General features: G+C 53.9%; 7 protein-coding genes and 1 long non-coding RNA gene across 18 annotated transcripts; 3 read left to right on the forward strand and 5 right to left on the reverse strand.

Annotated features, from left to right (window-relative positions):
- Positions 1-13,570: 13,570 nt before the first annotated feature.
- ATP2A1 (ATPase sarcoplasmic/endoplasmic reticulum Ca2+ transporting 1) lies at positions 13,571-67,471 on the reverse strand. Of its 2 annotated transcripts, none has more exons than XM_074998382.1 (23): positions 67,164-67,471; positions 65,307-65,324; positions 63,960-64,042; positions 51,619-51,723; positions 51,180-51,318; positions 49,839-49,919; positions 49,315-49,400; positions 39,854-40,151; positions 39,421-39,587; positions 39,237-39,325; positions 32,326-32,428; positions 24,249-24,380; positions 23,772-23,897; positions 20,900-21,118; positions 19,308-19,643; positions 18,910-19,130; positions 17,214-17,416; positions 17,045-17,130; positions 16,257-16,390; positions 16,060-16,177; positions 15,702-15,819; positions 14,949-14,990; positions 13,571-14,114 (listed from the first exon to the last, which is right to left on the reverse strand). In XM_074998382.1, the coding sequence occupies exons 1-22, from the start codon at positions 67,279-67,281 to the stop codon at positions 14,986-14,988; spliced, it is 2,985 nt and encodes a 994-aa protein (XP_074854483.1). In that variant the 5' UTR covers positions 67,282-67,471; the 3' UTR covers positions 13,571-14,114; positions 14,949-14,985. The 2 variants fall into 2 exon arrangements, with proteins under 2 accessions (XP_074854483.1, XP_074854482.1); XM_074998381.1 differs by having other exon boundaries at positions 13,571-14,117.
- Positions 67,472-72,326: 4,855 nt separating this feature from the next.
- LOC142015071 (uncharacterized) lies at positions 72,327-125,955 on the forward strand. Its single transcript, XR_012646091.1, has 4 exons — positions 72,327-72,396; positions 119,379-119,568; positions 121,515-121,678; positions 125,446-125,955. It is a non-coding gene; the product is annotated as an uncharacterized LOC142015071 (long non-coding RNA).
- LOC142015064 (zinc finger TRAF-type-containing protein 1-A) lies at positions 110,614-111,700 on the reverse strand. The gene has a single exon (XM_074998463.1). It carries the CDS (start codon positions 111,516-111,518, stop codon positions 110,694-110,696), a length of 825 nt encoding a protein of 274 aa, XP_074854564.1. The 5' UTR covers positions 111,519-111,700; the 3' UTR covers positions 110,614-110,693.
- SH2B1 (SH2B adaptor protein 1) lies at positions 123,813-147,040 on the reverse strand. The gene is made up of 10 exons (XM_074998400.1): positions 146,940-147,040; positions 145,582-146,543; positions 130,786-130,887; positions 129,288-129,379; positions 129,003-129,109; positions 128,436-128,642; positions 127,210-127,427; positions 126,953-127,124; positions 124,307-124,403; positions 123,813-123,981 (listed from the first exon to the last, which is right to left on the reverse strand). The coding sequence occupies exons 2-10, from the start codon at positions 146,437-146,439 to the stop codon at positions 123,963-123,965; spliced, it is 1,872 nt and encodes a 623-aa protein (XP_074854501.1). The 5' UTR covers positions 146,440-146,543; positions 146,940-147,040; the 3' UTR covers positions 123,813-123,962.
- A 14,166-nt stretch (positions 147,041-161,206) lies between these two features.
- Positions 161,207-178,903, forward strand: ATXN2L (ataxin 2 like). 3 transcript variants are annotated; one of them, XM_074998379.1, is made up of 23 exons: positions 161,207-161,853; positions 165,932-165,968; positions 167,591-167,647; positions 169,246-169,317; positions 170,086-170,236; positions 170,341-170,465; positions 170,604-170,695; positions 172,015-172,215; positions 172,312-172,487; positions 172,642-172,746; positions 173,004-173,201; positions 173,345-173,434; positions 173,755-173,819; positions 173,902-174,182; positions 174,383-174,452; positions 174,562-174,708; positions 174,980-175,052; positions 175,713-175,900; positions 176,025-176,154; positions 177,232-177,353; positions 177,463-177,672; positions 177,761-177,950; positions 178,541-178,903. In XM_074998379.1, exons 1-23 carry the CDS (start codon positions 161,630-161,632, stop codon positions 178,609-178,611), a joined length of 3,075 nt encoding a protein of 1,024 aa, XP_074854480.1. In that variant the 5' UTR covers positions 161,207-161,629; the 3' UTR covers positions 178,612-178,903. The 3 variants fall into 3 exon arrangements, with proteins under 3 accessions (XP_074854480.1, XP_074854478.1, XP_074854481.1); XM_074998377.1 differs by having other exon boundaries at positions 161,209-161,853; positions 173,752-173,819; XM_074998380.1 differs by having other exon boundaries at positions 161,212-161,853; positions 173,752-173,819; positions 178,536-178,903.
- A 452-nt stretch (positions 178,904-179,355) lies between these two features.
- On the reverse strand, positions 179,356-191,958 carry TUFM (Tu translation elongation factor, mitochondrial). 2 transcript variants are annotated; one of them, XM_074998405.1, is made up of 11 exons: positions 189,776-190,034; positions 186,911-186,957; positions 186,133-186,295; positions 185,458-185,624; positions 181,469-181,573; positions 180,766-180,930; positions 180,558-180,690; positions 180,362-180,466; positions 180,126-180,277; positions 179,921-180,040; positions 179,356-179,798 (listed from the first exon to the last, which is right to left on the reverse strand). In XM_074998405.1, exons 1-11 carry the CDS (start codon positions 189,933-189,935, stop codon positions 179,631-179,633), a joined length of 1,485 nt encoding a protein of 494 aa, XP_074854506.1. In that variant the 5' UTR covers positions 189,936-190,034; the 3' UTR covers positions 179,356-179,630. The 2 variants fall into 2 exon arrangements, with proteins under 2 accessions (XP_074854506.1, XP_074854508.1); XM_074998407.1 differs by lacking the exon at positions 189,776-190,034 and adding an exon at positions 191,868-191,958 and having other exon boundaries at positions 179,450-179,798.
- An 11,248-nt stretch (positions 191,959-203,206) lies between these two features.
- RABEP2 (rabaptin, RAB GTPase binding effector protein 2) lies at positions 203,207-219,625 on the reverse strand. Of its 7 annotated transcripts, none has more exons than XM_074998473.1 (14): positions 219,491-219,625; positions 218,760-219,023; positions 217,179-217,327; positions 215,321-215,440; positions 214,847-215,182; positions 214,318-214,422; positions 213,878-213,976; positions 213,597-213,728; positions 205,875-206,064; positions 205,590-205,645; positions 205,298-205,396; positions 204,652-204,738; positions 204,287-204,403; positions 203,207-204,025 (listed from the first exon to the last, which is right to left on the reverse strand). In XM_074998473.1, the coding sequence occupies exons 1-14, from the start codon at positions 219,522-219,524 to the stop codon at positions 203,924-203,926; spliced, it is 1,890 nt and encodes a 629-aa protein (XP_074854574.1). In that variant the 5' UTR covers positions 219,525-219,625; the 3' UTR covers positions 203,207-203,923. The 7 variants fall into 7 exon arrangements, with proteins under 7 accessions (XP_074854574.1, XP_074854570.1, XP_074854569.1 ...); XM_074998469.1 differs by having other exon boundaries at positions 205,734-206,064; XM_074998468.1 differs by lacking the exons at positions 218,760-219,023; positions 219,491-219,625 and having other exon boundaries at positions 205,734-206,064; positions 215,321-215,434; positions 217,179-218,508.
- Positions 219,626-221,730: 2,105 nt separating this feature from the next.
- On the forward strand, positions 221,731-274,230 carry CD19 (CD19 molecule). The gene is made up of 17 exons (XM_074998635.1): positions 221,731-221,848; positions 222,434-222,706; positions 231,337-231,591; positions 232,338-232,634; positions 240,679-240,771; positions 241,205-241,253; positions 241,525-241,595; positions 242,651-242,758; positions 243,195-243,245; positions 243,465-243,530; positions 243,996-244,055; positions 244,766-244,825; positions 257,918-257,989; positions 258,818-258,898; positions 270,273-270,359; positions 273,619-273,702; positions 273,782-274,230. Exons 1-17 carry the CDS (start codon positions 221,731-221,733, stop codon positions 273,859-273,861), a joined length of 1,905 nt encoding a protein of 634 aa, XP_074854736.1. The 3' UTR covers positions 273,862-274,230.
- Positions 274,231-282,719: the final 8,489 nt, after the last annotated feature.

Raw genomic sequence — 282,719 nt, forward strand, 5'->3', positions numbered from 1 at the left:
AGTAAACAGTGTGCCCTTGTAGCCAAGAAAGCTAACGGCAGACTGGGGTGCAATAGGAGGAGCATTTCGAGCAGATCTAGAGAAGTAGTTATTCCTCTTTATTTGGCACTGGTAAGGCCACATCTGGAATATTGTGTCCAGTTTTGGGCCCCCCAGTATAAAAAGGATGTGGATTTGCTGGAGCAGGTTCAGCGAAGGGCAACAAAAATGATGAAGGGTCTGGAGCACAAGACGTATGAGGATAGGCTGAGGAATTTGGGCTTGTTTAGTTTACAGAAGAGAAGACTTAGAGGTGATTTGATAGCAGCCTTCAACTTCCTGAAGGGGAGCTCTAAAAAGGAGAGTGAGAAACTGTTCTCAGTGGTGTCAGATGGCAGAACAAGGAGTAATGGTCAGAGGTTGAAGAGGGAAAGGCGTAGGTTAGATATTAGGAAAAACAACTTCACCAGGCGGGTGGTGAAGCATTGGAATGCATTGCTTAGAGAGGTGGTGGATTCTCCATCCCTTGAGGTTTTTAAGTCCTGGCTGGGCAAGGTCCTGGCTGGGATGACTTAGTAGGGGTTGATCCTGCTTGAAGCAGGGGGCTGGACTAGATGACCTCCTGAGGTCCCTTCCAGCCCTATGATTCTGTGATGTTTGAACCAGCAACTGCAAATACCCATAATGTTCCTCTAATCTCCCCATGTACTCAAGAAGGATCAAGGAATAATCATAAGGTCATTTCTGTTGAGGCACCTGCTGCCCCTGTGGTACATGATGGAGAAAGCGAAAAGTATGCCATGTAAAAGGAAGCAACAGGAAAAGGGACACTGACCCCCTTTGGAACTGCTTTGTTTTACTTGTTATACTAACAAAGCACTTAACTTTTTTAGAACTTGCACACTAATCCTTACAAAGTCCTGGCCAGAGGTAAAAGTCAGCCTATGGCTGGGACATGAGCCAGTAGATTACAAAGGGGTCACATAAAATCATACACTAATGAGTCAACATAATGCATAAACAGAGAAACTAGTAACATCCCCATTTCCATAATGGCCAAGTGTCCAGCTACTCTCTGGTGCCAGGTGCCAGAAGTTATGGAACCCAAAGGAAATATTTGAGAAAAGTCATTAGTTGCACTGGCTCTCCATTCCAAAGGAAAGTCACCCTCAACCCTTGCTATGGGCAGAGTAATCCCAATAAATGCATCAAGCCTCCAAATTACTTACACGGAGAGGCAGTTGCATACTAAGAGTCAAGGAGACCATAAAGCCTTGGGTTACCCCTCATTTACACATAATTACTTTGCATATTGCAATGACAAAGGCACTGAGGGAGACACACAGTTCTCAGTGCTGGAGTCTGTGTGGGATATTGTAGGACAGAAACCCAGTACCAACACTGACTCCCGCCGGGGTTTACCACTTAGACTACGTCTACACGTGAAGCCTACATCGAAGTAGCCTATTTCGATGTGGCGACATCGAAATAGGCTATTTCGATGAATAACGTCTACACGTCCTCCAGGGCTGCCAACGTCGATGTTCAACTTCGACGTTGCGCAGCACCACATCGAAATAGGTGCAGCGAGGGAACGTCTACACGCCACAGTAGCACACATCGAAATAAGGGTGCCAGGCACAGCTGCAGACAGGGTCACAGGGTGGACTCAACAGCCAGCCGCTCCCTTAAAGGGCCCCTTCCAGACACATTTGCACTAAACAGCACAAGATACACAGAGCCAACAACGAGTTGCAGACCCTGTGCATGCAGCATGAATCCCCCGCTGCAGCAGCAGCAGCCAGAAGCCCTGGGCTAAGGGCTGCTGCACACGGTGACCATAGAGCCCCACACGGGCTGGAGAGACAGCGTCTCTCAACCCCCCAGCTGATAGCTGCCATGGAGGACCCCACAATTTCGACGTTGCGGGACGCGGATCGTCTACACGGTCCCTACTTCGACGTTGAACGTCGAAGTAGGGCGCTATTCCAATCCCCTCATGAGGTTAGCAACTTCGACGTCTCGCCGCCTAACGTCGAAGTTAACTTCGAAATAGCGCCTGACGCGTGTAGCCGCGACGGGCGCTATTTCGAAGTTAGTGCCGCTACTTCGAAGTAGCGTGCACGTGTAGACACAGCTTTAAAGCCCAAGCAGAAGTAACCCCAGAGACATGACAATCATTTATTAAATGATGGCCCACTCTGAAGTGCCCTCAACTGGAAACCATCAGCCAAGTTATAATGAAGGATAGAGTAGAACCCCTTGAGCATGTATCATGCCCTGAGCAAACCCTGTCCCAGAACCAGGGCTACTAATGATAGGACTAGTGTTATCTGTCCTCACCTTGGTGATGTTTCACACCTATAAGGTCGAGGTACATATTGCCCTAGAGGATGTAGGCCAACAATGCGCTATTTTTACAAGACTAACAAACCAAACTAGTGAATGCCTCAGTTGGCAAAGGTGGAGCTTAGCAGATACCATTGCAGGCTGGTTTGGCGTTGGGAACTGTGTCAGCAACACCTTGTCATAGCACAATGAGCTGAGGAAAGGGACTGTATTGAATCAGAGGTGGCAGATGCAGTAATATGACCACAGAGGACTAGACACCAGCCAGACTAATTGACTAATCCTGAATGGTTTAAAGGATCTGTCAAATTCAGCATCTCCTCACTGAGTATAACATACTACATAGACCAAAGGTTAGTTGATCATTAAATGGTGCTAAAAAGAGATAGTCAAAAGGGATTGCTGGAGAATAGGCTCACCTAAGGTAACGTAACAGACCTCCTGGATGGCCAAGTCCACCCAGCTGTGTTGAAGGTGGTAAGCTCCCATCTACCCAGTACTCTTCCATGGGAATGTGGACACAGAATCAATGAGAGTCCAATGGCCAATGTGAATGGGGCACAGCATAATCTTCAGCCTCCTAGTAGCTCTAGTCATTCCCCACTTACAGCAGGCCAGAATGGTAACCTCCCTGTCTGTAGGGAGGAAGGGTCACACCACTAAAATAAAAGGCATTGCCTACTTGGAGGTGGCCAGAGGTACTTTGTACCCCAGTGAGTGTTATACCCATTCCGATAAGGAGATTCTATGTACATGTCCATATAATATCTTGACAAACTTGTCTAGGTTTGAAGTAATGGTCACCAAGAAAATGATGCACACAAAGCTGGTCCAAATGAATGGTACCTACTGGTGTTTGACTGCCCAGACTGACCACTTCATCGAATTGAATGGAAAGCCCTGTTCTTCCATGTACCCATCCATATGCATGGCGGTCCCTTGCAGCGCAAGCCTGACCATTGATGGGACGCGGCTTCACCGTACTCCAGCAATGACAGGTAACCTACCCTGGGACCCTGACTGGCACAGCGGAAGTAAGTCTCTGCCCTGTGCTGAATTTATGGCCCCAGATTTTCTCCACTCCGTGCCTGGAGGCCCCAGGCTCGTAGGGCTTGCAGGTGGGGAGCCCTGAGCTGGGATCAGGGGTATATGGATAGCTTGGATTGCACTATCTGAGCTGCCCCCACAGGGTCACAGTCACATGTGGGAGGGAGAAGACATAACCAGGCCATTGCCATACCTGGGCATGGGGAAGGGCACTTCACTGATCCAGTTGGTAGTGATATATACAGCAGTGCCCTGTCTCACAGACCACAGCTCACAGTGGTCACAAGAGGGCACTAACCTAGTGGTTTGGGTGGGGAGAAATATGTACAAAGCACAGACTCACCTGGCCATCAGGGGGTGGACATATAAATAGAGCCGTGCAGCATCTGGCCACTGGGGTTGGGGAAAGCACTACTTCAGTTAGGGGACACACACAGGGTAGTGCCTGAAGTGGCCACTATTGCAGTGATGGCGCTGGCTTCCTCATTTTCCTGAAGGTGGTCAGCCCATTGCTCTGATCGCCCCCTTCTCCCTAGTATCTCACTCTGCCTCACCTTGTCCCTGTCCGTCCCTCACTCCACCCTTAAAGACCCACTCCACTTTGCCTCTTACCATTCCTGCACCACCTTCACTCTACCTCTTTGCCTTAATGCCCCACCCCACCTCTTCCCATCCCTACCCTACTTCCACTCCATCCTTTCCCCAAACTCCTGCCCTGACTCCCCGCCCCCCCCTGAACATCTCCTGACATTGCTCTGACCCCTCCCCTCCCCAGCACCTTCTATATATCACAGAATAGTTGACTTGCAGTGGGCAGGAGGTGCAGGGAGGGAACAACAGGAACTGACGCCGGAGGGTGGCAAGTAGCTGGGGGTCCGTGGACGCCCACAGATGGCCCCGCCACTGTCGTGCTCGTCCTGGGGCTGGTCCATGCTCCGCCGAGGGGCTGGCCTGGTGGGATGGCCCCGGTGGGCTCTCCGGGACCACTGACGCTGCACCGGTGCTCTCCAGGCCCTCCGATGGTGCAGCGGCGGAACAGAGGGGGGAAGAAGAGTGGAGACAGCCATTAGTCTGGGCCCTGACCCGTGGCCCTTGTCCCCCCACCCCTCTGCTGCTGGTTCCCCATCCCCCGGAGATGCTGCTGATGATGATGATGGGTATCCAACCCCGCCGAAAGGGGACCCTAGGTTCCTCTCCCCCCATCCCCAGGGATGGGGCATGGCGCTGTCCTGCTGGGGGGCAGGGGCTGATGGATTCTTCTGAGGGACATGCCACTGCTGTCCTCGGGGCCATGGTCATCTGGGTGTGTGGAGGGCCCTGGTCATGTCTCTTGTCCCTGCCCCTTAACCCCAGGGGTGTGCACCAGGGGGGTACATACCTGAAACTCCGCTCCCACGGTCAGGGGACAGCCATCGGGCGGATGCCCTGCTGGAGCTGCGGGAGGGGAGGGCGATCTGGAGCCCCCCATCGCTGGAGGCCCCCTCCTCCTCCTCCTCCGGTGTCCCAGGGGTGGGCTCCTGGGGGGGGGGCCCTGGGGTGCAGGGCTGGCCTCTGGGGCGGACTCCATCTCCGGGGCCTGCTGGAGCTCGTCAGCCAATATGTCAAGGGTGGCCGGTGGGGGGGGGCGGGGAGGAGGTGTACCGGGGGCCCAGGATTTCACTGAGCTCCCTGTAAAAGGGGCAAGCGGCGGGGGTGGCCCCAGATCGGCTGGCCATGTCCCGGGCCTGGGCATACCCTGCCGCATCTCCTTTACCCTACTCCTTAGTGGTCAGGAGTGCGGGCAGGGTGACCCTGGGCAGCCAGGCCCTCGGCCAGCCGAGAGAATGCATCCGCGTGCCGCCTCTTGCTCCCCATTACCTGGAGCACCTCCTCCTCGCCCCAGAGCCCCAGCAAGTCCCGGATCTCAGCCTCCGTCCAGGAGGGGCCCCGCTGCCTCTTCCCCCACTGGCTGCCAGCCTGGGAGCCCTGGGTCCCCTTGGGGGGGGGTGCCCTGTGGGCACTTGGGGGGCTGGCTGGCTGCCATGGGGTGCAGGATGCTGGCTTGAGGCTGCGGAGGGACGTGCAGGCTGGGCACATGGCAGTGCTGCTGCCTGCACGAGCTCTCAGCTTCCTGTATAGGAAATAAGGGGACGGGGAGCTTTAAGGGGCTGCTGCACGCGGCGACCATGGAGCTCAGGGGCTGGAGAGAGTGTCTCTCAACCCCTCAGCTGATGGCCGCCATGGAGGACCCCGCTATTTCGATGTTGCGGGACGCGGATCATCTACACATACCCTACTTCGACGTTCAACGTCAAAGTAGGGCGCTATTCCCATCTCCTCATGAGGATAGCGACTTCGACGTCTCGCCGCCTTACATCGATTTCAACTTTGAAATAGCACTCGCCGCGTGTAGACGCGGCGGGCACTATTTCGAAGTTGGCACGGCTACTTCAAAATAGCCGGCTAGTGTAGACGCAGCTCTATTCAAACCATCCATTATGCCAAATACCAGGGTCTTGATTTTTCATTTGTCGTTCGTTCTTCAAATGTGCTCGAATAGCTGTAATTTCTGTTATATAACCTGCAGTAGGGTCTCTTTTGGCTATATCTTCCTATATAGTTCCTTGTTGGTAACCTTCTGCATTTGTCCCATTCTCATGATCCTTCTATAACAATACCTCTTGAATGCTAATATTCTTCTCTTTGAATCTTTTGTTATCAGCCATGTCTCACATCCATACGACATGCTGCTAAATACACATTTTCATGATGCTCAGCTTCATTGCTAAGCTAATTGCTTTGGTTTTCCTGATCTCATCCATCACCTTCAAACTCTCTCTTGCTTTTGCTATTCTAGACCATACATCCTGTTGCTCCCCAGATATGTGAACTTCTCTACGTTCTCTAGTTCAATCCCATCTAAATTGATCTTCCTTCCTATTTCCTTTTTTCCAAATAGGATTGTGTGACAAACTGCAACTGTCCCTTTAGGGGTCCTGCGTATCCAGGTGACTCCTTGTGTGCCTCAGAGGCTCAGGGAGCCCTTTTGTTGCCTTGGGAAGGGCAAGAGTTTCTGGGGCCCTGTCACATTTACAGTCTACGTTAGTCAATGTCATAGTCATCACATTTTAAAATTAGTCAGTTTCAGTGTTGTAACCATGGGGGTGCTGACTGTAAAGGAGAAAGAGGGCATCTCTCATAATAGTCTCAGAGCTTCCTGCATCGGATCCCCCCTGACCCCATCCCCAACCTCTATGCAGGGTGAGAGGAAGCACCACTGGGACCAGCAGCTGCAGCCCAGTGCATGGTAGGAGCCCTGAACTTGGATGCCCCCAGCCTTGCCCTTTCTCTCCAATAGCTAGATTTCACAATGTGGGGGAGATCTGATTTCATGGTCCATGTAGTGAGGTGGTTAGCTCATGCCGGAGAGAGGAGGGGTTAAGGCAGGCCAGAAGGAGAACCCTCCACTCAGAGAAGGGCTCACTAAGAAGCCAGACAGGGCCCGTATATGAAGGGCACAAGGAGCTGCTGGCTGACTGGGGTTTGGGGAGGGTTAGCTCAGTGGTTTGAGCATTGGCCTGCTAAACACAGTGTTGTGAGCTCAAACCTTGATGAGGCCATTTAGGGACTGGGGCAAATAGATGCCAGGGATGGTGAACATAAGAACATAAGAATGGCCATACTGGGTCAGACCAAAGGTCCATCAAGCCCAGCATCCCATCTGCCGACGGTGGCCAATGCCAGGTGCCCCAGAGAAGGAGAACAGAAGACAATGATCAAGTGATTTATCTCCTGCCATCCATCTCCTGCCCTTGTTATGAAGGCTAGGGCACCATACTTTATCCCTGGCTAATAGCCATTTATGGACCTAACCTGCAAAAATTTATCAAGCTCTTTTTTAAACCCTAATAGAGTCCTGGCCTTCACAGCCTCCTCGGGCAAGGAGTTCCACAGGTTGACTGTGCGCTGTGTGAAGAAAAATTTCCTTTTATTAGTTTTGAACCTACTACCCATCAATTTCATTTGGTGTCCCCTAGTTCTTGTATTATGGGAAAAGGTAAATAATTTTTCTATATTCACTTTCTCCACACCATTCATGATTTTATATACCTCTATCATATCGCCCCTCAATCGCCTTTTTTCCAAACTGAAAAGTCCCAGTCTCTCTAGCCTCTCCCCATATGAGACCCTTTCCAAGCCCCTAATCATCTTAGTCGCCCTTTTCTGAACCCTTTCTAATGCCAATATATCTTTTTTGAGGTGAGGAGACCACATCTGCACGCAGTACTCGAGATGTGGGCGTACCATAGTTTTATATAGGGGAAGTATGATATCTTTTGTCTTATTATCGATCCCTTTTTTAATAATTCCTAACATCCTATTTGCCTTACTAACTGCCGCTGCACACTGCGTGGATGTCTTCAGAGAACTATCCACTATAACTCCAAGATCCCTTTCCTGATCTGTCGTAGCTAAATTTGACCCCATCATGTAGTACGTGTAATTTGGGTTATTTTTTCCAACATGCATTACCTTACACTTACCCACATTAAATTTCATTTGCCATTTTGCTGCCCAATCACTCAGTTTGCTGAGATCTTTTTGTAGTTCTTCACAATCCCTTTTGCTTTTGACTGTCCTGAAGGTGTCCTGAGGTGCTTGCTCCTCCCAAGAGGCAGGGGACTGGACTACATGACCTCCCAAGGTCCCTTCCAGCTCTAGATGTGTCTCTCCAATTAAACTCTACCTATCCCCATATAATGGACATCAGGGGAAAAGTTATTGACTGTCAGGGTGGCCAAACAGTGGAATCTCCATCACTGGAGATATTTAAGAACAGGTTAGAGAAATGTCTGTCAGGGGTGGTTTAGACAGTACTTGGTCCTGCCATGGGGGTAGGGGGCTGGACTTGATGGCCTCTCAAGGTCCCTTCCAGTACTATGATTCTATGACTGTGAGTAGGCTGAGACCCTGGAGGACAGGGCAGATAAGGTGCTCAAGCTAAGGAGGAAGTAGAAAAGAGGCATCAGAGGAAGGGCAGTGAGTGGCTGCCAGCTATAGCATCCCAGAGTAGGAGGTGGGCTTGGGTTGCCCCACTTGCTGCTCAGGGAAGTGGCCAGCTCCAACTGCCATTTGCCCTAGTAAGGGACTAGACTGGTGATTGCAGCAGGTCGCTGAGGTGAGTGGCTGAAATGTAGGTTGCTGGCCTCTCCGAAAGAGGGGAGACAGCAGAGTGGGGCATGGCCAGAGAGCACTGCCCATAAGGGGATGATGCAGTGTGACACAGGCCACACAGTGGTGGAGACAGCAGAGCCGGCATAACAGTGACAGTGCCCTGTGGAAGGACACAAACTAATTCTAGACTGACCAGCAGGAGGCGCTGTCTTACACAGACAAGTTTGGTTTGGCCAGGGTCAGCAATCTGTGGTTCTGGAGCCACATGTGGCTCTTTAAGGACTTCTTTGTGGGTCCTGACACTATAATTGCAAAGAGGAAAAAAAACCAAAACTCCTAATTATTTTTTATAACAGTAGTAGGCATCCTTCGGTCTGCATAGACTATGGATCGCGCCCTTTAAAGTTTCAACTGAGGACTTCATTTACAGCGTCTATTGTGACTATGAAGACCCACACGAGAGTGACAGTCCTTGCTGCATCTCTTGCAGATGTAGTGGGTGTCTGGCAAGTCCTTATTGTGCTTTCTGTGCACTTGCTTCTCCTCTGCTAGCTGTCTGATCTTCATCTCACCCTTCTGAAACACTATAACAGTGTACTGTTTATAACAGTGAACATCTAAAAGCCCAATGAATGAGGACTGGGGGGGCCAGTCAGTGGAGGCATACATGTGCTACTAGCCAAGTGGCCAGCTCTGGCAGGTCATTGCTCTGATAGGGTCCCCAGTCCTGCTAGCCTAGGCAATGCCTTGTGGGTGATAAGTTGTCGCTCCCAGCTTAGCTGTTGTATAGATAGCACAATGTCTCCACCAGGGCTGTGGGTGGAAGGGCAGCCCTCAGGAAATCAGTGCCATGTAGGGAGAGGTGCAGGGCTTACCGAGGCAGTGTATGGCTCTGCTTGCTTTGGCCACGACTTCCCTGGGGGGTGCGGTGACAAGGAACCTTCCCAGTCCCATGTCTCCTGCCTCCAGGCCCCATTTGAGCTCTGCATGAAGGCAGTGCACTGTGGTCCACCACTTGCTAGTACTGTGCAAGCCCCTCGTAGCCCAGGCTTGACCCCTTCGGCCTCTCCCTGTACCCAGCCTGACACACAGCCCCTGCTAGTCCAGCTTTGGCCCCTCTGACCTCTCCCTGTGCCCAGCAAATCCAGCTCGCAGACCCTGCTAGCCCAGCCCTGACCCCTCTGATCTCTCCCTCTCCTGACGTGCAGCCCCCTCCTAGCCCAGCCTTGACTCCTCTGACTTCTTCCTGTGCCCAGCAAATCCAACGCACAGCCCTTGCTAGCCCAGCCCTGGCCTCTCCAATCTCTCCCTGTCCTGACCTGCAGCCCCCTGCTAGCTCAGCCCTGGCACCTCTGACCTCCTAGTAGCAGCACAAGTTTTGCCTGCTCCTCCAGTCTTTGCCAAGGGGATGACACCACCTGCTCAGGGTGCAGATTATTGCAGCACCCTCTGCTGCCAGCCTGCTGCCCTATGGGCTGCAGCCCAGGGCCCAGCAGGTATTTGCCCCAGTACATGTTGTAATAGGGTCCATGGCAGTATTCTGAGCCCTACCCTTCCTATTGCCTTCTGCACCAGCAGCCGCTCAGTGGTCTGCTCCAGCTAAAGCTTGCCCTGCCCTTGCCTTCCACCTGTGCTGATTGTGCACCACGGGCCTGCTTGCCATGAGTTTGAGTCACTCCAACTCCTGATGCACGTGGCTCATAGCAATTCTCAAAAAAGGCCATCAAGGCAGTAGAGAAGCCTGGGTGGGCAATAATTTTTGGTGGGTGGGGGTCACTTCAAGTGTTTCGTAAATGGTCCAGGGCTGCACTCTTTTATGATATTAATGGAGGAGGTGCGGGGTCTGGGGTAGAGGTTGTGTGCAGAAAGGAGCTCAGGATAGGGATATAGGAGTGAGTTTAGGGGTATGGGATCTGGGTGGGAGTTTAGATGAAGGAGGGGGCTGTGACCTGGGGCTGGGTACTTGGGGGCAGGGGGTTGGCTTGTGACCTAGGGCAAGAGGGGGTGTGACCTTGTGCAGCAGGTTGGTGTTCTGGGTCTGAGGAGAGATATGGTGCAGGAGCAGGGGTGTGGAGGGTTTGGGTTGTATAGGATAGGGCTGCAATGAGGGGGGGAAGACAGTTGAAGAGAAGGAAAGACTGGGGTGCCAAAGGTAGGCTCTGGCCGGGAGACACTTACCTGGGTGACTCCTGGCCAGCATCCCAGCAGGTTATTCAGCCAGGCTCCTTGCCTTCCAAACCCCCGCCTGGGGGGTCAAAGCAGCCAGCTGCAGGTGACATATGCTTCTCTGAAAGCTGTGATCCCAGGGTCAGGGGAGGGCAGGTAGGGATACTTTGTGCACTGCCCTGTTCTTCAGACAGGCAGCTCCTATTGTCTGGAAGCCAGCCAATGGGAGCTGCGAGATTGTGCTGGGACAGGGGAGTTCACAAAGCCTTTCCCCCATGGCTCTCAGCATTCAGAGATGCACATGGCCCCACAGCTGGCTTCTGTGAACAGTGGGCATGGGTGGGGAAGTCAGAGAGCCTGGCTGAAGCTCGCTGCCCCATGGTCTGGATCCAGTGGCTTGACAGGCCTACAGGCCATATTTTTCATGCTGAAAAAGTCATAACACAAGACAAAACTGCCTCAGTGACTGGACTGAGCATTAACAAGGGAAAAACCAAGACACTGAGTATCAACCAGTCCAACAACACCATCACACTGGGAGGGGGTGATCTGGAAGATATGGAGCAGTTCACATACTTGGGGAGTATTAGGGGCAGAGACAGAGGAACAGACAAGGATAGCAATACCAGGATAGGGAAAGCAACAGCTGTATTCAAGACTCTTCATCTCATATGGAGTTCACAAATAATATCTGTGAAGACAAAACTGTGGATCTTCAACCCAAATGTGAAGAGTGTGCTCTTGTATGGCTGTGAGACCTGGCGTGCTAAAAAAGTCTTCAAATCACAGGCTACAGCCATTCATAAACAGATGCCTGAGGTACATACGTCACATCCAATGGCAAGACTGTCACAAATAAGGAGCTTTGGAACAGAGCAGGACAAAAATACCACTTGATGTTCAAATTAAGAGAAGAAAGCGGGGATGGGTAGGCCACACTCAGAAAACCATTGTCAATCATAGTATGTCAAGCTCTCAAATGGGACCCGCGAGGAAAACACAAAAGAGGAAGACCTCCGACAACATGGAGAAGATCTACTGAGATTTGAAGGGCAACAACTGGGGTACTCCTGGAGTCAGCTAGAAGTTTAGTCCCAAGACAGAGTGAAGTGGAGGAGACATGTAGATGACCTATGCTCCACTCAGAGTATGAGGGTTTAAGGCAAGTGGACTAGGGGTAGCTGCTCCATGACTAGGGCTGTCTGTTTTGCTGGGGTGGATGGAATTGGGGCTGACCTATCTGGGGAAGCCTCTATATATTACAGCTGGGTCTCACAGAGGTTGTCTCTCAGAACAATTCAGGGGCTGAGGCTATAGCTGACCTATGCTGCAAGGCTCCACCTTGCGCCAGATTGTTTCTGCAGCAGAGAGAAAGCACCTGACCACCAACCACTGCACACCTCAGTAAACCCCTCCCACGTTTCATTCCCCAGCAGGGTTTTACACTCACCCACACACATATGCCCATGGGTATACACAGCTCTGCCCCAGCATCCCCGCCCCGCCCCCCTCGCCCCGCAGCCTACCAAAAGCAATTCCAGGCCCAGGACAGAACACTCATTGGGCCCCCTACACACTCAAGCTGCACCTGCACAGACACAATCTGCTTGAGATTTGGGTGGTGCTGCACCTGTGCTGGCTGGTGGCCAGTGAGCTGTTCCACTATAGCTATAGCCAGGGGTCCCACACCCATCCAGTAGGGTAGTCATCTGCCTAATTCTTCAAACCCAAAGAACTTTGTCCTGCAGCCTCCCCACAACCCTGTCCCTTCCCTGAGGTACTGCCTCCCTACCACACCCCTTCCCTGAAGCCACCCCCTGCCATGCCCTTTCCCTGAGGCACAGTTTCCCTGTCAGGCCCTATCCTGAGGCCACCTCCCTACCCCTTCCCTGAGGCACTGCCTCCCTGCTCACACTCACTCACTTTCATCCAGCTAGGCCAGGTGATCCAGGGCATGAGTTCTGGGAAGGTGTTTGTGTGGGGCTCTAGGCTGGAGAAGGAGGTTGGGCCATGGGAGGGTTGATGAGTGTTATGCTTACCTTGAGGAACTCCCAAAAGTGACTGGCTGCTCCTATGTGGGCTGATCATGGGGTTCTCCATGAGCTGCTCTGCAGGCACCAGCCCTGCAGCTCCCATCGGCCAGGGTCCACAGGCTGGGCTGACCACTTCTGGGAGCAGCACAGAGTGAGGGCAGGTAGAAGCCTGCTGTCGTCCCATTGCATTGCTGGCAGCTGGGGTGGTAACTAGGGGACCCCAGGCATTTTTAAATCACCTGTGCCCCTGGGGCATTACCCTCATTGCCTCCCCAGTAGCAAGCCTGCATACACTTACACACATGCTCATGCACACACCCCTACTTGCACTTTGCTTTGGTCTCCCTTTCCGCATTAATGCTATTCATAGTTCTCCCTTGCTTTTCTGTGGGAACGCAACCAAGGTTTCAAAGGCAGGCATGCCAGTTCAGCGAAGCACCCCAGTGTTCACAAGATCCAGGCTGCATGGGGCTGCTCACTCCAGTTAATGACCTGTGGGGCCAGGATGACGCCAATGGGCAAGAGGAATGGTACTCACAAGCTGACCCCAGCTGGAGTCTGTGGGGTTACAGAATGGGCATTAAAGGAAGATTCCAGCAGCTCTTGGGCTTTGGAGCTCTGGCAGGAGCCACATCCCATTAAAGTCATTGACCTGTTTTACATTCTCTAGTACAGCTGGGCGTGGCCATAATACCATCCAAGGCCAGCAGGGGACACTTTTCAGATGTCAGCTCAGATTTTTTGGCCCCCTCCTCCAATTGTGGTACCATTTGGAAGAGCAGCAATTGTTGCTCCTGCCCTGTCCCCCTCCCAGGAGGCAAAGGAAGAAGCTGGAGCGCAGGCAGCATTAAGGATTTTATCTTTTAATGTCAATAAATAAGCAGCTAGAACAGTCTCTTCATTTAATCCTCTGGGAGCTGCATATTGGCTGGACAAATCGGTTTTCTCTGTTCAGTTATGTTTTGCATTTAACTTCCCCTCTATCCACTGAGTGAGGAGGTCACTGGCATGAGCTGGTAACACAGCAAACAGGCTGGGTGCCCAGCAAGACGGTGCAAGGGACAGGGGCTGTTAGGACAGAGGAACAGCTCAGAACATAGCCAGAAGGCCAGAAGGAGGGGAGGCAGCTTCTCCCCGTTCTCCAAAGGCAGCAGGCAAGCCTCCATACTGCACCCCCTCCCCACTGGGGAGGAGAAAGAGGGCTGTGTGCAGCCTTGGGGTGAAGGACAACAGCTGTTAAATAAGAGGGGTGGCTGAAGGTGAGAGGGAGCACAGGCTCATGGGGAGGCAAAGGGGCACCAAGGGGTTCTTCACCATTGGGGTGAAGATGCAGCTTCTCTAGCAGCCAGAGGTGTCACTGCCTCCTCCTCTTCAGGTCTTCTAAACCTGCTGCAGGGAGAGAGGGCATGTGTGAGACAGGAGGTTTGTGTTGAGAGGGGTGCCCTCAGGGCCTAGCCCCAGGTGGCAGGGTTTGTGCCCCAGTGGCAGACTGGCCTCCAAGGCCTGGTCTCCAGCCCTTGCCCCACCAGGAAGAAAGACACAAAGTGACTTGTAGGCTGGCTTGCTCTCAGGCAGCACATGGGCACAATGTTGTCTTCACTGGACTGGTGCTTAAGCACAGGGGAGGCACTAAGTGGGGGGAACAATATCCACTTCCCTGGGCAACCAGCAGTTGCTTGGTGGTGATCAGAGCAGTGTCAGAAATCACTACCTCCAGATCCTGCCCTCCCCAAAGTGGCAGCCCCCTTTCCCCTGCAGAGCAGCAGCTGTGGCTGTAGAGCAGACTTCAGTCTCCTTTGTCAAATGGTCTCAGTGCCTCTGAGGTTACATAAGCATTAACCACTGTTTTTTTTCCTGGCAGCTGGGGATGATGGGCAGTAATAGGGAGCCCCCTGGCATAGCAGCAGTAATTACGACAGTGTCAGAGCAACACCCCAGTTGGCTCCCCACAGTGTGAGTGGAGGGGAATGGAGAGGCACAGCAGTAGGCAGGGTAGGTAATGGTATCCAGCCCAGCCACAGAGCTCAAATGGGTGACACGGCCTTGCCCCAGACCCCACTTGCCAAACTGAAGGGAAGACCCAGCACAAAGCCACTGGCAAAGCAATGAGATTACACGTTCTCTCTCACTCTCTCTCCACCTCCCTCCTTCCCTCCCATGTCCCTTGGCAGCAGACAGCCATAGGGCAGGTAAAGCATGCAGCAAAGGATCATGGGATACCTGAGACGCAGGATCAAGGAGATGGAGGGAAAAGAGATTATGCTGCATTGGGAAAAGATAAAAGAAACCAGTGTTAACAGAGCCTGGGGAAGGTGGTTGTTCAGGAGAGAGAGTTAGCCCAGATCCACATGTGGGATGGAGAGATGGAAGGTGAAACCCATCCAGGACATGGGGCTCAAACCCACTGCAGAGCAGCACAGAGCTGGGGGTAGGGAAGAGAGGCTCAGCCCAGCCCTTTGGGGAGACGGAAAATGGAAACACCCAGAAGGTAAAGGACAAGGACTGCACCAGGTGGCAGATGAAGTAACTGCTCTGCCCACTAGATACCACTCCCTTTCCAGAGCTGGAACAGATTCCTAGAGTCCTGGCTCCCAGCCCCACTGCTCTGACTACTAGAACTGGGACAGGACTCAGCAGCCCTGTTTTCCTGCCCTCTGCTCTAGCCTCCAGGGCAGTAAATGGCTGGCTCTGTGCAATTTGGTGCTGGGGCTGTTTGGGGCCCATTTGAGTTGCCCTGATGGGTCTGTTACATGGCAGGTGCTCATGGTGCATGGTTAGTAGTGAGGGGCTGGAGGACAGAGAAAGGGTAGTATCCTGGCACCAGCCGGAGCTCACTGTACCCCATCAGATGGGACAGGCATCTACACAAAATCACATCACGGCTCTAGCTGGGGAATCCTGCTGGGAGGCTCCTAGTAGGCTGAAGCTGGCTCAGCCTTCTCAGGCCTGCCCATGGAAGGGACATGCCCTTACCTTCCAGGTAATCCCGGGCGATTAATTTCAGCACCTCGTCCAGGAGGATGACAGGGAATGAGATCTTCAGCACCATAAACCAGTGGGTCACATCTAGCGGTGTCAGTTTGAAGATCATCTGGGATGCAGCAAAAGAGAGGTCATGGGGAGAACAAGGCAGGCACACATAAGTGTGAGGAAGTGTTCAGAGGCTCTGGCACTGCGACCAGGAAACTCCAGAGCCCTGGGCAGCAGGGCTCAGGGGGAACAGATGGGACTTGTGGGGCTTTTTCTACCACAAACAAGTGAAACTAACCACCCTGCCCCCGCTCTCCCCAGGCACTGTACTGCTCAGCCACCTCGGCAGGGCCGCACTTACAGGCAGGGGGTCAACGTAGAGGATGACGAAGTGCAGGGACATGGAGAGGCAGATGGAGCCCAACAGCCAGATGTTGACCCACGGTGGCATGCGCAGCAGGGACTGGTTCTCAGACAGGCTGTACAGAGAGATCAGGAGAGAATGAGCTGGGCTCTGGGCAGTGGCGGGGGGAGGGGAGGACAGGGTAAGGTACTTGCCTGTTGAGGGCATTGCACATCTCAATGGTGACCAGCACAGACAGGGCCATGGTCATGGGCACTGGTGACTCAAACACCTCACAGTCCAGTCCCTCAAAGTCCACATGGTGCTCTGTGCACTGCATGAAATGGGACTGGGGGGGGAAGAGAGGCATTGAGACACAGCCAGCACAGTGCTGCCAACCAAATTCCACCCCCTACTCCACTCCTCCCAAGGGACACAGACTCTGCCTCTTCTGGCCCCCTCCACTCTGCAATCGGGTCAGCACTGACTGCTGCAGCACATGCCTGGCTGAGCCCCTGCCCCAGCCCTCTAACTCTGCATGAGTGCACTGAGTCCAGCACTGACCGCAGGGGAGCATGCCTGGCTGAGCCCCCGCTCAGCCTTAGCACTGCACTGGGGCAGCAGTGACCACTGCAGAGCATGCTTTGCTGAGCCACTGTTCTACTCCAGCACAAGCCCCCCAGCTCTGTAAAGGAGCACTGGGGCCAGCACTAACACTGCTGGGGAGTGTGCCTGACTGAGTCTCTCCCCCACAGCCTCCGTAGGACTGCACTGAGGCCAGCACTGAATGCTGGGGGAGCGTGCCTGGCTGGGCCCCTCACTCCCACTCCCCAGCACTGCACTGGGGCCAGCACTGACCACTGGGGGAGTGCCCAGCTGAACCCCCTGCTCAGCACCATACTGGAGTCAGCACTGAATGCTGGAGGACTGTCCCACTGAGCTCCCTGGTTCGCCCCCCACCCAGCACAGGCCCCCACAGCTTTGCGCAGAGGCCAGCTCTCACCAGCTGATGATAAGAGACAGCAGGACCATCCTCTGCATAGACGAACCACCAGGCAGCAGCACCCACAGTGGCAGCACCGACATAGCCTATAGGCAGAGCAGAGAGGAGGAGGTGTGAGTGCACAGCTGAGGGGCCTGGGGCTTTGAAGGGCAGAGTCGGGGGGCTTTACCGCCAATGGCCATGTAACGGAAGAAGAGCCAGCCACTGATGAGGGGCTCCTTAGGGCTGCGGGGAGGCTTGTCCATGATGTCCAGATCAGGGGGGTTGAAGCCAAGGGCAGTGGCTGGGAGCCCATCAGTCACCAAATTCACCCATAGCAGCTGCACAGGAATTAGGGCTTCTGGAAGGCCCAGGGCAGCTGTGAGGAAGATACTGTGGGGAGAGGGGGAGGAGTGAGAGACAGAGGAGGGGGGCAAGGCCCATGAGTCCTAGGGCGTGGGGGCAGGGCAAAGTGTCAGCGATCCCCAGGGTAGGACTCTGCTGCCAGCTTTGCAGCAGCATTAAGAGGCTGCCTTCAGTGAATCAAACCCCCTGGGGGTCTTCCCCTCCCTGGCCCCACCACTTCTTTCGACTGAGCCTCAGGGCTGTAGCCTCCTGCTTCCTGTGAGCTCTGCCCAGCACATTGACTGACCCAGCCCCTGGCAGAGATATATATAAGCTGCTGAGTTGGTGCCCCTCGCCCAACATGCAGGGACACACCGAGCACTGACCACAGCTAGGTTTACTAGGCAGCTGGCCATGGCACAGGGAGCCCTAAGGGTAGTGCAGAAGGGTGCAGGTTACAGCCCCCCACCATTCTGCTCAGCCCAGAGTGCCCTGCACCAAGCTGTAGGGCACCCCTTGGGGGAGGCACTATCTGTCTGTCCCTCCATCTGACCTGTTTAGCAGGCCCCAAGTGAGAGCCCCGACTCCTTCTAGCACCCACCCCACCTCAGCCCCCAGTCCAGCATGGAGATAGCTGTCTAGTCAGCCTGCAACTGAGAGGCAAACCCCATTGCCTTGCTAGGTGTCCATGCCCTGGAAAGTGGGGTTCTATTGTCTTTTCTGACTTTCCAGGGAGACAGGGGAGTCTCAGCCAGCCCCAAGTCAGGGAGGCGAGGGCCATTCATCTAGCTCCTGTAGCCTGCTGTAAGAGTGAACTTAGTCAACCCCCACCCCCCAAGCTCCAGGAAGCCATGCATAATACCAGGAAAACTAAGACCCAGATAGGACTCAAAAGACACTACAGAATTTTTTTATTTTATCACGCATGGCTAGTGAGGCTGGGGATGAAGGGGGAACAAGGCTGGTATGGTGGGAAGAAGAGAGGGGCAAGGCTGGCCTGGAGCGAGGGATGGGGATGAGGTGGGCGTAACTGGGTCAGGGAGGGGCAAAGCTGGCGTGGCTGGGTGACAGAAGGGGCAAGGCTGGCCTGGGTGTGTGAGAGGAGAGGCAAGGCTGGTGTGGCTGGGTGAGGGAATGGGCAAGGCTAGCATGGCTGGTTGAGAGGAGGGGCAAGGCTGGTGTGGCTGTGGAGGGGAGGGACAAGGCTGGCGTGGCTGTGGAGGGGAGGGGCAAGGGTGGTGTCGCTGGGGAGGGGAGGGGCAAGGCTGGCGTGGCTGTGGAGGGGAGGGGCAAGGGTGGTGTGGCTGGTTGAGAGGAGGGGCGAGGGTGGCGTGGCTGGGAAGGGGAGGGGCAAGGCTGGCGTGGCTGGGAAGGGGAGGGACAAGGCTGGCGTGGCTGGGGAGGGAGGGGGAGGGGCAAGGCTGGCGTGGCTGGGGAGGGGAGGGGTAGGATTTGATTGCCTGGAGGAGGGAGGACCAAGACTGTCAGGATTGTGTGGGGTCTGATGGGACAGAGGCTTGGAACCATGGCAGTGCACTCACCAGACAACCTCGCCTACATTGGAGGAAATGAGGTAGCGGATGAATTGCTTCATGTTGTTGTAGATGGCCCTGCCCTCTTCCACAGCTGCCACGATGGTGGAGAAATTGTCATCAGCCAGGACCATCTCAGAGGCTGTTTTAGCCACAGCTGTGCCTGAGCCCATGGCAATGCCAATCTCGGCCTTCTTCAGTGCAGGGGCGTCATTCACCCCATCCCCTGTCTGGAGACGGGGTCAAGGTGAGCCACAGAACATGGAATTCCAAACACCACTGACCCCCATATGCCCATGTGCATAGTCCCTTAGCATAGCCTCTGATCCTTCTGCCATGGCAGGGACCCATTGCCCTTCTCCCTCTCGCCCCAGGCCAGTGATCCTGTCCTCTTGCCCTCTGCTCACCATGGCTGTGATCTCATCAAAGGACTGGAGGAACTCCACGATCTTGGACTTGTGGGTGGGCTCGACGCGGGCAAAGCAGCAAGCCCGCTTGCAGGCTTCGCGCTGCTCGGCAGGAGGCAGGTCATCGAACTCACGGCCTGTGTAGGCCTTCCCTGTCACCTCTTCATCCTCACTGAAGATCCCGATGCGGCGACAGATGGCGATGGCTGTGCCCTTGTTGTCACCCGTAATCATGATGACACGAATTCCAGCATCACGGCACAGCTGGATGGATCCCATCACCTCCTTCCGGGGTGGATCCAGCATCCCCACACAGCCCACGAAGGTCAGGTCCACCTGTGGGGGAACCAAAGACAAACTAGGCTCACAATAGACTGGCCCTGCAACTCTCCAACCATGCCCCAACCAGTCTTGTGACCTCCAACCAGCCCTGCAAGGTGCCCCAGCCACACCCCAATTAATTTCACAAAACCCCAAAGAGGGCCCCAGCCCTGTAACCTCCCAACCAGCCCGCAATCCCCCAACAATGCCCCAGCTAGTCCTGCAACCCCTCTGCCACACCCAGCCAATCTCACAAGACCCCAGCCAGCCCACTCAACTCCCCCAAACATGCCTACCCTGTCCTATAAACCCCAGCCAGCCCTGTAACCCCTGCAACTATGCCCCAATCAGACCTGGAAATTCCCCCAACCACTACATCAGTCAACCCTCAACCTGAGAGCTCAGCCCACCCCCAAGCAAGCCCCACCCTGAAGCCCCAAGCACTGCACTACCAGCTCCAGCCCTGACCCATTAACCATGCTGCCAGCCCGTGTTCTGTGTAAGCTGTGCCCACACAGGACAGATTCCAGCGCTGCCCAGAGGGTTAGCACAGCACACACAGCTAGAATTTGTTCCTACCAGTGGGACACATGCCTCAGTGCAGATAAAAATTAAGTACAGCCACGAATGGAAAAAATCCACACAGGGCTGGAAAGATTAGAGGGAACATTGCCCGCAACCAACCCTGCCCCTGACCATCAACCATCTTCCCAATCTCTGGGTGACTCTCCCACCAACAACCACCCTGATAACCCTGAGCCACCTGCCAAACAGCCCCCCACTCTGACCCCCAACGACCCACACCCTGCCCACCCACTCCCCCAAACACCTCCCAGCATGACCCCCAGCCACTCCTCCAAGCAGACCCCACAATCATTCCCTCAAACAACCCCCACAGTGATACTCCCTGGCTACTTCCCCAAACACCTCCCAGCAATACCCCCACCCACTCCTCTGAACAAACCCCACAATATTTCCCTCAAACAACCCCCACACTGACACCCCTTAGCCACTGCCCCAAGCACCTGCCAGCAATACTCACAGCCACTCCTCCAAACAAACCCCACAATCACTCCCTCAAAAAATCCCCACACTGACACCCCCCCAGCCACTCCCCCAACACCTCCCAGCAATACCCCCACCCACTCCTCTGAACAAACCCCACAATCATTCCCTCAACAACCCCCACACTGGCACCCCCCCAGCCACTGACCCAAACAATCCCTCAGCCTTTATCACACCAGACCCTTGGGAGGATGCCTGCACCGGACCTCATACTCAACAAACTTGGTGGAATCCTCCAGATTCATGTCTTCTCTCTTTGGGGGGGTGTCACGTGTGGCCAGGGCGAGGCAGCGCAGTGTGTCCCGTCCCGTCCCCCACTCCTTGATGACAGTCATGATCTTGTCTTTCACCAGTGGTGTGAGGGGCACACGAGTGGTGCCCACCCGGACATAATTGCAACGGTCAATCACTCCCTCAGGGGCACCCTGTAGGAGGGAGAACATGAGACAGACAGATGGAGTGCTGCAGGACCAAACACAGGGCAGAGATGCACAGAATGCTGTGGAAAAGTGAAAGTAGCTGGTATGCCCCAATGCACATATGGATAAGAAAGTGGCTAGCTGGGGATAATGCAGGTGAAGGTGTGCATGTGCTCCCAACTGCGCTCCTACTAACAGCGTGTGGCTCCCTGGCTGTCCTGCTGGCTCTGCGTTGGCTGAAAGCAGTGGAGGCCTGTGCTTTCCCTACAGTCTGCAGCCCTGAGGGAAGCGAGTGGTGGGCGGGGGGTCTTTGCCCACCGCATTGCTTGCAGGTGCTGCCCCCGCAGCCTTAGCTTCCATTTGACTGGGAACAGGAGAAGAGTGAGACAAGGGAACCAGCCATGACTGGGACTGTCCCAGCTCCTTTCTCCTCTCTCTTCCCTGCACACTCTCTACAAACATGCCTCAACTCCTGCCCTGAGCCCCATGACGTGACACGACAGTGCCGGTAAGAAAAGGAAGTTATTTCACCCCGGTGCAGTGGGGACAGACAGAGAGAGAGAGGGGACCTGAGCGCAGCAGGGACAGAGAAAGCAGGACAGACCTGGACACATGGAGCTGCACCTGTCAGCTCAGTTCTCCGTTACATGCCCCTCCCTGACTGGCAGGACCTCACTGAAACACAGGGAGGCAGGTGCCCAGAGGCCTAGTCTTAGAGTGATGGAGCCGTGTGGCTTGTCCTGGTGACAAATGCACTCACCCCTTGCTCAATGAGCACAATTGGGTCCCAGCTTCGTGCTCATAGGCAGAAACTCATAAGAGGGACACTAAATTTTCATTAAAATACACATAAAAGTCTCTGATTGGTTCCTAGAGCTTGGGGAAGGAGTGGCAGCAGGTAGCGCTGCTTTTGAAAGGTAAGTGAACCTTGGGTTTGGGGGTTGGAAAAGGTTAAAGGCTGAGGGCAGTTTGGGGCCATGAGTGGCAGAGAGGATTAAAACCTGGTGGTCGGTTGGGTCTGTGGGATGGGTGGGGCGGGTTCAGTCTGCTGAAGGTTGGGTGTGTGGTGGGGGTCAGGCTGTGGTGGGTTAGGTCTACCAGGCTGGCGGGGAGGGGAGGCGGAGCATCAGGCTGCCGCGGGCTGGTGGAGGTATGGGGGTCAGGCTGCTGCGGGGCCAGCAGAGGGTCAGGCTGCCATGGGCCGCCAGAGGTACGGGGTCAGGCTGCTGCAGGGCTGGTGGAGGTACTGGGTCAGGCTGCCATGGGCCGGCAGAGAGCAGGGGGGTGTCAGGCTGCCATGGTGCTGGTGGGGGGGTGTCAGGCTGCCGAGGAGCCGGCGGAGGGTGGGGAGGTGTCAGGCTGCCACAGGGCCAGCATAGGTGTGGGGTCAGGCTGCTGCGCGCCAGCGGAGGGCGGGTCAAGCTGTCATGGGGCCACCTTAGGTGCAGGGTCAGGCTGCTGTGGGCCAGGAGAGGGTGGGGGGGGGTCAGGCTGCCACGGGCCGGCGGAGGGTGGGTGGTCAGGCTGCCGTGGGGCTGCAGAGGGGCAGGCTGCAGCAGGTTGGGGCTGTGGGACCAGCGCAGGTGGTCAGGCTGTGACAGGTTGGACAGGGGTAAGGCTTGTATTACCCAGGGGGGAGTTCACTTGTAGAGTGAACAAAGGTAAGTAAACCTGTCCCTCGTTTAAGTGAGTACTCGTAAGTAAACTACTGGTTTAACAAGAGATGAGTGTAATAGGAGCATTCCCAAAGGGATTGGATAAAAGACAGCATCAAACACTCCATAGCTGTGTGACACTGGGTGCCCCAGTTACTATTGTAATTATAGCAATCCTAAATAAATAGGTATATTTTAATAGAACCTTTGCATTACCACATATCTTTGTGTTTCCCTCTATCATCCCATATCTTTTAATAGGAGCTTTGTACCACATTGTATTAACTCCATATTGTACCTAAGACTCCATTTTGAGGGATATGCTCTTCTGTATTAGCCTGTAAACTTTGCACTGTCTGTGTGAGAATGGGCATGTGTGAGATCCACCTGGAAGGGTGAATGTCGATGCTTAGAATTGCCCTCTGGAGCCCACCTATCTGGACAGCAAAGACTTGGAGGCTGAAGAACAATGAAAACTGGACTCTACAGCAGTGACCCACCCGGAAAGGAAGATTAAGTCCCATCTGTGGGTGATGAGTCACACAGAAACCTGGGCAGTGGGAAAGGATCAAACCTATGTGCCACTGACTGGTGACTCATCATGCCTGGGGCAGGTGGACAGAACCAGGACTGTGGACTAAAAGCTATAAAAGATACGTGCACTAATACAGAGTTGGGTTCCTCTTCACGTCTTGTCAACATCAGAGCATTGATCCGGATCAACAGAACCTGGCTCCACACTCACCTCTAATACATCTAGCCAATGGATTAGAATGAGCAACCTTTGGTAACTATAAGCAACCATAAGATGGTGTGTGTGTGTGTCTGAGTAAACTATGTACATTATGTGCATATCATATAATGGTATTGTATTCTCAATAAATGCAGCATTCTTGCCTTGTCCCTCTAGAAAGATCCCATGTGTTTCTTATAAGCATAACAGAATGACAGCAGGCAACTGAGGGATACCTAGGTTACCATGGGGATAGTAGCCTGGCACTGACCTTGGCAAACATCTTGTTGCTCACAGCTGCGCGGGAAGCCTTGGCAGGAGAGCAGTAAACAGACATGGACTTCCTGTCACGGGAGAACTCCAAAGTGAACTCCTTCTTCATCAGTTGCTTAATCACCTGGGAGGGACAGAATGGGGAACAATGAACCTCCCCAAAACACCAGACCTGTAGCCCAAAGAAGCCCCTCTCCCAACTCAAGAAGCACAGGGACAGGTGCTCAGCAAGCCCTAATAAGCCATCCTGGAAAAGTCAATGAGAACAAACCAGGAGAGCATGCCCGCCAGGGAGCCTAGTAAAACACATCTGCTGGCCCAGGAGGGGTGGTGGTCAGAATGAGTGGGCATGGGTAGTGGGGGAATAAATGTGCAGAGTAGCAGACATTGGCTTGATGGGAGGTGGCAGAAGGTGGTGCTGGAGAGGGCAGGCCAGGGGTATCTGGGGCAGAGGTCCTGGCCGGTGAAAACTTACAGAGTTGCAGGCATTGGCACGCTCCACTTTGGACAGGCTCCGCACATCTGTGTTGAAAACATTCATCTTCTCTACCAGGCAGGTCAGTGCTGTCTCAGTGGCTTCCCCCACCTTCTCATAGACACCCTTGGCCTGTAAGTACATGCAGCAGTTCAGGGCCTAGGATATTCAGGCCCTGGGATGGGCATGTGGAATCTGAGTAGGGCGGGAGGTGGACAGCAGGATGGAGGATATAGGTGGCCAAGTAGGGATGGCCCTAGACTAAATTATACTCAGGCAAGCACATTCGTTACACTTCTGAATACCTTATTTTGTATTGCATTTGTGGTCCATTTCACAACTGTGATGCACAGTCATTGATTCATAGAAGACTGGGGTTTGAAGAGACCTAATGAGCACATCTAGTCTAGCTCCCTGTTCAAAGCAGGACCAATCCCAATTAAATCATTCCAGCTGGGTTTTGTCAAGCCAGGCCTTGAAAATCTCTGGGAATGGAGATCCCTTCACCTTCCAAGGCAATCTGTTTCAGTGCTTCATCACCTTCCTACTGATGGATTTTTTCTTATATCCAGCCTAGACCTCCCCCACCGCAAATTGAGACCATTGCTCCTTGTTTTGGCATGTACCACCACTGAGAACAGCCTAGCTCCATTCTCCTTAGAGCCACCCTTCAGGTAGTTGAAGGTTGCTATCAAATCCCCCTCATGCTTCTTTTCTGCAAACAATAATACGTTTTATCTAGAACACCTCTGAAAATGTTCTTTAAAAAATTGTTGTTAGGCCAAAAAGAAGTAACATATGCAGCAAAAACAAAATGAAGTAATTTAATCAGATATTATAGCAATGAAGAAATAATATTGTATTTGATTTTAATAACAGAAAATATATACTTTGAAATTGCTCAAATGCTCACGGCACACGGCACATCTCTCAGTTGTTCACAGAACAACATTGTTCCATGGAACATGGTTTGAGAAACACTGATTAATTCCAAAACAAAAAAGCAGTCCAGTAGCACTTTAAAGACTAACAAAACAATGTATTAGGTGATGAGCTTTCGTGGGACAGAACCACTTCTTCAGATCATAGTCATACCAGTATGATGATAAATATGTATGCTAGTATTTGTAAAATCTGTGATTATTCATGCCACATGTAAGCAAATAATCATTTCCTCAAAACTTGAATTTCTGAAATATACTAACATCAAGAAATTGAACTTTGCACCAACACTGAATGGACGAGTATTAAGTAGCGTTACAGTAGAGTCACTGCCTTAGAATGTTAACTTTAGTTCTTTAGTTCATCAGGTCCTCACAAGCTGAAGCACAGTGCCAGGGAGCGCAAAACACTGGCCAATGGTATTTTTAAGCAACAAACGATCAAGTGACGTCAGTCTCTCTTCAGTCATCATCAGTAGAATGTGTTTTAATGAGACTGAGCTTCAAAAAGTTGTGCTCACCACTTGCAACTCTCACCAGCAACGTGAGCAGTATCTTGTAGGAGAGCCACACATTCGGAAAAGCATCCTTCATCTCTGCATTGTGACTGAATTGAAGAACTTGGAGTGCAGCATGTTTCCCAAGTGGCATAATGTGATGGATATCAAAGGGGTAGCCATTTTAGTCTGTATCTGCAAAAACAAGAAGTTCTGTGGTGCCTTATAGACTAAGTCATTTTTGGAGCATAAACTTTTGCAGGCAAAGACCCACTTCATCAGATGCATGCAATGTGATGGATGTTGTCCAATTTGACATAGAGGTCTTTATCATTGATGTCTCAACTTTCTCCATGTGTTAACATCCAGTGAAGGTCTATATAATTGTTCAAGAGTATTTTAAGGTCCACTGACTGCTCACTAAGGTGCCTCACACTGGGAAAACCATCTTCGTGATCATGGTATCTCACCTGCCAGGTTCAAGCGTCTTTTCAGGTTCACTGACAACTCTCTAAGGTCAGACAAAACTCCCAAGGTCTTCTTATGCTGCTTCATTAGTGCAAACCTTTCTTCAGTGGATACTAAGCAATGTCAATGAGTGAATAAAAACCCCTCCTTCTTGAATTTTTCTTCCAAGCTTCCCATCACCATGTAACTAAACTCTCTTTTCTCCCAATGAATATGAGTTTCCTTGAAGACAGAGTTAGCTCCTAAATTTTCTGCCATTTCTCTGGCAGTGGCGATGGCATCTTCAAATCTGCTGTCTCTGTAGACCACAATGAAATCAAGGCAGCTTCTCATTAAAGTAGTAAAGGTCACGCTGTCCATCAACAGAGTTTGTAGTACCTTGCTTACAGTGTTACTTGGAACAGGATAACTTGCCAAACCACAACGTGGACCAGACTTTTGAAGCCAGTGATCCACTTTGCCAAGCTTTGTGCTTGTGTTGCAGTCATGTGGTACCTCACTGACCTCATGCTGTCAATGTAGCTCTTCCAGTGAGTGCCAGAGTGGCTTCAAGGTCAAATCTGCAACATTGCCCACCTAATAGCTGAGGCTGAAAACAGCATGTATGTCCTCTTCAGTACTCCAAAGAGAGATACTGAATCTGAAGAAAATACTCTACATCTGAGGCAGTGGCAGAAGCTGGCACTCTGAGCCCTTTAAATTGCCACCAGATCCAGGTGTGACACAGTGTGTGAGGCACTGAAGGCTGGCAGGGGAGGGGGGAGAGGTGCACCACAGTTCCTGCAGTGCTGATGGCTGCCTGAGGGGGCTGCAGTGCAGTTTGTGCAGCGCTGAGGGCTGCATTGCGATTTGTGCAGTGCTGAGGGCTGACTGCCCCAGGCCTGCCCCTTCTGTATGAGGCCCCACCCCTTCCAGGAGTGCAGAGTGCACCTCCCCTCAAGTTGCTCAGGGCCCTCGCAATTGCTGTAAAATCACAATTTATGCTAACACTCAGTATAACAATTGTGAAATCTCACCAATGCTCCAAGTCGTGGGACAGGGCAGGTCATCATAACTGCATAAGACATGGATTACGCAGGGCTCCCCTGGTTTAAAGCATTGTCAAACAGAAAAGAAGGGAGGGGGGTTGACTTAGTTAGCTGAGTGCCTTGGTCCTGCCTATGCCTTGCCCATATAACTATAAGCGTGGTTTGACTAGCATGCCTACCTGTTAGAAGACAGAGCTGGATACTAGAGTGTGCATTTTGTATGGCATGATCTTTGCTGTTCATCAGATCAAGGAAAAGTGTGCAGAGAAGAACACAGATCTGTACGCTGTCTTTATAGACCTGACCAAGGCATTTGATGCCATCAACAGAGAAGCCCTGTCGATTATCCTGTCAAAACTTGGCTGCCTGAGAAGATTCATTAACCACATATGCCTGTTCCACGATGACATGACTGGCTTTGTTCTTTCAAATGGCAAGTCCTCAAATCCATTTGAGATATCCAATGGTGGGGAGCAAGGGTGTGTGCTGGCCCCAGTGTTGTTCAACCTCTTTTTCATGTGCATCCTCAGCCAGTTAGAGACCTGGACCATGGAGTCTACATAAAATACAGACTTGATGGGTCACTTTTTGACCTTCGTCGTCTGAATGCTAAAACCAAGACACTTGAGAGGCTCACCCTTGAAGCCCTTTTTGCTGACGACTGGGCACTTATGGCACACAAGGAATCTGATCTCCAGCTCATCGTCAACAAATTTGCTGATGCCACTCGCCTCTTTGGTTTGACCATCAGCCTAGGAAAGACCCAGGCACTGTTCCAACCTGCTCCAGGATCTGCTGCTCTCCTTGCTTCAATCTTTATTGAAGGAACAGAGTTAAAAACAGTAGAGGAGTTCAAGTACCTTGGCAGTGTGGTAGCCAATGATGGCTCCCTTGACAAAGAAATCAATGCCAGAATCTGCCAGGCCAGCCGGGCACTAGGCCATCTGAGAGCGAGAGTGTTGAATCGGCACAATATCCGACAGTCCACTAAACTGAAAGTGTACAAGGTTGTAGTCCTGACCAGTCTGCTGTTTGGCTGTGAAACCTGGACCTTGTACAGAAAACATATAAAACTGCTGGAGTGCTTCTACACATGCAGCCTGAGGTCAATACTGCACATTCGATGGCAGGACAGCGTTACGAACCTAGATGTCCTGGACAGAGCAGGAACCACGAGCATCGAAGCCATGATTCTGAAAGCCCAGCTTCGCTGGACAGGGCACGTCATATGAATGGAGGAGTCAAGAATCCCTAAGCAATTTCTCTATAGTGAACTCTCCCAGGGCAAAAGGAATCAAGGCAGGCCTCGCAGGAGGTACAAAGACTGCTTGAAGTCCAACATTGCTCATGCTGGTTTAAAACCAGATCAGCTAGAGCAGCATGCCAAGACCAAAAAGGCTGGCGTGCTCTCGTACAACACACATATGACAACTTTGAAGAGCAGCAACGCGTACACCTCATTGATGCTCGTGAGAGGAAGAAAGCAACAGCAGCAGCTGCACCAACAGAGCCAGCACAATTCCCTTGCCCCCACTGTGAATGCCCATGCCATTCAAATCTTGGACTCCTCAGCCACTTGTGAGTCCACAACCAATGAGCCTGTGCAAGCTCAAGACATCAGAGTCGGACATGACAGACTACCTACTACTATCTTGTATGAGACTCTACTTTGGTAGATGCTTTGAGCTGAAATCATAGGGTGGCAGCTAAGGCCACTAAGAGCTGAAATCACAGGGTTTTGCCTCAGGCCAAACCCACAGTGGCTGTCCACCGGTCATGCCATCTGTCTGCCGCTGCTCCTCCTACCAGCCAGTCACACCATCCATCTACTGCTTCTCCTACTGGTCATCCATCTGCCACGGTGGGTTTAGCCTGAGGTAATACCCTGTGATTTCAGCCCTTAGTGACCTTAGCTACCACCCTATGATTTCAGCTTGCAGTATCTACCAAAGTAGAGTCTAGAACAACATACAAACACTACTATCCAGCTCTATTTTCTAACAGGTAGGAGAGCTAGTCAAGGCATAGGCAGGACCAAGGCACTCAACTAGCTAACTCAACCCCTCTCCCTTCTTTTCTGTTTGACAATGCTTTAAACCAGGGGAGCCCTGCATAATCCATGTCTTATGCAGTTATGATGACCTGCCCTGTCCCACAACAACTTGGAGCATTGGTGAGATTTCACAACTGTTATACTGAGTGTTAGCATAAATTGTGATTTTACAGCAATGTGCTTACAATAGACTAATACTCATTGCTTCCTTGCTACCCATCAGGCGTTGTTTGAAAGGTATCACATGTGCACACCTTTGTATTCTCATGCAAATGATCTCTGGGAGACACATTCCTCCAAGTTATAATAGGAATATTCAGAGCCAAAAGTACACAATGGGAGGTGTGATTGACACCCCTGCCAGGGTACTTCACTAAGACAAAGGACAATAAACACCTAAGGATATGAGACTGTCTCCTGGGATTCAGCCAATGGCAGTTTGCCACAGCGGCTCACCTGAATTAGGTGATTTTTGACCCTCAAGGGCCTGATGGGAAAAAGAAAGGGCGCTGTCCCTGAACACAAGAGAGAACCATGATGTGGGCCTAGCAGTGTCCATCTTGGACTGGATCTTGCTTCTTTGTCCTGGGGTCTGTCTCCAAGGGTCCATGTCCCAGCATGTTGACCCCAGTGGGCCAGATCTACAATCCTCCAGTAACTAAAACTATGTGACTTGAAATGGACTTTCAGAGACTTTTCAGCAAATAATATTGCTGGCTGTGTCAGTAGTTGTGACTGATGCGTGTAAAGTATTGCTTTAACAATTCTTCTGTCTAACCCTGTTCTTTCTTTTTTATTAATAGATTTTTAGATATTAGATCTAAAGAATTGGTGAGTGTGTTGTTTGAGTAAGATCCATGTATATATTGATCAGGGTTGGGGGCTGGGCCCTTTAGAGTCTGGAAGAATCTGTGTGGTGTTGGGTGAAATAGGCTTAAGAGCCTCTCACCTGAATTTGGGGGTTGTTGGTCTGGGCTGCTACAGCAGCTGGAAAGTCTGTGGTTTGCTTGTGTGGCTTCTGGCTGGCCACTGGGGCTGGCAGAGCTGCAGCAGTGGCTGGTTGGATTTGCCTTGGTGAAAAGGAAATCCCAGCCTGGGGCTGTAAGTAGCCTGGATTTTAAGCAAAGGTACCCTGGAGTGATTTCTCCAGCTCTCAACCTCTGTACCCATCAATGCCGCGAGGAGTAAGGGAGGTCAATGGGAGAAGCTCTCCCATCAACCTCTCTCTGTGAGGATGGCCAGGTAAATTGATGACAGATAAGTCAATTCTAGCTATGCAATTGCTGTAACTGTATTGTGTATTTACAATCAACGTTAATGCCTAGTGTTTACCTGACTTCAGCCTCACCAGGCTGCAGCAGCCGGAGAACAGGGATAGGAAGAGGCAGGTGGGTGGACATAGTGATGCCCCAGAATTTTGCGTGCGCTAGTCAGCTGCATATTCTGCCCAGTATTCTCAGTAAGAATAACTCTGAATATCAAAATGGGTGAGAGGAGGGGACAAGTAGGTGTCTCCTGGGCAATAGCAGCAGCCACAACAACAAGGGACCCTTGGCTGCACCAGAGAGGTGGCATGCTTGCAGCAGCTGGTGCTGGAGTGGTCACCAGCTGTACCATTCAAAATTGTCTGATCCACATTGGCAGAGTTTAGGATTGGCAGCCAAAAGCAATATTGTGCAGTTTTTCTTACTGCTGTTTGTGTCATCATGTGATGTTGATTCTTCTTTCTCATTTCTCTCCATTTTATGTAAACTGGATTTCGTTTTGTTGTTACTCTTCTCTTCACCTGAGCCACATTCTTCTTTATCTTCATTTGCCATAACACTGCCAGGACCACATTTCTATTGCTTATCTTCCTGCAAATCTGCTAATTCCGGACGAACAGGAATTCCATCATTTATTGTAACATCCATGGTTTGGCATGATTTGAGTTATCCTGATATCCACTTGTCAGGGGTATGGCCAAGTTTTCTGTGGTCCCATAAAATTTGTCTCCAGACACTAGTCCTGCCTCTCAGTGTTCTGTGCTGTTATTTAGCTGTAATTTCCCCTAATGTCTTCTAAGAGTCTAGTAAGGAGTGGAAATGTTGGTAATATGCTAGACAGTATTGACTTCCTGTGGTCTGGCAAATTCTCTTGTCTAGCACTGGTCAAGTCCCAAAAGTGCCAGACCAGAGACATTTAACCTATCACAGGGCAAAGACCATCCAGAGCCCACTGCTCAACCCCAAGCCCAGTACTAGATGCAGTTGCCTAGATTGCCTGCCCCTAAATCCAGCCCTAGGCCCAGGATGGGGCATGAGGGTGACCCAGGTGGGGTGGGGAATGGGGGTGCAGGTAACAGGTGGAGTGGAGAATGGGTGATGTAGGTAGGTTGGGGAATGGAGAGTTCAGGGAGACCCAGGTGGGGTGGGGAATCGAAGGTGCATGTGACAGGCAGGGTGACAAGTAGAGGGGAATGGGGGTGCAGAGTGACCTTGAAGGGATGGGTGATAAGGGTGCAGGGTGATACAGGTGGGGTGAGGAGTGGAGGCTGATAGGTGACCAGGAAGGGTAGAAAATGGAGGGTGCAGGACGACACAAGCAGGGTGGGGAATGGAGGGTGCAGGGTGACCTGGTGGGGTGGACAATGGTGGATGTCAGGTGACCCAGATAGGGTGCAAAATGGAGGGTGCATTGTGGCCCAGTCAGGGTGGGGAACAGGGGTGCAGGGTGACCCAGGCACGGTGGGGAATGGGTGGTGCTTGCTGACAGGTTGGTGCCGGGGGGAGAGAATTGAAGGTGCTTGGTGAGCCACATGGGGCAAGAAATGGAGGATACAGGCTGACCCAAGTGGGGTGGGCAATGAAGGATACAGGGTGACAGTTGTGGGGAGAATGGAAGGTGTTGGGTGACTCAGGTGGTGCAGAGAACGGAGGGCACAGGGTGATCCAGGCAGGGTGTGGGATTGGAATCTGGGGTGACCTGGGAATGGTGGTGAATGGGGGGTGCAGGATGACAGACTGAGGTGGGGAATGGAGGGTACAGGGTGAAGCAGGAGGGTGGGGGGTAGCAGTGCAGGATGACCCTGGCTATGTGTCGGGTGTTCACCTCATTGAAATCCAGGGAGGAGTCATTGCAGAGAGCACAAATAGTGGCCAGCTCAACCAGCCCATCGTACTGCCCAGCTTTCACCTGCTTGTCATTCTTCAGCCTGAGGAGACAGAGAAAAGGAGTGAGGCAGGGAGATGTGGGGAAGAAAGGAGGGAGCAAGGGGTGGGGATGGATGGACAGGACAAACAGAGATGGGGAGGGAGAGGGAACATGGTGTGGGGAGGGAGGGACAGTCCACCCACAGAGATGGGGAGGGAGAGGGAGCACAGGGTGGGGAGGGAGGGACAGGACACACACAGAGATGAGAGGGAAAGGGAGCACAGGGAGTGGAGGGAGGGACAGGCCACACACAGAGATGGGGCGAGAGAGGGAGCACAGGGAGTGGAGGGAGGGACAGGCCACACACAGAGATGGGGAGAGAGAGGGAACATGGTGTGGGGAGGGAGGGACAGAACACACAGAGATGGGGAGGGAGAGGGAGCACAGGGAGGAGAGGGAGGGACAGAACACACAGAGATGGGGAGGGAGAGGGAGCACAGGGAGGAGAGGGAGGGACAGAACACACAGAGATGGGGAGGGAGAGGGAGCACAGGGAGGAGAGGGCGGGGGCGACAGAACACACAGAGATGGGGAGGGAGGGGGACACAGGGTGGGGAGGGAGGGACAGGACACACACAGAGATGGGGAGGGAGAGGGAGCACAGGGTGGGGAGGGAGGGACAGAACACACGGAGATGGGGAGGGAGAGGGAGCACAGGGAGTGGAGGGAGGGACAGGCCACACACAGAGATGGGGAGGGAGAGGGAGCACAGGGTGGGGAGGGAGGGACAGAACACACGGAGATGGGGAGGGAGAGGGCACACACAGAGATGGGGAGGGAAAGGAGCACAGAGTGGGGAGGGAGGGACAGGACACACACAGAGATGGGGAGGGAGAGGGAGCACAGGGAGTGGAGGGAGGGACAGGCCACACACAAAGATGGGGAGGGAGAGGGAGCACAGGGAGTGGAGGGAGGGACAGGCCACACACAGAGATGGGGAGGGAGAGGGAGCACAGGGAGTGGAGGGAGGGACAGAACACACAGAGATGGGGGGGGCACAGGGAGTGGAGGGAGGGACAGGCCACACACAGAGATGGGGAGGGAGAGGGAGCACAGGGAGTGGAGGGAGGGACAGGCCACACACAGAGATGGGGAGGGAGAGGGAGCACAGGGTGGGGAGGGAGGGACAGAACACACAGAGATGGGGGGGGCACAGGGAGTGGAGGGAGGGACAGGCCACACACAGAGATAGGGAGGGAGAGGGAGCACAGGGAGTGGAGGGAGGGACAGGCCACACACAGAGATGGGGAGGGAGAGGGAGCACAGGGTGGGGAGGGAGGGACAGAACACACAGAGATGGGGGGGGCACAGGGAGTGGAGGGAGGGACAGGCCACACACAGAGATGGGGAGGGAGAGGGAGCACAGGGAGTGGAGGGAGGGACAGGCCACACACAGAGATGGGGAGGGAGAGGGAGCACAGGGTGGGGAGGGAGGGACAGAACACACAGAGATGGGGAGGGAGTGGGGCACAGGGAGTGGAGGGAGGGACAGGCCACACACAGAGATGGGGCGGGAGAGGGAGCACAGAGAGTGGAGGGAGGGACAGAACACACAGAAATGGGGAGGGAGAGGGAGCACAGAGAGTGGAGGGAGGGACAGGCCACACACAGAGATGGGGAGGGAGAGGGAGCACAGGGTGCAGAGGGAGAAACAAAATGCAAGCAGGTGGGGAGGAAGAGGGAGCATGGGGTGGAAAGAGGGACAGGACACAGATCAGGAGGGAGAGAGAACATGGGGTGGGGAGAGAGGAAATGAACACAGAGAAGAGGAGGAAAAGGGAGTATGGGGTGGGGAGGGAGGGACAGGTCACACAGAGATGGGGAGGGAGAGAGCACAGGGTGGGGACAGATGTGGGCTGTCAGTGCTTTGTGGCATCAGGGTGTCACTTTACTGGATTTTGTGAGGAATGTGGAAAACATTATTGCAATCACTATTCTATGTCTGCACCAAATTTTGTGCAGTGGGCCAAGTAACATTCCTGTTGAATCTTATAATTCCGGGATTCTGTGTGTACTGCTCATATGCAGGTGTCATTTTATATTTGAAGTTATATGTATTGTGTCTGTAGTCGTGTTTGATATTTTAGTTTTTGGGAGACTTCAAGAGGAGGTGTGGCAACAAGTTATGAAAGGTTCCTCATCAAATGAAGCCATATTTGACAGAGAAAGGGCCTTATCAGGTGCAAATTCACATGCGAGGAATTTGGCTATGACCATGCTGTCCATCATACAGGCAATGGCTGATTGCCTAAAAGGAAATGGGACAGGTGACCTGATCATGTGACAGGCACCATCTCAGATGTGACCCCACACAAGGGCTACGTCTACACGTGCAGCCAACATCGAAATAGCTTATTTCGATGTTGCGACATCGAAATAGTCTATTTCGATGAATAACGTCTACACGTCCTCCAGGGCCAGCAACGTTGATGTTCAACTTCGACGTTGCTCAGCCCAACATCGAAATAGGCGCAGCGAGGGAACGTCTACACGTCAAAGTAGCACACATCGAAATAGGGATGCCAGGCACAGCTGCAGACAGGGTCACAGGGCGGACTCAACAGCAAGCCGCTCCCTTAAAGGGCCCCTCCCAGACACAGTTGCACTAAACAACACAAGATCCACAGAGCTGACAACTGGTTGCAGACCCTGTGCCTGCAGCATAGATCACCAGCTGCCGCAGAAGCAGCCAGAAGCCCTGGGCTAAGGGCTGCTGCCCACGGTGACCATAGAGCCCCGCAGGGGCTGGAGAGAGAGCATCTCTCAACCCCCCAGCTGATGGCCGCCATGGAGGACCCGGCAATTTCGACGTTGCGGGACGCGGATCGTCTACACGGTCCCTACTTCGACGTTGAACGTCGAAGTAGGGCGCTATTCCTATCTCCTCAGCTGCGTCTACACGTGCACGCTACTTCGAAGTAGCGGCACCAACTTCGAAATAGCGCCCGTCGCGTCTACACGCGTCGGGCGCTATTTCGAAGTTAACTTCGACGTTAGGTGGCGAGACGTCGAAGTCGCTAACCTCATGAGGAGATAGGAATAGCGCCCTACTTCGACGTTCAACGTCGAAGTAGGGACCGTGTAGACGATCCGCGTCCCGCAACGTCGAAATTGCTGGGTCCTCCATGGCGGCCATCAGCTGCGGGGTTGAGAGATGCTCTCTCTCCAGCCCCTGCGGGGCTCTATGGTCACCGTGGGCAGCAGCCCTTAGCCCAGGGCTTCTGGCTGCTTCTGCGGCAGCTGGGGATCTATGCTGCAGGCACAGGGTCTGCAACCAGTTGTCAGCTCTGTGGATCTTGTGTTGTTTAGTGCAACTGTGTCTGGGAGGGGCCCTTTAAGGGAGCGGCTTGCTGTTGAGTCCGCCCTGTGACCCTGTCTGCAGCTGTGCCTGGCATCCCTATTTCGATGTGTGCTACTTTGACGTGTAGACGTTCCCTCGCTGCGCCTATTTCGATGTTGGGCTGAGCAACGTCGAAGTTGAACATCGACGTTGCCGGCCCTGGAGGACGTGTAGACGTTATTCATCGAAATAGACTATTTCGATGTTGGCTGCACGTGTAGACGTAGCCACCATGAGGTTAGCGACTTCGACGTCTCGCCGCCTAACGTCGAAGTTAACTTCGAAATAGCGCCCGACGCGTGTAGACGCAACGGGCGCTATTTCGAAGTTGGTGCCGCTACTTCGAAGTAGCGTGCACGTGTAGACGCAGCTAAGGAGAACAATGGAATTCCTTCCACACAAACAAGGGAGTAAAGGGGGCCCTGACAGCTCCTCCATTTGTCTTCGCTCCAGCTTATCATATCAGAAGCATCTTTGCGATGACCTTGGGCCTGGGAGGACTGCAAGGATGTATGCCAGACACTTGTAAGATATCATTTATTCTATCTGCTGCAGCCTGCACCGAGAACTTTGTGATAGGTGTATGTAATTTGAGTGCTTTAACAATTGTACTCACAACCTTTTTTCTTGCTTGCTTTCTTGCTTTCTTTTATTAATAAACCTTTAGATTTTAAATTTTAAAGGACTAGCACAAAATGCTGTTTTGAGTATGATCTGAGATATACATTGACCTGGGGATATGGCTGGTCTTTTGTGACTGGAAGAACCAGTTTGTATTTCATAGAATCATAGAATCATAGAACACTAGGACTGGAAGGGGCCTTGAGAGGCCATCGAGTCCAGTCCCCTGCCCCGACGGCAGGACCGACCACTATCTACACCATCCCTGATAGACATCTATCTAAACTGTTCTTAAATATCTCCAGCAAGGGAGATTCCACAACCTGCCTTGGCAACTTATTCCAGTACTTGACCACCCTGACAGTTAGGAACCTTTTCCTAATGTCCAACCTAAACTTCCCTTGCTGCAGCTTAAGTCCATTGCCTCTTGTTCTCTCCTCAGAGGCCAAGAAGAACAAGTTTTCTCCCTCCTCCTTATGACAACCTTTAAGTTATCTGAAAATCGCTATCATGTCCCCCCTCAATCTTCTTTTTTCCAAGCTAAACAAGCCCAATTCTTTCAGCCTTTCTTCATAAGTCATGTTCTCCAGACCTTCTATCATTCTAGTTGCTCTTCTCTAGACCTTCTCTAATTGCTCCACATCTTTCTTGAATTGGGGTGCCCAGAACTGGACACAATATTCCAGCTGAGGTCTAACCAGCGCAGAGATTTGGTGAGATTGGGTTTCATAACCTCTCATTTGTGTAAGGAGGTGACTGGTTGTGGCACAAGGGAAGCTGGAGTGTATGAAGGAATTGCCTGTGTCCCTTCTTGTTGATCAGTGTGGCAGCACAGATGCTCTATATGGCTAGTTTGGTGCCTAATAGTGGAGGATCCCCAGTCTTGGGCTGTCAGTAGCCTTGGTTTAAGCAATTTGCCCTCATTTGGCCTTCTCAGCAGTTCATGGAACAACCTCCAATATTACATGGGATATCAGGGACATGCTGGACTGGAGTGACAGGGTCTGTGCGTTGTCAGTGCTTTGGGGCATCAGGGGATCTAGGTGTCGGGAGATGCAGGGCCAGAGTGACAGGATGTGATGTTATTAGATTTTAAAATGAGTATGAAAAACATTATTGTAACCATTGTCTTAGGTTTGCACTAAATCTTGTGCCAAATTTGCCAAGTAAAGTGTCTAAGGAAAGCTGATAACTCACTAAACCTGTTTATATTGCCTATATGTGTGTATCATTTGTATATGTGGAGTTATAAGTATTGGCTCTTTGTTTGTAGTTGAAATTGTAGTCTTTTGGGGACCACAATAGGAGGCATGGCAACCTACTGTAAAAGGATTCCTACCCAGGTAAAGCAGCACTTGACTCTGATACATGTCTGAGAAATGTGACTGTGGACATGTATCCTGGGAGGCTGCCAATGGCAGAATGCCAAAAAAAGGACATGGACAGGTGACCTGCCCATGTACAGGCTCTATTTCAGACATACTCCCTCACAGGGAAAACAATGGATTTCTCTCCACATGGGCAAGGGTATAGTCATTGTGCCTTTAATCTTCACTCCAGCTCATCACATCAGGAACATCTCTGCTATGAACTGAGCCCAAAAGGATCACTGACACATCCTAACAAAGAAGATATACTCCAGAGACTTTTAAGATAGCAGCTAGTCCATCTGCTGCAAGCCTGCATCCAGAACTTTGTGACTGATGTATGTAATTTGATTGCTTTAACAATTTTTACTCTCACCCTATTATTTCTTTTTATTAATAAACCTTTAGATTTTAGATTCTAAAGTATTGGCACAGTGAGCTCTTTGGGTAAGATTTAAAGTATACACAGAACTGGGGATGTGGCTCGTCCTTTGGGACTGGAAGAACCTGTGTGGATTTGGTGAGATTGGTTTTCATAACCTCTCAACTGTGTAAGGAATTGGCTGGTTGTGGCACAGGGGAAGCTGGAGTGTCTGAGGGAATTGCTGGTGTGACTTCTTATGTGGCTAGAGTGGCAACAGAACTGCTGTGTGACTGGTTTCTTGCCCTTAGTCTGGGACTGTCAGTAGCCCTGTTTTAAGCAATTTGCCCTGATTTGGCCTTATCAGATGCGCCCAGAGAAACCTCCTGTATTGTAGGATGTCAGCGCTTTGGGTGGTCAGGGGATCAGGTAATGCAGGGCTGGAGTGACAGGGGACGTGGGATGACAGTGCTTTGGGGTCTGGGGTATCAGGGCACTGGGGAAATGCTGGGTTGGAGAGACAGGATGTGGGATATCAGTGCTTTGGGGTGGGAGAGAGAGGTCTGGGAGATGCTGGACTGGAGTGACAGAGAGGGGGGATTTCAGTGCTTTTGGGGATCATGGGTGTCAGGATTGTGGGGTTGCTGGGCTGCTGTGACAGGGGATGTAGGATGTCAGAGCTTTGAGGGAATCAGGGAATTGGGGACATGCTGGGTTGGAGTGACAGAGGATGTGGTCCGTCAGTGGTTTTGGGGGGAGGTTGGGGTATCAGGGGATTGGGGATGGTGGTCAGGAGTGACAAGGAACATGGTATGTCAGTGATTTGGGAGGTTGGGGGGACGCAACTGTGGAGAAACAGGGGGTATGTGGGATGTCAGTTGTTTGGGGTGGGTTGGGGACATCATGTGGTCTGGGAGATGCTGGACAGGAGTGACAGGGGAGGTGGGATGTCAGTACTTTGGAGGGGTCAGGCTATCAGAGGATCAGGGATGGTTGTTGGGGGTGACAGGGAACATGGGGTATCAGTGCTTTTGGGGGTTGGGGTATCAGGGGATCGGGGAGATGCTAAATTGGACTGACAGGGAATGTGGTATATCGGGGGGGTATCAGGGTCACTCACACTTCTCCCTCAGGGGCATAGGTGGAGCCAGTGATGCTGAACTCGTTCAGGGAGCAGACGTCGCCTTCCACCTTCTCAACAACGAACATCTGCCAAGAGACAGAGAACAGTTCAGGGCGGGTGCCCTAGTGGCTGCAGGTGGAGGCATAGGGTTGGTCTGTCTAGGGAGAAGCCACCCCCTTACCTTGCACACAGACATCTGGTTCGTGGTGAGGGTGCCAGTCTTGTCAGAGCAGATGACTGAGGTGCATCCCAGAGTCTCCACAGATGGCAGGCTCCGCACAATGGCATTCTTCTTGGCCATGCGGCGTGTGCCCAGGGCCAGACAGGTGGTGATGACAGCAGGGAGGCCTGGGAAAGGGACAGCTGAGGTTAACAGCCAGCATGTTCTGCACCAGGAAGAAGCAGGGATGGCACTTGGGGGTCAATCTGTTCACCTCCAGAGGGCTGCAGCTAGGACTGCTGGGAGCAACTGAGCACAGGGTGCTCTGCCACCCCAAGCACTCTGGTCAGATGGACCAGATGGACAAGAAGGACTGTGCTGCAGCCCAGACATGGCCCCTGGAATGACTGCAGAGGACAGACATAGCACTGACCCCAAGGCCACACAGACTGACCTTCAGGAATGGCAGCCACAGCCAAGGCCACAGCAATCTTGAAGTAGTAGATGGCACCACGGATCCAGGAGCCACCGTGGATGGGGTCATTGAAGTGGCCAATGTTGATGAGCCAGACAGCCACGCAGATGAGTGAGATGACCTTGGAGAGTTGCTCCCCGAACTCGTCCAGCTTCTGCTGCAGCGGCGTCTTTTCCTGCTCTGTGGCTGCCATCTCATCCCGGATCTTCCCGATCTCAGTGCTCACTCCTGTGGCAATGACAATGCCCACAGCCTTGCCAGCTGCCACGTTGGTGCCCTGCAGGGAGAAGTGCCTAAGTGATGGACCCAGAAGTGCCTAATGCATGCCTCAAGCTGACGGGATAGTCAGACCTCCCCGCCCGTTAAGGTCCTGTAGTAAGCATACAACTGAGATGGGGGTGCAGGAGCAGATACATGTGGACTCATTGATGGGAGGTGGGCCTGTGCAATGCCTGTGGACCCCTCCCCCTGGTACCAGCAGTCTACCCAGCAGATAAGGTGGAACATCCTCTGTGGAGAAGTGACTTGCCAAGGTCAGGGGCTTGGGGGAAAGGGGTGGAGTGTAGGCAGGGCCTGAGGCAGAGGGGTTCTTGTCCTGGGCCCTGCCAGTAGGCAGAGATCAGAATGGGGCTGAATTCTCACCAGCAGCTGTTCTCCAATTGACCTATGCTCACCAACCTCGCTGTCCATGGGATGGAGACAGGAGCCAGCCCGCCATCATGTGTACCCCATTCAGGTCACTGGGACACAGCCCAGGCCCTGGAGGGTGAGCTCAGAGACATGCTGGTTTTGAGACTGAGCCAGTCATACTCCAGCCTCTGGGCCTATCCCATGGTGCTGGTCCTCAGGAAAGACCGATCAGTCAGACTCTGTGTGGCCTATTATAAGCTCAGTGCCATCAGCTCCATGCCTAGGCCTGATGACACCCTATACAAGCCGAGCATGGGGGTGCTTTACCACACTACCATGGATCCCACCAGGACTACTGGCAGGTGCCTTTGGACCCAGAAAGCAGGCTGAAATCAGTTTTCATCAGTCCTATAGGAATCTGTGAGTTCGTGGTCCTAGCTGTCAATTTCAAGGGGACACCTGCCACCTCCCAGCGCTGGGAGGACCAGTTACTACTTGGATGATTGTGTCTTCAGCCCAACTGGATAGGACCATGTGTCCCAGCTGAAAATGGGGCTGAGTTACCTCCAGGATGGAGGATGGATTACAGAGACTGGTAAGTGCAAGATGGTGATGGCAGTAGTGTTATACCTGGGCCCCCAAGGCCAGAGACAGCCAAGATGGGGGCAGCAATCAGAGAACGACCTGCTCCCCAGGCTAAGAAACAGATGCAGGCCTTTACTGGGATGGCGAGGCACTGCCAGAGGTTTGTGTCCCACTCTAACTCCCTAGCAACTCCTACCACAGAGGGACATCAGATGGGCCATGGAGATGGTGTTTGGGACCAGGCAGTGTCAGGGGGCTCTCTGCACTCTAATCCAGGCGCTGGTGCTGTTAAACTCACAGAATCGTAGGGCTGGAAGGGACCTCAGGAGGTCATCTAGTCCAGCCCCTGCTTCAAGCAGGATCAACCCCCACTAAGCCATTCCAGCCAGGACCCTTTAAGCTGGGATTTAAAAACCTCAAGGGACGGAGATTTCACCTCATCTCTAGGCAAAGGATTTCAGTGCTTCACCACCCTCCTGGTGAAGCAGTTTCTCCTAATATCTGACCCACACCTCTCCATCTTCAACTTCAGACCATTATCCTTGTTCTGCCATCTGACACCACTGAGAACAGTTTCTCACCCTCCTCTTTAGGGCTCCCCTTCAGTAAGTTGAAAGCTGCTATTAAATCACCCCTCACTCTTCTCTTCTCTAAACTAAACAAGCCCAAATCTGCTAGCCTATCCTCATAGGTCTTGTGCTCCAGCCCCTTAATCATTTTTGTTGCCATCCACTGAACCTATCTGATGGGGTTCGGGGTCCCCCTGCACTGCACCCCGTCCGCTGGCAGGAGTGACTCTCACTCAGCAGGTACAACAGGAGGTTTATTAGGCAACAGAGACCCAGTTTCTCACAGAAGCGACAGTACAGCAGTCAGAGGCAGTCCTTCCAACCCGTCCTGGGGAGAAGACCCCGAGGGGTGCCCCTCTGGGGTGTAGCTTTCCCCCTCCTCAGGCTGGCTGCCTTCCAGCTCTCTCTTCCCCTAGCCTCTAACTGCCGCCCCCCAATTCAAAACCCAGCTCGGCTCCTCCCTCCTCTTTGTTCAGGGCAGAGGTGTTAGCTGCCAGTTGTAGCCCCAGGGTCATCCTTAGCCACTGGGAGCTGCTCTGCTTGCCTCAGACATCCAGCCTGACTCACACATGCACTCCCCCCACTCCATCACATCTCTCCCCCCTTCCAGACCGAACTGAGCAGGGTCACTTAGCCAGTGACCTGGGGAAGTTCGGGGCCCTCCCTGCGTGATAGGGCATCGGCTATGGTGTTGTTGTTCCCCTTGACGTGGACCACTTCCATGTCGTAGTCCTGCAGGAGCAGACTCCACCGCAGGAGCTTGGCGTTGGCCCCTTTCATGTGATGCAGCCAGGTCAGGAGTGAGTGATCTGTGTACACGGTGAAACGCCGTCCAAACAGGCATGGCTGCAGCTTCCCCAGTGCCCACACCATGGCCAGACATTCCTTCTCTATGGCTGCGTAGTTCTGCTCCCGGGGCAGCAGCTTCTTACTCAGGTACACAGTGGGGTGTTTCTCCCCTTTGTCATTCACCTGCATTGGCACAGCCCCCAGCCCCACATCTGAGGCATCAGTGAACGCCAAGAAGGGTTTGTTGAAGTCTGGATTTGCCAGCACTGGGGCCCTGACCAGAGCCTCCTTCAGCACGCAGAGGGCCTCTTGGCACTGCTCGGTCCAGACCACCTTGTCAGGCCTTCCCTTTTTACACAGCTCTGTGAAGGGGGCTGCGATGGAACTAAAGTGGGGCACAAACCTCCGGTAGTAACCCATCATCCCAATGAAGGCCTGGACCTGCTTCTTAGTCTGGGGTGTTGGCCAATCTCTGACAGCCTCCACTTTAGCTGGCTCAGGCTTTAAGCAGCCGCTGCCCACCTTGTGGCCCAGGTAGGTCACCTCAGCCATTCCCACCTTGCACTTCCCTGCCTTGATAGTCAGACCAGCCTTCTGGAGTCGGTCCAGCACCTGCTTGACCTGGTCCACCAGATGCTGGAAGGTAGCGGGTGCCCCCTTGAGGCCAAAGGGCAGGACCAGGAACTCGTAGAGCCCCACAGGGGTGATGAAAGCCGACTTGAGCCGGGCATCTTCGTCTAATGGCACTTGCCAGTACCCCTTGGTGAGGTCTATGGTGGTGAGGTAATGGGCTCCCCGCAGTTTGTCTAAAAGGTCATCAGGCCTGGGCATGGGGTAGGCGTCCGATACAGTGATGGCGTTAAGCTTGCGATAGTCCACACAAAACCGAACAGACCCATCTTTTTAGGGACTAACACCACAGGAGAGGCCCAGGGGCTGGAGGAGGGTTGGATCACCCCCACAGCCAGCATGTCTTCAACCTCCCGCTCTATGTCCTGAGCCGTCCTCCCTGTGGCTCTGAATGGCACACACTTGATAGGGGCGTGGGTGCCTGTCTCTATTCGGTGGACAGCTAGGTCAGTGCGTCCGGGTCTGTCCGAGAACAGCTGTTGGTGCGAATGCAGCACCTCCTTGATCTCCGTCTGCTGGGCAGGGCTCAGCTGGTCTGAGAGGGGAATAGACTCCAGCAAGGAGCCGGCTCCAGTCCTTGTGAGTAAATCCACCAAGGGATCATCCCCCTGCCCCTCCCAGTGTCTGCACACGGCCAGCACCAAGTTCTATCTGTCCCAGTAAAGTTTCATCATGTTCACATGATATACCTGGTGGCTGTGGGCCCGGTTTGACAGTTCCACCACATAGTTCACGTCATTTAGCTGTTTGATGACCTTGAAGGGCCCATCCCAGGCCGCTTGCAGCTTGTTCCGCCGCACAGGTACAAGGACCATCACTTGGTCCCCGGTGGCATAGGCTCGGGCCCTGGCATTACGGTCATACCAGACCTTTTGCTTCCTTTGGGCCATGGAGAGGTTCTCCCTGGCCAGGCCCATGAGCTCGGTGAGTTTTTCCCGGAAGGTCAGTACCTACTGTACCACTGACTCCCCTTCAGGAGAGGCCGTCCCCTCCCACTCTTCCCTGAGCAAGTCCAAGGGTCCCCGTACCCTCCTTCTGTACAGCAGCTCAAACGGGGAGAACCCCGTGGATTCCTGGGGCACCTCCCTGTATGCATACAGCAGGTGGGGTAAGTACTTGTCCCAGTCATGGGGGTATTGATTCATGAAGGTTCTCAGCATCTGCTTCAGAGTCCCATTGAACCTCTCCACCAGCCCATTGGTCTGCGGGTGGTAGACTGTGGCCCAGGTGTGCTGGACCCCACACTTGTCCCACAAGCTTTGCAGCAGGGCTGACATGAAGTTGGACCCCTGATCTGTGAGGACCTCCTTGGGGAACCCCACTCTTCTGAAAATGGACAGCAGTGCATCCGCCACGGTGTCAGCGTCGACAGAGGTCAAGGCCACTGCTTCTGGGTATCGCATGGCAAAATCTACCACCACCAAAATATATTTCTTCCCCGAACGCGTTGCCTTGCTGAAGAGTCCCACTATGTCCATAGCCACTTTCTGGAAAGGCTCCTCTATGGTGGGCAGTGGCCTCAGGGCAGCTTTCCCCTTGTCCCGGGTCTTCCCCAACCTCTGGCAGGGATCGCAGGACAGGCAATATAGATGGACAGCTGCAAAGATCCCAGGCCAAAAAAAGTTCTGTAACAATCTTCTCCTGGTGCGGTGGATCCCCTGGTGTCCTACGAGCGGGATATCATGGGCTAGGTGCAGCAACCTGCGCCGGTACTTTTGGGGAACCACTAGTTGCCTCTGTACTTTCCATGGCTCTGCTTTGCGTCTGGGAGCCCATTCCCGGTACAGGAATCCCTTTTCCCACAGGAATCTCTCCCTGCAGCCCTCCCCCCCGCTGTGGAGCTGGGCTGAGACTGGCCAGTTCCCTCAGCTTCTGCAAGGAGGGGTCTCTCTGCTGCTCTGCCTGGAATTCTTCGGCTGGGGCAGGGGCGGATGCTACTTCTCCATCCCTGCCTGGCTCCAGCAACCCTTGCCTGTGAGATCTGGTTTTTGGGGGCCCCCTTTCTCTCAGGGTTGGCCCCTGTGGCTCCTGTGGCTTTGGCTGGGCCTGTACCCCTGAATCTGGAGAACGCACCCCTCGTTTTCTTTGGCTACGGGTCAGGACCAGGGCACGAGGGCGTTCACCTGGCCAGTTCTCCAGGTCAGCCCCCATCAGTACATCCGCCAGCAAATGGCTGTACACACCCACCTCCTTGTGGCCTTCCTTGTCCCCCCATTTCAGGTGCACCCTCGCCATGGGCACCTTGAAAGGGGTCCCCTCAATTCCTGTTATCGTCAGGTGGGAATTGGGTATCATGCGGCCCGGTGCTACCACCCCGGGTTGAGCCAGCGTCACGTCAGCGCCTGTGTCCCAGATCCCTGTGACCTTTTTCCCGTCTACCTCGAGGTGTTTGACACGCTTGCTCCACAGAGGTAGTGCCGCCCCCACTCTGTAAACTGACATCTGAGCATTTGATCCCCCTGAGGAGCTGGTCTGTGGGGCGGACTCGGCCCAATCTGAGTACCCACTGTCAGCACCACCCGCCTTGGCCGCCAGCCCCTCTGGCTTCCGGGACTCCACCCAGTTGACTCCATGACCCCCCGGCCTGCTCAACCTGTCTGGGAGCTTGGGGCACTGGGCTGCTCTATGCCCCTGTCGTCCACAGCGATAACAGCCTGGGTCTTGTTGTGTCCCTCGGGCTGGCTGCTCTGTCCAGGCTCTGCTTGGCTCTCTGGGGGGTGGGTGGCTGGCCTCTCTTTCCTGGGCTCGCCCAAGAGGTGGTCCCCTCTGTCGTACGGTCAGGAACCGGTCTCTCTGAGATTCTCTGTCTCTCCGTGACTCCCTCTCCCTCCGGCACTCCCTCTCTTTGTGGGGCTCACTTTCAAACCTGGCCCGGCTGTTTGTGAAGTCATCTGCCAGTTTCCCTGCATTGTGTGAATCCCCTGGCCTCCAGTCCACGAGCCATACCCTCAGGTCAGGTGAGCACATCTCGTAGAATCGCTCCAGGACTGCCAGCTCGATCAGGTCCTCTACGGACTGGACTCCCATTCCAAACTCCCACTTCCGGTAGTATTGCCTCAGGCGGGCAGTTGTATCTACATGGGTTTCCTCTGGCCTCTTCTGCGCCTCCTGGAACTTCTTCTTGTACATCTCCGGAGTCAGCCTGAACTTATGCAGCAAGGCCTGTTTGAACTGTTCATAGTCCCCAGGCTGCAGCCCCTCCAGCTGGCTGAGCACCACTGAGGCCTTCTGGCCCAGCAAGGGGGTGAGGTGCCGGAGCCACGCAGCTGGGGGAACCTCATGCAACTCACAGGCTCGCTCAAAGGTGGTAAGGAACTCGTCCATGTCCCCTGGGTCCTGACACTGGGCCAGCACGTGCGTCTCCAAATAAATGGCCACCCCGAGCCATCTGGCCCTCTCCCCGCTTACCGCAGCTGGGACCTCTTGGCATCTCGCCTTTGCCATGGCCCTCTCATGCTCCCCCTCTCGCTCTCTCTCCTCCCGCTTTCGCTCTCTCTCCTCCCGTTGTCTCTCTTGTAGCTGGCACTCGTGCTCACGCTCTCTTTCCCGTTCCTGGCGCTCATGTTCCCTCTGCCGTTCCTGGGCTTCCAGTTCCTTTAATCTCACCTCGAGCTCCAGCCGTCACAGCTCTGCGGCGGGGGACTCTGCCCGCGATGGACTACCGCTAGCTGACCGCGACCTGGCGGGCACCGTGTGTGTCTGACGGCATCGAGCCCCCGCTCCTGTCAGAGAATCCGAAACACTTCCCAAGGCTGACCAGCCACTTTCTGCCGGGACAGGCTCTGCCCCCCCGGATTGGTCATTCTCTTCCAGCTGGGCAATCAGCTGGGCCTTGGTCGCCTTCCCCACGGTCAGGCCCCTCTATCTGCACAGCCCCAGTAGCTCTGCCTTTAGGAGTTGGGTATAATCCATCTCCCCGCTGTCTCCCAGGGTATCCACTCACCAGCAGCTGCTGCAGGAATTGCTCTGTTCCACCTCTGGCTCTTGAGAGGCTCCTTCCTTCTCTTGCGCTCAGTCAGCCACTGCTGGGAGCTCATCCGTGGGTGCAGTGCATCCCACTTGTGGCACCAGTGTGATGGGGTTCAGGGGTCCCCCTGCACTGCACCCCGTCCGCTGGCAGGAGTGACTCTCACTCAGCAGGTACAACAGGAGGTTTATTAGGCAACAGAGACCCAGTTTCTCACAGAAGCGACAGTACAGCAGTCAGAGACAGTCCTTCCAACCCGTCCTGGGGAGGAGACCCCGAGGGGTGCCCCTCTGGGGTGTAGCTTTCCCCCTCCTCAGGCTGGCTGCCTTCCAGCTCTCTCTTCCCCTAGCCTCTAACTGCCGCCCCCCAATTCAAAACCCAGCTCGGCTCCTCCCTCCTCTTTGTTCAGGGCAGAGGTGTTAGCTGCCAGTTGTAGCCCCAGGGTCATCCTTAGCCACTGGGAGCTGCTCTGCTTGCCTCAGACATCCAGCCTGACTCACACATGCACTCCCCCAACTCCATCACATCCTGCTCCAGCACATCTACATCCTTTATACTGGGGGGCCCAAAACTGGACACAATATTACAGATGTGGCCTCACCAGTGCCAAATGGAGGGGAATAACCACTTCTCTAGATCTACTTGAAATGCTCCTGCCAATGCACCCTAATATGCCGTTCGCCTTCTTGGCTACAAGGCCACAGTGTTTACTCATATCCAGCCTTTCATCCACCATAACCCCTAGGTCCCTTTCCATCGTACTGCTGCTGAGCCAGTAGATCCCCAGACTACAACAATGCTTGGGATTCTTCCACCCCCAGGTGCAGGACTCTACACTTTTCCTTGTTGAACCTCATCAGATTTCTTTTGGCTCAGTCCTCCAATTTATCCAGGTCACTCTGGATTTTCCTCTCTACCCTCCAGCATATCTACCTCTCCCCCTAGTTTTGTGTCATCCGCAAACCTGCTGAGGGTGCAATTCAGTCCCTCATCCAGGTCATTCATAAAAATGTTGAATAACACCAGCCCCAGACTGTGACAAGCCTTCATGGTGTTCACAGATGCCTCATGCAGGACTGGGTATGGTGCAGATGTACTGGCAGAGACCCTGCACCATGTCCTGGAACACGAAACTGCTGTTGTGGAAGCAGAGCTGTTCAGCTATAGAGAAGAATGACTGGCTCTGGAGTGGGCCTGAAAAAGCCACAGACATCACTTTGAGTGGCACTTTCCTGTCTACAGTGACCCCTCACCCTGCTGTGGCTGCACCAGAGGAAAGGGCCCAATGCCGAGTTGCTGAAATGGCATCTGACCCCCCGGGTTCTGACAAAGAAGTGAACCATGCTGCGTGAAATCAAATGTCAAAGCCAGTGCTCTCGCCTGGAAAGGGCTCTTGAACTTCCCCCGTCACCAGCTGGAATCCTGCCCAGCTCTGACCTGAAGCGAGGCTTGCTGAGAGGAAACCGGAGAGTTTCTTAGTACTTTTCTTAGTGTTTTGCATGAATACTGTGTGTGCCTCCATGTACCTGTGTACTGCATGTGTAAACAAGGGGTGGCAGTGGGGTTGCTCTTGCAGTCAGGATCTCGGACAATGGCCTAGAGATGGGAGACCCAGTGACCTGGTGCCCACAAGACTCAGCCCAGCTGCAGGAGAAAGACCCCAGTGACATGATCAGTGGCTTCCAGTCAGAGGGGAACAAAGGGCAGCAGAGAGGGGCCAGGTGATCTGTTTATCTGAGAGGGAAGACAAAAGATGGAGGAAGGGCCAAAGGGCAAGGTGATACAGGGCCTTGGCTGGAAGGAGGGGGCTTCTGGATTGGGGACAAAGGGCAGACAGAGTCCATCAGGATGGGGATAGACCCAGCTGTGCTTTGCTAAGACTGGCCAGGCCTGAGGGCCCTGAGAGGTGCTTGCGCTGGGGTCAGACTTTCAATAACCCTCCTTTGTTCCCCTAAGTCACTGCAGGCTGGAGATAGGCAGCCTTGCTCCCTCTGGGGTAGAGGTCCCAGGGGCCAGAGCAAAGGGATTACCTGAAGGTGCCCACAGTGAGAGACAGGAGGATCCAGGAGGCACTGGAGTCCAGAACTTAACCCCAGAGAGAGTGGGACCCAAGAGATGGGCTGTTGCACTGAAGGGGGTTCCCCACAGGGACCATACAGAGCCAAGAGAGAACACAGAGCCTGGGAGTCCATGATAGGGGGCGACTTGGGGGACAGTGCACTGGCTGGGAGGGAGGAGGGGCAGCCTTCAAGCTCTCACGTGACACTCACTGAGAAGAGCATGTTTTTCTTGTCCTGGTTCACTGCACGAGGGTCTGGCACAGGCTCCGTGTGCTTGATAACAGAGACAGACTCACCTAGCAGGAGGAGCAGAGAGAGATGAAGGCACCAGGAGCACTGCCAGAAAGACATCCAGGCATCCCCACCACATGGACAGATGGGCACCCACAGACCCAAGGAGGCCCAGACACATGGGTGCTCAGGGCGTAGAACAGGACGCCCCCTTCCATTCCACAGAGGCCCTGTGACTCACCCATAGACATAGCAAGGCAAAGTCCTGAAGACAGTGACACACACACACATATACACTGTACAGGCACCCCCACAGCACAGTACGGAGGATACACTTACACCCCAGGGCTACATACTTGCAATCACAAGCTTGAATTTCTCATGCCTGCTGTGTACTTCTGCCTCCTCCCACAGCCCAGTTTTGCCACCCTCAATTCTCAGTCCACTTTTTTCCCCCCACCCCAGCGCCTGAGACAGGTTCTCCCCTCCCCCGACCCCTGTACCTGTCAGGATAGACTGGTCCACACGCAGGGTGGTGGATTTGATGGATATGATGCGGATGTCAGCTGGCACCTTGTCACCCACTGCAGGGAGAGGTACAGGACATGCTGTGATGGATGGCCACGGGGCAGAGGTGCCCCCACCAGCGACATTTGGAGGGCAGACCCTCTACCCACCTGGCCTCAGCAGGGCTGCAAGGGGTGCTGAAGGCAGGCACAGCCCTGGGGTAAGCAAGCTGTGTGACTCTGGCCTTATCTTTCCCCACCCCCACCATGCTGTTCCCTCAGTTCATCCCCAGGATGCAAGGCGCTGAGCTCTGGCAGCCCCAAGGCCAGAGTTGGGTATCAGAGCAGCAGCAGGCACACAGCCCCATGCAGCCCCAGGAGAATGCATGGAGGGAAGGAGTCAGCTAGCTTGGGGAGCAGAGGAGGAGAGACAATGACAGGAAATGTTGAGTTGTTTCTCCCTGTCTGCCCCCAGGCAGGGCACCAGCCCCTCTGTTCCAGCTGGGGTTCAGGCCCCCCAGCAGTGTAACCCTAGCCACCGCTCTGCTCAGTGTCTCTCTCGCCCTCTGCCTAGTGCCCTCTCTGTGCTGCAGACCATGTCCTCGCAACCCTGGCTCATCACATTCCTGCTGCCCTGGCCTCTTGGCAGTGCCCATAGAAGGAGTGCCTGGTGCCGCACCCCACCCCCCGCCTTTGTCCAGGGGGCTGTCAAGGAGATGGCAAGGTCAGAGCTCCCTGCTGGCTGGCCAGAGTTGCTGGGGGGCACTGGGAAGGGGGTACAAGGTCACTCCCCGGGATGAGGAGAAGGGCAGCGATGGGGCTGGTGGAGGGGACACAGGGTCTCTCCCCTGAGGCTGGGCGGGTGGCGGGGGCAGCATGATAGACACGTTGGCTGCAGCCCAGGCCAGGGAACACCTGTCACTGAACAAGTGCAGTGCAAAGGGGATTCCACAGGGCTCCACTTTCAGCTGGGGCCAGGGACTGTCTGTTCCCAAACACCCCCCTCCCCAGCACAGGCAGAAGGAGGCTGCATCCACCGACTGAGCCAGGGTCAGGGCAGGCCAGGGCCAGGCAGTAAACAAGGCCAAGAGCTGCTGGGGGACCTGCTGAGCCAGCCACCTCCCCAATCCTGACACCTTCCCAGTGTTGGTGACCCTCTCAGAACATTGTGGATAAGCATGGCAACAGCAAGATTGACGAGCCATCTGGTCTTGTTAACCTCAGCACACAGGGTGTTTAAGAGATGCCCTGAGGGTGCCCCCCCCAAACACTTTGAATGCCATGTAAAAAAGGTCTGGGCCCCACTCCCTGCTCCCGCACGCTAGGCCAGACACTCACCAGCTATCTCAGCAATGTCTCCAGGGACCATGTCCCGGGCCTTGATTCTCTGCACAGACTTCCTATCTGTGCGGTACACCTTGCCCATCTCAGGTTCATACTCCTTTAGAGCCTCAATGGCGTTTTCAGCATTCCTTTCCTGCCAGGGCAGCACAAACAGTCACACACCCCTGCCTACACCTCCCCAGGGTACCAAGACTCCTCACACAGCACTGAGATGCAGCCACCTCTGGGTGGGATGCAGGGGCCTGTTTATACAGGCGCCCATAGGCTGGTGTAAAGACACAGCCCCACTTTGGGATGAGACATTGGCATCAGTGAGCCTTTCTAAGACTCCTGCCCTATCTGCTGGGCCATTGCAGAAGTCTCCCATCCAGCTACTAACTTGGCCTGACCCTGATTAGCACATCAAGGGGGTGGTCCCTGGTCCGTGGTTTACCTGCCACACTCCTACAATAGCATTGGCAATGAGGATCAGGAGAATGACGAATGGCTCCACGAATGCAGTAACTGTTTCCTCGCCTTCCTCAAACCAGGCCAGCACCTTTGAGGAGCAGAACCACAGCTCAGGTCACACCTGTTTGAGCTACAGTACAAATCACCCCATGGCCAGTGAACAACAGCCAGCCCTTCACTGAGCTACACCTCACTTACACGCCCATAGAACTGAACACACCCACACCTACCCACAGTGCTACAACTCCCACCTTGCGAACACAGACAAGCAACCATTCCTTAATTTCCACAGACCTACACCGCCCATTCACAGCCATAGAACTGCATGCACACACACACACACACACACACACACACACACAGAGCTACACTTTCCCCCACACAGCCACTTTCCCAACACTTTCCCAACCCCAGGCCAGAGAGCAACACCCCTCTCTTCCCTTCCTCCCAGAGCTACACCCTCCCACCCTACGGTTAGAGAGAAACAGCCCTCCCTTACCCCCAACCACAGAGCTACATTCTCCCCACAGTGCTACCATTCCTACTCCATGGCCAGAGAGCAACAACCTTCCCTTCTTCCACTTAGCTATACTCTTCCACACATACCCTTAGGGCTACATCCTTCCCACCCCATGGCCAGAGAGCTACAGTCCTCCATTCTTTCCTTCACAGAGCTACACCCTCCCACATACTTCCGTAGAGCTACTCTCTTCCCATCCACATGATTGGAACCAACTACATCCCTCACATTCCCTCCATCTCCACAGTGCTACACCCTTCTCACCCACATGGTCAGAGAGATACACCACCTCTTCCCAGTACACCTTCCTACACACTCACAACTACACACTTACACAGCACTGCACACACACTCCATCCTCCACACAGCAACTCCCACTTAGACACACATGGATTGCCAAGCATCTGACCCTAAACTGGAATGCCTAGTCAAAAAGGGACTTGGTGGCTCTACTGACTGGGCCATTAAAAGTCCAGTGGATGACACAGCAGGGCTAAGGCGGGATGTCCTGCCCTGGCTTATGTTCCAGTCAGGTAAGTGCCATTCCATTGTAGCCTATACCCTCAAATGCTCCCATACTCTGATTCCCTTTCTGAGCCCACACCCTGACCTTCTGTCCCAGCCCTGAGCCCCCACCTGGAGCCCACACCCCCTCCTGCACCCCAACCCCTGCCCTACCTCTGAGCTCCTTGCTGCACCCCAAAATCCTTACCCCCATCCCCAATCCAGAGCCTGCACAACCAGCTGGAGCCCCTGCCCCCTCCTCTGTGCCACACACATGCCAACCTCCTGCCTCAGCCTGGTGAAAGTGAGTGCTGATGGGGGAGAGTGAGTGATGGAAAGAGGGGGAATGGACTGGGCTGGTGAGGGGTAAGGGTTCAGAGAAGGGATGGGACAGTGGTCCTCGTGGGGGCTTGGGAATGAGTGGGCCAAGGGTCTTCAGTTTTGTATGATCAGCAACCTTGCATGCAATCAGACCACTACATGGCAAAAGTGCTACACCCCTCCACTACTCTACAACTTCCCCTGGATATGTACAGACAGTCAGTGCATGTGTATGGTGAACAGATAGATAGATAGATAGATAGATAGATGAGGGTGCAGATGCGGGGTGTGATAGATAAATAGATAGATAGATAGATAGATAGATAGATAGATGGGGGTGCAGATGGGGGTGTGGTGAATGGATAGCTAGATAGCTAGATAGGTAGATAGATAGATAGGTAGATAGATGGGGGTGCAGATGGGGGTGTAGTGAATAGATAGATAGATAGATAGATAGGTAGATAGATGGGGGTGCAGATGGGGGTGTGGTGAATAGATAGATAGATAGATAGATGAGGGTGCAGAAGGGCGGTGTGGTGAATAGATAGATAGATAGATGAGGGTGCAGATGAGGGGTGTGATAGATAGACAGATGGGGGATGCAGATGGGGGTGTGTGGTGGATAGATACATACATAGATGGGGGTGCAGATGCGGGTGTGGTAGATGGATGGGAGTGCAGATGGGGGGTGTGGTGAATAGGTAGATAGATAGATAGATAGATGGGGGTGCAGATGGAGGGTGTGGTGAATAGATAGATAGATAGATAGATAGATGGGGGTGCAGATGGTGGGTGTGGCGAATAGATAGATAGATAGATAGATAGATAGATAGATGAGGGTGCAGATGGGGGGTGTGATAGATAGATGGGGGTGCAGATGAGGGTGCGGTGAATGGATAGATAGATAGATAGATAGATAGATAGATGGGGTGCAGATGGGGGTGTGGTGAATGGATAGATAGATAGATAGATGGGGGTGCAGATGGGGGGTGTGGTGAATAGATAGATAGATAGATAGATAGATAGATAGATAGATGGGGTGCAGATGGGGGGTGTGGTGAATAGATAGACAGATAGATAGATAGATGGGGGGTGCAGATGGGGGGTGTGATAGATACATAGATAGATCGGGGTGCAGATGGGGGTGTGGTAGATAGATAGATAGATAGATGGGGGTGCAGATGGGGGGTGTGGTGAATAGATAGATAGATAGATAGATAGATAGATAGATGAGGGTGCAGATGGGGGGTGTGGTGAATAGATAGATAGATAGATAGATAGATAGATAGATAGATGGGGGTGCAGATGGGGGTGTGGTGAATAGATAGATAGATAGATAGATGGGGGTGCAGATGGGGGGTGTGGTGAATAGATAGATAGATAGATAGATAGATAGATGAGGGTGCAGATGGGGGGTGTGATAGATAGATAGATAGATGGGGGTGCAGATGGGGGTGTGGTGAATAGGTAGATAGATAGATAGATAGATAGATAGATAGATAGATGGGGGTGCAGATAGGGGGTGTGGTGAACAGATAGATAGATAGATAGATAGATAGATAGATAGATAGATGGGGGTGCAGATGGGGGGTGTGGTGAACAGATAGATAGATAGATAGATAGATAGATAGATAGATGGGGGTGCAGATGGGGGGTGTGGTGAATAGATAGATAGATAGATGAGGGTGCAGATGGGGGATGTGATAGATAGATGGGGGTGCAGATGAAGGTGTGGTGAATGGATAGATAGATAGATGGGGGTGCAGATGGGGATGTGGTGAATGGATAGATAGATAGATAGATGGGGGTGCAGATGGGGGTGTGGTGAATAGATAGATAGATAGATAGATAGATAGATAGATGGGGTGCAGATGGGGGGTGTGGTGAATAGATAGATAGATAGATAGATGGGGGTACAGATGGGGGTGTGGTGAATAGATAGATAGATAGATAGATAGATAGATAGATGGGGTGCAGATGGGGGGTGTGGTGAATAGATAGATAGATAGATAGATAGATAGATAGATGAGGGTGCAGATGGGGGGTGTGATAGATAGATGGGGGTGCAGATGGGGGTGTGGTGGATAGATAGATAGATAGATGGGGGTGCAGTCGAGGGTGTGGTGAATAGATAGGTAGCTAGATAGATGGGGGTACAGATGGGGGGGTGTGGTGAATAGATAGATGGGGTGCAGATGGGGGTGTGGTAGATAGATAGATAGATGGGGGTGTGATGAATAGATAGATAGATGGGGTTCAGATGGGGGTGTGGTGGATAGATAGATGGGCGTGCAGCTGAGGGTGTGGTGAATAGATAGATAGATAGATGCAGGGGTGTGGTGAACAGACAGATGGATAGGTGGGTGGATACTGGCAAAAGCGGAGAAATAGGATTTTGAAAGCCGCAACCTCTGGGAACAACCAGAGCAGAAGCTCCCAAGTAAGTAGCAATGTGTCTCTGTCAATACCGCTCCTCCCCGCCCCCCACCCCCCGCCCGCCACACACACCCAGCAGGGGAAAGGAGGATCCCTGAGAGGAGCAGGGTGCTAAACACCTGGGGGAGGGCTTTACAGGAAGCAGACACCTAATGGGAGGGAGGGGCCTGGACCTGGCTCCACACCTGAGGCTGTTCTGAGTTGTTGCCATGCTTGTCCTCCTCTCTCCCATCCCATTTGCCAAGTCCCTGGCTCATGTTTTCGCTTCACAATGGAGTGCAAGTTGTTTGGGAGGGAGATGTCACGTCTTCTGCAAGCACCTGCTCATTCATGGTCTGTGCAAAGCCCAGCACCAGAGCCCTGATTTTGATCAGGGTCTTGGCAGTGCCCAGTGCCCTGGCGCACTGATCTCAGCTGGGTTCTAGGCAGTACCTGGCATGACAGGGCCCTGATCTCGGTCAGAATTTGGGAAACACCCTGCACAATGGTGGCCCTGATCTTGGTTGGGGTCCAGTCAGCACCCAGAGCAATGGGATCCTGATCTCATTTGGGGTCTGTGCAGCGCCTGGCACAATGGGACCCCGATCTCAGACAGGGTTTGGGTAGTGCTTGGTATGACAGGGCCCTGATCTCATTTGGGATCTGGGCAGCGCCTGGCACAACAGGGCCCCGATCTCAGACAGGGTTTGGGTAGCGCTTGGCACAACAGGGCCCTGATCTCATTTGGGGTCTGGGCAGCATCCGGGACAATGGGGCCCTGATTTCAGTTGGGGTCTGGGTAGTGCATGGCGTGACAGTGCCCTGATCTCAGCCAGGGTCTGGGCAGCACCCAGCATAATGGGGCCCTGATCTCAGTTGGAGTCTGGGCAGCACTCAGCACAACAGGGCCCTGATGTCAGTCAAGGTCTGGGTAGCACCTGACACAATGGGGACCTGAGCTTGGTTGGGGTCCAAGCAGAGCCCAGGAACATGGGGCCCTGATCTTGGTCAGGGGCTGTGTGGGGTCTGGTACCACATAGCTCTGATCTCAGCTGGGGACTATTCAGCAAACTTTTGTTGGTGAGAGAGACAAGTTTTTTTAGTCACTCTGAGCTCTTCAGGTGTGGGAACGATACTCAGCCTGTCACAGTGAAATACAAGATGGAACTGAGCATTGAACAGAGTGTTGCCTAGATCTGGCCCCCTGCTTGATTTGATCTGGCCTGCAGCAAGGCTCCATGTCATGGGCTGGAAGCCCCAAACCTCAGCTACCCCAGTGGGCTGAAGCACAAGTGTAATAAGCCATAAATCTAGTGTCTTGATTAAGGCCCTGATCTGTAGTGTCTAACAAAGTTATTAATTTAATCTCCCAGCTCATCTTTTTAAGGTGTTCTGCAGATTTCCTTTTTTCACCAACAGACGGTGTAATAAAAGATGTTACTTCGCCATCTCCTCTCTCTAATAGCATGAGATGAACAGGGTTACAATTAGGGCTGATGCATGAGACAGCATGGGGGGAGGGCGTCACATGCATGTCCCAGCATCCGCCCCCCCCACCGCGCACTGATCATCAGCACTGTGCTGGTCCTGGAGGAAAAAGTGAAAGGTGGGGCAGAGTAAGGGGTGAGGAGGGGGTGGAGCAGATGCATGAGGCCAGTGACCCCACTGGAACCACCCTCACCAGTCACCACTAGCTACAATACTGCAAACAATTTAGCTAGCTAGCCATTCATCCATCCCCATCCATCCCCTCTCGTATCTGTCTATCCATCCATCCAGCTAGCCATCCCCAGCCATCCCCTCTTGTATGTATGACCATTCATCCATCCCTCCCTCCCCATATGCTCCCTCTTGTATGGCCATTCATCCATCCATCCCAATACACCCTCTCTTGTTTGTGTTTGCCTGTCTATCCGTCTATCTACCTATATATCCCCCATACACTCCCTCTAGCTATCTATGTATCTACCTGTCCATTCCCAGTCACTCCCTCTTGTCTATGTCCATGCTCCCTGTGACACTCTATACCACAGGGGAGCACCCTGTGACCCATGTTAAACATGTATTTATCATTGCACTGTTGCATTAAAGCATTTCATGTGAGGCATCATGGGAAGGACGATTTCCAGAAAGCCTTTGACACGGTCCCACACCAAAGGCTTTTATGTAAATTAGGTGGTCATGGGATAGGAGGAAAGATCCTTTCATGGATCGGGAATTGGTTAAAAGACAGAAAACAAAGGGTTGGAATAAATGGTAAATTTTCACAATGGAGGAGGGTAACTAGTGGTGTTCCCCAGGGGTCAGTCCCGGGACCGATCCTGTTCAACTTGTTCATCAATGATCTAGAAAATGAGGTAAGCAGTGAGGTGGCAAAGTTTGCAGATGACACCAAGTTGTTCAGGACAGTCAAAACCAAAACAGATTGTGAAGAACTACAAAAAGATCTCAGCAAACTGAGTGATTGGGCAGCAAAATGGCAAATGAAATTTAATGTGGGTAAGTGTAAGGTAATGCATGTTGGAAAAAATAACCCAAATTACACGTACTACATGATGGGGTCAAAGTTAGCTACGACAGATCAGGAAAGGGATCTTGGAGTTATAGTGGATAGTTCTCTGAAGACATCCACGCAGTGTGCAGCGGCAGTTAGTAAAGCAAACAGGATGTTAGGAATTATTAAAAAAGGGATCGATAATAAGACAAAAGATATCATACTTTCCCTATATAAAACTATGGTACGCCCACATCTTGAGTACTGTGTGCAGATGTGGTCTCCTCACCTCAAAAAAGATATATTGGCATTAGAAAAGGTTCAGAAAAGGGCGACTTAAGATGATTAGGGGCTTGGAACGGGTCCCATATGGGGAGAGGCTAGAGAGACTGGGACTTTTCAGTTTGGAAAAGAGGTGATTGAGGGGCGATATGATAGAGGTATATAAAATCATGAATGGTGTGGAGAAAGTGAATATAGAAAAATTATTTACCTTTTCCCATAATACAAGAACTAGGGGACACCAAATGAAATTGATGGGTAGTAGGTTCAAAACTAATAAAAGGAATTTTTTCTTCACACAGCGCACAGTCAACCTGTGGAACTCCTTGCCCGAGGAGGCTGTGAAGGCCAGGACTCTATTAGGGTTTAAAAAAGAGCTTGATAAATTTTTGCAGGTTAGGTCCATAAATGGCTATTAGCCAGGGATAAAGTATGGTGCCCTGGCCTTCAGAACAAGGGCAGGAGATGGATGGCAGGAGATAAATCACTTGATCATTGTCTTCTGTTCTCCTTCTCTGGGGCACCTGGCATTGGCCACCGTCGGCAGATGGGATGCTGGGCTGGATGGACCTTTGGTCTGACCCAGTATGGCCATTCTTATGTTCTTATGTTCTTATCTGCTAAAACCCACAGCTCTATCTACATACATCTGTCACTAGTGCACATGCAGTTAGGAGAATGTGTTGTGTGGTTGTCACTAAAACATGCTGTGAACTGGGGAACTGCCCTGATATTAGCTCTTCAGAAACAGCAACAAAGGAGCTAACCAGTGCAGGCAGGTGTCAAACAACCATCAACAGCTATTGTCTCGGGAGGGAGGTACACTTCTGTGACTCTGCCTGGTGATGCAGCAATGCCCCCAGACATGCCTAAACTTGGGTTCTCCAAACACATGCTGTGATCCTATACAATAGGGTCAGAGGCTGCACACATTATCCTGTCTCACTCCTCCCCACCCCCCCCGCCAACTGACGGCAAAACAAAACCACTGGAGCTGAAGAAACTGACCCAGGCTAACAAGGAGAGCCGGTGTACAACAGCTTGTATCCCCCTGTTGGGTATGACTTGGTTTTTTCCTCTTTTGATATCCACTATTGATAATGGGCCGTTTCCACCTTGCTGAGTAGACCTTGTCAGCTCTGGCCCTCCCTTTTTCTGGGACCCCACTCTTTAAATACCCCTCTGAAACCACCACCCCCCACTCATGCATCTGATGAAGTGGGTCTTTGCCCACCAAAGCTTATGATCCAAAATATCTGTTAGTCTATAAGGTGCCACAAGACTTCTTGTTGTTCTCTCTACAAAACACTGTAACCAACCTACAGTATCCAGTGAGATAAGAAAAACTCAAGCCAGAGATTGCTTAATCCTGGCTGAGAATTTAGACAGCGCACTTATCATTTAGTTACCTTTCTAATCACTTACAAAATCCATCTTTGGTAATTAATAAACGTACACTAAACTTTGTCTTTACTGGTGAATTTGACTGAACTGCCCAGTTAACACACAAAAGTATGTCCGCTTTCTTTTGCTGAAGTGGGGAACAAATTAATAAACTTGTATTGCTCAGGAAAGGGTCTTGAGCAGTACAAAACAGTATATTCCTGAGGTGCAAGGCTTGGAGCGGGGGTGATTTGGCTGGGGCCCTTCTCTGTGTTATACATGAGTGGCTCTGGGAACATTCGTGCTGTCTACATGACTGTGGAGCTCCACATGAAGTTGTGCTGAATGGTAACAGAACCAGGAGGGGTTTGCTGCTTGTCACTAGTAAGCAGGGGTGCAGGAACTAGAGGTGTGGGGGCTGTGGGGGCAGCATCAGTCCTGACTTGAAGGGGTTTCTTTTATATACAAGATTTACAATTTATTTCAGTGACCCCTGGAACGTCCACTACAACAGTTGGTCCAGCACGCCTGCCAGTAAGGCACTGAGAGACACAACCCTGATTAATGCATTAAGGGGGTAAAGTGGTCCCATACTCCGAGGCTGTGCTCTGGGGACCCCCCCCCCACTACATCCCTTCTATTTACCCACATATCCACTCCATACATGCTCATCAATACATCTTATCCCAAAATAGCTTCCATTTCTGGCCAGCTCCCTCTACCTGGCCACAAGCAGCTTATTTAGCCTTGGGTTTACTGCCCCAGCACCTCCTGCTGCTCTGGCTCAGGAGGTGACCAGATGTCATACCCACACACCACGCACAGCTAGTTGCACCAACACCTCCCTCCCATCTACTGCAATTCACTGAGCAAAGCATTCCTGCACAGACACACACTCGGTCTGTACACTCAAAGCACAGTGCACCCCTCCACAGAGATGGGGGCCAGCTCTATGATCCCCCCCTCTCCCCTAGCAATGGAGCCACAGATGTGTGCACATTCACCCAGGCTGCTCACACTCACACAGCACTCCCCCAGTGTGTGTTCCACTGTTGCACAGACACCAGCTCCCACCCCCCCATCTCCATACCCAGTTACACAACAGGGATGCTGCAGCCTTGCCCAGGCTGGGCCCAACTGTGCCCGCTCAGGTTTCATACAAAGCCCAGCAAAACTGCGATCAGTTTACAGGTCTCTTGCACTCACGCAAGGGACCAGGGGGACCAGCTGTCTCCATCCCCCTCTGCACACCCAGAACATAGCAAAATCAAGGGATTGTGGGCTGAGGGCTGAAGGAGCCACATGGGGGGGAGAAAGAATTGTGGGGATGGTTTCCTCCCCCTCCACTGTCTATCCAGGCAGGGTCTCCTACCCTTAACACTTGTCACATGACACCTTCCTGGACCTCCCTCCTTCCACTGTCCAGCTCTGGCTCCCTCTTCCCCTCCCTCCCCCCAGCTCCAGCTCCCTCCTTCCACCCTCTGCACCCACCCAGCTCCAGCTCCCTCCTTCCATCCCCTATCCCATCTCCAGCTCCCTCCTTCCACACCCTAACCCAGCTCCAGCTCCCTCCTTCCACACCCCCACCCACCCAGCTCCAGCTGCCTCCTTCTAGCCCCTCCCACGCACCCAGCTCCCTCCTTCCACCCCCCCCACCCAGCTCCAACTCCCTCCTTCCACCCCCTGCACACACCCAGCTCCAGTTCCCTTCTTCCAGCCCCTCCACCCACCCAGCTCCAGCTCCCTCCTTCCCACCCAGCTCCCTCTTTCCACCCCCTGCACCCACCCAGCTCCAGCTCCCTCCTTCCACCCCACCTCCCCACCCAGCTCCAGCTCCCTCCTTCCACTCCTCCCACTCAGCTCCAGCTCCCTCCTTCCACCGCCCCACCCAGCTCCAGCTCCCTCCTTCCACCCCTCCCACTCAGCTCCAGCTCCCTCCTTCCACCCCGCCCACCCAGCTCCAGCTCCCTCCTTCCACCTCCCCACCCAGCTCCAGCTCTCTCCTTCCACTCCTCCCACTCAGCTCCAGCTCCCTCCTTCCACCGCCCCACCCAGCTCCAGCTCCCTCCTTCCAACCCCTCCCACCCAGCTCCAGCTCTCTTCTTCCACTCCTCCCACCCAGCTCCAGCTCCCTCCTTCCCACCCAGCTCCCTCTTTCCACCCCCTGCACCCACCCAGCTCCAGCTCCCTCCTTCCACCCCACCTCCCCACCCAGCTCCAGCTCCCTCCTTCCACTCCTCCCACTCAGCTCCAGCTCCCTCCTTCCACCGCCCCACCCAGCTCCAGCTCCCTCCTTCCAACCCCTCCCACCCAGCTCCAGCTCTCTTCTTCCACTCCTCCCACCCAGCTCCAGCTCCCTCCTTCCACCCCTCCCACTCAGCTCCAGCTCCCTCCTTCCACCTCCCCACCCAGCTCCAGCTCCCTCCTTCCACCTCCCCACCCAGCTCCAGCTCCCTCCTTCCACCCCGCCCACCCAGCTCCAGCTCCCTCCTTCCACCTCCCCACCCAGCTCCAGCTCTCTCCTTCCACTCCTCCCGCTCAGCTCCAGCTCCCTCCTTCCACCGCCCCACCCAGCTCCAGCTCCCTCCTTCCAACCCCTCCCACCCAGCTCCAGCTCTCTTCTTCCACTCCTCCCACCCAGCTCCAGCTCCCTCCTTCCACCCCTCCCACTCAGCTCCAGCTCCCTCCTTCCAACCCCCCCCCACTCAGCTCTGGCTCCCTCCCCCCAGCTCTGGTTCTTTCCTTCCACCCCTGCCCCCCAGCCCCCCGGTTGTGGCACCCTCTTCCCACCCCTCCCCCCCCAGTTCTGGCGCCCTCCTCCGCCGCTCCCACCCACAGAGCCCTGGCCTCCTCCTTTCACTAGCAGCCCTGGCCCAGCTGCTGACACTTGAACTGCTGCCTCCTCGGGCGCGGACACCAAATCCTTCAAGACTAAATTCCGGGCGGGCCACACAGAAAGGTCATGGTGAAGGACAACGCAAGATGCCTCTGGACGCCTGCTCCCCTCCTGGCCTGAGGAGCCCCAGGCCCCCACCGCAGCAGCACAGCAAGAGGGCCTGGTAGAGTGGGGTGGGAACGTTAGCCCTGGCCCTTCCCCACGGACACCTGTCCTCTGGCACATCCCAGTATGCAGCACACAGGAGTGATCCTGACTTCAACCCCCTCCCTCCACACACACACACACACAGATGCTTGTCCCTGCTCAAGGGGGACACTCAGGCACAGAGAGCCCATAGCAGAGTCAGCACTAGAACCCAGGACTCCTGAACCCCTGCCTCTGCCCACACAGATGTCCCAGTACAAACCAGTCTCTCACACAAGAACTGACTCCTCAGTTCCTCTGTTATACAAGCAAAATTCCCATCCCGCTGCGTTTCCCCCAGCCCAAGTCACTCACAGAGCTGCAGCCCCCTGAGCCCACCAATCCCCCCGCACCAAGAAAGGTGCTAGCTCCACCCAGCCACCTACTACGCCTCTCCAGCCCACAGTACTCATGAAGGAGATGCAGCCCCCACACCACCAAGGCCCCTGCCTCCTGCACCCATGCCCCCCCACTCACAAAGGAGCTGCCCGCAGACCCCCTACTCACAAAGCAGCCGCACTCCCATCACAGGCTCTCTGCCCCCCCACTCACAGAGGAGCTGCCCATGGACCTCCCCCCACTCACAAAGGAGCTGCGCTCCCATCACAGGCTCTCTGCCCCTCATTCACAAAGGAGCAGTGTCCCCCTCGCCCACACACCCAAGTCCCCAGACTCTAAATTCACAAAGGAGCTGTGTGTCCCTCCACTGAGCTCCCCACTTGTCACTCATGGAGACGATGTGGCCCCCCCCACACTATGTGACCCTAACGTCCCCATGCCACCAACCCATAACTCATGAAGGATCTGCACCGCCCCCCAACCCCACACACACACCAGCCCTCATCCCTGTCATGTATAAAAGACCTGCAGCCCCCTCTACATACTTGTCTGAGGCCCTCCTATGCCCCCATCACTCACAAAGGAGCTGTGTGTCCCCAGCCACCAGGCTCCCCACCACTGTCACTCACGAAGGCAATGTGCCCCTCAACAGGCCGCCAGACCTGTCACTCCCAAAGAAGCTGCAACTGCCTGCCCACATAGCTGGTGCCCCCATGCCACTGTCACTCACGAAGGAGCTGTGCTCCCTCCCCCCCAACGAACACCCAGGGCCCCAGCCCTGTCACTCACAAAGAAGCTGCAACCCTCCCCCCGACACCTGCCCCCCCCACAGATTCCCATCACTCACAAAAGATCTGTGTGTTCCCCACCCCATCCCTGGGCTCCCCACTCCTGTCACAGAGGAGATGAGCCCCTCACACATATCTGGGCCCTCACAAAGCAACTAGGGCTCCCCACAGCTGCCCCCATGACCCGGTCACTCACAAAGGATATGCAGGCTGCCAGCAGCAGGATTCGCACCAGCAGGTCCTCAAACTGTTCCACCACCAGTTCCCAGAGGGACTTTCCTGGGGACAGGATCAGGGTCAGGGAGTGGCAGGAACACCACCCCCACCCCAAGATCCCAACCTTATTTCCCTTGGCAGGAGGATGGAGGGTCAGAGGCAGGGAAACTAAGTGACTAAGATGCCAGACCTTCAGGACTGCCCAGGAGACACCCTGGGATTAAAATATCTGTCAGGTGATGAAAGCTCCAGGAATCCCTGTAAGTCCATGGGGAGATCAGAGCCACACTCCAGATGGGTGGGGTGTCCTGGGCAGGCAGGAAATGGGGCCATGGGGGGCACTGGGCTAGTGGAAGGTTAATGGATGTGCTGTGGGACCGGGGCCAGTGGATTCTGGGCAGGGGGCAAGTTATGGGACACAGGAGGGCATTGGGCTAACAGGGGAATCATGGGTCTGGGGGCAATGGGCAGATTATGGCACGATGGAGGGGACTGAGTTAAAGGATGGGCCATGGGTCTGGGGGCAGTGTGTTTTGGGCAGGGGAAAGGTTATGGGACAATTGGGGGCACAGGGTTAATGGATGGGCTGTGGGTCTGGGACAATGGGTGCTGGGCAGGGGGCATGTTATGGGGTGATCGGGGCCCTGGGTTAATGGATGGGCAATAAGTCTGGGGCAGTGGGTTCTGGGCAGCAGGCTGGTTATTTTATGATGGAGTGCATTGGTTTAATGGATGGTCTGGGGGTAGTGGGATCTGGGCAGGGATCAGGTTATGCGAGGGATGGAGGGAACTAGGTCAATAGTGAGGCCATGGTCCTTGAGAGCAGCGGGGTTCTGAGCAGGGCGCAAGTTGTGGGGTAATGGAGAGCATTCTACTAATGGAGAACTCATGGTTCTGGGGGCAGTGGGTTCTGGGCAGGGATCAGGTTATGGGTCAATGGGGGGCACCGGGTTAATGGACAGGCAGTGGGTTCTGGGCTGGTGACAGGTTAAGGGGTAATGGAGGCACTGGGTTAATGGATGAGCTGTGGGCCTGGGGGCAGTGGGTTCTGGGCAGGTGGCTGGCTATTTTGTGATGGAGGGCACTGGGCTAATGGACAGGCCATGGGTCTCGGGACAGTGGGTTCTGGGTAGGGGGCAGGGTATGGAGCATTGGGGGGCACTGGGCTAATGGACAGGCTGTGATCTGGGGCAGTGGGTTCTGGGCAGGGGCTGGCTATGCATTTGCATGAGAGAGGGACTGGGGCCAGCTTTAGGCTACGGCAGGCAAAGGCTGCTGTGGGCTCTGGCACAATATGATTTTGGGGTCACCTGAGGATGGGACTCACCTTCCTCGGCCGGGAGCTCTGCCCATGGAGTCACAGCCAGGCAGCAAAGGAAGAGAGGAGAAGAGGCTGGTTAGCAGAGTGCAGGGGGGCCCAGAGGCTGGACACGTTGCATGCAGGGGATGCAGGGGTGAGCCTGGGTGCAGGGGAGGGTAGTGAGGGAAATGCTACACAAAGTGGGACCGCTGGCTGCAGGTATTTCCCTGTGGTGCGGGGTCCCAATCCAGGGTGGACAGGGCATTGGGGCTGAAGCCCTGGCCCTGTGCCAGTCTAAGAGAAGTGCATGTGTGCACATGGCCGACACACACAGACACACTCAGGACTGACAGAAGGAGGAAGAATGGGTAGTGACAAGCAAAGAGGAGCTCCCACAAGTGATGAACTGAGGGGAGTGTGGGCTCAGACCACATGCTGTACCAGGGCCCACTTCTCCCTGTTGAGGGTGCACAGACATACAGAGAATGAGGTATGCACGTCCACTCATGTAAACATGCCTTGACAAAGCATAAACATGTGTGGATACATGTGGACATGTCTGCATATACATGAGTACACCTGCAAGCACACAACACACCCACACATACTAACATGCCCTGTCACGTGTGCGACCAAGCCCATACATACCTAACACACACATGACTATGCCCTCACACGCACACAGGAATATATTCGTTCAGAACCATGCCCTCACTCCTTTGCAATGGGCTGAGTGTGCCTAAGAACCTGGCCCTCCTGCAGCAGGACCCATGCTGAGCCCAGTGGGCGAGGGTGGCATGCAACCATCAGGGAGGGTATGAGACAAGAACGGCCCCATGTTGCACATGGAATCATGTCCACTCCCGGTCACAGTCAGACCCTCCCATCACTTCTTCCCATACACCCTGGCCTGCCACAGCCATTCCTGGCCCACCAGCCTTAGCGACTCCCTGTTAGCCCTGTGCCAGCCCTGAGGGCCCTGGACTCCCACTTTGGGGCAGAATGAAGGGTATCCCCCCACCCAGCACAGCAGGTCTTGTGTCTGACCCATTCCAGAGGGATTCACAGGCAAGTTATTCTTAGGCAAGAAGCAGCTGCCTTGTCCCCAGGATGGCTGGGCCTTTCCTGTGTCTGCATCTTTAGCTTCACTGTGATAGGCTCTGACACAAGGCTCCCCAGGCTCTGACACACAGTCCCCAGGCTCTGGCATGCAGCTTTCCAGGCTGTGATACACAGCTCCCCAGGCTCTGACATGCAGCTCCCCAGGCTCTGATATGCAACTCCCCAGGCTCTGATATGCAGCTCCCCAGGCTCTGATACGCAACTCCCCAGGCTCTGATACACAACTCCCCAGACTCTGATATGCAACTCCCCAGGCTCTGACATGCAGCTCCCCAGGCTCTGATATGCAACTCCCCAGACTCTGATATGCAGCTCCCCAGGCTCTGATACGCAACTCCCCAGGCTCTGACATGCAGCTCCCCAGGTTCTGAGACATAAGTCCCTGGGCTCTGACGCGCAGCTTCCCTGGGCTCTGACATGCAGTTTCCCAGGCTGTGATACCTAGTCCAGGATCCTGGGTGATTGTTGCCTGGCACCCAGTTCCCCTGACACTGCTATGCCTCTCCCAAGGCCAGGTGGGTTTGACCAGCCTCTCTCCATCCCTGCCCATGTCTCCAGCCAACCTCAACCACCTGTTCCATTCTCATGAGCTCTCTGCTGCCACTCCCCTCCCTCCTGCACAAGCAATCACCGTTCCTCATTCATTGTCCCTCATCTTTCCTTGGTCTCTTTCACTCCCTCTCTCTCCAGCTTGTCTCACTTGCCACCTCTTTTAGCCAGGGGCATGGGATGGAGGGAGGGATGTGTGCTGCCAGCACTTACCATTGGGGCCATATTTGTCCAGGTTCTTCTTCACCTGTTCAGGAGTGAGGCCAGTGTGTTCGCTCACGCCAAAGTAGGCCAGACACTCCTCTACGGTTTTTGCGTGGGCATTCTCCATGGCTGTCCCACCAGCAGTGTAAGCCCCGTCTGCCTGGACTTGGCCTCTCACAGCCCCTCTCAGACCCCAGCCAGTCACTTGCTCTCTGAGTGTCTCCCACCTCCTGTCCCTTGCCACTCAGCAGAACATGGCCCTCCTCAGCGCCTAATATCCGACAGGAGAGCCCACACAACCCGTCCCAGTACAGACTCCCTCAGAGGGGACTAGGGCTGGCCTTGGTCCTTATGAGGGAGCCCACGGGGCAGATTCCCAGGTCCCCTCCCTGGGCTCCCATTGGGCAGCTCCCCTGACATCACAGCAGGCACCAGCACACATATGGCATTCTGCGCAGGGAGGTATTTTTGCTGACTTGAGGCAGCCAGAGGAGGGCTGGGAGGTAACTTAGGAGAGTGGCTCAGGCGGCTGCACATCGAGATGTCACTCAATGTCTGCCAGCTCCTTGCAAGAAACACCCCTCTGTATGCCGCTCCTTGGCTCAGGGTAGGTTATTTCTGTCCCTTGGCCATAATGGATACAGACAAGTGAGGGCTCAACTCACTCATTTGTTCACCTTACTCTTTTCTTCGGTCCAAGCCCTGATTCCTAGGTCTACCCCTCCAGCCAGCTGAGATCTCGTACTGGCCTTCAGCAGCTACACCCATCATCTGCCTATGTTCCTGCACGTACCTCCAGCCACTCAGTGTGCTGTGCCCATGAACACCAGCCAGGAACCACAATAGATCAGTCCACCCACTGTCTGCCTAAGGCCCCATGTGTTCCTCCAGCCACCCACTGCGCTGTGCCCACAAACACTATCCAGACACGAATCTCGACTGACCCACCCACTGTCTGCCCATGTCACCGTGTTCCCCTCCATTCATCCACTGAGCTGTGTCCATGAACACCAGCTAGAAACCAGTCTCGACTGACCCACCCACTGTCTGCCCATGTCACTGTGTTCCCCTCCATTCACCCACTGAGCTGTGTCCATGAACACCAGCTAGAAACCAATCTCAACTAACCAACCGTCTGCCCATGTCACCGTGTTCCCCTCCATTCACCCAGCGCACTGTGCCCATGAACACCAGCCAGAAACCAATCTCGACCAACCCACCCACTGTCTGCCCATGTCACCATGTTCCCCTCCATTCACCCAGCGCGCTGTGCCCACGAACACCATCCAGTGACCAATCTCGATTGACCCACCCACTGCCTGCCCACGTCACCATGTTCCCCTCCATTCACCCAGTGCACTGTGCCCACAAACACCAGCCAGAGACCAATCTCAACTAACCCACCGTCTGCCCATGTCACCATGTTCCCCTCCATCCACCCACTGAGCTGTGCCCACAAACACCAGCCAGAGACCAATCACGACTGACCCACCCACTGTTTGCCCAGGTCGCCGTGTTCCCCTGCATTCACCCAGTGCGCTGTGCCCACGAACACCAGCCAATCTCGACTGACCCACCCAGTATCTGCCCATTTCTCTGTGCTCTTCTCCATTCACCCAGTGTGCTGTGCCCACAAACACCAGCCAGAGACCAATCTCAGCTAACCCACCCAGTCTGCCCATGTCGCTGTGTTCCCCTCCATTTACCCAGTGCGCTGTGCCCATGAACTCCAGCCAGAGACCAATCTCGACTGGCCCACCCGCTGTCTGCCCATGTCACCGTGTGCCCCTCCATCCACCCACTGAGCTATGCCCATGAACTCCAGCCAGAGACCAATCTCAACTGGCCCACCCACTGTCTGCCCATGTCACCGTGTGCCCCTCCATCCACCCACTGAGCTATGCCCATGAACACCAGCCAGAGATCAATTTCAACTAACCCACCTACTGTCTGCCCATGTCATCATGTTCCCCTCCATCCATCGAGTGAGCTGTGCCCACGAACACCAGCCAGAAACCAATCTCGACTGACCCACCCGCTGTCTGCCCATGTCACTGTGTGCCCCTCCATCCACCCACTGAGCTATGCCCACGAACACCAGCCAGAAACCAATCTCAACTAACCCACCCAGTCTGCCCATGTCGCTGTGTTCCCCTCCATCCACCCAGCGCTCTGTGCCCACGAACACCAGCCAGCGACCAATCTCGACTGACCCACCGTCTGCCCACGTCACCGTGTTCCCCTCCATCCACCCAGCGTGCTGTGCCCACGAACACCAGCCAGAAACCAATCTTGCTCTACTCACCCGCTGTCTACCTCGGTCCCCGTATGCCTTTCCAGCCACCCAGTGAGCTGTACTCACAAACACCAGCCAGAGACCAACGTAGATTGACCCACCTGAGGGATGGGCTGGCAGTTCCAGGTCTGGGGGGGCAGGCTGTGAATTGTTGCAGTCCGCTCACCAAGAAAAGACCAGAAGCCTGGGTGACTGAGCTCAAGAGTGACCATCAGGGACTGAGTCTCTGGCTGAGTGAGGTGCAACCAGTGGGAAGGGAGAGGGATTTTTCATTTTGGGTCCTCAGCTGTTTAGGACTCTCCCACATTCCCTCCCAGAGCAGGACAATGCCCACCGTGGCTGTGCCCATGCAAACATGATTTGTGGCCAGGCCTGTGACCATACCTCCAGGCACCCACGTGTCTCATGAAGAACGTTACACCGCAGGCCATGCCAGGGACCAGAACACTCTGGTGCTGCAGGAATCCTGGGCTCACTGCATTACCCCTCTCCCATCAGGGTCTTGCATAACTAGAGATGCCAGAAGCCTAGAGGGGACCCACCTCACAAGGGTAGAGGGCTTTGGGGAGGTGCAGGGTGGGACAGAAAAGCACGTGGATACTCTGGGAGAAAGGTGGGAGGCAGGGCAGATGGCATAGGGTCAGGGACACTGCTGTGGGGCAGAGCAGGGTATTAGGAAATGGAGTGCAGAGAAGGAAGCCTGGGGGACAGAGCAGTGCTGGGAAGAGATGGCAGCTCAGTGGTGATGGGTGGTTGTGCAGCACAATGGGGCTGGGGAAGACTGAAGGGCGGAGGCAGAGGTTGCAGCCAGCAGCAGAAACTGGATCCATAGCCATCTGTGCCCCTCCACGGAGCTGCAGCGTAAGCTGGGTCCAGGCAGGGGAGGCTCAAGGAACCGTGTAAAGGGCAGTGGGGGACCTGGCAGCGGGAACCAATGGCCCAGGGACGGGGAGATCCTGCTGTGTGGCCCAATAGGTGCCCTGGTTGTTAATGGCGCATTTCTCAGCCCCTGGGGGAAGTGGGATGAAATGAAGAATGTCCCATGGACCACCCCTCCTACCCATTGCACCCTGATGCCTTGTCAGAAGCAGCCTGAGGGTTGGGCAGTCAGTGAGGCCCATGGATCCCGGTCCTGATGACTCCCAGCCCCCAAGGCAACTGCAAACCCAGGCTGCCCCACAGCAACTGCAGTGGGACCGGCTCTACCTGGCCTGCCCTAAGCAACTGGCCCCAGTGAGGGTATTTGCAGGGAGGGCGATGATGGAGGCTGATTTATTGTGTGTTGGCAGGAAAGTTAATTTACAGCTCTGGCTCCAAGGGGGCTAGGGGGTGGCTCATCCCCATCACAGACGTGTCCTCATTGACAGGGGTGGCACAGCTGCTGCAGGTCTCAGACCCTGCCCTCTCCAGAGCCAGGGTGGAACTCAGGCACCCTGGCTCCTAGCTGCCCTAGAGCCCCACTCTCCTTGCAGAGCCAGGGATAGAACCCAGGAGTCCTGGCTCCAGCCCACTGCTCTAACCACCGGTCCCCACCACCCTCCCAGAACCAGGGAGAGAACCCAGCAGTCTTGGCTCCTCAGGAAGTTGAACTTTAATCTTCTACCCTAGTGAGGCATTTCCATCGGACAGCATTTTCAAAACCTCTGTGCATTTCCAGAGAGAGCAGCAGCACAGCCCCCTGCTCCCCATGCAGGGGGAGCTCAGACAGGCCACCTACGAGAGGGCAGAGTCTGGGCTCAGTCACACTGGCTGAATCCAGAGTCAAGCCTGAGTCTGCTGATTGCTCTGAGCTTGGGGGAGCTGTTCCGAATGTGACCAACACAGCCATGCTGCCAGAGGCTGCAGAGAGCCTAAGCATCAGATCTTCATGCCCCCGCACCCCCCCCGGCTGGGCAGGGCAGTGTAATGAAAGCAGCAGCTGCCACTTGTCCCAGCTCCAGTTACCCACACAACCTTTGCTGTTTGGCCATGTCAGCGCCCACAGGGGAACAGGCTGGGGGCGGGGGTGCAGGCTAAGAGGCTAAGTGGGATGAGGGAAAATGGTGCTGGGGTTGGCCAGTGTTCACGGCACAGGCACCCCAGGGAAAGTTGTGAGGGGTCAGAGCAGGAGCTCACAGCCCCAGGACCCAGCTCTGCAGGACTGGTTGGGGGTAGTGCCCCCATGGCTGTTTCTCTCTCTCTCTTGCTCCCCCCACACCCTGCATGGCATTAAAGTCCAAGCCCTCTTGGTGTCAGGGGTCTCTGAAGTGGAAGGCTCCCCCCAGATGCTGCAGCTGGGATTACAGCCCCATGGGCCAAGTGCTGCCAGGAATTGCAGACAATTGGAGGGGGGCAGGGTGAGTAAGGCTGTGGGGGTGCAAATGCTAAGCAGAAGGAAACTGAGGCCCAGAGCTGTGAAGGTGCTGACTACACAGAGACCTGGGGCACAGTGGGGACCAGAACCCAGGCATCCTAGCTCGCAGGGCTGGAGTGAGATTTCAGTCATCCATTGTGCTGAGGTGCATCCCTGTCTGCCTTTGAACCAGGTGTCATTGCTCCCTGCTCCCCCTGGCTCAGGAGGCGGGGTCAGGCTACCAGGGGCATGGTTCCTAGATTGCACTCTCACCCCTGTGCTGGAGGCTGCAGCTGACCTGATCCCTTACCCACCACGCCTACATTGAGGGATCAGGGACAGGGAGTCCCAGCAAAGAGCAGGGGGAAGAGGGGAGGACAACAGGGGATTTCCTGAGTAAGAAGGGCACTGGAGGAGCAGACTCCATGGACCAGAACAAGGGTCAGGGAGGGAGGGAGGGGCCTGCATGTGACAGTGCAGAAGGGGGCCCTGGTGCAGAGGTGAGGTGGAGGGAGACAGAAGTCAGGGCATTATAAGGTTGGGGCTGGGGGAGCTGAGTGTATGAGGGAGGGTGCATATTGTAGCAGCTGGTTGCATTGGAGCCATGAATTAAGGTGAGAGAGGCTGCTAGGTGCACAGGGCCTGGGTGCATGGGGGGTGGGTTGGAAGCACTGGACAGGTGGATTGGGGAGATGGATACATAGGAAGCTGGGTGAATGGGGAGCTGGGAGCATTGGGGGCTAGATGCACTGGGGATTTGGGTGTGCTGGGGGCATTGGTGGGGGAGCTGAGGACACTGGGATTTATGTGTATGTCGAGAGCTGGGTGCCTGGCGACAGCTGGGTGTTTTGGGAGCTGAGTGCATGGGGAACTAGGTGCATTGGGGCTGGGTGCATAGAGGGAGTTGGGTGTATGGGGGAGCAGGGGGCATTGGAAGCTGAGTGGAAGAGAAAAGCTGGGTATATGGATGCAGGGAGGAGCTGTGTGTATCAGGGGCTAGTGGCATGGCAGACCTGGGTGCTTTGGGAACTGAATGGATGGGGGCGGGTGTTGGGTTTATTGAGGCGGAGTATGCAGGGAGCTGTGTGTATTGGTGATTGAGTGGATGGGGCAGCTGAGTGTGTTGGGGGCTGAATGGATGTTGGGAGCTGGGTGCAGGGAGAGAGCTGGGTGCATTGTGGCTGGGGGGCATTGGGGGAGCTGGAGCCATTGGGGCTGGGGGAGGGAGAAGCTGGGATATTGTGGCTTGGTTCGTTGGGAGGCTCTCTGTAGAGGGCACATGCACTGGAGGCTGCATGGATGTGGGGGCTGGGTGCATAGGGCATATATTTAGGTGTGGAGAGCTGGGAGCTTTAGCCCCCACCCACCATCCTCTCTCTGCTTGAGGCTGCATTGTGTCCTGCCCCTTGCTGCATTAGTGTCACTGGTGCATTCACACCCCTGGAAGGGGCTAGTGGTGTCTGTGGGCAGCATGTCAGTGTCACTAATGCAAGCACTGTGCCCTGGCACTTGGGCACGTGCAGGGGCTACTCATGGACCTTGAGCCCACCCCTCCTGATTTATCTTGAAGGAACTGAGAGCTGGGCTGCACTCCGTTACCCTATAAGGGACCTGCTGGGCTCCATGCGCTGAAAATAAACAGCCCAGCCCAAGCAGAAGGAGCAGCTGTTGCCCCTGGATTAGGGATCCAGACGCAGCTGCCAGTGCCACCCTGGGGAGCAGTCCTCAGGCACTGACCCTGTCCCACACCGTGGCTCTGTCCCTTGTGTTATGGCTGCCCTATGGCTCCAATCCCACAAGCCATGATGCCTCAAACCCCTCCCCATGGTCCTGGGCAATGGTCCCCAGGCAGCAATCACACCCTGCCCCATGGCACATTCTACTGGAACTTTCTGCAAGTGGGCTTGAATCAGCCCACTTCCAGCCAGTTCCAGCTCGGCATATCCTGCTTAAGGGATTCTGAGACCCTGCAACTGGCTGTTGTGATGGAGGGGGGTGTGTGTGTGTGTGTGTGAGAGTGAGGCTGGGTGTGTATGTGACAGGCTGAGCCGCTCCCACTGACTGGGAATGACTCCTTGCTGGCTGTATCCTAAACTGGCAGCTCACACTTCTGTCCCTGAACAAAGTGCAGGGAGGAGCCAAGCTGGGTTTTGAATCAGAGGCACAGTTGGAAGGGTTGGAAGGAAGCCAGCCTGTGGAGGGGAGGCCAGACCCGAGATGTTGGCACCCCTTGGGCTCCTCTCCCTCAAAATGGATTGGAGTGAATGTCTCTACCAGTTGTACTGACACCTCTGCACTGCGCTGTGTCTCTGTCAACTAATAAACTTCCTGTTTTACCGGCTGAGCGAGAGTCCCTCCTGGCTGCAGTTGGGATGCAGTGCTTGGGGACCCCTAAACCCCATGACAGCTGGTGCAGAAGTGGGATACACTGTACCCACAGATAGGCTTTCAGCAGCGACAGACTGGACACAGGAGAAGGAAGGAGACTCACAAGAGCCAGGGGTGTTGGAGGCAGAACAAAGCAGCTCCTAGGAGTTGTGGGGCGCTGCAGCTTCGGTTGGTGAGTCGGCAGCCTGGGGAACGGCGGGGAGATGGATTACACCCAACTCCTGAAGGCAGAGCTAGCAGGGCTGTGCAGGGAGAAGGGCCTGACTGTGGGGAAGATGACCAAGGCCCAGCTGATTGCCCAGCTGGAAGAGAATGACTGATCCAGGGGGCCAAATCCCATGCCAGCAGGAAGCGGACGGTCACTGCCTGGGAGTGTTTCGGATTCTCAGGCAGGAGCCGGGGTTGGACTCTGCCAGACAGACGCGGCGCCCACCTGGTCATGCTCTGCCACAGCGAGTCCCCCATGACAGAGATGCAAAGGCTGGAGTTCGAGGTGTGATGAAAGGAACTGGAAGACGAGGAGAGACAGCACCAGGACTGGGAGAGACAGAGGGAGCACGAGCGGACCATGGCAGAGATGAGAGGTGAGGAGGCCCCGGCTGTGGTGAGTGGGAAGAGGGCCAGGAGGCCCGGGACCAGCAGTCACTTTGAGACACAGGTGCTGGCCCAATGTAAGGACGTGGGGGACCTGGATGGTTTCTCACCTCTTACCAGAGAGTTTGCAAGTTGCACCAGGTCACCTGAGCTGAATGGCTCCTGCAGCTCACCCCCTGGCTGGACCAGAAGGCCACAGTGGTGCTCAACCAGCTGGAGGGGCTGCAGCCCAGGGCCTACGAATGAGAAAACAGGCCCTGTCGCATTAGTTTGGGCTGACCCCCGAGAGGCACAGGAAGAAGTGCCAGGAGGTGCAGAAGAGGCCAGAGGTGACCTGTGTGGACCTGGCCTCCCACCTGTGCAATGCTAACGCAAGTGGGTGTTTGGGATGGGAGCCCAGACCGCAGAGGACCTGGTTAAGTTGGTGGTCCTGGAATTGTTCTATGTAGTGTTCCCGCCTGACCTGAGGCTCTGGCTTGAGGACCAGAAGCCAGAGGACTCATACAGCACGGGGAAGCTGGCTGATGAGTTCACAAACAACCGGGCCAGGTTTGAAAAGGAATCCTGGAGGCACAGGGAATCCCAAAGAGACAAGAAATCCTGGAGAGACCTGTTCCTGGCTGTACAACACAGGGGATCACGTACAGGGCAAGCCCAGGAAACAGGGGCCAGCCATCTGCCTCCCAAAAAGCCAGCCAGGGCCTGGATGGAGCAGCCAGCCTGAGGGACACAACAAGACTTGGACTGTTATCGAAGTGGGTGGAAGGGGCATAGACAGGCCCAGTGAAGCAAGTTCCCAGACAGGCTGAGGAGGCCAGGGGCTCAAGAGGTCAACTGGGTGGTGTCCCAGGGGCCAGAGGGGCTGATTGTCCCGGCAGGTGAGGCTGGTGGTGTGTCCTCAGCTTAGGACGAGCCTGCCCCACAGCCCAGTTTTTTGGAGGGGTCCAAATGCTCAGAGCTCAGTTTACAGAGTCGGGGTGGGGCTGCCTCTGCAGAGCAAGTGCCTCCTATCCCTTGAGGTGGATGGGAGGAAGGCCACAGGGTTCTGGGACATGGGTGCAAATATGACAGTGGCCCGGCCTGGGGTGGTGGCACCAGGCCAGATGATGCCCACTGTAACAGCAATCAACAGGACCCCTTTCAAGGTGCCCATGGCGAGGGTGCACCTGAAATGGGGAAGACAAGGAGGGCCCCAAGGAGTGGGGGGCATGCACAGTCATTTGCCTGCTGATATACTAATGGGGCAGGGGTGACCTGGAACACTGTCCGGGTGAATATACTCAGGCTCTGGTCCTAACCCGCAGCCAAAGGAGGCGAGGGGTGCTCTCCCTGGGTTTGTGGGAAAATACCCAGCCGAAGCCACAGGGGCCTACCTTGGGAATCAGGGGCAGCCCCTAAAAGACCTAGGTTTCACAAGCCAGTGGTCCTGAAGCTGGGCAAGAAGGGGGAAGTGGCTCCCACCCCTTCCCCAGCCAAGGAGTTCCAGGTGGAGCTGCAGAGAGATCCCTCCTTTCAGAAGCTGAGGGAACTGGCCAGCCTCAGCCTTACCCTGCTGCTGGGGGAGGGCTGCAGGGAGAGTTCCTGGGGGAGAAGGGATTCTTATACCAGGAACGTGTCAGAAAGATAGCCATATTAGTCTGTATCTTCAAGTCTATGAGGTGCCACAGGACTTTTTGTTGCACCAGGAATAGGTTCCCATGTGCAAAGTAGAGCCATGGAGGGTCCAGAGGCAGCTGGTGGTTCCCCAAAAGTGCCAGCTGTGATGGGAGTTCAGGTGTCCCCAGGCTCTGCACCCCCTCCCAAGGCAGGAGAACGGTGCGTTTATTAGCCAACAAGGCACAGCGTCATACAGATGTGTCAGTACAGCAGGCAGAGATAACAACAAGAAGTCTTGTGGCACCTTGTAGACTAACAGATATTTTGGAGCATGAGCTTGCGTGGGCAAAGACCTACTTCATCAGATGCACGAGTGGGCGGGGTGGTTTCAGAGGGGTATTTAAAGAGTAGGGTCCCAGTAAAAGGGAGGGCCAGAGCTGACAATATCTGTTAGTCTATGAGGTGCCACAAGACTTCTTGCTGTTCTTGAAGCTACGGACTAACACAGCTACCTCTCTGATACAGGCAGAGATGGTCAGTCCAATCCTTGTGGGGGGCCCCTGGAGCTGGGGCCTTGCCCCCTCCTCTGTCTCTCTCTCCCAGCCCAGACTAAACGCTTTGCGACTCCCAGTTCCAATTCAAACCCTTCAGGATCCACCTCCCACTTAGTCTTCAGTCCAGAGGTGTCACCTGGCCACCAGGCTACCCTCAGCAGGAGCCCCCTCCCCCCCCCCCCCCCCGTGAGCCACACATGTACACATGTATCCCCCACTACAGCACATCTCTCCCCACTTCCAGACCGAACTGAGTAGGGTCACTTAGCCAGTGACCTGGGGAAGTTCGGGGCCCTTCCCGCGTGATCGGGCATTGGCTGTATCCTCAGTGCTCCCCTTGATGTGTACCACCTCTATGTCATAATCCTGCAGGGAGGGGCTCCATGTGAGGACCTTGGCATTTGCCCCTCATGTAATGCAGCCAGGCAAGTCCCTTTTGTTCCCTCAGGTTGGTTGGTCTTCCTGCTTCAGTCTCCAGTCCTTCAGCCACGTTCTCAAGTCGAGCAGGCAGAGCCCATACAGCTACTGCAGCACCGCCAGATCAAAGGGTCCTTCTCTGGTCTGGGCCCTGCCCCATCTGCCCACCAGCCCATACAGCTCCTCCAACAAATGTTTGGAATTCAGTTACAGTCCAGTAAAGGAAGGTACAAATGCTTTCCACCCTTGGCATTTAGCCAGACCACCAAAATGGCTGCGTGCCTCAGTTTCCCCTTCCGTGCCACACAATAGGTTTGGAATGTTCCTTGTCACGTGAGAGGTTGCAAGACTAGTTACAGGGAACAATGGTGACATTTCAGAATTGCAAACTCCTTCAACATACAATTCATGCTTATATGTCCATGTCAGCACGGCACATGGCCCTTTCCAAACATTCAGTACATAGTACAATTCCACAGCTTTGGGTAGCAGCATCCACTGGTCACAGCAGTCAGTGTGAGTAACAAGAACAAACTCATTGCAATTATACATTTATGTTGCTCTTTGGTGTACCACAACCTTTGTGTAACATCCTTGAGAATCTGGCATTTTGCGCTAAATAGCTGAGGCCTTTCTTTGCACCATTAAATTCTAATCTTTTCCCTTGCCCCATGGGGTGGAAATCTGATCTCTCTGGGTGTCCTTCCCTTCTAACAAGAGCTAAGCCATTGCTAATCCTCAGGCAGACCTCCTCCTCCCAGGCAGTCTGGAAATTTGCAAACCAAACTGCTTTCTGGAACTTTCTGAGTCACTGTAGGGGCTCATCTGCATACTTGGCTTAATCTAATTCTTGACCTCCCCCACCACCCCTGCACTCTCTGATTTGCTCACCTTGATTATCTTTTTCTGATTTGTCCTCCTTGCTTACTGTTTTTGGTTCTCTGTACCTTAAATATCGAGTCTGCTCTGGTCTGGCTACGGTCTGAAGAAGTGGGTCTGTCCCACGAAAGCTCACCTAATAAACCATTTTGCTAGTCTTTAAAGTGCTACTTGACTGCTTTTTGCTTTCTGAAAGTTGCTTTGAGAGTTCCAGAGGCAGAATCCGCATGAAGGAATCCCTGTTTATCCCTTACTGGCCCACCAGGCCCACAGCTCCTTTGTCCTTCCATCTCCAACTCCTGTCCACCCCCTGCCCCCCCCAAAGGAATCAGAAGTGGAGTTCATTACCGAATACCAGTGTTTCCAGCCTCTGGAGATGGGAAATTGCTGGCCCTCTCCTGCAAGTGACCTGGAACAGGACTACACTCCTAGTATGCTGGTCACACCCTGTCACTTGGCCATTACAGGGCTGCTCAAATTCCCCCCGAGTTTCCACTTTCCCTGGACCACCTCCTGACTCCTGAGAAACCTTTACACTGCCTACTCTGGACCCTTCCAGAGCACACCCAGTGCATTCCCACTCAGGCAGGTCCTGGCCATCAGCAACTGAAACAAACTTCTCCACAGGCAAAGGCCTGGCTTTGGCTCTGACAGAGAAGCACCTTTCCTGTTCACTCCTCTTCACTTCATTCCTGTTTTCTGCAGTCCCCACAGACTGCTCACGAAAAGTTTCAGGGAAATTGTCTTCTTCAAGAACTCCCCCAAACAACAACTCACCTTGTCTGGCTCCACCATGGCACTGCTCCCTTGAGCCACAACCAACTCCTGGGTTTCACCTACAGCCAGGATCATTTCTGGCCCATCAGGAGGATTCCCACATAATCCCCCCCAGGTAGACAGCTAGTATCACCAGACGGAAGGTTAGGATCACTTCCCTCTCTTCTGCTACCAGCTTCTTTATTTTCATCAGGCAGCATAACTCCACTGCCAGTCTGCTCTTCCTGTGTCCTGGCTAGAGGATGACTATGGTCAGACAGCGTCCTGTCACCCCTCCCAGTAACATCTCAGCATCAGGCAAGGAACAACTACCAGAATTGCCTGGTCTCTGGGATTCCCTGATGATACTAACTGGATCAGACTGAGTTAAAGCATCTTCCTTCCTGAGAGACACAGAGGTAGGCCCACCTCCCATCTGGGCTTCAGCTGCACTCAGATCCAACTCTAGGATCTTGGCCCCATCGTGAGCCCCCACAGGCTCAGACAAAGGATTCACTTCCCTAGAAGCAGAAGCACCTTTCCTGCACCAAGGACAAGCATCCTTATCAGGGATACCACTGCCCATCCCAGAGCCATTCCCTCTGTTCCAGCGCCCATGGTGGGATTCAGAGTCAAACCTGGAATGCTCTTTCCTGGTGGTTCCCTCTCCAGCCATCCCAGGCTGGGGAATCTTCCTCGGACAATGGACTAGTTTCCTTGGTGGCACCTTTTCCAAATGCAGGCTCTGCTCTCTCCCCAGGCATGCTGCTGCTCTTCAACACAGACAGACAATCAGAGACACTCTCTCCTTTGTCCCAGCCCCCTGGCTGGTCTCAGACACACGTCCAGAAGGTGGAGCAGCTTCTCTCACAGACAACTCGCCATTCGCAGTGGACAAGCTGCTTTCCTGCACAGACAGACAGGAACCCTTCCTCAGCCCAAGCCTGGAAAACTTCACAGGTCTGTCTTGGCCACTAGTAGACGATGGGTTGGAATCACTCCTTCCCTCCTTAAACTGTGGCAGGCCATTGGGTTCAGAGCTCCATGCAGTCCAGGGTTCCCTGCCTAGATCTGGGCTCACTTCTGCAGGAGTTTCCTTAACCCTCAGCTCTGCCACTGCACATCCATACTGCCTTGTCCAGCTCCTTTAATCTCAATTCAGTTTCCAGGTGTTGCCACTTCACAGCGGAGTTGCTGAGCATGGTTGCAGGCTCACAGGGTGATGCCCTCTGCACCCCACGATCCCTGGAAGAATCCCTTCAGTGTGCCCGACTCCTTGTGGGTCACACTTTTCCCCGGGTAGGCCGTAGGCCCCTCCGCACTCTGGGACCGACTCCAACAGACTCCCAGAAGAACCCCTCCTTCGGTGTGACACTCACTCTCAAGGCCCACGACCACACTCGCTTGGGAAGAACTCATTCAGCGTGTCAGCCTCCTCGCGGGTCACTCATTCCCGGGGGTTAGGCCCTCTGACCCTCCACCTTCTGGGACCGACTCCAATGAGTAACCCTTCCTCGGGTGTGACACCCCTTCTTGAGGACCACTTGGGTTCAGCCACGGGAACCGCACTTTGCTGCCCATCAGCACACCTGGGTCTCGCTGGCCCCACTTCTTCCTCCTGCTTCCCAGTCACTTAAAGGTGGATGCTCCATCCTTGGGTTGCAGTATATCCCACTTCTCACACCAGTGTGAGGGGTCCCCAAGCTCTGCACCCCACCCCAAGGCAGGAGTGACTTTCACTCGGCAGCAGAACAGCGGGTTTATTAGCCAACAGGACACAGCATCGAACAGAGGAGTCAGTGCAGCCAGCAGAGACAGCCAGTCCCATCCATGTTAGGGAGAGGAGGCCCCGAGAGGCCCCCCCCTGGAGCCAAGGCCTGGCCCCCTCGTTTGTTTTTCTCTCTCTCTCCAGCCCAGACTCACTGCTTCCCAACTCCCAGTTCCAATTCACACCCCTCAGGCTCCACCTCCTCCTTTGTCTGCAGCCCAGAGGTGTCACCTGGTCGCCAGGTTACCCCCAGCAGGAGCCCCACACCCTGTGTAAGCCACACATGTACACACACCTATCTCCCACTACATCACACCAGCACAGGCTGCTGCTGTACCTGGCTCATGATGTCCCGCTCGCAGGACACCAGGGGATCCAGTGCACCAGGAAGAGGCTGTTACAGAACTTTTTCTGGCTGGGAGTTTTTGCTGCTGTCAGTCAGTACTGCTGGTCCTGCGATCCCTGCCAGAGGGTGGGGAACGTCCGGGACAAGGCGGACGCCGCCTTGAGGCCACTGCCCAGCATAGAGGAACATTTCCAGAAAGTGGCTATGGACATAGTGGGACTCTTCAGTAAGGTGACCTGTTCTGGGAAGAAGTACTTCTTGGTGGTAGTAGATTTTGCCACTCGCTACCCAGAACCGGTGGCCCTGACATCTATCGAGGCTGACGCTGTGGTGGATCCACTGCTGTCCATCTTCAGTAGGGTGGGATTCCCCAAGAAGGTCCTTACAGACCAGGGGTCCAACTTCATGTCAGTCCTGCTGCAAAGCTTGTGGGACAAGTGTGGGGGTCCAGCACACCTGGGCCACAGCCTACCACCCTCAGACCAATGGGCTGGTGGAGAGGTTCAATGGAACCCTGAAGCAGAAGCTGAGAACTTTTATGAACCTGCACCCACAAGACTAGGACAAGTACTTACCCCACCTGCTGTTCGAATACAGGGAGTTTTCCCAGGAATCCATGGGGTTATCCCCATTTGAGCTGCTGTACAGAAGGAGGGTTTGGGGACCCCTGGACTTGCTAAGAGACAAGTGGATTTTGGGAAGTAAATAGAATAATCCAGGATGGGGCTCAGATGGTGTGTCTGCGTGAATAAGGTCCTGAGTAGCAGCAGGGAGTTCCTGAAGTATCAGTTGTAATTTCTTTTGGAATTCCAAAGTGGGGTCAGAGGAGAGAGGTCTGTAAAATGTGGCGTTGGAGAGTTGTCTTGCTGCCTCCTGTTCCTCCAAAATCCACAAACCTGGGAACCCCAGAGGCCATATCATTTCGGGTATTGGCACCCTTACCACCGGACAATCCAGTTATGTGGACTCTCCTCAAACCCTATGCCACCAACACTCCCAGCTATCTCCGAGATACCACTGACTTCCTGAGGAAACTAGAAAACATCGGAAAAGTTCCTGACAATGCCATCCTTGCCACCATGGATGTAGAGGCTCTGTACAGTAATATTCCACATGAAGACGGATTACAAGCAATCAGGAATACCATCCCTGATGTCACCACAGCCAGTCTGGTGTCTGACCTCTGTAACTTTGTTCTCACACACAATCATTTCCATTTTGGGTACAATTTATACCTCCAGATTAGTGGAACTGCTATGGGCACCTGCATGGCCCCACAATATGCTAATATATTTATGGCTGACGTGGAACAACAATTCCTCAGCTCTCATCCCCTATTACTCCACCTCTACTTATGATACATTGATGACATCTTTATGATTTGCACCCATGGCATAGAGACTCTAGGACAATTCCACAGAGACTTTAACAATCTGCACCCCACCATCAACTTATGCCTCGATTACTCCACGCGAGAGATACATTTCCTGGACACTACAGTACAAATCAAGGATGGCCTAATCGGTACCACACTGTACCAGAAACCCACTGATCGCTATATTTACCTACACGCTTCTAGCTTCCATCCTGCACACAAAACTAGATCCATTGTTTACAGTCAAGCACTTAAGTACAATCACATTTGCTCTTATTATACTGAAAGAGACCAAAAACTACAAGATCTTTACCAAAGAGTCGTAAACCTGAATTACCCAGAGGAGAAATGAAAAAACAAATCGACAGGGCCAGACGAATACCCAGAGACCAGCTACTCCAAGATAGACCCAAAAAAGCCAAGAACAGAACACCACTGGTCATTATCTACAGCCCCCAACTCAAACCACTGCAACACATTATTAAAGACGTACAACCTATCCTTAATCAGGATGCCACACTCCAGAAGGCCCTAGGTGACAGGCCTGTTCTCTCCTACAGACAACCTCCCAACCTTATGAGGATTCTCACCAAACAGCCAGAGTCTACACTGCAGGAACACCAGTCCTGGGACTTTTCCTTGCAACAAAGTCCGCTGCCAGCTTTGTCCACATATCTATTCTGGAGATACCATCACTGGACCTAACCAGGTTAGTCACAGAATCACGGGCACATTCTCTTGTTCCTCAGCTAACATCATATATGCCATCATGTGCCAACAATGCCCAGAGGCTTTGTATATTGGACAGAGTTCTAACTCCCTTAGACAAAGAGTTACTGGGCACAAAACAGACATAAAAACACTCCTGATCCAGAAACTAGTCAGCCGACGTTTTAATGGATTGGGCCATTCTGTTAATGACTTAAGAGTTTGCATCTTACTGAAGAGGAATTTTCACACTACTTTGGAAAGAGAGGCTGCTAAACTCTCTTTTATATTCAAATTGGACACATTAACACGTGGTTTGAACTGGGCTGTGAATTTTATGGATCATTATAGTGGCTCTTTGCATACTTGGCTTAATCTAATTCTTGACTCCTCCCCCAACCCCCAATTTGCTCACCTTGATAATTTTTTTTCTGATTTGTCAACATTGATTACTATTTTTGGTTCTCTGTTGTGTCTGTTCTGGTATGGCTATGGTCTGAAGAAATGGGTCTGTCCCACGAAAACTCACCTAATAAATTATTTTTAGTCTTTAAAGTGCTACTTTACTGCTTTTTTGTTTTAATAGTATATAGACTAGCATGGCTTTCTCTCTGTTACTTCTCTGACCAGCTGATCTCTGACCAGCAGACGGAGGTCAGGGAGGTGCTGTGTTCACACCAGCAGCTGTTCTCCAATAGACCTGGACTCATTGCCTTGGCTGTCCACTGAATAGAGACAGGCACCTACACTCCTATAACATGTGTGATGTTCAGAGCCACAGGGAAGGTGTCCCAGAACGTAGAACAGGAAGTCCAAGACATGCTGGCACTGGGGGGTGGTCCAACCTTCCTTCAGCCCCTGGGTCTCTCCCATGGTGGTGGTCCTCAAAAAAGATGGGTCTCTCCAGTTTTGTGTGAACTATCGCAAGCTCAATACCATCACCGTGTCAGCTGCCTATTCCATGCCCAGGCCTGATGGCCTCCTGGACGAGCTTGGGGGAGCCCATTACTGCACTACAATAGACCTCACCAAGGGGTACTGGCAAGTGCCATTGGATCCAGACTCCCAGATCAAGTCGGCTTTCATCACCCTGTGGGGCTCTACAAGTTCCTATTCCTGCCCTTCGGCCTCAAGAGGGCACCTGCTACCTTCCAACGTCTGGTGGACCAGCTACTGAAAGGGATGGAGAGCTTTGCCCTCTCTTACATGGATGACATTGCATCTTCAGCCAGATGTGGGAGGACCGTGTGTCCCAGGTCAGCAGGGTCTGCACCGAACAGTGCCAAGAGGCTCTCTGTGCACTGAAGGAGGCCCTGCGGAGGGCCACAGTGATGGTAAACCCAGACTTCAACAAGCTCTTCATGGCAGTATTTTAAAGAAGTCTTACTGAAGGCACAGGAACAAACCATCCTGTTGCATCGTAAGAAATGAAACATGGTAGGCAACCAGCTTGGCTTAATGGGAAAATCCTTAGTCAGCTTAAACTCAAAAAGGATGCATACAAGAAATGGAAACATGGACAGTTGACTAAGAAGGAGTATAAACATACAGCTGGAGAATGCTGGCAGTAATCAAGAAAGAGCAAGCACAATTGGAACTGCAGCTGGCAAGTGATGTGAAGAGTAACAAGAAGGGTTTCCACAGGCATGTTAACAATAAACAGGTTATCAGAGAAGGTGTGGGGCCTTTACTGGGTGAGGGAGGTAACCGAGTGACAGATGATGTAGGAAAAGCTGAAGTACTCAATGCTTTTTTTGCCTCAGTCTTCACAGACAAAGTCAACTTCCACATGACGGTGCTAGACAATGCAGCATGGGAAGATGGAGTGCAGCCATCCATGGGGAAGGAACAAGTTCTGAGCTATCTAGAAAAACTAGATGTTCACAAGTCCATGGGTCTGGATTTAATGCACCCCAGGGCACTGAGGGAATTGGCAGAGGTCATTCCTGAACCTTTGGCCATTATCTTTGAAGACTCTTGGAGATTGGGGGAGATACCAGATGACTGGAAAGAGGCAAACATAGTGCCCATCTTTAAAAAAGGAAAGAAGGACAATCCAGAAAACTATAGACCGGTCAGTCTTACCTCAATCCCTGGGAAAATAATGGAGGGGATCCTGAAAGAATCCATTTTGGAGCACTTGAAAGAGGGGAAAGTGATCAAAAGTAGCCAACATAGATTCACCAGGGGCAAGTCCTGCCTGACCAATCTGATTAGCTTTTATGACGAGGTAACAAGCTCTGTGGCCGTGGGGAAGTCAGTGGCTGTGATATACCTTGACTTCAGCAAAACTTCTGATATGGTCACCCACAACATTTTTGTCCATAAGTTAAGGAAATATGGATTGGATCCTTGGACTATAAGATGGATAGAAAGCTGGCTTGATGGTCGAGCCCAACGGGTAGTGGTCAGTGGCTCAATATCTGGATGGTGGTCAGTTTCAAGCGGAGCGCCGCAAGGCCTGGTTCTGGGGCCGGTGTTGTTCAACATGTTTATTAATGACCTGGATGAGAGACTGGATTGCACCTCAGCAAGTTTGTGGATGACACAAAACTAGAGGTAGAGGTAGATACATTGGAGGGTAGAGAGAGAATCCTAAGTGACCTGGATAAATTGGAGGACTGGGCCAAAACAAATCTGATGTGGTTCAACAAGGAGAAGTGTAGTGTCCTGCACCTGGGGCGGAAGAATCCTAAGCATTGTTATAGGCTGGGGACTGACTGGCCCAGCAACAGTACAATGGAAAGAGACATTGGGATTATGGTGGATGAAAGGCTGAATATGAGTAAACAGTGTGCCCTTGTAGCCAAGATGGCTAATGGCATACTAGGGTGCATTAGCAGGAGCATTTCAAGCAAATCTAGAGGAGTAGTTATTCCCCTCTATTCAGCACTGGTGAGGCCACATCTGGAATATTGTGTCCAGTTTTGAGACCCCGAGTATAAGAGGGATGTGGATTTGCTGGAGCAGGTTCAGCAGAGGACAACAAAAATGATTAAGGGTATGGAGCACAAGACCTATGAGGATAGGCTGAGGGATTTGGGCTTGCTTAGTTTAGAGAAGAGAAGACTTAGGGGTGATTTAATAGCAGCCTTCAACTTCCTGAAGGGGAGCTCTAAAAAGGAGGGTGTGATGGGGTTCAGGGGTCCCCATGCACAGCACCCCATTCGCTGGCAGGAGTGACTCTCACTCAGCAGGTACAACAGGAGGTTCATTAGGCATCAGATGCTCAGTTTCTCACAGTGGTGTCAGTACAGCAGTCAGAGGCAGTCATTCCAACCCATCCTGGGGAGAGGAGCCCAAGGGGTGCCCCTCTGGGGTGTAGCTTCCCCCTTGCCAGGCTGGCTCCTTCCAGCTCCCTCTTCCCTCCAGCCTCTAACCGCCCCCGATTCAAAAACAGTTCGGCTCCACCCTCCCCTTTGTTCAGGGCAGAGGTGTTACCTGCCAGCCTGGGTTATAGCCCCAGGGTTATCCTTAGCCACCGGGAGCTGCTCTGCTTGTCTCTCACATCCAGCCTGAGAGTCACACATGCACCCCCCCTACTCCATCACAGAGGGTGAGAAACTGTTCTCAGTGATGTCAGATGGCAGAACAAGGATAATGGTCTGAAGTTGAAGAGGGAGAGATGTAGGTTAGATATTAGGAAAAACTACTTCACCAGGAGGGTGGTGAAGCATTGGAATGCGTTGCCTAGAGAGGTGGTGGATTCTCCATCCCTCAAGGTTTTTAAGTCCCAGCTTGACAAGGTCTTGGCTGGGATGACTTAGTGGGAGTTGGTCCTGCTTGATGCAGGGGGCTGGACTAGATGACCTCCTGAGGTCCCTTCCAGCCCTATGATTCTGATTCTGTGATTCTGTGTTCACCGACACCTCAGACACAGGGCTGAGTGCTGTGCTAATGCAGGTGAATGAGAAGGAAGAGAGAAACCCTCTTGTGTACCTGAGCAAGAAGCTGCTGCCCCGAGAGCAGAACCCCGAGAGCAGAACTCAGACAGAGAAGGAATGTCTAGCCATGGGGTGGGCTCTGGGAAGCTGCAGCCATACCTGTTTGTATGGCGTTTCACCACATACACCAATCACTCACCCCTGACCTGGCTGTGTCACAGGAAAGGGGCCAACGCCAAGCTCCTGTGGTGGAGCTGCTCCTGCAGGACTACGACATGAAGGTGGTCCACATCAAGGGGAACAACAATACCATAGCCAATGCCCTGTCATGCAGGGGGGGCCCAAACTGCACCAGGTCACTGGCTGAGTGAACCCGCTCAGTTTGGTTTGGAAATGGGGAGAGCCGGGGGGTGCACATGAGAGAGTCAGGCTGGATGTGTGTGTGACAGGCAGAGCAGCTCACAGCGGCTAAGGATGACCCCCTGTGGCTGTAATCTAAGCTGGCAGGTAACACCTCTGTCCGGAATAAAGAGTAGGGAGGAGCTGAGCTGGGTTTTGAATCATAGGCGGCAGTTGGAAGCTGGGGAAAGGGTTGGAAGGCAGCTAGTCTGCAAAGGGGAAGCTACACCACAGATGTTGGCAACCCTCAGGCTCCTCTCCCCAAGATGGGTTGTAATGGCTGTCTCTGCCGGCTGTACTGACACCTCTGCACTGTACTATGGCTCTGTTTCCTAATAAACTTCCTGTTTTACCTGCTGAGTGACAGTCACTCCTGGCTGCAGTGCTTGGGGACCCCTGAACCCCACTACAGCTGTGTCCTGCACATGGGGCACCGATCCCTCCCTGGCAGTCCCGTGGCCAATATGTGGGACCCCCCCTCACCCTCCACGGTGAGACCCAAGGCCAGTTCATGAGACACTGACCCCTGTGAGCCCTGTCACATGACTGAACTTTTATAATGGAGAGGGAAGTCATTTTATGCGTCCATTGTGTCAGAGAGGTAGCCGTGTTAGTCTGTATCTTCAAGAACAACAAGAAGTGCTGTGGCACCTTACAGACTAACAGATATTTTGGAGCATAAACTTCCGTGGGCAAAGACCTGCTTCATCAGATGTATGAGTAGCTAGTGAATGCTAGTGGGAAAGGGGTAGGGTTAGAAATTGAAATAAAAGAACAAGTTGAAAATCACTTAGGAAAATTACATGTCTGCAAGTCACCAGGGCTTGATGAAATGCATCCTAGAATACTCAAGGGGCTGATAGAGGAGGTATCTGAGCCTTTGTCTATCACCTTTGGAAAATCATGGGAGAGAGGAGAGATTTCAGAAGACTGGAAAAGGGCAAATATAGTGCCCATCTATTAAAAGGGGAATAAGAATAACCCAGGAAACTACAGGCCAGTCAGCTTAACTTCAGTGCCAGGAAAGATAATGGAGCAGGTAATTAAAGAAATCATCTGCAAGCACTTGGAAAGTGGTAAGGTGATAGGGAACACCAGCATGGATTTGTAAAGAACAAATCATGTCAAACTAATCTGATAGCTTTCTTTGATAGGATAACGAGCCTTGTGGATACGGGAGAAGCGGTAGATGAGGTATACCTAGACTTTAGTAAAGCATTGATACGGTCTTGCATGATACTCTTATAAAAAAACTAGGCAAATACAATTTAGATGAGGCTACTATAAGGTGGGTGCATAACTGGCTGGATAACTGTACCCAGAGTAGTTCTTAATGGTTCTCAATCCTGCTGGAAAAATATAACAAGTGGGGTTCCGCAGCGATCTGTGTTAGGACCGGTTCTGTTCAATGTCTTCATCAATGATTTAGACAGTGGCATAGCAAGTATGCTTATTAAGTCTGTAGATGATACCAAGCTGGGAGGGGTTGCAACTGCTTTGGAGGATAGGGTCATAATTCAAAATGATCTGGATAAATTGGAGAAATGGTCTGAGGTAAACAGGATGAAGTTTAATAAGAACAATGCAAAGTGCTCCACTTGGGAAGTAACAGTCAGTTTCACACATACAGAATGGGGCGAGACTGTCTAGGAATGACTACAGCAGAAAGGGATCTAGGGGTTATAGTGGACCACAAGCTAAATACGAGTCAACAGTGTGATGCTGTTGCAAAAAAAGCAACATGATTCTGGGATGCATTAACAGATGTGGTGTGAACAAGACATGAGAAGTCATTCTTCTGCTCTACTCTGCACTGGTTAGGCCTCAGCTGGAGTATTGTTTCCAGTTCTGGGCACTGCAGTTCAACAAAGATGTGGAGAAATTAGAGAGGGTCCAGAAAAAGAGCAACAAGAATGATTAAAGGTCTAGAGAATGTGACCTATGAAGAAAGGCTGAAAGAACTGGGCTTGTTTAGTTTGGAAAAGAGAAGATTGAGGGGAGACATGATAGTGGTTTTCAGGTATCTAAAAGGGTGTCATAAGGAGGAGTGAGAAAACTTGTTCTTCTTGGCCTCTGAGGATAGAACAAGAAGCAATGGGCTTAAACTGCAGCAAGGGAGGTTCAGGTTAGACATTAGGAAAAGGTTCCTAACTGTAAGGGTGTTCAAACAGTGGAATACATTGCCAAGGGAGGTTGTGGAATCTCCATCGCTGGAGATATTTAAGAACAGGTTAGATAGACATCTGTCAGGGATGGTTTAGACCAGGTGTGTCCAACCTGCGGCACAGGACAGCTAGTAATGCGGCCCCACAAGATCATAAACTTTTAACATTATTATGTGATTTATATACATTAACTATATTATGTATTTTATATGTGGCCCAAGACAATTCCTCTTCACTCAATGCGGCCCAGGCAAGCCAAAAGGTTGGGCGCCCATGGTTTAGACAGTACTTGGTCCTACCATTGGGACAGGGGGCTGGACTCGATGGCCCCTCGAGGTCCCTTCCAGTCCTAGTGTTCTATGATTCTATGATCTGTTAGTCTACAAGGTGCCACAGGACTTCTTGTTATTTATGTGTCCATTCTACCTATTGGCTCTAAACAGTGTGCCAGGGGTGTGAGGTGTCCAGTGAATGCTGAGGATGCCCTGAATCTGTGTCTGCTACTTATATGTCTGTATCACATTGGTAGGTAAAGTTATAGATTTTTAGCTCTGTAACCGTATTAGAAATGTTCCTGTGCAAAGACTCACAATGGGAAGTGGATCTCCACCCCAGCCAGGATGAATGGACCATAAACAAAGGCACAAGCAGTCACATACACATTTCAGGAATGTGGGGATTCTCTCCTGGAAGGCATCCAATGGCAATGGGCCACAGTAGCCCAACTGGATCAGGTGACTTTGGGCTAAATAATAGAATTGAAATCAGATGCCTGGACATGCATTTCACCTGCCATGTAAATGACTGGGGCATGCTAGCAAAACCAGTGACCCATGGCATTTTGCCACAGCGGCTCACCTGGGTCAGAGGACATTGACTCTCTAGGGCCTATTGGAAGAAGGGTTTTTTCCTCTTCCACAGGGAAAAATCTATAAAAGGGGTCTAGCAACACCCATCTTGGAGAAGTCTTTTGTCTTAATTCCTGTTCCAATGATCCATATTCCAGCATGCTGACCCACAGCGGGCAGGATTTACAATTCTCCAATAATTAAGGCTATGTAACCTGTAATTTTACCCCTTATGGGGTCAGCATATAACATCGCTGACCTGCACCAATAGCTGTAATGGATACATGTAAAGTATTGCTTTGATTTTTTTTCTCTATAACCCTGTTCTTTCTTGCTTTGTAGATAAACTTTCAGGTGTTTAGAGCTGGAGGATTGGTGAGTGTAGTAATTTGGGTAAGATCCAAGTGTATATTGATTGGGGACCGTGGCTGGACCTGTTGGGCCCAGAAGCATCTGTGTTGATTGGGTGAAATAGGTTTAATAACCACTCACCTGAATTTAGGGATTGTTGGATCTGGGCTGGTACAGCAGTTGGTAAGTCTGTGGGTATGCTTGTGTGGCTTCTGACTGGCCAGTGGGGCTGGCAGAGCTGATTGGATTTGTGGCTGAATGAATTTGCCTTAGTGAGAAGGAAATCCCAGTCCGGGGCTGTAAGTGGCCTGGATTTAAGCAAAGATACCCAGATTTGATTCCTTAGCTGTGCCCAGAAACCCCATCATATTACAGCCTCATGGCCTGTAATGGTTCTCAGAATATCAAGATGCTGATTTACCTTGTTACACCTGGGCAGGTCCTTGGCATCACCACCCTGCCCCAGTCACTCATGCACTCTCCTCTGGGCTACACCAGTCCTGAGCTGGCCTCCCAGGGTAACAGTAGATTAGTAACAGAGAGAAAGCCATGCTAGTCTGTACACTATCAAAACAAAAAAGGAGTAAAGCAGCACTTTAAAGACTAACAAAATAATTTATTAGATGAGCTTTCGTGGGACAGACCCACTTCACCAGACCACAGCCATACCAGAATACACTCAATATTTAAGGCACAGAGAACCAAAAATAGTAATCAAGGTTGACAAATCAGAAAAAAAATTATCAAGATGAGCAAATCAGAGAGTAGAGGAGCAGGGGAGGGAGGGGATAAGGGTTAGATTAAGCCAAGTATGCAAAAGAGCCCCTATAATGACCCAGAAAATTTGCATCCCGGTTCAAACCACATGTTAATGTGTCGAATTTGAATATGAGAGAGAGTTCAGCAGTGTCTCTTTCCAAAGTAGTGTGAAGAGGAATTTTCTATGGCTATGGTCTGAAGGAGTGGGTCTGTCCCACCAAAGCTCACCACCTAATAAATTATTTTGCTAGTCTTTAAAGTGCTACTTTACTGCTTTTTTGTTTTGAGGGTAACAGTAGGTGTCCCCCAGTCACTATGCCGCTCCTGTGCTGCGCAGTCTTGCCAGTGCCTCTGCCCCAAAGGAGCTGTTTGCCTGTGTTCCCTCAAACTGCATCCCAGAGCCAGACAGTCTTGGCACAGGGTTATGTGTGTGAGAATGAAGATATAATGAGCAGTGATAGGAGCACCTGGTTCCATCCAGAGCTAAGTGTGAACTGCAGCTCTGGCCCTGACTGTTTCTGCAGTGCATTCCCTGCCATGCCAGGCTGGGCAGAGCCAGCTGGTCTCACAAGGCCCAGGAAACAGATGTTCATGGCCCCCATGCCCAGGGCCTTTGCGCCCTGCCATAGCGCTCTCTGGGTGGATGTAAGGGCCAGGCCACCGCCCACGCTGCAAGCATCAGTGATTGTCTTGGCTGGGCTGCAGCCAAAGCAAACTAGAACCCTTACCTGGTTGAAGAGGGAGGGGAGCCAATGAATGGTTCACTGCTGGGACACGCCCCTCTGGCTGGCTGAGTCACACCCCAGCCCTGTACATGCAGTAGCAGTAGTCAGCATGAGCTCTTCAGGGCAGATGGTGCTGCAGCAGGATGCCGAATCACATCAGGGGCCTCCTGCAGCCTCCTCACACATTCCTGTCTGGTGGAATGGCCACCATGGCATGTTTGATGCAGTGAGTTTATCAGGTCTGGGATGAGCACCATCTGCAAAGTTCAGGATATGTCTTGCCAAGGAGCCTCTGGGTCCCACTAACTCTGCCCCATCTCCCACATGTGGGGTAATAACCCCTCAGGTGGTCCATGGGAACTATATTCCAGACCCATGAGGGGGCCAAGTACGCTGTGATTAAGTCTATGTTCCACCACAGGTCCCTGGAATAGGCATGCAATCCCCTCAGTGGTTGTGGGTGGCTGTGTCTGACTCCCCCTGCACCTGACCCAGCACTGCCCCTCTCTCCCATCCAGAGGAGTTGTGGGAAGGCAGCAACTAAGCCCCCCACCCAATATTCTCCCATGACCAGAAGAAAACCTCAGGAGCCTTCTAGCCTCAACCTGGCTGGAAGAGACCGGGTGCCCCAGAGACATCAACCCAGCTGCCAGTGATGCAAGCTCATTGCCGACCATCCTGCTGCCTGCACAGTGCAAAGAGGTTCAGGAACCTTTGTGGGGTCGGTAGCCCTACCCCCACCCCAGTGTGCAAGTTCGGTGCTGTAGCCATCCTGGCTGGGGTTTTCCACTGAGCCCCAGCTTCTGTAGTCCTGTGATCACAGCAGGACCTTAGGATACTTAAGTCAGATTCTCACATTTTGCAGTCAACGGGACAAACTAAAGGAATGCAACCACCTTCGGCATTTGGCATATTGGAAGACCTGTTTTTTCCAAGATGATATCTCAACGTATGATGCGCAGCATCTGACTTGACTCCACACTGGGAGCCTCTGCAGCAGCCTGCAGGCCTAACAGTAGGCGCGCACATACATGCATGGAGTTGGGTCAGTGTGAGAAGGAGCAGAAGCTCCCCTAATTGCTTTAAAGTTTTTTGTTTTCACACCCAACTGGCTGCTGGCAGCCCTGGCTGCAGTCCCAGCACAGCAGCTCCAAGGCACTACTGCAGGAAACAAAAATACATACAGCCCAAATGAAAAAGCGACCTGAATTCCAGCCAGTTGCCCGTGAGACAGGGCCATTTTCATTAGCATTACTCCTGCTTGTGGGGAAAAAAGAAAGAAGCAAACATCCCATTTTCCCAGTTCCATTGACCATTTGAGCCCAGATGGCTTTGGGGAGTGGAGCCTCTAGGCACCACTTGCTCTGAATGCGCTGTAGCTCCTCCCAAAGCCATGCAGGGCTCCTGCAGGAGGCTCTTTGGGGGTTGGGGGGTGCTGCCCTCTTCGCCACCATGGTCTACCTGAGCTGCTCAAGAGGGCCACATGGCTGCTCTTATTTGGGAATCTATCATCATCATCATCAACCGTGGGCTCAGCGCCCATTGGTGTCTGATGCCTCTCTCACTACTTCCTTCCATCTTTCCCTATCTAGTGCAGAGTGGCTTAGTTTCTGCAGACTAGCTCCGCCCCAACCTACTACATTATCTACCCATTCTCTGTGGGGCCTGCCTCTCCTATTCGAACCATCCATTATGCCGAATACCAGGGTCTTGATTTTTTGTTCGTTGTTCATTCTGCAAATATGCCCAAACAGTTGTAGCTTCTGTTTTATAACCTTCTGCAGCAGGTTCTCTTTCGGCTGTACCTTTCTATATAATTCCTCATTGGTGACCTTCTGCATCTATCCTATTCTCAGAATCTTTCTATAACAACTCCTTTTGAACGCCAATATTCTTCTTTTTGAATCTTTCATTATCACCCATGTCTCACATTCATACAACATGCTGCTGAATACACACGTTTTCAAGACACCCAGCTTCGTTCTTAAGCCAATTGCTTTGCATTTCCAGATCTTAACCATCTTCTTCCAACTCGCTCTTGCTTTCGCTATTCTAGTCGCTATTCCCTTCTTACAGTCTAGATCATAGGTTATATTGCTCCCCAGATATGTGAACTTCTCTACATTTTCCAGTTCAATGCCATCCACACTGGTCTTCCTTCCTATTTCCTGATCTCCAAATACCGTTGTTTTTGTTTTATCGATGTTCTTAATCAGTCCGTACCGCTTCCCTTCTTCGTCTAACACCTGCACCGTTTTCACTAGCTTCGCCTCATTTTCCTCAATGATAACTATATCATCTGCAAACCTCAAGTTGTTAATTCTTTTCCCATGCACAGATATCCCTTCTACCTCTTCCTTGATCTTGTCCATCGCTCTCTCCAGATGCGTGATGAAGATACTTGGTGATATTGGATCTCCTTGTCTCGTACCTCTACTTGTTTTAAACCAACTTCCCAACTCCCCGCATGTTCTCACTGCTGCCTCCGCATTATCATTGATATCTTCCAACAACCGTATTAGTCTGCTATCCACTCTGTATGACTCCAACACTGCCCAGGTCACTTTCTGATCTATACTGTCAAATGCCTTTTGAAAATTGATGAAGCAAGTGTATACGTTTTTGTTCGTTTGTCGAGTTTTCTCCGCTATCAGTCTTGGTGCCAATATCTGCTGTATGGTACTTCTATCTTTTCTGAACCCTGCTTGCTCATCTGCTATATGTTCTTCTATCTGTGATCTTAATCTCTCAGTGAGTATCATCATCAGCACCTTACCTAGATGTCCCTCTCCCCCACCATGCAGCTCCTGCCAGCCCTGCCCTGCCAATGCCCCTCTCCCCCACCTTGCAACTCCTGCCACCCCATCCTTCACAGCACCCCTCTCCCACACACTGCAGCTCCTGCCAGCCCTGCCCTGCCAATGCCCCGCTCCCTCACCCTGCAGCTCCTGCTACCCCATCCTTTACAGAGCCCCTCTACCCCACCCTGCAGCTCCTACCAGCACTACCTTGCAGGTGCCCCTGGCTCCCAGCCAGCCCATCCCTGCTGATTCCCCTCACTATCACCCTGCAGTTCTTTCTATCCCTATCAGTGCCCCCTCTCACTTTCTGGATCGTCACCTTGTCATGATGAGTGGGCTTGTGCATTCCAATGATGGTGATGGTGCAGGGGGTCTCATACTTCCAGCAGGGTTACCCATAGTGGCAAGGTCAAGGGGGAGCGTCCAGATGAAGAGTGATCCTAAAAGTCTTCAATGGCAGAACAGACAGAGGGTACCAACGGCAGTGCTCCAACACTCTGGAGGCAGATGAAAGCTGCAGTGAACAGGAGACTCCCATGCCACTGGACCTGGGTCTTCTATCTGTCAAGGATCATGTGGTGGCAGCAGTGCAAAAGTCTCCACCATTAAAAGAGGTCACGCACAGGTATCTTCCACTGTGTACGACTCTCCTAAACTTAACTCCACAGCAACTGGAGAATGGCGACAGCAGCAGGACTGAAATCTGGCAATCACGCAGGCAGTGGATGTATGGATCAGTTGTTCTGCTTTGAGGGCTGAGGTGGCAGAATGGTCCAGCTGCTGCATCCACGACTGAGCAGCCCTATTTAGGATCCACTATTCTTGCCCCACATGGCTAGAAAAGGTGCCCTAAACATAGTCCTCCTCAAACCCTGACCGGATAACAGCATCCAGTGGGTTCACCTCTATGCGGTCAAAATCAAATAGTAGACTATGGAACACGGACTATTCGGACTCTAATGGACAACCCAGGCAGTAAGTGACCTGAAAGATGCATGGCAATTACTGCCACGAGCTGCAATGATTCAACATTGAGATAGCGGCCCCAGCAGAAACACATAGATCAGAGAAAGGACAGCTAAGAGAAGAAGGCAGAGAGTACACCTTTCCTGGAAAGAAACCTCAAAGGAAGGAAAATGAATCCAAAGAGTAGGATTTGCCATTAAAATGAACTGACAGAGATCCTTTCCGAAGTCTCTGTTGGCATCAGTGAGAGTCTCATGACTCTCCGCTTGAAGCTTGCCAAAAACCAACAGGCAACCGTCATCAGTGCTTATCACCAGCTATAGACACTGAAGATGACTTGCAGGAGAAGTTTTACACCCAGTTGGACACAGCCCTGAAAGATATCACCAAAGAACACATTATTCTCTTAGGGGATTTCAATGCCAGGCTCAGAAGAGACAGGGACCTCTGGCAGACTGCCATTGGAAACCAGGGAATCAGCAACAGCAACTCCAGTGGCGTGCTCCTCCTTATGACACGTGCGGAACACGAGCTTTCCCACCTGAACACCCTCTTCCACGAGAAAACAAATTTAAGACCTCACGGCAACATCCTCGATCAAAGCACTGGCACCTCCCAGACTATGTCATCACCAGCACTTTGGAGTGGCATGATGTCCCCCTCACAAGTACAACGACTAGCACTCATGACTGCTAGACCAATCACCGCCTTACTCAATCCACAATGGCAACTACGATTCTCACCAGAGAAGTCAGAAGAAACAGATCTGCCGAAAGATCAATGTACAAGGCTTGAAGGACCCCAGCAGACGAAGTGACTTCCAGATAGCGCTCCAAAGGAAGCTGCCAGCAGCACACCCTGAAGATGAGGAAGAACACTGGCGTCAACTGAAAAATGCCATCATGGGAGCTTGTGCAGAAACGATAGGCTACCAGCCCTGGAAGCATCAGGACTGGTTTGATGAGACCAATGCGGAAACTGAATGCTTGATTGAGGCAAAAAGAGAAGTTACCGTAGTAACGATGGTTCTTTGAGATGTGTCCCCGTGGATGCTCCACGATAGGTGTCGGGCTCGCCCCGGCGCCGCAGGTCGGATCTTTCCAGCAGTTTCTGCCAGACTGCGCATGCACCAGCGCACGCCGCTCCCTTGTGCGCTCCCGGCCACATGCGCGATCCGGTCCCCGCCAGTTCCTTGACCAACCGCCTTGGATGCTCCTGAAAAACACTAAACAGAGATCCGAAGCGGGGAGGATGGGCGGGTGGTGGAGCACCCACGGGGACACATCTCGAAGAACCATCGTTACTACGGTGAGTAACTTCTCTTTCTTCCTCGAGTGTCCCCGTGGGTGCTCCACAATAGGTGACTACCCAGCAGCAACCCAAGAAAGGAGGTGGGTAATCGGTTTATGTGCAGCTTGCCCCTGAAAGGACCGCTGTCGAGAGGCGGGTATCCTCTTGGAATACCCGGTGTAGGGCATAATGCTTGGCGAAGGCATCATAGGATGACCAGGTCACCGCTCTGCAGATGTCTTTTGGCATGATGCCCTTGAAAAAGGCTGTTGATGCCGCCACCCGCCCTGGCGGAGTGAGCCCTAGGCGGGGCCAGTAAAGGGGTTTTCCGAAGTTCGTAGCACATCTTTATGCAGGACACAATGTGCTTCGAGATTCTCTGTGAAGAGAGACCCTCTCCTTTTGACCTGGGAGCGAGAGAGACTAGGAGTCTGTCCGTTTTCTGGAAGGACTTAGTCCTGTCTATGTAGAAGGCCAACGCCCTCCTCACATCCAGGAGATGTAGGCATGCCTCCTTGCTGGAGCTGTGAGGCTTCGGGTAAAACGAGGGTAAAACTATAGGCTCGTTAAGGTGGAACTCTGAGGAAACTTTCGGAACGAAGGCTGGGTGCAGCCGTAAGGTTACCGTCTCCTTTGAGAATACTGTGCAGGGCGGCGTTGCCATAACCACTGTGAGCTCACTCACCCTGCGAGCTGACGTGATTGCAAGAAGGAAGGTTGTCTTTATCGTAAGGAGATGGAGGGAAACTGTGGCTAAGGGTTCAAACGGTGGTCCTGTTAGCGTGCTGAGCACCAGGTCCAAGCTCCACGATGGTGGAGGCGATTTCCGAGGGGGGTACAGGTTTACCAGCCCCTTCAGGAACCTGGTAACAATAGGATGGGCAAACACCGTGGGCCCTTCCTCTTCATGCCGAAAAGCCGATATAGTGGCGAGGTGGACCTTCAACGAGGATAGGGAGAGCCCTCCTCTCTTGAGGTCCAGTAAGTATTCTTGTATTACAGGTATAGGCACATCAAGGGGAGCTAATTGCTTGGTAGAACACCATGCAGTCAATCGAGTCCATTTCTGCTTGCAGGTCTTCCTGGTGGAGGTCCTTCGGCTACTCTCCAGGACTTGTACTCCCTCCATACATTTACTCTCTAGGGAGCTGAGCCATGGATTAATCATGCTTGTAGGCGCAGGCCTCGGGGGTGTGGGTGCACTATGGACCCCTGGGCCTTCATGAGCAGGTCCGGCGCCACCAGAAGGGGAAGCGGTGGGCGGTCCGACATGAGCAGAAGCAAGGGAAACCATTGCTGTCGATCCCATGTTGGGACTACTAGGATCATGCGGGCTCTCTCCCTCCTGGCTTTCTGCAAGACCTTGTGGATGAGCACTGTGGGGGGAAACATGTAAAGCAGGGGGCCCTTCCACGAAATCGCGAATGCGTCCCCCAAGGACCCCCGCCCCAGTCCTGCCCTGGAGCAGTATTGGGGGCACATCTTGTTGTGTTGAGTGGCAAACAGGTCTATCTGGGGAAACCCCCATGCATGAAAGATCGGTCGTAGCAGATCGGAGCGGATCTGCCACTCGTGCGTGAGTGCGAAGTGCCTGCTCAGCTGGTCTGCCTTCACGTTGTGAGTGCCTGGTAAGTACGAGGCTTTCAACGTTATATTGTTGGCGATGCACCAGTTCCACAGCCGGACTGCTTCCGCACATAAGGCATGGGATCAAGCTCCTCCTTGTCGATTTATATAAAACATGGTGGAGGTATTGTCTGTATTGATCCCGACTACTTTGCCTTGTATGTGGTCTCGAAAGTGTTTGCAGGCGTTGAACACTGCTCTGAGCTCCAGTATATTTATATGCAGCGACTGTTCCGTAGGGGACCACAGTCCTTGCGTCACCTCTTCGCCACTGTGTGCTCCCCACCCTATGTGGGAGGCATCGGTGGCGAGAAAAATAGAGATTTGTGGTTGGTGAAAGTGTACCCCTGTTAGCATATTCTTGGGGTTTACCCATCATTGTAGGGATCTGCGCACCTGTCGTGGGCGACACCACCCTGTGGACGGTGTGGGATGCCAGCTTGTAGACGCTCGCCAGCCAATGTTGCAGGTTGCGCATATGCAATCTGGCGTTCTGTACCACGAACGTTGCTGCTGCCATGTGGCCTAGCAGCTGCAAGCACGTTAAAACCGGCACTGTCGGGCTGTATGTAATGACTTGCACTAGGGAGCCGATGGTGCGAAAGCGAGCATCGGGTAGATAAACCCTTGCTGTGATAGAGTTTATGCGTGCCCCTATGAACTCTATGTCTTGTGTGGGGTCGATCTTTGACTTCGCAAGGTTGATGACCAGGCCCAGCAAAGAAAACGTGTTTGCTGTTACGCGTATCATGCGTAGGACCTCTGCCTTCGAGGCCCCTTTCAATAGGCAGTCGTCCAGATATGGGAATATAAATACCCCGTCTGTGCAGGTAGGCTGACACCACTGCCAGGGTCTTGGTAAAGACTCTGGGGGCCGAGGAGAGGCCAAACGGCAGAATCTTGTATTGGAAATGTTCTTTGCCGACCATAAACCAGAGAAAACATCTGTGTGCCGGGTGGATCGTTATATGAAAATACGCATCTTGTAAGTCGAGGGCTGCAAACCAATCTCCATCGTCCAGTGCCGTGAGTATAGAGGCGACTGTGATCATCCGAAAACGTTGTTTGCGCACGTACCGGTTGAGGCCTCGAAGATCTAAGATGGGCCTCCAGCCTCCTGTTTTCTTCTCTGTGAGGAAGTATCGTGAATAAAACCCTTTCCCCTGGAGTCGCTCTGGCACTCTTTCCACCGCCCCTATGAGCATAAGGTGGTCCACCTCGTGCTTGAGTTTCGCCTCGTGGGATGCATCCCTGAGATGAGGCCTGGGCGGAGGTCTTGGTGGTGGGAGCAACTGAAAGGGGATCACGTAACCCGTGGCTGTGATCTCCAGTACCCATTTGTCTGTGGTGATCTTTTGCCATTGTGAGTGGAACGGTCGGAGGCGATGATGGAACATTAATTGTGGATGACATTGCGCGATGGTAGTAATAGTGCAGCCCTCGACCTGTCCGTCAAACTTGTTGCCTTTGGGCCTGCCCCAAGGATGCACGGCTCTGTTGGGAACGTCGCCTAGGAGTTCTATACTGTTGTTGCTGTTGATGCCGCCCTTGGTCGTAGCCCCGTTGGTACTGAGCACACTGAGGTTGGTACGGGTATCGCCTTTGTTGAGGGTAATACTTTTTCTTTCTGTATGGAGGGGTATAAATACCCAGGGTTCTGAGTGTAGCTCTTGAGTCTTTACTGGAATGAAGGACCGAATCAGTTGACTCTGCAAACAACTTCTGCGTGTCGAAAGGGAGATCGACAATTTTTGCCTGCAGATCCCTCGGGATACCCGATGTCTGAAGCCAGGATTCCCTGCACATGACCACTGCCATAGCCGTTGAGTGTGCCGCCGTGTCCGCTACGTCCAGGGCGATCTGGACTCCTGTCCTCGAAGCTGCATAGCCCTCTTGCACGATGGCCTTCAGCACCGGCCTCTTATCTTCTGGAAGTGAATCCATGAGAGAAGTAAGCCTGGAGTAATTGTCGAAATTGTGGTTCACTAGATGTGCGGCATAATTTGCCATTCTCAGCAGCAGGGTGGAGGAGGAGTATACTTTTCTGCCGAATAGCTCTAGCTTCTTGGCATCTCTGTCTGTTCCCCCCGCTTTGTACTGGGAAGTCTTCCATCTCTGCTGAGACGATTCTACCACCAGTGAATTTGGTTGTGGGTGACTAAACAGGAACTCCATGCCCTTTGCCGGGATGAAGTATTTCTTATCCGCTCTCTTGTTTATAGGTGGAGCGGAAGCCAGGGTCTGCCATATGGTGGTAGCAGACTCCATGATTGCTTCGTCAAGCGGGATAGCAATTTTGGACGAGACCGGAGGCCTCAGGTTTTTGAGGAGCTTGTGGTGCTTCTCCTGCACCTCTGCTGTTTGGATGCCTTGCGTTAAAGCTACCCTTTTAAACAGCTCCTGAAACTGTTTGGGGTCATCCGGGGGGGCAACATCCCCGGGGACCGTAGCCTCGTCGGGGGAGGACAAGGAGGAACCACTAGGGTAGGCCTCCCTCGAACTCTCGGGGTCCTGCTGTCGGTGGTACACCCTCTCACTGGAGGCTTGCGAGGGAAAATCTCGGGGTTCCAAAACCAACTCCCCCTGAGACAACTGTGTTTCCGTCCCCGTCCGTGAGTGCCCGCGGGGACACTGGACGGTCGAGGGGGACCTGCCCCTGGGTGTATGCCTGTGGTGTCTATGCCCAGCGTGATAAGGACGACCGTGGCAGCACGGGCACGGTTCCTGGGATGGAGACCTGGACCACTCTCGAGGTGCATACCCCCGATGTCTGGGAGAGCGAGATCGTCTGGATGACTGAGACAATGGTGAAACTGGTTTGTGATAATACTCCAGGGGGTCAAATCCCAGAAAGGGTGAGGGTGGCCCGAGCCAAGGTGATGCTGGTTGGAGGAACGGAGAAGGAGGCTCTGGGTAGGCTGGGGAAGACCCATGTCTCCTGGTTGGTGTTCGCAGCATAAGGGGAGGGCTTGTTGAGAGCAGCCCTGTAGCCCTGCCCAGAGAAGGGCTGCGGTGCCGGGTTTTTGCTGCTGCCTTTTCCCTGCCCTGCGGGGCTGGCTCTGCCCCTTCCCGTGCTGGGGATCTCGGCCCCACTGTCGGCGCCGCGCTCGGCACGCTTATCTGTGGTGCCGCACAGATGGCCTCCTCCAGTGCCTGCAGGCTGCGTGCCTGTTGGCCCTGCACCATTGGCGCGATGGGGGTCTGTGCCACTTGCGGCAGTGCCGCCGGTTCCGGTGCTTGCCTGGCCGCCACTCTGAAGGCTGTGCGTGCCGGCTGCTTAGTAATCGGAGGCTCAGCCTCTGCCATGTGCGCTGCTGCACTGCCGCTTGTTTGTGACTGCGGCTGGGGGCTGTGTGCTACGCCCGTCCCGCTCGCTGTGGCCGCCGGCAGGGATCGGGCTGGAGAGAGCTTCCTCTGTTTCTGCGCCGAGGGGGTGAGGGACGCCTCCTTCCTTTTATGGAGCCCTGTGGGTCTCTCCGATTGAGGCCTCTCCGGCACGTCTGGCTGGAGGGCCTTATCAAACAGCAGCATTTTCAGCCGCATTTCTCTATCCTTTCTGGCTCTGGCTGTGAGCTTTGCACAAAAGGAGCATTTCTGGGTAACGTGTGAATACCCCAGGCTCCTAATGCATTGACTATGCCCATCAGAGGCCAGCATAGCTTCGCGGCACGACTCACACTTTTTGAATCCTGCAGAGGACATCGCGGTGAGTCTTTGTGCTGTTAATAGGGTACTTAGCACCTTCTCTGTGCCTGTTCCCCTCTCACGGACCCCAGCCTGCCGCGGCCCCCCCGCATTGCCTCCGCTCCTCCTTCTCTTTTACTAAGAACTTTCTACATATATTTTTATTTTATTTTTTTTTTTTTTTGCAATAAAGAAACAAACAAACAATCTAACTAAGAACTCTGAAACTCTAACAACTCTAAAAACTCTAAATACGCTGACTCTGGCCGCAGCCTGAGCGGATTCTGTCTGCAGCCGATGGCGGTTAAGAAGGAACTGGCGGGGACTGGATCGCACACGTGGCCGGGAGCACGCAAGGGAGCGGCGTGTGCCGGCGCATGCGCGGTCCGGCAGAAACTGCTGGAAAGATCCAATCTGCGGCGCTGGGGCGAGCCCGACACCTATCGTGGAGCACCCATGGGGACACTCGAGGAAGAAGGAAAGCCTTTAGGGCCTGACAAAGTGACATCAGCTGCATAAAAACATTAAGAACGGTCATACTGGGTTAAACCAAAGGTCCATCCAACCCAGTATCCTGCCTGCTGACAGTGGCCAATGCCATGTGCCCCAGAGGGAGTGGACCGAACACTCAATGATCAAGCAATCTCTCTTCTGCCATCTGTCTCCAGCTTCTGACAAACAGAGGCTTAGGACACCATTCCTTACCCACCCAGGCTAATTGTCATTAATGGACCTAACCTCCATGAATTTATCTAACTCTCTTTTAAGCCCCACTATAGTCCTAGCCTTCACAGCCTCCTCTGGCGAGGAGTTCCACAGGTTAACTGTGTGCTGTGTGAAGAACTTCCTTTTATTTGTTTTATACCTGCTGCCCATTAATTTCATTTGGTGTCTTCTAGTTCTGATATTATGGGAACAAGTAATTTCTTCCTTGTTCACTTTCTCCACACCAGTCATGATTTTATATATCTCTATTATATACCCACTTAGTCTCCTCTTTTCTAAGATGAAAAGTTCTAATCTCTTTAATTTCTTCATATGGGACTCGTTCCAAACCCCTAATCATTTTAGTTGCCCCTTTCTGAACCTTTTCTAATGCTAATATATCTTTTCTGAGATGAGGAGACCACATCTGTGTGCAGTATTCAAGACATGGGCATACCATGGTTTTATACATGGGCAATGAGATGTTCTCCAGCTCATTCTCTATCCCTTTTATGACGACTCCTAAAAGACAGTTACCTGTTCCGTTACTGGTTCTTTGAGATGTCTTGCTCATGTCCATTCAAAGTTGGGTGTGTACTGGCACATGCTCAGTTGCTGGAATGGATCTGAGCAACACATCTCGAAGAACACCACTTATGGAATAGGTAACTGTCTTTTCTTCGAGCGATTGCTCATGTGCATTCCAAGTTGGGTGAATACAAGCCAATGCCTAGGAGGTGGGGTCCAAGCCCAAGTCTGAGGCTATCCATGATGACTCCAAGATCTCTGTCCTGATTAATTGTAGCTAAATTAGCTCCCATCATGCTGTATATACAGTTGGGGTTATTTTTTTCCAGCGTGTATTACTTCACATTTATCTACAGTAAATCTCATCTGCCATTTTATTGCCCAATCACTCAGTTTTGAGCAATCTTTTTGAAGTTCTTCACAGTCTACTTTAGTCTTATCTATCTTGAGCAGTTTAGTGTCATCTGCAAACTTTGCCACCTCACAGTTTACCATTTTCTCCAGATCATTTATGAATAAGTTGAATAGAATTGGTCCTAGGACTGACCCTTGGGGAACACCACTAGTTACCCTTTTCCATTCATTCCTACCCTGTTTTCCTGCCTTTTAACCAGTTCTCAATCCATGAAAGGATCTTCCTTCTTAGCAGTAGCATCCTTCAGTCTACGCAGACTATGGAACGCGCCCTTCGTAGTTCTGTTTAGCATCCTCATTTGCAGCGTCGGCTGTGACTGTGAAGACCCACATGAGAGTGACAATCCTTGCTGCATCTGTTGCATATGTAATGGGTGTCTGGCATGTCCTTGCTGTGCTTTTTGTGGGCTCGCTTCTCCTTTGCTAGTTGTCTGATCCTCAACTCACCCTTCTGAAGGCCCTTGTATAGTTCCTGCCTCCATCTGCTGCGATCGTCTGCCAGCTCCTCCCAGCTGTCTGACTTGATGTCTACTCCCCTGAGGTCTCTCTTCCAAACATCTCTGTAGCGCAGCTGGGGGTGTCTGGGAGGTCTTTTGCCAGAGGCTAGCACGCCATACAGGATGTCTTTTGGGATCCTTCCATCATTCATCCTGTGAACGTGGCCAAGCCAGCGGAGCCGCTGCTGCCTGAGGAGGGTGTGCATAGTTGGGATTCCAGCTTGCTCAAGGACGGTAGTGTTGGACACTCTGTCCTTCCACGATACTCCAAGGATGCGCCTGAGGCAGCACAAGTGGAAGACGTTCAGCCTCTTTTCCTGGTGGGCGTACAGGGTCCAAGTCTCGCTGCCATAAAGGAGGGTGCTGAGGATGCAGGCTCTGTAGACTTGCATTTTGGTGTGAGTGTACAGCTTGTTGTTATTCCACACTCTCTCGCTGAGTCTGGACAGAGTTGTGGCTGCTTTACCAATCCTCCTATTTAGCTCAGTCTCCAATGACAGGGTGTCAGTGATGGTGGATCCGAGGTAAACGAACTCGTGGACGACCTCTAACGTATAGTTGTCAATGCTGATTGATGGAGAAACAGCAACGTCCTGAGCAAGTACATTTGTCTTCTTTAGGCTGATGGAGAGCCCAAAGTCCTTGCATGCTTTGGAGAACCGATCCAGCAGCTTCTGAAGCTGGTCTTCTGTGTGTGACATGACAGCAGCGTCATCTGCGAACAGCATATCTCTGATGAGGACTTCCTGCACCTTAGATTTAGCTTTCAGCCTTCCAAGATTAAACAGTTTCCCGTCAGATCTTGTGTGCAAAAAGATGCCCTCTGTTGAAGATCCAAAGGCGTGTTTTAGAAGGAGTGCGAAAAAGATCCCGAACAATGTCAGAGCAAGGACGCATCCTTGTTTGACACCGCTCCTGATGGTGAAAGCATCCGATAATGTGCCATCGTATTGGACGGTTCCTCTCATGTCTTTGTGGAAAGCCTGGATCATCTTGAGTAACTGTGGCGGACAACCTATCTTGTTGAGCAGTTTGAACAGTCCATCCCTGCTGACCAAGTCAAAGGCCTTGGTTAGGTTGATGAAGGCAATATAGAGTGGCTTCCTCTGCTCCCTGTGTTTCTCCTGCAGCTGCGTCAGAGAGAAGACCATGTCGACAGTAGATCTCTCTGCGCGGAATCTGCACTGATTCAGGATACACCCTCTCAGCAATCTTCTGGAGTCTGCCGAGGATAATGTGAGCAAACAGTTTACCAGTCACGCTTAGGAGGGAGATTCCACGGTAGTTGTTGCAGTCGCTTCTGTCTCCTTTGTTCTTATACAAGGTTATGATGTTAGCGTCGCGCATGTCCTGTGGAACCTCTCCCTCTTCCCAGCACAGGCACAGTAGCTCATGTAGGGGTTCCAGGAGAGCGTCTGTGGCACACTTGATTACCTCTGGTGGTATACCATCCTGGCCCGGGGCCTTTCCTGCTGCAATGCTGTTGATGGCTTTCTTCAGTTCATCCACAGTTGGTTCCTGGTCCAATTCGTCCATTACTGGTAGGAGTTCGACAGCATCGAGGGCTGAGTCGACCACAATGTTCTCGCGTGACTACAGCTCAGAGTAGTACTCGACCCAGCGCTCCATCTGTTTGGCTTTTGTCAGTGATGACTTCACCAGATTTGGATTTCAGAGTGCCATCTTGTTCTGGGTGGGTCCTAATGCCTTCTTGATGCTCTCGTACATTCCCCTAAGGTTACCAAAGTCAGCACTGGTCTGGATGCTGCTGCATAGCTCAAGCCAGTAGCTGTTGGCACAGCACCTGGCTGTCTGCTGTACTGTTTTTCAGGCTGCTCTGAGCGCTTGCAGGGTATTCTGGCTCGGCGAACGTTTGTACTCCAGGAGCGCAGCGTGCTTTTTTTCGATGGCTGGAATCATCTCATCGGAGTTAGCTTCGAACCAGTCATTTGTGTTTCTAGCTCTTCTTCCAAACACCGACAAGGCCGTGTTGTACATTGTATCCCTCAGATGCTGCCATCTGGATGTCACATGGGCACCCCCAGGGTTGCTGCGCAGATTCTCCTCGAGGGTCGCTCTGAACTTTTCAGCTCTCTCTGAGTTAGCCATCTTTCTGGCATCGATGCGGGGCCTTCCAGTTGGTTTAGAGCGGTGCAGCTTCTTGGAAATCACCATGAGTTTGGAGCAAACTAACGAGTGATCTGTATCGCAGTCAGCACTATGATAGCTACGTGTCAGGAGGACATTTTTGAGGTTATCACGTCTAGCGATGACCACGTCTAGTTGATGCCAGTGTTTCGAGCATGGGTGTCTCCATGACACTCTGTGCTGTGACTTGGTTTAGAAAAATGTGTTTGTGATGCACAGATTGTGGTATGTGCAAAGTTTGAGAAGATGCTGACCATTTTCATTCATTTTTCCCCACACCAAAGTGGCCTAAGCAGGAAGGCCACGAGTCACGATTGGCTCCAACTCTCGCATTGAAGTCACCCAGAATGTACAGTTGTTCGCGAGCAGGTATTTGCACTATGGCAGCACTAAGCACGTCATAAAACTTGTCTTTTACTTCCGGTGCGGTGTACAGGGTTGGGGCGTAAGCGCTGATCAGGTGGACAGGACCGGCGCGAGTTTGAAGTATGACCTGAAGGAGTCTCTCTGATCCACCCATGACTAATTCCACCATTTGTAGAAGGGTGTTTCTGATGGCAAAGCCAACACCATGCTCCCTGGGTTCTTCTCGGGCTTTACCCTGCCAGAAAAAGGTGTAGTCCTTTTCCTTTAGAGATCCCGAATCTGCGAGTCACGTCTCTTGCAGAGCAGCAATGTCAACTTGGAGCCTCTTCATCTCCTCATTGATGACAGTGGTCTTTCGGGTGTCGCTGATGTCTTGAAGATCTTCAGTCAGACCTGTCAGCATGGTCCGCACATTCCAGCAAGCAAGCTTAAAACTTTGATGGTTTCCTTTTCTTGTTGATTTTCCTATTGGTTTGCCTGGTGCTCAGTTTTCAGGTCACTTGTCAGGTTTGGGAACCTTAAGCCTCACGCACCCAGTGAGGTAAGTGAAGTGTGGCAGGACAGTACCCTATTGGCTGGGGACTGCCCAGCTTGAGGAGGGCGGTGACTGTCCAGTGAGATGCGACGATCTCTCCCACCGTCGGAGGCAACCCCGGCGTTCATTCTCTACGCCAATCAAGCAAGAGCTTATAACCGGTATCCGTTACCTCCCGTGTTGGTTCAATGCTGTTAGCGATTATGGCGTACCTCTCCAGGCGCGAGCCTGGGTGATTATTGGGACCCTGGGCTGCCCAGACGCCAGTGTTCCCCTCTCGGCTTTACTGATATAGTCCAAAGGTGAGGATAACCTCTACGTCTGGTAGCAGCTCAGCTGCAGGAGTTGCCGGGTCAATGCCAGAAGTTGGCACAGAACCGCCTTAGGACTCCCCTCCAGATTTTCTGTCAGGGTTTACTCCCTTAGCCTTGCTCCTTTCCAGGATAACCCATAAGGCAGTGGGGCATGGAGAACATGGGTACTGTCCCACTACCTCTTGCACCTCCCTGGTGCCACATGTCCCCAAAGCTCCCCGTGATGACCATCTCGCCTCCCCAGAACCCTCCTCCCCACCCTTCTGCCTCTCATCGGCTACCATCACCCCCCAGGTCCTCCCTCCCTGTTCCCTCTTCCCCCATCCACTCCCATGTCTCCCGACTGCACCACACTGCCCCCTATCAGCTCTCGTTGCCCCCAGGTCCCCCCTCGCCTGGCCTCTCCGCACCTGGCCACATGCTGCTGCAGCCCCACGTCCTCCAGGAAGGCGCCGATCTCGCAGCCCAGCCGCACCCTGGGTCCCAGCCAAAGCTACAAACACTTCATCTGACTACGGCTGTCCCTGGAGCCCCACAGATCTGGTGCGGCGTGTGCATGCAGGGAGCGCAGGACTGGGCCTGGAAGCCATGCAATCTGGGCCAGCATGCCGCAAGCAGCCTCCGTGGGTGCTGCCATCCTCACAGCCATACCAGATGCCCCCAAACCACTTGCCCACCACTGACATCCCTCGATCTCTCCCCCCCTGCTCCTCATGCTGCAGCGGGTCCCTCAGCTCCAGCCAGCAGTTGGGGATGATGCTGCCTCTTACACCTGAAGTAGTAACTAGCTCCCTCTAAGCTCCCCCTCTAAACTCCCCTCTTCATTGTAGGCAGCATCTGCGAGAGGTTTTTCTGATTTCCATCATACCCAATCCAGTTACTACTTAAAAATATTATTTGACAGCCTGACTTCAATGGGCATATTTACTACGCAGCTGGTCTTGATGACACGGCATTAATGAGCTTGTGACCGAGTTTTCATCCACCACCAGTAATACCCCACTGTTACATTTCTTAAAAATAGTGTCAAGTGAAACATCCCTGTAGAATTCTTCACAATTTGGTAAATGGCTGCACTATCCCTGTCCATAAACATGCTGTATACATTTCCTATATAAAAAATATTTTCACACGGTAAAATCGCATAATTACTAGAAGAGCCTGCAACTCGTACCTTTTTTTCTCGTTTCACAAGAAACTCAAGATTTGGCAAAACTGCAAAGGGACAGAATTTCACCTTGCATTCCGAAAAGTCGGCAAGAATTTGGGTTTGGTTTCTACATAACGTCCTTGTCTTGGCTAGATAAAAATCACAACCTGTGCTGTGTTGCGGGGCCAGAGGAAGCAGGAAACTAGAAAGGACCGCGGGGTTGTTGCTGCATGAAGTGCAGGACAAAAGGAAGTAGCGACACAGTATTTTGTTTGCAGCATTCCAGGGTGGTGTCTGTGGGGGGAGGGAAAGAGGAGGGGACAATAACCATTCTGATCCATTTGCCCGCAGAGGGGCACTGTGGAAATGCTCTGGTAACCCATTCTAAGTTAGTCACGAAGAAGAGCATCTTGGCTGGGGAATCACCAGCAAAGCCCGCTCAGTCCAGCAGGCTCAGGTCACAGTCCCAAGAAAGATCATGCAATACTCAGTGTCTGCTTTTCATAATCCTCACCCCGTATCTCCCCCTTCCATTTACAAACCACGGCCACGGTTAACTCCACTGGAACACGGGGCTGCGGGAGATGGAGCCTGGAAGGCAGGGCTGAACGCACTGTGCACAAATGGGAGTCTGCCTCTTGGGAACACGTTCACATGTAATGCAGTACAGCTCCATCCCCCCCTCTGCCCTTTCCCCACAGAAGAAAGTGCTGTTAGCTCAGCCAGCACAAGTTCCACAACCTGCCCCCCGCCTCTTTGTTTTATTCTACGAACAAAACAGACTGAGGACCAGGCTGCACAGACAGTACTGAACTAGGCTCTCCCAAGCCCTAAACTACAGCTTGACTTATCTCTGTGCTTCCCGCCCAAAAACAGGAAACCGACTGATCCAGCTCTTTCAAACCGCATGCTGTCCGAAGGGCAAGGGAGAAAATACCACCCACCGAGCCCCGGCCTTTCCCTCCCAGTGGCTGGATGCAGATCGTGCACTTTAGCACAACAACATAACCATCTAGTCACGATACGCTGCATCGCTTGGCTCGCTGGCTCCCCAGCTTGCCCTCAACACAGCATGCTCAAGAGCTCTGGGGATGCTGCCAGCACTCACAGGGTTTCCTAGCTGTCACCACGCACGCCAATCCTTAGCAGGGACCTGGCTCCACTCTGCTCTGTCCCTGGGGGAGACGGGACCGGGGAAGGGAAGGGAGGCTTGGACCGCTTATGCTGTTGCAAAAGACATGCAGACATTTGTTGTTGTTGTTTCCTTTAAAAACGATCAAACGACTGTGAAACCACAACTGGCCCAGGCAGCTGTACGAGGCAACTATGGTTCAGTGGTGCTTTCTGGGTAACTTGCAGCTTAACTCAGCCTTGCCTATTTCTGTATCTGTAATATAGAAAGCCGCAGGTTGATGTTCTTGGCTGCCAGCAGTTTGTTACATTCCACAGAGTCGATGATGGGCAGCGGCACGTACTCCGTCTCATTGTTCTCATTGGTGAAGACGAAGTGATAGATCACGGGGTTGATTTTCACGTCGTCGTAGGGCCCCTTCAGGAGCAGGAAGGAGCACTCCATGGGTGAGCTGATCTTGCTTTTCAGAATGAGCTGGAAGAAGAGGGTGCGTTTACAGGACAGGTTGGGGTTGCGCTCCGAGTCATTGACTCGGGCCTTTAACACCCAGGTCTGGTTGAGCACGGTGAACTTGGGCATCTCGTAGTACAGGCGTATGATGAAGTCATCCGTGCGGTAGGGACGGAACTGAACTTCTGTATAGCCAATCTTCTCAAAGCTGAGCAGGCTGAAGATGCTGTTGTACAGCTGCATTTCTTTTTTATTGGTTTGGTCCATTTCATCCAGAATCTCCATCAGCTCATTCCCAGTCTTTGTGGGGTGCGTGCACTCCGTTTCGTGAACGGTCAGCTTGTGGTACGGCCCCTGCCAGGGGCACCCGATGTGCTTGTATATGCACTGGGTCACCCTGTCCTGGCACTCCTCTTTCTGGTGTCTCTCCAGAAGGGAGCGAGGGAACTGCCGCATGCAGAAGCCACACTCTGAGGGCAGCTCGCTCACAGCTTTTTCCACAGCCAGGTTTCGGCAGCACAGGCTCTTACTGATTTCACAGCGACAGTTGGGGCACGTAGCCTGTTCCTCCTTCAGCCGGGCATCTGCTAGTAGGTGGATAAAACAGCCAGCGCACATCAAGTGACCGTTAGTACACTGGTAGACCGAGGCCTTGGGCAGGTCCCAGCAGACGGTGCAGCACAGCACCGAGTACAGCCGCTCCTCCAGCTTCACGCTGCCCGCGGCCCCCTCGGCCCCGCCCGCTCCCGCCGCCTTGAGCCGCTTCTTGGGCGGCGCATCCGGGTCGGTGGCGGGCTCCTTGCCGGAGGAGGCTGTGAAGGCCAGGACTCTATTAGCGTTTAAAAAAAGAGCTCGATAAATTTTTGCAGGTTAGGTCCATAAATGGCTATTAGCCAGGGGTAAAGTATGGTGCCCTAGCCTTCAGTACAGGGGCAGGAGATGGATGGCAGGAGATAAATCACTTGATCATTGTCTTCTGTTCTCCTTCTCTGGGGCACCTGGCATTGGCCACTGTCGGCAGATGTGAGACTGGGCTGGATGGACCTTTGGTCTGACCCAGTATGGCCATTCTTATGTTCTTATGTTCCCCTCTCAAAACTCCCTCCTGTTAGCAACCACCCTGTTCGCATGCACCCAGTCACATGCTCCCTGGTCGCTTGCCAGCAGGGCTTTAGAGCTCTGGCCTACCTGAGAGAGCTCCTCCCTCTGACTACCACTCAGCCAATCGGCACGCAGCCTGAGCACATGGCCTTTCAAACAAACAGACAGACAGCTCAGCACTCCAAACACCAAATAAACAGACAGGGCAGTGGATGAGGCTGGGATAATACAAGTGGGCCTAGAGGGAGGGGAACTTGCTGGGAAGATCTCCCCTGCTTGCGTGGGACTCAGGGGAGCCCTTCCAGGCCGCTTCCCGCAGAGACCCCCCCATGCGGTGCAGCAGCTCGGGGGACCCACTCCAGCTCCCTGGGCTGCTGCTGTTGCCTCAAGGGGCTCCCTGCAGACACGTGGCTTCCCACAAGTTTTCCGGCGCCGCTCACTGAGGGGTCCCTGGCTGAAGCCGGCACATTTCTCTTCCTTCTTATCCCATAACAATTTACATAAGAGCCTTTGATGAGGAACTTTGTCAAAGGCCTTCTGGAAATCCAAGTACACTACATCTACTGGATCCCCCATATCCACATGTTCAAAGAACTCTAATAGATTAGTAAGATATGACTTTCCTTTACAGAAACTATGTTAACTTTTGCCCAACAAATTATGTTCTCCTATGTGTCTGACAATTTTATTCTTTACTACGGTTTCAACTAATTTGCCCGATACTGACATTAGACTTACTGGTCTGTAATTGCCAGGATCACCTCTAAAGCCCTTCTAAAATATTGACATTACATTAGATATCTTCAAATCATTGGCTGCAGGAGCTGATTTAAAGGGTAGGATACAAAGCACAGTTAATAGCTCTGGAATTTCACATCTGAGTTCTTTCCGAACTCTTGGGTGAATGCCATCTGGTCCCGGTGACTTCCTACTGTTAAGTTTATTAACCACTTCTAAGACTTCCTCTAATGACACCTCAGTCTTGGACAATTCCTCAGATTTGTGCCCTACAAAGAACATCTTAGGTTTGGGAATCTCCCTAATATCCTCAGCTGTGAAGACTGAAGCAAAGAATTCATTGAGTTTCTCTACAATGACTTTGTCATCCCTGAGAGAAGTTCATGCTAAGGGCAAGGCAGAAGTCCAACATAAAACAATGACTTTGAAAAACCAGTGGTGGGCTGAGAAGGCGTGAGAACTCCAGCATCTTGCAGACATCAACAATACAAGAGGTTTCTTCAACGCCACCAAAGCTGTTTATGGACCAAGAAACCATTGAATCAGCCTCCTGAGATCAAAGAATGGTGCTCAGTTCTTCAAAGACAATGAAGCCATTGCTTCTCGCTGGACCGAGCATTATGATGAGTTCTTGAACCACCCCTCCACAGTGGTCCTAGAATCCCTTGACCAAATTCCTCAGCAAACACCTAGGGATGATCCTGCAACATTTCCTACCCTGAGTGAGGTGTAAATGGCCAGCAAAGTGACGAAGTGCAACAAGCAACCAGACTAGATGGAATCCCCACCAAAGTCTTCGAAGAAGGTGGCCAGAGCTCCACAAACAGCTCCACCTCCTGATTCTCAAGATCTGGGTAGGGAGCAGATGCCATGAGATTTCAGAGACACTCTGATCGTCAGTCTCTTGAAGAGGGGCAACAAGTTGGACTCTATCAGAGAGGTAGCCGTGTTAGCCTGTATCTTCGAGAACAACAAGTCGTCCTGTGGGCACCTTAAAGACTAAAAGGTATTTTGGAGCATGAGCTTTCGTGCTCAGGAAAGCTTATGCTCCAAAATATCTGTTAATCTATAAGGTGCCACAGGACTTCTTGCTGTTCTCGAAGTTGGACTGTGGAAACTATTGTGGCATCTACCTCCTGGCAACAGGAGGGAAAATCTTAGCTTGAATCCCTGCAAACTGACTCCTGCCATTTTCAGAAGAAATTCTCCAAGAATCTGTGTGGCTTCTGACCATTCTGAGGAACAGCGGACATAATCTTCACCCCTTGGCAACTGCAAGAAAAATGTTGTGAACACAACCAAGCCCTATACATGAGTTTCATCAACCTGGCCAAAACATTTGACTCAGTCAATCATAGTGCCCTGTGAACCATCCTCTCAAAGATCAGCTGCCCCAAAGAATTCATTAGCATCTTGAGTCTGCTTCATGACAGCATGGCTGCACAGTATTGACCAACAAACGGATCCCAAAGGACCTGTTTGAGGTCAAAATAGGAGTCAAACAAGGCTGCATCATTGCCCCAGCATTAGTCTGCATCTTCATTGCCATGACCTTCACCTCATTGATGGCAAGCTTCCAGATGGTGTGAAGATTGAAAAGCTTCCTGTTCATTCTACAGAAAATCTCAGGAGGCTGAAGGCTGAAAACAAGAACTCCACAACTTCGATCACAGAGCTCCAGTGCACGGATAACATGGCTGCTGCTCTTTCTCCTGCAACCCTTCAGGCCATCTTAAGCACCTTCACTGAAGCATACAAGAATCTTGACCTCACACTAAGCATCAAAAAGACCAAGGTGCTCCACCAACTCTCACCAACTGGACAATTTCATGTACTTTCTGTTGGTCAATGGAGAACTACAGTATACCTGATTTACATGGAAGTTGCGTTCTTGTGCAACCTCGAATAAGTCAAATGTCGTGTTACTCAAGTGACCCAGGAAACTGACCAGGGCAGTAGCATTGGTTAGTTTCCTGTCTCGTGTGAGCTGTGGGGAGCTGAAGCCTGGCTCCCAAGACAAAGCTCCTCGTATACTGTGCCGTGGTTGTTCCAATGCTATTGTATGCATGAGAAACCTGGACAACATACAAGCATCATTTGAAGGCACTTAAGCAATATCATCAACGCAGTGTCAGGGGAAGCCTAAATATCTCTTGGGAAGACAGGCGTACAAACACTATCATCCTGGAAGATTCAGACATATCCAGCATTGAAGCCATTATCATTCATGAACAATTTCATTGGATTGGTCATGTGGTTTGGATGTCCCATCAGCGCCTCCCAAAACAGCTTCTGCTTTCTGAGTTAGAGGAAGAACAGCGGAGTGCTGGAGGTCATTGGAAGCGATACAAGGACGTGCTGAAGGCACACACAAAAAAATGCGATATTGGTGTTGACACTTGTGAGACCCTAGCCCAGGACCCTCCCCAGTGGCAAGTGGTAATCTGTTGGGGTGGGTGGGGGTACAATTTGAGAGGTCCTGCTGCAGTGCAGACAAAGAGGGATGGAGATGATAAGATTGTCAAAAACTGTCCCACACCCCTCCAACAGCTGCCACCATCTGTCCCTTCTGTGATGAGATCTGCGGCTCCAGAATCGGGCTGATCAGCCATCATAGGACTCACAAATAGGAGGGTAACGTGAATACGTCCTACTTGTTATCAAGTGACTGCCAAAAAAAGAAAAGACCAGTGCCCCTCACTCCCACCCTGCAGTCCCTGCCAGCCCAACCCAGCCCAGCCCAGCCCAGCCCAGCGGTCACCCAGCCCTGCCTGTGCCCCACAATCCCACCCCACAGCTCCTGTCAGCTCAGCCCTCTTGGTGCTCCTCACTCCAGACCCACAGCCCCTGCCAGCCCAGCCCTGCCTGCCAGTGCCCCTCACTCCCACCCCCTGCGGCCTACCAGCCCAACCCCCGCACTCCGCTGGTGCTCCTCATGACCCGTTTCTGATTTCCAATATAAAGAGATTACTCACTTGTGTAGTAACGATGGTTCTTCGAGATGTGTCCCCGGGGGTGCTCCACATTAGGTGTCAAGCTTGCCCCGGTGCCACAGATCAGAGATTTCCAGCTGTATCTCATTGGGTCGCACATGTGCCAATGCGCGTTGGCCCTTCGCACACTTTCAGTCATGTGTGCGATCCGGTCCACGCCAGTTCCTCGACCAACCGCCCCGGATGCTCCTGAAAGACACAAAGCAGAACTCCGAAGCGGGGAGGAACAGGTGGGTAGTGGAGCACGCACAGGGACACATCTTGAAGAACCATCGTTACTACACAAGTGAGTAACGTCTTTTTCTTCTTCGAGTGGTCCCCATGGGTGCTCCACATTAGGTGACTACCCAGCTGTGACCCCAAAAATGGAGGCGGGTACCAGATTTATGTGCAGCTTGCCCTTGAAAGGACTGCTGCTGATAGACGCATATGCTCATCCAACACCCAGCGCATAGCATAGGGCTTGGAGAAGGTGTCGTAGGATGACCATGTCGCCGCTCTGCAGATGTCCTTTAATGCAACTCCTTTAAAGAAGGCTGTCGACATCACCATTGCTCTAGTGGAGTGAGCCCTGGGCGGAACTAGCAGAGGGGTCTTACGGAGTTCGTAGCACATTTTTATGCAGGATGCGATGTTATTTGAAATTCTTTGTGATGATACGCCTTCCCCTTTGATCTGGATGCAAGAGACACCAGGAGTCTATCCATCTTCCGAAAGGGTTTAGTTCTATGTAAAAGGCCAGCACCCTCCTCACATCAAGTGAATGCAGCCGCACTTCCATACTTGCGGTATGTGGTCTCGGGTAGAATGATGGTAGAACTATTGACTCATTAATGGGGAACTCCGAGATCATCTTTGGAAGGAACACTAGATGTAATCGCAAAACCACCGCTTCCTTCGAGAAAGTTGTATAGGGTGGCATTGCCATTATCGCTGCCAGCTTGCTCACCCTGCGGGCCAATGTAATTGCAAGAAGAAAAGTTGCCTTTATAGTAAGTAGTCGGAGCGATACAGTGACCAATGGTTCAAAGGGTGGTCTAGACAGTCTGTCAAGGACCAGGTCTAAGCTCCAAGAAGGCAATAATGGTTTCCGCAGGGGGTATAGGTTTGTGAGCCCCTTTAGAAACCGTGTGGTAATGAGATGGACAAATACAGTTGACCCATCCTCCATATGCTGGAATGCTGATATAGCTGCAAGGTGGACCTTTAATGATGATAAGGTGAGTCTGCCTTGTTTCAGGTCCAGTAAATACTCTAGGATTGTGGGAATGGAGACCTCCAAGGGAATTAATTGCTTGGACAGACACCAGGATGTAAAATGTTTCCATTTGTATGCATAAGCCTTTCTGGTAGAAGCCCATCGACTGCATTCCAGGACCTCTTTTACTCCTTCTGAGCATGTTCTCTCTAAGGCTCTGAGCCATGGATTAGCCATGCTTTGAGGTGGAGCATTCGAGGATGAGGGGGTGTTATGAACCCTTGATTCTGCATGAGAAGGTCCGGTACCATCGGGAGGGGGAGCAGTGGGCAGCATGACATGCGTACCAGCAGAGGAAACCAGTGCTGTCGATCTCACATTGGGGCTATAAGTATTAGGCACACCTTCTCCCTCCTCGCTTTCTCCAGGACTTTGCGAATGAGCCCCATGGGAGAGAATGCATACAGCAAGAGGCCCTTCCATGAGATCATGAAGGTGTCCCCCAATGAGCCTTGTCCAATGCCCACTCTGGAGCACTATTGAGGGCATTTCCTGTTGGTGTAGGTAGCAAACACGTTGATCTGGGGAAACCCCCATCTGTCGAATATGCTGTGGAGTAGATCGGAGCGGATCTGCCACTCATGTGTGAGAGTAAAATGCCTGCTCAGCTGATCCACCCTCACATTGTGCACACCAGGTAGGTCTGAGGCTTTTAGCATTATGTTGTTTGCAATGCACACTTCCCACAGTCGGACTGCCTCTACGCATAATATGCAAGACCTGGCTCCACCTCGGCGATTGATATAGAACATTGTGGAGGTGTTGTCGGTACTGACTGCAACTACCTTGTCCTGCAGGTATTTGTGGGAGCACCTGCATGCATTGAACACTGCTTTGAATTCCAGTACATTTATGTGCATTGCTATCTCTGCAGGGGACCATCGCCCCGTATTGCTTTGTTGCCCATGTGTGCCCCCCATCCTACGTGGAACGCATCTGTTGTGAGAAAAAACGTGATTTGTGGTTGGTGGAAGGGCACCCTGATAGCAAGTTCTTGGGGTCTGCCCACCATGCCAGAGACTTTCGCACCTCCATCATGGGCGATACCTTTTTGTGAGTGGTATGAATCGTTGGCCTGTACACAGTTGCCAAACAGTGCGGAAGGCCTCGAATATGTAGTCTGGCATTCTGCACCACAAACGTGGTGGTGGCCATGTGTCCCAGTAACTGTAAGCAAGTTAGGATTGGCACTGTGGGGCTGTATGTCAGCACTTGCACCAAGGATCTGATGGCGCGGAAACATGCATCGGGCAGATATACCCTCGACACAGTAGAGTCCGGGCATGCCCCTATGAATTCTATGTTTTGCATGGGCTCTGTCGTCGATTTTTGAAAGTTGATGATGAGGCCCAGCAAGAGGAAGGTCCTTGTCGTGATGTCTATCATGCACAGGACATCTGCCCGTGACATACCCTTCAGTAGGCAGTCGTCCAGATACAGAAAAATGAATACGTCCTGAAGGTAAGCTGACACTACCGCAAGCATCTTGGTAAAGACACTGGGCGCTGAAGAGAGTCCGAAGGGAAGGACTCTGCATTGGAAGTGCTCCGTGCCCACTTTGAAGCGATGAAAGCGCCTGTGTGCTGGATGGATCGTTGTGTGGAAATACACATCTTGTAGGTCGAGGGCTGTGAACCAATCCCCATCGTCCAGTGCCGTGCCTATGGAGGCGATTGTAGTCATCTTGAAGCGCTGTTTGCGTAGATAGCAACTGAAAGCCCGTAGGTCCAGGATTGGCCTACAGCCTCCTGTTTTCTTCTCTGTGAGAAAATATCGGGAGTAAAAACCTTTCCCTTGGAATTCGTCCAGGACTCTCTCCACCACCCCTATAGATATGAGGTGGTCTACCTCCTGCTTTAACATTGTCTTGTGAGAGGGGTCCCTGGAGAGGGACTGGGTAGGGGGTTTTGGTGGGGGCATGGATCAGAATGGGATGGTATATCCCTTGGTGACAATTTCCAATACCCACTTGTCCACCGTGATGCTTTCCCATTGTCGATAGAACGGTCTGAGTCAGTGGTGGAACATGTGCTGTGAGTGGCAGTGAGGGATGTTTGTGGTGTCGCAGTCCTCGACATTACCGTCAAACTTGCTGTCTTGGAGTGTGCACCACTGATGTACGTCCTTGTGGGGACGTCGCCTAGATGGCCTCTGCTGTTGCTGTTGGTGGTGCCCTTGATCATAACCTTGCTGGTATTGTGAGTGCTGGGGTTGGTAGGTGTAACATCTTTGTTGTGGGTAGAATCTCTTTCTCCTATAGGGAGGGGTGTACATCCCCAGTGTTCTGAGCATGGTCCTCGAATCCTTGCTAGAGTGGAGGACTGAGTGAGTGGAGTCAGCAAATAGCTTTTCCTTGTTGAACAGAAGAGCTATGATTTTCGTTTGCAGGTCCTTGGGGATGCCAGATGTTTGGAGCCACGATTCTCTATGCATTACCACTGCTGTGGCTGTGGAGCATGCCGCTGTGTCTGCAACATCTAGGGCAATCCAGACACCTGTGCATGAGGCTGAATAACCTTCCTGGACTATCACCTTCAAGACCAGTTTCTTATGATCCGGGAGGAAGTCCATGAGAGAGGCAAGTCTGGTATAATTGTCAAAGTTATGGTTTGAAAAGTGGGCGGCATAGTTGGTCATGTGCAGCTGTAGGGTGGAGGAGGAGTATGCCTTCCCTCTGAATAAGTCCAATTTCTTTGCATCCTTGTTGGATCCCGCAGACTTGTATTGTGGCGTCTTCGATCTGTGCTGAGAAGATTCCACTACTAGGGAGTTTGGTTCAGGGTGGTTGAATAGAAACTCCATACCCCTGGATGGGACAAAATACTTCTTGTCTGCCCGCTTGTTTGTAGGTGGAATGGAGGCTGGGGTCTGCCATATATTTGTGGCAGCTTCCAAAATGGCTTCATCGACTGGGATGGCTATTTTGAATGATGCGGGGGGTCTGAGGTGTTTCTCTTGCACCTCCGCAATCTGTATGTCCTGAGTGTTTGCCACCCTCTTAAAAAGCTCTTGAAATTGCTTGAGGTCATCTGGGGGAGATATATCCCCAGGAACAACTGCCTTCTCTGGGGAGGATGACAGGCATCACTATGATAAACCTCCTCCTGCTCCTCAGACACCTCCTGTGTCCGCTCCCTTGAGAATTCTAGGGGAAGGTCTAATGGCTCTGGACCTGTCCTCATTGGAGAGGCATTTGCTCTTTTTGAAGGGAGCAAGGAGAGGTGGCCACGCAATGAAGATTGAGGCGGGGATCTGTCTCTCGACCTTGAGCCCTGGTGCCGATGATGTTCACCACAATATGAATGACTGTAGTAGCAGGGGCAGGGTCCTGGTGATGGAGCTCTAGAACATGATTGGAGTCTGTATGCATAGCGCTGAGAGGAGTGTGATCTCCTTGATGATGTAGAGATTGGCAGGGATGCTCTATAGAAGCGCTCATGCGGTTCCCTTAAGGCAACCGGTGAAGGATGTCTGAGCAGGGAGATGGTGGCCATAGAAATGGAGATGGCGATCTCAGGAAGGCTGGTGGTGTTGCCAGCAATTCCGGGATACCCATCTCAGGAGGAGAGCTGGGTGAAAGTGGTATCCTGAGAATGTCTGGGGATGTACTATGGTGCCAGGTCTTAGATCTTGCCTTGCCCAGCCCGTGTGGTCGGTGCCGCTGCCTCCAGTGCCTGGGACCTCAGCGCAGGCGTCGGTGCCGCACCCGGTGCCTCATGTGCAGTTCTGCGAGCATAGCAATCTCTGGCACCGTCGGGCCCCATGCCGGGGTCTCCAGCTCTTGGTGCTGCAAGTCTCAGTGCCACAGCCTCCAGTGCCTCCCATATCAGTGCCTGCAGGGTTCTCGGTGCCAACTGTTTACTGGTTGGAGCCCCGGGCACTTTTATGTTGTGCAGCCTTCTCGCTGCTTTGGACAGCCAGTGCTTCACGACCCTGTGCCTCACTCGTCCTTCTCACAAATGCCACTGACAAGGATCGATTAGGGGATAACTTCTTTTTCCTATGCGTGGAGGAGGTCAAAGAGGTTGCCTTCCCCTTATGTGGCCCTGAGGACTCTTCCCTCTGGGGCATCTCCAGCAGCTCAGGCTGGAGGGCCTCATCAAACAAGATCATTTTTAGCCTCATCTCCCTGTCCTTTCTCGCTCTGGCCATTAGTTTAGAGCAGTGAGGACATTTTTGAGGGACCTGGGCATCTCCCAAGCAGCAAATGCATTTGCTATGCCATCGGAGGCAGGCATAGCTTCGCAGCACAATTCACATTTCTTAAACCCTGGCAAAGAACTATCTTCTCAAAGTACTTAATTACTTCTAATGTTAAACAAGGCACTTAACAGCTACTAATACTTACTAAAAACAGATAAGGTTCACAGTCTCTGAGATAGTGGACAAGGGAGGTGGCCACCTCTTCCTTCTTTTTCCTCCCCTTTTTTTTTTTTTTAAACTATATACAAGAGAACTTTGAACGGTCTTATAGAAGGAGGAAAAACAAATAACTATATTACAAAACAAGTTTATCTGTCTTAGGCGTTGGAGCCGAAGCGGATTCCGTCTGCAGCCATTGGCGGTTGAGAGGAACTGGCGTGGACTGGATCACGCACGTGACTGAAAGCACGCGAAGGGCTGACATGCATCTGTGCATGCAAAACCCGATGAGATACAGCTGGAAATCTCTGATCTGCGGTGCCAGGGTGAGCCCGACACCTAATGTAGAGCACCCACGGGGACCACTTGAAGAAGCAGCAATGATTCGGGTTTATCTGCTCTCAACTACCAAAATCCCCTGTGTGTGGGGCGGGGGCACCGGGGGAGTTGGGGGGACGGCACACCAGCTCCCAGGGAGAAGTGAAACAGGCTTTCAGGAAACCACAGGGACCAGCAGCTCCCCCTGGTGGCTCACTCAGCCCCAGCACCCACCTCCCAGGCAAGCCAAGTTCATTTTAGCTTGGGGTCAGTGCAGGGCCAGCAGGATCCTACCCCCATTGGGGGCAAAGGGGTTATCCTTCACCTGCCCCATGCCTCCCTCAGCTGTGTCCCAGCTATGGTGGGGGGGGTGTCTCCACCTGAGCTATGGACTAGCCTTGATCTGGCCAAGGCAGGGGTCAGCGCTCTGGTTTTGCACTGAATGCTCCCAGCCAGGCTGCAGTGCCAAGAGGGACGGCTGAGGCCAGGGCTCCAGCCAGGGAAGAGGAACTGCACATGCTCAGCAGCACTGGCTGGTGGGTGGAGCGCTGGCTGTGGAGGGCTGTTGCTCCCTGGTGACGGGAAAGTGTCTACGCTGCATCCCACTGTCAGTCTGGGGACTGTGGGCCACTCTCTGCTGCCTCTGCCCTTGGGAGCCAAGGAGCATGTTTAGGCTGCAGGGTCCTGCTCCTCTGCTTGGTGCATGGGGTGTCCTGTTAGACTCCCGCGGTGCCCTCTGTGGCTGCAACAGCCCCAGTGGGGGGAGGGTGTTTTCTCCCCCAAAGCTGCCCCACTCCCTTGCCAGCACTGTCTTGAGACCCTATCCAGGGGGACCTCACCCTCCCTTGGCCTGGGGCAGGTGTTGCTGGGGGTGAGTCGGGGGTGGAGGGAGTGTAATGTTCCTGCCCCCAGGCACAGAAGAGACGAAGCCACTGCCCTGCAGGCAAGCTGTGCTTTCCCTTTTTCTTTAAAAGGTGAACGAGATTCATACAAACGCCAAAAAAATTAACAAACAATTGGACCCCAGACAACTAAAAATCAGACAGGGTGGGGTCAGGGCTGATGCTGGGGCTTGGGTCGGGGGTGGGCTGGGTTGGCACTGGGGTCAGGGTGGGGTCAAGGCTGGGATGGGGAGTTGTAGGGAGAAGAGTCCAACTACTCCACAGTAGAAAAATAAATTCTCAAAGCCGAGAGGAGAGCGCCCTGTGAGGGCGCTGCGGGGGGGGTGGGGAGAGGAGGACCCTGGGGGGCACTCCTGTGAGGGGAGGAGACTGGCGAGGAGCGGAGCACTCTGGGGGGCGGGGAGACTGGGCGGGGAAGAGAGCACTTCAGGGGGGCAGTCCTGTGGGGGGGAGACTGGCGGGGAGAGGAGCACTCGGGGGACACTCCTGTGGGGGGGAGAACACCCCATGGGAAATTCCTGTGGGGGGAGACTGGTAAGGAGACGAGCACTCTGGGGGGGCACTCCTGTGGGGGAGGGGGAGAGAGCACTCCAGGGGACAACGCACAGTCTGGGGGACACACGAGGGGACAGACATACATAGTATCTTTTCTTTAATTGATGGGGGGTCTGTACGGTGTGGCCAATCATGGGGAGAGGGTGCTGGGGCCTGGCCCGTTGCCAGGCACTGGCTGCAGGAGGCCTATAAATACGTCGCTTGTGTTGTGAGGATGGGGCCAGAATGGGCTGAGGGATAACTGAGGATACATTCGGAGACTCGATACATTCAGTGACAGCGTGCAGAGCCAAGGGGCATGGGCAAGCTCCCTTGCTCCCTTTGGGCTCCAGAGGCCTTGCCCTGTAGTGTGTCAGTGACCAGCCCCTCTGCCAGTGGGGAACAATGTACCTTTGTGCCCAGATGGGCTCTGGACCCCTGAGGACATGCTCTGAGGGAGGGGAAAGGCTCAATCACCACACAAAGTTATGAGTTGGGAAGCTGGGATCAAGGGGGCTGGCCCTCCTGTTGCAGGGCCCTGAGTGCTCAGTGAGGCAGGGACCCTCCTGTTGTAGGGTGCTCTGTGGGGCTGCCCATCCTCAGCATGGCTCAGATGAAGGAGTACTGGTTGTTGATGGCCCGGGTGTGCCCCGTGCCTCTCTCTGGCTCCTCGACCTGGATCTGCAGGACCCTCCCTGTAGCCCCATCTTCTGGATCACCTGTGCTGCCCCCCTCATCCTCCTCCTCCTCTGGCAGGGAGGGACCGCTGGGGGCAGGGACATCGGGGATGATCCAGGGGGGCTGTGGGCTGCCCCCCTCTGGAGCTGGGTGCCAGGATGGGGGTGGTGGGGGCAGGCTATGGGAGGTGCTCGACTCTGTGGAGACAAACAGAGAGATGGGATCAGGTATTAGCGGCTGCAGTTGACACAAACCCCAGCCTCTGCCCCGTCAGTAATGGGATGAAACGCCCCTCTGCCCCTCACAGCAGGGACTGGGTCACAGGCTGCCACGGCAGGCCAAGGAGCGCTAGCCTGACACTCCTGGGACCCCTCCAGCACCTCAGACGGTACCCCATGGAAGCACTGGGGAGAGCAGTGAGCCGCGGCCCCCCCGCTCCCTTATGGATGGCATGATGGGCCATGGCACACACGACACACTCACTGCCACGGGGCTGGGCCCCCCGGCGCGCCTCACACTTACAAACAGTCATTCGCGCCGATGGAGACGAGGCCAGGCGAGTCAGGGCTGCGCTGGGTCGGCTCACAGGTGGCGGCTCGGCTGCCCGCCCTGTCCCTGCCTGCAGGGGGGAGGGCACGGGGGGAGACAGAGACGCCCATCAGATACGGGGACAGACAGACAGACATGGGGGGACAGATGGGGACAACCACCCAAAGTGAAGGTACAGACAAAGCACAGACAGGTGGGCAGACATGGGACAGGACAAGTGCCAGCGAGGGCTTGAAGGACGGTTCTCCCAACAGGGGTAATCACCCACCTTTCCCCAGATGGAGCTTCAGGCACATTGCACCCACCTCCCCCTCCGCCCTCCCGAAGCTGCTCTGTGCCTAGCGTGGCCCCCCCATGCTGCACCTGCACTATGTGCCTCTCATAGACCTCCCCCACTGACCCGCCCTGCACTGCGCCCACCTCCCCCTCTGCTCTCCCACACCTGCTCTGTGCCTAGCACTGCCCCCCCATGCTGCACCTGCGCTATGTGCCTCTCATAGACCTCCCCCACTGACCCGCCCTGCACTGCACCCACCTCCCCCTCCGCTCTCCCGCAGCTGCTCTGTGCTTTCCCCTCCATTTCCTGACGTCCACCGTGTCCCCCCATACACCTCCCCAATGAGTCAGACCTAAGCTGTACCCACCTCGCAACCCTGCCCCATTGAGCTGGAGCTGCACTGCAGCCCCCCCTTGCCCCTCCCCTACTGAATCAGACCTTAGAATCATAGAATAGTAGGACTGGAAGGGACCTCGAGAGGCCATTGAGTCCAGCCCCCTGCCCTCATGGCAGGACCAAGCATTTTCTAGACCATCCCTGAAAGCCATCTATCTAACCTCTTCTTAAATATCTCCAGTGATGGAGATTCTACCACCTCCCTTGGCAGTTCGTTCCAGTGTTTGATCACCCTGACAGTTAGAAACTTTTTCCTAATGTCCAACCTGAACCTCCCCTGCTGCAATTTAAGTCCATTGCCTCTGGTTCTATCCTCAGAGGCAAGGAAGAACAAGTTCCCTCCCTCTGCCTTATGACACCCTTTTAGATGCCTGAAAACTGCTATCATGTCCCCCCTCAATCTTCTCTTTTCCAAACTAAATAAGCCCAATTCTTTCAGCCTTTCTTCATAGGTCATGTTCTCTAGACCTTTGATCATTCTCGTTGCTCTCCTCTGGACCCTCTCCAATTTCTCCACATCCTCCCTGAACTGCGGTGCCCAGAACTGGACACAATACTCCAGCTGAGGCCTAACCAGCGCAGAGTAGAGTGGGAGAATGACTTCTCGTGTCTTGTTCACAACACACCTGTTAATGCATCCTAGAATCGTGCTTGCTTTTTTCGCAACAGCATCACACTGTTGACTCATATTTAGCTTATGGTCCACTATAACTCCTAGATCCCTTTCTGCTGTACTCATTCCTAGGCAGTCCTTTCCCATTCTGTATGTGTGACACTGATTGTTCCTTCCTAAGTGGAGCACTTTGCATTTGTCCTTATTAAACTTCATCCTGTTTACCTCAGCCCATTTCTCCAGTTTATATAGATCCTTTTGAATTATGACCCTATCCTCCAAAGAAGTTGCAACCCCTCCCAGCTTGGTATCATCTGCAAACTTAATAAGCGTACCTTCATTGGTCCCACCTCCTCCCTGAGCTGGGCTCCACTGCACCCACCTCTGCATTGAGCCAGATGTGCCCGGTGCCCACCTCCCAACACTACTTAGCTGGTGCACACTGCATGCATGCCCCCTGCACTGATACACGACCCTGACTCTCCACTGTGCAAACCTCCACCCCCTAAGAAGGCTGACATGCCCACCTAGCAATTCACCCCATCCCTTCTGAGCCTGAGGAGCCCACCTCCCTTCCAAGCCCAACGAGCCTGCCCTCCCCTTCGCTCCCAAGCCCAGTGCAGTCACCCCTTTACTCCTCTCCCCACCAAGTCAACCTGCCCACCTCCCGTCCCGCCAAGCCTGACATGCCCACCCAACTCCGCTGCCTCCTGAGCCTGACATGCCCAACCCCCTTTGCTCCCCTCTCCTGCCAAGCCCAGCACACCCACCTGCATGCCAAGCTCAACGCACCCACTCCCCATGCCAAGCTCAACGCACCCACTCCCCTCCCGCCTGCCTCCACTCCCTCCTCCAGCTACAAGCTGGACATACCTTCGTCTCCTCCTCCTCATCCTGGCTGAGTTGGACATTTGCCATGTCTACTTTCCTCCACACATTCCCCCACCCTCCGTTATCCACACAAGCTACTCTGAGCATGGACCTGCTTTGTGTCCCAGGAAGCAAGACACAAACCCATTTCCCCAGTGAGATGGGGAACAAGCTGCCCAGGGCTTGGAAACGCCTGTTCCCCACAGACAGTCCAGTCAGCTGGATGGCACCCTTCTTGGAACCACACAGACAGACATACAGACAGACAGAGAGGGGCCAGCCAGCCACTCTGCTCCCTCCCACCCAGAACTGCCAGGGAGCAGGCCGACAGGGAGCCTCCAGCCACGCCTCCTCCAGCCAGAGATGGATGAGCTGTGAGCATTGGATGGAACTGCAGCCCAAGTGCTCCGCGGGCACCCAGCACACCCACCCTGCAGTACCCTGGGGCTGCCCCCGATCTCACCATGCAGCCTCTGTGAGGCCACCACGTAGCTAACCAGGGTGACGTCGCTGGAGCCACCTGACTCCAGCGGGATGGGGTGCACTCGGAAGTGCTCCAGCATGTCAAAGATGGTCTGGAACCAGAGATGCTGCACACGGCACTGCCCATCCTCGTTCAGTGACAAGCGCAGATGCTGGAGGGGAAGGGGAGAGGCAGGTGAGACTAGTGATATGCTCCCAACCTGTCCCTGAAAGGGGCCCGTGGGCTGGCATGGTTACCTTGGCTTTGCCCTGGAAATTGAAAGTCAGAACATACTCCCCTCGCCGGGTCTCGCTCTGCCGCACCAGGAAGACACCGTGGCTGCTGGGGCCACCGGCCAGGACCAGCTGGGCAGCTTTGAGCCGGGACAAGGTGCCATGGAACCAAGGGTACTCAGAGAGGGGGTGCTCGGGGTCACCCCCACCAGGGTCCGGTTCCCCCTGGAACAGGAATGAGCCTGATGGGAGAGGAGAGTGAAACACTGTATGTGGGGGTCAGCTGTGGGCATGAACTGTGCCCTGCCACCACTGCAGCCCTGAGCCTTCCCCCACAACCACCGCCATGTCATACCCCCAACCTGCTGCCCTCCCAGACTTGCTCCCCGTCAAACCCCAGCATGCCCTGCCCCAATCCATGCTCACTTCTCTGCCCCCAGCCTGTTCCGCCCCCACAACTTTCTCCCCTCATAGCTCTCCATACCCACCTCTTCCCAACCTCCCAGCATGTCCTGCCCTGCAACTCGCTTCTCTCTAAGCCCCTGTCCATGGCACCTATCTGCCCCTCATCCACTCCCCTCTCAGGCACCATCCTTGGCTCACGTCCCGTCCCTCCTCCAACTTCTCCTCTCTCAGCCCCCATCCCCATTTTGTGCTGCCTCCTGGCCTGCTTCACTGGTCTAAGCCCCTGTCAATGACACACACGCCCCTTCCCGACCTGCTCCACCTCGCCACCTGTCACATGCAGCCCCCCTAACCTTCCCCCTTCTCAGCCCACCATATCTCACAGCTGGAAGGGACCTTGGAGGCCACCAAGTCCAGTCACCTGCTCTCTTGGTAGGACCAAGCACCATCCCTGACAGATTTTTTTTTTTTTAAATCTATTTGCCCCAGACCCATAAATAGCCTCCTCAAGGATTGAACTCACAACGCTGGGTTTAGTGAACCAGTGCTCAAACCACTAAGCTATCCCCCTGCCCATGATCCGGGCTCTGTCCACCCCAGCTCCCTATGCACCCAGTATTCCCACCTCCCACACCTTAACTCCCTCATCCCTCCTGCCCCAGACCTCCAACTCCCACCCACAGCACCTTCCTAATTACACATTTGCTTCCCACAAAATTGTTTCCCCCCACCAGATCCCATTCCTGCACCACACCCGGGAAATCCCACCCTCTCTGCCTATGTACCTTTTCCTTGACCACCCTCATTGACCCATGTCACGCCACCCAGATGCCTCTGCTTCATACCTGTTGTATCAGGAGTGTCTGGGAAGGGTGTATGCAGCAGGCTGGGGGGGTAGGGACCCTGCAGCCGCTCAGCTGTCTCATCGATGGGGACTCTGGGGGGCAGCTCTGGGGGCAGCAGCTCCATGGAGTTGAAATGGGAAGCAGCAATGGAAATGGAGGTGGGGGAGATGGAGGCTGAAGGGCGCTCAGACAGACCCCCATATGCACCTGGGGGGACAGAGAGAGGTGAAGTTACCAACTTCCACAGAGCCAGAGCACTTGGACAGACCCGTTTCAGGGTTCACTTGGGTATGCGGTGGCCCCCGAACAACATCTCCCCTCAGCAGGTCCAGAGGGCCTGGATTTCCCTGGAAACACCCAGTCCCTGAATTGTCTACTCCATCTTCTCTCCATGATGCTGGTATTGGCTGGGGCAGGGTGAGGGAACAGGGACAGGGGTCAGCTAGGGATGGCCTGTAGTAGGGTAGGAGAAAAGGCAGACAGGAAAGGGAACAGTGATTTGGTTATGGGGAAGAAGGGTTGTGGGGTTGGCAGGACTGGCACATAGGGCTCCCTCCTCACACTCACCCTGGGACAGCTGCTCGCTGCTCTCACTGGGCACCATAGGCAGATCACGGCTTGGCATGCTCTCCGAGTGGTTGAGGCAGGGCAGGGCCATGCTGTCTGCATTCTCCCTGCAGGGACACTGGTGTGATTCACAGGTAAAGGACACCCTACACCGGAGGTTCCTGTCTGGTCCCCTCCCCACTTGGGAATGCAGTACAGCTGGGTCCCAGGACAGGGCTAAGGCGAGCTGCAGCCCTGGAGGGAAATGTCAGAGCTGAGGCTCGGGACAGACACTTGCTCACTCACCCTGGGCTCATGCAATCCTGGATGTCAGCCAGCCATGACCTCATCTGCAGCGAATCGACTGTCTCCAGGATGTACTCAAGAGAGTTCTCCATCTGCCAGGGAAACCAGGTCAGTACCAGCACCATGTGTACGTGTCTGTGTGAGAGCGAGAGTGCACCCCGTGTGTGTGGGGGGGGGGGGGGAGAGAGAGCGGCTCCCACCTTCCCACACTAGTATGACACTCCCAGGACACCTTCCAGAACATTTATTAATGACCTGGCTGAAGGACTGGATTGCACCCTCAGCAAGTTTGCTGATGACACAACACTAGAGGGAGGGGTAGATACAATACTTCGGAGGGTAGAGAGAGAATCCAGAGTGACCTGGATAAATTGGAGGATTGGGCCGAAAGAAATCTGATGTGGTTCAACAAGGAGAAGTGTAGAGTCCTGCACCTGGTGTGGAAGAATCCCAAGCACTGTTATAGGCTGGGGACTGACTGGCCCAGCAGCAGTACGATGGAAAGGGACCTAGGGGTTATGGTGGATGAAAGGCTGGATACGAGCAAACAGTGGGCCCTTGTAGCCAAGAAGGCTAATGGCATATTAGGGTGCATTAGGAGGAGCATTTCAAGCAGATCTAGAGAAGTGGTTGTTCCCCTCTATTTGGCAGTGGTGAGGCCACATCTGGAATACTGTGTCCAGTTTTGGGCTCCCCATCATAAAAAGGATGTGGATTTGCTGAAGCAGGTTCAGTGGAGGGCAACAAAAATGATCAAGGGGCTGGGGCACAAGACCTGTGAGGAGAGGCTGAGGGACTTGGGCTTGTTTAGTTTACAGAAGAGAACACTGAGAGGTGATTTAATAGCAGCCTTCAACTTCCTGAAGGGGAGCTCTAAAGAGGAGGGTGAGAAACTGTTCTCAGTGGTGTCAGATGGCAGAACAAGGAGCAATGGTCTGAAGTTCAAGAGGGAGAGGTGTAGATTAGATATTAGGAAAAACTATTTCACCAGGCAGGTGGTGAAGCACTGGAATGCATTGCCTAGACAGGTGGTGGATGCTCCATCCCTTGAGGTTTTTAAGTCCCGGCTTGACAAGGTCCTGGCTGGGATGACTTAGTGGGGGAGTTGATCCTGCTTTAAGCAGGGGGCTGGACTAGATGACCTCCTGAGGTCCCTTCCAGCCCTATGATTCTATGATTCCCCTTGCACAAACCTGTGGAGTCACCTGCAACTGTCCAGGACCCCCTTAATGACCCTTCCACTCCCACCAAATATCTCCCCAACTCGGCCCCACAATAGGGGCTTCCTGCTCAGACCCTCAGCCCTGTGCTCCTCCTTGCTTCCCCAGTGAGGGGGAAGTTCCCACCCCTCAGACGGCTCCATCTGTCCCACACCCAGTCCTGTGCATGACCCACAGCAGCATCAGCGGTGCAAGGAAGGGTTGTGCACTGACCCCTTCCTCCTCCGTAAACAACAGACCCTCCCAACCCCTCCCTCCCACCCTGCCCACATACACACCTTTAAGACGAAGGTGTTTTCCTTGTCAGGCATCTCCAGTGGTGTGGTGGTGCGTACATCTGTTACTGCTGAGCAGAGAATGCTGACACGGGCTTTGCTGGACTGTGGGCAGGTCAGAAATAGGAAGGTGAGATGGAACCCTCTACCTACCACCCAGGGCCAAGCCATTCATCTCTTCCTGATATGGGGCTGTGTAAGGTCAAGTGTTATGGGACAGGGATCATTACTAATCTGATTCACTTGCAGAACAGAGCAGGGCAGGGACTTTCCCAAGACTGCACAGGATGTTCAGGAACTCAGGAGTCCAGCCTGATGCTCCTATTTGTGCTCTACCTCAGTGGTTCTCAACCATGGGTACACATTCTCCTGGGGGTATGCAGAGGTCTTCCAGGGGTACAGCTACTCATGTAGCTATTTGCCTAGTTTTACAACAGGCTTCATAAAAAGCACTAGTGCAATCAGTACAGTAAACCCTCAATTTAACAGACTAATCGGGGAAGGGTGTCTGTGAAAGCCACAAGTCCCTTAAATAGAGGATTTACTGCCCAGCCCCCCCCAACAAAGTTCACTCAGCCCCTCACTCCCCCACAAAAAAGCCCTCAGCTCACCAAAGGAGTTGTCACCGCTGGAGGAGCTGGGGGAGCCTGCTGCCACAAGAGGAGCTGCCAGAGCCTGCTGCTGGAGCTTTCCCACCATGCATGGCTGGAGGGACTCCGCCACTGCACAGCTGGAGCTTTCCTGCTGCAGGGCTGGAAGAGCCACCACTGTTGCTGGAGTTGCCATGCGCTCCTTTCATGGGGGTGGGGCACGTCTATGAGTGCCGTTTGCCCACGTATGCATCCCCACTCCCGGTAGGAGGAGTGCGTGGTGACTCCGGGAGCGCTCAGGAGGGTTCAGCTGCGGCGGACTCGGTAGGTCACTCACTGGTTTTTGGGGTGGAGGGTGGGCTTTAAGATTTTACGGACCCTAATTAAGTGGGCTTTGGGAAAAACAGGGATGGGGGAGACGGATGTCCGTTGTTCCTAAAGTCTGCTAAACTGGGGTCCATAAAATCGAGGGTTTACTGTCCAAACAAGAGGTACCAATTAACTTCAGTTAACTCAAAAAATTAACTCAAAACAAATGAATAATCAGAAATTCAATCATGATTAATCACAGTTTTAATCACACTGTTAATCAATAGAATTCTAATTTAAAGTTCTTATATTTTGGATGTTTTTCTTCATTTTCAAATATATTGATTTCAATTATAAAACAATACAAAGTGTACAGTACTGGCTTCACAAAATATTTGCATGATAAACAAAAACAAGAGCTATTTCACTTCACCTCAAACAAGTACTGTGATACAACTTCATTATCCTGAAAGTGCAACTTACAAATATAGAATTGTTTTTGTTACAGAACTGCACTCAAAACCAAAAGAGTGTAAAACTTTACAGCCTACAAGTCCACTCAGTCCCATGTCTTCTTCAGCCAATCACCAGACTAACAAGTTTGTTTACATTTACAGGAAATACTGGTGCCTACTTCTTATTTACAATGTCTCTGGAAAGTGAGAACAAGTATTCACATGGCACTATCCTAGCTGGTGTTAGAAGTTATGCATATGCCAGTTGTGCTGAGCATGTGTATGACACTCTGTGCTTCACCATCATTCCAGAGGACATGCTTCCACCTTGGCAATGTCCATTCAAAAATAGCGAATTAATTAAATTTGTGACTGAACTCCTCGGGGAAAAGAACTGTTCCCCCCCACACTTTGTCTTATCCACATTCTGCCATATATTTAAGGTTTTCATGGTCTTGTGTGATAACCCAGCACACTTTCACTAACGACTTCCTAGAACAGAAAGAACATATCAATATGAGAGTTTTAAAGATAGCTAGAGCACTCAACCCAAGGGTTAAGAATCCAACATGCCTTTCTAACATCTGAGGGAAGACATGTGGAACATGCTTGCAGAAGTCTAAAAATAAAAAGAGTAACATACCAATACAGGAACTATGGCACCCAACCTCCCTGCGGTATCAATCTGCTGGTGGCATCTGATTCTTGTGAACATAACACAACACCAGCATAGAAATATCACCTCTAGAATGCTGGCCAAAGCACAAAGGGTTATATAAATGCCTAGTACATCTGGCACCTAAAAACCTTGCAACACTAGCTACGCCACTGCCATGCAAACACCTGTTCTCACTTTCATATGACATTGTAAATTAGAAGCAAGCAACTTCTGTAAATGTAAATAAACTTGCTTGTCTTAGCAATTGGCTGAAGAAGTAGGACTGAGTGCACTTGTGGGCTCTAAAGGTTTACATTGCTTTATTTTTGAGTGCAGTTATGGAAACAAATCTCCAAGTTTGTCATTTGATTTTTAATTACAAACACATCATACTATAGTACTTCCATGAGATGAACTGAAAAACGCTATTTCTTTTGTTTATCTTTTTACAATGCAAAGATCTGAAATCACAAAAACTGTATAAAGTGAGCACTGTAAATTTTATATCTTTGTAATTTGTAAATGATATCAGTATTTGAAAATGTAGAAAACATCTAAAATATTTAAATGATATTCTATTATTGTTTAACAGCATGATTAAAACACCAATAAACCATAATTACTTTTTAATCTCACAATTAGCCACAATTATTTTTAATCACTTAACAACTCTAGTACAAACTAAAATTTCATGTAGACACTGAGTTGCTTATACTGGTCTACATACTATACACTGACACAGAATTATAATATTTAAATTCCAAATGACTTGTTTTATAACTATATGGTAAAATGAGAAAGCCAGCAATTGTTCAGGACTAATATGCTGGGATACATTTATATTTTGATGTCTTGACTTTGGAACCCAGTAATTTTTAACAGATGTAAAATTTGGGGGTATACAGGACAAAACAGACTCTAGCACAGTAGTTTGGAAAGGTTAAAAGGCACTGTTCCACTCTGCTATACCTCCACTCTCCTCCCAAGGCTAGGCACGATAACAAGCAGCCCTGACCCCAGAACACCTTTCTCTCTACCAGCTCTAGCAATGTGGGATGGGGCATTCCTTGTTATTTATGGGATTATGTTTATGAATATGAATGCAACATAAGTCAACATAACTGGACTATGATATATACAAGATACTTCATGTAAAATATCATTGAAAATGCTGCAATCTATAGAATGTGACTATGTCATTTGTGTGCATGTATCATTCCTGAGTTTGAAGTCAGAAATATGAAGTACAAACCTGTGTTACTAATATAGTCATGCCAAGTGAGAGCCATTTATAACACTCAAGGAACTTAATGGCCCAATAATCAGGAGAAAAACCTATGAACAGACTTATTTTGCTGTAAATCTTGGATGAGAGCCTATAGTGTTTCCTGCTAAGACAGGTAGCCATGTGGTTTGATGCTGGGATCTATCTTGGATGCTGTATTTTTCCATGAGAGGAGAAAGCTTAAATGGAACATATTTTCATTTATTAATAAAGCTAGTGTAAATAAATGCTATTGGGCAGGCGGGCGAAGAAGTCTGTGCATACCTTGCTTTATATTAAGAAAGAGGGTGAATTTCATTAACATATACTGTACAGATCATCAAACAGCATAAGATTGATTTACCTCGGATTCAGCTCTCAGAGGGGCTGGATACTGCAGTACTGGAGATAGGTATCTTGTGCTGGTTTTAGTTAATGGCTGCATCTTGCCTGGTGGGGGGGCAGGGAGAGAGGCAGGGATGGAGGGGGTGTTGGCCTGGATCCTGTGTCTGTGTTGCAGTGGGTCAGTGCATCTGACTCAACAAAACAGAGTACTGGGGGCCCAAGCTGGCAAGGAAAACAGGCTCAGGAGGGTCGTCCCCACACATTGGGTGACAGTCCCAAGGGGGTCCTTTCCTGCAACAGTGATACAGTGACCACTGCAGATTGTTGTTCTGAGACATTGGTCGTAATTTTCAGGGAGTTTCAGTGGTGGCTAGGGAGCAGACAATGTGGTTACTGGTTTGTTATTTTCTATTGTCTTATTCTGGATAAGAGAAATGGACAGGAAAATCAGGAAACTGAGCAAGAGTGAGCTCACAAAGGAAACAGAATAGGTTTCAAATGGAAGAAAATTAAAAAACTAAGAAACACATGCAATTAAGACAGATGGAAATTAATGCACAAATTGCCAGGGTAAAAGTTGGTCACAGAAAGCCATAGAGGCAGCAACAGCCAGACAGCAGGCTGCACTCCCTGACCCTGTAACTAGAAGACAAAGAAATGTGTGACACTGATTGTTTCTTCCTAAGTGGAGCACTTTGCATTTGTCCTTATTAAACTTCATCCTGTTTACCTCAGCCCATTTCTCCAGTTTACCCAGATACTTTTGAATTATGACCCTATCCTCCAAAGAAGTTGCAACCCCTCCCAGCTTGGTATCATCTGCAAACTTAGTAAGTGTACTTTCTATGTCAATATCTAAATCGTTGATGAAGATATTGAACAGAACCGGTCCTAAAACAGACCCCTGCGAAACCCCACTAGTTATACTTTTCCAGCTGGATTGAAAACCATTAATAACTACTCTCTGGGTACGGTTATCCAGCCAGTTGTTCACCCACCTTATAGCAGCCCCATCTAAGTTGTATTTGCATAATTTATTGATAAGTATATTATGTGAGACCGTATCAAATGCTTTACTGAAGTCTAGGTATACCACATCCACCGCTTCTCCCTTATCCACAAGACTCGTTATTCTATCAAAGAAAGCTATTAGATTGTTTTGACATGATCTGTTTTTAACAAAGCCATCCTGGCTGTTCCCTAGCACCTTACCACCTTCCAAATGCTTGCAGATGATTTCTTTAATTACCTGCTCCATTATCTTTCCTGGCACAGAAGTTAAGCTGACTGGCCTGTAGTTTCCCTGGTTATTCTTTTTCCCCTTTTTATAAATGGGTACTATATTTGCCCTTTTCCAGTCTTCTGGAATCTCTCCCGTCTCCCACGATTTACCAAAAATGATTGCTAAAGGCTCAGATACCTCTTCTATCAGCTCCTTGAGGATTCTAGGATGCATTTCATCAGGCCCTGGTGATTTGCAGACATCTACTTTTTCTAAGTAAATTTTAATTTGTTCTTTTCTTATTTCAACTTCTAAGCCTACCCCTTTTTCACTAGCATTCTCTATGTCAGGCATTCCTTCAGATTTCTCAGTGAAGACCGAAACAAAGAAATCATTAAACATTTCTGCCATTTCCAAATTCCCTGTTACGGTTCCTCCCTCCTCACTGACCAATGGCCCTACCCTCTCCTTAGTCTTCCTCTTGTTACCAATGTATTTGTAAAAAGCCTTCTTGTTTCCCTTTATGCTTGTAGCTAGTTTGAGCTCATTTTGTGCCTTAGCCTTTCTAATCTTGCTCCTGCACGCTCGCGGTGTTTGCTTATATTCATCCTTTGTAATTTGTCCTAGTTTCCATTTCTTATAAGATTCCTTTTTTATTTTGAGATCATGCAACATCTCCTGGTTAAGCCAAGGCAGTCTTTTGCCATGTTTTCTGTCTTTCCTACACAGTGGGATAGCTTGCTTTTGGGCCCTTAATAATGTCCCTTTGAAAAACTGCCAACTCTCCTCAGCCGTTTTTCCCCTCAGTTTAGCTTCCCATGGGACCTTACCTACCAGCTGTCTGAGTTTACCAAAATCTGCCTTCCTGAAATCCATTATCTCTATTGTACTGTTTTCCCTTCTACCCTTCCTTAGAATTGTGAACTCTATGATTTCATGATCACTTTCACCCAAGCAACCTTCCACTTTCAAATTCTCAATAATTTCCTCCCTATTTGTTAAAATTAAATCTAGAACAGCTTCCCCTCTGGTAGCTTTTTCAACCTTTTGGAATAAAAAGTTGTCTGCAATGCAATCCAAGAATTTATTGGACAGTCTGTCCACTGCTGTATTAGTTTCCCAACATATACCTGGATAGTTGAAGTCCCCCATCACCACCAAATTCTGGGCCCTGGATGATTTTGTTAGCTGTTTAAAGAAAGCCTCATCCACCTCTTCCACCTGGCTAGGGGGCCTGTAGTAGACTCCTAGTAGGACCTCATCCTTGTTTTTTAATCCTCTGAGTCTAACCCAGAGACTTTCAACCCGTCCATCTCCTTCGTCCATCTCCACCTCTGTCCAAGTGTGTACATTTTTAATATACAAGGCAACACCTCCTCCCTTCTTTCCCTGTCTGTCCTTCCTAAGCAGGCTGTACCCTTCAATACCAACATTCCAATCATGAGTATTATCCCACCAAGTTTCTGTGATGCCAACGATATAGTTGTATTCATTTATTAGTACTTCCAATTCTTCTTGCTTATTTCCCATACTTCTTGCATTTGTATATAGGCATCTCAGACATTGATTTGGCCTTGCCTCCCAGTTTTGCGCTGGCCTTCTTTTTACTCTCCCAGTGTAGCCCATACTCCCTCCCATTTCAAATTCATCTCCCATGTATTCATGCTGTCCACTTACCTGCAGGCTTTGCTCCCCTGCCCCCGTCGAACCTAGTTTAAAGCCCTCCTCGCTAGGTTAGCCAGCCTGTGTCCGAATATGGTCTTCCCCCTCCTCGACAGGTGAACGCCATCTCTGCCTAGCAGTCCTTCCCGGAAAAGGATCCCGTGGTCAAAGAAACCAAAGCCTTCCTGGCGACACCATCTACGCAAACAAGCATCCACCTCCAGGATACACCTGTCTCTGCCTGGGCCCCTACCTCTGACAGGCAGGTTTGAAGAGAATACCACCTGCGCCCCAAACTCCCTGACCCGTGCCCCCTGAGCCCTGAAGTCACTCTTGACCTGCCCAGCGTCACACCTCGCAGTATCATTAGTGCCCACATGGATGAGAAGCATGGGATAGTAGTCAGAGGGCCGGATAATCCTTGACAATACCTGCGTAACGTCTCGGATACGGGCCCCCGGCAGGCAGCACAACTCCTGAGATGAAATGTCAGGGCGACAGATGGGCGCCTCCGTCCCCCTCAGAAGAGAGTCTCCAACCACCACTACTGTACGTTTCCTTCTTGCAGGAGTGGCAGTAGACTTCCCAGCCTTGGGGGTACGAGGCTTCTCCTCGTCTGTATGGGGTAATTCTTGGCCTCCTGTATCGAATACAGCATAACGGTTTCCAGTACCACGGTGGGAGGGTTCTGAGCAGGGGTGGGACACAGCCTGCTGCGAGAAGTAACCAGCTGCCAGTGTCCACCCTGGTCCACCTCCTCCAGTGGTTTATAAGCCGTCCTGTGCACTGGGACAGTTACCTCCGCAGTCTCCACCTGAATACTATCCAGGAACTGCTCATGGACTCGGATACTCCTCAACCTGGCCACCTCCTCCTGCAGCTCCCCCACCTGCTGCCTGAGAGATTCCACCAGCAGGCAGCTTTCACACTGAATATTCCCCTCAGCCTGGGTATCAGTAAGTGGGAACGGCAAGCCACAGTCCTTGCAGAACATCATACCAGAACAGACTCAATATTTAAGGCATAGAGAACCAAAAACAGTAATCAAGGAGGACAAATCAGAAAAAAATGATCAAGGTGAGCAAATCAGACAGTAGGGGGTAGAAGGGAGGGAGAAGATCTAGAATTAGATGAAGCCAAGTATGCAAATGAGCCCATATAGTGACTCAGAAAATTCCCATTCCGGTTCAAACCACGTGTTAATATGCCGAACTCCATTCAAGAAATACATTTCCTGGACCCTACAGTACAAATCAAGGATGGCCTGATTGGTACCACACTGTACTGGAAACCCACTGATCGCTATACTTACCTGCACCCTTCTAGCTTCCATCCTGCACACATAACTAGATCCATTGTTTACAGTCAAGCCCTGAACAACAATCGCATTTGCTCTGATCCAACTGACAGAGACCAAAAACTACAAGATCTTTACCAAATAGTCATAAACCCGAATTACGTACCAGGAGAAATGAAAAAACAAATTGACAGGGCCAGACGAATACGGACCAGCTACTTCAAGATCGGCCCAAAAAAGCCAAGAACAGAACACCACTGGTCACCACCTTCAGCCCCTACCTCAAACCACTGCAACGTATTATTAAAGACGTACAACCTATCCTTAATCAGGATGCCACACTCCAGAAGGCCCTATGTGACAGGCCTGTTCTCTCCTACAGACAACCTCCCAACATTATGAGGATTCTCACCAACAATCACAGTCTATACCACAGGAATACCAGTCCTGGAACCTTTCCTTGCAATAAAACCCGCTGCCAGCTTTGTCCACATATCTTTTCTGGAAGTACCATCACTGGACCTAACAAGGTTACCCACAGAATCACGGGCACATTCTCATGTTCCTCAACTAACATCATACATGCCATCATGTGCCGACAATGCCCAAATGCTTTGTACATTGGACAGACTTCTAACTCCCTTAGACAAAGAGTTACTGGGCACAAAACAGACATAAAAACACTCCACATCCACAAACCGGTTAGTGAACATTTTAATGGAGTGGGCCATTCTGTTAATGACTTAAGAGTCTGCGTGTTACTGAAGAAAAATTTTCGCACCACTATTGAAAGGGAGACAGCTGAGCTCTCTTTTATATTCAAATTTGGCGCATTAACACGTGGTTTGAACTGGGATAGGAATTTTCTGAGTCACTGTAGGGGCTCGTTTGCATACTTGGCTTAATCTAATTCTTGACCTCCCCCGCCACTCTGATTTGCTCACCTTGATCATTTTTTTTCTGATTTGTCCTCCTTGATTACTGTTTTTTGTTCTCTGTGCCTTAAATATTGAGTCTGTTCTGGTGTGGCTGTGGTCTGAAGAAGTGGGTCTGTCCCACGAAAGCTCATCACCTAATAAATTATTTCATTAGTCTTTAAAGTGCTACTTGACTGCTTTTTTGTTTTGCACCATGTTGAGTGGGAAAAAGCAGTAGATAACACACAGAAATGGTGCTACCCAAAGCACAGAGGCACCCAGGAAGTGGCCACTTATCATACAGGATTTGTAAAAACAAAACAAAAGGATTTGTAAAGGTTGTCACTGCACCACCAAGCAGTGAGCATCTGCAAGCTGTTGATCTTAACAGCAGAGAACTCAAGGGATGAGGGATACTGAGGCAGAAAGTTCTGTGGTCAGGAGGGAACTGGTCCAGAGGGAAGCTATATTGCCAGAAAAGATGACATAACCTGAATTGTAACAGAGAGTAAGCCGTGCTGGTCTATACACTATCAAAACAAAAAGCAGTCAAGTAGCACTTTAAAGACTAGCAAAATAGTTTAATAGTTTATTAGTTTTGTAGAAAGGGAAGTGGACGAGCTGACATTTATATTCAAATTTGGAACATTAACACATGGCTTAAATCGTGATGTGAACTTTCTGAGTCACTATAGGGGCTAGTCTGCATACTTGACTCAATCTAATTCTTGATCTTCCCCCCCACCCCTCCACTCTCTGATTTGCTGACCTTGATTATCTTTTTCTGATTTGTGCTCCTTGCTTACTGTTTTTGGTTCTCTGTGTCTTAAATATTGAGTCTGTTCTGGTCTGGATATGGTCTGAAGAAGTGGGTCTGTCCCACGAAAGCTCACCTAATAAACTATTTTGCTAGTCTTTAAAGTGCTACTTGACTGCTTTTTGTTTTGATAACCTGAATTGGTGGGAGATCACAAAATCCCTGTTCCTTTGACTGAAATGCACACTGTAACTGAGGATCTGGAAGCTGGACTGATCATGGCTGCTGTACCTAACAACTTATCTCCAGTGTTAACTGGGAATGACTATCAATATCACTAAAACTGTCCAAGGGTCTGTTAGTAGCGAGAAAGGATCTCATGCTGAAGCTCCAGAGGGAGAGTGTGAAGTTACAGGTGCTGCTGGGTACATAGGAAAGTGTGTCTTTAATTCTTCCATATCAGTAGAAAATGAGCTGATGGGCGCATGGATTGCAGAGGTCAGTGCTTGTGGCTCCAGGGCTCAAGGCATCATCTCTTCCAAGGGAGTGAGGGACTGGGTTGCCTGTACACTGATTGCTCGGTGCCAGTGAGTGGTAGTGGAACAAGGGACAGCTCTGGCAATAGGATGCAGAAGAGCGTGTCCTGCAGGGGGCCGTGATGGCCATTGTGGTGGGCAGGGATTCCAAAGGCCCTGTAGCTGGGGGCAGACCCAACTCAGATAAGAGCATAAGAATGGACTTACGGGGTCAGACCAAAGGTCCATCCAGCCCAGTATCCTGTCTGCTGACAGTGGCCAATACCAGGTGCCCCAGAGGAAGTGGACTGAACAGGTATTGATCAAGCACTCTCTCTCCAGCCAGCCATCTCTAGTTTCTAACAAACAGAGTCCAGGTACACCATTCTTTACCCATCCTGGCTAATAGCCATTAATGGACCTAACCTCCATGAATTTATCTAGCTCTTTTTAAAACCCTGTTATAGCCCTAGCCTTCACAGCCTCCTCTAGAAAGGAGTTCCACAGGCTGTGTGAAGAACTTTCTTTCATTTGTTTTAAACCTGCTGCCCATTTATTTCATTTGGGCCGTGTCTACACTAGCCCCAAACTTCGAAATGGCCATGCAAATGGCCATTTCGAAGTTTACTAATGAAGTGCTGAAATACATATTCAGTGCCTCATTAGCATGCGGGTGGCTGCGGCACTTCGAAATTGATGCGGCTCGCCGCCGCGTGGCTCGTTCCAAGGGGGCTCCTTTTCGAAAGGACCCCGCCTACTTCGAAGTCCCCTTATTCTCATCTGCTCATAGGAATAAAGGGACTTCGAAGTAGGCGGGGGCCTTTAGAAAAGGAGCCCCGTCGGGACGAGCCGCGCCAATTTCGAAGTGCCGCGGCCACCCGCATGCTAATGAGGTGCTGAATATGTATTTCAGCGCTTCATTAGTAAACTCTGAAATGGCCATTTACATGGCCGTTTTGAAGTTTGGAGCTAGTGTAGACACGGCCCTGGTGTCCTCTTATTTTGATATTATGAGAACAAATAAATAATTTTTCCTTGTTCCCTTTTTCCACTCCACTCCTAATTTTATATACCTTTATCATATCCCCCCCTAGTCTCCTCTTTTCTAAGAGAAAGAGTCCTAGTCTCTTTAATCTCGCTTCATGTGGGACCTGTTCCAAAACCCTAATCATTTTAGTTGCCCCTTTCTGAACCTTTTCTAATACCAATAAATCTTCTTTGAGATTTGAGGAGACCAGATGTGTACGCAGTATTCAAGATGTGGGCATACCATGGTTTTATACAAGGGCAATAAGATATTCTCTGTATTATTTTCTATACTTTTTTTCACGATTCCTAACATCCTGTTTGCTTCTTCGACTGCCACTGCACACTGCATGGATGTTTTCAAAGAACTATCCACGATGACTTTAGGATCTCTCTCCTGATGAGTTATAGCTAAATTAGCCCCCATCATACTGTACGTATAGTTGGGGTTATTCTTCCCAATGTGCATTACTTTATATTTATCTGCATTAAATGTAATTTGCCATTTTGTTGCCCAATCACTCAGTATTGTGAGATCCTTTTAAAGTTCTTCACGGTCTGCTTTCGTCCTAACTATCTTGAGCAGTTTAGTGTCACCTGCAAACTTTGCCAACTCACAGTTTTCCACTTTCTCCAGATCATTTATGAATAAGTTGAATAGAATTGGTCCTACGACTGACCCTTGGGGAGCACCACTAGTTACCCTTTTCCATTCTGAAAATTTACCATTCTTTCTATCCTCTGCTTCCTGCCTTTCAACAAATTCTCAATCCACAAAAGGATCTTCCTTCTTATCTCATGACAACTCAATTTATGTAAGTGCCTTTGGTGAAGGACTTTGTTAAAGGCTTTCTGGAAACCCAAGTACACTATTCTACTCAGTCCCTCTTAGCCACATGTTTGTTGACCCCTTCAAAGAACTCTAATAGATTAGTAAGACATGATTTCCCTTTACAGAAACCATGCTGACTTTTGCCCAATAAATTACATTCTTCTATGTGTCTAACAATTTTATTCTTGACTATGGTTTCAATTTATTTGCCTGGTATTGACGTTAGATTTACTGGTCTTTAATTACCGGAATCGCCTCTAGAGCCCTTTTTAAATATTGGCGTTACATTAGCTATCTTCCAGTCATTGGGTACAGAAGCTGATTTATAGGATAGGTTATAAACCACAGTTAACAGTTCTGCAATTTCACATTTGAGTTTTTTCAAAACTCTTGGGTGAATGCCATCTGGTCCTTGTGACTTGCTACAGTTAAGTTTATCAATCAGTTCCAAAACCTTCTCTAACCAGGAGGAGGGTACTGTGCCAGCCAGTGAAAAGTCTGTCATGACTAGTAGCTACCAGGCTGCAACTAGACAGGGGACAGATTCCCATTTGGAGGACACAATGGTGTATGCCTTAGACAGGAACCCAAAGGAGGAAGTTCAGTCAGAAGGCAAGGGGAGACAGGAATGTCTCCCCATTTATTACAGGTGAGGATCTGCATCTGAAATGCCAGATACCTCACCCATGGCTCAGGTTGTAAGGAGAACCAGAGTATCTGACTTCCCAGAGAGAAGTGGCCACAGAACAGACCTCTTGCTGACAGGGAGAGGAGCAACAAAGCCTGTCTCCATTCAAGACCCACATTTGCAAAATGTCTGTCCTACTGTTCTCGGGAAACCCAACTCTGTCTCTTCAAGGCAGGGAGGGGTCTGTTCCAAGCAGTCCCGTTTCCGTGAAAATGCTAACGAATCACCAGGTGAGGGGAAAACAACAGCCACCCCCTGGGAAGGTACACCCCTCCCCACAGCCGCACATCAGGTACAGACTGTTGGGGGTGATCCATGGAAAGGCATCTCAGGAGAGGGGCAGACCAAGAACATGCAGATTCTCCATACGCACTGTCCTCCCCAAAACATCAGAGACCCACTTGAACTGAAAACCTTCACTGAGGGAAAAAGGAAAGTATATATCTCCACACAGAGTAGGGTGCATGAAGGGGCTGGAAGACACACACGCTAACCAGTCCAAAATGGTCTAGGAAAAAGGTGTGATAAGGCAGTCACATTCGGAAGCGCCTCTCTCTGATGAATTGCTGGTTGTATTTTCTTTTGCTACCCAGCTGTGGGTCAAGACAAGAAAGCTGATATTGATGTTAAATCCCTTGAAAATTTATGATATACCTGATTTTTGGAAAAAACAGGTTTTTGTACATGCTAGGAATGGTGCCAAGAGAGTCCCATAAAAATGCAGCTTCTCAGCTAACACCTGTAAATAGGCTTAGAGCTTAGCACAGCAGCAAGAGCATAACAACTCTACACTACGGTATGGGAGGAGAAATTGAGGCAGACAAACCCGTGGCCTTGGTGGCTAAATGCCAAGACACCTACACTTTGAGAGATATTACTATCTGCATTATGTAAGCAATGCTACACCCCAAAATGTTAACAGGCATCCTGGGAACAGAAACGCAGAACTTTAAACAAATAAAATACCCACAAATGACAATACATCAGAGTTGTACGAGCACAGCCAAAAAGGATTTTAGGCACGCTGCCTGCAACTTGGTCAGTGAACAAGCCTCTGACCATGATCTCTAGGGGAGGTGTGACAGACATTCCACATCATTTATGGGAATATGCTTATGAATATGAACAAAACGTAACTGGTCTATGGTTTATAAGATATCCTTCATGTGAGATATCACTGGAAAGGTTGTAATCTACGGAATACAACTATGCCATGTGTCTGCATGTATCATACCTGTATTTGAAGCCAGAAATACAAAGTATAAATTTGTGTTACGAATGTGGTCGTGCTAAAAGATGGCTGTTAGTAGTACTCAAGGATCTTAATGGCTCGTTACTCAGGAGAAAGATTTGTGATTAGACTTGTTTTGCTGTAAAACTGGGATACGGGGCTATCGTGGCCCAATCAGGACAGGTGACCATGTCACCTGATGCTGGAATCCCTCTTGGATGCTGTATTTTTCCACACAAAGAGAGGAAATGTTTAGATGGAAAAACAGAGGAGTCCTGCCTTATGTAAAACCTATCTGAGGGTGGAGAGTGAGGCAATCTAGACTGTCAGTTCTAAGCAGCCATCTCAGTTAAGATAACTGCAAGAAAAATCTAAAGCTGAAGTCGGAGAGGCATCCGGCCCACAGTGAAGGCCTTCCAGTTGGTGAAAGTAGCTTATTAGAACAACTTTGAGGAAGAGGTATTAAATGCAACTTTGCATGTTCTGTTTTACTTTTTGTTGAGTAACCTACACTGCACTTTGTGCTCTCTCCTAAGAGCACTTAAAGCCTACCTTTTGGCTTTTGTTGATTAAAAAACCCAGTACACATAACTGTTACTGGGGAGTAGGGGAAGAGTCTGGACAACTCTCTTTTCACATTAAGAAAAAAAGATAAATTTCACAAAACTTATAGTTTCAGATTTCTACACATAAAATGGATTTATGTAGTGTTCAGCACCCAAAAGGGGCTGGGTATTTGGAGTGCTGAAAACAAGTATTTTTCACTGTGATATTTTCAGTCGATGCCTACAGCTTTGGGGATGTGGCCTGTACCTGACATCGTTGTAGCAAGTTAGTATGTCTAACTCAATATGGGGTGACAGCACTAAAGGGAGCCCAACCTGTCACACTTTCCCTGTACCCTGTCTCCCACAACATGCACAGCTCATTCAGTGCCCCTCAACCCTGAACTGAAGCTCTCACCCATCTAAACCTGGGGCTCCACTACTCCATCCCTTCAGGAAGACAGACACCCCTCAGCACTCCCTCACCTTGGGGGGGATATAGAATTCCAGCAAGTAGCCCTCGCCCTCTCCCTTGCCTGCCTTCCGCAGTAGCAGCCGGCATTTCTGCCATCGGGCCCGACTGCTACTCCCTCCTCCGCCGTCATCCGCCATGATGTAATTGAGCAGCCCCTCACGACGGACACTGGACAGTTCCACTTTGGGGGCTGGTGCCTTACTGAGCCGCAGCCGCTCAAACTTGTGTGTCCAACGCTCAGTGGGCAAGGAGTCTGCAGCCCCACCTCCTGAGGAGTTTGAATTCGTGTTGGCCCCACTAGCTTCCTCCTCGGTGGGGGACTCAGCTGAGCTCTTCCATTGCAGGATGCCACGCATGCTGCCCCGCACGCTGCGGCTGACATTACGCAAGGAGAAGCGCTTCTTGAGCTTAGGCTTGGTGCTGGCAGTTGCGGCAGAGGCAGAGACATCCTCAGAGCTGCGAGACTGACTGCTGGAGATCCCTGAGGCCAGGCCAGGCTGCAGCTCTACCGGGGAAGCCACTGAGGAGTCACTGCACGTCTCAGAGAGGTCCCGGGTGGAGGAAGAAGAGGCACCCCCAGTGCAATGGTGGGTGCCAGTGAAGGGAGCAATATCACAGCGGAGTGGTGAGTCACCACTACAGGCCCGGCTCACCTCCGCCTCGAAGTGCTCCACAAAGTGCTCAGCAAAGCGGCGAGAAAAGGCTGCCTCAGCCCCCTGTTCTGCAAACTGTGGGTTCTCGATCAGGAAGGCACGAAAACGCCGTGCAAAGTCCAAGGCCGCAGCCCGGGCATGGGCCTCACAGAAGTCCCTCCAGCTGGGCGAGGGCAGCGGTGCTGCCGCCTCCAATGCCCCCACACTGCCGTTCATGCTGCCGCCGCTGTCCACAAGACAGGGGCCCCGGGAGGGGCTGGGCGCCAGGATTCTGACCGCCAAGAGGCTGTTGCTGCTCCTGGTGCTACTGTCGTGCTCACCTGGGACAGCGTGGGGAGACACCCAGTGAGACATCAAGCAGGGAAGAACACCCGGGAATAGAATGCAGCATGGCGAGGTAAGCGAAGGTGAGCCCAGAAGAAGGGAGGGGCCAGGGAAGCTGAGCACCTGCTCCGAGAGCGTGCCAGGAACTGGTGCTCAAAGGGTGACCCCCTTTGGAAACAGAAAAACTGAACCGGGACGGGACGGGACGCGCCCCGCCCCCATGGCCTGTCCCGGGCCCCCGGGGCCCACTTCCGGCGCCTGTCCCGGGCCCCCGGGCCACCTGCACCCCTCCCGCCGCCTGTCCCGGGCCCAAAGCCACCTCCCAGCGCTGGCGCAGGGTCCGGGTGGGCAGCCTGGCACACGGGGCCCCAGGGGGCGGAGCCAAGTCTCACCATCCCGCCCGGCAGCTGCAGCTCCGGCTCCGGCTCCGGCTCGTCGCGGGTCTGCGCAGCAACAGCTTCCTAGTCTATCACCGTTACAGCGAGGAGGACAGGACCCTGGACGCGTCACTTCCGCTTCCGTGTCCTCCGGTATGCGTCACACGACGAGGCTTCCACTTCCATCGAGTGACCGGAAGCCAAGAGCGGCAGGTGCCGCTGGCGTTAAAGCGCCGTTCGCCGACGTCGGAGCCGCGCAAAGTTCGTCTGTCTCGGACTCCTCGGCTGCAGCGGGGAGTCACCATAGAGTCACCGAGGCGGGTGGAAAGTACCATAGAACGGGAGCGCCAGAGCGCCTCCTGTGCACGCGGCGTCCACAGGGCGGGCCGGGGCAGAGCTCCCGACACCTCCCAGCGGCACAATAGAGCGTGGGGGTCGGGCTAGGCCCGGGAGGGGACCCCGCCGACACCATAGAGACAAGGGGGTAGAGCGGCCACTGCCCCGGAAGCCGCTCCATGCTGGTCCGACAAGGGGGAAGGGAGAGTCTTGTGCGGCCACCGTTCACAGCTACACCTCCCGCGTTCCCGCCCTGCCCCCTCATTTCCTTCCTGCCCCTCCCCTTCACTTCCTTCCCTGCCCCCCCATTCGTTTCCTTCCTTCCCTGCTCCCTCCCCCGTCAACCCTGCCCTCTCCCCTCCCCCTCCTTTCCTTCCCGCCCCGCTCCCCCCTCGTGTCCTTCCTACCCTGCCCTCCTCCTCGTTTCCTTCCATGCCATTCCCTGCACCGCCCCCTCCCCCTCGTTTCCTTCCTACCCCTTCCCTTCCCTGTCCTCTCCCCTCATTTCCTTCCCTGCCCCTCCCCTTCACTTGCTTCCCACCCCTTCCCTGCCCTGCCCCTCATTTCCCACCCCACCCCTTCCCTGCTGTCCCTCACCCCCCCATTTTCCATCCCACCTTTTCCCTGCACTCTTCCCTGCCCTGCCTTCTCCTCCCCTTCCCCCCTCCCTCATTTTCCATCCCACCCCTTCCCTATACCCTACCCCTTCTATCCCCTGCCCTGCTCTTCTCCCTCCCCTAATTTCCCACCCCACCCCTTCCCTGCGCCTTATCCCTTCTATCCCCCGCCCTGCCCCTTTCCCACCCCACTCTTCCCCTGCTGTCCCCCACCCTGCCCTTCCCCCTCCCCCTCATTTCCCTCCCACACCTTACCCCTCCCCCTCCTCATTTTCCAGCCCACCCCTTCCCTGCACCCTACCCCTTCTATCCCCCACCCTGCTCTTCCCCCCCTCATTTCCCGCCCTATCCCTTCTACCCCACCCTGTCCCTTTCCCACTCCACTTTCCCCTGTTGTCCCCCACCCTGCCCTTACCCCTCCCCCTCATTTTCCATCCCACCTCTTCCCTGCACCCTACCCCTTCAATCCCCCATCCTGCCCTTCCTCCTCCCCCTCATTTCCTGCCCTACCCCTTATATCCCCCACCCTGCCCCTTCCCCATCCCACCCTGCCCCTTCCCTGTTCTGTCCCCCACCCTGCCCTTCCTCATTTTTCCATCCCACCCCTTTCCTGTGCCCTACCCCTTCATATTCCCCGCCCTGCCCCTTCCTCATTCCGCCCCACCCCTTCCCTGCTCTGTCCCCTGCCCTGCCCTTCCTCCTCTTCCTCATTTTTCCATCCCACCCCTTTCCTGTGCCCTACCCCTTCATATTCCCCGCCCTGCCCCTTCCTCATTCCACCCCACCCCTTCCCTGCTCTGTCCCCCGCCCTGCCCTTCCCCCTCCCCCTTATTTTACATCCCACGCCTTCCCTGCGCCCCATCTCCTCTGCCCTGCCCCACTGTCCTCTGCCCTGCCCCTTTCCCCATCCCTCCTGTGCTATCCCACACCTTCCCTGCATCCCACCCTCCTCTGCCCTTCCCTGCCCCTTCCTGTTCCATCCCATCCCTTCTCTGCACCTCACCCTCCTCTGCTCTTCTCCTGCTCTGTCTTCCTCCCTCTCCTTTAAGAACATAAGAATGGCCATTACTGTGTCAGATCAAAGGTCCATCTAGCCTAGTATCCTGTCTGCTGACAGTGGCCAGTGCCCAGTGTCCCAGAGGGGGTGGACTGAAGACAATGATCAAGCGACATGTCTCCTGCCAGCCATCTTTAGCCTTTGACAAACAGAGGCCAGGAACACCATTCCTACCCTCTGGCTAACAGCCTTTTATGAACCTAATCTCCATGAATTTATCTAACTCTTCTTTGAACTCTCTTATAGTGCTAGCCTTCACAGCCTCCTCTGGCAAGGAGTTCCACAGGTTGACTGTGCGCTATGTGGAAAAAGAACTTTCTTTTATTTGTTTTAAACCTGCTACTCATTAAAACAAAAAAGCAGTCCAGCAGCACTTTCAAGACATTTCCTGGACACTACAATACAAATCAAGGATGGCCTGATTGGTACCACACTCTACCGGAAATGCACTGTTTGCTATACTTGCCTACAAGCTTCTAGCTTCCATCCTGCACACATAACTAGATCCATTGTTTACAGTCAAGCCCTGAGGTACAATCACATTTGCTCTGATCCTACTGATAGAGACTGAAAACTACAAGCTCTTTACCAAATATTCATAAACCTGAATTACCCACCAGGAGAAATAAAAAAACAAATCGACAGGGCCAGACGAATATCCAGAGACCAGCTACTCCAAGATAGGCCCAAAAAAGCCAAGAACAGAACTCAAACCACTGCAACAAATTATTAAAGACCTACAACCTATCCTTAATCAGGATGCCACGCTCCAGAAGGCCCTAGGTGACAGGCCTGTTCTCTCCTACAGACAACCTCCCAACCTTATGAGGATTCTCACCAACATTCACAGTCTATACCACAGGAACACCAGTCCTGGAACTTTTCCTTGCAATAAAACCCACTGCCAGCTTTGTCCACATTCCTATTCTGGAGATACCAGCAGTGGACCTAACCAGGGTAGTCACAGAATCACGGGTACATTCTCATGTTCCTCAACTAACATCGTATATGCCATCATGTGCCAACAATGCCCAGACGCTTTGTACATTGGACAGACTTCAAACTCTCTTAGACATAGAATTAATGGGCACAAAACAGTCATAAAAACACTCCTGATCCACAAACCAGTCAGTCAGCATTTTAATGGAGTGGGCCACTCTGTTGATGACTTAAAAGTCTGCCTCTTCCAGAAGAGGAATTTTCACACTACTTTGGAAAGAGAGGCTGCTGAACTCTCTTTTATATTCAAATTTGACACATTAACACGTAGTGTGAATCAGAATGGCAATTTTTAGGTCATTATAGGTGCTCTTTTGCATACTTGGCTTAATCTAATTCTTGACTCCCCCGCACCTGCCCCTCTACTCTCTGATTTGCTCACCTTGATCATTTTTTTCTGATTTGTCAACCTTGATTACTATATTTGGTTCTCTGTGCCTTAAATATTGAGTCTGTTTGGTATGGCTGTGATCTGAAGAAGTGGATCAGTCCCACGAAAGCTCATCACCTAATAAATTATTTTGTTCGTCTTTAAAGTGCTACTGGACTGCTTTTTTGTTTTCATAGCATATAGACTAACATGGCTTTCTCTATTACTGTTGAACAGTTTAGTATCATCTGCAAACTTTACCACCTCACTACTTACCCCTTTCTCTAGATCAATTATAAATAAGTTGAATAGGATTGGTTCTAGGACTGACCCTTGGGGAACACCACTCATTACCCTTCTCCATTCAGAAAATTTACTATTGATTCCTACCCTTTGTTTCCTGTCTTTTAACCAGTTCTCAATCTATGAAAGGATTTTCTCTCTTATCCCATGACAACCTAATTTACACAAGAGCCTTTGGTGACGGACTTTGTCAAAAGCTTTCTGGAAATCTTAGTATCCTGTATCTATGGGATTTCCCTTGTCTGCATGTTTGTTAACCCCTTCAAAGAATTCCAATAGATTAGTAAGACATGATTTCCCTTTACAGAAACCAACTTGACTTTTGCCCAACAAATTATGTTCTTCTACATGTCTGACAATTTTATTTTGTCCTATTGTTTCAACTAATTTGCCCCGTTCTGACATTAGGCTTATCAGTCTGTAATTGCCAGGGTCACCTCTAGAGCCCTTTTTAAATATTGGAATTATGTTAGCTGTCTTCCAGTCCTTGGGTACACAAGCTGATTTAAATGATAGGTTAAAAATCACAGTTAATAATTCCGCAATTCTCATTTGAGTTCTTTCAGAACACTTGGGTGAATGTCATCAGGTCCCAGTGATTTGTTACTGTTAAGTTTTTCTATTTGTTCCAAAACCTCCTCTAATGACACTTCAATCCGTGACAGTTCCTTAGATTCATTACCCACAAAGGACAGTGCAGGTTTGGGAATCTCCCTAACATCCTCAGCCATGAAGAATGAAGCAAAGAAATCATTTAGTCTCTGCAATGGCTTTATCATCCTTGATTACTCCTTATGTATCTTGATCATCCAGGGGCCCCACTGGTTGTTTAGCAGTCCTCCTGCTTCTAATGTACTTAGAAAAAATTGCTATTACTTTTTGAGTTTTTGGCTAGCTGTCCCTCAGAATCTTTTTTGGCTTTTCTTATTACATTTTTACACTTAATTTGGCAGTATTTATGTTCCTTCCTATTTACATCGCTAGGATTGGACTTCTACTTTTTAAAAGATGCCTCTTTTTATCTCTCACCGCTTCTTTTACAAGACCTTTTTTTTAGGTCTTTTACTATGTTTTTTTAAATTGGGGTATACATTAAAGTTGGGCCTTTATTATGCAGCTTGCAGGGATTTTATTCTAGTCACTGTACCTTTTAATTTCTGTTTAACTAACCTCATTTTTGTGGCCAGGTCCAAGAGAAGGATGTTTGTGATTTATAATAGTCCAACAGGGGACAGGTGATAGTAATTAATCAAAATAATTATTCATTATGATCATGTCTGGAGTGAGAATATTAAGTCCTAGGAGCTACATAACACGCCACTCCTGGTACATGACAATGAAATACTACATATTCCAACAGTAATTCTGGAAGATGTTAAGCTGTTAGACATTTTTGAATTGGCAAGTCTAGAGAACTCACAACCAAGAGTTTAAAAGAGCTGTCCAAGGAATGTGCTGGGCCATTAATACTGATTTTTCAGTAACTCTTTGAACTCTGGGGAAGTTCTAGGGGGCTGGAGGAGAGCTTATGTTGTGACAACATTTACAAAGAACAATTTCCATGGCCATGGTAATTATAGGCCTGTTGCCCTTATATTGATGGAAGACAAAATAGTGTAATGGCTGATTAATAATTATATGTGATAACAATTAATGGCAATCAAATGGGTTTATGAAAAAGAAATTTTGTCAAATTATCCTAAAAATTTTCTTTTGTAAGATTACAAATTTGATAAAGGTCATAGTTGATTCAAGGTACTTAACCCTCTTTATGGCATTTGACTAGGCACTTGAGTACCTTTCGGTTAAGAAACTGGAACAGTACAAAAATAAAATGACACATTAAATGGATTAAAATATTGCTTACTGATAGGTCTCAAAATGTAATTATATAGGGGGAAGGTACATTTTCAGTGGCCTGAGCAGGGACTGGTTCCTGGCCTTACATTATTTTACATTTTTAATCAATCATTTAGAAGAGAGCATAAAACCATCACTTTAAAAGTGTACATATGACATGTAAATTGGGAGAGTGATGAATAATGAAGACAGGTCACTGATGCAGGGCTGTTTGTATTGCTTGATCAGCTGAGCACAAGCAAACATTATTCTCTGTAATACAGTCAAACATAAAGTCAGACATCTGGGAACAAAGAATATACACTGTAATCACAAGATGGAGGACTCTTTCATGAAAAGCAGTGAACCTGAAAAGATCTGGGTGTCATGGTGGTGATCATCCAGACAATGCTGTGACGAAAAGGGGCAGTGTGATCCCTGACTATATACGTGGGAATATCAAGTTGGAGCAGACTAGTTCTGTTAGGCACTGGTGCTGCTCTTGTTGGAATCTTGTGGCCATTCCTCATATCCACAATTCAGAAAGGATGTTGATAAATTAGTTAAGGTTCAGAGAAGAGACACAAGAACAATAAAAGAAGTAGAAAATATACCTTCTGCAGAGTGTGACTTCATCAGAGTCTGAGTAACTACACAGGGAACAGACATTTAATCACAGACGACACTTCAATATAGCACAGATGGGCCATGTCTACACGTGCCCCAAACTTCGAAGTGGCCACACAAATGGCCATTTCGAAGTTTACTAATGAAGCGCTGAAATGCGTATTCAGCGCTTCATTAGCATGCGGGCTGCCGCGGCGCTTCAAAATTCCCCATGGGAATAAGGGGACTTCGAAGTAGGCGGCGTCCTTTCGAAAAGGAGCCCCGTCTGGACGCGCTGTGCGGCGGCAAGGCACGTCAATTTCAAAGAGCCACGGCAGCCCGCATGCTAATGAAGCGCTGAATATGCATTTCAGCTCTTCATTAGTAAACTTCGAAATGGCCATTTGCGTGGCCATTTCGAAGTTTGGGGCACGATGCAATGAGTGGAAACTGAGATTGGGCCTTATCTACAGTGCACAGTTTTGTTTTTTTATTTTCTCCACAAGCAGCTTTTTTGGCATCAAAACAAGGGAGGTATACACGCTGCAATGCCACTTGTGGTCACAAAATAATTCACTTGACAAGAGTCATAGAGCTTTTTATGCAGAAGTTTTGTCACTAAAGTGCCAGTGTATTCTTCACATTTGATTTTATCAGTTTAATTGGCCTCCAAAAGATAGTCTACAATGCCCATCCTAATGGCTCTGGTCAGCAGTTCCATTTCCACTGCCCTGTAGCCAGGTATGCAAATACTCACCTCTCTTCCTTTGAAGCCCTGGGAATGTTTTTTAAAATTTCATTTGTTTGCTTAGCATAGAGAGCTCACATCACATTGTCTCAGCTGACCATGACATCTCCAGGGAGCAAACACCTTCCTGCTTGGACCATTGTGGATCTGCTCAGCATTTGGGGAAAGGAGGCTGTGCAGTCCTTGCTGTAAGAATTTCAGTGCTTGTGCAAAAGGGGCTATGATCAGGACATGTTACAGTGCAAATGACAGACCCAGGAGCTGAGGCATGTGTAGTAGAAGGCAAGGGAGGTAAACAGTTATTCCAGTGTTGCCATTTTTATAAGGAGTTTGTGGTTGCAGTCATTGACATAAGAACGTAAGAACATAAGAATGGCCATACTGGGTCAGACCAAAGGTCCATCCAGCCCAGCATCCCATCTGCCGATGGTGGCCAATGCCAGGTGCCCCAGAGAAGGAGAACAGAAGACAATATTCAAGTGATTTATCTCCTGCCATCCATCTCCTGCCCTTGTTCTGAATGCCAGGGCACCATACTTTATCCCTGGCTAATAGCCATTTATGGACCTAACCTGCAAAAATTTATCAAGCTCTTTTTTAAACCCTAATAGAGTCCTGGCCTTCACAGCCTCCTCGGGCAAGGAGTTCCACAGGTTGACTGTGCGCTGTGTGAAGAAAAATTTCCTTTTATTAGTTTTGAACCTACTACCCATCAATTTCATTTGGTGTCCCCTAGTTCTTGTATTATGGGAAAAGGTAAATAATTTTTCTATATTCACTTTCTCCACACCATTCATGATTTTATATACCTCTATCATATCGCCCCTCAATCGCCTCTTTTCCAAACTGAAAAGTCCCAGTCTCTCTAGCCTCTCCCCATATGGGACCCGTTCCAAGCCCCTAATCATCTTAAGTCGCCCTTTTCTGAACCTTTTCTAATGCCAATATATCTTTTTTGAGGTGAGGAGACCACATCTGCACGCAGTACTCAAGATGTGGGCGTACCATAGTTTTATATAGGGGAAGTATGATATCTTTTGTCTTATTATCGATCCCTTTTTTAATAATTCCTAACATCCTATTTGCCTTACTAACTGCCGCTGCACACTGCGTGGATGTCTTCAGAGAACTATCCACTATAACTCCAAGATCCCTTTCCTGATCTGTCGTAGCTAAATTTGACCCCATCATGTAGTACGTGTAATTTGGGTTATTTTTTCCAACATGCATTACCTTACACTTACCCACATTAAATTTCATTTGCCATTTTGCTGCCCAATCACTCAGTTTGCTGAGATCTTTTTGTAGTTCTTCACAATCCCTTTTGGTTTTGACTGTCCTGAACAACTTGGTGTCATCTGCAAACTTTGCCACCTCACTGCTTACCTCATTTTCTAGATCATTGATGAACAAGTTGAACAGGATTGGTCCCAGGACTGACCCCTGGGGACCACCACTAGTTACCCTCCTCCATTGTGAAAATTTACCATTTATTCCCACCCTTTGTTTTCTGTCTTTTAACCAATTCCCGATCCATGAAAGGATCTTTCCTCCTATCCCATGACCACCTAATTTACATAAAAGCCTTTGGTGTGGTGTCAACCCCACCTCCACTGCCAAGAGAACCATGGATACTTCAGCAGGCGTGGACCCAGCAGAAAGTGGGTCTCACACAGAAGAGGAAGTCACTGATGAAAAGATGGGGGTAGACAACAATGTGGAGCCAATGGCAGGTTTGTCCAGTGCTACATCCATCCAGCAGCTGTTTTCCACTCCAGAATCAAAGAACTGGAAAGAACCTTGAGAGGTCATCAAGTCCAGTCCTCTACACTCATGGCAAGCCCAAGCATAATCTAGATCATCCCTGACAGGTGTTTGGTTAACCTACTCTTAAAAATCTGCAGTGATGGAGATTCCACAACCTTCCTAGACAATTCATTCCAGTGCTTTACCTCCCTGACTGAGAGTTTAAGCTGATTGCATCTTGTCTTACAATTAGACCCCTACCTCACTGCCTCCACCTGGTGCCAGGTGGAACTGGCAGAGCACTGGCTCCAGTTCAAGGAGCGCCACCACCCCTTCAGGCAGCTGAAGGTGCGCTCAACTACCTGGCGGGCATGGTGGAGCTGGCTGTTGAAGCACTCCTAGGTGGGGGGTGGCCCGTATAAGGCCGCATGAGCCAGGGCTGGAGCAGGTAGGTTGCATTGGCCACAAGACAGAGAGGCACAGTGGCATCCCCCAGCAGGACCTCCCTCTGGGGGCTGTAGGTCCCTGCCTCCAGCCAGCGGCACAGGCCTGAGTTCTGGAACAGCCGCATCTTGTGAGTGCAGTCGGTCCAGCCTACATAGGTGTCCTGGAACCCACCCCAGCTGTCCACCCTGGCCTGCAGGACCACCAAATGGTAGACTTTCCTGTTTATGAACTATCCTGTTGTGCTCTGAGGTGCGAATCAGTATGTGGGTCCTGTTGAGGGTCCCAAAGCAATTCGGGAACCCCAGTGCGATGAAGCCCGCAATGGCCACGTCCAGGTCCCTGATGTGGACGGTCCTCTGCAGGAGTATGGCATTGACGGCGCATACCACCTGCAGGGAGGGGTGGGGACATAGGCACCCATGTGGGGTGTGCCTGCCCCTCCGTGGGGTGTGCCTGCCCCCCCAGCACCACAGGGCCCCACCCCCTGGTGGGTGTGTGCCTGTGCCTCCTTAACTCCATTATGACAGCCCCAACTGTGGCCTTACCCACACCAAATTGGTGTCCCACAGAGCAGTAGCTGTCTGGAGTGGCCAGCTTCCAGACAGCTACCACACCCTCTTCTTCACAGAGAGGGCACACTGCATCCACGTGTCCCGGTGTCTCAGGCCGGGGATACCCACTGGCACAGATCCAGGAAGGTCTGCCGCCACATCTGGAAGTTCCGGAGCCACCGGTCATCATCCCATTCCCCCATGACCAGTTGCTCCCGCCACTCTGAACTGGTGAGGTAGCTCCAGAGCCAGCACAGCACTCAGGGGGGGCAGGGGCAGAGGACCCCATGGTCTGGGGCACCGCCTTCTGCATGGGGGGGGCCTGCCAGGAGCTGCAGGGCAGCCACCAGTGCTGCGGCCAGCAGGGCACCCACTGCGTTGGCAGCAGTCAGCAGGGTTTCCAGCTGTTGCTGGTCCATGGCCTTTTCTGCAGCCACTGCATCTGCAGGGCTTGCGGCTGCTCCCCAGGGCTCGTGCTGTGCAGGCCAAGGGTGTTCAGGAGGGGCCCTTTAAAGGAGTGGTGTTTCCTGCCCTGTTTTTTCGAAAGAGGGCATGGGCGTGTGTGTATGCTCTTTTGATGTCCTGGATGGACCCTTCTGACAGGGGGCATGGTCCTTTCGATGGCACTTGTGTAGACACTCCATTTCAAAAGGGTGTCTTTCGACTACTTTCTTTCAAAGAGCACTCTAGTGTACACATAGCCATAGAGAAGTAAACTGATGTAGCCTCTCCTATTCACTAACCCAGTGTGAGGTTATTCAGCATAAGGCAAGCCTTGTGATTTCTAACACAACTCGGGGAGACTAGGCCTGAGGCTCTTTGGTGTGCTCTGCATTGTGTATTAAGGTGTACGTACCTCAGACCAGACCCACTCAGACAAACAACAAGGAATAGGCTTTATTCTGTGAAAAAACAGCACAAAACAGTTTAGCAGGCCCTCTCCTCTCTTGCAGCCTGCATGCTGCTTCAAGCTCAGTCTCTGTGGAGACCCTGTTGGGGAAGAGGACACATCCTAGCAGGGACTAGGAAGTTCTCCCAATGTGCCACAGTTTGTAGTCCACAATTTGTAGTTCCTAGGGCTGGGTCTGAAATGCACTGGTCCTTGGGCTACACTGAGATTCTATGATCCCTCATAATGCTCATGACTGGGCTGATGCATGCCCACACTCCACTTCAGCAAATTTAGAACTCTTTCCCGTGCCCCTACCCAGTGTCACCTGCAAATTCCTTTTCACTGTCTTGGGTTTCTGGCTCCCCTGTTCATGCCACCAGCAAGGATACCTTTCCAAATGATAGCAGGACTTGCACACAGCTATGAAAGTTGACCCTCCCCTGCAGCAATTTTGTAAAGGGCATGGTGTGTGGGTCAGTTTTTGTACAATAAGTGTTTTGAAGGATACATACTCTTTGTTTCCTGTTAACTGTGATAGGTGATGACAGCAACAAGCAATCAATTTAATAATTTGCTAACATTGAATCCTAGGCCACAGAAATCACAAGTGCTTTCTTGCAAAACCTGATTTCATTAAGCATTGCAGTCAGAAGCATAACAACATACAGTACTGGTTTTCATCATCAGAATGTTGCCTCAAAACTTCCCTGATTCAGATTGCTCACTCTTGTGCCCTGCTAATAGCTCTGGTATCAGCAGGAGCCAGGCGATCAGCCTGAGCAGTCTATCACTGAGCAAACTTTTCACCCTTACTATCCCAAATATTGTGCAACATTCAGCTATGATCATGGGAATATTGTCTTAACTGAGGTCTGATCTGCCACAAAAGCATTGGCAGTGTGCCTTTAATTTGCCAAATATATTCCATAGTCATCCTGTACCTCCCCAGCCTATTGCTGAACTGCTCATTACTGCTGTCTAGACTTCCTGTGTAAGGCTTCATGGCCTAGATCAGCATTTCCCAAAGTGTGGTCCACAGCTCAGTACCAGTCCTTGGGAAAAAAATACCACCCATAGAAAACATACAAGTTATCATATATACTATTATTATAAACCACAATAATTTATTCATTTTTAATTATTTTTATGTGCATTTTTATATTTTTGGGCCACAAAAAAAGGTACTTAAAAAAAAAAGCAGGTCCCCAACTATATAAAGTTTGGTCAACCCTGGCCTATGCATTAAGAGGTATGCCTGGTCTCCCAATATCAATACAGGTCTTTCAACAACCCTCCTATAACTGTCTAGTCTAGAAAGAAAGCTCCTGCTTGCCACTTTCTGAACGGTATGGTGTTTCTGAAGATATACACATCATTCACCTTTCAGTGAAATGCCCATGGTAATCCACAAGTGCCTGCAACACCAAGGAGACGTATCACTTTCTAATATTGGAAGGTGGTCCAGTGCCAAAGTTGAAATATGCCATCTATTACCCCTCTGTCATTAGGGAACCCTGTTTATGAAAACTCATTCACTATTTAATGCCATTGCCAAGAGCCACAGCACTTCACAGCAGGATGATGCAATTAATGGCCCTGCACACTTGTGTTATTGAAGCCCCAATGGTTGGAAGCTGATTTAAAACTGATTTGCAACAGACAGGTAAGAGTTTAGAGCTACCAGCTTCCACATGGCAATTGCTGCCTGCTTCTCCACCAAGAGGGCAGAAAATGAATCCTGCAGAGAGGGATGTAGGGGGCATGGTAGACCACAAACTAAATATGAGTTAGTGTAACTATTGCAAAAAAACAAAAAAACAAAACAAAACCCCTCAATGTGGTATGCATTAGCAGGGCATTTAAAGTAAGAAACAAGAAGTAATTCTTCCACTCTATTCAGTGCTGATTAGATCTCAGCAGGAGTATAAGGAGAGAGGTTGGAAAATTTCCTTCATTAACGACACAACCACCTGTCAGAGATGGTCTAGAACGGGGTGGCCAACTTTTTTCATCGGGGGGCCACATGACAATTTTTTACATGTTCCAGGGGCCGAACACAATAGCCCCAAACTACCCCCTCAGGCTAAAACCCTGTGTAGCCCCAAACTGCTCCCACTCTCAGGCTTAACCCCTCTCAGCGCCAAACCACCACCCCCCAGGTTTAAACCCCTCTCAGCTCCAAACTGCTCCTGCACCCCCAGGCTTAAACCCCTCTCAGCTCCAACATGTCCCCCAACCCCCTAGGTTAACCCCTCACAGCCCCAAACCACCCCCATGCTCAAAGGCTTAAACCCCTTGCAGCCCCAAACCCAGGATTCATCCACCTTACACAGGAACTCTGCATGCTGTTACCCCCAACTGAACCTACACTGCCTTTTAGCGATGTGCTGCTGACAGCTATGAGAACACTGGACAACAGCATGGGACCCACTCTTTTAGACAGAGATGGCAGGGTGAGCGGAGAACAAGGGTTGTAGAAAAGTGCATGGAATGGTGGGACAAAAATTAACACACCATGGGACGATGAGTCCAAACTCTTCAGGCAATCCACTATGCCTTCCCACAAGCCCTAGCGGCCAAAGGTACACAGCTTTGTGCGGTGCTCACACAGTCCATGCTACTGCCTCGTGTCAATGTGTGCTGCCCACAGAGGAAGACAATGTGAATGTGAAACAACAATTATAAACAAAAAATTAAAAAAAAATGTCCTGTGGCACCTTATAAACTAAACAGATTTATTGGAGCATAAGCTTTCCTGGGCAAAGACCCACTTCGACAGACGCAACTGAAGTGGGTCTTTGTCCAGGAAAGCTTATGCTCCAATAAATCTGTTTAGTTTATAAGGTGCCACAGGACTTCTCGTTGTTTTTGCAGATACAGACTAACATAGCTACCCCGCTGATAATTGACCTCTATGGATTTTTGATCCTTGACAAAACTTGTGGTGAAAAAATTTCTGCCAGTGTAGACATGGTCACCAGTCAGTGGGGGGTTGACTAGAAATAAGGTGTGACAAACTGGTTACTTTCCCAGGGTGGTGGGGAACTCTCCTCCCCTAGCAGTTTAAAAACCAAGACTGGATGAGTTTCTCGCAGACCCGATCTAGGGCAAACAAGCAATAACTCAAGAAAGTACTACGGCATGTGATACCGCCGTCACCAGACAAGATACTTGCAGGGTCCCTTCTGGCCTGGCAGTCTATGGACATTTCAAATGCCCTCCCCCCCGCCAGTTTTATTTCATCTGCCCCTCCCCCCTGCCTCTCTGACACCCCCAGCCTCGCCCCTTCTGCCCCTGCCCCCCACCTGACACCCCCCAGCCCCGCCCCTTCTGCCCCTGCTCCCCGCCTCTGACACCTCCAGCCCTACCGCCTTCTGCCGCTGCCCCCCGCCTGACACCCCCAGCCCCGCCCCTTCTGCCGCTCCCCCCGCCTCTCTGACACCCTCCGAGGTCCATCCCCTCTTGGCCCTCCCACGGGAGAGGATGTGTACACGTCACTGAAAGGGGGGTGGACGTTGCGCAGGGCACCAGCCGGGACTCATTATCGTCCCTTCTGTGAGGCGAGCCTAGCGGAGGGATCTGTCTGCGCCTGCGCTCTCCTTTTTCCTGACCCTCCCCCATCCCGGCGACTTCCCTTCCATGTGGCGCGTGCGCAGCGAGGGGCAGGTAGCGTGAGGGGCACAGGGATCGCAGCAGCGCACGCGCAGTGGGCGTACCCTTTTACACATGCGCAAAAGCACCACCCAGCCTCCTCAGAAGCCGGGAAGCGCCGGGTTTCCTCAAACGCGCAGCGCGCCCGGGAACCTTCCTCAAGCCACGCATGCGCGCAATACTGCGGCGCCTGCGCAACGCCCGCTATTGGGCTTCTTACCCCGGCGGAAGAATCACAAAATCGCCGCTCGCAAGTCACGTGGCTTGACTCATCACCGTGCTGCGGAGGTGCCCGGCTGGCGGTGCCGTCGGCGCAGGCGCCCTGAGCTGGTTTCCCCGCCGCGCTGCCCTTCTGCTCTCAGTGCAGCCAGGCTCATTGTGCGGAGGGAGCCCCGCAGCCACCACAGCGCCCCGTTGGCCCGGCCTCCGGCGCCACTCCCCGGCGGCCTGCGCGCGCCGTTCGTCAACCGCCCCGCGCGCGCCGGCTGCCAGACTTGCGCGCGCCCGCCTGTTGGGCTCGACTGGAGCCGCGCCGGCGCCGCCATGTTGAAGCAACCGCAGCCGCAGCCCCCACCGGGCGGCCCGGGGCCCCAGGCCGGGCCGCCTCCCGCCCGCAAGGCTCCGCAGCCGGGGGCAGCCCCCAGCCCCAACGGCAGCCTCAGTCCCGGCGGCGGGGCGGGGCGGGCTGCGGCCCCAGCCGGGGGAGGCGGCGGCAGCAGCAGCAGCGGCGGCGGCGCTCCCGGAGGAGTCGGTGGCGGCGGCACCAGGTAACGGCTGGGGGGGGAGCAGAGGGACCCCCTCGTGCGCGGGGGGAGGAGGGAGAGCCGAGGAGGTCCCGTGACAGGGCGCGCGCGCGCGCGGGAGGGGGGCAAATCGCGCGAGCGCGGCGCTGATTGGCCGGTTCCGCAGCCAATCTCCGTTCGGTGGCGACGTGAGGGCAAGAGAAAGAGGACCCCGAGTCCGAGGAGTGCAGCGTGGGACCCCGGCGTATAGGGCTGAGCCCCGCCTAGGCCCCACACCCGGCACAAAGGTGGAACGGACCCTGGGCTGCGGGACCTACCACCCCGCGCCTTGCTCATAGCCGGGACGGAGCCCCTGCGTCCGGGGAGCCAGCACCCCTCTCCCCTAGGCAGCGCTGCTCACCTAAAGCCGGGACACAGCCCGTGTGTCCGGGGTCCCAGCACCCCTCTCCCGTAGGCATCACTGCTCACCTAGAGCCGGGACAGAGCCCCTGGGTCCCAGCACCCCTCTCCCCTAGGCATCACTGCTCACCTAGAGCCAGGACACAGCCCGTGTGTCTGGGGTCCCAGCACCCCTCTCCCCTAGGCATCACTGCTCACCTAGAGCCGGGATAGAGCCCCTGGGTCCAGGGTCCCAGCATCCCTCTCCCCTAGGCATCACTGCTCACCTAGAGCCGGGACAGAGCCCCTGGGTCCCAGCACCCCTCTCCCCTAGGCATCACTGCTCACCTAGAGCCAGGACACAGCCCGTGTGTCTGGGGTCCCAGCACCCCTCTCCCCTAGGCATCACTGCTCACCTAGAGCCGGGACAGAGCCCCTGGGTCCCAGCACCCCTCTCCCCTAGGCATCACTGCTCACCTAGAGCCGGGACAGAGCCCCTGGGTCCCAGCACCCCTCTCCCCTAGGCATCACTGCTCACCTAGAGCCAGGACACAGCCCGTGTGTCTCGGGTCCCAGCACCCCTCTCCCCTAGGCATCACTGCTCACCTACAGCCAAGATACAGCCTGAGTGTCTGGGGTCCCAGCACCCCTCTCCCCTAGGCATCACTGCTCACCAAGAGCCGGGACGGAGCCTGAGTGTCCAGGGTCCCAGCACCCCTCTCCCCTAAACATCGCTGCTCACCTAGAGCCGGGACACAGCCCGTGTGTTCTGGGTCCCAGTACCCTTCTACCCTAGGCATCACTGCTCACCTAGAGCCGGGATGGAGCCCGAGTGTCTGGGGTCCCAGCACCCCTCTCCCCAAGACATCGCTGCTCACCTAGAGCCGGGACGGAGCCCGAGTGTCCGGGGTCCCAGCACCCTTCTCCCCTAGATATTGCTGCTCACCTAGAGCCGGGACACAGCCCGAGTGTGCGGGGTCCCAGCACCCGTCTCACCTAGGCATCACTGCTCACCTAGAGCCGGGACACAGCCCGAGTGTTTGGGGTCCCAGCACCCTTCTCCCCTAGGCGTCGCTGCTCACCTAGAGCCAGGACGCAGCCCGTGTGTCTGGGGTCCCAGCACCCCTCTCCCCTAGGCATTACTGCTCACCGGGAGCTGGGACACAGCCTGAGTGTCCGGGGTCACAGTACCCCTCTCCCATTGGCATCACTGCTCACCTAGAGCTGGGATACAGCCCGTATGGCTGGAGTCCCAGCACCCATTTCCCCTAGGCATCACTGCTCACCTAGAGCCGGGATAGAGCCTCTGTGTCCAGGATCCCAGCCCCCTTCTCCATCTAGGCATCACTGCTCACCTAGAGCCGGCACGAGCCCGTGCGTCTGGAGTCCCAGCACCCCTCTCCTCTAGGCATCACTGCTCACCTGGAGCCGGGATGGAGCCCGAGTGTCCGGGGTCCCAGCACCCCTCTCCCCTAGGCATCACTGCTCACCGAGAGCTGGGAAACAGCCCAAGTGTCCAGGGTCCCAGCACCCTTCTCCCCATGGCATCGTTGCTCACCTAGAGCCGGGATGGAGCCCGTGTGTCCAGGGTCCCAGCACCCCTCTCCCTTAGGCATCACTGCTCACCTAGAGCCGGGATGGAGCCCGAGTGTCCGGGGTCCCAGCACCCCTTTCCCCTAGGCATCACTGCTCACCGAGAGCTGGGAAACAGCCCAAGTGTCTGGGGTCCCAGCACCCTTCTCCCCTAGGCATCATTGCTCACCTAGAGCCGGGATGGAGCCCGAGTGTCCGGGGTCCCAGCACCCCTCTCCTCTAGGCATCACTGCTCACCTAGAGCCGGGATGGAGCCCGAGTGTCCGGGGTCCCAGCACCCCTCTCCCCTAGGCATCACTGCTCACCGAGAGCTGGGAAACAGCCCAAGTGTCTGGGGTCCCAGCACCCTTCTCCCCTAGGCATCATTGCTCACCTAGAGCCGGGATGGAGCCCGAGTGTCCGGGGCCCCAGCACCCCTCTCCCCTAGGCATCACTGCTCACCTAGAGCCGGGATGGAGCCTGAGTGTCCGGGGTCCCAGCACCCCTCTCCCCTAGGCATCACTGCTCACCGAGAGCTGGGAAACAGCCCAAGTGTCTGGGGTCCCAGCACCCTTCTCCCCTAGGCATCATTGCTCACCTAGAGCCGGGATGGAGCCCGAGTGTCCGGGGTCCCAGCACCCCTCTCCCCTAGGCATCACTGCTCACCTAGAGCCGGGACAGAGCCCCTGGGTCCGGGGTCCCAGCACCCTTCTCCCCTAGGCATCACTGCTCACCTACAGCCAGGATACAGCCCGAGTGTCTGGGGTCCCAGCACCCCTCTCCCCTAGGCATCACTGCTCACCTAGAGCCGGGACAGAGCCCCTGGGTCCGGGGTCCCAGCACCCTTCTCCCCTAGGCATCACTGCTCACCTACAGCCAGGATACAGCCCGAGTGTCCGGGGTCCCAGCACCCTTCTCCCCTAGATATTGCTGCTCACCTAGAGCCGGGACACAGCCCGAGTGTGCGGGGTCCCAGCACCCGTCTCACCTAGGCATCACTGCTCACCTAGAGCCGGGACACAGCCCGAGTGTTTGGGGTCCCAGCACCCTTCTCCCCTAGGCATCGCTGCTCACCTAGAGCCAGGACGCAGCCCGTGTGTCTGGGGTCCCAGCACCCCTCTCCCCTAGGCATTACTGCTCACCGGGAGCTGGGACACAGCCTGAGTGTCCGGGGTCACAGTACCCCTCTCCCATTGGCATCACTGCTCACCTAGAGCTGGGATACAGCCCGTATGGCTGGAGTCCCAGCACCCATTTCCCCTAGGCATCCCTGCTCACCTGGAGCCGGGATGGAGCCCGAGTGTCCAGGGTCCCAGCACCCCTCTCCCCTAGGCATCACTGCTCACCGAGAGCTGGGAAACAGCCCAAGTGTCTGGGGTCCCAGCACCCTTCTCCCCATGGCATCGTTGCTCACCTAGAGCCGGGATGGAGCCCGTGTGTCCAGGGTCCCAGCACCCCTCTCCCCTAGGCATCACTGCTCACCTAGAGCCGGGATGGAGCCTGAGTGTCCGGGGTCCCAGCACCCCTCTCCCCTAGGCATCACTGCTCACCTAGAGCCGGGACAGAGCCCCTGGGTCCGGGGTCCCAGCACCCCATCTCCCCTAGGCATCACTGCTCACCTAGGGCTGGGGTAGAGCCTGTGTGTCTGGGGTCCCAGCACCCTGTCTCCCCTAGGCATCACTTTTCACCTGGACCAGGATAGAGCCTGTGTGTCTGGGCTCCTAACACTCCTCTCCCCAAGGCATCTCTGGTCACCCAGAGCCAGGATGTAGCATAGGTGTCTGGGCTCCAAGTACCTCCTATCTCCTAGACATCACTTTTCACCCAGAGCCGGGATAGAGCCCAGGTGTCCAGGCTTCCAGACCTCACAGGTCCCTTTCCTTGTCGAAAGCCAGAATGGAATTCAGTTTTTCAGCTTCCCAGACCCTAGTCCCTTGCTGGGACTGGGATAGAACTCCTGGACCCCCAACCACAGTTCTTACCCAGGTGTCCGGGCTCCCGGATCCCAGTTTCTGCCCTTCACCAGGTTAGGAACTAGGAGTCTAGCTGCCAGCCTAGTGACCCACTGCCCGGGGCTGGCTGTGGGGACTGGAGTCAGGGTCTTTGTGCTGCAGCAATTCTGTAACTATTTCTCTATGTGATTTGTTTTCAGGGGGCAGAGCACAGGGAAGGGGCCTCCTCAGTCTCCAGTAAGTACCTCAACTCTTTTTTAGAGGTGGTGGGGGAGAGGAACCTGCTGCTCGTCACAGGGTCTCCCAGGAGAGCCAGGCCATCACACTGTGTTGTAGTGACTTCCTGATCAAAGACCACTTTTCCTGTGCAGCAGCCATGGGTGGCTGGGCAGGCCTTTCCTCTTTCCTGAGAACATGGTCTGTGCTGAGGATGGCTTGTACTGGTTTCCACTAACTTCTTAGACAGTATATGCTCCACACTGGACTTCTCAGACTTCTGTTAGACATGCCTGGCATTTTCTGCTTTGTGCATTGTAGAGCTAGCATAAGTTTAAATGTTTCCCAAAAATGTGTGCTAGAATAGAGAGGCATTCCTCCAGCACTCTGGGCTTTAATTCTTTCCCTATGGCAAAAATGTTCATTGGTAGCAATAGCTTCCCTTGGATTGCAAGAGACATCGTTATGACAGGGTCTCTGGTTGCCAAGCCAGTTCTCTTGGGGTCTGGAGGAAGATCAAGACCAGCGCTCTTTAGACAGTAACATTCCTCATGCCCTGAGCCAGTCAGTCCCCTGCCCTGGGGCCAGATTGGCGCTAGTGTCCCCTGGAGGGAAAAAGGCCCATATAGCCTTCCATGATCTCCTGAGACAATGTATTGACCCAAGCCATGGCCAGATGGAAACTTTGGCCCTTTAGAGATGAAAGGTTCCATAATTATTTACTCATTTCCAAGGTATCTGCATTTAAATTGTTTCCTCACTTTTACTTCAAGTGTGTGGCTGAACATGCTAAAAACATTTACCATGTCTCCATTGGCTTTCTGTAGCTTTGGGGGTGCAGGGAGGTGTTCTTCTCTGAAAAGCTGCTTTAGAAAGGGTATGTTCTGCTACAGGTTTGTGGTCCTGATGTGACAAAGTCTAGTCTGCCCTCTTCTCAAGACCAGAGGGGTGTTCTCTGGTTCCCTGAAGAGGGAGCCTCTGAATTGTATATCACAGTAACAGACGCTGCAGTCAGAATTTGCCCACAGCAGAGCTGGTTCCTGAGTCCCTGTAGCAGGATAGTTGTGGGAGGTGGCGCATTAGGCAGGGCTGCATAACAGTTGCCATACTAGTGGGGAGAGCAGAGTCACCAATAGGACTCTGACATCCAGCTGTCTCTCTCTCAGATCCACCTTGGAGGAGGTTTCCCTGCAATGCTGTCTCTTCCCTCTCACTGGGCCATGTGCTGGGGTTGCTGGGTGAGATTCTCTGGCTTGGGTTACACAGGAGGCCAGACTGGATCATTCTGGCTTTAAGATCTGTGAATCCTTTGATTGGCTCCTCCTGGAAAAGAGGGGGGTAGGCTCACACTGGGCCCGCCAGTGCTGATGGGGTTGGCATGAGTTCAGGGCTCCAAGGTTTGGCAGTTGTTCAGGACCCAAGCCTGCATCTCTACACAGCAGCAGGTGGCTGGCCCTGGAGTCATACGCCAACCATGCCATGTAACCAACCATAACATCACAGAGGTGATTGCTGTTAGTCTACTAGTCTTCCTGCTAACTGTTGTGGCTCATAACCTGGGTGCATATAGGAGAAGCCAGGAAAATGCAGTGGAGTGTTCATTGTTCGTTGTTGATGGGCTTCTTTCACTGTGTTAATGACAGGTATTCGAAGGTGTCTATAACAATTCCCGAATGTTACATTTCCTGACGGCTGTTGTGGTAAGTGCTGTCAGTTTTTGCTTTAATGCTAAGGGGGTTGCCTAGCTTGGTCTGTTCAGGAGCAGAGTGTTGCTAGGGGGAAACACGAGTTTTTTGGATGGGGGGATGTGGGGAGAAGGGTCATAGAATGCTAGGACTGGAAGGGACCTTGAGAGGTCATTGAGTCCAGCCCCCTGCCCTCATGGCAGGACCAAGTACTGTCTAGACGATCCCTGATAGACATTTGTCTAACCTGTTCTTAAATATCTCCAGAGATGGCGATTCCACAATCTTCCTAGGTTATTTATTCCAGTGTTTCACCACCCTGTCCGTTAAGAACTCTTTTCTAATGTGCAACCTAAACCTCCCTTGCTGCAGTTTAAGTCCATTGCTTCCTGCTCTATCTTCGGAGGCCAAGGAGGACAAGTTTTCTCCCTCCTCCTTATGACACCCTTTTAGATACCTGAAAACTGCTATTGTGTCCACCCTCAGTCTTATTTTTTCCAAACTAAACAAGCCCAGTTATTTCACCTTTTCTTCATAGGTCATGTTCTCTAGTTCTTTAATCATTCCTGTTGCTCTTTTCTGGACCTTTTCCAAATTCTCCACAACTTTCTTGAAACGCGGTGCCCAGAACTGGACACTATACTCCAACTGAGGCCTAATCAGCGCAGAGTAGAGCGGAATGACTTTTCTTGTCTTCCTCACAACACACCTGTTAATGCATCCCAAAATCATGTTTGCTTTTTTTGCAACAGCATCACACTGACCCATACTATTCGTTCTGTCAGAAACTCCCTGTTCGTGGCTTTGGCCTCTGGGTTGGGAATCAGAGAGCTGAATGGAAGGGTGTATGTCACCCAGCAGGCCATGTGCCTGGGAGTCTATAGGGAGAGTTTATAGGGAGGGCAGATATGGGGCATTTTCGACCTGAGGGGTGGGCCTGGGCCTGGGCCTAGGCCTGTTGGGGGATAGGAAAGGAGCAGCAGGCGTGAGGGTGGCAGAGGCAGGAGCGAGAAGGAGCTGAAGGCTGGGAGTGCAGATTGGGTGTCAATGCCGGTTGCCACTGTGCCTGTTAAATGTGCTCATCACTAGGACATGGAAACTCTGCATACAGCATCCAAAATGGGTGCCAGTGCAAGAGGCCTGTCCTGTACCTCTGCGCACAGTGGGACTAGGGAAGAGGTCACAATGTGCTGTAGACAGAGAATTGCTTGGGAGTGGTCTGGGAGTTTTCCAGCCAAAGGTTTCATCCCATCTTAGTCCAGCCTGCAAGCTGGCCCTGGTTCTGGCAGCTGTTTCATTCACAATATGCCACATTGGCGTTTCGCCAGCTAAGTGGAGCTACCTGGGCTAAGAGCCTCCAGGAGCAGCTGAGTGTCCAGTCAGACCCTGTCTAGCAGGTGTGGTGATGCAATGTGCTACTTCCCAGAGTGATTCTTTTTGTGTATCTCCTCTCCTCTCAGCCAAGAGGGGTGAGCAGAGAGATCCTTGGAGCTGCACTGGGGTTGGGGATACTGTGAAGGGGAGGCACATTGTGTTTTAGCAGAAGGAATGGGACATTGGATCATCTGGTATGTGCTTCCCCAATCAGTGCTAATCTATGGCTTTGTCTTCAGGGGTCCACATGTGATGTGAAGGTGAAAAATGGAAACACCTTTGAGGGGATTTTTAAAACTCTCAGCTCTAAGGTAAATATTTGTGGGAGCTAGTGAAATGCTGGGGTCCACATGGCTGCTGTTAGCATGGATTACCAGTCCTCTGGGCATCAGGAGGCTGGTTCTTGGGGCAGAGGCAGTGCATCTGGGCTCTGTGGTCAACAGCTGGGGTTCCCATGGCAGAAGGGAGCCTGGCACTTGGGGCGGGGGCAGCACCTCTAAGTGCTGCAGCGAACGCCTGGGGTTCCCCATGGCAGTGGGAGGCCTGGCTCTTTGGGACAGGGGCAGTTCATCTGAGCTCTGTGGTGAACAGCTAGAGTTCCCTGTGGCACAGAAGAGCTGGTTCCTGGGGCAGTAGCTGTGCCTCTGAGCTCTATGGTGAACAAATGGGGATTCCTCATGGTAGAGCGGAGCCTGTTTCTCGGGGCAGAGGCACCAGATGTGAGCTCTGTAGTGAGCAGCTGGGGCTCCCATGGCAGAAGGGAGCCTGACACTTAGGGCAGGGGCAGCACATTTGAGCTCTGCAGTGAACATCTACAGTTGCCCATGACATGGGGGGCCTGGCTCTTGAGGCAGGGGCAGTGCATCTGAGCTCTGTGGTGAGCACCTGGGGTTTCCTGTGGCAGAGGGGGGCCTGGCTCCTGGGACAGCAACTGTGCGCTCTGCAGTGAACATCTGGAGTTCCCATGGCAGATGGGGGCTAGGCTCTTGGGGTGGGGACAGCACATCTGAACTCCAGTGAACAGCTGGGGCTTCCATGGCAGAGTGGGGCCTGGCTGTAGTAATGGCAGCTATTTTTAGTTCGAGCTGGCTGTGGATGCGGTGCACAGGAAGACCCAGGATCAGTTAGTGGGACCTAAACGGGAGGACATTGTGGACACCATGGTCTTCAAGCCCACTGATGTCATGCTGGTGCATTTCCGCAATGTAGATTTCAATTACGCCACAAAAGGTAATGCTGGTCCCCTGGACAGGGGCTCTGCCTGCTCAAGGCTGGATTGGGGGTTGCCCAGAGCGGTTAACAGAACTTATGGTCCATTGTCTGTCTGTTCTTAGACAAGTTCACGGACTCGGCCATTGCCATGAATTCAAAGGTGAATGGGGAGCATAAAGAGAAGGTGCTGCAGCGCTGGGAAGGGGGTGACAGCAACAGTGATGACTATGACCTGGAGTCTGACATGGTAAGAACCTTGCTCCTTGGATTTTGGGCCTGTGATGGGGTGGGCAGGGTTTAGAATGGAGATGGGGCTCTGGGATGCCCAGATCCCTCCTGCTGCTGGGGGTGCAGAGTCCGTATCTGACATTTTTCATTTTTACAGTCTAATGGCTGGGACCCTAATGAAATGTTCAAGTTTAATGAAGAAAACTATGGTGTGAAAACAACTTATGACAGCAGTTTGTCATCCTACACGTGAGTGCGGGCCTGGGCTGTGCATGGGAGAGGGCTCTGTCTTGGGAAAGAGACTGTGATTCTCAGATCAGGCTACAAATGCCAGAGGGGCTGCTCCTTTGGAGAAGAACTTCAGTACCACACAAAGCTGTGTTGAAAGAACAAGAGTGTAGTCCTTAGTTGTGAGGAAGAGATAAGTTCAAGCTGCCAAGGTTGGCTTTTCTTTAGAATTACACTGCTGTTTGAATGACTTTTACTCTTTTTTCATGTAAAAAAATTATCTTTTTCCAACGTCTATTTGCGGATATGTCTGTACTGTCTTTCTGCTTCCCTGGGCCAGTGATTCTTGACCTATTTACTGTTGTGGGCCATGTATGCAGCTGTCTGTGTGTTACGTGAGTTGCGGTCCCACAATGTACGTATTATCTGTATAACTAAGGCTATCATATACTCTGTAACTATACTGATTTGGCTGCAAGTGTCTGGCAAGCCAGGTTTTGAGAATTACTGCATGGTGAATCATACACTGTTTTCTTTGTCCTTGGGGGTTATTCATGTTGGGGTGGGGTGGGGGATTAGAATAGGAATTGGTGGTTTTCAGCCCAAAAAAACAAGCAGGTGCATGTGTATCGGGGAGGGGTAGTGCAGGTCAGAGGACAGGACAGGACCTGGGCCCTGATGTAGAAGCTGGAACTATCTCTCTTGCTCCGTTTCTTTAATTGCTTTCCTCTGGAATAGACATCCCTTTCATGTAGGATATTTTTTGTATAGAATTTCTTAAGAAAATGTAAAGAGTAAAATCTACTTTGTAAGAGCATGTTTGGATACCTTTGAACTACCAAAGTGGCCCAGGGTTTGCATGCACATCCCTGCTGAGCCCAGGCTTGCTGCCTGTGCACCAACGTGTGGTGGGGTATGGCTCTTTGGTGACCCCCACACACAAGTGCTACGTAGCTGTCAGTTCTGGAATTCCTCAGTGTGGGTCTAAGTGAAAGCTGTTCCTTCTCGCTCGCGCTTGCTTTTCATTGTTTAAATCCTGTCACTCTTCAGATCCCAGACCCATCGCCCTTGCTGGAGCTAGTTTCTGCTCTCAAATCTCTTCTTCCTTCCCAACCGGTAGCTGCATTATGCTATTCCTACCAACCTGGGAGGTTGTCTTTTGCACTTGGATAGCGTGCAGGGTTATTTTTGTTCTCATGCTTAGACTTGCGCACCATTTCCAGAAAAACAGACTCTTTCTAGCAGAGTATCAAGTCCCACCCAAAAGGGAGGGCTTCAGACAGCTCTGAGCCACAGTGCCATCCTGCAGTCGCTCCCAAATCTGTTTGTCCTCATCCTAGCGTCCCTCTGGAGAAAGATAACTCGGAGGAGTACCGGCAGCGGGAGGCCCGGGCAGCCCAGCTGGCCCGGGAGATTGAGTCGAGCCCCCAGTACCGCCTGCGCATCGCCATGGAGAATGATGATGGACGAACGGAGGAGGAGAAGCACAGCTCTGTGCAGAGGCAGGTGTCTGGCAGGGACAGCCCCAGCTTGGCCTCCAGGTGAGAGAGAGAGACGTTTGTGGGGGTTGGGGGATGTAAGGAGAGAGCCCAAACTGATATAAATCCTTTGCCATCCTTTGCCATCTGTGTCTTCAGGGAGAACAAGTATGTCCCACTGCCACAACGTGTCAGAGAGGGCTCGCGAGGTGGTGTCCGATGCAGCAGCTCCCGGGGTGGGAGACCGGGAGTGGGGTCCCTGCCTTCCCGTGGCAGCACACACCATTCAGACAGTAACTCTAGCCCGGTACCAGAGCAGCGAGGGATCAATGGAGGTGAGATCTGGAGATCAGCCTGAGAGGTTTACTGACTGTCGAGTTCTTGAGGCTCGTCTTCAGTGCCTTCCAGTCCGGAGTTCTGAGAGGACAGGGGCTGTCCAAGCTGCTGCATGTGCCCTGTAACTGCTTTCTGTGCTTAATTGCTTTCCAGGGCCCTCCCGAATGTCTCCAAAGTCCCAGCGTTCCATCCGGGGTGCCAAGGCCATGTCTTCCCCATCAGGTCGCCCAGTGGAGGTTTCAGCAGCTCCTCCTGCAGGTAGGCAGGGAGTGAGTTTCTGTGTAGAGCCTCAAGTCTGTTTCGAGAGGAGCCCAGTTCCTATAGCCAGTGGGCAGGAAGAGCTGCTGAGGGTTAACATACAGGGCCCTGATAAAGCCAAGGATGGTGGTTTGTACTGTCGGAGAGACCTAATCGGTGCAGTTGTCACCATAATTCTCTTATTATACCAAGAGAAGTGGGAATTGGGACCCATATATTCACCCAGTCTCTCATCAGAGTTCCCTTTCTCCCTGCAGTGGGCCGCATGTATCCTCCTCGCTCTCCTAAGTCTGCCTCAGCCATTCCTGTCTCTTCCCAAGATGCTCCAGTTGGATCTGCTGTGCCAGGAGCACCTGCATCACCATCAGAGTCCAGAACTGGCCTGGAATCAAGTATTTCCCCAAACCCCACTTCTCCCAAAGTAGCAGCCTCTGCACCAGCCACTGCTGTGGAGGGTAAGGCCCAGCGAGCAGTGGGAGGCTTCTGGGACTATTGTGGCAACTGTGAGGAGAGTGGCCTGGGAGGTTTGCCTTGGAGTTGGACCAGGTGCAAGTGGTGGGAAAGTACATGCTGAGGGATTTCACTTCTCCCTTCCCAGGGAAAGAGGTTCCCACATCTGTGGCTAAAGATCCTGGCAGAACCTTGGAAGTGATGGGGCCGTGTGAGCTCAACAAGGCAGCCAGCAAAGGTTTGTGTGTGTGTGTGTGTGTGTGGGAGCCAGCAGTGACCAGGCTGGGTCACTAGCCACCCTGTGAGGCCTCAGAATTGATGTGTGTCCCTGAGGGAAACTTTTCCCAAGCTTCGATTTCCCAAGAGAAGGAGCCTGGGTGGTGATGTAGGGGCCTGCATCCTCCTGTGGAGGGGGGTATCCTCTTCTGTGGCCCATGTGCTACATGGGAGCATAATGTGTCTGGTGGCTGGATTTCAGTGATGCAGAGAGTGGGGGTTGCCCTGTGTTTGGGGGCACCCTGAGGCCGGCATCTCAGCCTGGGCTGTTCCCTACAGCAGGTCTTCAGAGTGAGCAGAAGCGAACCCAGTTGGAGGAGCTGCGCAAGTTTGGGGCCCAGTTCAAGGTGAGGCCTAGTGACAGCAAGGCAAACAGGAGGAGGGTATGTGTCTGGGCTGGACTCTCCACTGATATCTGGCTCCCTACAGCTCCAGCCGAGTGGCTCATCAGAGGCTAGCCTGGAATCCTTCAGTGCCAGGCCCAAGGAGCCTCTGGAGGGCAAGGACAAGGCCCTTGAGCCAGGTATCTGTGAGGGGTCTGAGGAGACGCCCACCATGAACACAGTGCCAAAGCCCAGTGGGACCAGCCTGGAGCTGCTGCCAGAGAGTGGCAAAGATGAGAAGGGGCTTTGTGAGGGAACTGAGCAGCAGATGGCCAGCCCCTCAGGCAAGGGTGAGCCGGAGGACAAAGAGGAGGGGCCTGTGTCTGAGTGAGTATACAGTATAGGACCTGGGGGCTCTTAATGGGTAGGAGATTGGGGGAGGGCATAGGAGGGAGGGTGCACTGGGTGGCTGCAGGAATGGCACTTGGTGGAAGTGGGACACGTGGGGCTGGGGTGGCTGGAGGTTTGGAAAGGTGATCTGAGCTCTCCAGGATTTTTAACCCTGATTTGTCATTGGTTGATTTCAGGCAGGTGAAGAAATCGACTCTGAATCCCAACGCCAAGGAATTCAACCCCTCAAAAACGCTGCTGTCGGTGGTGAGTAGGCTGGCCTGGGGCAAGTGAACAGCTGCTGGCCCTCCCTTTTTCCTTATTGCTGGTGGGGACCTGGCTGGGCCCCATGGTCATCTCCTTTCTCTGCTTCCAGAACAAGTCAACAAGCACCCCTACGTCACCAGGCCCTCGTGCCCATTCCACTCCCTCCATCCCGGTGATCACGGCCGGCCAGACTGGCATGTACAGCCCGCAGTACATCTCCTACATACCTCAGATCCACATGAGCCCTGCAGTCCAGGTGAGCCCTGCCTTGCCTTTAGGCACACTGGGAATGTTGGGAGGAGGCTGGGCAAGGCAGACCCTGTCCAGAAGGGGAGGGGGAGATATGAAGGAGGAGCAGGAGAGACCCTGCCCACAAGGGTGGAAGCACATTGGGAAGGGTGTGGGGATAGGGGAGTTGCAGAAGCTGGGTAAATGTCTGTGGGGAGCTGGGATGTGAGAGGGGAGGGATGGTCCAGTAGTTATGCTTGTTCTCAAGTAAACCCCCTGCCATGCTTCTTTCCTTGTAGGCGCCTCAGATGTACCCTTATCCTGTCTCCAGCTCTGTGCCAGGCCAGCAGGGCAAGTACCGAGGGGCCAAAGGTGAGATTGGCATTTCCCAGGAGGACATAATGTGGCTGGCACTAGACTTGCAGTGGGGGTGGGGAGGTGAGGCTGTCTGAAACATGGGTGGAGCTCCGCTCCCTGGTGGCTAGGCCAAAGCGGCAGGATTGGAATGAGACGGGGGGCTGCAGAGGCTGATCCACTAGAGCAGGGTTTCCCAAACTGTATATACTTGGGACCCAGTTTTTTCAGTGCCTTTTTTTTTTTTTGTAGTCCAAAAATATAAATGCAGATATATTAGAAAAAAGACAAATGAATAATTTTCTGTTTACTGTTTATTCACAATAATAATACTACACAATAATAAATCTTGATATAAAATACTTAAAGTGCCTAACTTATTGTTATTACCTTAATTACACAGGAAAACATAAAATATACCAAACTAATAGTGTGCAAGATAATTCCTATATTTTCCAAAGACTGGTACTGGGCCGCAGACCACTCTTTGGGAAAGGCTGCACTAGAGTGGTGGGATGGCTGGGCAGAGGAAGCAGCAGGGATTGATGGGTAGTGTTGGAGGGGAACTGCTGTATTGCTGCAGAGGATGGATCAGTCTGTCACCATGCGGTTGGGGCAGGTATCTGGCCTAGGGACTTGTGGGGTTTTCTGAGCTGACGACTCCTCTTCTTCCCACAGGTTCCCTCCCACCCCAGCGTTCTGACCAGCATCAGCCAACATCTGCTCCCCCCATTATGCAGGCAGCGGCAGCAGCTGGGCCCCCTCTAGTAGCAGCTGCCCCCTACTCCTCCTACATTTCCTATAACCCCCAGCAGTTCACTGGGCAGCCCACCATGATGCAGCCCATGGCTCACTACCCTTCTCAGGTAAGGGCCATGGGAAGGGTAGGGGGTAGCGGGTGCAAGGCATGAGGCTGAGGAGTGTATCTGGGAAGTGAGTGTTTAGGGATGGTCTCTCTAAGACCTGTGGGGCATGGCTCTTCCCTTTCAGCCTGTGTTTGCCCCGATGCTGCAGAGCAACCCTCGCATGATGACATCTGGTAGTCACCCCCCAGCCATTGTGTCGACATCCACGCCCCAGTTTCCCCCTTCGGAGCAGCCCACACCCCAGACGCTCTATGGTGAGTGTGTATGCTGTGGGTTAGGATCCCTGAGATCTGGGACCAGTCAGACTCCAGAGTAACAAAACTGTGTATATGCAAAGTAATGTATCTTTGAAAGCATAATGCTAACTGTATGTATAAAATGATGGGGAGTAAATTAGCTGTTAATACTTGAGAGATCTTGGAGTCAGTGTGAATAGTGCTCTGAAAACATCCACTCAGTGCACAGCAGCAGTCAAAAAAGCAAAGAGAATGTTAGGAATCATTAAAAAAGGGATAGAGAGTAAGACAGGAAAAATATCTTATTGCCTCTATATAAATCTATGGTGCACCCACAGCTTAAATACTGCATACAGATGTGACCACCCCATCTCATGCATCTAGGTCTTTGTCCACGAAAGCTTATGCTCCAAATGATTGGTTAGTCTAAGGTGCCACAGGACTTCTTTTTGTTTTTGCAGATAGAGTAACATGGCTGCCTCTCTGCTACTTATTTCAAAAAAGATATTGTGGCATTGGAAGTTCAGAAAAGGGCAACAAAAATGTGGGGGTTTGGAACAGGTGCCATATAAGCAGAGATTAAAAAGACTGGGACTTAGAGGAGACCGGGGGTGGGGGGAGCGGGATATAATAGAGGTCATAAAAAAAGACTGGTACGGAGAAAGTAAATAAGGAAAAATTATTTACTTCTTCCCACAGACACAAGAAGTAGGGTTCACAAAATTAATAGGTAACAGGTTTCAAACAAAAGAAAGTATTTTTTCACGCAACATAGTCAACCTGTGGAACTCCTTGACGGAGGGTGTTGTGAACACCAGGACTTTAACAAGGTGCAATAAAGAGCCAGATAAATTCATGGAGGATCAGTCGATCAATGGCTTTTGCTAGGATAGGTGAGGGTGGTGTCTATAGCCTCTGTTTGCCAGAGGCTGGGAATGGCTGACAAAGGAAGGAGCACTTGGATTCCCTGTTTTTGCTCATTCCTGTGGGACACCTAACATTGACCACTGTTCGTAGATTGGGTGCCAAGGCTGGATGGACCTCTGGTCTGATCCTTTATGGCCCTTCTTATGTGTGCGCTCTCTTCCTCCCCAGCTACAGTTCACCAGTCCTACCCCCACCATGCAACACAGCTGCACCCTCACCAGCCCCAGCCAGCCACCACTCCAACAGGGAATCAACAGCAGACCCAGCATGCTGCCCCTAGTCCTGTACAGGTGAGGGGGCACTCCCCCAGGGCTGAGAGGGAGGGTAATGGGTGGGCCAGTGTTTTGACCCTTCTGCTCTGCCTGCCCTCGCTCACTACGTTTGTGTCTCTTGGTGCAGCACCAAGCTGGGCAGCCGCCTCACCTAGCCAATGCCCAGCAGCAGCAGAACCTGTACCATGCAGCCACGCTGACAGCCACGCCACCCTCCATCACACCGGGGCCCAGCGCTCAGTCCCCCCAGAACAGCTTCCCACAGCAGGCTGTCTATGCCATCCATGCCCACCAGCAGCTGCAGCACAGCTACACCAACATGGCCCATGTCACTCAGGTAGGTAGTAGGCAGCAGCGCCCTTGGCATGGGCATCTGTGCTGGCTGTACCCACTAGCACTCACCTGCCTGTTTGCCTCTCCCACAGGCCCATGTCCAGACTGGAATAACAGCAGCACCGCCTCCCCATCCAGGAGCACCTCACCCTCCCCAGGTCATGCTGCTCCACCCCTCGCAGACCCATGGGGGGCCCCCCCAAGGTGGTGTGCCACAGAGTGGGGTGCCCACCCTCTCAGCCTCCACACCATCTCCATATACCTATATAGGACACCATCAAGGTCAGTGGCAGGGGGAAGAGTGTGTGTCAGCCTGAGGACTGGTGGGTGTGTTATGGGCAAGGCTGGTACCAGAATAACACCTCCCTCTCCAACCATGCTGATGAGCAGTGGAGGGGCTGCTATTGCTTCCATGAGCTGGGGCCTACAGCTGGAGGAGGAGGCGGCCTCAGAGATGACGGAGGGTCCAGTCCACAACCTGGAGTCCTGCAATGCTGCTGCTAGGGTTCAGTTGGTGTAACAGGCCTGTGGTTGTCCTTGCCTCCAGAGCCAGGACAAATGGTTGGCTGAGTGTATCAAGTGGCACAGATGTGGCAATGAGGGGAGAGGATGGGGCTTGGTCCCCCTTTCCTAGTGCAGTAGGTGTGAGGGGCCTATTTTCCCTGTCTCCCTAATCCCAGGGAAAGTCCCATGTAAGGGGCTGAGGGCAAGTCCTCTGCATAGGGTGCAGGGGCAGTATGAATAAATCAGCTGGCTCCATGTCCTGGCTGGGGGAAGTGGTGGGGAGGGGTAGGCTGCAGCCCTGTCTCCGTATTACAGGGAGTCTGGTCCTGCTTTGCTCACTAACAATCTCTGCTCTCTTTCTAGTTCAGTCTCACCCATCCCAGCAGCTCCCATTCCACCCCCCTGGAAACTGAAGCCTCGATTCCTGACTGTGAACTGAATTCCCTGTGCCGGCCCCTTCCTGGGAACCGGTTTGCTCCTTCTGCCCTTTGTGCGTGAACCGGCCTGGCAGCCGGACCCTGAGGTGGAATCCCCAGCCTGCCCCTTGTGGTGCCACAGCTGGGGGATGGGGCTTTTCCAAGCACCTTTTTTCGTTTATTTGTGGAGTGCACAGCGGCAAGTGCAACCTGCCCCTGGCTCCTGGAGCCTCAAAGGTTTTATTTTCTATTATTTATAACTCCAATTGGGCTGTTAAACAGAGTGTTGGGCTCCCCTCCCCTAGTAACTCAAACACAGGAGCAGACCAGATTGATGAACATGGACTTTTTATTACATAAAAATATTTAAAAAGTGGAAAAAAAAATAAAATTTTAAACTAACTCCATGGTGGGTGTGTCCTGGGTTCTGTTCCATTCTGCCTGGCCCTGGGCTGTAGCTGGGCTCAGCCTGACCTTTATTCCTTCTCTCCCCTTCTTTGGTGGTTTGTCTCCATGTGCTCTTGTGCTAATCTTTGCCCCCAACTGTGCCCTCTAGGTCACTAGCTCCCCAGTGTTGCTAGGCAGGTACCCCAAGGTGGGTGCTGCCCCTCACTAGTGCACAGAGTCCCAGACAAGGGCTGAGACCTGTCTCACCCCACCAAAGGCTCCTGGTCACCACAGATCTTTCCAGCCTCATGCTAGGAGCCCTTTCAGCCAGCACTCACATCCCAAGAAGCAAGACACGCAGCCATAAGTCCATATATTTATTAACAAAGGAAACAAAACAGGAGAAGACAGCTGCCAGCAGCAGGGCCCCCACACTGCTTCCCTGCCTCACTGGAGGGGGCTCAGGGCAGAAAGGCAGATTGTCACCCCCCCCCCCCCCCCCAAAAAAAAAAAAAACAAACAATTCACAAGAGGCAGCTTGTGCCCAGCTGTGGGTGAACACAAATCAGCCAAATGTCACCTGGCAGAATTAGCTTCCTCCTTCACTGTTTGTTTGCAGATGCTGGGCTGGGGCAGAACTTATTCAGCTCTGTTGTTAATACTCCCACTTATCTTCTGGCCCCATCTCCAGTGCCTTGGTGACCACACCAGTGCCGATGGTACGGTTGCTGTCACGCAGTGTGAAGTGCTGCCCCTCCTCCAGCACCATGGGCTGCCGTAACACAAGAGTCAGGGCTGTGTCCTCACCTGGCATCACCATTTCCTGCAGGGGGACAAGTGACAGCAGGTCAGAGCAGGGGCTAAGTGCACCCCAGTGGGCACAAGCTGGTTCCTCTCCTGTGGTGAGTCCATGGCAGGGCTGGGGAAGGTCAGGGGACGTTGTACCTTTCCAGGGGGTAGTATGGTCCGACAGGCCATGTCCCAGGTAAGGGAGAACATGATGGGCATGTAGGTAGAGACAAAAGGCTTGTGCCGCCCACCTTCCTCCTTGCTGAGGATATAAACCTGAAGGCAGAAAGAGTCTGTTACAGCCCAGCAGCCTGAAGCCCCTGCCAACTGTGGGCTGTGCCCCCAGCCCCAGTGCTCTTACCTGGGCTTCAATCTTCTGCAGGGGCTTGATGGAGCCTGGTCTGCATGCCACCATGCCCCGTCGCACATCATCGCGTTTGAGCCCCCGCAACAGCAAGCCTAGGTTGTCCCCAGCCTCTGCCTGCTCCAGGTTCTGGTGGAATATCTCAATCCCTGTGAAAGAGGAACAGGGTGAGCCTGGCTCCCCAGCTAGGCAGTCCCAGCCCAGGGAGGGGTTTCATTAGCAATGCCACCTACCTGTCACGACAGAGCGAATGTTCTGGTTGTACCCCACGAGCTCACACTCATCCCCCTTCCTCACAGTGCCACGCTCCACCGTCCCTGTCACCACAGTCCCACGCCCTGCAATAGCAGAGAGGTCAGTGCCACGGTGCTCTGGGGGAGGGGACCCTGGCATGGAGCCAGGGGCTGGACAGTGAGCAGTGCACATTACCTGGGATGGAGTGGATGTACTCAACGGGCAACAAGAACGGCTTGTCCAGCTCCCGTGGAGGCAGCGGGATGTGAGTGTCAATTGAGTCCAGCAGCTTCAGGATGGAGTTCTGTCCCAGCTCTGGGCTACGGTTCTGGGGGAAGGGAGGGGATTAGCACAGGCAGTAGGTGGGTGAGGTGCTGCCAGGGTGCAGGGAAGGGTCACGCACCTCCAGGGCACAGAGGGCAGAGCCCACGATGACAGGAGTCTTCTCCCCATCGTAGCCAAACTCGGAAAGCAGCTCCCGGATCTCCAGCTCCACCAGCTCCAGCATCTCCTGGTCCTGCACCGCATCTGCCTTGTTGATGTAAATCACCACATGCTGTACTCCTATCTGAAGGGGCAACAGAGTGAGTGTCAATCCTGTCAGCCTCTGCCTGTTCTAGGGAAAGTCCCTGCTCACAATGTCCTGGGGCTAGGACTTCTGGCAAAAGACCCCCCTGCGATAGGATCATGATGGGTTTTGTATCAAATCTGCCTTGAGGTACCGTGCAGAACATTCACACCTTTATTGGCATTATATGTACTAGCCTTGTTGGGGAATTAGAGTTCTGCTGTCAGGCCGAGACACCCACAACCAGTCTGTCAGGTACAACAGTGGTGTTAAGGGCATCCATGCTACCAAGGTCTCGCCCAGGGACCATACGCAATGGAGAGCTCTCAAGGGAGCATTTTATAGGTACACATTGGAAGCCCTTTGAACCACAAAATTACAAATGGTCTTTCCAGAGAGCTGGAAGAAGCTATAAAGAGGGGATGTGGCATCATCACTGGTCCTCCACATCCAGAAGAGACAGACAGACACACACACACACACACACACACCACCCCGTTCCAGGTAAAACCCTAGGGAACCTGTCAGCCCTCCTCACCTGTTTGGCTAGTAGCAGGTGTTCTCGGGTCTGTGGCATCTGCCCATCTGTTGCTGCCACCACAAGGATGCAACCGTCCAAGAGAGCAGTGCCAGTGATCATGTTCTGGAAGAGAGAGGCAGCAGCACTTAAGCCACATGTCACTGTAGAGGAGCCAGCATTGCCGAGGGAGGGAGTTATAAATGCACCAAGCCTGGTGGTGAACTTCTCAGGGTGACACACAAAGACCCAATCCCTAGTGGATGAGTGAAACCACCCACAGAACAACTGCTCCCCACCAACCTCCACCCTGTGGCACTCCTCTGGCATCTCTTTCCTGCTTCTAGCCTACCCCCATTCCTTGCCTGTCCCCCACCTGTCCTCTGCGCCTTGCTGCTCCCTGCCCACACAACTGCTGCCCCTGCTCCTCACAGGATGTCTAGACTGGAGGGGAAAAAAAAATTTCTTGTGAGACTGGAGGGGTGTCTCAATGGACAAAAGAAAACTGAGGAGAGGTCTCGTCTCAGGCTCCAGGAGGAGGAACAGATTGGCGGGGGCAAAGATAAGGCAACGATGTGGCATGCAGATTAAATTCAATGTTCGGTGTTGACAAATGCAAAGTAAGTCACATTGGAAAACATAATTCCAACTATATATATATATATATATATATATATATATATATATATTGGCTATTACCACTCGATAATGAGCCATCTATCAGTGTGCTAGACTACGAACTGGAAGTTGTCCATGAGTTCGTGTACCTAGGCTCCACAATCTCCGACAACTTGTCACTTGATAGAGAGATCAACAAGCGCATTGGAAAAGCCGCCACAACGTTCTCCAGGCTGACGAAGAGAGTATGGGCTAGCAATAAGCTCACTGTACACACCAAGGTGCAGGTCTACACAGCCTGTGTTTTGAGCACACTGCTGTATGCCAGTGAAACATGGACTCTGCGCTCAAAACAAGAGCAGCAGCTCAACACATCCCACATGCACTGCCTTAGGCTCATACTTGGTATCTCATGGCGGGACAAGGTCCCCAATAGCGCAGTGCTTGAGAGGGCAGGCACTGCCTCCATGTTCACCCTTCTCAAACAGAGGCATATGACCTTGCTTGGCCATGTCTCACACATGACGGATGGCAAAATACCGAAGGACTTCCTCTTCAGCGAACTGGCGTCTGGAAAGAGGCTGAAAGGGCGACCTAAATTGCGCTACAAGGACATGTGCAAGCGTGATCTCAGCACTCTCTCTATCAATGTGAACATCTGGCATTCACTCGCCTCACACAGGCATGCCTGGAAACAGGGAGTGAAGGAAGCTCTTGCTATGTATGAAACTACCTTGGTGAAAGAAGCGGAACACAGGAGAGCCCTCAGGAAGATCCATGCCCATGATACCAGAGCAACATCTGCCTACTGCTGCTCACAGTGCGGAAAGGACTGCCACTCCCACATTGGATTGCACAGCCACAGAAGACGCTGCTCGAATCAGTCCAACTGGGGCACAAACCCATGATCCCTTGGGATCGAAGGATGAATACTACTACTCGATATTTGGAAATCATTGTGGATAGTTCTGTTAAAACAGCCACTTACTGTGCAGCAGCAAGCAAAAAAACAAATAGAAAGTTGGGAATCGTTAAATAAATGGGGTACATAAGAAAGAATATCTTCTTGTCTCTATATAAATCCATGATATTCCCACATCTTCAACACATTGAACAGATGTGGTTGCCCTCATCTCAAAAACATGTTGGAAAAGTTTCAGAAAAGGCCAAAAACAACGAGAAGGGATTTGGAATGTCTGCCACACAAGGAGAGATTAATAAGACTGGGACTACTCCGTCTGGCAAAGAGGTGACTAAGGAATATAATAGAGCTCTAGAAAATCAGAACTGGTGTGGAGGAAGTAACCTTCCCATACATGACACAAGAATGAGGGGTCAAAAAATGAAATTAACAGGAACAGGTTTTAAACAAAATGAAATATTTCTTCATACAACCTTGTGGAACTCCTTGCCTGAGGGTGTTGTGAAGGCCAAGACTTTTACAGTTCAAAAAAGAACTAGCTAAGTTCAAGCAGGATCTGTCCATCAATCGCTATTAGCCAGGCTTGGCAGGGACAGAGTCGTCGTCTGTTTGTCAGTGGCTGAGACTGGGCAACAAGGGAAGGGCGATGGGGTGATTGCCTGTTCTCTCCATTCCCTGTGGGGCACCTGGCACTGATCACTGTCAGAAGCCAGAATACTGGACTAGGCCTGTGGTCTGATCCAATATGGCTGTTCTGTTCTTTTCTTGGGAGCTGGGAGGAACCAGGGGGTACTTGGGGCTGGGAAAAACAGGTTGAGGTGGGGAAGAGGGAAGGACCAGAGAAGGGGTGTGTGTCTGGGACAGAGGGTGCGCTGGGGTGGTTGGCAACAGGATGGGAATAGACAAAAGGAAGGTAAACAGATGAAGGGTGAAAACAAAAAAGCAGTCCAGTAGAACTTTAAAGACTAACAAAATAATTTATTAGGTGATGAGCTTTTGTGGGACAGACCCACTTCTTCGGATCAAGGGTGAGTTTGGGAAATGAGTGGACTGAGGAAACAATGGGGAGGACTGTCTTTGGCAACAGAAGAATGAAGAGCAATGAGTGTGGGGCCAGCACAAGGCAGAGGTATGTTTGGGGACAGAAAGAGGGATAAGCTAGAGAACGTGAGTTGGAAGCATGAAGGTGGAGCGAGGGCTGTGGCTTTGGGGGTATAATCAGGAACAGAAAGGTGTGGGCAGGGACAGCAGGGCTGATGGAGGAAGGTATGAGGGGCACTTCAGGGACTGGTTAAGAGTTCTGGGACATGTACAACTGAGGCAGCTCCATGACTGCCAAGACAGTACCACAGCTACCCAACAGTGCCATGTGGCACATGACTGGATTTTTATATTGGAGAGAGAAGCCATGTTGTGTGCCTAGTGTATTTATTGGCCCCAAATATTGTGTCAAGAGGGTCATGGGAGGTGTCTAAAGAATGCTAATGATGTCCTGAATCTATGTGTGCAATTTAACATGTCTGTGTCATATTTGTAGGGAAAGTTACAGATTTGTATTAGGAATATTCAGAGCCAAAAGTACACAATAGGAGGCGTGACTGCCACCCATCAGGGTACTTGCCTAAGACAAAGGAAAATACACACCTAAGAATTTGAGACTGTCTCCTGGGATTCGGCCAATGGCAGTTAGCCACAGTGGCTCACCTGGGTCAGGTGACTTTTTGACCCTCCAGGGCCTGACGGAAAGAAGGAAGGGCTTTGTCCTTGAACATAAGAAAGAACCATGATGTGTGCCTAGCAGTGTCCATCTTGGATCTTGTCTCTTCTGGTAGCTGGGCCTGTCCCCATGGTCCATGTCCCAGCATGCTGACCCCAGTGGGCCAGATCTACAATTCTCCAGTACTAAAACTGTGTGACTTGAAATGGACTTTCAGAGACTGGCCTGCACCAATACCTGAAATTGATGTATGTAAAATACTGCTTTAACATTGTCTCTCTCTAATCCTCCTCTCTTTTTTATTACTAAACCTTTAGATTTAGATCCAAAGGATTAGTGAGTGTTGAGATTTGTGTAAGATCCAAGTACATATTGACCAGGGCCTGTGGCTGAACCCTTTGGGGCCCTGAAGAATCTGTGCAGAGTTGGTGAAACAGGCTTATGAGCCTCTCACCTGAAGTTGGGGGCTGTTGGTCTGGGCTGGTACAGCAGCTGGGAAGTCTGTGACTTCGCTTGTGTGACTTCTGGCTGGCCAGGGGGGCTGGCAGAGCTGCTGTTGTGGCTGGTTGGATTTGCCTTAATGAGAAGAGAATCCCAGCCTGGGGCTGTAAGTAGCCCGGATTTTAAGCAAAGTTACCCTGGACTGATTTCTCTAGCTACGCCCAGAAACCCCATCCTGTTACATCATGACATTCTGCATCACTGGCCGTGTCGCAGGCTGAAAGAGGCAGCTCCCACACCATCTGCCCTCACCTTCACGTAATCAGCATGGCCCGGACAGTCGGTATGGGCATAGTGCCGGTTGGCTGTGGCATACTCCACGTGGGAGGCATTGATGGTGATGCCACGAGCTTTCTCCTCTGGCGCGTTGTCAATCTCCTCATACTTCTTGAACTTGGCACCTCCTGCCTCAGACAGAACTGGGGATGGGGAGCAGAAAAAAGGGAATAAGTAAAAAGCTAGGGAGGAGCGGGAGGGGGAGGCGGGGGCTAAGGACAGCTGGGTTCTATACAAGCTCTAGGAGGGGCATGGGGTTAAGTGTTACAGTGGGGTGGGGGCAGGGCTGGGATCCATGGCATTTGGGTTCTATCCCAGCTCTTAGAGGGAAGTGGGGCCCAGTGGGTTACAGCAGGGAGGGCTGGGGACCAGGACAAGTGGGTTCACTGCCTAGAGAAAATCATTAGCATAGCTATGACCTTGGACCAGTCCTTTCTCCACTTGGCTCCTGTGTGCACTGTCACCTGTTCAGCTTGAGAATTCTTGGAGGCAGGGGGTCACCTTTAGGTCTGTGCAGTTGGTTGCAGTTGTGGGCAGGTCCTGGTCTCAGCAGAGGTTTCATGATGCTATTGCAACACTATCAATGGGCTCAGGGGCCCAGGAAAACCCAGGGTACCAAATTCCCTACCCCATAACACCCCTCCTGCTCACCCTTGGTGATGGCAGCTGTCAGAGTGGTCTTGCCATGGTCTACATGTCCAATGGTGCCCACATTCACATGTGGCTTGTCCCGCACATAGGTTTTCTTGGCCTCGACAGCAAAGTGGCGCAGCAGGAGGGGACAGAAGCGGGAGGATGGACTGGGCAGGGGCACCTAGCAGAGCCAGGAGCCTTGGCATGAGTATATATCCCATGGCCTCCGCTGAGAGCTCTCCACACCCCACCACCTTATAGATCCCACCCTGGCTCCACCCCCAACATGCCCACCCCACAGCTCTTCCAATCCCATCCCTTACTGATCCCAACCCCTAAAGCTCCCCACCCCTTCACACAACCACCATTGCTGTTTTCCAGCCCCTCTCCTCAGCCACAGCTCACAATCACACCCCTCCCCTCAATTCCCAACCACTTACCCAATCACCCGACCATGGCTTCCACTACCCACTGCAGCTTTCCTCACACCCCCCCACTCACCATGCTTTCCAAGACTCAGTCTTGCTGGGCTCCTTACAGCCAATCCCTACCTCATTTACCAGCCCCTCCCCCGCCCCATGTTCGCTGATCAATATGCCCTCAGGTATCCCAACTCTAACCCCACCATGACTCCAGCCTGCCCACCATTCCACCCAACATGGCTCACCCTGCTGCCCACCAACCCTCTACCTCCCTGTTTTTTCCCTTCTGTGGTCAAGGCCCCACACATTCCCTCTACACAGCCATGTCAGTCTCCCCACCTCCCCTGGCCCTTCCAAGACTGGTGGCTTCTTACCGTCCCTAAGATGCCCAGCAAGTAGCTGGACAGGCAGCTCCGTAGACCTATAAGAGATACAGGGGAAAAAACTACTATTACCCTGTTGCAATCATATTTTCATTTCACATCAGCTCGGATGCTCCCCACATTCCTGTCTTGTCACCAGGAGCCCCTGGTGCCTCTTCAATTCTGCCCGGATCAGGAACATGTGTCTGTGCAGTCAACTGCACACTAAGTGCTGCGGCCTATGGGTGGGGCCCTGGCCTGGACTCCATACCCTAGTTCTGGTGGAAAACAAGTTCATCCCCTTCCTGACTATCTAGACTACACATTCTTTGGGGCAGGCTTCACTCGGCATGCCAGAGGCCTGCTCTCTGCCGAGATCAGGCATGGCCATCAAGGACAACTCGTCATTACCTTAGACGACAAAGTGACCCTGAAGCTGAACTCAGTAAGATGAAATTCAGTAAAAACAAGGAAAGTGCTTGAGTTAAAATCCAAGGCACAAACAAACTGCAGCCTGGTGGTTGCAATGGTGCTACAAGCATTTGGGGCTGGTAATGCTGGGGTGACAGCAGGGCCTGGGCTTTATGGACCTCAGTGAATAGGACAAGAGGCAGAGCAGCTGGACTCAGACTAGAAACACCTATTGCCGCCCTCCAATCCAGCTTCCCAACAAGCTCTGAAGCCTTGGACCACCACCCCCTGCCCCCGAGCAGCCTTCCCCAGCAATTTCTACTCCAGTATCGGACACTTTTCTCCCCAAGCCTTCATCACCCCAATCCACTTCATCCTATGAAGTCTTGCCCCCTCTTTCTAAACCTCCACGCTATGCTCCTCAGGTACCATGGCCCCACAATCCCTCATCTCAAAATCCTCAGCCACCATTCTTCCCATACCTCCCGCTTTCTCTAATGCCCCCCACATCCCCACTACTCTGCTCCCTGCCCCAGGCAGCATCCCTCTCCTTTCAGAGTCTTTGCTCCCCCTCCTATCACCATCCTCCACCCATGAAAATTCCTCCCCTCCTGCCCCACATCTGCAAGATTGGCTCATAACCCCATTTTCTCTCCCTCACAAGTGGGCTCTAAGAGTCTCATAGGGCAAGTCTTTGGCCTGTAACCTGTGGACTAATTGGGTTAAATTACCACACTGGACCTTCCCAGGCCTCTCCCCAGAGAACTCACCCTTGCTAAAGTCCTTTCACCCCCACAAGAGACCCTGCCCCCGAACATCCATCCTAACATCCTTCCCACCCCCACAGCCTTACCAAGATCTTTCTGTGATGTAGTGTGAGGGTGTGCACAGGCGACAGAACAACAGGCTGAGCAACTCACACAGGCTATGGCTGACCGCCTGCTGTCTGTAACCTAAGCTGTCAGGTAACACCTCTGTCCCTGAACAAAGAGCAGGGAGGAGGGAATTAATCTGGAGAGGAACAAAGGCAGGCCAGGCAGAGCCCCAGGCCTGGGGTTCCCTCAGGGGGATCTCCTTTGGACAACATGGGTCAGACACACCACTTCTGGTTGCTGTGCTGACAAGTCTGTATCACATTGTCACCTAATAATCCTTCTGTTCCACCTGCTGAATGAGTCACTTCTGGCTGTGAGTGGGGTGCAGAGCTTGGTGACCCCTGCACCCTGCAGCATCTGGTGGCAGTGGTGGGATCAACTGTACCAGCGAATAGCTTCTCGCAGTGAGTGACTGGGCACAGTAGAAGGAAGGGGGCTTGCAAGAGCCAGGCATGCTGGAGGCGGAACAAAGCGATTCCTAGCAGTTGTGGGGCACTGCAGCATTGGCCGGCCAGTTTGCACCCCAGGGAGCATTGAGGAGATGGATTACACCTGACTCCTAAAGGCAGATGTTATGACGCTGTGCAGGGAGAGGGGCCTGACCATGGGGAAGGCAACCAAGGCCCAGCTGGTTACCCTGCGGGAGGACTGACTGGATCAGAGGGCCTGTATTCAGTCCAGAAGGGTAGCATCCAGTCAATCCCTTGGACTCCTGGGACACAGGGGCGGAGGTGGCTCTGGCCTAGCCTGAGCTGCTGGGCCCAGACCACATGGTGCACAAAACCCAGCTGACTCTGAGAGGTATAGACAGGACCCCATTCAAGGTACCCATAGCCCAGGTACATCTGAAATGGGGAGCTCAGGAAGGCCCCAAGGAAGTGGGGATGCACCTGCACTTGCCTACAGAGATGCTGATGGGCGGGGGGGGGGGGGGGCGCCTGGAGGAGTGCCCAGAAGGACCCAGAGTCAGTGTAGCCAGAGACAGTGAGGAGTTTGCAGCCCTAGTGGAGGGCCCTGACCCAACAGGCAGGGGACTCAGCAGGGTTGGGACTCTGGACCCAGGCAGTGGTGGTGAACAGGTCCCTGTCCCTTCCCCAAGCTGCTGAATTCCAGGCCAAAGAGCAGGCAGATCCCTCCTTACAGAAGAATCAGATTGGCCTCAGTATAACTCAGCCCCTGAGGGGAGCCTGTCAGGAGACATTCCTGCAGAAAAGGGGATTCCTGAACCACAAAACACCTTCCCCCAGGGAAAGCAGGATAGTGGGCGGGGGGGGGGGGGGGTCCAGCAGCAGGTGGTGGTTCCCCAAAGGTATCACCCCAGGCTGCTGTACCTGGCCCATGACATCCAGCTCTCAGGGCACCAAGAGATCCTGGCTAAGGATGCTTCAGATCTTTTATTGGCTGGGGATATTTGTGGCTGTGCATTAGTACTGCTGGGCCTGTGACTCCTGACAGGGTGGGGAAAGCCCAAGACTCAGGACCTGCCCATCACAGAAGAGCCTTTCCAGAAGGCAGCAATAGATACAGTGGGGCCTATCGGCAACACAACCCAGACAGAGAAAAAATACATCCTGATGGTGGATATAGCTACCTGCTGCTCCAAGGCCGTGGCTCTGTCCTCTATTGAGGCAGACACGGTGGCAGATGATCTGATGGCCATTTTTGGCAGGGTGGGATTCCCCAAGGGGGTCCTCATCAACCAGAAAGACAACTTCATGTCTGCCCTGCTCCAACCCTTGCAGAAGAAACATGGGATCCAGCTGTCCTCGGCCTCAGAGTATCACTCCACATCTAACGGGCTATTGAGAAGGTTCCTTGGTACACCAAAGCAGATGCTGGAGGCCTTTAGGCACTGGCACCTGCAGGACTAGGAGAAGTACTTGCCTCACCTGCTGCTTCCACACAGGGAGGTGCCTGAAGGGTTCACTAGGTTCCCCCCTACTGAGCCATGGTGCAGAAGTAGGAGGGGACCCCCAGGCTTACTGAGAGCGTTACAGGAGGTGGAGGCTTTCCCGGATGGAGAGTTGTGGGTAGAGGACATCCTGGTTTTCTGGGAAAGGCTCGCTGAGCTCATGGGCCCAGCCAGGGAGACTAGGGTCACAGAGCCCAAAAGAAGAGGAAAGGCTGATATGACTGCAGAGAATGGGCCCATGACGGCCCCTCAAAGTCATCCAGCAGCTCAACAAGGTGGAAATGGCTCCTGCAGGACACCGCCATGGCAAGCCCAAGCAAAAGAGAGTGCCAAAATCACAACCAACACTTTACCCAAGGATAGGCCCAAAATTCCCCAGGTCACTGGCTAAGTGATCCCGTTCAGTTCGGTCTGGAAGGGGGAAGAGATGTGATGTAGTCGGGTGTGAGTGTGACAGGCTGACTAGCTCACACTGGCTAGGGATGACCCCTACTAGCTGTAACCTAAGCTGTTTGGTAATGTCTTTGTCCCCGAACAAAGAGCAAGGTGATGCCCAGCTGGTTTGAAATCAGAGGTGGCATTTAGTGAGAGAGAGAGTGTAGAGGCTGGAGAGGAAGAAATTCAGGCTGCGCCCGAGCCAGAGGCTACGTCTACACGTGCCCCAAACTTCGAAATGGCCACGCAAATGGCCATTTCGAAGTTTACTAATGAAGCGCTGAAATGCATATTCAGCGCTTCATTAACATGCGGGTGGCAGCGGCGCTTCAAAATTGACGCCACTTGCCGCCGCGCGTCTCGTCCAGACGGGGCTCCTTTTCGAAAGGACCCCGCCTACTTCAAAGTCCCCTTATTCCCATCAGCTCGTGGGAATAAGGGGACTTTGAAGTAGGCGGGATCCTTTCGAAAAGGAGCCCCGTCTGGACGAGACGCGCGGCGGCAAGTGGCGTCAATTTTGAAGCGCCGCTGCCACCCGCATGTTATTCCCATCAGCTCGTGGTAATAAGGGGACTTTGAAGTAGGCGGGGTCCTTTCGAAAAGGAGCCCCGTCTGGACGAGACGCGCGGCGGCAAGTGGCGTCAATTTTGAAGCGCCACTGCCACCCGCATGTTAATGAAGCGCTGAATATGCATTTCAGCGCTTCATTAGTAAACTTCGAAATGGCCATTTGCGTGGCCATTTCGAAGTTTGGGGCACGTGTAGACATGGCCAGAATCTCCAGGCCTCGGGTCTCCTTGGCAGGTAGATCTCCTCCACCGAGCACGGGTTGGACAGAGCACTTCTGGTTGCTGTGCTGACAAGTCTTACTGTCCTGCATCTCTGTCGCCTAATAAACCCCCTCCTCCACCTGTTGAATGAGAGTCACTCCGAGCTGCGGACAGGTGAAGGGCCTGGGGACCCCTGAACCTCACTACACCCCTGGACAACCTGCCCCCCACATCCATCCTAAGGTCTCTCCCGCCCCTACCCCGAGTCCCTGCCCCCCCCACATCCGTCCTAAGATCTCTCCCGCCCCTACCCCGAGTCCCTGCCCCCCCCACATCCGTCCTAAGATCTCTCCCGCCCCTACCCCGAGTCCCTGCCCCCCATATCCACCCTAAAGTCTCTCCCGCCCCTACCCCGAGACCCTGCCCCCCCACATCCATCCTAAGGTTTCTCCCGCCCCCCCGAGACGCTGCCCCCGCATCCGTTCTGGGCCTCTCCCGTGGGCCCAGCACCACGTGCTCCCTGCCCCCCATGGCCAGCGACGCACACCCGCTCCCGACTCACTGACCGGCAGAGCCGCTCTGCCCTCCGCGCACCAGCATCGCGCGCGCCGCCATCTTTCCGCAGCCTGGAAGTGACGCGTGCTCACAGCGAGAGCCTGAGCCAATAACGTGGGAGACAGTCGCTTCCGGCCAAGAGTCACGAGCATATCGGAAATACGGCTGCGCCGCTCTAGCACAGGTGCGTGCTCTATGATACTGTGCGAACCGCTCTACCATGAAAGCTCTCTTATACTTCAGGCCCCTCAGTCGCCCGTCGGCTGAGGCAGACTCTATGGCACTGAGGAGCCGCTCTGCCCACGGGCAGGAAGGCTCTATGGTCAAAGGGGAACCGCACTAGCAACAGCCGGTTGACAACTGTGTGACTGGTGGGTTGTGGACTGAGGCCCGCCCCAGCCAGCCTCGATCTGGGGACAGGGAGCTGCGCAAGCCTCTGGTGGAGATTCTATGGCTGAGGGAGGCTCCGCCCCTCCCAACACTAAAAGGGGCGTTCCACCCACCCACCCACCCCCGACTCTATGATCATGGAGGACTGAGAGGAAGGCCCTCTGCTGACAGAAGCCTGCCCCCACCTTCCTAACCACTCCCCTTCCTTAGGTGGGTGTTGTAGGCTGAGGAAAGCTTGGTAAAGGTGGTGTAGGTGTTTGTCTCTGTCTGATGGACCAGAGCAAGTGCGGTTGTACCTTTGTGTCTGGCTGTACACAATGGATCGTGTGGTGTGCCCTGGATGGAAGCTGGAGGCGTGTAGATAAGCATAGCGCTCCCTGGGTTTGCGGTATAGGGTGGTGTTTATGTGACTGTCGCTTACCCATACAGTAGTGTCCAGGAAGTGGATCTCTTGTGTGGACTGATCCAGGCTAAGGTTGATTGGGGGGTTGGAAACTGTTGAAATCACAGTGGAACTCTTCAAGAGCCTCTTTCCCATGGGTCCAGATGATGAAGATGTCATCAATGTAGTGCAGGTAGAGGGGGGGCGCTAGGGGACAAGAACTGAGAAACTGTTGTTCCAGGTCAGCCATAAAAACGTTGGCATACTGTGGGGCCGTGTGGGTGCCCACAGCTGTGCCACTAATTTGAAGGTATAATTTGTCCCCAGATCTGAAATAGTTGTGGGTGAGGACAAAGTCACTAAGTTCTGCCACCATTTGTGCCTTGGTTTCATCAGTAATAATGATCCTAACAGTTTGGAGTCCATCTTCATGTGGGATATTGGCGTAAAGGGCCTCTACATCCATGGTGGCCAGGATGGTGTTTTCAGGAAGGTCACCAATGGATTGTAGTTTCCTGAGGAAGTCAGTGGTATCCTGAAGAAAGCTGGGGGTGCTGGTAGCATAGGGTCTGTGATGGGGTTCAGGGTTCCCCCTGCACTGCACCCTGTCCGCTGGCAGGAGTGACTCTCACTCAGCAGGTACAACAGGAGGTTTGTTAGGCAACAGATGCCCAGTTTCTCACAGAAGCGACAGTACAGCAGTCAGAGACAGTCCTTCCAACCCATCCTGGGGAGAAGACCCCAAGGGGTGCCCCTCTGGGGTGTAGCTTCCCCCTCCTCAGGCTGGCTGCCTTCCCTCTCTCTTCCCTAGCCTCTCACTGCCATCCCCCGATTCAAAAAAACAGCTTGGCTCCTCCCTCCTCTTTGTTCAGGGCAGAGGTGTTACCTGCCAGTTGTAGCCCCAGGGTCATCCTTAGCCACTGGCAACTGTTCTGCTTGCCTCTCACATCCAGCCTGAGTCTCGCATTTGCACTCCCCCCACTCCATCACAGGGTCTAAACAGAGAGCCTCCATATCCAGACAATCCTGTGGTGAGGGTGCCAATGCCTGAGATGATGGGGCGTCTGGGATTTCCAGGCATCTAGATGTGTGGACTCTACTTACACCCTATGCTACCAGCACCCCCAGCTTTCTTTGAGATACTGTGATGGAGTTGGGGGAGTGCATGTGTGAGTCAGGCTGGATGTCTGAGGCAAGCAGCAGCTCCCAGTGGCTAAGGATGACCCTGGGGCTACAACTGGCAGGTAACACCTCTGCCCTGAACAAAGAGGAGGGAGGAGCCGAGCTGGGTTTTGAATCAGGGGCGGCAGTTAGGAAGCTGGGGAAAGAGGAGCTGCAAGGCAGCCAGCCTGAGGAGGGGGAAAGCTACACCCCAGAGGGGCACCCCTCAGGGTCTTCTCCCCAGGACGGGTTGGAAGGACTGTCTCTGGCTGCTGTGCTGTTGCTTCTGTGAGAAACTGGGCATCTGTTGCCTAATAAACCTTCTGTTGTACCTGCTGAGTGCGAGTCAATCCTGCAGCGGATGGGGTGCAGTGCAGGGGGACCCCTGAACCCCATCACACTGGTGTCAGCAGTGGGATGCACTGCACCCACGAATGAGCTCCCAGCAGTGGCTGTCTGAGCACAAGAGAAAGAAGGAGCCTCACAAGAGCCAGAGGGGGAGCAGAGCAATCCCTGCAGCTGCTGCTGGTGAGTGGATACCCCGGGAGGCAGCGGGGAGATGGATTATACCCAACTACTAAAGGCAGAGCTAACGGGGCTGTGCAGAGAGAGGGGCCTGACCGTGGGGAAGGCGACCAAGGCCCAGCTGATTGCCCAGCTGGAAGAGAGTGACCGATCCGGGGGGGCAGAGCCTGTCCCGGCAGAAAGTGGCCGGTCAGCCTCGGGAAGCGTTTCGGATTCTCTGACAGGAGCAGGGGCTCGACACCGTCAGACAGACGCGGTGCCCGCCAGGTCGCGCTTACCTAGTGGTGGTCCATCGCGGGCAGAGTCCCCCGCCGCAGAGTTGCAACGGCTGGAGCTCGAGGTGAGATTAAAGGAACTGGAAGCCCAGGAACGGCAGAGGGAGCACGAGCGCCAGCTACAAGAGAGACAGCGAGAGGAGAAAGAACGAGAACAGAAGGAGAGAGAGCGAGAGCGGGAGGAGAGAGTGTGAGAGCGGGAGCACGAGCAGGCCATGGCAGAGGCGAGACGCCAAGAGGCCCCAGCTGCGGTAAGCAGGGAGAGGGCCAGACTGCTTGGGGTGGCCAGTCACTTGGAGACGCGTGTGCTGGCCCAGTGTCAGGACCCAGGGGACATGGATGAGTTCCTTACCGCCTTTGAGCGAGCCTGTGAGTTGCACGAGGTTCCCCCAGATGAGTGGCTCCGGCACCTCACCCCCTTGCTGGGCCAGAAGGCCACAGTGGTGCTCAGCCAGCTGGAGGGGCTGCAGCCTGGGGACTATGAACGGTTCAAACAGGCCCTGCTGCATAAGTTCGGGCTGACTCCGGAGATGTACAAAAAGAAGTTCCAGGAGGCGCAGAAGAGGCCAGAGGAAACCCATGTAGATACAACCGCCCGCCTGAAGCAATACTACCAGAAGTGGGCGTTCGGAATGGGAGTCCAGTCCGTAGAGGACCTGATCGAGCTGGCGGTCGTGGAACAATTCTACGAGATGTGCTCACCTGACCTGAGGGTGTGGCTCGTGGACCGGAAGCCAGAGGATTCACACAATGCAGGGAAACTGGCAGATGACTTCACAAACAGCCGGGCCAGGTTTGAAAGTGAGCCCCATAAAGAAAGTGAGCCCCGGGGAGAGAGGGAGTCCCGGAGGGAGAGGGAGTCCCGGAGAGACCGAGAATCTCAGAGAGACCGGTCCCTGACTGTACGACAGAGGGGACCACCTCTTGGGCGAGCCCAGGAAAGAGGGGCCGGCCACCTACCCCCCAGAGAGCCAAGCAGAGCCTGGGCAGAGCAGCCGGCCCGAGGCACACAATAAGACCCAGGCTGTTATTGCTGTAGGCGAAACGGGCATAGAGCAGCCCAGTGCCCCAAACTCCCAGACAGGTTGAGCAGGCCAGGGGGTCGTGGAGTCAACTGGGTGGAGTCCCAGAAGCCAGAGAGGCTGGTGGCCAAGGCGGGTGGTGCTAACAATAGGCACTCGGACTGGCCCGAGTCCGCCCCACAGACCAGCTCACCAGGGCGACCAAATGCTCAGAGGTCAGTTTACAGAGTGGGGTCGGCACTACCTCTGTGGAGCAAACTTCTCAAACACCTCGAGGTAGACGGGAAAAAGGTCACGGGGTTCTGGCACACAGGCGCTGATGTGACGCTGGCCCAACCCGGGGTGGTGGCACCGGGCTGAATGATACCCAATTCCCACCTGACGATAATAGGAATTGATGGGACCCCTTTCAAGGTGCCCATGGCGAGGGTGCACCTGAAATGGGGGAAGAAGGAAGGCCCCAAGGAAGTGGGCGTGCACAGCCATTTGCCGGCGGATGTACTGATGGGGGCTGACCTGGAGAACTGGCAAGGTGAACGCCCTCGTGCCCTGGTCCTGACCCGTAGCCAAAGAAAACGAGGGGTACGCTCCCCAGATTCAGGGGTACAAGCCCAGCCAAAGTCACAGGAGACACAGGGGCCAACCCTGAGAGAAAGGGGGCCCCCAAAAACCAGATCTCACAGGCCAGGGGTGCTGGAGCCAGACAGGGATGGGGAAGTAGCATCCGCCCCTGCCCCAGCCGAAGAATTTCAGGCAGAGCAGCAGAGAGACCCCTCCTTGCAGAAGCTGAGGGAACTGGCCAGTCTCAGCTCAGCTCCCCACCTGGGGGAGGGCTGCAGGGAGAGATTCCTGTGGGAAAAGGGATTCCTGTACCGGGAATGGGCTCCCAGATGCAAAGCGGAGCCATGGAAGGTCCAGAGGCAACTGGTGGTTCCCCAAAAGTACCGGCGCAGGTTGCTGTACCTAGCCCGTGATATCCCGCTTGCAGGACACCAGGGGATCCACCGCACCAGGAGAAGGTTGTTACAAAACTTTTTTTGGCCTGGGATCTTTGCAGCTGTCCGTCTCTATTGCCTGTCTTGTGATCCCTGCCAGACGGTGGGGAAGACCCGGGACAAGGGGAAAGCTCCCCTGAGGCCACTGCCCATCATAGAGGAGCCTTTCCAGAAAGTGGCTATAGACATAGTGGGACCCTTCAGCAAGGCAACGCGTTCGGGGAAGAAATATATTTTGGTAGTGGTAGATTTTGCCACGCGATACCCAGAAGCAGTGGCCTTGACCTCTATCGACGCTGACACCATGGCGGATGCACTGCTGTCCATTTTCAGCAGAGTGGGGTTTCCCAAAGAGGTCCTCACAGATCAGGGGTCCAACTTCATGTCGGCCCTACTGCAAAGCTTGTGGGTCAAGTGTGGGGTCCGGCACACCTGGGCCACAGCCTACCACCCGCAGACCAATGGACTGGTGGAGAGGTTCAATGGGACTCTGAAGCAGATGCTGAGAACCTTCATGAATCAATACCCCCATGACTGGGACAAGTACTTACCCCACCTGCTGTCTGCATACAGGGAGGTGCCCCAGGAATCCACGGGGTTCTCCCCGTTTGAGCTGCTATACGGAAGGAGGGTACGGGGGCCTTCGGACTTGCTCAGAGAAGAGTGGGAGGGGACGGCCTCTCCTGAAGGGGAGTCAGTGGAACAGTATGTACTGTCCTTCCGGGAAAAACTCACCGAGCTCATGGGCCTGGCCAGGGAGAACCTCTCCATGGCCCAAAGGAAGCAAAAGGTCTGGTATGACCGTAACGCCAGGGCCCGAGCCTATGCCACTGGGGACCAAGTGACGGTCCTTGTACCTGTGCGGCGGAACAAGCTGCAAGCGGCCTGGGATGGGCCCTTCAAGGTCGTCAAACAGCTAAATGACGTGAATTATGTGGTGGAACTGTCAAACCGGGCCCACAGCCATCGGGTCTATCATGTGAACATGATGAAACCTTACTGGGACAGAGAGAACTTGGTGCTGGCCGTGTGCAGGCACTGGGAGGGGCAGGGGGATGATCCCTTGGTGGATTTACTCACAAGGGCTGGAGCCAGCTCCTTGCTGGAGTCTGTTCCCCTCTCAGACCAGCTGAGCCCTGCCCAGCAGACGGAGATCAAGGAGGTGCTGCATTCGCATCAACAGCTGTTCTCTGACAGACCTGGACGCACTGACCTAGCTGTCCACCGAATAGAGACAGGCACCCACGCCCCTATCAAGTGTGTGCCATTCAGAGCCACAGGGAGGACGGCTCAGGACATAGAGCGGGAGGTTGAAGACATGCTGGCTCTGGGGGTGATCCAACCCTCGTCCAGCCCCTGGGCCTCGCCCGTGGTGTTAGTCCCTAAAAAAGATGGGTCTGTTCGGTTTTGTGTGGACTATCGCAAGCTTAACGCCATCACTGTATCGGACACCTACCCCATGCCCAGGCCTGATGACCTTTTAGACAAGCTGGGGGGAGCCCGTTTCCTCACCACCATAGACCTCACCAAGGGGTACTGGCAAGTGCCATTAGACGAAGATGCCCAGCTCAGGTCAGCTTTCATCACCCCTGTGGGGCTCTACAAGTTCCTGGTCCTGCCCTTCGGCCTCAAGGGGGCACCTGCTACCTTCCAGCGTCTGGTGGACCAGCTACTGAAAGGGATGGAGAGCTTTGCCCTGGCGTACATGGACGACGTTTGCATCTTCAGCCAGACGTGGGAGGACCGTGTGTCCCAAGTCAAGCAGGTGCTGAACCGACTCCAGAAGGCTGGTCTGACTATCAAGGCAGGGAAGTGCAAGGTGGGAATGGCTGAGGTGACCTACCTGGGCCACAAGGTGGGCAGCGGCTGCATAAAGCCAGAGCCAGCTAAAGTGGAGGATGTCAGAGATTGGTCCACACCCCAGACTAAGAAACAGGTCCAGGCCTTCATTGGGATGGCGGGGTACTACCGGAGGTTTGTGCCCCACTTTAGCTCCATCGCAGCCCCCTTCATGGAGCTATGTAAAAAGGGAAAGCCTGACAAGGTGGTCTGGACTGAGCAGTGCCAAGAGGCCCTCTGTGCGCTGAAGGAGGCTCTGGTCAGGGCCCCAGTGCTGGCAAATCCAGACTTCAACAAACCCTTCGTGGTGTTCACCGATGCGTCAGACGTGGGGCTGGGGGCGGTGCTAATGCAGGTGAATGACAAAGGGGAGAAACACCCCATTGTGTACCTGAGTAAGAAGCTGCTGCCCCGGGAGCAGAACTACGCAACCATAGAGAAGGAATGTCTGGCCATGGTGTGGGCGCTGAGGAAGCTGCAGCCGTACCTGTTTGGACGGCGTTTCACCGTGTACACCGATCACTCACCCCTGACCTGGCTGCAGCACATGAAAGGGGCCAACGCCAAGCTCCTGCGGTGGAGTCTGCTCCTGCAGGACTACGACATGGATGTGGTCCACGTCAAGGGGAACAACAACACCATAGCCGATGCCCTGTCACACAGGGAGGGCCCCGAACTTCCCCAGGTCACTGGCTAAGTGACCCCGCTCAGTTCGGTCTGGAAGCGGGGAGAGGTGTGGATGGAGTGCATGTGTGAGTCAGGCTGGATGTCTGAGGCAAGCAGCAGCTCCCAGTGGCTAAGGATGACCCTGGGGCTACAACTGGCAGGTAACACCTCTGCCCTGAACAAAGAGGAGGGAGGAGCCGAGCTGGGTTTTGAATCGGGGGCGGCAGTTAGGAAGCTGGGGAAAGAGGAGCTGGAAGGCAGCCAGCCTGAGGAGGAGGAAAGCTACACCCCAGAGGGGCACCCCTCGGGGTCTTCTCCCCAGGACGGGTTGGAAGGACTGTCTCTGGCTGCTGTGCTGTCGCTTCTGTGAGAAACTGGGCATCTGTTGCCTAATAAACCTTCTGTTGTACCTGCTGAGTGAGAGTCAATCCTGCGAGCAGACGGGGTGCAGTGCAGGGGGACTCCTGAATCCCATCACAGATACCACCACTTCAGTCTCCTTAGACACTCAGTGGCAGATTTAATGGTGACAGTTCTGAAACAAAAAAATTTAAAAAATCAAATAGAGAGAGAAATCTCTGCAATTTATTTGCAAATTTGACTCCATTAACCAAGGATTAAACAGAGACTGGGAGTGGCTTGCAGCTTACAAAGGCAGTTTCTCTGCTCAGGGTGCTGTCTCCCCATTAAACTCTGACAAAGGCTCACATCCCCCTGTCTGATCTGACTTGTTTTTTCCTCTTTTGATAAGTACGGTTGATACTGGGCCATTTCCACCTTGCTGAATAGACCTTGTCAGCTCTGGCCCTCCCTTTCTCTCAGACCCCACTCTTTAAATACCCCTGTGAACTCCCCCCCACCACTCATGCATCTGATGAAGCGAGTCTTTGCCCACGAAAGCTTATGCTCCAAAACATGTTAGTCTATAATGTGCCACAAGACTTCTTGTTGTTCTCGAAACCACAAACTAACACGGTTACCTCTCTGATACTTATAAGGGATAAACAGGGATTCCTTCATGTGGATTCTGCATCAGGAACTCACAAAACAACTTTCAGAAAGCACCAGAGCAGCAGTTTGGTTTGCAAATTTCCAGACTGGCTGGGAGGGGGCAGTATCCCTGAGAGCATCAATGGCCCAGCTCTTGCTAGAAGGGAGGGCACGACCAGAGAGATCAGATTTCCACCTCAGGGGGCAAGAGAGGAGATTAGAACTTTATGGTGCAAAGAAAGGCCTCAGCCATTTAGCCCCAAAATACCAGATTCTCAAGGATGTTACACGAAGGTTGTGGTCTACCAAAAAGCTATGTGAATGTACAATTGCAATGGGTTTGTTCTTGTTACTCACGCTGACTGCTGTAACCAAGGGGTGCTGCTACCAGAAGCTGTAGAATTGTACCATGCACTGAATGTTTGGAAAGAGCCATGTAACATGATGATATGGCTGTATAAGCATGAATTGTACATTGAAGAAGTTTGTAATTCCAAAATGTCACCCTTGTTCCCTGTTAACTAGTCTTGCAACCTCTCACATGAGAAGGAACATTCCAAACCAATTGTGTGGCATGGAAGGGGAAACTGAGGCACACAACCATTTTGGTGGTCTGTGGAAAGCATTTGTACCTTCCTTTACTGGACTTTAACTGAATTCCAAACATTTGCTGGAGCAGCTGCAGGGACTGGTGGGCAGATGGGGCAGGGCCCAGACCAGAAAAGAACTGTTTGATCTACTGGTGCTGCAGCAGCTGTATGGGATCTGCCTGCCCAACTTGAGAACGCGGCTGATGGACTGGAGACCGAAGCAGGGAGACCAACCAACCAACCCGAGGGAACCAACAGGACTTGCCTGGCTGCGTTACATGAAAGGGGCCAATACCAAGCTCCTGCCGTGTAGCCTCCCCCTGCAGGATTACAAGGTGGAGGTGGTGCACATCAAGGAGAACACAGAGGGTACAGCTGATGCCCTATCACAGGGGAAGACCCCGAACTTCCCCAGGTCATCGGCTGAGTGACCCCGCTCAGTTCGGTCTGGAAGCGAGGAAGAGATGTGCTGGAGTGGGGTATATGTGTGTGTCCATGTGTGTCTCACAGAGGGTGTGGGGCTCCTGTTGAAGGTAACCTGGCAACCATGTGACACCTTGGGGCTGGGGGAGAGAGAGACAAAGGAGGGGGCAAGGCCCTGGCTCCGGGGACCCCTCGGGGCCTCCTCTCCCCAACACGGATTGGACTGGCTGTCTCCACCGGCTGCACTGACTCCTCTGTACGACGCTGTGTCCTGTCAGCTAATAAACCTGCTGTTCTCCTGCAAAGTGAGAGTCACTCCTGCCTGCAGACAGGGTGCAGAGCTTGGAGACCCGAACCCCCTCACACTTGTCCCATTTCAGGTGCACCCTTGCTATGGGTACCTTGAAAAGGGGTCCCATCAATTCCTGTTACAGTCAGGGCCAGTGCCACAAGCCGGGGTGGGCCAGCATCACATCTAGGCCACAGGGTTCTGGGACACAGGCGTTTCTCCCATCCACCTCGAGGGGTGTGAGACACTTGTGCCGCAGAAGCAGCCCTGCCCCTCCTCTGTAAACCGAGCCCTGAGCATTTGGGCACCCTGAGGAGCTGGTCCCAAGTTAAGGACGTACTGTCAGCCCCCGCTCCCTGGGCAGCCAGCCCCTCTGGCTGCTGGGACTCCATCCAGTTTACCCTGTAAGCCCCGGGCCTGCTCAACCTGTCTGGGAATTTGGGGCACTGGGCCTTTCTATGCCCTTTCCACCCACAGTGATAACAGCCCAGGTCGTGTTGTGTTCCTTGGGCCAACTGCTCTGTCCAGGCCCTTGCTGGCCCTCTGGGAGGTGGATGGGTGGTCATCCTTTCCTGGGTTTGCTCCATAGGTGATCCCCACTGTCTTACAGCCAGGAACCCATCTGTTTGGGATTCCTTTTCTCTTTGGGACTCCCCATCCCCCTGGGATTCTCTTTCAAACCTGGGCGGGCTGGCTGGCTGTGGACTCATCCACCAGCTTCCCTGCACCATGAGAGTCCTCTGGCTTCTGGTCCTCAAGCCAGAGCCTCAGGTCAGGTGGACACACTCCACAGAACTGTTCCAGGATCATCAGCTTGACCAGGCCCTCGATGGTCTGGAGTCCCTTCCCAAAACACCCACTTGGGGTAGTATTGTATCAGGCAGGAGGCCAGGTCCACATAGGTCTTCTCTGGCCTCTTCTGCACAGCCCAAGGTCTGACTTCAGGAGTCAGGTGTAATCCATCTCCCCACCGTTCCCCAGGTGCCGACTCACCGGCTGCAGCTGCAGCGCCGCGCCGCACAGTTCCCAAAAATTGCTTTGTTCTGCCTCCAGCTCCCCTGGCTCTCATGAGCCTCCTTCCTTCTACTATGCTCAGTCAGTTTCTGCTGGGAACTCATCTGCAGGTGCAGTGCATCCCACTCCTACCACCAGCTGTCATGGGGTTCAGGGGTACCCAAGCGCCGCACCGCTCAGTGCAGAGGTGTCAGTACAGCCAGCAGAGACAGTCATTCCAACTCATCTTGGGGAGAGGAGCCCGAGGGGTGCCCCATCTGGGGTCTAGCTTTCCCCTCAGCACATTGCCACACATCCAGCCTGACTCTCACACACCCACCCCCCACTCCTCACACTGGCCCCCAACCCACACACACTCACCTGCCCTGACTGGCCCCCGCTCCGGACACCCTTACCCGCCCTGGCTGGCCCCCCCTTGCACCCTAGCACATCCCAGTCAATCCCCACAGCTCTCTTCCCCCACACCCGCTCCATCCCTCCCCACAACACACACACCAGGCCACCCTGGTTGGCCCCACAACCTCTCCCCACCTTCCCAGATATTGCAGTGCTTCAGAATCCCAGAGGCAAATAAAACGCCAAAAATGAGTTTAATAAACCCAACACTGCTGTGCAAGGTGGGATTTAGGATTCTGGGGCACGTTGGACTGGCGTGTAGGGCAAGGGTGATGGTGTTCAAGGCAGCCCATCTTTGCCAATGCTGCCTTCATGATCATCCCACCTATGCCCCGCTGCCAGGGGCAGCTGCATAACATTAAAGCTGACCAACAGATACAGAAGATTCAGAGGGGATGTTTACAGCACCTTTATTAACCCCGCACACAAAAGTAGGCTGGTGGAGTGTTGAGACAAGTTGGCCTTGCTTGGCCCAGCCCACCCGATCCATGCTGGGAGGAGGGGAAACAGAAGACAGGCACCTAGCTGGAGCTGCCCTCCCCACTCCTCCCGAGCCCACTTTCTTCCTCAGTGTTACTGACAGTAAGAGATGCCATCTCCTCAGGCAGCAACCGGAGCCAGAGCTTTGTTTGTTCTGGTACTTGCCGGTTCTGAATACTGGCACCTCAGCAGCCCCACCCATGGGACTGGCTGAGGATGCGGGCGGACCAGCTGCTCTTTTTTGTTTTAAAAAAGGCACTGGCCAGAGCCAAGCCCTGACTTCCACCCTAAGAGGCTCCCTCTTGTGGGGATGAGGGGGGAAGGGTCAGAGAAAAGCTGCCTGTTTGGTTAGTATGCAGGCTGGGGGCAGTGACCCCTGCCCAGCAGTGCAGGGACAGAAGGGAGCTGGGCATCTCTCACCAGGCTGACTACCTCAACCCCCAAGAGGCACCTTGGGAGAGGGGTTAGTAGGGGATGGGCAGTCCAAGCCTGACCTGTGGCACAGGCAAGGTCCAAGGCCTTCCTAATGAGAAGGCAAACGGATCAGCCTCATGGACCCCCACCAGGGGATGGCATATGTGGGGGGTGAGGGGTGGAAACTGTGTCCCAGCCCCTTGCTGTCCAAGCTGCTCAGGGCTCCTTGAGCTCTGCCACATCCTTCAGCTGTGTCCCATCCACAATGCTGCGCACATGCTCCAGTGAGGAGGCCTGGCGGATGCGCTCCAGCTGCACCTGAGAGCATGAGAGAGAAGCTGCAGGGCTCCCTCCCAGGTTCGTCCTTGCAGTGCCCTCCTACTTGCCTGACCTCACCTCCTACTCCAAGACCTTCTGCCCCCAACCAATCCGCTCCCTCCCCTGCATCCACCTCTGCACCTCACCCTAGTCTCTAGGCATCACATAACCTGGCCCCTAGAAACAGACCCCCCACACCCCTCCAAGTTCCTCCCTATAGGGTACAGATCAGACCCGCTGCAAGACACCACCAGCCTATACCTGCAGAGCCTGTGAGAGGCGCACAAAGTCCCTCTGCACCTGCTCACTGGTGTCCAGCTCTGCCTGCAAACGCTGCAGCTTCCCCCGCTGCTCAGACAGCACGGCCTCCAGCCTGGCCTGGGAGAGAGACCATCACAGCCTGGGATCAACCCTCTCCCCTTCACCCAACTCCTCTGTACTCCCCCTCCAGCCCGGCCTTGGGGAGAGACCATCACAGCCTGGGGTCAACCCTCTCCCCTTCACCCAACTCCTCTGCACTCCCCCTCCAGCCCAGCCTGGGGGAGAGGCCGTCAGAGCCTGGGAACAACTCAGACTCCCTCCAACACATCTGCATCCCTCCCCCAGCAGAGCCTGGGATGTAGAACCTTGGAACCAGCCTCAGTGGAACACATGATGAGGGATCTTTCATGCCCTGCTGGGAGGCTGGTTCCAGAGGAGTCAGGGGAGACGTGCTGGAGGATGAGGAACAAGAAATTTGCAATCAGGTGTGGGGCGCAATTTCCACGCCCCATTGCCTGTGCCCAGATAATTTCACCGCCCAAGGTGCTGTGGCAGAGGGGAGTTGAATGAACCCTTCACCCCTTCTACCTCACAGTGGCATCCACCCAGCTGCAAGGGGTTCCTGGCTCAGGTCAGTCACACGCAGCTAGACATGGCTCTGGCAGTGACACAGGCGGGCCCAGCAAGCCCCTGGCCTGGGGGCACGCTGCAGCCCTGCCCAATGGAGAACTGAACCAGAAGGTCCCCGGCCTGGCCAGGAGGGGAAAAGGCTGTAGCAAGTTGCTGAAACAGCTGACCTGGGCTCTCACAGGGAAGGGCTCGACACGCGGCTAGGCCCTGCCCAGGCTGCGCTGTTCCAGCAAGGGTATGTGGCAGCAGCACTCCCCAAAGGCCAAGGCCGAATCCAGCAGGAGCTGGAGGCAGATGAGGAACGCCCCAATGGGACAGAAAAGCTGGGGCACCAAGGATTGCTGAGTGGGATGTTGTGCGGGGCTGGCTCAGCTCACTCACCTTCTCCTGTTCCCAGGTCTGACCCTGTTGGTCATGTTGGGCAAGGTCCCCCTGAAGGCGCTGCACGTCCTGCTCCAGCCCCTGGGCCCGCTGCTCTGCCTGGAGGAGAGGAACCAATGTGACCCCTTTGTCTCCTCCACATATACCCCCAATGCTCTTCCTGGGCCAGGGTCAGTGTATTTCTCCCCCAACCCTGCCGGAAGAGTTCAGCACAGCCTTTGGGAGGCACGGAGCAGGCTGCTCACCATTCCAAAGGGTCCCCTCCTGCTCCACCACCCCATTCCACCCTCACCTGCTCCAGCTGCTGCTGCAGCCGCTCCATCTCTGACCGCACGCTGCACAGGGAAGCTGGGGAGAGACAGGCGGGGCAGGGGGTGAGTCACTGGGCAAGGGAGCCAGACAGACACGCCTGCCCCCTCCCCCAGTCCCCACTTACCCTCCATGAGCTCTGTGCACAGGCCAATGCAGCCGGAGCAGGCATGGGGGCAGACAGAGAGAGACAATGTTTCATCATGGGAGGAGCCATGACACCCCAGCCTGACCCTCTTCCCCATCACCCGTGCATCAGCCCCCTTACGGCTCTCCTCGCGCTGGGCCCCCAGCTGGGCCTCCAGGACGCCCTGCAGCCGTGCCCGAGCGGCTTCCTCCTCCTCCAACTGCTCACGAAGGGCGACGATCTCAATGCGCAGCCGCTCGCTCTGGTGCTCACTGCTCTGACGCAGGGTGCCAGCCTCCTCCTGCTGCTGGCGCACCAGGGCCTGCAGCTCCTGGCAGGGTAGGAGAAGAGCTGTATCCCCAGGTGCTAGCGCTGCTGCTCCCGAGGACTGGAGGAGCTGTACCCCACAAACCAGCACTGCAGCTCCTGAGGCAGGGGAGCGGGGAGCTGTACTCCATATGCCAGTGCTGCAGCTCCTGAGGGCTGGGGAGGAGGTGTATCCCACAAACCAGCACTGCAGCTCCCGAGGGCTGGGGGGGAGCTGTACCCCATATACCAGCACTGCAGCCCCTGAGGGCTGGGGGGGAGCTGTACCCCATATACCAGCACTGCAGCCCCTGAGGGCTGGGGGGGAGCTGTACCCCATACACCAGCGCTGCAGCCCCTGAGGGCTGGGGGGGGAGCTGTACCCCATACACCAGTGCTGCAGCCCCTGAGGGCTGGGGGGGGGGAGCTGTCCTGCAAGAGGCCAGCACTGCAGCCCCTGAGGGCTGGGGGGGAGCTGTACCCCATACACCAGCACTGCAGCCCCTGAGGGCTGGGGGGGAGCTGTACCCCATACACCAGTGCTGCAGCCCCTGAGGGCTGGGGGGGAGCTGTACCCCATACACCAGTGCTGCAGCCCCTGAGGGCTGGGGGGGAGCTGTACCGCAAGAGGCCAGCACTGCAGCCCCTGAGGGCTCGGGGGAGCTGTACCGCAAGAGGCCAGCACTGCAGCCCCTGAGGGCTCGGGGGAGCTTTACCCCATACACCAGCACTGCAGCCCCTGAGGACTGGGTGGGAGCTGTATCCCCTACACCAGCACTGCAGCCCCTGAGGGCTGGGGGAGCTGTACCTCATACACCAGTGCTGTAGCCCCTGAGGGCTGGGGGGAGCTGTCCTGCAAGAGGCCAGCACTGCAGCCCCTGAGGGCTGGGGGGGGAGCTGTATCCCCTACACCAGCACTGCAGCCCCTGAGGGCTGGGGGGGAGCTGTACCCCATACACCAGCGCTGCAGCCCCTGAGCGCTGGGGGGGGAGCTGCACCACAAGAGGCCAGCACTGCAGCCCCTGAGGGTTGGGGGAGCTGTACCCCATACACCAGTGCTGCAGACCCTGAGGGTTGGGGGAAGCTGTACCCCATACACCAGCACTGCAGACCCTGAGGGCTGGGGGGGGAGCTGCACCACAAGAGGCCAGCACTGCAGCCCCTGAGGGTTGGGGGAGCTGTACCCCATACACCAGCACTGCAGCCCCTGAGGGCTGGGGGGGAGCTGTACCCCATACACCAGCGCTGCAGACCCTGAGGGTTGGGGGGGAGCTGTACCCCATACACCAGCACTGCAGCCCCTGAGCGCTGGGGGGGGAGCTGCACCACAAGAGGCCAGCACTGCAGCCCCTGAGGGTTGGGGGAGCTGTACCCCATACACCAGTGCTGCAGACCCTGAGGGTTGGGGGAAGCTGTACCCCATACACCAGCACTGCAGACCCTGAGGGCTGGGGGGGGAGCTGCACCACAAGAGGCCAGCACTGCAGCCCCTGAGGGTTGGGGGAGCTGTACCCCATACACCAGTGCTGCAGACCCTGAGGGCTGGGGGGAGCTGTACCGCAAGAGGTCAGCACTGCAGCTCCTGAGGGCTGGTGGGAGCTGTACCCCATACACCAGCACTGCAGCCCCTGAGGGCTGGGGGGGGAGCTGTATCCCCTACACCAGCGCTGCAGCTCCCTTTTCTTTATTTCAGTCTTCACCAAGAAGGTGGTGCAGAAATGCCTAACATAATGCACGCTAGTGGGAAGTGGGTAAGTTAAGAGGATAAACTGAAAAAAAAGAACAAGTTAAAAATCACTTAGAAAAATTAGATGTCTGCAAGTCACCAGGGCCTGATGAAATGCATCCTAGAATACGCAAGGAGCTGATAGAGGAGGTTTCTGAGCCTTTAGCGATGATCTTTGAAAAGTCCTGAAAGTGAGGAGATTCCAGAAGACTGGAAAAAGGCAGACACAGTGCCCATCTGTAAAAAGGGAAAAAAGAACAACCCAGGAAACTACAGACCAGTCGGTTTAACTTCTCTGCCAGGAAAGATAATGGAGCAAATAGTTAAGGAATTCATCTGCAAACATCGGGAAGAAAATGAGGTGATAGGTAACAGCCAGCATGGATTTGTGAAGAACAAGGCATGCCAGACCAATCTGATAGCACTTTTTTGACAGGATAAGAAGTTTTGTGGATGAGGGAGAAGCAGTGGATGTGATATACCTAGACTTTAATAAGGCATTTGACACGGTCTCGCATACTATTTTTATCCATAAACTAGGCAAATACAACTTAGATGGGGCTACCACAAGGTGGGAGCAAAACTGGCTAGATAACTGGTCTCAGAGAGTAGTTATTAATGGTTTGCAATCCTGCTGGAACGCCATAACAAGTAGGGGTCTACAGGGATCTGTTTTAGGACCAGTCCTGTTCAATATCAACAATTTAAATATTGGTAAAGAGTTTGCTTATTAAGTTTGCAGATGATACCAAGCTGTGAGGGGTTGCAACTGCTTTGGAGGATAGAGTCAGAATTCAAAATGATCTGGACAAACTGGAGAAATGGTCTGAGGTAAATAGGATGAAGTTTAATAAGGACAAATGCAAAGTGCTCCACTTGAGAAGGAACAATCAGCTTCATACTTATAGAATGGGAAGCGACCATCTAGGAAGAAGTACTGCGGAAAGGTATTTAGGGATCATAGTGGACAACAAGCTAAATACGAGTCAACAGTGTGGTACTTGTGCCAAAAAAGCAAACATGATTCTGGGCTGCATTAACAGGAATGTTGAGAGCAAGACAAGGGAAGTCATTCTTCCACTCTACTCTGTGCTGGTTAGGCCTCAACTGGAGTATTGTGTCCAGTTCTGGGCACCGCATTTCAAGAAAGACGTGAAGAAATAGGAGAAGGTCCAGAGAAGAGCAACAAGAATGATGAAATGTCTAGAGAATATGAGCTCTGAGGGATGATTGAAAGAACTGGGCTTGTTTAGTTTGGAAAAGAGAAGAATTAGAGGGGATGTGATAGCAGTTTCCAAGTACCTAAAAGAGGGTTACAAGAAGAAGGGAGAAAAATTGTTCTCCTTGGCCTCTGAGGATAGGACAAGGAGCAGTGGGCTTAAACTGCAGCAAGGGAAGTTTAGATTAGACATTAGGAAAAACTCCTTAACTGCCAGGGTGGTTAAACACTGGCATAAGTTACCTAGGGAGGTTGTGGAATCCCCATCACTGGAGATATTTAAGAGCAGGTTAGACAGACACCTGCTAGGGATGGTCTAGATGGTGCTTGGTCCTGCCAGGAGTGGAGGGGACTGGACTTGATGACCTCTCAAGGTCCCTTCCAGTTCTACTGTTCCATGAGTCTATGAAGGCTGGGGGCAGTTGTAGCCCAAGATGCCAGTGCTGCAGCTCTCGAGGGCTGGGGGAGCTGCACCCCAGTAGGCCAGCTCTGCTGCTCCAGAGGGCTGCAGGGAGCTGTACCCTCAGATGCCAGCACTGCAGCTCCTGGCTGGGGACTCCAACAGCAGCTCCTGGTGCGTTGGATCTACACAGGCCTGGGGTATAGCTCCTCCATCTCTGTATTAATCATTTTCATCGGAGTGTGGATCCGCTCCATATAGTCTCTGTATTAAATTGTTCCACCGACAACCTGCATATAACTTTGTATTAAGTCTGGTTACATAGAAACTCTGTGTGTGCATGTGCGCGCGCACATACTTTGTATTACGTCTTTTTCTAGAAATGCACAGGACTCTACCAAGTCTTTTTGCACAAACTCTGTGTAAGGAATGTGCCAGCAGGAGCTCAATGCTGCTGAAGAGTTGGGGAATACTGGGGAATATGTCCTTCAGAGATCATCTGCATGAAAATACAAAGGTGTGCATATGTAATACCTTGTAAAGAAAGCCTGATGGCAGCAGACAAAGCAATGAGGTTTTGTCTATTGTAAAAAACCATGTTGTTGTAAAGTCACAATTTACGCTATTGCCCAGCCTAAGAATTGTGGAGTTTCAACAACGCTGAAGTTTTGCGGGAGTACAGGGCAGTCATCACTAATACATAAGATATGGATTGCAGAGGGCTCCCGCGCCAGAGCACTGTGAAGGTGAAAGTGGGGAGACATAGTGGTTGTACTGGCTGGCTGGAACCCTTTTGCCTATACAGCTGTAAGACTGGTTTGACTAGTTCTCCCCGAACTGTTCAAGGGCAGCCCCAAAGATGGGGTCAAATTTAGCTACGACAGATCAGGAAACGGATCTTGGAGTTATAGTGGATAGTTCTCTGAAGACATCCACGCAGTGTGCAGCGGCAGTTAGTAAGGCAAATAGGATGTTAGGAATTATTAAAAAAGGGATCGATAATAAGACAAAAGATATCATACTTCCCCTATATAAAACTATGGTACGCCCACATCTCGAGTACTGCGTGCAGATGTGGTCTCCTCACCTCAAAAAAGATATATTGGCATTAGGAAAGGTTCAGAAAAGGGCGACTAAGATGATTAGGGGCTTGGAAAGGATCCCATATGGGGAGAGGCTAGAGAGACTGGGACTTTTCAGTTTGGAAAAGAGGCGATTGAGGGGCGATATGATAGAGGTATATAAAATCATGAATGGTGTGGAGAAAGTGAATATAGAAAAATTATTTACCTTTTCCCATAATACAAGAACTAGGGGACACCAAATGAAATTGATGGGTAGTAGGTTCAAAACTAATAAAAGGAAATTTTTCTTCACACAGCGCACAGTCAACCTGTGGAACTCCTTGCCCGAGGAGGCTGTGAAGGCCAGGACTCTATTAGGGTTTAAAAAAGAGCTTGATAAATTTTTGCAGGTTAGGTCCATAAATGGCTATTAGCCAGGGATAAAGTATGGTGCCCTAGCCTTCAGAACAAGGGCAGGAGATGGATGGCAGGAGATAAATCACTTGATCATTGTCTTCTGTTCTCCTTCTCTGGGGCACCTGGCATTGGCCACCGTCGGCAGATGGGATGCTGGGCTGGATGGACCTTTGGTCTGACCCAGTATGGCCATTCTTATATGTTCTTAAGATGAGTGTATAGTTATTCTACGAAAATCCACCTTGGTGGATACTGAGATGCTGTGGCTAGGCCCAGAGCTGAATGCCACTAGGAGCTGGAATCAGAGGGTTTTGCCTACAGCAAAAACCCACAAGACAGCAGCAGATGGCCGGCTGGTAGGAGCAGCAGCGAGCAGCCAGCAGGTGCGACTGGCAGTCAGCTGGCAGGAGGAGCAGCGGGTGGTCAGCAGGCATGACTGCTGGCAGCCGATGGGGCAGCTGGCTGGGAGCAAGCGAAACGCCAAACCAGCACAAAGGTGGTATTGCCTCAGGTTCCATGAGGGAATGCATCAGGGTGGTGTGTCAGGGCCTGCATGGACTGGGCCAAGGTGTAAGTGGGGCATTTGAAAAGGGGTACAAAAAAAGTTTCAGTGTGTGGCTTGGCTGTTTACAGTATTGGCTGGTGAGCCTGAGAGGCCAAGGACACTGCTCAGTCCATGTGAGCTGGGACAGTCACTTGAGGGCTGGTTATGAACTCTGGGTGTGGTATTTTCCCAAGCTGATGCCATGTGACTTTTCTCCCTCTTTCATCAAAAGCTTCTTTTCTACACTCAGACTCTGTGCTTGCGAGTGGGAAGCACTGCCCCTCTGAGGCACCCGGGGGGTGTGAATTTCCCAGGCTACTGGGTTGGGGCTTGAGCCGGTTCTGTGTGAGATGGATGAAAAGGAACCCCTAAGATGCTGAACACGACCCTAGTTGCTGCTGACTCCTTCTGGCAGAAGGGTCACATCTGTATTAAGTCTTTGGTACTAAATCTCTGCCCTTTCACTTAGCTGATGGACCAGTTGAGTGACTGAGGTGTGAACAGATAAGGCAGGAGAGACAACCACTTCTAGACAGTTGCAAGAGTTGGGGTGGGGATGGAGGCCGCATCCCAGGACAATGAGGCCTGTGAAGAAACTTAGTGAAAGAAGATGGAACAGATGGAGTCAGCATTGAATACCCACTTTTGGAAGCCCCCCTCTTTGAAGATGAATGTGGCAGCATTAAGGCCACACCAAGAAGGTGGCGCCCCATATGACTCCATGCATATGCATGGAATGACTCATACTGATTGTGCATATGATTACATTGCAAGAGAGGGGAGCTTCTATATCAATCTAGGGCATCTGGCAGGAGGACCATGGGTCTCGTGACCATCAGTGCACTGATCCAAATTGGCAGTGCCTGGCTCCACTCCCACTCCCACTCCCTCCTACTCTCATCTAACTCACCTGTGAAGTTCCCGGGGGACAGCTATTGGTAACAACTACAAGACAGAAAAGTAGTCATGTAGCACTTTAAAAACTAACAAAATTTATTAGGTGATGAGCTTTCATGGGACAGACCCACTTCTTCAGATCACAGCCTTACCAGAAGAAGCTCAATACACAAAGCACATAGGTCCAAAAATTGTTATCAAGGTTGGCAAATCAGAAAAATCGTTATCAAGGTTGGGAAATCAGAAGAGCAGAGGGGCAGCAGGAGGGCGGTGTGTGGGGTGGGGAAGTTAAGAGTTAGATAAAACAAAGTATGCAAGAGTGTCCTTATAATGGGTCAGGTAATTGCTGTCCCAGTTCAAACCATGTGTTAATGTGTCAAATTTGAATATAAATGACAGTTCTGAGCACTCTCTCTGTAAACAGTTGTTAAAGTTCCTTTTCAGTAAAACACAGACTTTCAGGTCATTAACAGAACGGCCCACTCCATGAAAATGCTGGCTGACAAGTTGGTGTCTTTGGAGTTTTGAGATGTCTGTTTTGTCTCCATTCATTCTTTGTCGAAGAGTGTTTGCAGTCTGTCCTATATACAGGGTGTGTGGGCATTGTTGGCACATGATGGCATATATGATGTTAGTTGAGAAACATGAGAATGTACCCGTGATTCTGTGACTAACCTGGTTAGGTCCAGTGATGGTATCCCCAGAAGAGATATGTGGGCAAAGCTTGTAACGGGGCTTGTTGCAAGGAAAAGTTCCAGGATTGGTATTATTGTGGTATAGCCTGCGGTTGCTAGTGAGAGTCCTCATAAGGTTGGGGGATTGTCAGTAGAAGAGAACAGGCCTGTCACCTAGGGCCTTCTGAGTGTGGCATCCCAGTTTAGGATAGGTTGTAGGTTTTTAATGATGGGTTGCAGTGGTTTGAGTTGGGGGCTGTAGGTAATGACCAGTGGTGTTCCGTTACTGGCTTAAACACACAGCGTGCCTGTGTACGTGTAAGTGTGCTACAGAGATAGATAACTCACGTGCATATGACAAGTGTTCCTACTGTCCCTTCAATAAACGTGGTGCATTGCCTTTTCTGAAAAAAATCCCGGGTGCTTCTTACAAGCACGACACCAATGCGGCAGCTCAGAGAACTGAGACCCATATACCTCTACTCTGCTACCTACAGCTCCTGGGAGGAACTGGAGGTTTGCAGAGAAGTGAGCCCCATGGGCCCTACGGATTTCTCCAGCCAGGGGTATGTCAGAGAGATGGCCTAGAATCCACCCCCCACCCCACCACCAGTACCTGCACAGAGCTGGGCAGTGGTGGCTTCTCACTGGGCTCCAGGGGGGCCCGGGAGCCCCGCAGTCCCTCATTCTCCTCACTCAGCCGCTGCACCTCATAGCTCAGCCGCTTGTGGGAGGATGCCAGGTCAGCCTGGGGAGGGGAAGTTGTAAGCAGAGAGTGGCCTCACCCCAAACCCATGTCTTCCCCCCCAACCCCAATTCCCCAGCCACTAATACTCCCTTGCTTCAACCACCCTCCTCACCTGGAGTCTCCCACCCTGCCTGGCACCCCCTGCTCACTATCTGCTCCTGGGTCCGGTGCTGGGTCTGTGAGACTGTTGCCTGCAGGTTCTGCAGCAGCTGCTCCGAGTTCTGGATCTGATCCAGCAGCACCAGCACCTGGGAGAGACTCAGCCATCAGCAAGAACCAGCCTGGCCACAGGGAAAGAGGCTGCACATCACCGGTAAGGGGCACCTGCAGAGCTGGGGGTGCCCAAGGCTGGGCTGGCGGAGGCTGAGGGTCCAGAGTGAGGGGCACTGGCAGAGATGGACAGGGCTGGGCTGCCAGGTGCCATTGTAACATGGGCAGAGCTGAGGACAGGTGAGAGGCAAGAGGTAGGGGCTAGCTGGGGGTGATGGGGCACAGGCAAAGCTGAGGGGCTACCCTGAGCCATCAGGGGTTGTGGGTCAGAAATGAGGGGCACCAGCAGAGCTGGGTGAGGGGCGGCTACCCATGGTACCTGCTTGGCACAGTCCTCACTGCTCCGTCTCAGGGCGTCCTGCAGCTGCAGTTTTTCCTGCATCGCCATCTCCAGCTGCTGCAGGGTCTCCTGATGATGCTTTGCCTGTGGGGGCAAAACCTGGGGTTGCCCTGTCCCAGCTGCATCCCTGCCCCCAGTGCCATCACCTCCCCACTCCCACAGCATCTCCACAACCCAAAACCCTGCCGCCCTGCTCTCCCCAACTCCATCCCCTCCCACCCCCAACCCGGCCGCCCAGCTCCCCCCGCCCCAACCTCCATCCCCTCCTATCCCCAACCTGGCCACCCAGCTCCCCGCCATCCCCTCCACCCGGCCACCCCCCCACCTCCAACCCCTCCCGCCCCCAACCTGGCTGCTGTGCTCCTCCCCACAACTGCCATCAGCTCTCACCCCTCCAGGATCTCTGCTCCCTACAGCCTTGACCCCTGCTCCCACCATGTCTGGCACCTCCCCAGCTTCTCCAATATCTCTGCTCCCTACAGTGCTGCTACCTGCTCCCCCACCTCACCTTGAGCTGTAGCTGGGCCCACTCCCTGTCCAGCACCAGCTGGAAGCCGGGGGGTGGCAAGTAGATGCTCTCAGGCACCAGAGTGCCAGTGGACAGCAGGGAAGCTGTATCCTCATGCTCTGGGCTGGGCCGTCGCCGGGGCCGGGGGGAGCCAGCACTGGAGCTGGCAATGGAGAGGCTGTCGCAGCCACGGGCGAATGCCAGGCTCCCTCCTGACTCCTCCTCGCCTTCTGGCCCAGAGCCTTCATCCCCCTCCTCATTGGTTTGGGCAGGCACCACCTGGCTGGGGACCTCAGCGTCTGACAGCAGAGACTCCGACGAGCCGCAGAGTGAGCCCTGAGGGAAGGAGGCATGGGGCAGAACAAGCCCCCACTATCACCGCCTACGCCAGCCCTTCCCCACCACCCTCCTGCATGGCCCAGCTCTCCACCCACAGCACCCACGGCCCCCAGCAAGGCTCCTCTCTAGTCTCACCTCTGGGCCACGCAGTCCCCGGATCAGCCCCTCAGCCCGGGAGAGTTTCATCTTCAGCTGGGCAATCTCCTCCTCCATGGGTAGCACAATGCTGCGCAGCCGCTCGGAGTCCTCCTGCGCCTGGGCAGGGACACAGTGAGCCAGGGACCACGATGTCCCCACACCCCAGCCCCAGCCCCACAGCCCTACCTCCCACCCTTCAGCCCCAGCAATCAAAGTCCTCCTGCACCTCAGTGGAGATAGGATGATCCAGGAAGCCAAGTGCCCCCTGCCCCCATCCCCTTTTCCTGACACCACATCCCTGCCCCTCGCCCTTCCATTGCAGCCTCCCCAAGTCCTCCTGCACCTGGGCAGAGACAAGGTGAGTTAGGGACCCCAGTGCACCCTGCGCCCCAGTTCCTGCTCCCCAGACCAGACCCTCTTCCCCATGACCCCCACCCTCAACACCTTCTCCACAACCCTGACACCCACCCTTCATCCACATCTGCTTGGTGTCCTCCTGGGTGGGCACAGGGTGAGTTGGGGACCCCGAATGCCCCACACCCAACCCATAGCACCCATTCTCTGCACCTCCCCCACTTCAGCCACAGCTTCCCAGAGTCCTCCTGGGACATAAGAAAGGCCACATGGGGTCAGACCAAAAGCCTGTCCAGCCTAGTATCCTGTCTACCAACAGGGGCCAATGCCAGGGACCCCGAGGGACGGGACAGGACAAGCAATCCTCGAGTGATCATCCCCTTGTCCAGTCCTCATTTCTGGCAGCTGGAGGGTTAGGCACTCCCCATATAGTGTTGTGCTAACATGCCCTCCTGAACATCCCAAGGAAGGGAGAGCTAAGATCTGACAAGGTAAGAAGACTGGTCCTGTGCTTGCTTCACTGACATTAGGCTGGTTTGAGCAGATTTTTCTTCTGCCCAGCAACATTCCACAGCTACATCAAGTCAGTGCTCTGTTGTACAGCGTGCAAAGAACAGCTACAACGTTTGGTTCTGAGGGACAAGCAACCTGTGCTCCTTCCGGCTCTGCAGCTCTGGATTCTGCTGGACTCTTTCTCCAACCTTCCCGGCATCCTGTCACTTTCCACACCGACTGCACTGTGCAAGGAAATACCGCCTTTGGCTCAATTGTACCCACTGCCTCCTGGCACCTTTTGGGGGCTCTGGTTCTTCTAGGCCTCTGGCACAGGCCCCTCACCAGGGTCGCCTCTTCCAAGCGGAACAGTCCCAGTCTTCACCTCGGCTAGTACTGCAGCCATTCCATACCATCTGTGGTTGTCTCTGCCCTTTCCAGCTCCCATCACTCCGCTTGCAGCTGGGATGACTAGCACGCAGCGGTGTGCCAGGGCGGGCACACGGCACGTTTGTACAGGGGTCGGATGGCATTACCTGTCTCACCTGCTGTCCCAGCCCTTGTGATTCACAGCACTGTCTGGTCTGACAGGCACGGCCCATGGAGTGGCTGCTCTCATAGAACCAGCCGCAGCAACCGCATGATCTCTCTCCTGAGCTGCCACAGCTAACAAGCACTCAAGAAGATGGTCCTAGGGAGGGACAAGCTGTGCCACAGACCTCAAACCCCAAATCTCTCTGTCTCCAGCGCTCAGCCCTTCACCCACAGGGCCCTCCATCTACCCCTCTGCATGCTACACCCCACACAGCATCTTGCTGGATCTGGGAAGCCAGGGCCCCAGAGCCCTCCACATCTAATCTACGGCCCCCAGCACCTCCTACCCTTGTCCCACAGCCATTCAGATCCACCCACCCTCTACACCACTCAGAGTTACTCTGGTCCCAGGATCAATTTGGGGTTCCCCAACACCCCCTCCTCCACCCCAGGGGCTCAATCTCTCCAGCCTCACCTTCTCCATCTGCCGCTCCAGTGAGTCCAGGTGATTTTCCTGTGCCCGGTGTTGCTGCAGGCAGCTCAGCTCCCGGCCCCCCCACTGCCCCCCCCTGTGCAGTTCCTGCTGCAGGGCTGCAAGGCGCACCTCATAGCTGCTGATGGTGTCTGGGGAAGCAGCAGGGGACATTGTGAGGGGACACAGAGCACCAGTCCCACCCCACGCATGTCCCAGACATGTGGGAGTGGACCCATCCCCAGGCTGGGGCAGCACAGATGCATGCGTGTCTGTGTCCACCTTTTCTCCAAGCCAGCAGCTTGTGTCCAGCTTATCCAACACACACCCACCGCAAGGCACGGGGGCAGGCAGCAGTGGGTGAAGGGAGACTGCGTACTGGACTGGTGGCAGATGGGAAGAGAGCTGGGTGGATGGAGGCTGTGGGACGCATAAGGGGATAGAAATGGAGTGGTGGTAGGAACAGAAGGGACTGAGGTGCAGCACCAGGCATGCATATAGGGCAGCGGCAGACACGTGCACACAGAGGCGCATGTGGGGGCTGGGGCAGAGGGGGGTATATGGGTGGGGTCATGGATATGCACGTGGTGGGGATAGGACTACAGAAGAACTGGAAATGGTGGCAGTGTATGGAGGCTGTGGTAGGTGTACAAGGGTGACAGGCACACAGATACTGTGGAAGTATTGCAGGGGGCATGGGAGGAGGGTGATAGGTCTATGGGGATGCAAAGGGGGTTGTGACAGGCATCTGGAGGCCATGGGGGTGTACGGCAGAGGTGGATGTAGGAGGAGAGTGGTAGGCGTAAGGGGGTGTAGATGGGACCAGGACAAGCGTATGGTGTGTAGGCTGTAGTGCGTGTATGGAGATGGTGAGCATAAGAGAAGGTCTGTAAGATTATGGGACTTAGATGGGCCTGCGACAGGTGTCTGTGAGCCCTGGTGGGGGCACAGAGGTGGTGGATATAGGAGGAGGGAGGTAGGAGTCTGGGGGTGCAGGTGGGAGGGTGGCAGGTGACTGGGGGCTGTGGTGGGTGCACGGAGGGGGTGGATATAGGAGGAGGGCGGTAGGAGTGTGGGGGTGCAGGTGGGAGGGTGGCAGGTGACTGGGGCTGTGATGGGTGCAAGGAGGAGGTGGATCTAGGAGGAGGGTGGTAGGAGTGTGTGGGTGCAGGTGGGAGCATGGCAGGTGACTGGGCGCTGTGGTGTGTGTAAGGGGGTGTAGATGGGGGGTGCAAGGAGGTGCGGGATACAGGAGGAGGGCGGTAGGAGTGTGGGGGTGCAGGTGAGAGCGTGGCAGGTGACTGGGGGCCGTGGTGGGTGCACGGAGGGGGTGGATATAGGAGGAGGGCGGTAGGAGTGTGGGGGTGCAGGTGGGAGGGTGGCAGGTGACTGGGGGCCGTGGTGGGTGCACGGAGGGGGTGGATACAGGAGGAGGGCGGTAGGAGTGTGGGGGTGCAGGTGGGAGGGTGGCAGGTGACTGGGGGCTGTGGTGGGTGCATGGAGGGGGTGGATATAGAAGGCCGGTAGGAGTGTGGGGCGCGTGGGGAGTGGTATGACCCCATGGGTGTGCTGGACATGTCTCACCTTTGAGGATTGCCTGCAGAGAGGCCACCTCCTCCTGGCACTGGCGTTGCACGGCAGCCACAGCTTCCTGCTTAGTGCTCTCGCTCACGGTGGCCACAGCTCGGACCGTCTCCACCTCGGCCAGCGCAGCCGCCAGCTGCTCCTGCAGTGCCTGGATTGTCCCCTCAGCGTCTGGCTGAAGCTCAGTGCCAGCTGTCTCCACCACCACACCTGGGTCGGGGGGGGCTGCAGGCCCCCCGCCATGTTCCTCCACCCCACACAGCTCTGCAGGCAGAGATGGGGGGGTCACAGATCCAACTTGCCAGGGGCACTGCCCCTCCCCACCTACCATAAGCCCCTCCCCCTGGGCTTGCCCCCTGCTCCCCCACCCGCTCCCCAGGCCCCTCCCCCAGGGCTCACCCCCCACTACCCCCCACCCACTCCCTGAGCCCCTCCCCCAGGGCTCACCCCCCACTTCCCCCCTTGTCCCCGAGCCCCTGCCCCAGGGCTCATCCACTGCTTCCCCCCCTGCTCCCCAAACCCCTCCCCCAGGGCTCACCCACACTGCTTCCCCCCTTGTCCCCGAACCCCTCCCCCAGGGCTCACCCACACTGCTTCCCCCACCCCCGCTCCCTCAGCCCCTCCCCCAGGGCTCATCCACTGCTTCCCCCCCTGCTCCCCAAACCCCTCCCCCAGGGCTCATCCACACCGCTTCCCGCCCCCGCTCCCTCAGCCCCTCCCCCAGGGCTCACCCCCTGCTCCCCCCGACGGCCTCGTTCCCTCCATGTCCCGCTATGGCGGCTCCCCCGCTACAGGCTCCGCTTCCGGGTTTCGGTCCAGCTGGGCGCTGCCGGAAAGAGCCGAGCGGAGGCGGAGGGAGCCGAAGGCCCCAACTGGGCTGACAGGAAGAGGGAAGTGTTCGGGGGGGGGGCTGAAAGTCACCGGACATCCGGCCCTCCCTGGCAACCGTCCCTGCCAATCACCTGTCCCAGGCAACCGTCCGTGACAACGGCCCCTCCCTGGCAACCATCCCTGCCAATCACCTGACGCTAGCAACCGTTCCTGACAACGGCCCCTCCCTGGCAACCATCCCTGCCAATCACCTGTCCCAGGCAACCGTCCGTGACAACGGCCCCTCCCTGGCAACCATCCCTGCCAATCACCTGACGCTAGCAACCGTTCCTGACAACGGCCCCTCCCTGCAACCTCCCTGCCAATCACCTGTCCCTGGCAACCGTCCATGACAACGGCCCCTCTCTGGCAACCACCCCTGGCAACCACCCCTTTGGGGCCAGCATCCTTAGAAACCACGCTGGCGACCACCCCTACCAATCTGCTCTCTCTGGCAACCATCCGTGACAACGCTCCTCCTGGCAACTTGCAGCCAAAGGTTATCAACACTGACGGGAGCAGCAGGGACGTCCATACTCTACTTCGGGGAAGGTGTCTAAGAATATGGGTGCATGTGAGTAGCTCACATAGGGTATGGGATTCCTTCTGGCTATAACTTAGGCAACCAGGCCTGGCCATTTGTAACCTGGGCGACCAGGTAACAACTTTACTTCCTGGGCCAACTAGAAAAAAAGAGGGGTGAAGCCTGGCTGGTTTTTGCATTAGAACCTGGGTCAGTTAGAGGGAGTTAGTCTGGACGTGGGAGAGGAGCAAAGCAGTCTGGGTTCTCAGGCCTGGCGTTTCCTCTGGGGGACCTCCCCACCAATATCGTTGGACCGACTACTTCTGGTTGCTGTACTGATGACTCTGCACCATGCTGTGGCTCTGTCATCCAATAAACTTCCTCGTGCACCTGCTGACTGAGAGTCACTCCTGGCTGTGGATAGGGTTCAGAGCTTGGGGACCCCTGAACGCCTTTTATATGTGCCCCAGGAAGCCCCTAAAATCACCCCTAGAAATTTCCCAGCAGCCACCAAGGTAATCCCACCGTCCAGCAGCTCTCGTTGGTAACAAGCTCCTCCTTCCTCTCTCTGCCAGTGACTACCTCCTCCTGGCAACTGGCCCAGCGCACATATTTATCCGGCTACCGCCCCAGACAACTGCCCTGAGAAATCATGTTGCCCTGGCAAGCACTACTTTAGGGACCCTGGCAAGCCCCTCCCTCTACTGCACACATGAGCAACTCCTCCCTCAACACCTGTGGCACTGGGCTTGAAAAATACAGGGTTAGGCCTCACAGGCTGTTGTTACTACCCCCATCACCAGTGAACTAGGGCACTGCTGCCTGGTCTCTGGCCCTTCAGAAGTAGCATTTCCAGTGACCGTGGCTGTCCTGCCAACCCCTGACTCCAGGAGCTGAGTGTGTAGGGAGAACTTGGGACAAGCTGAGAACATGCTACCAGCGCCTGAGCAGAAAGCCGCTCTGACCCCCACCCCCATGCTCCCAGGGCAGCTGCAAAGGTGTTTACACCAACCCAGAGTCCCCTGGGGAGGTGTCAGGAAATGGGCAGGCTGTGTAGAGAAATGTTGCAGACACAGGGCCTGCACTGGGGTGGACAGGGAGCCTGGTGGGGATGTGAGTGGGTGTTACATGGGGTGGAGGGGACATACCAGGGAAGATGGGATGAAGACCCCCCAAATGGCAACACAGAACTCAGGGGCAGCAAGACAGGGTAGGCAGTCACAAGGAGGGGGATGTGTGGCGGGGGGGTTGGGGGATGTGGTCTGACCCCATCTCCTTTCCCTCCTGTTGCTGCCTACTCACAGGCAGGAAACCCCAGGGACATCCAGGCCTTGCCCCTCCAATCAGAGAATCTATGGGGCTGTACCACCATCCCCACCCACCAGCCGTGAAGCCCCATGACCCTTTCCCACCAGCTGCAGAGCCATGGCTGTCCCAAGGGACCTTCTGCTGAGAATGTCACGGTCCAGGGCCTCGCGCACCACAACCACACTTGTCTGCTGGAAATAGCAAGCTCTGTGCCTGCCCACCCTGGGGCCCACCCCTTGTCAGGGACCACAGGGCCATAGAGCACAGGGGATGGCGTCCACGCGGCATGGCTTGCTGCTGCTGCTGCTGCGGCTAAGCTGGGCTGGGGTGGCCTGGACCAGCTTTCCCCCCACTCAGAAGGAGACGGCCAGATGGGTCAACGTCACAGGTAGAGGCTCTGTGAGAAGATACTGTGCAGGCAGCCTGCGGAGGGATGAGCCTGGAGGGGGAGGCCGGGATGGATGGGGGTGGGGTAGGTGGGGCTAAAGGGGATGGGAACAGGGGATCTGCTGGGCCAAGGCTGGACCCATGTGATGTCTCAGGCGTGGCGAAGGCAGGCAGGGGTGAGAGAAGCTGAGCCAGGAGGTGGTGGGGCTGGGTGATACCTCGGAGGTGGAGGAAGCAGGGGATGGGAGGGAGAGGCTGGGGCAGGCAGTGAGGGGGCCGGGTGATGTCTCAGGGGTGGGGGAAGCAGGGGGTGGGTGGGAAAGGCTGGGCCAGGCAGTGGCTGGGCCAGGCGACGTCTCAAGGGTGGGGAAAGCAGGAGGTGGCTGGTGAGCTGTGGGAAGGGTGACTGGGCTGGGCTGGGCCAGAGCAGCCACAGTGAGGTGGCTGGTGTCCAAGATCAGGCCATGGCCAGGCTGGGGCCAGCTAGGGACAGTGACTGAGGGGGAGGCTCTGAATTTATGGGTGGGAAGGAGGCTGCCCCCCATTGCTGTTTTCCCATTTGTGTCTCTCCCTCCCTCCCCGCCAGTGTCAAAGGCTGCAGTCCTGCCATGTGGGGTGTCTGGGGCAGTGTATGGAGAGCCCCCTCCTCCATTCTCCTGGCTCTGGAAGGGTCCTAGGGGCAAGAAGCTGCTGAGCCTGAACATGACCCTAGGGGAGCTGCCCTTCCGCACCGGGATGGGCATCGGGGTCTGGGGGTCTCTGGTGCTGCCCAACGTCTCCACCTCAGATGCAGGCATATACAGCTGCCAGTGGGACCAGAGCCGTGCGAGGAACGTGCTGCTCAACGTTCTGGGGAGCCGTGAGTCATGGCAATCATGGGGCTGATGTGGGGGAGCTCTGGTAGAGGTGGGAGGGGGCTGGGGTGGGCCCGGCCCTGCAGTGACGGGGCTGAGCTGTGGCAGGCGGTGGTGTAGGAGGTAGCGTAGGGCTGGACTGGGAGCCGGAGGCAGAGGCAGAGGGTGTTTTGGGGAATGTTGAGGGGCTGATCCAGTGAGCCAGTCTCACAGGCTCCCAGGCCCCGGGCTCTCTCCACTGCAGGTAGCTCCTGGCAGTGTGACAAAGTGTGGTGAATTGTGCACGTGTGTGAGGTCTCTGCTGGCTGTGACCTAAGCCTGGTCATTTGTAACCTGGGCCACCAGGTAACACCTTTGCTTCCTGGGGCAGCTGTGATGAAGTGGTGAGTTTGCATGTGCATGTGAGAGTGAGAGAGACTCACACAGCGTGTGAGGTTCCTGCTGGGGTAACCTTAGCAACCAGGCCTGGTCATTTGTAACCTAGGCAACCAGGTGACACCTCTCTGGAGCCAGACAAAGGGAGAGGTAGAGCCTGGCTGGTTTTTTTAATTAAAAACTCAGGCGACTGGGGAGAGTTGCCTGGAGGTTGGAGAGGAACAGAGCACGCAGGTCCCTGGCAGGATCTCCAGGCCTGGGGTTCCCTCTGGGGATCTCCTCCCCCCAGTATGGGTCAGACAGAGAACTTCTGGTTGCTGTGCTGATGAGTCTGTACCACTTTGTCGCCTAATAAACCTTTTCTTCCACCTTCTGAGTGAGAGTCACTCCTGGCTGCAGATAGGGTGCAGAGCCTGGGGACCACTGAACCCCATCTCAGGGAGGAACACCCTTGGTGTGCAGCCCTACACCAATCCCAAGAAAGTCGCACTGTCTCTGTGGTTAGGCCTCCTGGCTCTGCCACCTCCTGGCACTTCACTGCTGAGCTTTTTGCTCTCCTGGCTGTGTCAGGGGTCCTCTTCTTCCTCCCAGAGAGGAGGTGATGTCTCAGGGGTGGAGGAAGCAGGGTGTGTGTGTGGGAGAGGCTGGGCGATGTCTCGGGGTGGGGAAGGCAGGGGGTGGGTGGGAGAGGCTGGGGAAGGCAGTGGCTGGGCTGGGTGATATCTCAGGGGTGGGAGAAGCCGGGGGGGGGGGGGGGGGGGAGAGGCTGGGGCAGAGGAAGCAAAGCCCTTACCCCCACCACACAGCAGAGGAACACAGGCAGTTTTCCAGGCCCTCATGGCTGATACCCCTTAGCACAGCATGGCTGTGTCTGGCCTGCACCCAGGTGTGCTCCAGCTCCCCCTCATCCAGCCAATTTCCCTCTAGCCTCTTCCATGACAGCCATCCCCATCCTTTGTCTTTAGTTCCACTAGGCTCCTCTGTCCTCAGCTCTTTGTAGAGCCACTGCCCAGAGCCTGCTGCCTCCCACTGCCAAGTCTTGGGTGCATCTTCAGGCAAGGTCCCACTAGTTCTCTGCAGCAACCCACCCCAGCCTAGTGCCAGGGGCACTGCACGCTGCCCTTACAGCCCTACTAGGCTCTCCATGGCCAAGCCCATGAGCTCAGGGAGCACTCCCCAGAACAACAGCTCACACTTCAACCCCACTTTCCCATTCATTGTCCCCTCCCAGCCACCCCTCAGCTAGTCCAGGGTCCCCTCACTCTCCTTCCAGACAACCCTGAAAAGGGGGCCCTGGGTCTTTCTCAGGCCTTCGGGAGTTTTGTGGCAGCCTTCACCTGGTGTGCTGGACACCAGCTGCCCTCTGATCCCCCACAGTTCAGCTTTCCCTTGGGGAACCCTTCCCTTGTACCAGGTGCTTTTCTCACCTGGTTCCTCCCCTAAAATCTTTCCTGATGGACTTGTAACACTGGGACTCCACAGGACCTCAGCTTCCTTCAGGAGGGACCTTTCTGTGGCTAAATGTAGCATTCAGCTGCCAGGATTAGAGGTTATGTTGCTCTGCCTCAGTTTCTCCATGTTGGGACCAGGCCTTAATCTCATCTTAATCTTAATTTACATCACCTGCAGCCAGTGACTCCAGCCAGTTCTCCAACCCATCAGCACCTCTTCTGGTAACAGATGGGCCCCATTTAGATGTAGGCTGACTACACTCATCTCTCGTTAAACGAGTACTTCATACGTCATTTAGGAGTACTTGCTTAAACGAGGGACACACTTACCTACCTTAGTTCACTCTATGAGCCTTACCCACCTCCGCACAGCTCCAACCACCCTCATCTGACCCCACCCCCCCTGCAGATCCAACCTGCTGCAGCCTGACCCCCTGCTGGCCCCACAGCCTGACACCCCACTGCTGCCTGCACTCCCTGTGGCCCCACAGCCCCAAACTGCGGCAGCCTGACGCCCCTGCTGCCGCTCCTTCCCCGAGCTGGGAGCCCTAGGAACTAATCAGAGGCTTTTACATGTACTTTAACAGTAATTTAGTGTCCCTCTTATGAGTTTCTGCTGACGAGTAGAAAGCTGGGAACCAGCTGTGCTCCTAAAGCGAGGGATGAGCGTATGGGCACCATGACCACATCTCACGGTTAGGTTTGGTCCAGGCCATCACCGTGGTCGCACCTGCATTGCCTCAGCTCCTGTGTCCCACTGCCCCAGACCACTCTCTCATTGACAGCTATAGGGAGGAGGTGGTGATTGCCCCATTGGACCCAGGGACCGAGCACCCTGCTGGCTTCCCCGTCTGGAGGGCCAAGATCCAGGCTCTGTGGAGGCCAGATCCAGACCCTTAGAGACACAGTCACATCCCTACAGTGCATCAAAGCTGACTCTGGTCCCCAGCTACCAGGTTCACAGGGTCCTAACTGCCCGGGTGTGCACGAGGAACTGAGCCCTTGCCAGGTGCATGACCAGTTGGGAACTCGCACAGCCCTCTGCAGCCACTGGGGGTGCTCCACACCCCCAAGAGGCTCCCAAGGTCAGAATTCTTCCCCCCCACCCCTCTTCTACCCCCATGGGTCAGAGGGGCCTGAGCCCAGGGATGTACAAAACCAGTGTTTCTTCGACTCTTTGAGCCCATGGGACACAAAACAATAACATCTGTCTGCAGAACACCTGGGGAACACTGTACAAGAGGCCGTCTGCTAGGCTCAGAGTGGAACCCATCTGTCACGCCGGCAGCTCCTGGCCATCTCTGCCTCAGAGGCTATGTCTACACGTGAAGCCAACATCGAAATAGCTTATTTTGATGTAGCAACATCGAAATAGGCTATTTCGATGAATAACGTCTACACGTCCTCCAGGGCTGGCAACGTCGATGTTCAACTTCGACGTTGCGCGGCACCACATCGAAATAGGCGCTGCGAGGGTACGTCTACACGCCAAAGTAGCACACATCGAAATAAGGGTGCCAGGCACAGCTGCAGACAGAGTCACAGGGCAGACTCAACAGCAAGCCGCTCCCTTAAAGGGCCCCTCCCAGACACAGTTGCACTACACAACACAAGATCCACAGAGCCGACAACTGGTTGCAGACCCTGTGCCTGCAGCATAGATCCCCAGCTGCCGCAGCAGCAGCCAGAAGCCCTGGGCTAAGGGCTGCTGCACACGGTGACCATAGAGCCCCGCAGGGGCTGGAGAGAGAGCATCTCTCAACCCCCCAGCTGATGGCCGCCATGGAGGACCCGGCAATTTCGACGTTGCGGGACGTGGATCGTCTACACGGTCCCTACTTCAACGTTGAACGTCGAAGTAGGGCGCTATTCCGATCCCCTCATGAGGTTAGCGACTTCGACGTCTCACCGCCTAACGTCGAAGTTAACTTCGAAATAGCGCCCGACGCGTGTAGCCGTGACGGGCGCTATTTCGAAGTTAGTGCCGCTACTTCGAAGTAGCGTGCACGTGTAGACACAGCTAGAAGCTCCAGAGAGCTCGTCCCATTGCCATGCGAGCCCTGCCAGGGCTCTCTTCAGCCAGGATTTCATCTGTCTTGGGCAGCTGCACCGACTCCTGTCCTACCAGCGGCAGTACACTCATCCCTTGTTAAACGAGTACTTTATTTACAAGTACTCACTTAAACGAGGGACACATATACCTACCTTTGTTCACTCGACGTGGGAACTCCCCCTGCTAATATGAGCTTTCCCTACTCCCCGCAGCTCCAACCTGCCGTACTCTGACTCATGCCCCGCCTGCCCTGTGGCCCCAACCCATGGCAGCCTGACACCCCCTCGGCCCCACAGACTGGCCCTGGCAGCTGACCCAACCCATGGCAGCCTTAACACCCCTCCAGCCCTGCAGAACGGCCTTGGCAGCCTTAACCCCTGTCCCCCACAACGGGCCCCATAGACTGGCTCTGGCAGCCTTAACCCCCGCCCCCCCGATCGGCCCCACAGACCGGCCCCGGCAGCCTGACCCAACCCATGGCAGCCTTAACACCCCTGCAGCCCTGCAGAATGGCCCTGGCAGCCTTAACCCCCGCCCCCGACAACGGACTCCACAGACCGGCCCCGGCAGCCTGACCCAACCTGTGGCAGCCTTAACACTCCTCCAGCCCTGCAGAGCAGCCCTGCAGCCTTAACCCCTGTCCTCCACAACAGGCCCCACAGACCAGCCCCGGCAGCCTTAAAGCCCATCCCCCCGATCAGCCCTGCAGACTGGCCCCGGCAGCCTTAATGCCCATCCCCACCCCGACCAGCCCCGCAGACTGGCCCCGGCAGCCTTAACCCCTTTCTCCCACCAACTGGCCCCGCAGACCGGCCCTGGCAGCCGGACCCAAACCACATCACCCTTAACATCCCTCCGGCCCCGTAGACTGGCACCGGCAGCTGTGATGGGGTTCAGGTGTCCCCAAGCTCTGCATCCCATCTGCAGGCAGGCGTGACTCTCACTTAGCAGGAGAATGGTGGGTTTATTAGCTGACAGGACACAGCGTCGTACAGAGGAGTCAGTACAGCCAGTCTGTCCAATGTACAAAGCATCTGGGCATTGTCGGCACATGATGGCATATATGATGTTAGTAGAGGAGCATGAGAAAGTGCCCGTGATTCTGTGAGTAACCTGGTTAGGTCCAGTGATGGTATTTCCAGAGAAGATATGTGGACAAAGCTGGCAGCGGGCTTTGTTGCAGGGAAAGGTTCCAGGACTGGTGTTCCTGCGGTATAGACTGTGGCTGATCGTGAGGATCCTCATAAGGTTGGGAGGTGTCTGTAGGAGAGAACATGCCTGTCACCTAGGGTCTTCTGGAGTGTGGCATCCTGATTAAGGATAGAGTGTAGGTCTTTAATGATGCGTTGCAGTGGTCTGAGTTGGGGGCTGCAGGTGATGACCATTGGTGTTCTGTTCTTGGCTCTGTTACTATTCAACATGCAAGGCACTACTTTTAGCCATTTGGAATGGAGATCCATCAACTACATGAAAATACTCTCCCAGATCTAAACAGACGTCATCTTTCTCTCCAAATGCAAGAAAATGGACATTGTACCCAACAGACTGACAGTGAAAAACCCATTACAATCAATGCTGAATGAGTTCTTCCCAACAGAGTGTGGTCATGGCCCTTGAGACCAGGTGTCACACTGACGAAGGGGTTCTTCTGAGAGTCTGTTGGAGTCAGTCCCAGCATCTTCTGGTGTCTGGGATTCTCTGATGATACTAACTGGATCAGACCGAGTTAAAACATTACCCTCCCTGAGAGACACAGAGGAGGCCCACTTCCCATCTGGGCTTCAGCTGCACTCAGATCCAGCTCTGGGATCTTGGCCCCATCTCGAGCCCCCACAGGCTCAGACAAAGAATTCACTTCCCTGGAAGCAGAAACACCTTTTCTGCACCAAGGACCAGCGTCCTTATCATGGATGCCACTGCCCATCCCAGAGCCATTCCCTCTGTTCCAGCCCCCATGGCTGGATTCAGAGTCACACCTGGGATGCTCTTTCCTGGTGGTTCCTTCTCCAGCCACCCCAGGCTGGTGAATCTTCCTCAGACAACGGACTAGTTTCCTCCTTGGCACCTTTTCCAAATGCAGGCTCTGCTCTCTCCCCAGGCTGCTGCTGCTGTTCAACACAGACAGACAATTGGAGACACTCTCTCCTTTGTCCCAGCCCCCTGGCTGGTCTCCACACACACACAGAAGGTGGAGCAGCTTCTCTCACAGACAACTTGCCATTCCCAGTGAACAAGCTGCTTTCCTGCACAGACACACAGGCACCTTCCTCAGCCCAGGCCTGGAAAACTCTTCGCAGATCTGTCTTGGCCACCAGTAGACGATGGGTTGGAATCGCCCCTTCCCTCCTTGAGCTGTGGCAGGCCACTCGGTTCAGAGCTCCAGGCAGTCCCGGGTTCCCTGCCGGATCTGGGCTCACCTCTGCAGGAGTTTCCTTAACCCTCAGCTCTGCCACTGCACATAAACGCTGCCTTGTCCAGCTCCTTTAATCTCCATTCAGTTTCCAGGCGTTGCTGCTTCACAGAGGAGTTGCTGAGCATGGTTGCAGGCTCTCAGGCTGACGCCCTCTGCACCACAATCCCCAGAAGAATCCCTTCAGTGTGCCAGACTCCTTGCGGGTCACAAGCTCCCCGGGGTTAGGCTGTAGGCCCCTCCGCCTTCTGGGGCCGACTCCGATGGACTCCCAGGAGTAACCCCTCCTCGGGTGTGACACCCCCTCTCAAGGACCATGACTGCAGTTGCTCGGGTTCAGCCACAGACCCCTCCGCCTTGGGGAACTGCACCTCCCTGCCCGTCAGCACACCTGGGTCTCGCTGGCCCCCTTCTTCCTCCTGGGCCCCCGTCACTTACTGCTGGATGCTCCATCCTCAGGGTGCAGAACATCCCACCCCTGACACCAGTGTGATGGGGTTCAGGGGTCCTCAAGCTCTGCACCCCATCCGCAGGCAGGAGTGACTCTCACGCGGCAGCAGAACAGCGGGTTTATTAGGACACAGCATCGTACAGAGGAGTCAGTGCAGCAATCAGAGCCAGCCAGTCCCATCCATGTTGGGGAGAGGAGGCCCCGAGGGGCCCCCAGAGCCGGGGCCTTGCCCCTCCTTTGTCTCTCTCTCTCCCAGCCCAGACTCACTGCTTCCAACTCCCAGTTCCAATTCAAACCCCTCAGGCTCCACCTCCTCCTTTGTCTGCAGCCCAGAGGTGTCACCTGGTCGCCAGGTTACCCTCAGCAGAGCCCCACACCCTCTGTGACACACACACACACACACACACACACACACACACGTATCCCCCACTACAGCACAGCAGCCTTAAACCCCACCCCGAGCAGCCCTAGCAGCCTGACGACCACTGGTCCCGCAGCCCCGCCCATGGCAGCCTTGATCCCCCCACCGGCCTTGCAGACTGGCCCCACGGCATCCTGAGCCCCCCACCCCCAAATAGCCCATGGCTGCTTGACACCCCCACCCCGCTGGGCCTGCAGACCTAACCCACCACAGCCTGGGCCCCCCTCCCTGCCACTGGCCACACGCCCAACCTGCACCAGCCTTAACCCCCCACCCACCCCACTGACCCTACCTGCCACCAGCTCTTAACCCTCCCTCCCACTCTTGGCCCCAAATTGCCCCCAGCCTTTAACCTCCCCCCAACTCAAGGTTCTTTCACCTTTCAAAAGCAACGCCCCTGCTGCCACTCCTTCCCCGGCCCGAGACTTCTAGCCCTGTTTTAGTGGGAATTCAGCATCCCTCCCATGAGCTTTCACCCACAGGCAGAAGGGTGGGGACCCACTGCACCCATAGAGCAAGGGATGAGTGTCATTGCATCTCAGGTCCCCGTGAGGGGCTTGATTGGCACCAGCATTTGTGGGCAGCCCCACCTTGGGGCTGAGGGCCGCCCCAGAGGGCAGGAGGTGGGGGGCTGATTTAGGGTTGAGGGCCACCCCAGAGGGCAGGAGGTGGGGGCTGATTTAGGGGTGGGGGCCGCCCCAGAGGTCAGGAGGTGGGGGCTGATTTAGGGTTGGGGGCCACCCCAGAGGGCAGGAGGTGGGGGGCTAATTTAGGGTTGGGGGATGCCCCAGAGGGCAGGCAGGGGGCTGATTTGGGGGGGGGGTCTGCCCCATAGGGCAGGCGGGGGGCTGACTTGGGGGGGGGCTGATTTAGGGGTGGGGGCTGTCCTAGAGGGCAGGAGGTGGGGGGCTGATTTAGGGATGGGGGCTGCCCCAGAGGGCAGGAGGTGGGAGCTGATTTAGGGTTGGGGGATGTCCCAGAAGGCAGGCAGGGGGCTGATTTAGGGGTGGGGGCTGCCCCAGAGGGCAGGCGGGGGGCTGATTTAGAGTTGGGTGATGCCCCAGGGGGCAGGCGGGGGGCTGATTTGAGGGAGGTCCACCCCATAGGGCAGGTGGGGGACTGATTTAGGGGTGGGGGCTGCCTCAGAGGCCAAGCAGGGGGCTGATTTAGGGTTGGGAGCTGTCCCAGAGTGCAGGCAGGTGGCTGATTTAGGGGTGGGGGCCGCCCCAGAGGGCGGGGGACACTGATTTGGGGTGGGGGCCGCCCCAGAGGGCAGGCGGGGGGCTAATTTAGGGATGGGGGCCGCCCCAGAGGGCAGGCAGGGGGCTGATTTAGGGGTGGCGGCTGCCCCAGAGGGCAGGCGGGGGGCTGATTCGGAGGCAGGTGCCAGGGGCAAGGCAGAGGCAGAGGCGGAGGCGGAGGCAGGAGCAGACAGGAGCTGGATGCAGTCTGAGCCCTCTCTCACCCCTGCCAGGGGAGCTGTACGTCGCCGGGAGCCCAGGGGGGCAGATCGAACTGCCCTGCTCCGGGGCAAAGGCCAGTGAGGCGTCTGCCACCGTGAACTGGTTCTGGGATGCAGACGACAAGACCCATCCGCTTGTGTTCAATGGCTCCCGGCACAGGCGCATCGGCAACAGCCTGCTCATTCTGGAGCTGGGCCCAAAGGACGCCAAGCGGTACCGGTGCCAGGACGGGAACCAGAGCTGGACTGTGCACCTGCGCCTGGGGGGTGAGGGACCCTGCCATGGCCCCTACCAGGCCTGCTCACTGAAGGAAACCTGGCACCCTCGCCGCGCCCCCCGCCCTGAGACCCCACCCTTGCTCCGAGGCCCTGCCCCCCACTCCCTTCGCTCCCCAACTCCTCTCCACTCGCTCACACTCATTTTCACCTGGCTGGGGCAGAGGGTTGGGGTGCAGCAGGGGGTGGTGGCTCTGGCTGGTGTGTTAGCTGGGCACAGCGGCTGGGGTGAGGTGTTGGGGGTGCGAGGGGGTGGTGGGCTGGGGCTGGGGCTGAGGGTTCAGTGTATGAGAAGTTCTTGGCTGGAGCTCTGTGCTGGGGTGCAGCAGGGGGTGACATCTCTGGCTGGGGATGAGGGTTCACTGCGCAGAAGGAGGTGCGGAGTGCAGGGTCTGGGGCAGAAGCAAACCACACATTCCTCCAGCTCCCAGACGTAGTTGTCAGGGGGCTCTGCAGTGCTGGCCCTGCGGCCTCCATTGGCCACAGTTCCTGGTCATCCCTGTGCCTAGGAACTGCTCTGGGGAGGTGAGCAGGGAGCTTGTCAACCCCACTGCACTGGGTCAGCAGCTGACCAGGATGTCTTTTTGGCTGGGTGCTCCAATCAAAAAGCGGATGCCTGGCGGCCCTATTCCCACCCGAGACCCCATGTCCCCATCGCCTCCTGCCCTCTGCTCCTGCCTTCCTGCCCTACAGCCTCCCAGGGCCTCCTCAACCCTGACTGTCCCTTTGCCCCACAGGGGAGCTGTCGCTTCTGGTGCAGGAGGGGGACACAGCCTGGCTCTCCTGCAGGGACTCCATGCCGGATGCCTGGGTCCAAGGCTACCTTGCCTGGAAGCAGCTGGGCCCAGGGGACTCGTGGAATGTGCTTGTAGAGCTGGCAGCTCGGCGCTGGGGAGCCTACATGTTTCAGCTCACCCTGGGCACTGAGGCAGCCCTGGTGCTGCCAGCTGTGATGCCCAACCAGGCTGGAACCTATCACTGTGAGCGGGGCAACCACAGCCACTCTGTGGAGCTGGGAGTCATAGCCCATGCAGGTAGGGGGCAGAGTGACTATGGGGGGCAGGGTCGTAGCCTGCACAGGTTGGGGGCAGAGTGACTATGGGGGGCAGGGTCGTAGCCTGCACAGGCTGGGGGCAGAGTGACTATGGGGGGCAGGGTCGTAGCCTGCACAGGCTGGGGGCAGAGTGACTATGGGGGGCAGGGTCGTAGCCTGCACAGGTAGGGGGCAGAGTGACTATGGGGGGCAGGGTCGTAGCCTGCACAGGCTGGGGGCAGAGTGACTATGGGGGGCAGGGTCGTAGCCTGCACAGGTTGGGGGCAGAGTGACTATGGGGGGCAGGGTCGTAGCCTGCACAGGCTGGGGGCAGAGTGACTATGGGGGGCAGGGTCGTAGCCTGCACAGGCTGGGGGCAGAGTGACTATGGGGGGCAGGGTCGTAGCCTGCACAGGTTGGGGGCAGAGTGACTATGGGGGGCAGGGTCATAGCCTGCACAGGCTGGGGGCAGAGTGACTATGGGGGGCAGGGTCGTAGCCTGCACAGGTTGGGGGCAGAGTGACTATGGGGGGCAGGGTCGTAGCCTGCACAGGCTGGGGGCAGAGTGACTATGGGGGGCAGGGTCGTAGCCTGCACAGGCTGGGGGCAGAGTGACTATGGGGGGCAGGGTCGTAGCCTGCACAGGTAGGGGGCAGAGTGACTATGGGGGGCAGGGTCGTAGCCTGCACAGGTTGGGGGCAGAGTGACTATGGGGGGCAGGGTCGTAGCCTGCACAGGCTGGGGGCAGAGTGACTATGGGGGGCAGGGTCGTAGCCTGCACAGGCTGGGGGCAGAGTGACTATGGGGGGCAGGGTCGTAGCCTGCACAGGTAGGGGGCAGAGTGACTATGGGGGGCAGGGTCGTAGCCTGCACAGGCTGGGGGCAGAGTGACTATGGGGGGCAGGGTCGTAGCCTGCACAGGTTGGGGGCAGAGTGACTATGGGGGGCAGGGTCGTAGCCTGCACAGGCTGGGGGCAGAGTGACTATGGGGGGCAGGGTCGTAGCCTGCACAGGTTGGGGGCAGAGTGACTATGGAGGGGAAGTAACAGGACGGTGTTTCTGGGCACAGTTAGAGAAATCAATCCAGGTATGTTTGCTTAAAATCCGGGCTACTTACAGCCCCAGGCTGGGATTTCCTTCTCACTAAGGCAAATCCAACCAGCCACAACAGCACCTCTGCCAGCCCCACTGGCCAGCCAGAAGTCACACAAGCAAACCCACAGACTTCTGAGCTGTTCTACCAGCCCCGAACAACAACCCCCAACTTAAGGTGAGAGCCTCTTAAGCTTGTTTCACCCAACACCACACAGATTCCTCCAGACCCCAAAGGGCCCAGCCCCAGACCCTGGTCAATATAGACTTGGATCTGACCTAAATAACACACTCACCAATTCTTTAGATCTAATATTAAAGATTTACTAGTAAAGAAAGAAAGAACAGGGCTGGGGAGAAGAATCGTTATTGCTATTGTAATTGCTTTACGTACATCAGTCATTACTATTGATGCAGGCCAGCGATCTTATTTGCTGATTCTTGAAAGTCTCTGAAAGTTCACATCAGGTTACTTAGATTCAGTTACTGGAGCATTGTAGATCCAGTCGCTGGGGTCCATGTGCTGGGATGTGGACAAAAGATCCAATATGGACACTGCTAAATCCACATCATCCCTCTGAGGGCGGGGCCCCCACTCCAGACAGGCTTAGCTCCTGAGGACTGAACAGCAAAGACAGTCCCTGCCATGGCCCATCTTACAGCTTTTCATATGCAGAGAGAAAATTCCATTCTTCTCCATAGGCCTCATCTCACCACCTGACCAGGAAGGTCACGGGGCTGAGTTTCCACTCCTTGCAGTCCCAGTGGGAAAACCCCACATCACAAAATGGGTGTTGGGCATCTGGGCCTTTGCTCAGTCTATTGTCCTGGCTGGGGTGGAGTCCCACCTCCCTTTCTGAGCCTGAGCACTGAGACATTTCTCACACAGCTGCAGAGCTAAAATCTATAACTTTACCTACACACACCACACAGACACACCAGTAGCCATTCAGGTCATCATCAGCTTTCATTTGACACCTTACGCCCCGCCTCCCCCCCAGCACAATATTTGGGGCCGATAGCCACAGTGGACATTAAAATGGTTTTCAGACCCAATATAAAAGTCCAGCTGTGTCACGGCCCACACAGGTAGGGAGGAGAGTGACTGTGTGTCAGGGGGTGTGATGGGGTTCAGGGGTCCCCAGGCACTGCACCCCGTCCGCAGGCAGGAGTGACTCTCACTCAGCAGGTAGAACAGGAAGTTGATGAGGCCACAGAGGCCCAGTTTCTCACAGAAGAGTCACTACAGCCAGCAGAGACAGTCATGCCAACCCGTCCTGGGGAGAGAAGCCCGAGGGGTGCCCCTCTGGGGTGTAGCTCCCCCACAGCCAGGCTGGCTCCTTCCAGCTCCCTCTCCCATCAGCTTCTAACTGCCGCCTCCGATTCAAAGCCAGCTCAGCTCCTCCCTGCTCTGTGTTCAGGGCAGAGGTGTTACCTGCCAGCCTAGGTTATAGCCCCAGGGTCATCCTTAGCCGCTGGGAGCTGCTCTGCTTGTCTCACACACATCCAGCCTGAGTGTCACATGCACCCCCCCACCCCATCACAGAGGGATCACACCCTGCACAAACAGAGAGCAGAGTCACCCTGGGAGATGTAATATGATGGTGTTTCTGGGCACAGCCAAGGACATCATCCAGGGTAACTTTGCTTCAATCTGGGCCATGTACAGCCCAGGCTGGGATTTCCTTCTCACTAAGACAAATACAACCAGCCCAAGAGTACTTCTGCCAGCCCCACTGGCCAGCCAGAAACCACACAAGCAACCCCACAGTTTCTCCAGCTGCTGTACCAGCCTACGAAGACATGAGAGGAACCATCCAATATGACGGCACTTTATCGGATGCTTTCAGAATCAGGAGCGGCGTCAAACAAGGACACGTGCTTGCTCCGACATTGTTCGGGATCTTCTTCGCACTCCTCCTGAAGCATGCCTTTGGATCTTCAACAGAGGGCATCTTGCTGCGCACAAGATCTGATGGGAAACTGTTTAATCTTGCAAGGCTGAAAGCTAAGTCTAAGGTGCGGGAAGTCCTCATCAAAGACATGCTGTTCGCAGACGATGCTGCCGTAGTGTCACACACAGAAGACCAGCTTCAAAAACTGCTGGATCAGTTCTCCAAAGCATGCAGCAAGGACTTTGGGCTTACCATCAGCCTAAAGAAGACAAACATACTCGGTCAGGATGTTGCTGAATCCCCATCAATCAGAATTGACAACTATACGTTAGAGGTCATCCACGAGTTCGTTTACCTCGGGTCCACCATCACTGACACCCTGTCGTTGGACACTGAGCTAAATAGGAGGATCGGAAAAGCGGCCACAACTCTGTCCAGACTCAGCAAGAGAGTGTGGAATAACAACAAGCTGTACACTCACACCAAAATGCAAGTCTGCAGAGCCTGCATCCTCAGCACCCTCCTTTATGGCAGCGAGACTTGGACGCTGTATGCCCTCCAGGAAAAGAGGCTGAACGTCTTCCACTTGCGCTGCCTCAGGTGCATCCTTGGAATATCATGGAAGGACAGAGTGACCAACACGGCCGTCCTCGAGCAAGCTGGAATCCCAACCATGCACACCCTCCTCAGGCAGCGTCGACTCTGCTGGCTTGGCCATGTCCACAGGACGAAGGATGGAAGGATTCCAAAAGACATCCTGCATGGTGAGCTAGCCTCTGGCAAAAGACCTCCCGGACGCCCCCAGCTGCGCTACAAAGATGTCTGCAAGAGAGACCTCAGAGAGGTAGACATCGAGCTGGACAACTGGGAAGAACTAGCAGATGACCGTGGCAGATGGAGGCAGGGGTTACACAAGGGCCTTCAGAAGGGCGAGATGAAGATCAGACAGCTAGCAGAGGAGAAGTGAGCGCACAGAAAGCACAATAAGGACTTGCCAGACACCCACTACATCTGCAAGAGATGCAGCAAGGACTGTCACTCTCGTGTGGGTCTTCATAGTCACAGTAGACGCTGTAAATGAAGTCCTCAATTGAAACTATAAAGGGCGCGATCCATAGTCCATGCAGACTGAAGGATGCCTACTACTACTACTGTACCAGCCCAGACCAGCAACCCCCACAGTCAGGGGAGCAGTTCCTAATACTTATTTCACCAACACCACACAGAGTCTTGCAAGCCCCAAAGGATCCAGCCATAGTCCCCAGTCAATATATATTTGGATCTTACCCAAAGCACCAAGCTGCCCAATCCATCTAAGGTTTATTAACAAAAAAGAAAGAACAGGGTTAGAGAGAAAAATGGTTGAAGCGATACTTTACATACATCAATTACAGCTATTGATGCAGGCCAAAGACGTTCCATGCTGATCGTTGAAAGTCTCTGAAAGACCATTCCTTAAAGGGTACAATTCCAGGTACATAGTTTTAAATTACTGGAGAATTGTAGATCTGGCCCACTGGTGTCAACATGCTGAAACATGGACTCTTGGAGACAGGTACAGGTACCAGAAGACAAAAGTCCAAGATGGACACAGCTAAGTCCACATCATGGTTCTCTCTTGGTGCGGGGACTGTGATGGGGTTCAGGGATCCCCAGGCTCTGCACCCATCTGAAGACAGGAGTGACTCTCACTCAGCAGCAGGACAGCAGGTTTATTAACCGACAGGACACAGCATCGTACAGAGGAGTCAATACAGCCGGCAGAGACAGCCAGTCCCATCCAGGCTGGGGAGAGGAGGCCCCGAGGGACCCCCAAAGCTGGGGCCTGGCCCCCTCCTTTGTCTCTCTCTCTCCCAGCCCAGACTCACTGCTTCCAACTCCCAGTTCCAATTCACACCCCTCAGGCTCCACCTCCTCCTTTGTCTGCAGCTCAGAGGTGTCATCTGGACGCCAGGTTACCCCAGCAGGAGCCCCCCCACCCTGTGTGAGACACACACTTAACCCCCACTCCAGCACAGGGACAAAGCCCTTTCTCCTTCCCATCAGGCCCTGGAGGGTCAAAGTCACCTGACCCAGCTGAGCCGCTGTGGCAAAATGCCATTGGCCGCTGGTTTTGCCAGCACGCCCCCGTCATTTACATAGCGGGTGGAAGGATGTCTGGGCATCTGATTTCAACTGCTCTGCTCAGCCCAGCTCACCTGGCCAGTGGGCTGTGTTCCATTGACAAATCCCAAGTTTCTGAGATGTGGATTCAATATCTGGGCACCTGGTTTCCACCCTATTGTTCAGCCCAATGTTCTGGTTGGGGCTGAGTTCACAACTCCTGTTGTGAAGCTTAGCAGTAAACATTGCTAATACAGTGACAGAGAGATAGTTGCGTTAGTCTGTATCCTATCGAAACAAAACAGCAGTCGCACAGCACTTTAAAGACTAACAAAGCAGCAGTCACACAGCACTTTAAAGACTAACAAACAGCAGTCACACAGCACTTTAAAGACTAACAAAGCAGCAGTCGTACAGCACTTTAAAGACTAACAAAGCAGCAGTCACGCAGCACTTTAAAGACTAACAAAGCAGCAGTCGTACAGCACTTTAAAGACTAACAAAGCAGCAGTCACGCAGCACTTTAAAGACTAACAAAACAGCAGTCACGCAGCACTTTAAAGACTAACAAAGCAGCAGTCGTACAGCACTTTAAAGACTAACAAAGCAGCAGTCACGCAGCACTTTAAAGACTAACAAAGCAGCAGTCACGCAGCACTTTAAAGACTAACAAAGCAGCAGTCGTACAGCACTTTAAAGACTAACAAAACAGCAGTCACGCAGCACTTTAAAGACTAACAAAGCAGCAGTCGTACAGCACTTTAAAGACTAACAAAGCAGCAGTCACGCAGCACTTTAAAGACTAACAAAACAGCAGTCACGCAGCACTTTAAAGACTAGCAAAGCAGCAGTCGTACAGCACTTTAAAGACTAACAAAGCAGCAGTCACGCAGCACTTTAAAGACTAACAAAGCAGCAGTCACACAGCACTTTAAAGACTAACAAAATAATTTATTAGGTGATGAGTTTTCGTTGGACAGACCCACTTCTTCAGTAATTACCTGGCCCATTATAAGGACTCTTTTACATAATTTGTTTTATATAATTCTTAACTTCCCTCACCCAACACCCGTCTCCTGCCGCCCCTCTGCTCTTCTGATTTGCCAACCTTGATAACAATTTTTGGACCTCTGTGCTTTATATATTGAGTCTGTTTGGTATGGCTATGATCTGAAGAAGTGGGTCTGTCCCACGAAAGCTCATCACCTAATAAATTATTTTGTTAGTCTTTAAAGTGCTACATGACTGCTGTTTTGTATTGCTAATACAACCACAGAACTCAAAAGTACAACTTCACCCACACACATGATAAGGACATGTAAGTCACCTACACAAATTCAGGACATCCTCCACTTTCATTAGGAACCTCGCATGGTCCCCCAGCACAATATTTGGGTGCAATATATACACTGGGCACATAAAATGGCCCCCATACCCAACACAAAAATCCAGTCATGTGACTGGGCTGGGGGGTCACACCCTGCATACGGAGGAGGCAGGGTGACTGGTGGGGTCACAGCCTGTAGAGGTAGAAAGCGAGGTGTTTGTGGGGGTCACATCCTGCACAAGTAGTGGGCAGAGTGACTATGGTGGGGTGTCACATCCTGCACTGGTAGGGGGCAGAGCGATTGTGGGAGGGGTAACAGCCTGAACAGAGAGGGAGCAAAGGGAGCGTGTGGGGTGGTCACAGCTGCACAGGGAGGGGGCAGAGTGACTGTGTGGGGGGAATTAGCGTGTGGGTGGGGCTGGGGCTGGGGCAGGAGCCGGGGGTATGTGGGGTGAGGCCAGGCCCCTGACGATGTCTCTGCCCAGGGGTAGGGGGAGTTAGGGGGTGGCTGGGGCTGGGGCAGGAGCAGGGGGTATGTGGGGTGAGGCCAGGCCCCTGACGATGTCTCTGCCCAGGGAAGCGGGGAGTTAGGGGTGGCTGGGGCTGGGGCAGGATCAGGGGGTATGTGTGGTGAAGCCAACCCCCTGACAATGTCTCTGCCCAGGGAAGCGGGGAGTTAGGGGGTGGGAGGGGCTGGGGCAGGAGCAGGGGATATGTGAGGTGAGGCCAGGCCCCTGACGATGTCTCTGCCCAGGGGTAGGGGGTGGGAGGGGCTGGGGCAGGAGCAGGGGGCATGTGGGGTGAGGCCAAGGCCCTGACGATGTCTCTGCCCAGGGGATGGGGGAGTTAGAGGGTGGGAGAGGCTGGGGCAGGATCAGGGGGTATGTGGGGTGAGGCCAGGCCCCGACAATGTCTCTGCCCAGGGGAGGGGGGAGTTAGGGGGTGGGAGGGGCTGGGGCAGGAACAAGGGGCATGTGGGGTGAGACCAGGCCCCGACGATGTCTCTGCCTAGGGGAGGGGGGAGTTAGGGGTTGGCTGGGGCTGGGGCAGGATCAGGGGGTATGTGTGGTGAGGCCAGGCCCCTAACGATTTCTCTGCCCAGGGGTGGGGGGAGTTAGGGGGTGGCTGGGGCTGGGGCAGGATCAGGGGGTATGTGGGGTGAGGCCAGGCCCTGACGATGTCTCTGCCCAGGGAAGAGGGGAGTTAGGGGGTGGGTGGGGCTGGGCAGGAGCAGGGGGCATGTGAGGTGAGGCCAGGCCCCTGACAATGTCTCTGCCCAGGGTTGGGGGGAGTTGGGGGTGGGAGGGGCTGGGGCAGGAGCAAGGGGCATGTGGGGTGAGGCCAGGGCCCGACGATGTCTCTGCCCAGGGGATGGGGGAATTAGCGGGTGGGTGGGGCTGGGGTAGGAGCAGGGGATATGTGGGGTGAGGCCAGGCCCCTGACGATGTCTCTGCCCAGGGGTAGGGGGTGGGAGGGGCTGGGGCAGGAGCAGGGGGCATGTGGGGTGAGGCCAAGGCCCTGACGATGTCTCTGCCCAGGGGTAGGGGGAGTTAGGGGGTGGGTGGGGCTGGGGCAGGAGCAAGGGGCATGTGGGGTGAGGCCAGGCCCCTGACGATGTCTCTATGCAGGAGAGTGGCAGCCCTGGATCGTGGGGGCCACAGCACTGGGGTACGTTGCTCTTGGCCTGACCTCCCTGTTTGGATACTGCTGGATCCACCGTGGTGAGTGTGGGGCCAGGGACACCCCCAGTGTCTGCCCCTAGGCCTAGCCTTTGGCCTGTGGTCTGGAGCAGGTGGGTGCAACAGGGCTCAGCTGTCCTGGCTCCCAGCGCTCTGGAGAGGCATCCCCTCTGTGGGGTGACATGGCGGTGGGGAGTGGAGGTTGGGGTGCAAAGGGAAACAGGTGCTGGGTTGAGGTGCTGGGTGGCAGAGGGGCACTGGAGGGGGGTGGGGCCGGCTGAGGGGCAAGAGCACTGGGGGTTGTCCAGGGGCTGGGTGGCACTGGGGTTTGGGGGAGGAGGCTGGTGTTGGGAGGGACACTGAGTGCTGGGGGCAGAGAGCGGTGGTTAGGGGCTGGGGGCAGAGAGGGGGAACTGGGGGTTGGGGCAGACAGCTGCCCACTGGCCCCTCTCCACCCTGTGCTGTCCCCTTGCAGCCCTGCGGAGCAGGAGGAGGAGGAAACGCTGGGCTGATCCAGGCAGGAGGTGACTGGGGCAAGGGGAAGGGAAGGTCTGTGCGGGGGTCGAGGGCTGTCACTGGGAGCCGGGGGGGGGGTCTGTGTGCGCTGTGGGGAGGGGCTGCTGAGAGCAGGAGGCCCCTGCCTGAGGGGTCTGGGGTGTGCAGGATGTCTCTGGCCTGCTCAAGTCTGGGGGTGCCTCTGGGAGCAGCGGGGGCAGGGCAGCCAGGGTTTCTGACGGGGCGGGGGGCGGACACTCTGTGACTCTGATTCCCCAGAGCTGGTTGCCGCACTTCCAGGTTTTTCAAGGTGACTGGGAATGGGGCTCACACCCCCTATGGGAACGTCCCTTCCCCTGCAGGCACTGCTGGTGAGTGGCTCCCACCCTCTGCCCGCAGCACCTCCCTCACCCTGGCACCCCCTGCACCCCAACAGCCCTGGCTCCCCAACACCCCACTGCACCCCAGCACCCCCTGCACCCCTACCCCAGCATATCCCTGTACCCCAACACCTCCCTGTGCCTAAACACCCCCTGCACCCCAACACATCACTGCACCCCCACCTATCCCTGCACCCCAACACCTCCCTGTGCCTAAACAGCCCATTGCACCCCAACACCCCCTGCACCCCAACTTCCCCTACCCCAACATATCCCTGCACCCCAACACCTCCCTGTGCCTAAACACTCCCTGCACCCCAACACCCTCTGCACCCCAAAACCCCCGTACCCCAACTCACCCATGCCCCAACACCCATGCATCCCAGCTCCCCCTCCATCCCAACACCTCTCTCCTCCCCAACTCCCCAATACCTCCCTGCATGCCCACACACCCCTGCCCCCAAAAGCCCCAGCCTCCCAACACCTTCTGCACCCCAACTCCCCCTGCACCCCTACACCTCCCTTCACGCCAACAGTTTCTACACAGTGCACACTCTGCCCTGCCTCCCACAGGGACATCCTGTCCCGTGCAGGCACTGCTGGTGAGCATCTCCCACCCCCTCACCCCAGCACCTCCTGTACCCCAACAGCCCCCTGAGCCCCCAACACTGGCAACAGCCCACAGTTCCACCTCACCCAGTGTCTGCTCCCCAACCAGCATGCGTGCACATGTTTGTGTGTGTGTGTGCGCACGCACGTGCAAAACGAGAGGCACATTTCTTCCTGACCCTGGAGGTGCCAGGCCATGGCCCTGAAGCATGCAACTGGATCATACGCATTGTCATAATGTAGAGACCCCTCACCTACCACCCAGGGGGCTGTGCCTAATGTCCTGCCTGCTGACTGCTCCAGGCTTAGTGGGGTGACCCCCTTCTCCCTGGTCCTGCCCAGGCCATCTGGGGTGACCGCCCCTCCCACCGTGATGCCCTTCCCCTCCCTGTGCGTCTCCTGGGAGCTCCACGCTGACCCTGCCCCCCTGTTCCCAGGGGTGGGGCTGATGGATGCTGTCCCCTATGAAAACGTTGTGCTGGCTGCAAGAAGGCAGGAGAGGCCACTCCCTCCAGAGGGACCCACCAGTGCTGTTGAGTCAGAGGGTGAGTAGCCAACCCCCACCTGCGGTGAGCCCCTGCCCAGCCCAGCCCAGCGCAGCCCCAGCACCCAGGCAGCTTTCCCAGCACGGGGCAGCAGGGCCGGGGAGATGGGGCACAGACTGGAGTGGGCTGTAATGGGGATGCAGCCAGAAGAGGAGAGAGTTTGAGGGTGCAGACAAGAGTAGGGGTGCACTGGCAGACGGCTGGGCTGATGGGGCAGCGCTGGAGCTCAGCCACAGGCAGGAAGAGCCAGGAAGTGGGTCATGGGCCACAAATAGGGTGCTGGCCAGATGCTGGGAGTGATTGGCAAGGAATGGGAACCACAGCAGATGGGGGAAGAGGAACTGTTCCCGAGTAAGAGGTGACAGCTCACCCTCAGGGTCAGGGCATAGTAAAATGGGCTGGGCACGACCCCCACTGACACCCCTTCCTCCCCCAGATGAGGAGAAGTACGAGCACCCGGACAGTGACGAGGAACCAGCACCTGAGGGTGAGTGCGTGTCTGGAGAGGTGGGGAGCAGGCTTAGAGAGGGGGCTGAGCTATAGTGGGTGGTGACAGGGTGGGGAGGAAGTGCTGGGAGGGGACAGCATGGGAGGCAGGGAGAGGGGCAATGGAAGAAGCTGGGGCTGCGCCCACGGGGTCATGACGTGGGGTCATAGAGTCCTATGGCTGGAACTCACCAGCTCTGCTTTTCTCTCCTGGCTCCAGATGGCAACAACTACGAAAACACTGACAGGGACCTGAAACTGAGCATGGGGCACAGAGGGTCCAGCGGTAACAACCCTGCCTGGTCCCCCCACCCAACCCCCTGCCCCAGCCCTGAGCCCACTCGCTGACCTGCCTCCCTCAACCAAACCATCTCCCACAGCCTGCATCCCAGTATAGACTAGCACGGCTTACTCTCTGTTACTATTCAACATGCAAACCTCTCCTGTGCCCCACCCCACCTCCCCAGCACACCTCATCTCCAGAGCACACACCCAAGGACCCTCGCCCCTTCAGCCCCACCTTTCCGCAGCCCCTCATGCCAGCCTGGTGGAAGTGACCCAGGGTGATGGAGGAGCCCATGACCCGGGCAGGATATGGCCTTGGGGTGGGAGTGCGACCTTCGAGAAAGACAGGCAGGGCTGAGGCAAGGCTGTTCGATTTCCTGCAATCAGAGAGTTGGTAACCCTATGAAGGGGGCGGACCTCAGGGTCTCCTCTGGGCTCCTCTCCCCTGACACCCCTACCCCGCCAGAGGGACCCTACTGTGAGAACAGCCTGAAGGAGAATAGAAATGGGGACAATTGGGCCTCAGGTAATGGGAGCTCTGGGATGTGGAGCAGGGCTGGGATCGGGGTTCTGGCTGGGGAGTGGTAAGTGGGACAGGGCTGGGATCGGGGTTCTGGCTGGGGAGTGGTAAGTGGGACAGGGCTGAGATCAGGGTTTTGGCTGGGCAGTGGGATGTGGGGCAGAGCTGGGATCTGGGTCCTGGTTGTGGAGTGGGATGTGGGGCAGTGCTGGGATCAGGGTTCTGGCTGCGGAGTGGGATGTGGGGCAGAGCTGGGATCGGGGTCCTGGCTGTGGAGTGGGATGTGGGGCAGTGCTGGGATCAGGGTTCTGGCTGGGGAGTGGGATGTGGTGCAGGGCTTGGATCTGGGTCCTGGCTGGGGAGTGGGATGTGGGGCAGAGCTGGGATTGGGGTCCTGGCTGGGGAGTGGGATGTGGGGCAGGGCTGGGATCAGGGTTTTGGCGGGGGAGTGGGATGTGGGCCAGGGCTGGGATCTGGGTCCTGGCTGGGCAGTGGGATGTGGTGCAGGGCTGGGATCAGGGTCCTGGCTGGGGAGTGGGATGAGGGGCAGGGCTGGGATCAGGGTCCTGGCTGGGCAGTGGGATGAGGGGCAGAGCTGTGAGCTGGGTCCTGGTGGGGTGTTCCGGGGCTGACAGAGCCCCAGAGACCTGCACCCTCAGCCCCACAGTGATCTCCCGTCCTTTCTCCCATTGCTCTCTCCCCCTTCCCCGCAACAGATGCTCTGCACTACAGCAATGCTGGCCAGGGCCCCACGGCAGAAGATCTGGTCTCCGAAGGTAACAGTGGGGGATGCTGGAGGGTATGCCCAGAGGACACCTCACTTGTAGGTACACACCTGACCCCCGGCAGCCCCCTGGTCAGGTGGGAGGAGCCCAGCACCCTGGCACTGATTCCTCTTCCCTATGTGTAATGGGGTTCGGGGTCCCCAAGCTCCGCACGTGCTCTGCAGCCAGGAGTGACTCTCACTCAGCAGGTGGAACAGGGTTAATTAGGCAACGGGGACAGGAAGTGGTGCAGACTCCCCAGTACAGCAACCAGAAGCATAGTCTGACCCATCTTAGGTGGGAGGAGGCCCCCCACAGAGGAAGCCCCAGGCCTGGAGATACTGGCCCCTTTTGTTCCTCTCCTGCCTCCACACCTACTCCCCCTAACTGCATCAGCTTCTAATTCAAAAACCAGCCACCCCTCTCTTCATCTGCTTCCTGGAAGCAAAGGTGTTACCTGGTCGCCCAGGTTACAACTGGCCAGGCCTAGGCACAACCAGCAGAGACCACACACCCCACATGAGATACGTGCACACACACACACACACACACACTCCATCACATCTCTCCCCCCTTCCAGACTGAGCTGAGCAGGGTCACTCAGCCAGCCAGTGAAGTTCGGGGCCCTCCCTGTGTGACAGGGCATCGGCTGGGATATTGTTGTTCCCCTTCACGTGGACCACCTCCCATGTCGTAGTCCTGCAGGAGCAGACTCCACCGCAGGAGCTTGGCGTTGGCCCCTTTCGCGTGCTGCAGCCAGGTCAGGGGTGAGTGATCGGTGTACATGGTGATACGCCGTCCAAACAGGTACGGCTGCAGCTTCCCCAGAGCCCACCCCATGGCCAGACATTCCTTCTCTATGGCCGCGGTGCTCTGCTCCCGGGCAGCTTCTTGCTCAGGTACACGGCGGGCTTGTAATGCGTTTTTAAGTCCCAGCTTGACGAATTCCTGGCTGGGGTTGATCTTGCTTTAGATGGGGTGAACTCGATGACCTCCTGAGGTCCCTTCCAGTCCTAGGAGTCTATGGATCTAAGGATCCCAGGGCTGGAAGGGGCCTTAGGAGGTCATCTAGTCCTACTCCCTGTCTCAAGTAGGATCAACCCCCATTAAGTCATCCCAGCCAGGACCTTGTCAAGCCGGGACTTAAAAACCTCAAGGGATGGAGAATCCATCACCTCTCTAGGCAACGCATTTCAGTGCTTTACCACCCTCCTGGTGAAGTAGTTTTTCCTAATATCTAACCTACACCTTTCCCTCTTCAACTTCTGACCATGACTCCTTGTTCTGCCACCTGACACCACTGAGAACAGTTTCTCACCCTCCTCTTTAGAGCTCCCCTTCAGGAAGTTGAAGGCTGCTATTAAATCACCCCTCACTCTTCTCTTCCGTAAACTAAACAAGCCCAAATCCCTCAGCCTATCCTCATAGGCCTTCTGCTCCAGCCTCTTAATCATTTTTGTTGCCCTCCGCTGAATCTGCTCCAGCACATCCACATCCTTTCTATACTGCAGGGCCCAAGCTGGACACAATATTTCAGATGTGGCTTCACCAGTGCCGAATAGTGGGGAACAACCACTTCTCTAGATTCCCAGGCTCTGCATTCCATCCACAACCAGGAGACACTCTAACTCAGCCGGCGGAAGAGAAGATTTATTACATGATAGGGACCCAGAGTGGTACAGACTCATCACTACATCAACCAGAAGTGGTCTGTCTGACCTATATTCAGGGGAAGAGATCCCCCAGAGGGATCCCAGGCCTGGAGATCCTGCCTGGGGCCTGCCTGGTTTTTTCATGTCCAGCATCTAGACAACTTCTTCCAAGTGGGTTTCTAATTCAAAGAACCAGCCAGGCTCCACCTCTCCCTTTGTCTGGAGCCCAGCTGAGCAGAGATGTTACCTAGTTACCTCGTTTACAGCTCCTCAGGCCTGGTCACCAAGATTACAGACAGCAGGAATTCCACCCCCATGTGAGCCACTCACACACACACAGAGGCAACCCCCATCTCATCATAGGGGTGTATCTTCCCCTTGTCGTTCACCTGCATTAGCATGGCACCCAGCCCAACGTCTGAGGCATCCATGAACACCATGAAGGCCTTGTCTAAGTCTGGATTTGCCAGCACTGGGGCCCAGCCCAGGGCCTCCTTCAGCACACAGAAGGCCTCCTGGCTCTGCTTGGTCCAGACCACCTTGCCTGGTTTCCCTTTCTTACACAGCTCTGTGAGGGGGGCTGCAATGAAGCTAACGTGGGACACAAACCTCTGGTGCTACCCCGCCATCCCCATGATGGGCTGGCCCTGCTTCTTAGTCTGGGGCACCAGCCAGTCTCTGACGGCCTCCACGTTAGCTGGCTCTGGCTTTAAGCAGCTGCTGCTCACCTTGTGGCCCCAGTAAGTCACCTGGGCCATCTCCACCTTGCACTTCCTCGCTTTGATAGTCAATCCAGGCCCCTAAAGTCGGCCCAGCACCTGACTGACCTGAGACACATGTTCCTCCCTGTTTGGCTGAAGACACAAATGTCATTGATATAAGCTAGGACGAAACCTTCCATCCCCTTCAGCAGCTGGTCCACCAGGTGCTGGCAGATGGCAGCATCCCCTGGAGGCTGAAAGGCAGGCCCAGGAACTCAAAGAGCCACTGGGGTGATGAAAGCAGATTTGAGCCGGGCGTCTGGATCCAATGGCTCTTGCCAGTACTGCTTGGTCCGGTCTATGGTGGTGAAATACCACAATCCCCTGAGCTTGTCCAGGAGGTCATTAGGCCTATACATGGGGTAGGCATTCAACAAGGTGATAGCACTGAGCTTGCGATAGTCCACACAAAACTGAAGTGACCCATCCTTTTGGGGGACTAGCCCCACAGGAGAGGCTTAGATGTGCTGAATCCCACGCTTGTCCCACAAGCTTTGCAGCAAGGCTGACATAAGGCTGGACTCCTGTTCAGTGAGGTCATCCTTGGCGAACTCCACCCTGCTGAAGATGAATAGCAGTGCATCCGCCACAGCGTCAGCCTCGATACAGGTCAGGGCCGCTCTTTTGGGGCAGTGAGTAGCAAAATTCATCACCACCAGGATGTATTTCTTCCCAGAACAGGTCGCCTTACTGCAGGGCCCTGCTATGTCCATGGCTACTTTCTGGAAAGGCTCCTCTATGATGGGCAATGGCCTCAAGGCAGCTTTCCCCTTGTCCTGGGCCTTCTACACCCTGTGGCAGGGGTTGCAGGTCCAGCAATACCAATGGACAGCTGCAAAGACCCCTGGCCAGAAAAAGTTCTGTAACAGCCTCTCCCGGGTGTGTGGGATCCCCCGGTGCCCTGCAAGTGGGACATCATAGGCCAGATACAGCAACCTGCGCCGATACTTTTGGGGAACCACCAGCTGCCTCCGGACCCCACATGGCTCCACTTTGTATGTGGGAACCCATTCCCAGTATAAGAATCTGTTTTCCCACAGAAGTCTCTCCCTGCAGCCTTTCCCCAGTGCTGGGGTCAGGCTGAGGCTGGCCGGTTCCCTCAGATTCTGCAAGGAGGGGTCTCTCTGCAACTTGGCCTGGACCTCTGTGTCCGGGGAAGGGCTAGGAACTGCTTCCCCCTCCCTGCCTGCATTCAGAACCAGTGGCCTGGGAGAACCTGCTTTTGGGGGGCTCCCTGTCTCCCAAGTTAGGTCCCCATGGCTCCAGTGGGGCATCCTCCTCCAGACCCGGGGAGAGCACCCCTTGCCTCCTTTGTCTGTGGATCAAGACATAAGAACATAAGAATGGCCATACTGGGTCAGACCAAAGGTCCATCAAGCCCAGCATCCCATCTGCCGACGGTGGCCAATGCCAGGTGCCCCAGAGAAGGAGAACAGAAGACAATGATCAAGTGATTTATCTCCTGCCATCCATCTCCTGCCCTTGTTCTGAAGGCTAGGGCACCATACTTTATCCCTGGCTAATAGCCATTTATGGATCTAACCTGCAAAAATTTATCAAGCTCTTTTTTAAACCCTAATAGAGTCCTGGCCTTCACAGCCTCCTCAGGCAAGGAGTTCCACAGGTTGACTGTGCGCTGTGTGAAGAAAAATTTCCTTTTATTAGTTTTGAACCTACTACCCATCAATTTCATTTGGTGTCCCCTAGTTCTTGTATTATGGGAAAAGGTAAATAATTTTTCTATATTCACTTTCTCCACACCATTCATGATTTTATATACCTCTATCATATCGCCCCTCAATCGCCTTTTTTCCAAACTGAAAAGTCCCAGTCTCTCTAGCCTCTCCCCATATGGGACCCTTTCCAAGCCCCTAATCATCTTAGTCGCCCTTTTCTGAACCTTTTCTAATGCCAATATATCTTTTTTGAGGTGAGGAGACCACATCTGCACGCAGTACTCGAGATGTGGGCGTACCATAGTTTTATATAGGGGAAGTATGATATCTTTTGTCTTATTATCGATCCCTTTTTTAATAATTCCTAACATCCTATTTGCCTTACTAACTGCCGCTGCACACTGCGTGGATGTCTTCAGAGAACTATCCACTATAACTCCAAGATCCGTTTCCTGATCTGTCGTAGCTAAATTTGACCAGGGCCAATGATGTTCACCCAGACAGCGTTGCAGGTCACCCCCCCATTAGTACATCAGCAAGCAAATAATGATGCATGTCCATCTCCTTGGGGCCCTCTTTAGCCCCCCATTTCAGGTGCACCCTTGCTACGGGTGCCTTGAAAAGGATCCTGTCTATGCCCATCATGGTTAGGTGGGAGTTGGGCATCATCTGGTCCGGTGCCAACACCCTGGGCTGGGCCAGCGTCACGTCCGCGCCCGTGTCCCAGAACCCCATGGCCTTTCTCCCATCCACCTCGAGGGGTATGAGGCACTCGCGCTGCACAGGAGCTAGCCTGTAGCTCTGGCTCCTCCCAAGCTGAGGCTGTACTGTGGGCTCCTCTGGCCTGGGCAGCCAGCCCCTCTGGCCACTTGGACCCCACCCAGCTGACCTCATGAGGGCCCTGTCTTCTCAACCTGTCTGGAAACTTGAGGCACTGGGCCTGTCTATGACCCTTCTGCACACAGCAACAGCAGACCAGGTCTCGTCAGCTTCCTCATGCCAGCTGGCCTGTTCTGGCATTGGCTGGCTCCCTGGGGAGAGCAAGGAGTTTACCAGAATGCCCCTGCTGGGGGGGCCCAGGGAGACTCCTTTTCTGCGCTGCACTGCTGGGTCCTGGTCCCTCTGGTGCTCCCCACCACCCCCAGAGCATCTGTCTGTAAACTCATCCACCAGCTGCCCTGTGCTGTGCGTCCTGTCAGCTTCTGGTCCTCAGCCACATTCTCAGAGCAGACGGGCAGAGCTCACACAGCTTCTCCAGCACCACCAGACCAACCACTTCCCCATTGGTCTGGGCCCCTGCCCCGTGTGCCCACTTGCAGGCATACTGCTCCAGCTGCTGCTCCAGCTCCTGGTACGTCTCCTCAGGGGCTCTCTGTGCACTTTGGGACTTTTCCCAGTACCCTTCCGCGGTCAGCCCAAGCTTGTGTAGCAGGGCCCTTTGGATAGCTCCTAATCCCTGGCCTGTAATCTTCCACCTGGCTGTACAGCCCTTTCCATCTGGGATCCAGCAAGGGAGTGAGATGCCGTAGCTGTTCTAGTGGACTAACCTCGCGTGTAACACAGGCCTTCTCAAAGGCAGTGAGGAAAGCACCTATGTCTTCCGCCGCCCTAAACAGGGACAGGATGTTCCCCTCAAAGCTACATGCAGCCTGGGGCCCCATGTCCCATTGCGACTCATCACCGCAGGAGATACTTTAGCCTGCAGTTCTGCCCTTGCACACTCGTGTTGCTGGTCTCTCGCTCTCTCTCCTAATGGGTTTTCTCCTCTTCTCGTCCCTCCTTTTCCCCTTCTTGGCATTCCTGATCCTGGGCTCTTCGCTCCTGTTCCCAGTCCTCCAGCTCCTTTAGCCTCAACTCCATTTCCAGATGCTGCAGCTCCATGGCAGGGTGTGTGTGTGTGTGTGTGTGTGTGTGCTCAGCAGGGAGGAGCTGTGACTGGCCATGTAGATTCCAGCAGCCCTGAGGTTTATCTGGCTGTTATCATCCCCTTCCTGAACCTCAGCTGGGCAGAGGTCTGGAGTCTCCCCAGGGCCTGTCTGGCAGCTCCCCATGGGGTCTGGCCCCAACTCCAAGGAGCGATCATTCTCCTCCAGCTGGGCAATGAGCTGGGCTTTGGTGGATCTGCCACTACGGCGTCCTCTCTCCCTGCACAACCAGGCAACGTCTGTTTTAAGGAGATGATAATATGTCATCACTGCTTTTCATGGAAGTGTCCCCTTCAGTGTGCCAGCCTCCTTGTGGCTCACACCTCCCGTAGGCCCCTCTGCCTTCTGGGACTAATTCCAATGGGCTCCAGGAGTGTAATGGAGTGGGGGGAGTGCATGTGTGAGTCAGGCTGGATGTCCGAGGCAAGCAGCAGTTCCCAGTGGCTAAGGATGACCCTGGGGCTACAACTGGCAGGTAACACCTCTGCCTGAACAAAGAGCAGGGAGGAGCTGAGCTGGGTTTTGAATCGGGGGCGGCAGTTAGAGGGAGGAAAAAGGAGAGCTGGAAGGCAGCCAGCCTGAGGAGGGGGAAAGCTACACCCAGGAGGGGCACCCCTCGGGGTCTTCCCCCCAGAACAGGTTGGAAGGACTGTCTCTGGCTGCTGTGCTGTCGCTTCTGTGAGAAACTGGGCTTCTGTTGTCTAATAAACCTTCTGTTGTACCTGCTGAGTGAGAGTCACTCCTGCCAGCGGATGGGGTGCAGTGCAGGGGGACCCCTGAACCCCATCACACTGGTGTCAGAAGTGGGAAGCACTGCACCCACGGATGAGCTCCCAGCAGTGGCTGACTGAGCGCAAGAGAAAGAAGGAGTCTCACCAGAGCCAGAGGGGGAACAGAGCCATTCCTGCAGCTGCTGCTGGTGAGTGGATACCCCGGGAGATAGCGGGGAGATGGATTATACCCGACTCCTGAAGGCAGAGCTAGCGGGGCTGTGCAGAGAGAGGGGCCTGACCGTGGGGAAGGCGACCAAGGCTCAGCTGATTGCCCAGCTGGAAGAGAATGACCGATCTGGGGGGGCAGAGTCTGTCCCGGCAGAAAGTGGCTGGTCAGCCTCGGGAAGTGTTTCGGATTCTTCGACAGGAGCAGGGGCTCAACGCCGTCAGACAGACGCGGTGCCCACCAGGTCGCGCTCAGCTAGCGGTGGTCCATCGCGGGCACAGTCCCCCGCAGCAGAGCTGCGACGGCTGGAACTCGAGGTGAAATTAAAGGAACTGGAGCACCAGGAACGGCAGAGGGAACACGAGCGCCAGGAACGGCAGAGGGAACACGAGTGCCAGGAACGGGAAAGAGAGCGTGAGCACGAGCTCCAGCTACAAGAGAGACAGCGGGAGGAGAAAGAACGAGAACGGAAGGAGAGAGAGCGAGAGCGTGAGGAGAGAGAGCGAGAGCGGGAGCATGAGCGAACCATGGCAGAGGCGAGACGCCAAGAGGCCCCAGCTGCGGTAAGTGGGGAGAGGGCCAGACGGATCGGGGTGGCCAGTCACTTGGAGACGCGTGTGCTGGCCCAGTGTCAGGACCCAGGGGACATGGACGAGTTCCTTACCGCCTTTGAGCGAGCCTGTGAGTTGCATGAGGTTCCCCCAGATGAGTGGCTCCGGCACCTCACCCGCTTGCTGGGCCAGAAGGCCGCAGCGGTGCTCAGCCAGCTGAAGGGGCTGCAGCCTGGGGACTATGAACGGTTCAAACAAGCCCTGCTGCATATGTTCGGGCTGACCCCGGAGATGTACAAAAAGAAGTTCCAGGAGGCGCAGAAGAGGCCAGAGGAAACCCGTGTAGATACAACTGCCCGCCTGAGGCAATACTACCAGAAGTGGGCGTTCGGAATGGGAGTCCAGTCCGTAGAGGACCTGATCGAGCTGGCAGTCGTGGAGCGATTCTACGAGATGTGCGCACCTGACCTGAGGGTGTGGCTCGTGGACCGGAAGCCGGGGGACTCACACGATGCAGGGAAACTGGCAGATGACTTCACAAACAGCCGGGCCAGGTTTGAAAGTGAGCCCCACAAAGAGAGGGAGTCCCGGAGGGAGAGGGAGTCCCGGAGAGACCGAGAATCTCAGAGAGACCACAGTCCCTGACTGTACGACAGAGGGGACCACCTCTTGGGCAGGCCCAGGAAAGAGGGGCCGGCCACCCACCCCCCAGAGAGCCAAACAGAGCCCGGACAGAGCAGCCGGCCCGAGGAACACAACAAGACCCAGGCTGTTATCACTGTGGGCGAAAGGGACATAGAGCAGCCCAGTGCCCCAGGCTCCCAGACAGGTTGAGCAGGCCGGGGGGTTATGGAGTCAACTGGGTGGGGTCCCAGAAGCCAGAGGGGCTGGCGGCCAAGGCGGGTGGTGCTGACAATGGGCACTCGGATTGGGCCGAGTCCGCCCCACAGACCAGCTCCTCAGGGGGACCAAATGCTCAGAGGTCAGTTTACAGAGTGGGGGCGGCACTACCTCTGTGGAGCAAGTGTCTCAAACACCTCGAAGTAGATGGGAAAAAGGTCACGGGGTTCTGGGACACAGGCGCTGACGTGACGCTGGCCCGACCCGGGGTGGTGGCACCGGGCTGCATGATACCTGATTCCCACCTGACGATAACAGGAATTGATGGGACCCCTTTCAAGGTGCCCATGGCGAGGGTGCACCTGAAATGGGGGAAGAAGGAAGGCCCCAAGGAGGTGGGCGTGCACAGCCATTTGCCGGCGGATGTACTGATGGGGGCTGACCTGGAGAACTGGCAAGGTGAACGCCCTCGTGCCCTGGTCCTGACCCGTAGCCAAAGAAAACGAGGGGTGCGCTCCCCAGATTCAGGGGTACAGGCCCAGCCAAAGTCACAGGAGCCACAGGGGCCAACCCTGAGAGAAAGGGGGCCCCCAAAAACCAGATCTCACAGGCCAGGGGTGCTGGAGCCAGGCAGGGATGGGGGAGTAGCATCCGCCCCTGCCCCAGCGGAAGAATTCCAGGCAGAGCAGCAGAGAGACCCCTCCTTGCAGAAGCTGAGGGAACTGGCCAGTCTCAGCCCAGCTCCACAGCTGGGGGAGGGCTGCAGGCAGAGATTCCTGTGGGAAAAGGGATTCCTGTACCGGGAGTGGGCTCCCAGACGCAAAGCAGAGCCTTGGAAGATCCAGAGGCAACTGGTGGTCCCCCAAAAGTACCGGCGCAGGTTGCTGTACCTAGCCCATGATGTCCCGCTCGCCGGACACCAGGGGATCCACCGCACCAGGAGAAGGTTGTTACAGAACTTTTTTTGGCCAGGGATCTTTGCAGCTGTCCGTCTGTATTGCCTGTCCTGCGATCCCTGCCAGAGGGTGGGGAAGGGCTGCCCTGAGGCCACTGCCCATCATAGAGGAGCCTTTCCAGAAAGTGGCTATAGACATAGTGGGCCCCTTCAGCAAGGCAACGCGTTCGGGGAAGAATTTTGGTAGTGGTAGATTTTGCCACGCGATACCCAGAAGCTGTGGCCTTGACCTCTATCGACGCTGACACCGTGGCGGATGCACTGCTGTCCATTTTCAGCAGAGTGGGGTTCCCCAAGGAGGTCCTCACAGATCAGGGGTCCAACTTCATGTCGGCCCTACTGCAAAGCTTGTGGGACAAGTGTGGGGTCCGGCACACCTGGGCCACAGCCTACCACCCGCAGACCAATGGGCTGCTGGAGAGGTTCAATGGGACTCTGAAGCAGATGCTGAGAACCTTCATGAATCAATACCCCCATGACTGGGACAAGTACTTACCCCACCTGCTGTTTGCATACAGGGAGGTGCCCCAGGAATCCACGGGGTTCTCCCCGTTTGAGCTGCTGTACGGAAGGAGGGTACGGGGACCCTTGGACTTGCTCAGAGAAGAGTGGGAGGGGACGGCCTCTCCTGAAGGGGAGTCAGTGGAACAGTATGTACTGACCTTCCGGGAAAAACTCACCGAGCTCATGGGCCTGGCCAGGGAGAACTTCTCCATGGCCCAAAGGAAGCAAAAGGTCTGGTATGACCGTAATGCCAGGGCCCGAGCCTATGCCACCGGGGATCAAGTGATGGTCCTTGTACCTGTGCGGCGGAACAAGCTGCAAGCGGCCTGGGATGGGCCCTTCAAGGTTGTCAAACAGCTAAATGACGTGAATTATGTGGTGGAACTGTCGAACCGGGCCCACAGCCACCGGGTCTATCATGTGAACATGATGAAACCTTACTGGGACAGACAGAACTTGGTGCTGGCCGTGTGCAGACACTGGGAGGGGCAGGGGGATGATCCCTTGGTGGATTTACTCACAAGGACTGGAGCCGGCTCCTTGCTGGAGTCTATTCCCCTCTCAGACCAGCTGACCCCTGCCCAGCAGACGGAGATCAAGGAGGTGCTGCATTCGCATCAACAGCTGTTCTCGGACAGACCCGGACGCACTGACCTGGCTGTCCACCGAATAGAGACAGGCACCCACACCCCTATCAAGTGTGTGCCATTCAGAGCCACAGGGAGGACGGCTCAGGACATAGAGCAGGAGGTTGAAGACATGCTGGCTCTGGGGGTGATCCAACCCTCGTCCAGCCCCTGGGCCTCGCCCGTGGTGTTAGTCCCTAAAAAAGATGGGTCTGTTCGGTTTTGTGTGGACTATCGCAAGCTTAACGACATCACTGTATCGGACGCCTACCCCATGCCCAGGCCTGATGACCTTTTAGACAAGCTGGGGGGAGCCCGTTACCTCACCACCATAGACCTCACCAAGGGGTACTGGCAAATGCCATTAGACGATGATGCCCGGCTCAAGTCGGCTTTCATCACCCCTGTGGGGCTCTACGAGTTCCTGGTCCTGCCCTTTGGCCTCAAGGGGGCACCCGCTACCTTCCAGCGTCTGGTGGACCAGCTACTGAAAGGGATGGAGAGCTTTGCCCTGGCTTACATGGACGACATTTGCATCTTCAGCCAGACATGGGAGGACCATGTGTCCCAGGTCAAGCAGGTGCTGGACCGACTCCAGAAGGCTGGTCTGACTATCAAAGCAGGGAAGTGCAAGGTGGGAATGGCTGAGGTGACCTACCTGGGCCACAAGGTGGGCAGCGGCTGCTTAAAGCCAGAGCCAGCTAAAGTGGAGGCTGTCAGAAATTGGCCCACACCCCAGACTAAGAAACAGGTCCAGGCCTTCATTGGGATGGCGGGGTACTACCGGAGGTTTGTGCCCCACTTTAGCTCCATCGCAGCCCCCCTCACGGAGCTGTGTAAAAAGGGAAACCCTGACAAGGTGGTCTGGACCGAGCAGTGCCAAGAGGCCCTCTGCGCGCTGAAGGAGGCTCTGGTCAGGGCCCCAGTGCTGGCAAATCCAGACTTCAACAAGCCCTTCCTGGTGTTCACCGATGCCTCAGACGTGGGGCTGGGGGCGGTGCTAATGCAGGTGAATGACAAAGGGGAGAAACACCCCATCGTGTACCTGAGTAAGAAGCTGCTGCCCCGGGAGCAGAACTACGCGGCCATAGAGAAGGAATGTCTGGCCATGGTGTGGGCACTGGGGAAGCTGCAGCCGTACCTGTTTGGACGGCGTTTCACCGTGTACACCGATCACTCACCCCTGACCTGGCTGCATCACATGAAAGGAGCCAACGCCAAGCTCCTGCGGTGGAGTCTGCTCCTGCAGGACTACAATATGGAGGTGGTCCACGTCAAGGGGAACAACAACACCATAGCCGATGCCCTGTCACGCAGGGAGGGCCCCGAACTTCCCCAGGTCACTGGCTAAGTGACCCCGCTCAGTGCGGTCTGGAAGGGGGGAGAGATGTGATGGAGTGGGGGGAGTGCATGTGTGAGTCAGGCTGGATGTCCGAGGCAAGCAGCAGTTCCCAGTGGCTAAGGATGACCCTGGGGCTACAACTGGCAGGTAACACCTCTGCCTGAACAAAGAGCAGGGAGGAGCTGAGCTGGGTTTTGATTCGGGGTCGGCAGTTAGAGGCTAGAAAAAGGGAGAGCTGGAAGGCAGCCAGCCTGAGGAGGGGGAAAGCTACACCCCAGAGGGGCACCCCTTGGGGTCTTCTCCCCAGAACAGGTTGGAAGGACTGTCTCTGGCTGCTGTGCTGTCGCTTCTGTGAGAAACTGGTCTTCTGTTGTCTAATAAACCTTCTGTTGTACCTGCTGAGTGAGAGTCTCTCCTGCCAGCGGACGGGGTGCAGTGCAGGGGGACCCCTGAACCCCATCACACGGAGTAACCCCTCACTTGATGTGACGCCCCCTCTCAAGAACCATGACCGCACTCTCTCGAGTTCAGCTGCAGGCCCCTCTGCCTCCAAGGACCGCATGTCCCTGCCATTCAGGATGCCTGGATCTCGTTGGCCCCATTTCTTTCACCAGTGTCCCAGTCACTTACTGCCAGGTTCTCCATCCATGGGTTGCAGTTCATCCTACATCTGCTACCAGAAGTAATGGGGTTTGGGGGTCCCCAAGCTCTGCACCCCATCCACAGTCAAGAGTGACTCTCACTCAGCAGGTGAAACAGAAGGTTTATTAGGAGTCAGAGGCACAGAGTGGTAAAGAATTGCCAATACCGCAACGAAAAGTAGTTAGTCCAACCCATGCTGGGGGAAGGAGACCCCCTGGAGGGGACCCCAGGCCTAGGGACCCTGCCTGCTTTGTTCCTCTCCCACCTCCAGTCTAACTGCTGGGGCTTCTCGTTCAAAAACCAACCAAGCTCCACCCCTCTCTTTGTCTAGCTGCCCTGGGAAGCAAAGGTGTTACCTGGTCGCACAGTTACAAATGGCCAGGCCTGGGTCACAGCCCGCAGGGACCTCACACCCCAGTGAGCTACTCACCCCCCGCCCCACTGTCATCAGTGGAATGGAGATGGGTGGGGAATCTGCGTGTGCTTTGCCATGGTTTCTCAGGGTCCACAACATTGCCCTGGTAACAGCACCCTGGCAACCTGTTCGCCACCCTGACAACAGCCCTGCCGTGCGTGGCCCCTAGTCCAGGATCTCTGGTGACTGCAGGGGTCCAGGGACTTGCCCAGGCTGGCCCACTGGAGGCAAATAGGCCCTGGCTGCTGCTGATGGGGACCTGCCATGTGTTGGCAGATGGCGAGTGTTACGAGAACACAGAGGACGAGAATGGCCCACTCAGCCCTGGAGCCACGCGGCTCATCACAGGTGATGGGGGAAGGGAGCATGGGGGTCACTGGGTCAGACCTCCCTCCAGGGTTTGTGGCTGTGGGGTGAATTCTGGGGTGCCCGTAGGGGGCACTGTGTGTGGGTGTGAAGCCTGTGGCAACTGTAGGTGCAGTGGAGAGTGACTTAGCTTGCCCATAGGGGGCGCTATCTGTATGGAGGTGAATCGGGGTGCCCATAGGGGGTGCTCTCTATGGGGGAAGGATGAATCAGGGTGCCCATTGGGGGCACTGTCTGTATGGAGGTGAATCGGAGTGCCCATGGGGGCGTTACCTATGGGGGTTGAGTAGGAGTACCCATAGGAGATGCTATTTTGGGGGAGGGGTGCCCATAGGGGGCACTGTCTGTATGGAGGTGAATTGGGGTGCCCATTGGGGGTGCCGTCTGTGAGGAGGGGTGAACTGGGGTGACTGTAGGGGGCACTGTTTGTAGGGAGGGGTGCTCGTAGGGGAAGCTGTCTGTAGGGAATAAATCGGGATGTCCATAGAGGAGCTGTTTGTGGTGGGGTGAATCACAGTGCCAGTAGTGGGTGCTATCTGTGGGGGGTGAATTGGGGTGCCCATAGGGGGCGTTATCTATGGGGGTTGAGTAGGAGTACCCATAGGAGATGCTGTTCTTGGGGAGGGGTGCCCATAGGGGGAGCTGTCTGTATGGAGGTAAATTGAGGTGTCCATAGGGGGCACTATCAGTGGGGGGAGTGAATTGGGGTGCCCATTGGGGGGTGCTGTCTGTATGAAGGTAAATCGGGGTATCCCAAGGAGGCACTGGGTCTCCAGGGGCCCCATACCCAGTGCCTCTTCTCTCCCCCAGACCTGCGGATGCTGCTGCTGCTTGGAGGGTCTGAGGAGGTGGAGCGGGATCGGCAGGATGGCCGCAGCGAGGGCTCAGCTGGTGAGAATGGGAGCTGCCCGGTAGTGTGTGTCATGCAGTGTGGGGTCCCCAGGCCCTCTCCCCCATCAGCAGCCAGGAATGACTCTTACTCAGCAGGGAGAACAGAAGGTTTATTAGTTGATGGAGACACAGCGTAGAACAGAGTTGTCATTTCAGCAACCAAAAACAGTCCAATCTGTCTTGGGGAGGTGAAGTCCCAAGGGGGGGGCCCTGTGCTGGGGCCCTGGCCCTCCTTTGTCTCTCTGCCCCCAATGCAGACTAACTCCCCATTCATCATCATCAATATCTGGATGGCGGTCGGTTTCAAGTGGAGTCCTGCAAGGCTCAGTTCTGGAGCCGGTGTTGTTCAACATCTTTATTAATGACCTGGATGAGGTCATTGCACCCTCAGCAATTTGTGGATGACACAAAACTAGGGGGAGAGGTAGATACGTTGGAGGGTGGAGAGAGAATCCAGAGTGACCTGGATAAATTGGAAGACTGGGCCAAAAGAAATCTGATGTGGTTCAACAAGAAGAAATGTACAGTCCTGCACCCGGGGCGGAAGAATCCCAAACATTGTTATAGGCTGGGGACCGGCTGGCTCAGCAGCAGTATGACAGAAAGGGACCTAGGGGTTATGGTGGATGAAAGGCTGGATATGAGTAAACAGTGGGCCCTTGTAGCCAAGAAGGCTAACGGCAGACTGGGGTGCATTAGGAGGAGCATTTCGAGCAGATCTAGAGAAGTGGTTTTTCCCCTCTATTCGGCACTGGTGAGGCCACATCTTGAATATTGTGTCCAGTTTTGGGCCCCCCAGTATAAAAAGGATGTGGATTTGCTGGAGCAGGTTCAGTGGAGGGCAACAAAAATGATTAAGGGTCTGGAGCACATGAACTATGAGGATAGGCTGAGGGACTTGAGCTTGTTTAGTTTACAGAAGAGAAGGCTGAGGGGTGATTTAATAGCAGCCTTCAACTTCCTGAAGGGGAGCTCTAAAGAGGAGGGTGAGAAACTGTTCTCAGTGGTGTCAGATAGCAGAACAAGGAGTAATGCTCTGAAGTTGAAGAGGGAAAGGTGTAGGTTAGATATTAGGAAAAACTGCTTCACCAGGCGGGTGGTGAAGCACTGGAATGCGTTGCCTAGAGAGGTGGTGGATTCTCCATCCCTTGAGGTTTTTAAGTCGCAGCTGGACAAAGTCCTGGCTGGGATGACTTAGTGGGGGTTGATCCTGCTTGAAGCAGTGGGCTTGACTAGATGACTTCCAAACAACCATGGGCTCAGCGCCCGTTAGTGTCCGATGCCTCCCTCACTATTTCCTTCCATCTTTCCCCGTCCAGTGTGGAGTGGCTTAGTTTCTGTAGATTAGCTCCATGCCGATCTCCTATATCATCTACCCATTCTCTGTGGGGTCTGCCTCTCATATTTGAACCATCCATTATGCCGAATGCCAGGGTCTTGATTTTTCATTCATCGTTCATTCTGCAAATATACCTGCATAGCTATAACTTGCGTTGTATAACCCTCTGTCTTCAGTAGGTTCTCTTTTGGCTGTATCCTCCTATATAATTCCTCATTGGGGACCTTCTGCATCCATCCTATTCTCAGGGTCTTTCTATAACAACTCCTCTCGAATACCAATATCCTTCTTTCATTATCACCCATGTCTCACATCTATACAACATGCTGCTGAATACACACATTTTCAAGACGCTCAGCTTCATTCCTAAGGAATTACTTTGCTTTCCCAGATCTTACCCATCACCTTCAAAACTTGCTTTTGCTTTCGCTATTCGAGTCGCTATTTCCTTCTTCCAGTCTAGATCACGTTATGTTGCTTCCCATATATGTGAACTTCTCTTTGTTCGCTAGTTCGAACCCATGTACACTGATCTTTTTTCCTATTTTCTTATCTCCAAATACCATTGTTTTTCTTTTAATATTCATAATCAGTCTGTACTGCTTCCCTTCCTCCTCTAGCTGTAGTATTCTCTCTAGCTTCTCTTTATCTTCTTCAATGATAAATATACCATCAGAGAACCTCAAGTTGTTGATTTTCATCCCATGCACAGATATCCCTTCTGCCTCTTCCTTGATCTTGTCCATTGCTCTCTATAGGTGCATGATGAAGATGCTCAGCGATACCGTACCTCTACTCATTCCAAACCAAATTCCCAATTCCCCACATGTTCTCACCGCTGCCTACACCTTTTCGTTGATATCCTTCAACAACTGCATCCATCTGCTAGCCACTCCATAGGACTCCAGCACCACCCCAGTCACTTGCGTATCTCCACTGTCAAATGCCTTCTGAAAATTGATGAAGCAAGCGTAGATGTTCTTGTTCTTCTGTCAAGCTTTCTACACTGTCAATCTTAGTGCCAGTATCTGTAGTACGGTACTTCTATCTGTCCTGCACCCCGCTTGCTCATCCACTACATATTCTTCTATCTGCGATCTTAGTCTCTCTGACAGTATCCTCATCAGCACCTTGCCTAGATGGCTCGTGTGATGGGGTTCAGGGGTCCCCAGGCTCTGCACCCCGTCCACAGGCAGGAGTGACTCTCACTCAGCAGAAGAACAGTGGGTTTATTAGCTGACAGGACACAGCATCGTACAGAGGAGTCAGTGCAGCCGACAGAGACAGCCAGTCGAATCCATGCTGGGGAGAGGAGGCCCCGAGGGGCCCCAACAGCCAGGGCCTGGCCCCCTCCTTTGTCTCTCTCTCTCCCAGCCCAGACTCACTGCTTCCAACTCCCAGTTCCAATTCAAACCCCTCAGGCGCCACTTCCCCCTTTGTCTGCAGCCCAGAGGTGTCACCTGGGCGCCAGGTTACCCCCAGCAGGAGCCCCACACCCTGTGTGAGACACACACGTACACACACACATGTATCCCCCACTACAGCACATCTCCCCCCACACTTCCAGACCAAACTGAGCGGGGTCACTCAGCCGGTGACCTGGGGAAGTTCGGGGCCCTTCCTGCGTGATCGGGCATCGGCTGTACCCTCCGTGCTCCCCTTGATGTGCACCACCTCCAGGTTGTAATCCTGCAGGGGAGGCTCCACAACAGGACCTTGGTATTGGCCCCTTTCATGTGACACAGCCAGGCAAGTCCCTTTAGTTCGCTCAGGTTGGTTGGTCTCTCTGCTTCGGTCTCCAGTCCTTCAGCCACGTTCTCAAGTCGGGCAGGCAGAGTCCATATAGCTGCTGCAGCACCAGCAGATAAAACAGTTCTTCTCTGGTCTGGGCTCTGCCCCATCTGCCCACCAGCCCATACAGCTGCTCTGGCCAATGTTTGGAATTCAGTTACAGTCCAGTAAAGGAAGGTACAAATGCTTTCCACCCTTGGCATTTAGCCAGACCACCAAAATGGCTGTGTGCCGCGGTTACCCCGTCCATGCCACACAATAGGTTTGGAATGTTTCTCCTCATGTGAGAGGTTGCAGGACTAGTTACAGGGAACAACGGTGACATGTCAGAATTACAAACTCCTTCAACGTACAATTCATGCTTATACATCCATGTCATCATGTTACATGGCTCTTTCCAAACATTCAGTACATGGTACAATTCTACAGCTTCTGGTAGCAGCACCCCTTGGTCACAGCAGTCAGCGTGAGTAACAGAACAAACCCATTGCAACTGTACATTTACGTTGCTCTTTGGTAAACCACAACCTTTGTGTAACATTCTTGAGAATCTGGTATGTTGTGGCTAAATGACTGAGGCCTTTCTTAGCACCATCAAGTTCTAATCCTCTCCTTGCACCCCAGGGTGGAAATCTGATCTCTCTGGGTGTGCCCTCCCTTCTAACAAGACCTGGGCCATTGATGATCGTCAGGGAGACGGCCCCCTCCCAGTCAGTCTGGAAATTTGAATACCAAACTGCTTTCTGAACAAAAAGCAGTCAAGTAGCACTTTAAAGACTGCTTTTTGTTTTGATAGTGTACAGACTAGCACAGCTTCCTCGCTGTTGCTTTCTGAAAGTTGCTTTGTGAGTCCGAGACGCAGAATCCACATGAAGGAATCCCTGTTTATCCCTTACTGGCCCACGAGGCCCACAGCTCCTTTGTCCTTCCACCTCCAACTTCTGCCTCCCTATGGAATCAGAAGTGGAGTCCATTACCACAATACAAGTGTTTCCAGCATCTGGAGATGGGGAATTGCTGTCCCTCTGCTGCAAGTGACCTGAACCAGGACTACAAGACACAGTACGCTGGTCACACTCATGCACTTGGTTATTACAGGGGTGCTCAAAATCCCTCACAGTTTCCACTTTCCCTGGATCACCTCCTGAGAAACTTTTACCCTGCCTGCTCTGGACCCTTGCAGAGCACAGCCAGTGGTTTCACACTCAGGCAGGTCCTGGCCATCAGGAACTGAAACAAACTTCTCCAAAGGCAGACGGCTGGCTCTGGCTCTTACAGACATGCACCTTTCCTGTTCACTCTCCTTCACTTCACTCCCATTTTCCACAGTCCCCACAGACAGCTCAGGAAAAAATTCAGGAATATTCTCTTCCTCAAGACCTCCCTCAGACAACAACTCACCCCGTCTGGCTCCACAGGGGCTTTGCTCCCTTGAACCAGAACCAGCTCCTGGGTTTCACCTCCACCCAGGATCATTTCTGGACCATCAGGCGGATTCCCACATAATCCTCCTCCAGGCAGACAGCTAGTACCACTGGACAGAAGGTCAGGATCCCTTTCCTCCCTTCTGCTACCAGCTTCATCTTCATCAGGCAGCGTAACTCCATTGCCAGTCTGCTCTTCCTGTGTCCTGGCTAGAGGATGACTATGGTCAGACAGAGTCCCACTCCCAGTAACACCTCAGCATCAGACAAAGAACAACTACCAGAATCGTCTGGTCTCTGGGATTCCCTGATGATACTAACTGGATCAGACTGAGTTAAAGCATCATCCTCCACGAGAGACACAGAGGAGGCCCACTTCCCATCTGGGCTTCAGCTGCACTCAGATCCAACTCTGAGATCTTGGCCCCATCTCGAGCCCCCACAGGCTCAGACAAAGGAGTCACTTCCCTGGAAGCAGAAGCACCTTTCTTGCACCAAGGACCAGCGTCCTTATCAGGGATACCACTGCCCGTCCCAGAGCCATTCCCTCTGTTCCAGCCCCCATGGCTGGATTCAGAGTCACACCTGGAATGCTCTTTCTGGGTTCCCTCTCTGGCCACCCCAGGCTGGGGGAATCTTCCTCTGACAATGGACTAGTTTCCTTGGTGGCACCTTTTCCAAATGCAGGCTCTGCTCTCTCCCCAGGCTGCTGCTGCTGCTGTTCAACACAGACACACAATCAGAGACACTCTCTCCTTTGTCCCAGCCCTGCTGGCTGGTCTCCACACACGCCCAGAAGGTGAGGCAGCTTCTCTCACAGACAACTTGCCATTCCCAGTGGACAAGCTGCTTTCCTGCACAGACACACAGGCACCTTCCTCAGCCGAGGCTTGGAAAACTCTTCACAGATCTGTCTTGGCCACTGGTAGATGATGGGTTGGAACTGCTCCTTCCCTCCTTGCGCTGTGGCAGGCCACTCGGTTCAGAGCTCCATGCAGTCCCGGGTTCCCTGCCCTGATCTGGGCTCACCTCTCCAGGAGTTTCCTTAACCCTCAGCTCTGCCATTGCACATCCACACTGCCTTGTCCAGGTCCTTTAATCTGGATTCAGGTTCCAGGCACTACCACTTCACAGAGGAGTTGCTGAGCGCGGTTGCAGGCTCACAGGCCGATGCCCTCTGCACCCCACAATCCCTGGAAGAATCCCTTCAGTGTGCCAGACTCTTTACAGGTCACAAGCTCCCCGGGGTTAGGCTGTAGGCCCCACTGTCCTCTGGGACCGACTCCAACAGACTCCCAGAAGTACCCCTTCTTCGCTGTGACACCCGCTCTCAAGGGCCGTGAGCACACTGTCTTGGGAAGAACTCATTCAGTGTGTCAGCCTCCTTGTGGGTGACTTGTTCCTGGGGGTTGGGTCCGCGGCCCGTCCGCCTTCTGGGACTGACTCCAATGGATTCCCAGGAGTAACCCCTTCTCGGGTGTGACACCCCCTCTCGAGGACCACGATCGCAGTTCCTCGGGTTCAGCCACAGGCCCCTCCGCCTTGGGGAACTGCACCTCACTGCCCGTCAGCACACCTGGGTCTCGCTGACCCCCCCTTCTTCCTCCTGGGCCCCCGTCACTTACTACTGGATGCTCCATCCTTGGGGTGCAGTACATCCCACTCCTGAGACCAGTGTGATGGGGTTCAGGGGTCCCCAAGCTCTGCACCCTGTCCGCAAGCAGGAGTGACTCTCAGTCAGCAGGAGAACAGCGGGTTTATTAGCCGACAGGACACAGCATCATACAGAGGGGTCACTACAGCTGGCAGAGACAGCCAGTCCCATCCACGTGGGGAGAGGAGGCCCCGAGGGGCCCCTGGAGCTGGGGCCTTGCCCCCTCCTTTGTCTCTCTCTCTCTCCCAGCCCAGACTCACTGCTTCCAACTCCCAGTTCCAATTCAAACCCTTCAGGCTCCACCTCCTCCTTTGCCTGCAGACCAGAGGCGTCACCTGGTCGCCAGGTTACCCTCAGCAGGAGCCCCCCACCTCTGTGAGCCACTCACGCACACACACATATCCCCCACTACATCGCAGCGCATTAGGGCAATCGTTCTGTAGTTCTTGCACTCCAATGCACTTCTTTTCTTGTGTATTGTCACTAGCACAGATCTTGTTCATTCCTTAGGTGCCTCCCCTTCTTTCCATGCCATATTACATCCTTGGTGTGTTTCCTGAATCACACTTTCTCTGCCGTATTTGGTTATCTCTCCCATGATCTTATCATTTCCAGGGCTCTTTGTTCTTTAGTTGTTTCACTGCTCTTTCTACTTCCTCCTTTGACATATTGGTCTCACTCTCGATGAGCTATCATTTTCAGTTCTTCAGTCAGTCTCTCTGAGACACTCGGGTCCAACTGAGCTTAGTACAGATCAGTGCAATATCTTGTCCACCACTGCACAACCGTCTTCTTGTTCATGGGCACCTCATTGTTCTCATCTTTGCTCACCATCTGCTTCAGCTGCCACTTCCTATTAATATTCCTGATCATCTTATACACCTGCCTAATCTTACACTCGCTGTAATACCTCTCTATGACTTCACACTGCTCCTCTAACCATTTTGCCTTGTCCTTTCTGGCCGCTTTCCTTACCTTGTTGCATTTCACTATATATTGCTGTTCTGCCATCTCAGAAACCTCCCTTCTGATCTTCAATGCTCTCTTCTCTTGGACCAACTTCAGAGTCTCCTGCAAAATCCATTCTTACTGAGCTCTTCTTCTGGAACCAACTGCTCAATTGCCTTTTCTATCACTGTGGCTATCCCTTCGATTCTCTTATCTAGGGCTTTCTCTGTGCCAACATTCCTATCTTCTCTGCGATCACGGCTCGGTTCTCATTCCCTATTTCTTCCTCACCTCACCTAGCCTCACCACATCTCTTCTTTTCTTAAACTGTGTCTTATACTTTCTCTTGAGTTTCATCTTGATGTTTGCAATCCCTAGACTGTGGTCCAAGTCTATATCTCCTCCTTGGAAAGTTTGGCAGTGCTGTACTGATGTTACCCACTTCTTATCAAGATTATATGTATCATGTTCTTGGACTTCCCGTCATTCGATCATCATGTTCACTTCCTACAGTCCTTTTGTTGGAATTTTGTGTTGCAGATCTCCATCTCGCGCTCCATAGCAAACTCTTGTAGTTTCTTGCCTCATTTGTTTCTTTCTCCACATCCAAACCTTCCCATGACTCTCTCCCAACCTTGGTCATGTGTTCCAACCTTCACGTTCCAATCTCCTTCAATGATCAACACATCTCTCTTCAGTATCTCCTCCAGTGTCTTTGTCGAGCCTCCATCCAGGCTTGGGACTGGCATGGAACCACTAGAACAGTGGTTCTGAAACTTTTTGTGACAGTGACCCATTTTGACAATTCATAGAATCATAGAACACTAGGACTGGAAGGGACCTTGAGAGGTCATCGAGTCCAGCCCCGGCCCTTATGGCAGGACCAAGTACTGTCTAAACCATCCCTGACAGACATCTATCTAACATGATGCAAGGAAACTGAGAACATGATATCACAATATCACAAATGTTGCTCTAATGCAGCAGCTCTGTTTTTGTAATGGACTATACAATTCACAAACTGTTCCCAGGGAAAACGTTGCTTAAAGCAGTGGGTGGTCTTCTAAAGATATTGCTGCCAACCAGTGCCTACTCAGTCACCAGCAAGGAAGTATCATCTAGCTCCCTGCACATTAGGTTTACTTTTCCTGTTCTCCTGTGGGGTACAGGCTTCATTTAACAGGACACTGCAGCACAGAGCAACTGGCCCGAGGCCATGCAGTCAAACATCACCTCCTGCCTTCCACTCCCCTCATCCAGCTGGGATTAGGACTCACCACTGCTCATCCAGAAACAAACTACAAATATTTAGACATTTGGCCTAACAGTCTTAGCAACAGGTTTTAAAGGCCATCGCTTTTAAAACAAGCACCCCAGCGCTTACAAACCCTGACTTACTTGTGTTCAGCAAAACCAACCAGCAGCCCCAGTCCCGCAGCACTTTTAAGACTAACAAATTAGTTCCTTAGGGGATGAGCTTTCCCAGGGCAGCCCCACTTCTGCAGGTCTGCAAACAGCCTTGTACTAAGTATCCAGCCATCAGCAGTAAGACTTTGTGACCCAAGGCAATTCAAAACTGGGGGAAAAGGCTCTCCCTGGGAAAAAATGTTTGTAAAACTCGATTCCCCCCCCGCCACATGCCACCCCCAGGCTTAAACCCCTCACAGCCCCAAACAGCCCCCCCCACTTACCTCGCCTCATACAAGCTCCGCTGCTGCCACCTGCTGCTCCTTCGATGGACCGATGACACCTCCTCCTACATGCGGCTCTCCGCAGACCTCCTACTCGCTTCCCCCACCTGCAGTGTGGGCAGTTCCCTGCCCTGCCACACGGAACTTGGACTCCATTTAACGGGGTTACAGCCAGATCCCTCCTGCTGGCCATTAAACCAGCTACACTGAGTTCCATTTCAGCGTGGCAGGGCAGGGACTGGCAGCCAGATGAGTGAGCCGCGGCAGCAGAGGAAGCGCAAATGGCTCTTTGAAGAGTCACATGTGGTTCGGAGCCGCATGGCTGGCGACCCTTAGGAAATTGAACGGTGACCCATGTTTGGTCCTGACTTATAGGCTGGGAATCGCTGCCCTAGAAGCTGCATGGCAGTTTCCCTTCCCACTGCCCAGTTCCAATTCAAACCGGCCAGGCCTCTCCCTCCTGCCTTTGTTCTGTTCCCTGGGGAACAAAGCAGTCACCTACTGGCTCCCATCACCATCACACACCAGTGCTGCCCTGTGGGACTTAGGGACCCTGCAGGGAACTACCAGGCATTAGGGAATGCCGGCAACCCAACCAGGGGACAGCATTCCCAGAACCCCACTGCATCAAACCTCTCCCCACTCCAGACCGAGCTGAGCAGGGTCACTCAGCCAGTGACTGGGGCAGTTCGGGGCTGTCCCTGTGTGACAGGGCATTGGCTGGGGTGTTGTTGTTCCCCTGACATGACCCACCTCCATGTCGTAGTCCTGCAGGAGCAGCTCCACCACAGGAGCTTGGTGTTGGCCCCTTTCATGTGCTGCAGCCAGGTCGGGGTGAGGTGGCACCAGACTGGGTGGTGCCCAACACATTGGGACGGGCCAGCATCACGTCTATAACCCTGTCCCAGAACCCTCTGACCTTCCTCCCAGCCAGTTCGGGGGGGTGAGGCACTCGCTGTGCAGAGACAGCCTTGCACCCACCCTGTAAACTGAGACCCCTGCATCTGGGCCCCCAGAGGAGCTGGCCCAGGGATCTGCCTCCTCCCAAGCTGAGGGCAACCTGACAGCTCCTCCTGCCTGGGCAGCCAGCCCTTCCTGCAGCTGGGCCCCCACCCAGTTACTCCCATGAGGCCTCTGGTCCATCGGCCACATTCCTAAATCAGGCAGACAGAGCCCATACAGCTGCTCCAGCACCAGCAGATTAACCAGTTCCTCTCAGGTCTGGGGCCTGCCCCGTCTGCCCACTTACAGAAGTATTGACCATCCCCAAAAACAGCTCCAAGTAGGTCTCCCAGGGTCTTCCGTGAACTCAGGAACCTTTTCTGATCCCTCCAGGGGTCACTCCAGAGTTGTGCAGCAGGGCCCTTCTGAGCAGTTCATAGCCCCCTGATTGCACCTGCTCAATCTGGCTGAACGTCCCTATGGCTTTGGGATCCAGTCCAGGGGTGTGATGTCATAGTCTGTCTGCCGGGGGCATTGAGGAAAGCATCTGTGTCACCCCTGTTCCTTAAACTGCAGCAGGGTGTTCATGTCAAGGGTCCGTGCAGCCCAGGGTCCCCTGTCCCTGTCTCCACTCCCCACTGCAGGAGCTTCTCTAGCCCTCAGGTCCGCCATCGCACATGCATGCTGCCACACCCTCCGTTGTCCACTTCTTTTAGCCTTAATTCCACTTCTGGAAGCCACAGCTCCACAGCAGAGTTGCTGAGCAGGGTTGCAGACTCACTGGCTGATACCTGTCACACTCCACAAATCCTGTAAGAACCCCCTCAGTGTGTCAGCCCCTCGCGGGTCACAGCCCTCCTGGGGGTTAGGCCGTAGGCCCCTACACCTTCTGGGACTCATCCCAGTGGACTTCAGAAGTAAACCCTCCTTGGGTGTGACACCCCTTCTTGAGGACCATGACCACACCCTCTTGGGTTCAACCATCGGCCCCTCCACCTTTGGGAGCTGTCCCTCACTGCATGCTTAGGTCTCACTGTCCCCGCCTTCTTCCTCCTGCGTCCCAGTGACTCACTGCAGGATGCTCCATCCTCGGGGTGCAGTTGATCCCACAGATGTCACCAGATGTTACAGGGCATGGGGGTCCCCAGGCCCTGCACCCTGTCCGCAGCCAGGAGCGACTCTCACTCAGCAGGGAAAACACAAGGTTTATTAGTCGACAGAAACACAGCGTAGGTCAGAGGTCTCAGTACAGCAACCAGAAACAGTCCAATCCATCGCGGGGAGAGGAATTCCTGGGGGTGGGTGGGGGCAATCAGGGGCCTTGGCCCCCTTTGTCTCTCTCCCCTCAGTGTAGACTAGCTCCCTTCCCACTGCCCAGTTCTAATTCAAACCGGCCAGGCCCCTCCCACTACCTTTGTCCTACTGGCTCCCATCACCATCACACACCAGTGCTGCCCAGTGGGACTTAGGGACCCCGTAGGAACTACAGGGTATCTGGGAACTCCTGCAACCCAACCAGGGGACCAGAATCCCCAAACCCCCACTGAATAATAGGGGAGAAGCTGATGCCTGCTTGTTCCCACAGGCTCTCAGGCCTATGAGGAGATGGCCGGGGCTCTGTACGCAGCCCCCACACGGTACCTGCACCTCCGTGACCGCAGCCAAGAGGAAGGTGAGCTGCAGGCACAGAGCTGGGACTCAAATTTCCAACCCAGCACAACCCCATACCCAGTACTCCAGCCCCCTCCCTGGGGTCACCACCATGCCAAGTGCTTCGGCCCCCTCTTTGGGGTCTCCCCCCATCCTAGCATAGGAGTCCCCTCCCTGGGGTCACCCCCATGCCCAGTGCCCCTCTCCCCTCTCTGGGGTCATCCCATTTCCCAGCCTCTCTCTGGGGCTACTCCCATACCTAGCACTCCCAGCCCCATCCCTAGGGTCACCCCCATACCCACTGCCCCAGCCCCCTGTACTAGGATGAGGTTTCTGGGTACAGCGAGGGAAGTCACTCTAGGTACGTTTTCTTAAAATCTGGGCTACTTACAGCTCCAGGCTGGGATTTTCTTCTCACGAAGGCAAATCCAACCAGCCACAACAGCATCTCTGCCAGCCCCACTGGCCAGCCAGAGGCCACACAAGCAAAGCCACAGACATCCCAGCTGCTCTACCAGCCCAGAACAACAACCCCCAACTTAAGGTGGCAGGCTCTTAAGCCTTTTTCACTCAATACCTTACAGATTCTTCTGGACCCTAAAGGGTCCAGCACCTGCCCACAGTCAGTGTATACTTGGATCCTACCCAAAACAATATGCTCATCAATCATTTAGATCTAAATATAAGATGTATTAATAGAAAAGGAAGAACAGGGCTGGGGAGAAGAAGGGTTAAAGCGACACGTCCCAGGCATCAGTCACAGCTACCGACGCAGCCAGCGATGCCACGTGCTGATTCTTGAGCGTCTCTAAAGTCCGTTCCAGGCTACCCAGATTCAGCCCCGGCACATCACAGATCCAGCCGCTGGGGCCCATGTGGACATGGACCCTGGGAGACCACAAGACAAAGGGTCCGAGATGGACCCTGCTACATCCACACCATTGTCGACCTCTTGTGCTGCGTCCGAGTTCTTTCTCTGTCCAGGACAAAGCCCTTTCTTCTTCCCACAGCCCCTCGAGGGTGTGCCCCCACCTGACCCAGGTGGGCTGTGGTGGCAAACTGCCGTTGGACCAACACCAGGAGACAGCCTCAGATTTCTGAGCTGGACTTTTCCCTTTGGCTCAGGCCAGGTCCCCTGACCCGTGGGCCGCAGCCATTGACCCGTCCTGAGCACCTGGACTGTGGATTTGACTGTCTGAGCCTTTGTTTAGAGTCCATTCATTCTGGCTGGGGCTGAGTTCACACCTCCCATTGTGAAACTTAGCACTGAACATTTTCTAACACAATTACAGAGCTAATTCTATACCTTTACCTACATACATGACACAGACACACAAGTAGCACACACAGATTCAGGGCATCACCAGCTTTCATTAGATACCTCACACAGCCCCCCCGCACAATATTTGAGGCCAATAGCCACAATGAGCATTAAAATGGCTTCCAGACCCAATATAAAAATCCAGTCACATGGCACTCCCTCTCTTGGGTCCCCCCACATCCTGGCACCTGAGTTCCCCTCCCTGGGAGTCTCCCCATGGCTTAGGACTGAGTCCCCCCTCTCAAGGGTCATCATCCCATCTGTAATATGATGGGATTTCTGGCACAGCCAAGGAAATCAATCCAGGGTATGTTTGCCTAAAACTCGGCCACTTATAGCCCCAGGCTGGGATTTCCTTCTCACCGAGGCAAATCCAACCAGCCCCAAAAGTACCTCTGCCAGCCCCACTGGCCAGCCAGAGCCACACGAGCAAACCCACAGACTTTCCAGCTACTATAACAGCCCAGACCAACAACCCATATTAGGTGAGTGGTTATTAAACCTATTTCATCAACACCACACACATTCTTCTGGGCCCCAGAGTCTCCCACCACAGTCCCGTTCAATATAAACTTGGAACTTACCCAAACAACCACAAATGCCCAAATCCTCCTGAGCTAAGCATCTAAAGGTTTATTTACAAAGGAAGAAAGAAAAGGGTTAGAGAGAAAAATGGTTAAAGCACCATGCATGCCAGTCCTTCAGATCTAAACATCTAAAGGTTTATTAAGAAAGAAAGAAAGAAGAGGATTAGAGCAAAGAATGGTTACAGCCACACTTCACATACATCAGTTATGGCTGTTGGTGCAGCCAGCAATGTTCTAAGCTGACTCCTGAAGGTCTCTGAAAGTCCATCCCACAAGGGGTAAGCTTCCAGGTTACGGCGGTTTAGTCACTGGCGTGCTGGGGAGCTGGCAAGCCGGAGGCAGCACACTGGAACATGGATCCTGGGGACAGGAACAAAAGACATCGGCTTTCTCCCCGGCATGGCCGCTGCTAGGCACCTTTTGTAGTTTTCCCCTGTGGAGTTCGGGCCACCTGGTTCAGGTAGGCTGCGGTGGCAAACTGCCCTTGGCTGCTGAGCTTGCCAGCACACCCCAGTCGATGTACGTAACGTGTGGAAGGGACGTCTGGGCGTCTCATTCCCACCCCATTGCTTAGCCCAAAGCCACCTGATCCAGGTGGGCTATTGTGGCCTGTGGCCAGTGGATGCCTTCCAGGCGAGACGTCCCACACGCTTGAGATGCGTATGGGCTGTCTGAGCCTTTGTTCCGTGCGTCATCCACCCTGGGGCCAAGGTCACACCGCCGCTTGTGACTCTTGGCACTGGAACAGCGCTAACGCAGCCAGGGAGCGCAAACCCAGCACTGCCTACTCACACCATCCAGCTAAGTAACACACACTGATGAGAGCATCCTCAGCTTTCACGGGACACCTCACAGCCTGCCCCCGCCACCCCACCCCCCACCCCGGCTCACTGTTTGGGGCTGACAGACACAAGGGGCACACACAATGGCTTCCCTAGCTGATATAAAAATCCAGCCACATGACACCATTGCCCAGCCCCCCCCCAGGGTCACCCCACTGTCTTAGCACCTCCCTGGGGTCACCCCCATAACCCAGCACCCTAAGCCCCACCCTGGGGTTCATGCCCCATAGCCAGCAATGGCATACAGAGCTGCCGCAGCCTGGATCACCCCCATACCCCAGCACCCTGACACCCCGGGGTGACCCCCATATTTCAGCATACAGGACCATCCCCGGCCTTGGGGCCCCTACTCCAGGCCCTCCAGTGTGCCCCCAGTGGTGCTGTCCCTGCCCAGGACTGGGGTGCTGCAGCAGACACCCCAGGACAGGGATTGTGAGGGACCCAACCCACCTTCCTCTCCCCCAGAGGAGAGGTGTGAAAGAGGGCCGGGGGTTACAGCCCTCCGGCTCTGACTCTGGATCCTGTCTGCAGATGCCGACTCGTACGAGAACATGGAGGCGGGGCTGGGAGGCCTCCTGACCCCCCGGGAGGGGAGCGCACAGCTGCGAGGAGATGGTGAGCGATGGACAGGGGGTACTGGGGCGAGGCCTGGAGCAGGGCAAATGTGGGCTCACCTGTCTTGTTCTCATTGCAGCTGCTGGGCTGAGGGCCCCTGGGCCTGCTGGAGCTGAACCTGCCAGGCGGGCAGTGCCCCGGAGCCAGGCCCGGGAGTAGGACATGGCTGCCCTGCGAGTGTGTCTGAGCTCGGGCAGAGGGCCCTCAGCACTGCTCCCCATTGGGGCCCTGCAGGGATCCCAGCCCTGCATCCTGGCCCCACTCCCAGCCCACCAGCAGGGCAGGCGGCCGTGGGCTCCAGCACCTGCCTGCAGTGGCCCCAGGTGCTGTTTGCATGGCTCTGTGCCAGCCGGCTGCTGGTTTCTGGTCTGTCTCACCAGCCCACCCAAGGCTCAGCTGCCTCACCCAGCTGAGCTGGGCCAGGATCCCTGTGTGCCTGGCACATGCATGTCAAGGCTGGGGACAGTCCCGGCCCCGCCCCCCGCCAAGTGCCTGTACCCCCGACATGCTGGGGACAGCCCCCCTCAAGTGCCTCTACCCCCCTGACATGCTGGGGACAGGCCCCCCCCCCCGAGTGCCTCTACCCCCCCCCGACATGCTGGGGACAGCCCCCCTCGAGTGCCTCTACCCCCCCCCGACATGCTGGGGACAGCCCCCCCCCCGAGTGCCTCTACCCCCCAACATGCTGGGGACAGCCCCCCTCGAGTGCCTCTACCCCCCCTGACATGCTGGGGACAGGCCCCCTCAAGTGCCTCTACCCCCCCCCAACATGCTGGGGACAGCCCCCCTCAAGTGCCTCTACCCCCCCCGACATGCTGGGGAGAGGCCCCACCCCTCGAGTGCCTCTACCCCCTCCCGACATGCTGGGGATAGCCCCCCTCAAGTGCCTCTACCCCCCCCCCGACATGCTGGGGACAGCCCCCCTCAAGTGCCTCTACCCCCCCCCGACATGCTGGGGACAGCCCCCCTCAAGTGCCTCTACCCCCCCGACATGCTGGGGACAGGCCCCACCCCTCGAGTGCCTCTACCCCCTCCCGACATGCTGGGGATAGCCCCCCTCAAGTGCCTCTACCCCCCCCCGACATGCTGGGGACAGGCCCCCCCCTCGAGTGCCTCTACCCCCCCGACATGCTGGGGACAGGCCCCCCGCCCTCGAGTGCCTCTACCCCCCCGACATGCGGGGGACAGGGCTGGACCCCCTTCCTGCCCTCCCCTTCCCACCAATGCCAGCCTGGGGAGGGGTCTGTTCCTGACCCCTCTCCCCACTCTCTCTCACACACACACACACACACACGCGCGCGCACGACCACCATGGGTCAGCTCCAGCACCTGTGCACACCCCCTAAGCAGCAATCTTGGCCCCGCCCCACAGTTCCACTGCCCCTAGGCCTGGTGTGTGCGCAGAGCAGGGGCCTCAGCAGGCAATGTGCCTCCCAGCGCCCCCAAGTGTGTCTCCATTGCCAATAAAGCCTGTTACCTTGGCCTGACTTGGTGTCACTGGCAAAGCCATTCTAAGGGCGTCTGGGTGTCGGGCCTGAGCAGAGCCAACGGGCCCCTGTGCCCCACGGCAGCCCAGGGGGAGGGGGAGATGATGGTTTTTGAGCAAGATGATTCAGCAACACGCTAATGAAATGCATTTAAAGCAAATTTTCAACTCAGCTCCTTTCTACTCGCCCAGTAAAGTCAGAGCCTGACTGTGGTGGGGTTCAGGGTCCCCCAGCTCTACACCCATCCCCAGGCAGGAGTGACTCTCACTTGGCAGGAGAACAGCGGGTTTATTAGCCGACAGGACACAGCGTCGTACAGAGGAGTCAGTGCAGCCGGCAGAGACAGCCAGTCCCATCCATGTGGGGAGAGGAGACCCTGAGGGGCCCCCAGAGCCGGGGCCTGGCCCCCTCCTTTGTCTCTCTCTCCCCCAGCCCAGACTCACTGCTCCCAACTCCCAGTTCCAATTCACACCCCTCCAGCTCCACCTCCTCCTTTGTCTGCAGCACAGAGGTGTCACCTGGTTGCCAGGTTACCCCCAGCAGGAGCCCCCCCACCCTCTGTGAGACACACACGTACACAAACGTGTCCCCCACTCCATCACACTGACCATATGCACCTGTTAAATGGGTTCATTACTGCGTGAATGGCGCTTTCCCAGGCTCTGCTAACAGCTCTGGCGGTGTATTCCTTGTTAAAACACTCTCTTGCGGAAGCAGAGCCACAGAACAGGGATAGGAAGAGGCAGCGGGGCAGGTGGACGCTAAGACCTCCTTGGCTACGTCTACACGTGAAGCCTACATCGAAATAGTCTATTTCGATGAATAGCGTCTACACGTCCTCCAGGGCCGGCAACGTCGATGTTCAACTTCGACGTTGCGCAGCCCAACATCGAAATAGGCGCAGCAAGGGAACGTCTACACGCCCAAGTAGCACACATCGAAATAGGGATGCCAGGCACAGCTGCAGACAGGGTCAACGGGCGGACTAGCGCTTCCGGGGCAACAGCTAGCCGCTCCCTTAAAGGGCCCCTCCCAGGCACACTCAGCCTGCACAGCACGCGGTCTGAGGAGCCATATAGGCACACAGACCCCGGGCGCCGCAGTCATGGACCCCCAGCAGCAGCAGCAGCAGCAGCAGCAGCTAGAGGTCCACCCAGCCCTCCCGGCAGGAGCAGGGCTTGCCCTGACCCATGCCATGCGGGAGGCAGCTGAGCACCTCCTTGCCCCAGGGGAGGAGATGCCCCCAGGGCAGCAGGGCTCAACCCCTACCCCTGCAGCACCCCGCCCCACCCCCCGCCTCACACGCCGGCGGCTGTGGAGCTACCCCACCAGCACCGACTGGTGGGAGCGGCTGGTGCTTGGGGAGTGGGACGACGACCGCTGGCTCAGGAACTTCAGGATGACCCGGCAGACATTCCTGGAGCTGTGCCAGTGGCTCACCCCCGCACTCAGGCAGCAGGACACTGCCATGCGGCGTGCCCTCACACTGCAGAAACGGGTCGGCATCGCTGTCTGGAAGCTGGCCACTCCGGACAGCTACCAATCCGTGGGCCAGCAGTTTGGTGTCGGCAAGGCCACCGTTGGGGCTGTCTTCATGGAGGTAAGCGAACCCACGGGGGGAGGGCAGGGCAGGGGAGGGGAGGCCAGGGCAGGGCAGGGCATGGGGGCCAGAGCAGGGCAGGGCAGGGCATGGGGGCCAGGGCAGGGGGGGCCAGAGCAGGGCAGGGCAGGGCAGGGGGGCCAGGGCAGGGGGGCCAGAGCAGGGCAGGGCAGGGCCACGCACACCCTGCTAACCCCTCATTGGTGCCGTCCCATGTGCTTTCTCTGCAGGTTGTGCGTGCCATCAACGCCATGCTCCTGCACAGGCTCATGAGGCTGCGGGACCCAGATGCCACCATCGCGGCCTTTGCCACCCTGGGCTTCCCCAACTGCTTCGGGGCTCTGGATGGGACTCACATCCCCCCCGCATCACAGTGGAGGACGATACCTCAATCGAAAGGGCTACCATTCTGTCGTCCTCCAGGCCTTGGTGGACAGCCGGGGACGTTTCCAGGACATTTACGTGGGCTGGCCTGGCAGCACCCACGACGCCTGGGTTTTCCGGAACTCGGGCCTGTGCCGCCGGCTGGAGGCGGGGACCTACATCCCCCAGCGGGAGATCCCTCTGGGGGACACCACCATGCCCTTCTGCGTCATCGCAGATGCGGCCTACCCCCTCCGGCCATGGCTCATGTACCCCTACACGGGCCATCTCTCCGCTAGCCAGGAGCGCTTCAACGAGCACCTGAACCACGCGCGCCAGGTGGTGGAGCGCTCATTTGGCCGCCTGAAGGGACGCTGGAGATGTCTCCTGACCCGCCTGGATGCGGGCCCCAACAACATCCCCCAGATTGTGGGTGCCTGCTGCGCCCTGCACAATTTGGTCGAGAGCAAGGGGGACACCTTTTTTCCAGGGCTGGGCTGCGGAGGCCGCCAGGGCACACGTCCAGCCACCTGCTGCCCCCAGTCGGCAGGTGGACCCCGAGGGGACCCGGGTCCGGGAGGCCCTGCGGGCCCACTTCGATGAACAGGCCGTGGGGTGAACTCTGCCCAGGCCCCCTACTGCCCGCCCCTTCCTTGCCCACACCATGGAGCACCCCACCGCCCCCCCCGCCCCCCGCACTTGTCCTGGACAAATGACAGCACGCACTTGTGGCTGAACGTAAACTTTTTTTTTTCTTTCCGAAACATTTTTTTTTTTTGATGTAAATAAATATGTGAACCACAAACAGAAAACTATGTACAAACGTTCAACAAAAGCAATATGTACAAAAATAAAACAATACAAAGAAACAACTGTCTGCCATAATAAAAAGAAAACCAGGGAGGATAAAGGGGAGAACTATGTACATGGGGGGGACGGGGCAAACGGGGGGCCGAAAAAAACAGGGTCCAACTATATACAAGGGGGGTGGCCACGTCCCGGGCCCCTCGCCCCTATAGCCCGGCACTGGGCGTTGCCGGCCGGGAGCCCCGCCGCGCTCGCAGCCTGGTCCGTGGCTGGGTGGGACCGGGCTGGACCGGAAGGTATGGTGGCCGGCAAGTGTCAGGTGGCTCCAGGGGGTCCCTCGGCGCTCCGGCCCTCGCGGGTGGGTGGCGGGGCGACGGCGGACGGGCCGGCGACGGGCGGAGCAGCTGGTGGTGGGGCTGCAGGAGCAGGCAGGGCGGGCGATGTTTCGGCCGGCGCGGCATGGGGGGCCAGGTAGTCCACCAGGCGATTAAATGTGTCCATGTAGGCCCCCCATGCCTCCTGTCGCCAGGCCAGCGCCCGCTCCTGCAGCTGGAGGTGCTGCTCCGCGACCTCCAGCTGCCGACAGTGGATGGCCAGCAGCTGGGGGTCCGTCGCCGTCGGCGGTTGGAGGCGCGGGGTCCGCCGTCTAGCCCACCATGGGGCCAGTCGGTCCTCGGCCGAGGGGCTGCCCTGGAGCGATGGTCCCGGAGGGCTCTCCGGGACGACTGACACCTCGCTGGCGCTCTCTTCCGGTCCTTCGGATGGTGCAGGTGCAGAACACAGGAGAGGAGGGGGGAAAGAAGAATGGAGACAGGCGTTAGTGTGGGCCCCGAGCTGTGGCCTTTGTCCCCCCAGCCCTGTGCTGCAGGTTCCCCATCCCTGTCCCCGGGAGATGCTGCTGTGATGGATGGGGTTCAGGGGTCCCCCTGCCCTGCACCCCGTCCCCTGGTGGGAGCGACTCTCACTTCACCCCGCAGGGTCTGAGAGCAGGAGAGGTTTCTTAGGCCACAGATGCCCACTTTCTGCCAGGAGTGACAGCACCAGCTGTCGGAAGAGACAGTCCTTCCAACCCGTCGTGGGGAGAAGACCCCAAGGGGTGCCCCTCGGGGATGCAGCTTTCCCCCTCCTCAGGCTGGCTGCCTTCCAGCTCTCCCTTCCCCTAGCCTCTACCTGTGGCCCCCGCCCTCACCCCCCAAGTCCAAGCCAGCTCGGCTCCTCCCTCCTGTTTGTTCAGGGCAGAGGTGTCACCTGCCAGCTGTAGCCCCAGGATCCTCCTTTGCCCCTGGGAGCTATTTGGCTCTTGTTGCTCATATGTAGCCTGAGTCTCCCTTTGGCACTCCCCCTACTCCATCACATGCTGCTGCTGCGGGGTGTCCCACCCCCTCCTCCCGGGGGCCCCTCGAGGTTCCGCTCCCCCCTGGCCCGGGGATGGGGCATGGCACTGTCGTGCGTGGTGGGGGGGGGGCAGGGGCTGATGGCTGCAGTGCTGTGAGGGCCATGGCCCTGGTGTCCTTGGGGCCATGGCCATGTGAGCATGTAGGGGGCCCTGGACACACATCTCTTACCCCCCCCCCCCTCAAGCCCAGGGGTGTCCACCAGAGAGGGGTACCTACCTGTCGGTCCGCTCCCACGGTCCGGAGATCCCCGGGGGTCGGAGGCCCTGCTGCTGCTCCGGGATGGCAGGAGGAGGATCTGCAGGCTGGATTCTGCGGAGGAGGAGCCCCCCTCCTCCTCCTCCTCCTCCTCCTCCTGCCGCGATGTCCCGGGGGTGGCCTCTGGGGGGGGCCCCCGGGGTGCGGGGCTTGCCTCCGGGGTGGACTCCGGCTGCAGGGCCTGCTGGGGCTCGTCGGCCGAGGTGTCAAGGGTGGCCGGAGGGGAGGAGGTGTGCCGGGGGCCCAGGATGTCCCTGAGCTCCCTGTAAAAGGGGCAAGTGACGGGGGCGGCCCCAGATCGGCTGGCCGCATCCCGGGCCCGGGAGTAACCCTGCCGCAGTTCCTTGACGTTACTCCTGACGTGGTCAGGAGTGCGGGCAGGGTGACCCCGGGCAGCCAGGCCGTCGGCCAGCCGAGCGAACGCTTCCGCATTCCGCCTCTTGTTCCCCATTACCTGGAGCACCTCCTCCTCGCTCCAGAGCCCCAGCAGGTCCCGCATCTTGGCCTCCGTCCAGGAGGGGCCCCGCTGCCGCTTCCCAGACTGGCAGGTCTTCTGGCTGGGCTGGCTGCCCTGGCTCCCCTTGGGGGGGTCCCCTGGGGGCGCTGGGGGGGCTGCCGGGCGGCCATCGCAGCTGGGTGGGTGGCTGAGGGCTGTGCAGGCTGCCCGCGTGTGCGGGCTGCAGCCTGCACGTTCCCTCAGCTTCCTGCAGAGGAAGGGAGTGGGAGGGGACCTTTAAGGGGCCGCTCCACGCGGCCACCAGTGAGCTGAGGGGCTGGAGAGAGAGTGTCTCTCAACCCCCCAGCTGATGGCTGCCATGGAGGACCCGGCAATTTCGATGTTGCGGGACGCAGATCGTCTACACGGTCCCTACTTCGACGTTGAACGTCGAAGTAGGGCGCTATTCCGATCCCCTCATGAGGTTAGGGACTTCAACGTCTCGCCGCCTAACGTCGAAGTTAACTTCGAAATAGCGCCCGATGCGTTTAGCCGCGACGGAGGCTATTTCGAAGTTAGTGCCGCTACTTCGAAGTAGCGTGCACGTGTAGACACAGCTCTTGTGTCCCAGGTCTTTGGGTCCCCTATGCTACGCCATATTCTGCTTATGGGCAACACATCTCCACTCACACGAACATAAGAATGGCCATACTGGGTCAGACCAAAGGTCCATCCAGCCCAGTATCCCGTCTGCCGACAGTGGCCAATGCCAGGTGCCCCAGAGAAGGAGAACAGAACACAATGATCAAGTGATTTATCTCCTGCCATCCATCTCCTGCCCCTGTACTGAAGACCAGGGCACCATACTTTACCCCTGGCTAATAGCCATTTATGGACCTAACCTGCAAAAATTTATTGAGCTCTTTTTTAAACCCTAATAGAGTCCTGGCCTTCACAGCCTCCTCCGGCAAGGAGTTCCACAGGTTGACTGTGCGCTGTGTGAAGAAAAATTTCCTTTTATTAGTTTTCAACCTACTACCCATCAATTTCATTTGGTGTCCCCTAGTTCTTTGTATTATGGGAAAAGGTAAATAATTTTTCTATATTCACTTTCTCCACACCATTCATGATTTTATATACCTCTATCATATCGCCCCTCAATCGCCTCTTTTCCAAACTGAAAAGTCCCAGTCTCTCTAGCCTCTCCCCATATGGGACCCGTTCCAAACCCCCCAATCATCTTAGTCACCCTTTTCTGAACCTTTTCTAATGCCAATATATCTTTTTTGAGGTGAGGAGACCACATCTGCACACAGTACTCAAGATGTGGGCGTACCATAGTTTTATACAGGGGAAGTATGATATCTTTTGTCTTATTATCTATCCCTTTTTTAATAATTCCTAACATCCTATTTGCTTTGTTAACTGCCGCTGCACACTGCGTGCATGTCTTCAGAGAACTGTCCACTATAACTCAAAGATCCCTTTCCTGATCTGTCGTAGCTAAATTTGACCCCATCATGTTGTACGTGTAATTTGGGTTATTTTTTCCAATGTGCATTACCTTACACTTACCCACATTAAATTTCATTTGCCATTTTGCTGCCCAATCACTCAGTTTGCTGAGATCTGTTTGTAGTTCTTCACAATCCCTTTTGGTTTTGACTGTCCTGAACAACTTGGTGTCATCTGCAAACTTTGCCACCTCACTGCTTACCTCATTTTCTAGATCATTGATGAACAAGTTGAACAGGATCGGTCCCAGGACTGACCCCTGGGGAACACCACTAGTTACCCCCCTCCATTGTGAAAATTTACCATTTATTCCAACCCATTGTTTTCTGTCTTTGAACCAATTCCCGATCCATGAAAGGATCTTTCCTCCTATCCCATGACCGCCTAATTTACATAAAAGCCTTTGGTGTGGGACCGTGTCAAAGGCTTTCTGGAAATCTAGGTATATTATGTCCACTGGGTGCCCCTTGTCCGCATGTTTATTAACCCCTTCAAAGAATTCTAATAGATTAGTTAGACACGACTTCCCTCTGCAGAAACCAGGCTGACTTTTGCCCAACAATTCGTGCTCTTCTACGTGCCTTGCAATTTTATTCTTTACTAGTGTTTCTACTAATTTGCCTGGTACTGATGTTAGACTTATTGGTCTATAATTGCCAGGGTCTCCTCTAGAGCCTTTTTAAAATATTGGTGTTATATTGGCCATCTTCCAGTCATTGGGTACCGAAGCGGATTTAAAGGATAGGTTACAAACCACTGTTAATAACTCCGCAATTTCACATTTGAGTTCTTTCAGAACCCTTGGGTGAATACCGTCTGGTCCTGGAGATTTGTTACTATTCAGCTTATCAATTAACTCCAAAACCTCCACTAATGTCACTTCAATCTGGGAGAGTTCCTCAGATTTGTCACGTAAAAAGGCTGGCTCAGATTTAGGAACCTCTGTAACATCCTCAGCCGTGAAGACTGAAGCAAAGAAATCATTTAATCGCTCCGCAATGGCACTGTCTTCCTTGATCGCTCCTTTTATATCTTTATCGTCCAAGGGCCCCACTGCTTTTTTAGTGGGCTTCCTGCTTCTAATGTATTTAAAAAACATTTTACTATCATTTTTTGAATTTTTGGCTAGCTGTTCCTCAAAATCTTTTTTGGCTTTT

Source organism: Carettochelys insculpta, chromosome 6 (assembly GCF_033958435.1).
Source record: "Carettochelys insculpta isolate YL-2023 chromosome 6, ASM3395843v1, whole genome shotgun sequence".
Lineage (NCBI taxonomy): Eukaryota > Metazoa > Chordata > Testudines > Carettochelyidae > Carettochelys > Carettochelys insculpta.

Coding starts and splice junctions, on each gene's coding strand:
- ATP2A1 (XM_074998382.1), bottom strand. CDS start 67,281: ATGGAGAATGCCCACGCAAAAACCGTAGAGGAGTGTCTGGCCTACTTT. Junction 49,920..51,179: donor AGACATTGCTGAGATAGCTG/GTGAGTGTCTGG, acceptor CTCTCCCTGCAG/TGGGTGACAAGGTGCCAGCT. Junction 39,326..39,420: donor ACCAGATGTCTGTGTGCAAG/GTAAGGGGGTGG, acceptor GTCTCTTGGCAG/ATGTTCGTTGTTGAGAAGGT.
- LOC142015064 (XM_074998463.1), bottom strand. CDS start 111,518: ATGTGCGCTGGCTGTTTTATCCACCTACTAGCAGATGCCCGGCTGAAG.
- SH2B1 (XM_074998400.1), bottom strand. CDS start 146,439: ATGAACGGCAGTGTGGGGGCATTGGAGGCGGCAGCACCGCTGCCCTCG. Junction 129,110..129,287: donor CAGGATTGCATGAGCCCAGG/GTGAGTGAGCAA, acceptor GTGTCCCTGCAG/GGAGAATGCAGACAGCATGG. Junction 127,125..127,209: donor ATTTCCAGGGCAAAGCCAAG/GTAACCATGCCA, acceptor CTTCCCCTCCAG/CATCTGCGCTTGTCACTGAA.
- ATXN2L (XM_074998377.1), top strand. CDS start 161,630: ATGTTGAAGCAACCGCAGCCGCAGCCCCCACCGGGCGGCCCGGGGCCC. Junction 169,318..170,085: donor TTAAAACTCTCAGCTCTAAG/GTAAATATTTGT, acceptor AGCTATTTTTAG/TTCGAGCTGGCTGTGGATGC. Junction 172,488..172,641: donor GCAGCGAGGGATCAATGGAG/GTGAGATCTGGA, acceptor ATTGCTTTCCAG/GGCCCTCCCGAATGTCTCCA.
- TUFM (XM_074998405.1), bottom strand. CDS start 189,935: ATGTTTCTTCTGCAAGGGTTGGAGCAGGGCAGACATGAAGTTGTCTTT. Junction 180,931..181,468: donor ACCTGCTACTAGCCAAACAG/GTGAGGAGGGCT, acceptor TTGCCCCTTCAG/ATAGGAGTACAGCATGTGGT. Junction 180,691..180,765: donor CTGCCCTCTGTGCCCTGGAG/GTGCGTGACCCT, acceptor CCCTTCCCCCAG/AACCGTAGCCCAGAGCTGGG.
- RABEP2 (XM_074998467.1), bottom strand. CDS start 217,709: ATGCGCCTCTGTGTGCACGTGTCTGCCGCTGCCCTATATGCATGCCTG. Junction 215,441..217,178: donor TGGAGCGGCAGATGGAGAAG/GTGAGGCTGGAG, acceptor GTCCCTGCCCAG/GCGCAGGAGGACTCCGAGCG. Junction 213,729..213,877: donor ACCGGACCCAGGAGCAGATA/GTGAGCAGGGGG, acceptor TCCCCTCCCCAG/GCTGACCTGGCATCCTCCCA.
- CD19 (XM_074998635.1), top strand. CDS start 221,731: ATGGCGTCCACGCGGCATGGCTTGCTGCTGCTGCTGCTGCGGCTAAGC. Junction 242,759..243,194: donor CAGTGCTGTTGAGTCAGAGG/GTGAGTAGCCAA, acceptor TTCCTCCCCCAG/ATGAGGAGAAGTACGAGCAC. Junction 244,056..244,765: donor TGGGGACAATTGGGCCTCAG/GTAATGGGAGCT, acceptor TCCCCGCAACAG/ATGCTCTGCACTACAGCAAT.